This window comes from Procambarus clarkii, chromosome 50 (assembly GCF_040958095.1).
Source record: "Procambarus clarkii isolate CNS0578487 chromosome 50, FALCON_Pclarkii_2.0, whole genome shotgun sequence".
Lineage (NCBI taxonomy): Eukaryota > Metazoa > Arthropoda > Malacostraca > Decapoda > Cambaridae > Procambarus > Procambarus clarkii.
This window is the reverse complement of record NC_091199.1, coordinates 7,838,490-8,117,017: the sequence shown is the minus strand read 5'-3', so window position 1 is coordinate 8,117,017 and position 278,528 is coordinate 7,838,490. Positions and strand designations below refer to the sequence as shown.

The following is a 278,528-nucleotide window of genomic DNA, read 5'->3' as shown; positions in this document are numbered from 1 at the left end:
TAGGGCGAAGAATTGTTGCAGGATAAAATAAGAAGGACAAGTCTCAAGGTGGAGAGTAAAGTTGGATTCCACAAAGATTGGTGCTGGCACCTATTATGTTCATATATACATATGCTTAATGAGTCAGAGGGAATTTATAACTACACAAGAAAATTTGTGGATAATCCAAATATGCTAGGAAATATAAATAACAAATATGACTGACAGTAATAGACAAGAAATGGCAGGCGGCCAACAAATGAATGTTGGCATATGCTAAGCAATGTAAATGAAATACACTGAACATAGATCTCACACAGTTAATTATTAAGAACATCACATTAACCAAAGCCCACACAAGTACCAAGGTAAAAGACATATGCAATGTTAGCAAATATAATTTTGTCTGGATTGTATTAAAAAGTATAAAGAGATACTGTTTGCTGAATAAATTATTTATAACAAGTGCAATATCAAAGCTGGTATAAGTAACAGTTGTATGGTGTCCATACCTAAAACAGAAATCAGGAATAGTTCAGAGATATGGAAAAATGTTATGCAATTGTGTTATTGGTAACACAATGCAAGGAAAGCATTATGAAAGACAGACAAAATGAAGGTACCAAAATTAGTATATAGGCTAGAAATAAGAGAGAGAGGACGGCAATATTCAAAATTATGTCTAGGACAGAGAAGAGACACTGAAGAGATTCTAAAACCATGAGCGAACGGAACAAGATGTAGGTTTCAAATAAGGATGCAAAGATGTGGGAAATACACATGAAAGCACCTCTATCCAGAATTCAGTCATAGAAAAATGGAACACATTACAGAATTAAAGCAAAAATTATAGCAGAATTAAAAATAAATATATGCTAGACAAGTATAAAGACAACTGACCACAATGAGCATAGCTGTCATTTTGTTACTACATTCAGCTAATGAGCTATACTGTATTTCAACTACAATTGATTGAGAGGGAGGGGGGGGATTCCCAATTCTGTCCCAGTTGTATCTCCAAGCAATACTGTATTATAAATATTTTGGACACTTATTAAAATATGGACTCACAGGAGATAGCGAGAATGATTGTGGTTGGTTATAAGGTAGGATATGAGTGGGGTAAATATGTGGTTGGTTTAGGATAGGTAGGCAATTTGGCTGGTGGTGTAACAGTTGTATGGGTTGTATGTAAAGAGTTGTTTTCTCTTTCCTTGTTATTATATCGAATTCTTTTAGCTCATTCTCTTAGATCATCTCTCCTACCTCTGGTATCCCATCTTTGTTAGGAGTCTCCACTGACCTTCCCTCACCTCCCCGTCTGTCCTCTTACCTCGCTCCATCTTGCCGCCTCTAGCCCCGTCTCTCCTCTCGCCCCATCTCTCCTTTTGCCTTGCCTCTCACCCTGCCCCCCTCACCCCATCACTCCTCTCGCCCTGCCTCCCAGTCTCTCCTTGCCTTCCCCTTCACTTCCCTGTCTCTCCTCTCGTCTCGCTGCATCTTGTGTTTCAGAAACTGCGAAGATTCAAAGACATGCCACGCGACCAACAATGGTAACTAGAATTCAGATTTACAATTACAAGTTAGTACAAATGGATCCTCAAACCACGGAGGAGAGAGGAACTAGAGTAGACATGACCAAGATAAGGTACTAAGAGAACTAAAGTGAACGAGAATAAATTTTTCAAGAAAAATACGACATGTCATAGGTAGATACTAGAAAATTAAAACGGTTGCACAGGTTAGAAAGTTTCCATTGAGAGTGCATGTAGTAGATGGATGTATGAACTTCAATATAATTGCGGCAAAAATAATACACAACTTCAAAAATTACTGACATGATAAAATTATGACAATAGTTCATAAAATTTGCAGCAGGGTCCCCAAGAAACGAGGTGATGCCTAGAGATCTTCCTCCATACATACAAGGACTTGCTCTGTACCTTATTTCCTCTTGCATACAATCACACAGCCATAAAAACTTGAAGTGCATAGTTAAATTATGCAAAGCATCAACAGACCAATATGACAGAAAAGAGCAAAATTGTTTTAATCCACATTTCCCAAAAAAAGCTTATACTTCCCTATTTCAACTTACTAATGTACATTTTTATATCTAGTCAAACAGAGTGCAAACTTCTGATTTGTTTAGCCTACATGGATGATATAAAAGCACTAATGTGAGTATACAGGCAAGGCAACTTAATTCATCACAAGTTTATAAATAATCCTTACAAGAAAGTCTACAGAAGGAGAAAATCTTTTCAATATACAGTGTTATGAAGTTTTATAAGACACGTGAAATATATCTAAGAGAAATATATATACTACAAAATAAAAGTAGTGCAATATAATAAGGGCCACAACTAACCTTGACGGCATAAACTTCATCCGTTCCTTTTAGTTCAGCTAACATAACTTTGCCAAAGCTTCCCTTGCCCAGTACTTTGATGAAGTTGAAGTCGTCTAACCCGAGCTTCTTCCCACCGAGCACCATGTCTAAGTCAGTGTCTAGTGTTCTCGCTGTTGCCAAGGAAATCTCTCATTAGGCAGGTAATACTTGAACAATTGTTTTTTTAACGTAACTTTGAATTTTATCATTAAGAATCACATTTCTTAGTGCTTTAATGTGAGATTTATAGAACACTGAATCTGAAAATAATTTAAAATCAAAAATAAAAAAAGTAAAAATCGGGTAATTTCGGTTTCCATGTATTCAGGTACTGATAGTACTTGTGTGGATGGTTAGTACTGTTCAAAGCACAAACCCCTCATATTATCCTCAAAAATTTTCATTCACAAAATTATAGTAAGATTTTTAATGTGTCAACTCTCTTGCTTATTTTTATTAAAAAAAAAATATTAGCTTCAAATAAATATTCCCACTATTTATTGGCATATTTATTCAATCATCCCTCAAAGTTCTTTTGTGCCATCACTTCCCCTGACTGTTGTACAGAAGTCTTTCTTTCTTTCTTTCTTTCTCGGTCTCTGTATCCTGCCGTCAGGATTTAATGCCTTTTTTTTTTTATACTCGGTTAACATTAAAAGAAAAACTTTTATCACTACTTTATATTATATTAATTGTAAGGATAGTTAGTTTTGTGCCTCTGCAATTTACAGCAAGTAAAATACTGTACTTTAATTACACATCTAGAAACAATCTTTCGAAAGTGGTATTTAAATACCATCACCATTCTTCCTCCGCATACTGAAATCCTCCCAAAGAAGGAAGTGCTACTTTCTTTGAAAATACAAATTACTAAATTACAAAGGAAGTAACGTGCCAATTACTAAGATTTTGCCAATTTTTCAGACAATACCATTCAAAACTAGGTTTGCAATATGTAAATACAGCATGCTGTTAGCTACACCATTATCCCCAAGCACACTATTTCTACCCCCATTACTTCAAACAGCTTCATACATTACTATGAGGGAGGAAACATCATTTAGAATTAGTTCATCTAAAGTGTGCTTGTTGCTACCAGCACCAACATCTGTAAATTGGCTTATGCATCCACCACCACAACCCAACAGCTGGCTATTACTCACGCTTTAAATCCTGTTCTTCCTCTGGACATCGATCTTTCATTTTCTCTTCCATAAATCTTTGAGCTTCAATCCGTAGTCTTAGTTCTTCCTCCTTCATTGTTCCTAGCTCCTCTATCTCACTGATACTTCCTGGAACACTCACAGAGGCTGTGGCTGATGCAGGTAATTTCGATGGCTCACTGATAGACTGAGGAGAAATTTTCCATTAAAAATATTTAACATATATATGTTATCTTGGTTACAAATAGGTAGTGCATCTTTAGTCCTGCATGCTTCAATTAAATTATGGGAAATGCCTTACAGTACAGTGGGCTCTGCTTATATGGTATGATTGTGAACACAGTGGAAAAAAGTAAAAAAATGTTTCTGGGTTGATGTTTTATGAAATTACTTTTTAATTAATAAACTAGAAAAAGTAACAGTTTTGTTGCTAATGAATGACTCACTGGAACAAACCCATGAGTTGGCCACACATTAAAATTACAAATGGTGAAAATTTTAGCCATGGGCATTTAAAAACTACTGTATAAAACCTAGAGTATCTACTGCACAGGCACCAACCCAGTCAGACTCCCCTTTAATTTGACATGCTGACTACTGTATTAATTATTTAATTGAAAATTTATTAAAGTACTGAAATAATTCTGTACATATGCCATATGTACAGTGCATACGAGGTGTTGCTTCATCACCCTCTGATGCCAGAAACTTTAAGGATTGGTAAAAAATATAGTATTTACTTTAAAAATTAACTACAGTAATATGATGCAACCCCATCACCTACCATTATGTGACAATAACATTCTTTCCACAAAGGGCAAACTTGGGTTGGTATATAAAACGTTACTGCATCACTTAAAGGCGAGTGAATGGTGAAGAGTGAATGGGCCCTATGGATGTTGTGATGAACATACATGGGGTGCTATAAGAAAATGATGCAGCAAGAAATGTGCAATGGAAGAATGTATTAATAATACCCACTTTAAGTACAAGGATACAGTGATATAGTGTGATATACAAGTGTGGTCTATGGTCATGGATTCATTACAATTAAGATATTAAACAAAAGTCAAACTTACCTTCTTTTTACGTTTCCCTGACTCATCTTGAGGACGTATTCCCATGGCTGTGAGGATTTCAGATAATTGTTTTACATCTATTCCACAATTGTTGGCTACATTCTTCTGGCATCTCTTGTGAACATTCATATTGCATACTGAAAGACATGAAAATATGTTACTCTCACCACTCCTAAAATATATGGGGAAAAAAAAAAGAACTGCAGTAAAAAATTATCAAATGAACACAAACCAAGCTGCTTAAAATAATTGCTTACAGAAATATATGTGGAGGCACATTACTACTACTTATCAGTATTCCAAATGTAAATACTTCCAAAAAATCTCTCAAATAAAAACTTTGATTAGTATGTAATAGTGTACATACCCAGCATAGTTTTATACTATAATTTTTTCCAAATGTAAGCCTTTCATATTTCATGTTTTGAGTTAGGGGAGGTTCTGTCATCTTGGTTTGCATACAATTGCCAAATTTACAATGGCCTCCTCTGCTGCCACTGCTTTGGCCATCGATAGGCAGGTCTGTCCGGCCTCGATTCATTTGGCTTCTAATGGAGCTTCTTGGCTCCATCAGTATGAGCCCCTGCACGATCTCTGGCCTGCATGCACCAATGGACTGTGATGTTCGTCCTTCAGAGTCAAAGATGACCATGACTTCAATATATCAGGTCGAAAGTCGATGGCCCTTTGTCAAATGATGGGGGCTGGTAGAGGTGCTTTCAAGGGAGTGGCGCCTTCTATCCCCTCATTGCTGCACCTCTTTCTTTGGAATGTGTTGGAGGGCTCAGGGGTGTCCTTTGTTGATATTGTCTTCCTTTGCACTCGCAGAGAGCTATGGAGGAAATGATGCCGTTTTCCAGCCGAATGCTTTGCTTTATTGCAGTCAATATTGGTTTGGAGCGAGACGTAATAAGAGACTTCACGTAGTCAAAGTAACCAGTGGTCGTTTGACTTGTCAGTGATTAGTTAAAATTGGCAGTGTTATTTAATTACAGGGCACCCCATTGCTGACCGAGTCCTTAGTGAGAAGCTGAGGAATCAGAACCTATTGGAGACAACAAATCTCTTTTATAACATTGGAAATATGTTAAAACTGGCCAAGTTCTTACCTTCACACTGGAGACCCTGACGAATAAGGCCATAAAGCAATGAGCCACAATGGTCGCAGAACGTAAACCGCTTGTATGAGTGAACAGAAAACCGGTGCGGCACATTGACATTGAACCGTTGCTGACCACTTCCCTGTGAGCAAAACAATTTTTGTAGTCAGGTCCTGATTCACCAGTGTAGTAGTTTTTTTATTTTAAAATAAATAAATCATTTCTTTCTTCCCTGAAAATGTAATAATAAAATATAATGAGAATATCAGATTAAGAAAGTAAACACAGAAAATAGGCATACGAGTGCTTGAGGGAGTTAAGAAAATAAAACAGTTGAGAGGATAAATACAAATTTATAGGCTCAAAGTATTTCTAGAGACTATTCATCAACTGTACATAAACACATGGAGACCTCCAACATGTACACAAGTCATGGGCAATGGAAACTGTTAAGCCTATCCCCCCATGTAAACAAATCAAGGGGTAGTGGTGAGCCTATCACAAGTTGAATGCATAAAATTGACCACTGATCAACTTTAGGTCAAGTGAAGAACCAATTCCAAATAAAAACTATTATATAAAAGGTGACACAAACTGGACTGCCTTGGAGGCTAATACATAAAATGGCTATGAAAACATTCAAGAACGTTATGATTAAATTTTTGATGTCTTGGCACCTGGATATTCAGCACAAATTCAGCTCTACCTCTATTCCAGTAACTAAACACTGATATTTAACATATGCACACACACACACACTCCACTTGATGGTGGAGGCCAAAACCGTCAGTAATTTCAAAGCGTTATATGGCAGAGTGCTTGGAAGACAGGATACCACAAGCATAGCTCTCCTGTAACTACACTTAGGTAATTAAATATTACCTTATATCACTAATTATAGGCAGTTAAAAAGGTAAAAACTGCCCCACAAGGGCAACAATAAATGGAGTGAAGAAAATTATGTTTTTTTTTCTTTTAGAAAAGATGCAGCTATGTGTATACAATCAAACCTTGTTCAGGCAGATTACAGTAAGCCAGAACCCTTTGACGGATGGGAAAGAACTTGCTAATAGATGAACACTTAGCACCTGCCTTGCCAAGCTGTGATGGTTAGCTGGCCAACTCAGACACTTCGCATTACTTTTTCTATTATCCTGCCTTTATCAATATATATTAATAAAAAGATGCTATATATTTTTGGCAATGGGTTTCATTACCAAACTATTCTCTAAAAGTTTGTAAAGAGTGCTAATTAAAAAAAATATATCGAGGTGTCATAGCTTTATACTGCAATTGGGCACATTTCATTCATGTATCTTTTCTTCAATGATTGTGTAGCAGGACTTACTGGTATTCAATAATTTTCACACTTTTAATATTTCACTTTGTGAATTAAAAAAAATTTCTTCCTGCAAGGATAATCAAGCTAAACTAGGTAGTGGGAAGAGGAGTTAACTTGGATTTTTTTTTTTTTAATTTACTGAAAAGAGCAAGCTAGCCTGGGGAACAAGACAAAGTTACACATCAGAACTAGTACAGTTTTTCAAAACTGGAGTTCAGGCCCAAGCAACACTGTACTGGTGGCAATGGTTCCAATACTCAGGGAACCATAACACGAGTAGTTAGATGTGGGAAGTGGAATACACAGCAGCTGAGTGTAGGAGTGCTATAGTGTTTATTTTGTATTGCATACAGCATTATTGTACAGAACATTCATATTCCAAATACAGAGGAAAACAAGAACTAATGGGGACAAACTGTGTATATACAGTTTGTCCCCAAACCAGAATCTATCTGACCCCAATTAGTGTGCCCAAACAAGGATACAACACTACTGTATACTGCACATGCACTCAGATATACAGTACAATGTTGAATATAATCAGACAAAGAAAATCCGTATGTGCTGTGATGAGGATCCAAAGTATGTACTGAGGTAGTGATGAGGTAATGCGTGGGGGACTACCCACTGCATAGGTTCGAATCCTCATCACAGCTCCTATGGATTTTTCTCATTGATACATCACAGTGCGTATACCCTGTATAATTATACTGTACAGAACATGCACCGAGACAAAAGGTAATACCTTTACAGATGGCTCCTCTGAGATTTGGTCTATACTCTTGCTTCCTGGACATCGTGTGACGACAGACTGGTGACAACGTTTGTGAATAACGCAGGTGCATACTTGACATTGGTAACCCTGCTTCCCTAAACCCCATATAAAATCTCTGCAGTGCGAACAAAAGGTTGGCTGTCGTAGGAAAGTAGCCATGAACTTGTGACCATTGACCTGAAAGGAAATTCAGTATTAAAATTTATTATGGACCATTTCAAAGATTCTTAATGACTGCATTTATTCACATTTTTACCTAAAACAATATTACTTTGAATTTTTTCTGAACCATGTTACTCCACCAGTAGTTACCAACATGAGTTTAATCTCTATAAAGAAGTGTCACCAGGTTGAGAGCCTTCCTACTACAATATTCACTTATGTCAATGCCAATGACTCACCCAAGATTAAAGTACAATATACCTTATACTTCCCATCCTACCTTGAGAATTTTTTCTTCATGCCATATGCAAACTACACATCTTGCCCCCAACAACTTGAAACATCCTTATTCTTGCCATCTGCCCCTTTATTTATATTAGGTATAGTGTCTGAACATCCACTGTAATTGTACAAGAAAAGTTGCCTACTGAACAGTGTATAACTTTGCATTATTTAACATATTGCTCTACAGATGGTTCTTGATTGATTGAAGATCAACAGGGTCAGGGAGAAGCATACAGTACTGTATACAGTAGATACTGTATACAGTATACTACGTATACTGTATACAGTAGGAGAGTATACAGTACTGCAGAGTAGTTCATCCCCCATGATGGCTGTGGAATGATGCTATTATCAACCAAACTTCCATTATGGTGATATGCTTGTGAGCTTCCCATAGCCATAGTTTTTCTTCCTAGACATCACCAAAGGCCCTGGTATGTAATTTTGTAAAAAAAAAAAAAAAAAAAAAAAAAAATAGAAAAAAAATAAAAAAAATAGAAATCTCGTCAAAATCTGACGTGGCAAATTCATATCCAATTCAATTAAAGTACATTATAGTACACCATATTCCCTACAAATACTAAAATCATAAATAATTAATAAGAATTCTTCCATTTTTTACCAAGTGCTCAAACTTTAAGCACATATCTTCACCAGCAACCCAGTTTTTTTTTTTTAACAAGCCTCACCATAAAAATCATACAGCAACATGCTGTATTTCTAAAATACTTACTTATTACCATAATTATTTTTAATGTTACATTAAAAATTTAAATTATTTGCAGCTTTCCAGCCACTAACTTTTAATTTAAAGAACTGTCATCAAAGATGCAAGAGCCATACCTGATGAACTCGCCGCCTCATCGCTCCACGTCGGCGGTTGAAACCCTGCCGTTCCCTGAATTCTCGTGGGCGGATACTTCCATCTTCTGGTTCGGCCCATTTTAATTCAATTACAACATGTAGCTTCCCCTGAGGTTCTAGGTCCACCTGTGGGAAGATCATGTATTTAAACGACAACAAGTTGCAATAAGGTGGCTAAAAATTAGACACCCAACCCACAAATCTGAAAAATAAAGACACTGACAATGTTTTGGTCCACCCTGGACCATTATAGGACTTGATAAGGGTGCAGGATGGACTGAAACATCATCATACAGTACATTCGGCTTTTTTAACACAAAACGTTTAAATTGAAATGTGGTTAACATTTCATATACTGTACCTAATGCTTGCTGTAGTCAATGATGGAAAAACCTTGCATAAAGTCAGTAAAACTTTCACAAAAAATATATTATAAGCAACTGAGGGAAAACAAAATGTGCTATCCAACTTTCATCTAATTAATATATTCATCCTAAAGCCCTCAAAGTGTTTACAAATACTGTTTAAAACAAATTACAAGTTCTCTTTTTTTTCCTGGTACCTACACAGTATCCACACAAACACACATGAGCATTGCTAGGCAAGTACAGGCTGATGTAGCACAGTACAAGTATACAAAAAGAAATGTAACTTGTGTATCTTCATTAACATCTTATCAATATCCTCTTGCAACTTGTCAGCAAGATCGGTGACCATCCTTAACTTCAATACCAATATGATGGGACTATCAGTATTAACATCCAGCTATCTCTACTACGATTGCTTCTTTTTCCACCCCCCAGTAACATGGTTGTGTTAAACAGCTTCACAATATCTCATGCCATTTTGTGTTGCCTCATGTAGAACCCCCACAAAACTTTTATATGAATCAAGCATTGAATATAATGTTATGTCCATTTCAGGTGGGGCCCTCCGTAGCTCCCAAGCTAACCACTGGTCAAAGCCAAGCTCTAAGGGAGATGTCCCAGGCCCCCCGAGGCTCACTCTTGTCTACTGGAAACCACTACACCAAAATCTACTGAACTGGCTCTTTACAAAACGAGGAAAGTCTAGGGATCAGAGATCAACCCAAAACTGAGAAAAAAAGATCAGAAAACTTGCGTGCAAAAAACCCGCAATGTGCCTCACTGCCACACCGTAGCAGCTCAGGTCACCTGGAGTCCTGGCCAGCCTGCCTTCTGACTTGTCTATCCCCTAAAATGAACCCCACTACTCCACGGGAAATAACAGAATATGGTGGGAACAGGAATCTGTCCCCCTGAAAAAGAACAAATCAGTTAAAAAAAAATTGCAACCAGGGCTTACCAATAGGAGATGGTGAAAAACACCATTTCACTATACTTTCACTAGTGAAAAACACTAATGCCTGAAGGCACGCATTAGAAAGAATTTTTTCCGTGTCAGAGTAGTTAACAAATGGAATGCATTAAGTAGTAATGTGGCGGAGGCTGATGCCATATACAGTTTCAAATGAAGGCATGACAAGAGCCCAATAGGCTCAGGAATCTGTACACCAGTTGATTGACAGTTGAGAAGCGGGACCAAAGAGCCAGAGCTAAACCCCCGCAAGGACAACTAGGCGAGTACATAAAAATGCAAATCAGGCAGGTTAAGGCCAAGGTACATTCCAGGTTTAACCAAAGGTTATAAACCAGGTGCACTACCCAGAACAAGCCCTGATCTTGAACATCAGCTAAGCAGGGAAGAAATGTAGAGCATGTAGGTAGGCCAAAATCAAGAAACACACAATCCCTCCCCCTTTCCCCAGCAGAAACTACTAGAGCCTGACAGGGGAGGTCAAGTGAAGATTTACAGGGAACCACAAAGCCACAGTCACCACTCAAAATCCTGAAGACCAACTACTCAGCAAAGGTACGAACCCAGAAAAAAACAACACAATAGCCGGGGAAAACTTGAAAAGATTGGATAAGGACCTCAACCAGCAAGCAAAACCTGATAAAGAATCTAACAGCTTATTCTCCAACAATGGCCAAATACTTATTTATTCAACTATCAACCCCCCTGTTCATGAAATGAAAAGATGTTACACAAGTCACTAGAACATTTATTCAAGAATGCTTCAGTGACATTCTGTTTGAATTGTATCTCTGTAAATGCTTACCCTATGTATTGCAAATACAAATAATTGCCAACAGAACCTAAACACCTAACCTAAGCTGTGCCTAATCTATGCTTAACTACACACAAAATTCTAATATATAACATTAATTTATGTTTAAGAAAATAAAGATTTTGAATACACAGTACATTAAATTGATGATTGCATCTTTGGGGTTGGCCACTGCTTCAATGAGCATTGCCAGAAGGAAAGTTGGAAACCAAATCTGGCAAGGAAAGGGGAAATCCCCAGGACTATCAAATTCCAGAATTCTAGAGGCCTAGAAGCTGAAAAGAAGGCTTAAGCCAGTGGCAACCCAGCAAGTAAATGAATAAAGATCCAAAACCGATGTGTGGTCACCAATAGGTAACTGAGAGGCAATTATTGAGTCAGTTATAAATCGCTAGAAGACATGGCATAAAGAGCTAGATCTCACTCCCCCATAGTCACTAATAGGTAAGCACTGCCACAGAGTAGGAACTAAGGCAGGTCCAGGCAAAGAAAGCACAATCAGAAACAATACCACAGATCAGCAATGGGGCAAAACCGAGCAACAGACTCAGGCCCTGAAAACACAACTTCTGAGAAAAGTTGTAGTAGTCCAGCTCATATTGGGACAGCGGTACAAGAAAATATATCCATTCTGACTTCTGATCAACAAAATGGGAGGGCCAGAAACAAACAAAATGATTGTCAAAAGGCAGTCAATAACTTTTGTAGCAACCCAAAATCCCCTAATAACCTCCAGCCACAGAAGCAAAGGGGCCTGGGACCTGGAAGAGGGACAAGACATTATATCAACCAAAGCAGTCATGAAATCCAGGAAGGTTAGTCACCAGACACATCCCAAGGATGAAAGAGAGCAAAACAAGGGAAAATATGCTCAGCGGCCTCTGTCAAAACTTCAGCTGAGGCAGGTGGTGTAGCCACTTCCTGCAGCCCCAGATCTGACTGCCTGCAGATCTATGACCCACAGCCTCTTAGGAGTCCAAATGAAGGGTATAAACTGAAAAGCCAACTGAACAGACTCCAGATGAACCAGACACTTAACAGCCAAAGCAGAAGTTGGAGGGAATTTGGCAATTGTGACCCAAATAAGCCACTCTAAATCATCATAAATAACAAGAGGATCTGCAGCAGTTCCTTTTCTGCAACACACGGTCTCACAAACTGGCCACAAGCTGATAGGCCTGGAAAGCATTTGACAAAACAGATGTCTACTAGTAACATTTAAAAATAACAAGTAAACAGTATATTTTAGTTACAGTGCATTATTTGCACATATATTATTACAGATATCAGACTTTTAAAAAAAAATTATTTTGTTTATACCATTCATAATATTCAGCAGCACTGTACAGGTTAATGAGTAGGTATGTTACACAGTGCTACCAATATTCAGATTGTATCCAGCATATTTATTGCATTATGGAATTTCTTTCTTAAAATAGTTAATAAACATCATTTAGAACATTTGGTCAGCTGCTCCACCATTTTGGACCATTCATTTGCCAAGCATGTCTACTGAGTAGCACAAGCTCTGAAAACAGAGATGGCTGGCTACTTTTTACTCACGTGGTATGCCATGCACGGAGCCTGAAGTAAATTACAATGATACTGATAAAGTTGGGAATCAATACACTAATGGCCTAGAAAACCCAAACAAGTACAGTGGATCCCTTGAGCAAGCAACATGGCTTGGGAAGAGCAGTGTTGTGGGGACGAGAGGAAGCCCTCAATACCATAAATTGGTACCAGTGATGGGCATCAATCAGTGAGGCACAGTTGAAATGGGTCCCACACCATCCCCACACTGCTTGCAGAAGGGGTGGGGTGCAGGGTAAATGGGTCCCACACCATCCCCACACTGCTTGCAGAAGGGGTGGGGTGCAGGGTAAATGGGTCCCACACCATCCCCACACTGCTTGCAGAAGGGGTGGGGTGCAGGTTAAATGGGTCCCACACCATCCCCACACTGCTTGCAGAAGGGGATGGGTGCAGGGTAAATGGGTCCCTCATCATCCCCACACCACTTACAGAATGATACCTGCCACACTACATGTTCCAGGCATTTCTATTTATACATGTGCATGCTATTGTGTATTTTCACAAACTTATAAAGGATACCTAACCAGTATCATGAAAGCTAAGTGGCTTCCATAATTGAAAACAAAAGCTACAAGAAGTTAGAGATGTTAAATATACCAAAACTAGAAGTTAAAGAGGTAATATGATCATCAAGTACAAAATAATAACAGGAATCAACAAAATTTACGAAGAAGTCTTGAAAACTGCAACTTCTCATATTCAAGTTAGTAACATTCTCAGTGGACTAATAATATTTATACAGTATTAGGTTTATTGCAAAATTGATACTGTTGAATGAATTGAAAAAAGAAACTCATTATTAAAATTACACCAGAATGAATGCTGAATAAAATTACTTGTTTCAATATTTTTTTTAATATAACACGAGTTTCTTGCATTTTTTTTGTGTCAATCTATGCACTTTTGTAGATGCTATACATTTTCTAAGAACACATGTCCAAAGACCATAAACGTTATGCTATCCATCTTTTTACAGTATCTGAGTAATCTGTAAAAAGTAATAAGGTACTATCAGTATCAGTCAAAATAATGGGATCGGTACACCTCTATTAAAAGGCCCGCTAGTAATTTCAGATTTGCACATTGAACAAGCCATTACTTTAATGTCAAGGAACATTGTATGCAAAATACACCAACCTTAATTACACAACTGAATTTTTTGTATACACTAGATCAGTATCCATAACTCATTTCTAATAATGTACAGTACCCTAAAGTATTCATTAATAATGCTAAAAGTTTTCATATTAAATAAAAATACCAAAATACCGGAATAAGTTACAAAAATAACATTGTACCAAGAGACTGAAGTTGGATAAATTTCTTAATTCATTAGAAAACACTATCCCAATTTATGACAAAACAGAATTTAAATATTTGCCCATTTCAAATCTGTATTCCAATACTGTATTCCAAAGAGATGGGTAAAGTATTGCCATTCATCCAATTCCTATGTGTACTGTACTGCCAGTTCTCATTCAGTGACCCAGGGTAGACAGACTCTGTATGGACATTTCATCATTATGCAAAGTGCAGATCAGTACGATGACTAAAGACATGCACTTCCATTCACTAACATTCTCTCCAAGTACTTTTTCTCATTTCCCTAACAGATGTAGACAAGGACAAAGTCACAAACTATATTATATACCGTACCATACTTTGCAGATGTCACTAGGATTTGTATGGTGTGTAGACAATATAGAAGACACAGCAAACCTCTAAACTGATTTAACTCAGATTGTTTAACGAGCCACACAAAACATGTTTTCTGTGACTCGCTTAAACCAGCTTCTGCACTACGATAAACACGAATATAAAAAATGGAAACCCCCATATAAAATGCAGTTAAATCACACAATACAGTACATACAAAGAATAACCAATACACTATAAATGATTTGAGATCTTTCTTACTTTTAACAATACACTGTAGCAATAACTACTTGGAAAAATGACTGGTTGGATAACACGACCCTTTTAAACAAGATATGCCAAACCAATGATAGTATAGGGTATTTCTTAAATCACTAGTACTCTAAGGTGGAATATTACTGTATGATAACAGACCTATTTAAAACTGGCAAAGTTGTTGACCTGGAGAATGTACAGAGATCTTTTACTCCCCAAATCTATTCATTACAACATTTAAATTATTGGGAATATTTAAAATGTCTAAATCTGTATTCTCTAGATTGCAGTCAAGCGATACATAATAATTTAATTTACTCTTGGAATAAGGGACTGGTTTCAAATCTGCATACAGAAATAAATCTTTAAAAATAAATCTTAATGAGACAAGAGGCATAGCAAGAAGTGCAAAATAGCCCCAATGAAATACAAAGTAGAGGGGCATTTGGTTCATTGAGATAATTCTATCAACTTTAAAGAACCAACACTTTCCAACACTAACTCTCTAAACACAAGAGGGGCAAAACTGGCCAATGCCTCATTTTATTCAACAAAGAACTTGATGAAACACCTTCAAAGGACACCTGATCAACCAGGCAGTGATTCCTAGTCAGAATGTGAGCAGTGGCATCTAACAGCCTGGTTGACCAAATCACCAACCAGGAGGCCTGGTCAGAGACTGGGTCACATGGACAGTGATTACTGGAATCAACAAAATGTAGACAAAAGGTAATAGACCCTCCACAATAGTTTCACTCCATGCCCTCCATAATCACCCAGACATCCAACGACAGAATTCATTACATCATACTATACAGTATATCGATGTATACAGTAAGTACCATCACCTTTTTAAACTTTTGAGGAAGTTACTCAATTCATAACTATTCAAATTAATATACACTGTACTATATTGTATTAAAATCACATTTTTGAGTAGCAAGCTTGCAATGGCAGTAACACCCAGTTACTGGTTACAATTTTGGGTAATTACTAGTATCTTACGTAGTTTCAGCTGGGAAACCATTACAGGGAGGCTGAAAAGAAATAACAGAAGCTAAAGCACTCGTATCAAACTGAATGCAAATAGAATGGAAAGCCATAAGAAAGGGAAAAAAAAAGTCCAACAATGTAATGAAATGCCCCATTCTGGCGAGTCCCTCAGTGGCATCCTGAGTGACTTGGCCTGGAACCCTCCAATCCTAAGGCTCTTAATAAAATGTGAGCATTTACCAGAGACCAGTCAGAATCTGGCACCCTCAAACCCATAGACAAGTCAAGGGACACAAGATCACCACAGTACCAAAGACAAAACAACCAGTAAGGTACAATGCACCTAAGCTACTGTAACAACTGCTTGCACAACATTTGCAACCCTATTTGCCTAAACACACAACACTCATCAAACCTATAAATTAGTATTTACCTGAAATTAGTATTATTGTACTAAGTACAGTACTATACAATAACTAATATCTATGGTTATGAATAAATTATGAAAGTCAGGCTCCAGACCAAGTGTTGGAACTCTTAGGGTTTATTTAATAAGTACCTCAGTGGCATCCCGAGTGCCTCACCTGGAACCCTTCAGGCGAGTTTGCATACCTCTGGGGTATGCAATCATCATTAAAAGTTAAAATACCTACTAAAAATCTAAATAAGTTGAATTAAGGAGGAGGATAAACTAAAAGAACTGAAAATTATACACAAGGCCCGAGTTAATTTTTCTGTACTAATACATTATACAGCCCTTAAGACACCTCCTGGCAGCATACTATTTCGTAACTGAAAAAAATTTATATCATGTCAAAAGAACCAAACTCTTCTGCCTCAGAAAGGCAAAGAACCACTCAGCAATGAATAACCACCCAAAAGTTAGCCTTGCAGTCATGAAGCCAACATGCAGAGTAACTACTATGCCCTCTTTACTTGAAGCCTTTCACACATCAGCTGATAATAAGTAGCTGCTAGTAACCACACTGCTGGCACAGCTGGCAGCATCCACTTCATGTTGATAAAACTAGAGCCGTGCACTGGGAGCATCATGTGCCCAGATTTAAGAGCACTTCACAGCTAAGTGGCAGGAGAGGATACTCACAAGTGAGAGGACTCGGGGTTAAATTCCAAGGTGATTATAACTCGTGCATCAGACACTTTGCCTGTCTGAACTCTGATGATTTTAGGTAACCATCATAGGTAGGACTGCCTGTTGATTCCAAGGATCAATGTCCCCCACAGCCCAGTCTCTGACCAGGTATTCTGGTGGCTGGTCTGATCAACCAGGCTGTCGATGCAGTTGCTCAATCAGGCTGCTCAACAGCCTGGTTGATCAGGTGTCATTTGAAGGTGTCTGTCAAGTTCTCTTTTGAACACAGAGGTTGGCCAAGTATGCCGGTATGTGTAGGGAAAGTGTTACAATGTCATGGGCATTTGATGTTGATAGAGTTCTTTCACAGGATGCCTATAATGCCTCTTTTCAGTGGAGCTATTTTTTCCATCCTGCCATGCCTTTTGCTCTCATGTGGTGGTATTTCAGTGTGCAGATTTAGAACCAGTCCTCCTAATATTTTCCAAGTGTAAATTATTATGTATCTCTCCCACCTGCTCTCCTGGGAATACAGTACACATTTTAAAAATTTAGCCGGTTCCAATAATTTAGACGTTTTCCGAGTGGATTCTAGCACACACTCCAGGTCAGCAGTCTCTCCACCTTTGAATGGGGTTGTTAAGAGTACAATAACATTCAACTCTAGAAAGTACTAATGTCTTGAAAGTAACATTGGTATGACATCTCTTATTTGAAAGGTTCATGTTATCCAGCATGTCATTTTTCTTGCAGTTGTGATAGCAACTTTATTGTGTTCTTTAAAAGTAAGCCCTTCCGTCATAAGTACTGTACTCCTAAATCTTTTACATCGCTTTTTCTTTCAATAGTGTGGTTCGAGTTTTATATGTGGTTTCTGCTTTTATATTTTTTTCCATCGCAGTAATTGGAACTTATCCACATAAAACATGTCACTTTTTGTGGTCCATTGAAAGATTTGATTAACATCATATTAGAGGTTTGCTGTGGCCTCAATATTGTCTAATCTCATGAAAGTGTTATCCGCAAAGGATGATATAGTACTATAGTTAGTATCTTCGTCTGTCTGATATGAGGAAGAGGAAAAGTACCAGAGCAAGCACAGTATCTTGGGGGGACTGAGCTTTCATGGTGGATGAGTCAGATTTTACTTTTTTGACTATTACATTCTGGGTTCTGTTTCTTGGGAAATTAAGTGTTATCTCCGTACTTTGCCAGTAATTCCTTTTGTGCACATTATGTGTACTGTACAGTAACACCATGGACAGTAACAGTACAGTAACACCATGGACAGTAACAGTACAGTAACACCATGGACAGCACACTGGACTTGATCCTGTGGTCTTGGGTTCGATCCCAGGCGCTGGCGAGAAACAATGGGCAGAGTTTCTTTCACCCTATGCCCCTGTTACCTAGCAGTAAAATAGGTACCTGGGTGTTAGTCAGCTGTCACGGGCTGCTTCCTGGGGGTGGAGGCCTGGTCGAGGACCAGGCCGCGGGGACACTAAAAAGCCCCGAAATCATCTCTAAGATAACCTCAAGAAGATGGTCACATTTGTCAAAAGCTTCTGCAAAATCTGTGTATATTACATCAGCATTTTGTTTGTCTTCCATGGCATCTATGGCTATGTCATAGTGGTCTAGCAATTGTAACGAGCAGGAGAGCACCCCCCCCCCCATTCTAAACCCATGTTGCCCAGGCTATGACAAGTATTGTAGACATGTAGACATTGTTACCTCTATCCTCTTTTTTTTGCATTTGTAATTTTATTTATTACATGTCAACCATGTGTTTTATTACTGCATTAGCAATATTATCAGCACTCCAATGAAGTTATAATTTGGTCGTAGGTAAGAAATGATGTCTTAAAATAAAAAATCAGTGCAGTGCACAGAGGAAGGCATGGGCAGATACAGCCAGTTCCCGTAAATATATGTACCCGCAGTATACTGTGCAGTGCTTTTACCACATTGGCAAGACGGTACTCTCATGCATTTTAACAAATAATTATTTGCCAGTACTCTCCAATATTTGTTTAGCAATAATTTGAAATATTGTATATTTCCTTTTTATCATATTTTTTTAATTATACTTACAAAACACTAGTGAAAGACTAGTCATGTCCCTACATCATTCTGAGCATCAATATTTCAATTCAGAACCTATCCAGTTCTTTCATTCAATACACAGTAAAGACAAATATAGGTACTGTATAGAAAAATAAAATAGTTTATTAACGTCAAAACAAGAAATACCTTTTGTAACCATGTGTTTTATGTGTGTGGCAGAGGTGGGCTCACCTTCCCCACATGCAGCAGTTGTTGTGTTCAGCAGCATCCAATTGTGGATATTTAGCACTCCTTACTGCCGCCCTAGAACACGTCTTACCTGAAGCAGAACACTGGAGTATTCACAAACTTATAACCGATTCTATATTTTTATATATTACTGTACTAACTGTATTTTTTCTTGGTTATATTCTTCGGCTATACTCACAGAATAACCTTCATCAAGTATACCATGTAACTCAAACCTATGCTACTTGCTAGGTAGTTTTTCTAAAGTTTACTGGTCTTGAGCATCATACAGTATTTTACTAAACTTAATGAGTTTAAAGTAAAAAGAAGAAAAAAATGCTACAACTATAACTCATGGATTATAAAGTTAATGACCCACACAAGAGAACACAGATCAAAGACTATCTGTGGATAATTTCACGAGTTCTATTTTCACAGCCTGATCTTGCAATATTTTCAAAGTAAATAGTACTTACTATATATAAAGAGATCTCTCTCAGTAGCCCTTTGCCAACAACAAATGTGATTAGAAAATCCAGTACAAATCCAGAGATACTGCTAGGAACACCATGGAAGGCAAAAAATATAAAAATCTGCAGACTTCACACTACATCACTGGAACATTTCACAAAAGAAGGGTAAATGGAGTCAACTATGCCCATGATGTGACCTTCGTGTAGTGGGTGAAGCTGTGGACATCAGAAACAAAGTTCTATACGAGTACTGAATCAAGATTCTTCAAATGGATCAGTCTGAAGGTGACATATGGGCTGGGCGTACTGCGAGGTTCAAATAAAGATATACAGGTAATATTTTCTAATGATGGATTCATAGTACAGTATCTGCAGCTGACTTTGATGGCTGATGTTTTTTAGTACAATTTTTTTTTTTTTTTTTTTGCCAAATTTTTCTTTTGCCTTACAATTTTTTTTAAAACAAAAATATTTGTCATTTTGTTATTTGCACAATATATTTTAGTGACTAATGGTGGTACACCTAGAAACATACCATACCACTGCTACAACCGTAATACCAATATTGAGGCCCCAGTTCACCTATGTGTACAAACAGTGAATACCAACAGCTACAGTACAATACAGTATTTGACAAATCTGTAATGCACCACTGCGAAAGCATTTTATAGAACAATGTCTCCTTTTAATTCATACAACAGTACTGTATAGGTTTTTGCAATAAAATATAGCTTTCTTTTTTAGCTCAAGAACATCAATTGCTTGTCCAGAAGCAAGCAATTTGACCCTAAAGTAAGAAAATATTTCCATGGTAGCAAAGTCATTTTCCCCTAACAGGTCAAGATCTTTTTGCCCGATCTTTTTTTTGTTTTAAGAAAACCAAATCTTAGTTGATAGAAACTAGGCTACAGCGTTATATTCTTAATAATGCAAGATATTTTTGTCTTTACCAGCAAGTCAAAATGAATGTAGCAACACTAGGTAAATAAAATTCACAACCTGTCATCAACAAAGTTCAAATGTTTGTTAATCCATTCCTACCCCTAATCCCCCCCCCCCCACTTATGAGAAAAAAACTTTACACGAGACTCACAACTGATAATGCAAGTACTGTACAGTACAATACTTTTCTCATACAGTGCTTCGTTCAAACCAAGACCTCACAGAAATAAGCTGGGAAGAACAGCTAGAAAATGCAAACCTGAACCAATTCCTGAAAAAAAAATAAACTCAGTAGCTCTAGAAATATGCTCAAACTGCATACCCCTACAAAAAAAAAAAAAAAAAAAAAAAAAAAAAAGAGGGAGATGCAGAATGGTATAAGAATAGCGTTCCCTCTATAGGCGAAGAAAACGAATCGTGGAACAACTCGAGTCACACCCTATCTCAAGAATGACGAAGACGACCAGGTAGAGAAATAGAAATAATTGAACTAAAGCCACAAGAATCGTACAAAATCCAAGAGAGACAGAGAGCAAAAGGCCATCAGTGAAAGATAAATAAGAAATATTTTAAATAGATACATAATAATTTACACGTGGAAAAGAGTAGAGGGGCTGGTCCCAAACCTGCACACAGATATAACATCACATGAGACCAAAAGGCATAGCAGGATGTGCACAATACCCTCATCGAAAAGCATATGTGCAATAGGAACTCTGAGAAAGAACTATCAACATCAGAGGCCCGAGGCTGTTCAACACTCTTCCACTAAACATAAAGGGCATAACTAGCCGACCCTTCAGTGGTCAAGAGAGAACTCGATAAGCACCTCCAAAGGATACCTGATCAACCAGGCTGTGATTCATACATCAGGTTGCGAGCAGCCGCATCCAACAGCCTGGTTGACCAGTCCAGCAACAAGGAGGCCTGGTCGATGACTGGGCCATGGGGACGCTAAGCCCCGAAAACACCTTTAGGTAACCTTAAGGTAAGTCCTCTGTTTGAATTGAACCTCACTAAATGCTTCATCCACATACTGCAAATACTAATAATTGCCAATAGATCCTAACCTAACCTAGTTTAGGCCTAATTATTCAATACATTCCAGTATGTAATAATATTTACTTAAAGAAAATTAAAAAAATTTGAATAAGCACTACGTTAAAATTGATGAATGCATCTTTGGGTTCGGCCATTGCCTAAACAAGCATAGCCAGAGGACAGGTTAAGAATTCACTGTAAATAAATGTCACTTAGTAGAATGGTGATTAGGGTAGAACAGGCCACACTTAACCTACAAATTGTGAGAAGATACTAAACACCTCTGATATTGAAAGATCTAGGAGTGGTTCTGGATAGTAAGCTGTAACCAGAGGGCAACATAAAAGGCATTGCGAGAGGAGTCGATGCTAAAGTCCCAAATTTCAGAACCCCCCTTGAAATATATGGACAGAAATATTGGAGAAACTGGTCATGGATTTTGGAACACCAACATTAGAAGATGCAGCAGTGGTGTAGTGTCAATATCTCAAGAAGCACAAAGGATGAAAAAAGACATGCTACTGTATTAACTTACTCCTGGAACTTAAGACCATGAGCTATGAGAAGAGGCTAGAGGCATTAAGCATATCAAGGCTAGTAGTTAGGAGGAAAAGGCGACATCATTCAATACAAAGTACAGTAGTAACAATTAATGAACAATATAGATGACGAGGAATTTGTTAACCCCGCAACTTCAAGATCAACTAGGAGGAAACAAAGATGTCAAAAAATTTAACTTTTTTTGTGAACAGTTATAGATGGTTGGAACACGTGTGATAATGGTGAATGCCAAAACTATTAGTACTGTAGTTTTAAAGCATTGCATGGCAACGGAGAAGGGATAAAGACCATAGTGCTCATCTTGTAACTACACTTAAGTAGTTACACTTGGGTAACTGTGTTTGCAAATTATGCCTATCACCTGGGTGCATTCTCAACTACCACCTGAAACTCCAAGAAAATTTAAAATGTCACCAGTGCATACCAAACACACCATACTACTCTGCATAACAATATCAGACCTTGAAGTCTGTATATCTTCAGATGTACAAAAAGCAAAAAAAATTCACTAGACATGAAAATACCACTAAAGAGTAATGACACACTGCTACTCCTGGATGCACACAAGGCAAAAAATCTTGGAGATAGGTATGTAATCTTAGAAGAATGGTAAATATACTTAATATAAAGGAAACAAAGCAAGGTACTGTATAATGCTTAATATATACAGTTAAATAACAAAATACAATACTGACAAAATTCACTTACAATTGGATGACATGTCTCACTCTGGAGACCAGAACCAGAGGTATCGGAACACTAAGAAATGTGATCCAAACTCAACTTGTTTAATTATTTTCTTTGATATCTCAGTAGGCAATGCAAATACAGACTGGTTCCGCATACCATTTTCTAGAAATACTTTACTTTTAATTCCTACCATAAGATTAAAAATAAGCCTAATAACTTTTGTCCTCTGGAAATGTCATTAACATTCTTAAGTGTCTGGAGACAGGCAATTTCATAGTGCACTAAACAGGTAGGCAGTGGATGATATGGTACTGTGCTAGATGAACTTAATCTTATTAGGTCAGATGAAATTAATGTGAACCACTGTAATGTAGTCAATGGCTACTAATTTACATTGGTTAAGCATTTTGAAATACATTCTGTGTTGAGCTACAGTAGTTCTGCAGTTCATCAAACTCAATAAAGAAGGGATTGGTTATTTGGTGTAAATTCAAGACAGTGATGAATGTAGTATGGTCAGAATAGACAACGTCAAACATCACTGCCAAAGAGATAATGCTGCAGCATTTAATAAAAAGATATACACACTCTGTGTTAATCAAAATTTAACAAGCTTAAAATATTTGGTAGATTTATACTGAATATTAATCATTTCTACAAGTACTCCTAGTAAGCCTATATTAACCATGCTATGATAACAGGAATTCTTCTTAAGCAACATATTAATTATCCTAAGGTAAGGTGATTAACAGGAGAAAGCACTAAGCCAGAATGAATTGCCGGAACAACCGTGGACATCTTCAAGAGGAAACTAGATTGTTTCCGCCAAGGAATGCCGGATCAACCGGGCTGCGGTGGATATGTGGGCCTGAGGGCTGCTCCAAGAAACAGCCTAGTGGACCAAACTCTCAAGTCAAGCCTGGCCTCGGGCCGGGCTTAGGGAGTGGAACAACTCCCAGAACTCCATCAACCAGAATCAACCAGAATCAATGACTAATTATCCAAAGGCTTACACTGTAATGACTCACTGTAGACACATGGATTAAACAACCACACAAATTCTCACTATCTTGAGCTACCCACTCCCCCAATTGTAGTACTTATGACATGCAACATCATTAGTATAAATAATGCAATCAATTTTTATTATACTTATTATGCTGAAATCCAATTCTGCTACAATGAACCTTTTAATTCATCTTGCCTTTATCTGTTAGATTAAGGACCTGCCCAAAATACCGTGTGTTAGTGGCTTTGCAAGAATGTAAGAACACCAATGTTATGTACTCTTGCATCCCAGTGTACCTTCTTGTATATACAGTATATAAATAAATAATTTCTGTAGCTTCTTGCATTGTTCTTTTTATTTAACTACCTAATCTTAAATTCTTATGCTAGCTTATCGTACTTGCTTTCATAAAATAACATTGGTAATTAGCCTTGTAATATGACATCAATCACACATTGTATTTCTTATGAAGCATAAAAAAATAAACAATGAATTATAGACATCAAAATTTTAAGGAAAAACTCCAGAATGTTATTAAATTACATATCACACAGTACATTAACAACTGAAGATTGATCAATCAAGACATTTCAATAGCAAATACTAAAGCTTCACAAAAACAATTAGGTATACAATACTTATACAAAACCACCAGCAAGCTAATGACGAAAAGCCACCAATATTATAATGATGGGAATTGGACTGAACCAAATACTGGAACATGAAATTATTCAATGCATTTAATCAGTTGACCCAAAAGCTTCACCAGAAAAGTCAAATACAAATTACAAAATAATGTATTTATGCATAAGAAATTACACAAATAATCCACATTAATGGATATTAATTTATCAAAGCAGCAAAAAAAATGAACCAGTTAACAGCAAAAATTGGGAATCAAAATTCTTTAGTAACTGACAAGAAATAGCAGAATGTACAAGTTTCACTTTCAAATTAGTGGATGGGAAAGCAGGCATAAATTAGATCCAATGTGTGTACTTCATTCATCCTTTATCAATGAAACCATGTATATTAGCTACCAATATTTTTTTTCCTCCTTACAAGTACTGCATATAAATGAGTTTTATATCTAACTTAAGTACAGGTCTGCCCATGTAAACAGACGTCCCCAGAAGGGGTTCTGGGAGATGCTCTACCTCCCAAGCCCAGCCCGTGACCAGGTGTAAGCCTCATTTTTTGGAACCTGCACATATAAATGAGTTAAGAATAGGTCCCTAAGTATGCAAATTACAATTTTGGGGGGAACAGGCATAGGGAATGTTAATCACCTATTTTTTTGAAGAAGCATGTTTACTATCTGTAAATGGCTTTTTTTTTCAATCAGGTTGTGTACTATAAATTACCCCACACCAATTTCCTGAAGCAAGCATGTGTACTGCAAATGAACTAATTATTGGAATAGGTATTTGTATTATAAATAATTTTTGGAGTAGGTTGTTCAAGCTGCCTAGTCTGGGAGGAGTGGCTTACAAAAATAAACTACATTTAGAGCAAGTAAAACAGGACATATTCAGATGCAGAACAAGATAATAAGACCTATGAAACTGAGCACTTCTTATGTGTATATACCAAGCGTTTCAGAGTAGGGTGTTCCGTTATGCTGCATTAAAGGCTATAGGTAAATGAGCGAATTTAGAACGGAACCATTTCGGACTAGGTGGCTGCCTAAATGGTCATATTTACTAACCAAAGTAATCCAGGTAGTTTATGTACTATAGACCAATATTTAAGGGACCAGTTTTGAGTACAGAGTTCATGGAACTAATTTTGGGTAATTAGGGGTGGTAGTTTTAGACATAGGAGTATGTGAATAGTAGTTTATGTAAGTCAATGAGCTAGTGTTAGGCCTAAGGGGCAGAAAAGTGATCTACAGATCTTGAAGTCAAGCTATATAGTAGTTTAGTAGTTTATTGAGCAAAGGGCTACTAGTTCTGGGAGTTGAGGGCTAGGTTTAGGCAGGGGTGATAACTGTTCAATGTTGTTCAGGCAACAGGGCCAGTCCTGGACGCCCGAATGGCCTACATTCTTGTTTAGGGCGAGTGAATGGGCCAGGTGTTGGAGGGGTGGGTGGGGCATGGGAGGGCCTACCTGCCATCAGCTGTCAGTTGATGAGAGTGCCTCCCATCACCCCTCCCATCCCTACCCCCTCACACCTCTCCCCCTCCCATCACCAGATCACATTCCCTCTGCCTCATAATCCTCCTGTATCGGGAAGTACAGTATTTGTGGTTTTTTAAACGGCAACAGACACGGATAGTGTGAGTGGCAGGGCCGCCACCACGGGGGTAAGGAGAGGCACGTCAGGCAAATTACAAGAGGACTTCTTACCCATATATCGGCGTGGGTCTGATTATCGGCACATATCTCCTCGAAGGGCACGGTGGCATCGGCTACGAAGTCGTCGTTGCCGACCGGAGAATCATGGAAGATCTTGAGGCCGAGTTGGACGGCCCCGACCACCTCATGCTCGAACCACTCGTTCCACACGGGCGTCAACGTCTTCTGCCGCGGCTGGGTCTTGTTCCAGTGCACTTCGTCAAGATCTAAGCTAACATAGGGATCCAGGGTTTGGTCCTGTGGGCCCTTTCCAACCCCTGCCACTCCGACATAACGAGTCATACAGTCGGTAAGGCGCAGATCTGCAGCTTCGCATATTTTCACTCTAATGTTGCCCGTGAACATCGCCTGTGTTATTTCTGATCAGGTGCTCACAAGCCCTGTCTCACCTCACGAACAGATCCCAGTAGTGCATAAGGGAAATGGGGGTAAAATTGAGTGTAAAGCCCGGCCGTACTGTCACCCATTCAACACCATTCGATAAAACTGGTGCGAGCCTCATTACGGTGCTGATGACGTCACGGGCCCTTCAGCCTGTGTTGCGGGGGCCGCCCTGTCTGCCCCGCCCGCCCACAGATGGCAGCACCTCCACTACCACCACCACTACCACCACTACTACCTCCTTCACCACTACTACCACCACCACCACTACCACCTCCTTCACCACTACTACCTCCTTCACCACTACCACCACTACCACTACCTCCTTCACCACTACTACCACCACCACTACCACTACTACCTCCTTCATCACTACTACCACTACTACCTCCTTCACCACTACTACCATCACCACCACTACCACCACCACCACCTCCTTCACCACTACTACCACCACCACCACTACCACCACCTCCTTCACCACTACTACCACCACCACTACCTCCTTCACCACTACTACCACCAACACCACCACTACTACCACCACCACCACCTTCACCACCACTACTACCACCACCACCACCACTACTACCTCCTTCACCACTACTACCACCACCACCTTCACCACTACTACCACCACCACCACTACTACTACTACCACTACCACCTTCACCACTACTACCACCACTACTACTACCACCACTCCTACTTCTACTACTACCACCACCACCTTTACCACTACTACCACCACTACTACGACCACCACCACAACTACTAGCACCACTACTTCTACCACCATCACCACCTTTACCACTACTACCACCACCACTACCACGACTACTACCAGCACTCACCACTACTACCACCACCATTGCCTACAACTACTACCAGCACCATTGCCCACAACTACTACCACCATCTTCACCACTACTACCACCACCATTACTGTGTACTACCACCATCACTGCTGTATACTATCACCACTACTGTACTACCACTACCACTACCACCACCAACATTCGTACTGTATTAACACCACTTTTGTACTATCATTACCACCACCACTACTGTACTATCATTACCACCACCACCACTACTGTACTATCATTACCACCACCACTACTGTACTATCACTATCACCACCATTACTGTACTGTGCCATTTTCCTGCTAGAGTACAATAGGAAATACATAGGAAATGTAGAATGCATAGGAAGAAATACAATAGGAATACATAGGAAAATGACATTGCAAGTTAAGCCAAGACCCAACCAAAACTGGTCCGCAGCCGCATCAGAAGGAATGAACAGCAATGAATGAACAAGTAACTAAACTGAGAACAGAAGAGAACACATTCACAGAGAATGACAAGGAGACGTGTGAAGATATCAACAAGAGATTCCAGGAGGTCTTTACAAGGAGAAGTCCCTGTATTGGGAGAGAGAGGAGGAGGCAAACCAAGCAACCTTAGAGGAATTTGAGATTACCAGAGATGAGATCAAAAGAAATCTGTTGGTCCTGAATGTGACGAAGGCTGTCAGGCCTGACAAAATCTCACCATGGATACTAAAATAAGGCGCACAAGCACTGTGTGCCATTCTCTATGGTATATAACAGGTTACTAGAAACAGGAGACCAACTGGAAAATTGGAAGACAGCTAATGTAGTCCCAATATACAAAAAGGGTGACAGGCAAGAGGCACTGAGCTACAAGCCAGTTTCCCTAACTTGTATACCATGCAAGGTGATGGAGAATATCATGAGCAAAAAACTTGTAGAACATCTGGAGAGAAGGTACTTTGTAACACACCACCAGCATGGGTTCAGGGATGGTAAATCGTGTCTCACAGGTTTAATATGACCTGGTGAGTGGTCAGTTTAAGATGACCAAGTCTACGACCAGGCGACACAAATTAGGCAAGAAAGAGAAGGGTGGGCAGACTGCATTTTCTTAGACTACCAGAAAGCTTTTGACACAGTACCCCATAAAAGCCTGGTACAAAGTTGGAGAAACAAGCAGGAATAACAGGTGTTCCAGTGAATAAGGGAGTATCTAAGCAACAGAAAAAGCGAGTTACTGTGAGGGGGGAGACCTCAGAGTGGCGAGATGTCATCAGCGGGGTCCCACAGGGCGCTGTAATTGTAATTGTAATTATACCACCTAATCATAAGCTGTATCACAATCACCACCATTACCACCACTGTACTACTGCCGCCACTTTATCAAGACCACCACGTGTATTGTCACTATCACTACTCTGCTCCAACTACCACTGTAACACCACCACTGTATTAACCACCACCTTTTGTACCACAACTATGTATTATCACTACCACTGTATCGCCACTGTACAACCATTCAAAAAGTACAAGAGTATACAACATTAGCCTCAGACCTAAGAAGCCCTTATAGGTACGTTAAGGTGCGTCGAGGACTGGGCAAAGGAACTAAATCTCACAACCGTATACAAGGGCTGCTATACAGAAGAGAAGAAACAGATGGGATATGATCACGACATTCAAGATACTGTGGAGAATAAATAAGGTGAACAAGGACAGCCTTTTAATTTAAAGTAAGAGAAAGTAGGAAAGAGGAAGCCTGAAACGCAATGAATCGAAGAAATTTAAGGAAATACTCGTAATTACTAGGCTACATAGCTACCACCATCAAACCTACACCACCGTCCTATTTAACTAGCTCTCTCTCTCTCTCTCTCTCTCTCTCTCTCTCTCTCTCTCTCTCTCTCTCTCTCTCTCTCTCTCTCTCTCTCTCTCTCTCTCTCTCTCTCTCTCTCTCTCTCTCTCTCTCTCTCTCTCCCCCTACCTTAATGCGATATTATCCACTCTCTCTCTCTCTCTCTCTCTCTCTCTCTCTCTCTCTCTCTCTCTCTCTCTCTCTCTCTCTCTCTCTCTCTCTCTCTCTCTCTCCCTACCTTAATGCGATATTATCCACTACTCCCCCTACCAAAAGTGCGGATTTTATTTCAGTGTTTTTGTGTAGTTCGTTATTGTTCCTATGAGAAACTTTGTGGCCGTCCACAGATGGCGCCACCATTACCTCTATAAAATAAAGTTCTCAAAATAAAATTAGATGTAAAAACTAGCTGATCATTTAATTCACGATTGACTGTTCTCTGACCCATGATGAAGTACAGTTGCCAACTGCTACAACTCTGTGACAAACACAGTAATTGTGTTAACAAACGACCTGTTGTTATAATGGTTTGGACACTATTCAATCCACTTGCCTGCCCACACAAGAAACCACCTAGTTAATATTAGTGTCCCATTGATGGAATTAGAAATCGTGTTAGGATTATCGAGGTTTCCCTTGGCCGACGACTAATCTTCCTCAGAATGCAGTCCACAATAGTTGCCTTTCTCCCTGCTGGTACCTATTTACTCCTAGGTGAACAGCGGCTTCAGACGTAAAGAAACGTAACCAAACGTCTCGCCTGCGGAAACCCAACCCTGGGTCATAACCGCCCACGGGATGGGTATGGGTGCACAATAAAGAAATTGGAATTGGGAATTGTTCGTAATTCACTACACCCAGAGCCTCTAAGATTAAGATTGTAATCCATCTCCCAAGCACACCGGTTTGGGCTGTACATCACAACGTTTGCTCAAAATAGTAGTCCCTGAGGAACCTTGAAATACCTCTATTAATAATTAAATTAAATGATAAATTAAAATTGCATTTTCTGCAACCTAGCTATCAATTAATGTCTCAAGGTAGGTTTCCTGGCATTCAAAAAGCCACAACAAAAAATTAAAAATAACCCAGTTTAAAGAAGTAAAGATCCTCAGTCAATAGTCAGTTAGATGTTAGTAAACTCTTAAAAGCAATTCGTTTACAACAAGCCAATAGTTATAGGTATATACAGGCACTACGTACCCGGGAGATAGGCAACTGTTGTGGGTTGTATCCTAGGGAAGGTGAGTAGTTGGCCTAGGAAAACCTGGATAAGTTTAAGTACAGGCTTCCTGTTCCCAACAATAGGAATTATTATCTTGCATATCGACATGTTTCCGGTACGGGATGTAGCTTCCTGTGGCCTTTACACTGATTAATATTGTCCTTCTTGTGTGGTTCTGCAATGCCGCATTTCCTAGGTAATAATTCCTATACCTAATTAAGGTATATCTATCAGTCATTCAGGAAATAGTTCTGTCAGATTAGATACAGAAAGATACAGCAGTCGGAATAGACCAGAGGATACAGAACTGAGATACGAGAACGTAGTGAAGGATGGTACCCCTTGGACTATCGGGAATCAACAAATAAGAATGGTAATATATTAGTTTCTCCAGATTGTTCTTCTAATTGTCTGCTTCATTAGGTATACAGGTATTTAAACGCCATAGCGCAGTTGTTAATGGCCATCATGATCAATATGCAATGTATGTAATCGGTGGACGGGTTAGGTTTGTGAAGGAGGTTGAAGCGAATGGCCCGCCATTATGGGATTCCTAATCTCAATATTTTCAGCTTGGTTCTCATCCCACTTTCTTGTTCTTTCCGTTAATCCTTTTATATTATAGAGTATTACAAACGTTTATAGCACTTATTCTCGTAGTACAGTTGGCTTCGTTCTCGAAACACAATCGGGGATCCCGGGCAGGACAGAAATGGTTGTGCACTTTTCATTTCTTCTAATGACTTTGTTCACCTAGCAGTAAACAGGTACCCGGGCAACTGTTGTGGGGTTGTCTCGAAACAAGCCTAAAGTTAAGGCAGACCATATGTCACAATACAAATACAAATACAAAAAATACAATCGTGCAATGTCGTTATTTTTTACTTAGTTTTGAGTCCCATCTCCAAAATTTCTTTATTTCTTGTAACATCATTGCTATCTCGTACGTGTGTTCTCACCTAACTCACCTAATTGTGCTTGCGGGGGTTGAGCTCTGGCTCTTTGGTCCCGCCTCTCGACTGTCAATCAACTGATGTACGGATTCCTGAGCCTACTGGGCTCTATCATATCTACATTTGTGTGTGTGTGTGTGTGTGTGTGTGTGTGTGTGTGTGTGTGTGTGTGTGTGTGTGTGTGTGTGTGTGTGTGTGTGTGTGTGTGTGTGTGTGTGTGTGTGTGCGCGCGCACGCGTGTGTGACTAAATGGACGACAGCCTTTTTTTCTGTTCCCCTTTCCCAACACGTCTTTCTCTTCAAGATTGCATGGCATACACGTAGTTGAACAAACAGCCAGACAGGAGACAGTCATACAGGATGTAGCCTATCTTCAGCATGGGTTGTGATATCAAAGGTCGCCTCCTGAGCGCTCACTTATTCAGAGAAAGACAGTAAGCGCAGCTCGGAATCCTTGCTCGTGATGTCTGCTTCAATAGTACAGTAGCTTAGGGACGGGGATATTACCAGGTGTGGTGTGAATGTTATTTTGGGGGAGAGAGAGAGAGAGAGAGAGAGAGAGAGAGAGAGAGAGAGAGAGAGAGAGAGAGAGAGAGAGAGAGTGTTAGTTTTTTAGTTTAGTTCATTTATTATGCACCCCATACCGAGAGAGAGAGAGAGAGAGAGAGAGAGAGAGAGAGAGAGAGAGAGAGAGAGAGAGAGAGAGAGAGAGAGAGAGAGAGAGAGAGAGAGAGAGAGAGAGGGGGAGAGGGGGAGAGAGGGAGAGAGGGAGAGAGGGAGAGAGGGAGAGAGAGAGAGAGAGAGAGAGAGAGAGAGAGAGAGAGAGAGAGAGAGAGAGAGAGAGAGAGAGAGAGAGAGAGAGAGAGAGAGAGAGAGAGTGTTAGTTTTTTAGTTTAGTTCATTTATTATGCACCCCATACCGAGAGAGAGAGAGAGAGAGAGAGAGAGAGAGAGAGAGAGAGAGAGAGAGAGAGAGAGAGAGAGAGAGAGAGAGAGAGAGAGAGAGAGAGAGAAGAGAGAGAGAGAGCAATTACCAGCAATAAACTTAGAATATCATTTATGACTGAAATTATGTCTTTACAGCCACACATTGCCTGAGTTTTATGAAATGCTGAAATGTAAGATATTCTATTACATAAACTGACAGTTTTTATTTGTAGCAATAAGGCAACTAATAAAGAATCATCCTCCAATTATTACTACAAATTTCTTCATCTACTACTACTACTACTACTACTACTACTACTACTACTACTAATAATAATAATAATAATAATAATAATAATAATAATAATAATAATAATAATGAAACTACCACTACTACATTATGTTCTGAGTGCTTAAATGACATGCAAGATACCCATGAAGGCATCAACTGCATTGATTCTTTAATTCTGGGTCTATTTATAAATGAAGTAGTCAATGTTATATTTGGAATGTGGTCAGCCAAGGTTATTCATTTCAGTCTACACACGTATAATAAACGAGCTGTTGCTGTGCTTTAATGCAAGAGATTAAACTTGATGTTAGAGGTTAGACTTGATATCTGAGGCGATGCTGATATCTTTCTGTCTGGTATGGGTTATGACACTGTATATGAACGAGACTGTATATGTATATTAATGATACTGTTTATTTATTTATTATTATTATTATTATTATTATTATTATTATTATTATTATAGGTAAGAAAGAGGAATGCGAAGGCCAGAGATGTGCAGCATTAGGCTGCCTATGTGAGTGGAGTAGTGTTTCATGGGGCGTGATGTGGTCTACAGTTCTATACACATCTCTGAAGATTAGCTCAGTGACGTGGTATTTCTTTTGTAATTGAATGATTCAAACCAGCAGAGATGCTATCTCACCCTCATAATATAAATTAAAAAGAGGTCTATGTAAGATTTCGTCTCGCATTTACGAATTCAATTAAAGGAAAGAACAAATGGAATGAACTATAACTAGAAGTGATATGGTGGAGGCAGACTCCATACACAGTGTCAAATGTAGACATGATAGAGCCTAATAGGCTCAGGAACCTTTACAGTACACCGGTTTATTGACAGTTGAGAGGTGGGACCATATTGCCGAAGCTCAACCCGAGCAAGCACAACTAGGTGAATACAGTCTGCGTTTGTCAATGTCGGGGTTATTAGTGGGGGAAGAGGGTAGGAAGCTGTATATAGACAATGGACACTACGCACAGGAAATATTTACCTGAATTAACCTGAGGGCCACTATCTCTCTAGTGGCCTCGACGAGGACAGGAAGTCAATGGTTTGTCAAAGGTCCCCACGCCTCCCATATCTCCTAATGATTTTATCTTTTTGGATCATAAATCGCAACAGTCTTTTGCGATTCGGCGTGTAGGAGATTCCGTGGGCTTATTAGAACCCTATGAGTGAGAAGGCACCTGCTGCTTTCTGTCCTACATTGTGGATTGTTGAGCTTGAAATTGTTGTTCCTTGTTCGTATTATATCTGACCTTTTAACGACGTCATATGGATCAATATACTCCAAATTGTTCAATATTTTGTATTGTATAAATCTCTGGTGCGTCCCCATTTGGATTACTGTATCCAAGCATGGAGACCTCATGCTATGTTCTTCAGAAGGACATAGATGCTCTGGAGAAAGTGCAACACCGGGCAACAAAAGTCATTCCAGAGCTAAGTCCACTCACGTATCAGGCTAACAACGCTGCAAACAAGGCATGTCAGGGCGGATCTCATTTAAATTTTAAAAATACTGAACAATTTGGAGGATGTTGATCCGGACAATTTCTTCAAAAGGTCAGATGCAAGACAAACAAGGAGCAACGGTTTCCAGCTCATCAAGTCACAATGTAGAACTGAAAACAGGAGATGCTTTTTCACCCACAGGGTTATAAACCCATGGAAACCCCTAGCTACTCGCCGAAGCCATAAATGCCAAAACTTAAATTTTGAAACCCATCTGGAAAAGATCAAGGCAAATCGGGGGACCTTCGACAAGCCGCCGGCTTCCTGTCTTCGTTGAGGCTACTAGTGTTAATGGCCCTTAGGTATATTTTAACAGTTGCGACGAGCTCAACAATGTCGTGTCTGGTTCGCAGTGCTGTTAGCCTTGAGGCCCTCAACCGTTCCTGGTATGGGAGTGGAGTTAGTTCAGAAATTATTTTTCTCACTCAGTGTTTAACTTTCTCCAAAGCAGATGTCTTTCTGAAGACTCGGTCTCCATGCCTGGATACAATAATCCAAAAGGAGGCGCAACAGAGATTTATAGCTGAATAACTACTTTCTTTTCTCTGAAATCAAAGTTACGTCTGCCTATTCCTAAGATTTTTTATTTTTATTTTTTTTACTGCAGCTCCCACTTGCTGTACAACTTTTAGTGATTTGTGTAGTCAAACTAAGGTCCTTTTCTTCATCAATCTGCTGCAAGATAAGGTTGTTGATTTGGTAATTGCAATGTGCATTGTTATGTCCCACATGTTATGTCTTGCATTTTCGGTATTAACAAGTACCTGCCAATCTTCCAATCACTTGTGGAGTTCATGTAAATCTCTTTTTAAGGCCTTAATATAATTTTCGCGAATTACTTTACCATAAATCTTAGTTTCATCTGCAAATTTGATGATAAGTGGTTTGAAATATTCTCGTCTATGCCATTGCTGTGTATCACAAAAAGGATTGGCCCAAAATGGAACCTTGCGGTACCCCAATAACCACATTTCTCCAAGCAGATCCATTTCCGATTAAGACGACCCTTTGATTTCTTTGTTTTAACCATTGTTTTATCCATTCTAGTATTCTACAATTTTAGTATTCTACAATTCTAGTATTCTACCATTTATTCTATGTGCCTGTAATATCTTTGCCAGTCTTTAATGTGGTACCTTATCAAAAGCTTTACAAGGTCCATGTATACTACATCTAGTTGGATACCGTTTCTAAAAATGTGAGGAGGTTTGTAATGCAGGATTTATTTTTCACTACAGTGAAAAATCATGTTGCAGTGAATTTACAAGATTGCACACGGTGAGATGGTGGATGGTTCCCGCCTGTAAGATTCTTTCCATGAGCTGGCATATATGCGAGGTCGAACTGATCGGACGGTAGTTTTCTGCTGAATTCTTTCTGCCTTTTGTTAAAATACGGATGACACCTACATATTTCCAGTCTAGGGGAACTATCCCTTAGTTCGGAGATTTTCTGGAAAGAAGTTTCAATGGTGGACATAGTATATAGTGTATATATATATATGCCAGTTCCCTAACGACTTTGGGTTGAATTCTCTCCAAACCTGAGGCTTTTAAATCTTTCAGTTTGTCCTAATTATTATGTCCTGTGAGCTTTTTCCCTACCTATATTTTTATCGCGCATGCTCTCTTCTGATGTTAGCATAAGATCTAGAGTACTGTTACCTAGTGTGGGCTCTGTCACATGCTGTATGAGAAAGGGAGTCCTGTAACAGGTCAAGACATTGTTCTCCCGCTTGTGATGATCTACCACATCTATAGTCTCGTGACTAAAGTCCCCCATTATAAGGCCTTGGGCTTCCGATGTTGAACTGATCACATTATGTAGATCAGTAACTTTCCTCTGCTGTTGCCAATGTCTGCCCGCTTGGACCCAGTGGGAACAATGTCTAACGTGAATTCAACATTGAATTAACGCTGCTAAGCTCATCGAAGCTCCCCTACATTTACCTAACTCTTGATTACCCGTATATTTACTGCTATAGGAACAGAAGCATCAGGGCAAAGGACGTGGGCCCAAACGGCATTTTCCAACCACAGGAATAGAACCAGTGTCCTTTGAAGTGTGACTGGACGGCGCTGACTACTGCGCCACGGGCTGGCACCAGCGATGAGATCATGGCTGGCTGCATTAATAATACATTACTAGAACAATGTGAGCAATGGATCAAACCCCTTGCATGTTCACTATCCCTCGTCCACACGAATGGCCATGTTCACTCTCCTTCATCCACACACCATGCTCACTATCCCTGGTCCACAGCATGGAACTCTTACCAGCAAAAGACAGAATAACGGTAGAATAGCCTAAGCTAACGATCTAGCCTATCTGGATTTATTTTCTCAATAAACTTTAACTTGTGAATAATAATAAAACACTGGCTTAAGGATAGACCAAAGAGAGAGCAACACTGGCATACGGGACCTGTATGTCAGCAGCTGAGTCATAGGGTGGGAATTCCTTTCACATGGCATATCCTTTTGAGCACTCCCGTTTAGTTGTAAATGTGACGTAAGCGCTCTGTAAATTCCTTATTTGGACTTGTAATAATTGTTCCTCTTCTTGTTATTATAATAATAATAATAATAATAATAATTATTATTATTATTATTGCGTCTGTCTATTATTGCACCTCTCTCTCTTATCATTGCAAATATTTGTATTACTGTTTCGTCTACCTCCTATGTTAATGTGTCTGTCTCCTGTGTTATAGCGACTATCGTATTAATGAATTATCCCTTTGTTATTTCGTCTGTTAACTTTGTTATTGCGTATATCTTCAATATTATTGCGTCTATATCGTGATTATTGCGTCTATATCGTGATTATTGCGTCTGTAACCTTTACTATCGCGTCTACACTTCTATTATCGAGCCTATATCTTTATTCCTGCGTGCAGACATTGGTATTATTGTCTATCGCCTTTATTAGTGCGTTTATCCCCTTTTATTACCGCGTCTATCACCTTTGTTCACTCACTCTTTTAAAATAATTTATTTCTTGTTGACATTTTATGAAGTGTCGTTAAACACATTGCAACTCCGATCTATTGTACGACTCAGACAAAAAAAAAATCTTGACTGTTTGGTAAAATTTCTTTTGTGATATATAGTACTTTTTGGTGAAAATATTTTGTTATTTTCAGGCACAAAGGCCATGAACAAAGCTTCTTTTGGTAACGTTTTTGGGGGAAAAAAAAGAGAAGGGATGTCCGGAAATCAAGGGCAAAACAGTGCTATGATTTGTGTGTATTGTCTGAAGGCTGGCGTGACGTCATTGGGGTAAAGTTTACAAGTTGAAATACTCGCTGATTACATTATTGGATCCGCCTAAGGTGGTAATTCCTATCGTTAGTCTTATCATGTTTCTTATCATCATTGTTATTCGTCATCATCATCATCATTATCATCATCGTCGTCATGTGAGACGTATAATGAGTGGGGTCATTATACTGTCTTGTAAGACGTATAATAAGAGCTGGAGGCATTATACTGTTATTTGAGACGTATAATGAGAGCTGGGTACATTATACTGTCTTGCGAGACGTATAATGAAAGCTAGAAGCATTATGCAGTCATTTGAGACGTATAATGAGAGCTGGGTACATTATACTGTCTTGCGAGACGTATAATGAAAGCTAGAAGCATTATACAGTCATTTGAGACGTGTAATGAGAGCTGGGTACATTATACTGTCTTGCGAGACGTATAATGAAAGCTAGAAGCATTATACAGTCATTTGAGACGTATAATGAGAGCTGGGTACATTATACTGTCTTGCGAGACGTATAATGAAAGCTAGAAGCATTATACAGTCATTTGAGACGTATAATGAGAGCTGGGTACATTATACTGTCTTGCGAGACGTATAATGAGAGGTGGGAACATTATACTGTACATATGAATAAAAAGACATAAACAGAAGGGCTATAAATAAGGTGATGAAACTATGGAATAAAAAGCTACTCGCAACAATGTATGAAATTACTGAACAAATCTGGACGCACACGTTTGCTAACAGTAATAGACGAGTGAGACGAAAGGCTGAGTATGGATGACCATAGATGAAAATAGCATGCATCAGTATGCTTACAGCAATAGTGTTCAGTGTACAGTTCCTGAGTAGGAACTGCCTACTCAGGAGGCCTTCGTATAGGAGGCCTATACGAGGCAGCGCTTCGTATAGGCCTCCTATACGAAGCGCTGCTTCATATAGGAGGCCTCCTATACGTATAGGCCTCCTATACGAAGCGCTGTAGGTATACCTTCATTCTTATTTTTTTCTTATTATCTTTTAATTTGTTATTAATTATATTATTTTTATTTTCATTCTTATTATTCGTATGTTCTTATGACAGTCCCCAGTTGCTGCTACTCATCCCAGTGGTCAAAATATTCAATAATAACGTTAATTCAATGTTTAATCAACGTTGATTCGACGTTATCAACTTTGATTCAACGTGGAATTGACGTTACTCTTGGGTATTGTGCCCACTGGTAGTGAATAGAACCGCGGGTGTGAAGAAACATGCCCAAACGCCTCGTCATGCCCAAGACACAATTATGGGCTGTTAGTTCTAACTACTGTGCTGCAGAATCGAAACAACTGAACACATCCAGAAAATATTGAAGTACTTTCCGAGACAGTAATAACTGTCCAGTCACGACGACTCGTTAGTGGAACACGATAGGCTATAACGTTACCACTTTCCTGTTTATAATATTTGAGTTCAATGTCCAAGAGTAACGCGCCAAATTTTAATCAAAACGTTGATTAGACGTTGATAACGCTGATTCAGCGTCGAACCAATGCCACTTTTGGATATTGTGCCCACTGGCACAGCCTCTGTGACCTTTCTTGCTACGTCCGCCCACAAGATGAGTATAGGGTGCATAATAAATGAACAGACTAACTACCCCCCACAGAATAGGTATGGGGTGCATAATAAATAAACAGACTAACCAACCCCCCAGGATTGGTATGGGGTGCATAATAAATTAACAGACTAACTATCCCCCAGAGAATGGGTATGGGGTGTATAATAAATGAACAGACTAACTACTGGTCAAAGGGTGGGTATGGGGTGCATAATAAACAAAGACTAACTACTGGTCAAAGGGTGGGTATGGGGTGCATAATAAAGGCACGAAATTAAACATAAGCTTTCTTATATTACCACACTCAAAATATTTCACATATAATACCAATTTACATTATAAGGCATAATTATCCTTAAATCTTAAAAAGTGTTAACTAACTCATTATGAAATATGCACAACCATTTACGAATAAAGATTTTGTATTTGATTTGATTTGCATTAAGTAGATTACGATATTTTATTATTATTATTAATATTATGTTTTTATGTCAACTTTTAATAACTCTGAAATGGAGGAGAGTTGGCAAGTAGTGTTTCATCTTGAGATTATCTTGAGATGATTTCGGGGCTTTAGTGTCCCCACGGCCCGGTCCTCGACCAGGCCTCCACCCCCAGGAAGCAGCCCGTGACAGCTGACTAACACCCAGGTACCTATTTACTGCTAGGTAACAGGGGCATAGGGTGAAAGAAACTGCCCATTGTTTCTCGCCGGCGCCCGGGATCGAACCCGGGACCACAGGATCACAAGTCCAGTGTGCTGTCCGCTCGGCCGACCGGCTCCCTGTGTTAGAACCGGATGTTGGAGACTGGCAGGTTTGTATGCATGATGAGCTCCTTCAATTGTAGTCATTGTTCTCTGAAACTGACTGATATCTAATGAAACTGGAGGTAAAATCAATTTGTTTAACTTAGGAAAATTAAGAAGACCTTGCGGTGGATTAAATTACAAAAAATATTGATGTGAAAATGATTGTTTATATAACGGGTAAATGTCTGGAGACAACAAGGTCTGACCTTGGTGACGTCTGTGTGTACTTGACTAGTTGTGCTTGCGGGGGTTGAGCTTCGGCTCTTTGGTCCCGCCTGAGGTGTGTGTGTGTACTCCCCAATAGATAATCAAGCAAGATCGAGCGTCAACTTTTAGTCCCGCCTCCCGAATATTCTGTAGTTTGCAGCAATAATTCACTTCTCTCGCTTTCGTCCAACCACTTGGGCTGGACGGTAGAGCGACGGTCTCGCTTCATGCAGGTCGGAGTTCAATCCCCGACCGTCCAAGTGGTTGGGCACCATTCCTTACCGCCCCTTCCCAAATCCCTATCCTCATCCCTTCCAAGTGCTATATAGTCGTAATAGCCTGGCATTTTCCCCTGATAGTTCCCTTCCCCTTCTTAGATTTACATGTAAAATTATGTATTGAGTCAAAAGCACCTTTTTGTCTATCCCATTCCACTTATTGACAATCAAACACTGACAAAGTTTTCTGACATTATTTAACTCTTCTGTATGCCTAGATTTGAATATTGCTGCTTTGTTTAATTTGTAAATTTTCTCATAGAATCTTGCATGTCGTCAGCATGTGTCTGTGTGTGTGTGTATACTCACCCATTTGTGCCTGCAAAACCGCTTGTCCGCTCTCTGGTCCTCACGCCTTCCGTCCGCCGGTCACCTAATGCAATGTCTCCCGACCTAAATTTCTCCTATCATATCTACTTTAATACTTGTGGATGGAGTTGACGCCTACTAACTTATTATCTAATTTATTCCCTTTTCCTACTACTCTTACGATAATTGTAGTAGTTGTCTAACTGTAAACTGCCGATTTATTGCTAGGTAAACAGTGGCACCACGTGAAAGAAACTATCCATTTGTTTCTGCCCCGACCGGGAATCGAACTGGAACCGTTACGACTATGACCCCAGAGCTCTGCCCGTTCGGTGTGTGTGTGTGTGTGTAATTATTTAAGTGTAGTTACAGGACGGGCTGTTTCACGAGAACCACTCTCGTGGTTGCACCCGTTGTTATTGTTGTTGTTATAGATTCAGCTACTCGGAACAAGTTCCAAGCAGCACGGGCTATGGCGAGCCCGTAACTTACCTGGCACAGGAGCGGGGCAAGTAGCACGGGCTATGGTTAGCCTTGGTTGCACCCTTTCTAGTTTATTTATGTGCTTCTTGTGATATGGGCACCACACTACTGCTGCACATTCCAGTTTTGGTCTTACATATTGTGTGAACAGTTTCTTTAATATTTCTTCGCCTATATATTTAAATGGGTTCTGAAATTTGGTAGCGTATCGCCAGTCCCTATCACAATGACTTTTATGTTATCCTCTGGTGACAACCTACTATCCAGAGTAGAATAGTAGATTGACTAACTCCTAACTCATTCTTTGTCAGAAATTTTTAGTAGCTATTCATATAATTTATAGGTTGAGTGTGACCTGATTTTCCATTTTCCTCATTAAATTGTTACATTCACTTATATTTAACTCCATCTGTCAAGTGTTGCAATTTCCTGCTATTTCTAAGCACTTTTGTCCTCAATTTCACTTCACTCAGAGGCACACTTAAGGGGCGATTTTTACATTTATCTATTTTTCTATAATTACTAACATTATCTTTTGTTGTGAGGCCTTCTCCTGATGAAATATTTGTATCAATGAATTTTGCCTCCTCTGTGGCTTTGTCTACACTAGAGGCTCTCTCGTTTTCCTTACATCCTATAATTATTGTGAACTGTTATCCATTGTTTTGTTGTGCTAGTTTACTGTTGGATGTTAATGTTCTTTTCTAATTACTTGACTTGTCTGTTCCTAATTGTTTACTTCTGCCCTTGACTTCCTTGCACTTTGTTTCCTTTTCTCTGGCTACACTTTTCTAACCCTTTAGTATTCTCCTTCATCTGTGCTGCCCATAAATTTTCTCCTAGCATATCCTTGCCTAACTCCACATCATATCTAGCTCTGAGATTTGCTCTGACTTCATCTATATAAGTCAGAATTATTGAATTATAACCCATCAGCTTTTTGTTTCTCTCATATCCTTTTTCTTTTACTTTTCAGTTTTCCTACAACAATTTCTTAATTTGATCCTCCTTTATAACTACAGTACACGCCTGGTTGGTTACTGTCAACCTATTCCAAAATACTCTCCTCCAAGAAACAAATTTATCTTTTCAAGACTTAATTTCCCTCCCCTTAATGTTGAAAAGTTGTCCCAGTGACTCTTTAGCATGCCTTCCAGTTTTACTAACCTTGCTTTGCTTATTTCTTCCCTTGAAAATCTCAAGAAATCTCCCGTATTGTCTGAAGTCTTGTTGTGGTGGTGGACGCCATTGTTGTTATTGTTTTAGTCGTGTCTTCCTCCAGTCTTTAACTAACCCATGTTTTCTCGTAATTATATCTCTCCCTCTCAATAGAGGTTACTCTCAACCCTCTACAACAGTAGTGTGCATATTTATGGTACATGGGACCCACTTACGCAGCCCCTTCTATCTCTACCACATTTACACGATAAGAAATAATTCCTGGAGCCATGTCCTCATCTCAAGATAACCTACGCTGTGTGTGTGTAATGTTGACAAAATAATTGGAATGCAGGATAGCGGGTTTGAACGACACTATTGAGTATTTCGGGGAAGTTTGAAGGGCAAATGATATCATGATAAAGATAAATGATAACATGATAGGGGGCCCATAGATTATAACACAATGACGGTAAATTATAACATGAAAAGGAATGTAAATTTAAAGCCTAAAATATCCCATCCAACTTTTCTGTATTTTTTCACCAAATAACTTTAAAATGAACGGATAATTATCCGTTAATATATATATATATATATATATATATATGCAAAAACCTCAGTGGGGATAGCTGATGATGATAGTCGATCAGCTTATATACAGCTTTGGTACCCGGCGGATTCTTACCTCACTGATCAAGATTAATGTTAATCGTTTCCTGTCAAAGCGCGTAATTTTATTGTTGCCTCTTTATGTCCTCCAACCACGTTTTTATCATACAAACCGGTAAAAAAAACGTGTGAATCTTTGAATATGCGGGTGACGTCCTTGATGACCCACTTACGTCCTATGGCAGTGTTTGGGCGGCGGGTGAGGGCGGGCTTTGGGTAGCTGTGGTGGGCGTTATGGATGCCTCGTGGGGGCATGTTGTGGGCATGCTAGTGGGGGCGTGCTAGTGGGGGCTTGTTGAGTGTGGGCGTGCTAGTGGGGGGTTGTTGTGGTGTGTTACCACCCGTATATGTGTGATGGGAGTGGTGGTGGTGGTAGCAGACTCTTAACCTATCCTAAGTGAGCCTCATTGACCATGATTCCAGCACAATGCAGGCGGGTTACCGCCATCAACCAGGTGGGTGCATGCTGGTGCGCCATAGTGGCCCGGGCACCTCCCATGGTGTTCGTCGCTCTCTTTTATTGCACAGTATGCTAATGTCATGTTTTTTTTTTTTCACGGGAGACATCTCCCGTCACGCAGGGTGCAGTCGCACCTCCACAGATCTCCAGTATCACCTCTCGATACTGGTAATGGCTCCAAAGAGCCACCACTTACGGGCTACTCATGCCCGTGCCACCTTTTGGGTGGCTTAATCTTCATCAATCAATGTCATGTTCACTTGGTAAAGTTTTGTTATTGTGGGGGAATAGCGAATGTGAAATCATTTTTAGCTTAATAAAAAAAGTGTTAGGTGATTTAAAGTAAAGGAATGATATTGTGAATGAAACTATGCACCCTGTCCTCAGGCTAGGCTATATATTAATATATATATATATATATATATATATATATATATATATATATATATATATATATATATATATATATAATATATATATATATATATATATATATAATATATATATATATATATATATATATATATATATATATATATATATATATATATATATATATATATATATATATATATATATATATATTTATACAGTATATATAAAACAAGGATGAGCGTAAGAAACGCGCGCACTTTAAAAATATATATATATATATATATATATATATATATATATATATATATATATATATATATATATATATATATATATATATATATATATATATATATATATATATATATATATACAGTATATATAAAACAAGGATGAGCGTAAGAAACGCGCGCACTTTAAAATGTAAACAAGCACTTGTGTGTGACCTTCATACAGACAAAAGAGGCAACAATATTCTTAAGTGTTGCTTATTCCTCCCTATTTTCTTTTTATGCTGCTTGGATAAAAGTATTTTTTTATCTTTGAACTCTAATTGCTTCTTCTGCAAGAATTAAATTAATTATATATATCACGAATAGCGTTTGTTTCATGGGCATTAAGTTTGGTCTTCGAGATCAAAATTAGGAACTATTGCCAGGTCTACATAACCTAGCTAACTTATTTATTTATTTATTTATTTATATTCAAGAAGGTACATTGGGTTTGAGAGAGTACATAACAAGTTCAAGTTCAAGTATGTTTATTGAGACAAGAAAGAAATTCATCTCAAAGGGATAGAGTAGCTTAGGCTATTTCTACCCCCTTCCCCCCCCCTGAATACATAACATTGGTGTTCTAACATTCTTGCAAAGCCATTTCGTTGCTGGGCATATCGCTCAGATAGGTGTGGAACATCAATATCATCCCTTTACTTTAAATCATTATTATATTGTGCTGTAAGAATGATTATAATAGCCTCACGTGCTGTGACAATTGTCCGATCACACAGGGAACTTGGATTATCTATTATATAAGCAAATTATTTAATAAAGGCTATAATGATGTGTTGTACAATATTATCATAGTGACGAGAGCTTTGTTTCCCCTATGTTGCAGATCTGATATACATTTTTTATTAACAATCTTAGGTATACACAGCAATGTGCTGCTACCCTATTATATATGAAGAATTAGTGTGGATCAGAAACTAGCTATGAGTTAATTTAGTCTCCCCAACTCACAGAATGATTAGTCATACATGGGATCAGGAGAGAGCATGAAATGCTCTAATCAGCCTGCACTTGTAAACTCTAGGTAGAGCACAATAATATCTTCCAATATTCGTGAGTGTATGAAGTAGTTACAGAGTTCAAAGTACCGCCTACCATTTGGTCTGAATTAATTGATCATAGGGCAATCGCAGATATAGTGTTGGAGAGTATGTCCTAGCTCTTGTTCACATAGTTTACAATTGGAATGTTCACCATTCCAATTGTAAAACATGTCTAGTAGATGTTTTATGCTGTCCGTACATATAGTTCTCGGTTCTAAACATATTATAACTCATTATACTCGTGCTTTTTGCCCTTCAAGTGACAGTGACTGCTCTTCTGCCATCCCCAATTTCTTGGGACATTGTTATTTTTACAGCAGAGATTGGAATCCCTAGATCTAACTTAATTTCAAGCTTATCACATCTAGCTCCCTTGTTCGTGTATGAGATGGCATTCATACAAATGAGACTAAACCTCATGCTCCTTGAATCAATGATATTTATAATGGACTTGCAACATTCTTAGTATCTATTTCGCATCTTTTATTTTCAAATGCTTCAATAGCTGACTTTGAATTACAAAACATTACTCCTCCATTGTTCTTCAGTGAGTTAATGGCAAGTTCTAGTGTAGCTAATTCTGCATGTGTACTTACCTAGTTGTGCTTGCGGGGGTTGAGCTTTGGGTCTTTGAGCCTATCGCGACTGTCAATCAACTGGTGTACAGATTTTCGAGCCTTAAGGATTAATTCTCGAGGATTAAGGACCTGCCCGAAACGCTATGCGTGTTAGTGGCTTTACAAGACTGTAAGAACTCTTTTTATATATAAATAAGATTGGCAACACTTCTACTCAACCAGTTTGCCCGCTGGTGCGTTGGTAACACTTTCCCGCCTATAAACAACACCAATTAATAGCCTGAGTGATGCTGGATCTCTCATCACCTTTACACAGAAATGTAAGATCTGTGATTAAAACGTGTGAGTAGTGAACTTGTGACAACTGATTAAGGATTTGTATATATTAAGTTGGCGGGGAAGTCTGTGTTAGTTAGAGGGACTTTTGAAGTTGGCGCGGGAGACGGTTTAATGCATCCATAATAAATAATAATAATAATCATTCATTGTGTTAGGGAACAGGCAGCCAGAATGTATTCATACATGTTAGGCTTATATTGAGGTCCCCCCCCTCCAAGGCCGAATTACTGACCCCGTTCAAGATGCCACTCCACAACAAGCTGACTAATTCTTGAGTACCTACTTACTGCTAGGTGAACAGAGGCATTAGGTGTTAGGAAACTCACTCAACCATTTCTGTCTCGCCCGGGATTTGAACCCGGAATTCTCGATTGGTAGTCGAGAACGAAGCCGACTGCACTACCGGGACCCTTTATAAACTGAAAAGGATTCTGCAAATTTTATCTTTCCAATGAATTTGTATGACAGTATTGTATGTGCATACTAAAGTTATATAAATATACATATATATTATATAAATAAAATAGTTTTTATTATATATAAATGTATATATATATTTATAAATAAATAATTATATATAAATATATATATATATATATATATATATATATATATATATATATATATATATATATATATATATATATATATATATATTTAATGTTGTTGATAAATAAAATTAGATGTGCAGTAGCTAGGCCTACGAACGTGTGTACTGTAGAGGCGGGACATTTGAAGTTGACAAATAGGTCGCTAGCCGTAAAGCTTAACAAGGTAGGGAAGTTGGCCTTGGTAGAGGGATGCTCGAAACTGAAACAGTACAGACAAATATACATAATAGTCTTTACTTGCAAGACACATTGGAACACACACATAAGTTACAACTGATGTCCAATATATATATATATATATATATATATATATATATATATATATATATATATATATATATATATATATATATATATATTGATAAGATGCATTTTGAAAAGTCTCGGGTCGAGGATACACACATTAGCATCTGTTATGTCTCAAAGCTAATACAACACCGTTCTACACGGGTGTTGTATACTTGGTGTAGTTTTGGGAGGTGTAGTTAGTTTGGTGGTGGACGTAAGACCTATCAATCTCTCAATCTCTGGAGTGTTAATTATTAAGACCGTATAAGAGCTTAGTGACCATTAAGCAAATATACTTTAGTTCCGAACATGAGTCCGGACTTAAGTAAACTCAGTGTATATAGACCAGCAAGAGGACGCTACTGAGTGTATACGAGCCGTGTGCTACATGAATGGTTGACACAACCCACACATCTAAAAATTAAAGAATTGAGAACGTTTGGGGTCCCTCTTGGACCAATATAAAATCGTGTAAAGATAATGGTCCTGGATGGTCCGAAACGTCCTTAATTGTTATATTTTGAGATTTGTGGGTTGGGTGTCTAGTTTTCAGCCACGTGATTGTGACTTATTGGTTGTTTATGGTCGATTACTGTATTTCATAACTATACGAGACCTGACCTTAATATATAAAGAAACGACTCGCGGTGGAAGAAAAAATATCAAAACAATATAGCTTGTGAACTCTCAACACTACTCTCCTGCAGTATGCATCACCCAATCTCTGATGATCCCCACTATTACAACTATTACAAACACACCAACCCATACACTTTTTGTATTTCCCTAATACAGTTCAGTGGTCACTGACTTAATCTTCTTCTTCCGTAACTCTCGGAATGACCTTCGTGCTTAATAACAAGCAGGGCGCTTTGGTCCAATGACCTGCCATGGGTCGGTGACCATGACGGGCAAGAAGTGAGAATGTATGGTGGAGGGGAAGGTTTGAATATGGCGGGCATGGAGGGGGGCCGGGTCGTCTGCTGGCATCGATCCCCCGGCCGTCCCTGCAACACTCCTCGCCCGCCCCGACACCTCGCAACCTTCCACCACAATTTCTTAACATTTGGATTGAAAGGTGAGAGTGGTCAACCCGGGGTCCGTGTCTCCTAACCGGTTTCCCCTCACTAGGGCCCCTGGGTTCCCCTTGGAGATGTGTCGATGGGGGTGATCTGGCGGACCCAGTAGGGAGACTGGTGGCTATAATGGACGTATATGGTGGATTATGCAGGCCAGTGGAATACGAAACATTAAAATACGAACGTTTTTCAGGGGGAAAGGTAGTGTGTGGCAGCTCAGCTGGGCTCCGCGTAGCTGTTGAGAAGAGATGGCAACTTCAGGTGGTGTTAGGGCCTGTGTGGGGCTCCTGCAGCTCTCCAGGCTACCTGCAGGTGCCAGGGTCAGGTGAGAAGGCACGACCCGAGGTACTGTGTCACCCACGACCCCACCACAGGTCACTTACTGGGGTCATCACCCATGTAAATAAGATAAATGAGTGAGCCGTCACGACTCCAGTCAGCTGATTCACCACCTGACTGGTGTATTGGGGTGTGTTGACGGGTCACCAGGTGTCTTAAGACTTGACCAAGTAGCCCGCTGGTCAGTGCACTCGGGTTACAATCACAAGGGCCCGGGTTCGACCCCTGAGGTGGGACAGACGGTTGGGCAAGTTTTCTTTCACCTGATGGCTCTGTTCACCTTGCAGTAAATATGTGCATGGAAGTTAACAGTAGTGGGTTGCAGCCATGGAAAGGTCAGTCACTTGCTTAGAATGACTTCGATAAGTTAAACAGACTTCTTGGCACTAACAATGGGAATGATAACTGAATTTATTACGAGTTGTGAATGAATTTGTTCTGTGCTTTTTTTGGAAAGTGGACCATATTGGAACATATTGCATTCTTGGCAGCATTTTTATAATCGTTTGAATAACGAAACCTGAACATATGATTATGGTTGAGGATATGTTGTAAGCACGGCAGTAGCATACTCCGCTACCTCGATACAGTATATGTTTCGAAGATGTCATTAACATTGTACAGGTAGGACAGAGACACCTTTTCTTACTCTGCATCCAAGAAACACATTGTGCTGGTCTTTTATTTAAATAGCACAGCATTTTAAAACTGTTCTGATGAAAAGGCACTGCTTCCTTCCATAATGGCTTGCTTTCCAAAAACTAAATAAGTTATTAAACTTCCTTTTGTGTAATTCTTTATAGATATTTCATGTACATTCTGTTTATATGGCCACAGAAGTGTGATATAATAATAATAATATAAAAAAAACACATTTGGTGTTGAGGCATTTGGCTGGTCAATCATTATTAGGCTCATCAATGTCCTAGGCTAATGATCGACTTTTTCCAGGAAGGAGCTCTCAATAGCTGCCTACCTTCTTGGTACCTATTTACTACTAGGTGAACAGAGGAATTGAGTACAGTATAAGGAAAGAAGCTCGGATACTTCTGCTCTGTCACGGGATTGAGCCCGAGATTTTTTTAGCTGTGATTCAACTGCACTGACCACTGAGTCACAGGACCTGCATCATTCTTTGGTGAAATTTTTGTTGCGGCATGCCAGACTGCCAGTGTGTGATATTGGTTCACTTTCCAGAAAAAGCACAGAAGAAATTCATTCACAACTCATAATAAATTCAGTTATGCCAAATCATATATGTTTATAGGTTACTGTAAAACATTTTTGTTTTGTACAATTCGGTATTTAATATTTTTATAATTTGTACAGTGTTGTTCATTATAGCCCTTAGTGTGTTATATATATTGTACTGTACTTAAATCATATTCAGTGTGGTCTCAGGTTAATCTTTTTATTCACTCATTCACTATGTTGAGGCAGCAATACTTTTTATTTTGATAAACAAATTTAAGTGAAAGAATACATACGCATTCCTTGAACCTCATCGGTGTAAACCTGGGCTCTAGGAGACTCGAACTGTGGACTGCACACGTGTAAGGCCGAAGCTTTAGCAACATCATCAGAACTCTATTTCTCATCAGTGTATCTGCAACCATTTGGTCATGTATCATATTTGAAATTGAGTAGCCAGTTCATCCTTCGGGCATTTATTGTATTTTTCATATGCAGTACAGTATTCCATATTGATGTTTCAGAACACTACAATCATGGTCTGCAGCATCATATTCATACAAGAAGACACAGATTTTGAGACCGTATTCTTCGACAGCGACAGACTCATTGGTGGCATCAGCGGAAAATGCGAACACCACTTCAGGCCTAATCTTAAGTGATGCATGCGTAGCCAGGTTGAAGGAAATTTTAGATGATGAGAAGGCCTTTCTGAGGGTAATTGTGGAAGGTGGAGGCTGTTCAGGATTCCAATACAAGTTCGATTTAGACACAGAAATTACAGAAAATGACAAGTAAGATTTGAAATTGTCTTATTTCCAATGCATGTATTCTGAGTCTAATCTGTCTTAGTGTTTCGGAGATCATAACCTCTTCTCTGGCCAGACATCTGAGGTTCGGGAATACTAACAGGTGTTATGTATTCAGGTAAGGTTGTTTGCAAGTTGAATATACAATTGAAATAACATTTTTGTATATGAATTAAAAGAAATTTATCATTAAACTAGTACAACAGATGTAGTGAGATATTGTACCTGTATTAGCCAAAAAATGTTGAGGCAAAATTTTATCACTGCCCTAGAGTGGCCATCTTGGTGACATTGGTTACTCCAGTGGTATGGTGCCCTTTTTAATGTTTCAATGGTATAAATGTGTATACAGTACTATTGTTTTCCATTTTCATCTACATTATAATTCAATGTCAGTTTATAGATGATGATGAAGTCATCTCCTGAGGCCCTCAGAACTGTAGGATAAATTCACTGGTCTCAGGACTTGGGTATTGAAGTTCTAGGAGGACTAAATAAAAAGTTATATTAAGTTTATTACAAAATTTATAGTATGAATCAATAGATGTTTTATAGTCATATCGGAATGAAGGCTGTACGGTATAGGCAATACTTGGACATAAAAAAGTGGCAGTATCCAAAGATTCATCACAAAACCAGGTGTCTGTACACCCCTAAAGCCTGTTTATAGACAGTGGGATATATAACTCATTTGTAAGAAAATTTTGCCATTATAACCATGTACATTATGGAGTTTAGTCTAACTACCTTCATTTTTATGTTATGTTATTAGTCAACACTCCAAGAATAGCAGACCTGGTTTCCAAAAGTTCAGCTCTATATGTACTTGACGACTAATATTCGAGGGTGTCAAAGACATGTGTCAGATATCCTAATGATTAGCAGCTTGTTTCTCTGAACCCAGGGTGAACTGGGCTTCCCCCAGGTGGATGTCAGTCTCACTCATTTGCCTCGTTACCTCTGGTACTTAATTGCTCTTATGCTATATTATTCCCAGTTTTGAGTTGATCTCTGATCCATAAGCCATAAGCTCCCCTTGCTTCATAAAGAGAGAGAGAGAGAGATTTTGGTCCTGGCTTCTGGTAGACAAGGGTGGGTTTCATAGACTTGGTATAGCTTCCTAAGGAACTCTATGGACCTGTCCTGTTTCTTCCCCTTTTTGATCTAGGCTGGATGTAATACCAGGCCAGGAAAGATGAGTGGGCACTTGTTGGAGCAATTGATAGACCTGCTCCCACCTGGTGGCAGTGGGGGAAGTTAGTACGATCATTGTTCAGCAGTTATAAGTTTTGTTTTGGTAGTTCAAAAACATCCCAGAGTATTTTTTGTAGGAAGGCTGTGTGTTTTCAGGTATCTTTTTCATTTAATTAGGGTCAGTTGACAAAGTATTAGGTTGATCTTTCATTTCCACAAGCTCCCCACCTCATAGTGGAGACAAGGAGCATCTAAACGTTCTTGTTTCTACATATCGGGCATTGTCGATGTCTAACCAGTAATGGCCAATGTGTAAGCTACAGGAGCTACTGAGGTGAACCCAGAGGAGGTTTTTTTTTGTTACACTTGACACTTATTTCTTAGCACATTATATCTGTAAACTTTAATTTTACTTATTAATGGGGGATACAGATCAAATTCCTTTTGCACATTGAATGTTAAGATATTGTTGTAAATTTTTTTATTTTTTATTATGTGTAAGCACACAATAGTGTGTGTGTGTTAGGCTGCCCCTTACTGCCATTGCCCTACATAAAGTAAAACTGCAAACACAATACTTTATATTAGAGCAGCTACTCTTAAAGTAAAGTGTGCTTAGGATGCTGTGATATATTCATTTATTTTTGCTGTATAGAAAGGGCAGCAGGGGAGCTGTTGTTGGGTAACTGACGGTTGTGTTAAAGGGGAACTTCTGCTCTGAATAATATAAGTTATATTTAAATTGGGGCACATTGTATTTGCCCTTTTCCTTCCTTTCAAAATGTAAACTCTGTCTCAAACTCTCTCTTGACCTGACACCAATTAATTATTGATTATATTTTAAGCAAAATGAGATTAAATTCGAGTCATTAATCAGGTGGCTTGCAGTTGGTAAAATGGATTAAGTTTTTAATACACCTTTAAAAAAGGAGTATGTATTAAGAATGCTTTCAAATATTTAAATGTTTGGGTGTGAACTAGTTTGCTATCTGTATACATTACTTAGGGTCTTGGGCAGTTTATCAAATCAAGGCAATTCTGCCCCAAGAGGCCCACATGAGCCAATTGGGAAATGGGACTAGAGTTCCTTAAAAGATGAGGGGATCTTAGGATATGAAATGACAATTGCATGCCCAACGAAATGGCAGACTTTATGTACAGTTCCATTATGTCTGAGCATTCACAGGCCTGGTCCCTGGCATAGGGACCAGGGTGGGATGATTTAGCACTGTTCCTTCACTGTTCACCCTTCTACACCCAGCAGTAATATGATTATCAAATCATATTCTGTGGAAAAAATGGAGCTGAATGAACTCAAATGGTTCAAAGATCTTGGCTAAATCATAAACAAAATTTATATTTAAATTGATTATTCATTTCCATTACATCCTCTGAAATTATAGTAATTAATGATACTTTCTACCATATATTTGCTATAAGTACAGTACAGGTACTTTCATTTTAGGAGGATGGGCTGTTCATTCCTAATGATATAACTAAATAATAGATTTATTATTTTCATAGTCTGTTTATATTTTTAATACCATTGCAGTCTACTATAAATTGCATTTGGTATATAGTATTTTTTCTTTCTCACTTAGGGTGTTTGAACGAGATGGGAAGCGTGTGGTCATTGATGAAATTTCTCTAGACTTTGTGAGAGGTTCAACTATTGATTACCACACAGAGCTAATACGTGCAGCATTTAGAATTTCAAACAATCCTCAGGCGGAATCTGGCTGTTCGTGTGGTGCCTCATTTTCCATCAAGCTTTAAATGAGAAGCTTACATTTACAAGCTTAATACAATATCTAGGTACAAGGTACAGTATTTGGTGAAAGAAAAATATGATTTTCTGGCAGCCTTGTTTATAATCATTTTTGTTGCCAACTAGATAATATTTATAAGAGGTCAAGATGATTTTCTATCAACGTGAATTGATGTTAAACAAAAATGTTTATATTGCTTCTCATTTTCATGGTGTACAAAGACCTCGGCCTGATGAAAAGGAAATATTAACCACGCATTGCACACGCTTACACTTCAGAAAAATTTAAATTTTCGGTATCACACTTCAGAAAAATTTAAATTTTCGGTAAGGAATTTTCACTATACAGTACAGTACAATAGAATTTAGACTATTTAAAACCTTGAGTTTTTGTCTAGATTCATTTGAGACTGCAAAATATTTTGCAGATCTATACATAACTCAGTCATTTATTCCAATCTTCAGTACTATAGTACTATACTAGCACACTGATTGGGAAGATATTACACCCACTTTTATTGTTCTAATCTCGCTAAAGCTGTACAATTGTTTAAAGTGTTCAGTATTTTTTTTGTTTTTATTCACTATATCACAAGATGATTAAACAAATTTCTGTTTATATCTTTCAACATTTTTGGGTTTTGTTGTAGAATTTTTGTCTCTAGAATGAATTTATACTTACAACTTTGTTGACATTTGGTAAACAATACTAGGTAGTTTTCCGGTAATGATTCTGTATCATGGATTACAGCAATATTTTGTATTTTTTTTTTTTTAAAGCATTTTACCCTCTTAAATGGCACTTAATTCCCAGAAATTACTAAATAGAAAGTTTTACCTCTTGTAAGACACTATATTGATATAAGGAATTTTCCCCATTTTCTGGGAGGGACTCCTAGACTTTGATGCCACTTAGCATTACCCTTCCTAGCCACCAGACCTTGAGACCCTATATCTCTTACCTGGAAGCCAGGTCCAGAATTGGGCTCATTCCACAGGTCACAGAGCAAGATTTATAAAGTGTTTGTGGGAGGTATTAAAAGAAAAAATAGTTTTGTATGAGAATTTTGTTGTATTGCACTGTACATATTTTGTTGTAAATACCATATTTTATTAAACATATTTTTTTTTATACAGCATTGTTTATTCTTTCCTTTTTATTCATAATATCTCAGGTTCAATGTAGCTTGAATTTGTTAAATATAGTTAAAGGCTTTTAACATCTTCATTTAGCCCATTGCAAGTTCATATGGGTTGTATATTTGACCTCTATCACTGTCAACATCATGTACAGTGTAGAGCCAAAATCATCATTAATTCCTCTTTTCATATATGAAAAACAATAGTGTCTTGTGTAATGGAATACTGTACTCGACACTGCAAAGTCGTCATAAATTGTTGTACATTTATAATTAAGCGTTTGAAACCAAATTTAATTAATTCCTGCTCGCACCTAATCCGTTTTGTACTGATGTAGCGTGCCCCCATATATTTTGCAGGTGAGCAACAACAGAAATCAAGTATTGAATACAATGAAATGCCCTTTTCTGGTAGGCCATTTTGGTAGTTTTTCGTGCTATAACACTAGAGATGTGAAGCTTTAGGTAATTACATAAGGCCTCTGAGGCCCACATGAGCCAATTGGGAAATAGGATTAGGTTTCCTTAAAAGATGAGGGGATCTTATTGATATGAAATTAATGTATCTAAAGACAAGAAAAAGCCCACCAGAAAGTATAAGCATATGAAAACATTGGCTTGAAAGAAAATTAGCAACCCTGAGAAAATAGAAAGCAAACTATTCTTACTGCAGTCCAAATATCCCAGCTATAATGCACTTAATAGCCATCTCATTCATGTGCAGTCTAAACAGAAACTCCCACATGAAAGAGGGAACATAATACTAGTGGCTAACTAGAAAAGGGTTTCATTACATTCAATGCTTAATTTCTTTAGGGCCCATCAGTAGTTCCCAACAGAAGCAACCAGCTTTTATTTTAAGGAAAACAATGGATTTATAGAACAAAAGATTGACCGGGCTTGTCTAGGAAAGAGGGCCTGAGGCAAAGAATATCAGCGACACCAAACACCAAAGTATGGTTGGGTCAAACATACCTGGTATGGAGCATACCTCCATGTGGTTGGACCACTAAAAGCCCCGATCCCGGATATTCACCGCTGAAACATTGGAAAAGAAGGCTGTAAGAGTAAGGATAAACTGCCACCTGGCTAAACTGAATAATTTTCCAGACGCACTGGAAGATGGGCCTCAAAACCAAGTGTTTAAAAGACGGGGATGACAAACGGAATCGCTCAACATAGCAAGAGTATCAGACAAACAACACTGCACTGTGGCCACAGGGCATATGTGGCATATGATGTACCCGTCATCTGGAGAAATCAAGTGTCTGCCAAGAATCTCTTCAGGAAGGCAGATGTCTCATTCTTAGCCAAAGGCTAAGTTAAACACTGAAGTTGGAGTAAAAAACGAGTACCAGGCCCAAATGTCATGCTAAAAGGCCTAGAAATCATGCTAAAGCTTAGCAGCCCAAGTGCTTAAGCCCAGAAAACTACAGTAGCCTGCTAGGAAAGAGTATTTCATTACATTCAATGCTTGGTTTTAATATGAAAAATATAATTTTTTGTGCATCTTAAAAGTACAGCAAATTCTAATTCCCCATTTATTCTGAATATTGGGGTGAAACAATTATAACCGAATGTTAGTGTTTCTGGCTAAACAGGCCTCACAGAGGATATAACGAAGTTTATGTGAACTATAGTGCACCAATAAGGTTTTAGAAGACTGATGTTCACCTTTCACCATACAATCTTACTGCCTTTTTGTTTTATGACAGAGGATTGAATAAAATAAAATAGCATGCCTGATACATACATGTATAATATATTTATTTTAGTGCAGTTAAATTAAATGATCCAGATAAAAACAAATTTTGGAAACATGTTTTATCTACAAGTTGTTTAGCACTGAGGAACCAATCTTGTTAGTATGCTGTACAGAATTAGCAGTGAAAGAAATTAAGACTGGGACATATAAAAGTAGCTTTGACAAAGGAGAAAATACAAAGAAGCATTAAAACAAGAAAACAATTGAGACACTAAACACAAAGAACCACATGCAAAAGAAGCATTATGTTGTGTTAAGAGCTGTACTGAGACTACCAGGACATTAACATGACCACAATGAAGTGTCACTAGAAGGAAACCTCATCATCCCATACAGTATTACTCCCTTATCTTCTTTGAGCAAATGCTTAAGAATCCTTCAAGGCAGCAAATGGAGTACTGACAATAATACAACCCATTCATTTGTTCAGGCAATACACGCAAACTCTTGGAAAATATCAAGTGTTGGTGATCTTAAGACATTAACAGACACAGCACCTTAGATATGCAAAGGCCGTCCTACAGTAAAATAAAGAAAAACTTGGGTAAAAATGTACATGATTATAACTTATATTGCTAGTGCCTAAGAAAAATCATACACACAGAGAAACTGACATTACAGGTACAGTAAATTAAAGAACGGACGTGCCTAGGGGCAAAACATGTCACTTGAACTGGCTTAAAAACTGACAGCCATTTTTCTTACAAAAAACAACTTGCAAGGTTTATCTCAAAGGCCAATTACACCCAGTCTTCCTTATAAGTTTCTAAAGATGAAACACATGATTATATTTTAAGGAAGAAACTTAAGTCTTAAAAATCTTAATATAAAATTCTTGCATAACATTATGGTGAAGTTATTAAATCCCAAAACACTAACAAAACATTACCCAGGATCACTTGGGTAGGCGCAGTTTAAACCGGGAGAAGACTTTGTATTCAAGGCATCTTCCATATGCAGTTTATATATCTTGAAATAAGATTTCTTAAAGTCAATTTCTAGTACAACACAGCACTCATGATGGGACATTATTGCAGAATATACAACTTTTATCTTTGACTCTATATATAAACAAAATAATTTTGCCAACTCTAAATGTCATAAATTGGATTTAAAAAATCATGATACAGCATAAGAAAACGATACTATCCCCTGTTCATTTTATTCAATACGCATTTAGACAATAATTTTTCTTTGAATAGAGGAATCATATATATATTTATTTACAGCATATAGAATTTAAATTTGTATTTTAATTAATCCTTTTCAATAAATATATCATAAATAAATTCATAAGATATCATAATTTATTTCGAATTAAGTGACCATGGCATTTGCCATTTTTAGCTTATCGGGTAATGAAATATCAAACCCTAACTGTGCCATCTGGCTTAGGAAACGACGCCCTCGTCGCTTTTTACTAAGAGCAACACCAAGCTCATCATGACGACAAATACTTCTGAGCGTGGGCAAGTACTCCAAAGATATACTTCTATTCAGTTGGTTCACGAGAGGTAAACTTGATACTATGCTGCCCATCAGGTTCCAGTGACTGCTTCTTTCACTGAAAAAAAATTGATACGTACAATACATAAAACAGTATACATAGTAGCGAAATGAATGATTGCCCTATTTAATTATAATCATGTGCTGAATCTGAACACACAGTATTTATATTTGTACATATATATATATATTTGTACATTTTATATATTTATTTGTACATTATATATATATTTGTACATAAATTATAAATTGGGAAAACGGACAGCTAAAATTATAGAATTTGTATGAGCATACTGTGCAGAGGAAATTCATATTTATGAACAGAATATATTTTGTAACTAGTTTTCATCACTAATTGAATTTAACAATAATTATCTAAATCTGGCACTTGTACTAACACAACATGTTTGCCTCATGTTATTGCCAGGTGTACCAACACAACATGTTTGCCTCATGTTATTGCCAGGTGTAGCAACACAATATTGTTTGCCTCATGTTACTGCCAGGTGTACAAACATAGCATGTTTGCCAAATGCTTTTGCCAGGTGTACCAACACATGTTTAAAGGTCATAGTCACAACTTTTTAAAAGGAAGCACACTAACCTATCATCTGGAGACAAATGTGGTGGAAGACTTGGCACTGTATATTTGAAATCACTTGACAGGCAGAGTTGTGGCCAATCTCTTGGAGATACTTCTTTAAGGCCAGAGCTAATTTCTCTACTGCACTGAATCAATGCCCTGTGTCCCAATTCATGTGTTATGTCGTTGAGAACCTCAAACGGTGCCCAATGTGGGCTAGAGCACCCTTGTTCGTCACTCAGTCCTGCAGTTGGCTGTCGGATCCACCAGCCATGTTCCTTGATTTGTACTTTAGGGCGAGTTAAACACTGAGAAGAGTTCAAAATATCTAACTGAGTAAATGTATCATACAAATTTGCCATCGAATTTAAACAGAGTTTTGAGGCATTTTGGACAGACTGAGGTACTTCAATTTTGTCTAAAACTTCCTCTTTCTCTTCAATGACATCTGGTTGCGAATCATCTTCATCCTCGTCTATGGATAACCAATTGCAGCGCTGCCAGAGATTTGTCACCCTTAGCAGTGGATCACTAGCGCAAAGAGGGTATCTTTGTACTTTGTTAACTTTCTTTTTTAGAGGGAATGGAAGTATATAGCTGATATTATCTGCCACTTGACTCCAAGCTATATTTCCATTTATGGTTTGAGAACCATCACTACCAACAAGTTGCTTATCCAACTTTAAAGCAGACATAATACCATTAAAGGCTGATGTAGCTTGGAGTTTGCCACACACACCAGCTTTATATAGCTTGACATCTTTTAGTTTAATATTAGTTTCTTCTGGAAATACATCATTTAGGCTCAAATCATGTGTTCTGCAGTCTTCCAAGTTGTTCTCACACAAGCTGATGGATGTGTCTGCCATCTGAAACATCAATTTAAATATAAATCTGTATCTACAAAGAACAAAACTTGAAGTGAAACAATTAAGCCAAGCAATTCAAGAATATTGTCAATGTTTATCTTTGTATTTACAGATACAGTTGACTTTGTGATTATAAATATATATTATTGAGATTAATAAATATATTATATAATTTTCATGCAGGGTTTTTTGGAAACAAAAATTATTTCAAGGGTTTTGCAAGAGTAAAACGGTTGAGAAATATAAATTATATTTGCATATCAAACTGAATTTCACAATGTCATGGAAAATCAAATCACTTGACCTATACTGTACTTTAATTTCTGTGGCAGTGATTATTAACTAATAAGGAGGGATTTGTACTGCACTGTATAGAATCAAGTTTAATTATATTTTAAGAATATAAGGATTACAACATACAGTAATGAGACTAGAGAAGTTATGGTACACACAACAATTATTATCAGTTTCAAGGTTCATGATTGGGCTCCACACCTAGACACTGTGTCTGCACTAAGTTGTACTTATACTGATTGGCAAATCACGAATATCCATTATTGTACTTATACTGATCGGCAAATCACGAATATCCATTATTTTAAATTTACATGCATTAAAGTGTTGTGTTTCTGGGAGATTCAGAGATGTGAATTCTCTGAGTATTTGAGACGTGAGTTCTCTGCTTGCCGGGTACCACTCAACAATGCTTAAAATGTTTACAATTATTTTATATTTTCTAAGTTATTTGTTGGGTTATTAGTATAAATTTGGTATCAAAATGTTTGCAAATTAATTCTCTAAAAAAACACAAGCATAAACAAAAGTGTATTTACAATAGATTATGCACAACAGTGATGAATATACAATTGTTTATGAATAGCAATCAGAATGCAAAAAGCTTTAATTTAAGTTTTTGTATTCAGTACTGAAAATTTGAAGACACTGAGAATAATCACCAGCATGCTCAAGATGGAACATGATATTAGAAATCTCAATTCTACTTTTTAAGAAATTTATCTAGATGAATTTTACTTATGAATTCATTTAAACCAGAGTTAAAAATATGAATAACATACCTGCTGCATCCCACAGTCACAGAGATCATGCGAGGAACCTGAATTGGCCAGCAGTTGAAGATCAAGTATGGACTGTCTAATATCACCTTTATTAGTGTTGATGAGGCTCTCCAAGTCTTTGGAGCAGATGTGATAACCATTGGCCAAACACACCAGCTGCAAATGCTGAGCTGCAAAATTTTATTTGTAAAATTATCTATTTATATTACAAAAGGAAATGCCAAATTATTTGCAATAATAATATGACTCATGTACAACACCTTTAGCCAATACAGTTAGTATTAACACTTACATTTAATACAAAAAACATCATGTTGAATGTAATGAAATGCAATATGTCAGCTCAGATAACCATAAGGTACCAACCAATTCCTACAAGAACAGAAGGGCATTAGAAGGGCTTGCACAATGAGATACTGAGGCTTCACAGAAAAGGGGTTTGATCACAATTAGCGCTTGATTTTTACACTGGCCCTCAGTAGTTCTCCAGTGTATTCTCCTAATGGTGACAATCGAACAGAAAACCAGACAGGCTGGTTTCATATTTAACAATCGGCAGTGTTGCCAAGCATGGGACAGAAAGTTTAGAATGAGAGGGAGACCATGCAAGGAAGCTTGAAAATACTCAGCAGTGTAGTGCTTTATGTTGCCCCACCTGACTGCAAGATACTATGTCTAAGAACACAGTGAAATCACTTGAGGAAGCAGCAGAATGTATGAGCTCAGAAAGTACTAGGTTATAGCCAATATAACCAGAAGCAACCAAATACTTCAACTATAATCTTCTGAAAGAAAACCTTTTTAATTGTAACATCCAATACACACCTACCTATACAATCTTCTGATGGTGACACGAACTCCATTTTATCGTACGTTCCCTTTATTCTTGAGAAGACACTGGGTGAAGCATTATTAACTGTCAATACAATAGGCCTCTTACTAGTTGCCATGAAGTTATTGACAGTAGAGAGGAAACCATCATCCCATTCTTCAAACACAACATCAATCTGAGGAGATTTAAAGTGAAAAAACAAATTAGTCTCTGATGTACATGCAAACCTTAATGCTGAGCAAGACATTTGATTGCTGCTTTAGGGAAGACCTTGATGGTCCCATTGACAGCATCATTCAGCCATGGCAGGTTGACACTCCACACCAGCACAATGGGAATTTTTTCAAGATTCAACCAAGATGAATGCTGTCCATGGGACCAAGATGCTATCCATGGGACCAAGATGTTATCCATGGGACCAAGATGTTATCCATGGGACCAAGATGCTGTCCATGGGACCGTCAAGGTACTCTTGACCAGTTTCTTTTTTTTTCGTAAGTCAATTCACCAAATTAAGGTCTCTGCCAGCCTGAGGTGCCCAGTGATACACACAGAAATGTGAGGTGGGTAGTCAATATGTAGTTACTGACATCTGATGGTGGGAAAATAGAAACTGAGCGAGATAACAAGCTATTAGGAGAGAACTCCTTAATGTCTTTTGACATAGAAGCATTTGAAAGGCACTTTAGTGTGCTTTTGAAAAATGTCTAAATAAATGAGCCTTTTTGTAGTCATTTTCGAGTGAATTGAGAACTCTCCAATTTGTCCATGCACAAGTACATCCTAGTGGGGGATGTCATTATAGCTGTACACTGTTACTGTACAAAATGTTGACCTACACTGACTATGCAGAGTCTTACCCATGGGAACACTTGCTCAAAATTATTTCAATTTTTTTAAATAAAATTTTGTAGTTTTTATGCCTCAAATTATTACTCATAAAAATTCACCAACAGATTCAATATAACTGGAACCACTAATTATGTCTTGTCAATACTCTAGTACCAATTTCCTGTACTATATACTAATATTATGGCTGCCTTTAACTACACATAATTTTACACTATCATAGAAGCAGATCACAACAAACTAGTTGCTCAGATAACCAATTATAGTAAAAGGGAAAATAAGTAACAACATAAGTTTGACTCACATCCTTGAACAAAACAAGAGATACGTCTTTCCTCTTCTCAAAATCTTTGGAAGACTCTTGACTCTCTTCTCTAATGCATAAAGATGTTGCTGAAAAGACCAATGTTAAAAAGTTAATAAACTATTATAAATTATTGTTAGAAAAGGTGTACAGAATGAACAAAGCAAAAAATAAAATGCTATAATCTTAAAAACTTTTGAGACAAAATTGTGTGTGTACCTATAATTGTCACTCAGTTGTTAACCTATTATATATGAAAGTCAATTATAATCAAGTTAATCACCTATAGTTAATACTGGACTTGCTTTCTTTAAGTTTTAAGTATTTTTTCTTTTGCTTTGCATTGCTCGAGTCAAGTTAACAAAATTATCTTACATTCTTAAATTCCAATTCCTTAATGTGCCAAGCACCATATAAGGCAATTATTATCTTTAGTCGTCACATAAATGCAGTAGCAGAGGGGTTAACAGTAATTAATATAAAACTCACTTGGTGTAATGCTCATCACTAAACTCACCTTTACTTGCACTACCACCATTCTTGGCTGCAAGCATTGTCGTTAATGTGTTGGAAGGCTGAGATGATGAATTATTTGCTACCGAGTGAGACTGCGTAGCCTCGACAAGCTGGCTCATGACTTGACGCCCAGGTCTGCGAGAAGATGCATTCACCTCTAGCACCTACAAACATCAGTATACTGTAGTTTATAAAATATAATTTCCTATTAATTTTACCACCATTACCTCACTTGCAAAGCAAGAAGTGGGATTGAGGGACACTTGCCGAAAAGGCTTGAAAACATTAAGCAAAAGGGTTAAAAATAATACTTGTAGTAAGACCCAAATACAAAACTGAAAAAAATTAATTACAGAAAAATAAACACATCTATCTCATAATTTATGACAATACAAAGAATGTACCATATAACCAAATATTAATACGAAGACTCTACCTTATAGCCCAGTTCAGCTGCCAGGGCATACACTGCTGCAGTTTTGCCAATACCAGGAGGTCCACAGAGAAGGTATGTATTAACAAAGTCGTCTTCGTCCCAGCTACTGGACCCATCCGATTCCTCAAAGCTATCATCTAGTAAGAATTATTTTTGGTTTAGTATGGTGATATTCCTTCATATTGTACACCTAATATTACAGTATTTACATGGTTATTTGTAAATCTAAAAAAATGGATTCCAATTTCTTTTTTACCTTGTCTGAAAGATTTTATCTTTTTGCTTTTCTCCTTATTTGCATAAGCCTGGCATTTTCTTTTCCATTCTTGTAACCACATCTTTAGCCTTCTCACATGTTCTGCAACAAATGATAATGGAACATTGCTAAACTAAAAATAAGTTTCTACAATTAAAAGATAAACACTATCTCCATAAGAAAAATGATTGAACATATGAGAATATTTATTGCAGTGTAAAATATACAGTATAATTGGTGTTTAATGCAGTGATAAGCCCTCACTACTAACTCTCCAATGGCAGGAATATACTAGTCAACACTTTCACCCTCTTTCTTTCTTTCTGTCATTTTGCAAACCTTGGAAAAGAACTTCAAGATCATAGCAGGATTGCCCACTGTACTATTTGGTCAACTACAAACCCAGAATTGATATATATATAAACAAAAATCCTATACAGTAAATTATACTGACAAAAACACATCATACCTGTGTTTCCTATGACCTGTTTGCCATTTTTTGGTGCAAAGATTTGAGTCCATGAATGTGGAGTTTTCTCGTGCCACAACGGAATAATAGCCTCCGTTTGCATGCATGCCGTCTCATCACTTTGCTCTCTTGTATTTCCTAGCTTGGATCGTTTACTTCTACTCAATACTGCGGGTTTGTTTTTGCGTTTGCGTTTTTTCTTTACCTTTGTGTCATCATCGTCATCTAAAATGACAATGTCATGTTCTTCCATTCTCTCCTTCTCCAGCTCCTTTTTGTACAATTCAACAGCCTCTTTTTTCATATCATAGTATGATTTAAAAACTTTGTAGACAGGAAAGTTTGGATTTTGGCTCTTCATATTTGCCAAAAGTGAAGCAATATCATTCAAGTCCAGTGTTGGCATGTGAAGTAGAGATGCTCTTGAACTGCTGTTAGTCTTCTTAGACAGACTGGTAGTAAAAGGGAAAATCTTTTCCCCTACTGATAAAGTAGGATTATAGTCCTCTTGTTTGGTACCTCGTAAACAAATCTGCATAAATTAAACAATATGAGTACATTTACATAAATGTTTAATATATATATATATACTGTATATGTATGTATATATGTAGACCAAAATTGGAATGCACTACTGTAGTACAGTATCTGCACAGTAATCACAAATGTAAATCCTATAAAAAATACACAAAATAAATGGTAATTTTTACAAACTATTATCTTAAAAGAAACTCACTTTTGGGATGTCAAGCTTCCACAGAGCTTCATCAGTCTTCTGCTGAACATGACTGACTTCAGGGAATGGAGGCCAGTTATTTAACTCCTCTTCCTGACTGGTGGAATAAACACAAATAATTGAAAGAAGATTATATATAGAGTAATGCTAGTTCTTCAACTCCTCTTGAAACAATGCAAATGAAGCTCTAATATAAAAATCGCCATCCTGAGCAGCAGCAATTGGCTGCTCCCTTAGTTTAGATCTCACACAGTCCTGGATGAGGCTTGCATATATTCAGGCACCACACTATAAGGAAATTTTTAAGCATCCCTACTAGGTCATTTATGTGTTAGGAAGACAATCATGAATAATGAATTCAACACTACTACTTCAATCTCCTCTCATGGTATCATGGTGATCAAGTTTTTGCTATGTACCGGCTGGGCTGCCTGGTCACCTCTGCCAACTGTTTCCAGGTTTACTGACTTGAATCAGTCTACAGAAGAATAGAATGGGAGGAATGGAAGAAGGCAAATCAAGCTGCTAAGATAGAAGCTTTATTCCTCTTGCTCATACCTTCCCTCCTCCCCAACCTGAACCACTTGAAGAGGGAACGGCAAATGTAGCCATGAACAAGAACAATAACTTACGCAACACAAATGCACCCTCAGCCGAAGCACAGGGCCTGTCTATATAGGGAAAGAGCCAGGCACTACAGTCACACAAACGTCTAATTTCAATCACTTTCCATTTTTTCAGTTATTGGCTATCTGATCCCTAAGTTTCTCTTGCCTCGCAGGGCCAGGGGCCAGATTCACAATGCAGTTACACAGGTACTTACGAACGTGTACATCTTTCCTCAATTTTTGACGGCTTTGGTTACATTTATTAAACAGTTTACAAGCATGAAACCTTCCCAATCAACTGTTGTTATTGTTATAAATAGCCTCCTGGTGTTTCGAAGCTCATTAACTGTTTAATAATTGTAAACAAAGTCGCCAAAGATTGAGAAAAGATGTACAGGTTCGTAAGTGCTTGCGTAACTGTTTCGTGAATCTGGCCCCAGATTCTAGTCTTAGCTCCCAGTAGGCTTCAATTGATCTCATAAGCCTATAGTGATTTTCTAAAGCTTGGCACTTCAGTGTTTTAGCATCAAGGATACTACTGAGGAAGCTCTCCCAGAAAAAATTACTAAAGGTCAACACACCTCTACCAAGGAGTGGCCTGTTAGGTATAGAATGACACCAACACACAGGTGAAGAAACAGCAGAATGGATCTGGTTGGTGTACAGCAAATACCTAAGTTATTGTCTGTTATCACAGAGGACAATGAATGAAGTGATATAATCAGAGACAATTAATCACTGTTGTGCACCAACTGCACAGAAAAAAACCCTGAATAAAGCACAATCCAGAACTAATCCTTAAGCACAGGACACCAAAATTCAGAACAGTGATACCAGGTAAAATGTAACTGAAAATCTGGTCCACACATGCCAAACTGTGTGATGATGATGAATTAGGGATGTCTGAGGTATAACGTGGCTGTTAGCAGAGCAAAGAATCTTATGATGCCATGGGAGTATTTAAAAAATCTTTAAGCTTTTATGAGAGAACTCCTATTGGTCATTCTGGGCTAGATTGAATATTCTTCAGTGGCTCCCTAATATTTTTAATGACCATGCAGAGGCTGCTTAAAAAAGTCCCAGTAGTGCTAGTGGCAGAATGTAGTCCTGCCTAACTCCATGATTCTGTCCTTCAGATAGAGCAAACCATACCTTAGAAAGCAGTCAAATGAAAGCTCAGTATACATGAAGTAACACCTAAAATATTCATGAAACGCTCAGCCACATCAACTTATCTACGGATTGAGATACAACTATTGTCTGGGGCTCTTACATGAAGGCTCAAAATGACAAGTCAAACTGAGCCCGGAACGATTTAATTGACTAAGGGCAAGGCCAATACCTTAACCAATTATCAGTCCCCACCTGCCTACAGCAGCTAATGCAATCAGGATGTTTGTAAAGTTGGTGAAGATTCATAGGGCCTCAATTTTATTTGTGCTGCCACCCAGTGATGAACCTACCACTGGCTTTCAGTTTATAGCATTACTGTGGCTCTGAAAGCCTTGGGCTTGTGAAATCAGCAGAAATTTTAGAATATAATAAATTGATTCTGGCTAGATTGACTGGCTACAGTGAGGCCAAACACCCTAAATTGGTTAATGATTGAAATTGCAGTCCAAACAGCATTCATGACAAATAAAATCGGTTTGACTAAAATTATACAACAGCACAATTTTTTTTATACCCTTCATTCTATTTCACTTAACCTTTTTGACAATATTTTAGCCTAATTCACTACTCTGGTATGGAAATTCTAAATTTAAAAGCTGAGTTCTTTCCTTTTCAGCTTTTATTCTCAATACTCAGTTTCTGCACCATTTAGTTTCCTCTCAACAATTTTCCTGTATTTAAAAAATAAATGGCTTTGATCAAATACAGGAAGAAATATGTAAAAATACAAACAACAGCCACTTAAAGGTGCAAGCTACAGTATAGTTGCCAAATTACACTTCCCAACAGAAGATATCGTACCTTTTCTCAATAAAAACCTGCTTCTTGATCTCATCTGGCACACCTGACTGTAAGAAGTCTTGACGAGCCTTGAGCTTAGATGGAGACAACACAACCTTTAATACCTCGACACATGGTGACTTCGATTTCTTGCAGAATATGGGTGCCAACTTTGTATCTGCGAACACCAAGTTATATTGCTGTATACTTATTGTTTCATAGTAGGAATGAAATAATATAATGAGGATGACAAGAAAAAATACAAATCAAGAATTGATTGTAATGAAACATCCTTTTCTATTTGGGTCCCCTCAGTAACTTCTTGAGCTAAGCACTGGTCCAACAAGGCCCTATGGAGATGTACCAGGCCACTGAGACCCACTCTTGTTTACTAGGAGCCAAGACTCTGGCTCTGTCGGTGAGGTGAGGGCAGCTTGAGGATCACAGATAAGACATCAGCCCAAAACTGAGAAAAACCATCAAAGGCAAATACAACAAAACAAGTAACTGAAGAAAATTAGGTATCCAGAAATAACAAGGTAAACAAGGTAAACAATCGTTACTGTTGGATAAGCACCCTAACCATGTTGCACCTGAGTGTCACCAGGTGGCTGTCAGTTCACCTGAGGCTCTAGCCAGCCTGCCCTTGTACTCTATGCCCAAGTCACAGCATAGAGGCACAGGCAGAGTCCATCCTCTACTTCATGCTTTTGCTAAGTGGCATTAGCTATCCCTGGAACACTAAGTCTGTTGGGGGGAGATGCTGCTTTGTTATTGTTTCATTTTTCCTTTATGATTGCATTTTGTCACCCACATTGCATGTAATTTATTACGACTATGGGCCAGAGTTCCTTCCTTGGTAGTCAACTTGTGCTTTCTGTGCTCTAAGGAGTTCAGATGCCCCCTCTAAATGTTGACTCCCCTTGAGTCACCTTGTTTCCAGGTAGCACATGGAACTTTTTCTCCACTGCAAAGTCAGTTGATGAGGAGTGCAACAGTCAGCTGTGTGCTTGTGTTGTAATCACTCATAGCCCTGTGCCATGTGTAATGGGATTTTGTGCTTTCACCGAGGGTGCACCAGGGTCACATAAGTGATTGCTTGTTTGTGGCTACCTGCACCTTTCCCAAGCACGTGTTGTGTATGGAAATCAGGGTTTGTTCAGCCAAGATGCTTCCCTGATGCCTGGCATACCTACCTGTCTGTATGACCGGCCGGGTGGATGGTTTTCTTTGCCCTTCCCCTCTTTCTTGTGTGGTTTAAATCCTCGGCGGGTTCTTACTGGCCTGTTGGGGGGTGGGGGGGGGGGGGGGGACCTGCAATGGGCCTGTGCCTTATTGCAACAGCTGGTGGCATCTGCATTTGTGGTGTCTCTCTCCTCAGTTTTGGGTTGATCTCTGATCTTCCATCGTTTAGAGGACAAGGATGAGTTTCAGAGACCTGTTGCATATCCCTAAAGCTAGGCAGGACCAGTATTGAGCTCAGGGAGCTAATTAATTAAGGGGCCTCCCAGAAAATAATAAAAATATAAAAATTTCAAAATCCAAATCAGGTTAGGAACAATATAATCCAATTTTTGAGGAAGTATAATATAAATGAAATTTACAAGCCATTATAATGCTGTGCTGTAAAGGTGAGGAGACAGAACCAGAGTTGCCTTTGATTACTACTCTTACTACCAACTAGGTCTCCATCCACGTAATGATCATCAAGCACTATCTCTGACAAATATTTTACTGTAGTAACATCAACTATTAACCTAATAAGAACAAATTTAAAGGGAAACATTCCCGACGAATAAAAGAAATGTCTGGATAATCTCCATGATTACAGGTTATATTTAAAATGCAGGCACATGTATTACCTCTTGTAACAGCATCTTTTCTACTGGCCCTGTTTTTCTTCTCTCCTTCCTCAGCCTCCAATATTTTCCTCTGTTGATCTAGCGCCTTCTTGGCACCAATGGCAGCTTGACGAGATGGTCGCTGACTTCTCTTACCCTTCTCTTTAGCATCTTCAAGCTTTTTACCTGTATTCTGAGCCTTTTTAGATAATACTTTTTTGTTCTTCAGTGCCAGTTTTCTTCTTGCTTGGCCTGCTGGAAGTGGCTTAAGCAATACCTGAGATGATTTCCTCTTTTTTGTCTTCTTAGGAGACTTAATTTTGTCATCCACAAATGATGAAGTATCATTAATTATAACCACATCACTGTTAGTAAGAGCCATGTTAACAAGGATGTCATGCTTGTCTACACACTCCAATGCATGGTCTACAAATGCTTTCTTTTTCTTCTGGTGTTCAATGACCTTTCTTGTCCCCTTAGCTTTCTGCAGAAGCTTCTTGGTTTTCTTTTGTACCTGGTTCTCGACTGTGTTATTCTGCTTTAAACTTAATGATCTTCTCTTTTTCACATGTTGTGAAGCATGTTTAATCCTCCTTATTTTTAAGCTGAAAAATAAAAAATAAATGCAATGAATAAATTTAATTATTTAATCACAATGCTGCACAATATGACAGTATCAAGTCAGAGATCAAAGTGAAAACTACATTGTGTCTCTACCTGAGAGGACTATAAGTCCACTTCAGGGAGACACTCAAATGCTTCAGTTCATCATTCAGCTTTACCAATATAGTACTGAATTTTATCTCAATTCAGAAACATGCAGATGAGTGTGGGGGAAATTCACCATAACTCAAGATGTAATTTAATAAAATTTAAAGTAATCTGCTTTCTAATTGGCTAACAATACTAATACATACTCTTCTTTATTAAAATACATAGAATGTGGAATCTGTTTCAGTGCAGTGTGACTGCAACACCACAGCTAGAATACCAAATACAAAATCATACAAGAAGTCACTTACCGAAGTTTGCCAGGCTTCTGGTCGAGCGTAGAAGTATATTTGACCCTGTTTTCTTTGTCATCTTCAGTAATTTGAGTTGATGTACACCCTAGTTCTTCTGCTCCATCACTTCCCAAAAGTGAGTCAGAGCTAATGTCACAAATGGATTCTGCTGGTGGCAAGCAGCTAGAGTTAATATCACCTTTGTTATTTTTCCCAGATATTTTACAGGATTTTTTTCCTTTCAATTCTGATCTCCTTCTTCTCAAGGATCTTCTAACAGTTGTGTTGTTATCACTGTCTTTGTCCTCAATACTTACACTTTCTTGTACTTCATTTTTTTTCCTGGGTATTCTTGCTTTAGACTTTTCTTTTGAAACAGGGACAGCCATTTTTAACCGATCTTCGTCAGAAGTTTCCATTTCCAGGCAACTCTCTTTTTCATCATTTAAAACTTTTTTATAAACGGCATTCTGATCTTGAGAAGCTTTTAAAACCTTTCTTAATGATTTAGTTGCTTTCTTTGTTGTGTTTCTTTCCATTTGTATTATGTCACTGCTACTGCAGCCTGAGGATATTGGTGACCTTTTATCTTTTTTCACAAGAGCATCCACCTCACTTGTTTTATGTTCTTCAACTTCACTACTACTGATGAGTCTCAATGAATTGGCCTGACTTTTCTTTGGCGAGGCTGTGACAACAATTTGTTCCAGCAATTCTATCTTATTCAAATCTTCTAATTCTTGATTCCTCTTTATTCTCTTGCTTAGCCTGCGACTGCATCCCTTGCTGTGGCTCTCAGACATATTCTCCTTATTAACATTAGTAGAATTATAACCCTGCCTGTCGCATATTTTACTCTTACGACCTTTGTTATCTGTACTGACCCTTGCCTCCACACCACTGTCAGGAGCATGTACATCTGCTTTGACTGTGAAAACATTCTTGCTTCTTTCCACTGATTTTTCTTCTTTACTAATTTTCTTAAAGAACTGTGGAATGCCATTTTTCTTGGAACAATCTTCCTCTTCCTGGCTACAAGGACCCCCTTTTAAAACAGATATGGAACTTAAATTTTGATCACAAGGTGTTTCAGCCATGTCAGAAACACATGAGCCATCATCAGAGTCAATTATACAATTAATTTTTTTTCTCTTCCTCTTCCTCTGAGACTCGTTTGAGTTCAAGCGTTTTGTCCTTTTCCCGGGTTTCTTGACTTCTGCAACTCGATCATCTAGATCATCTAGTAATTTCCCAGGAGATTTGACATCTGCACACCCATCATCTAGCAATTTCCCAGGTTTCTTAATATCTGCCCCTCCATTATCTACTACTTTTCCAAGAGGTTTCTTGATATCTGTACCCCCAGCATCTACTTTGCTTGTGTCATTAATATAAACATTTTTCCCTATGTCACAATTTGTTTTCCTTATTTTGTTACACTGTGTAATATTCTTATCAATATGGCCAATGTCCTTTCCATCTTTACCATATGTTCCTTTGGTTCTCTCATTCATGCTTTGCTTTTCACTATCAACTTCTACTATTTCTTCACTTTTATTTATTTTTGAATCCTTCACTCTCTCTCTGTCTAAGGCTTGTTTCATGAAGTCTGTAAAAGAAACTGATATGCAGTTTGATGATGTTTTTTCCTTCTCTGTCTCATCAAAACCTGACTGTGACACCGCAGAACTTTTATTCCTGATAATATTGTTCTCCATCTCCCCATGCTGTGGCTCCCCCTCTCTCTCAACATGTACCTTTTCTGAAATACCAATATCTGAATTATTTGGTATGCCTTTACATTTCTTACTCAATTTTCTTCTTTTCTTTTTGCCTTTATTCACTGTTAAATCAAAATCTTGTAAAGAGGAATCAAGTTCCTCTCTCTTGCGTTTTTTAATACAACCAGTCCCTTTGTCACTACCAGTATTGATTTCTGAAAGAACAATGTGTTTCTCTTGAGCTTGGCCTTTTGGGTGAACTTCTGAAATTGGGTCGCAAGTTTCCACAACATTTTTAATAGGAGACTGTTGTTTGTCCAGCCTATGACGATTTGCCATCATGATTTTAAATACATCATTTCCCTTAACCACCTTATTCTTCCACAATTTCAAGGACTGAGAACTGTCAGTGCCAGCCGCTTTGTTATGCATTACAATCCCTAGTCCACAAGACTTATCTCCATCAGTTAAATCAGACTCATCTTCACTATTGCTGATAATCTCAATACATTCCTGCAGCTTGCTGGAACTCTGATCAAGAATTTTACCACCCCTATCGTCAACCTTATTCAAATTTTCTTTCTCGTTTAATTCCTTTAAAATTTCATTCTGTTTTCTTCTATTAGCCATCATAACAGCAAAAATATTTGTTTCTTCCATCTTTGGCATATCTGAGAGTTTTGGCTCAACTTTATCCAACAGGTTTGTCTCAGTTTTCTTCTTTGGTGTATCTGACAGTATTTCCTTATCTTTTACAGAAGACGATGATAATTTATTCTTCTTAGATTGAAATTCTTCCTTGGTTTTAGAGGTGCTACTAATATTTACATCAAGTATTTCAAGATGAGATATCTCTGGATGAGAAGCTGTGCCTTGATTTGAATTTAATTCTTTGTCAAAATTAACCTTCTCCTTTTTATTAGTAACTAAGATTTCTATATCAGGAGAACTTTCTTCTTGGTTTACATAATTATTCATAAATCTACTATTCCAAAAACAGTTAGTCTTTTGACCATCTTTACTCACATACTTAGTATTTCTATTTGAATCAGAATTTGTCTTAATTTCTGGCGATATTACAATAACTTCGTTGTCATCTTTACAACAAGAGTTGCACTTTGATTGACTTTCAGTTGGTTTTCTTACCACTGGCGTTCTTGCCACCTTTTTGAAATACATTAATATATCTTTTTTTTCTTCTGCTTGCCCTGATGGTATTTCCTGCGGGCATTCATAATATGATTTGGAACCCATTTGCCTTCTTTCATGCTGGAGTATGTCCTGAAGGAGAAAATATAAAAGACCATTGAGAGTGCATAGTTCCTTTATTACATACTGTAAGGGTAAATATCTTCAATTGTTTAAAGTATTTCCCTAAATAAACTAATTCAGTTTCAAGTCTTTAGGAAGCTCTCTAAGAGCACAACATGGTATTTAGGCACACACCAAAACAAAGGTGGGAAAAACAAAGTTGTTAAACAGGTCGCCATGCTACCAATTTTTTTAGTGCGTTGCCTAAATAAAACATCTAATGCCATGCCGACATTTGCACACTTGTGAACTACACATCACTCAATTTGAATTATAGAGTAAGACCGAATTTGTGTATTCCTGAATCCCACATTTAGAATTATTGCAATTTACGAGTCTATCATTCCTCCAAATACAGTACATATACAGTGGTACCTCGGAATACGAGTGTCCCTGAATACGAGTGTTTCGGAATACGAGCAGGATTTGCTCGGAAAATGTGCCTCGGAAGGCGAGGGTTACCTCGGAATACGAGTTTGTTGATACGCGTACAGGCCGAACTAGCGCGTGGTGGTACTGCGATTGTCGCCCCTCACCCCTCAGTTTACCAGTGCCTCGCGCCCAGTGACTATCCCACGTCAATTCTTCACCCGGATTTTCAGTATTTTGTTGGATTTTTGGTCATTTGACCATAAAAGTTGTTATTATATATCTCACCATGGGTCCCAAGAAAGCCAGTGGTAAGGATCAAGGCAAGAAAGCCCATGTGAGGATGACAATAGAGGAGAAACAAGAGATCATTCGGAAGCATGAAAATGGTACACGGGTTGTTGAACTGTGGGAAGAATTGTGGGAAGAGATGCAAACTTATTGAAAAGACTCACCCAGAGAAAGCTGTAGTAGGCCGTTGCCTTAATCTTTTCAATGACAATGTGATGCCTTACTACAGAGACAGCTTGCGAAGAAGGGAAAAACAAGCTTCTATGGACAGATTTGTTGTGAGAAAATCGAGCAGTGAGCCACAACCAGGACCTAGTGGTATGCAGGCAAAACGTGCCAGGGAGTGTACACCAGAAAGGTCCTCACTGCCTGATGTTATAATGGAAGGGGACTCCCCTTCCAAACAGTAACACCTCTCCTCCTCTCCCCCCCCCCTCCTCACCATACGCCCACAGCATTCATCAACAAGGGTAAGTAATAACTTGAAAATAGTTTGTAGGTTTATTTAGATGAATTGGGTATAAAATTTAGTTTGAAGTGAGGTTTTTGGGGTAGTCAGGAACGGATTAATTCATTTCCCATTATGGGGAAATTAGCTTCAGAATACGAGTTTTCGGAATACGAGCTGTCTCCAGGAACGGATTAAACTCTTAAACCAAGGTACCACTGTACACAGAAAACATTTTTCCAAATTGCTACTTGATTAAGCCTGGCTGTTTTATTTTTCAACAGGAACACATATGCCTTTATTTTACTGATATTTTAGTTTATTTTCATTTTTTTATTTATACTGTACTGTATATACAAGAGTACATACTTACTTTCTTGTAAAGCCACTAGCATGCAGTGTTTCGGGCAGGCCCTTAATCTTAATTTTCCCTGGAATAGAACCTACCAAATCCTTTTGCAACCAGATACCTGTTCACTGCTGGGTGAACAGAGGCATACAGTTAAGGACTGGCGCCTAGTCAATCCTCCCCGGCCAGGATACAAACCCAGGCCAAATTGTTTGCCAAGTGCAGGGAGATTGTGTTAACACTGCGCCACAGGGACTGCATTTGCAACAAATCATTAGACTTTACGAATTGAAAAAAACATAACATAGATCATCATAGCTTACCTGAATATCTACAGCAGTGGACATGGTACACGTGAAAGGCTGCTTTCAGTGCATGATTCAAAGTTGGAGACACAATTCACCTACAATTACAAAGAAAAAATATATAAAATATTTTGCTACAGAAATACTGGCAATGAATGTATTACATAAATAAACATAATTTTACTTGGATAAATATGACCTAAAAAAACATAGAATTACCCAAATCTTTGTACAATTACATAAATAATTTATATAAATAAATTATTTTCCTATGGTATTATTGGTAATGAATATGGAAAACGATTACACATATTGTATCCAAGCATGGAAACCTCCTCTTCAGAAAGACAATCTACTTTGGAGAAAGTTCAAAACTGGGCAACAAAAAATCATTCCCGAACTAAGTCTCCGTGGTGTAGTGGTAAGACACTCGCCTGGCGTTCCGCGAGCGCTATGTCATGGGTTTGTATCCTGGCCGGGGAGGATTTACTGGGCGCAATTCCTTAACTGTAGCCTCTGTTTAACACAACAGTAAAATGTGTACTTGGATGAAAAAACGATTCTTCGCGGCAGGGGATCGTATTCCAGGGACCATAGGATTAAGGACTTGCCCGAAACGCTACGCGTACTAGTGGCTCTACAAGAATGTAACAACTCTTGTATATATATAAAAAAAAGTAAACTCTCATACCAGGAACAGTTGAGGGCCTCATGGCTAACATCACACATCACAGCAAACCACACATGACAGGGCTGATCTCGTCAAACTACTCAGCAGAGGATCAACTGGAAGACTATAAACTCAGTAGTCTCCAAGATAACATAAACATTAGACATCCTGTGATTTCAGAGTGGTGGAACGCAATCTCAAGGTTAACTCTTTAATCACTAATTAGCCTATATTAAGGAACTATTCACTTATTACCAGCATCCTTGAGATGAACAAGCACTCCCTGTAGACCTAGCCATCAACTGTGCACAAGACAATAAAGCAAGTGACTCGAGAACATCAATTGCAAGAGAAATTAAATTTCAAAAAATATCACCCGTTAAAGCGGTTTAAAACCCAACTGGAATATTACACCAAACACAAGCTCCTAAGGTAACATAAATTGACCCCCCAGCACAATTTCACCGTCATATTTCAATAAAATATGGGGTAAAATGGACATTACCCCGAGAATCCCTTCTGTTTACACTGCGATGTTTGTTGATACCAGATTTGGCGCGAATCTTGCGCGGGATAATTTGGCGGTTCTTGTAGCATTTTGATGCATTATTGTAATTTCATGTATTAGAAAATATCTAAAAATGAAATATCTTATTAAATAGGGTTACGATGGTGATACAATAATATATAATCGGAATAAAATAGATGTCTCCCAGCAGGAGGGAAAGCAATCTCTCTGAAAAAGCGAAGCGCTCTGTAACAGGATTGCCAGATATAAATTGCTGAAAGTAGCGAGCTGACGGTCAAAAAGTAGCGAATTTGTAATAGGAGTAGCCCAATTTTTTGTTGAGTGACTGATACGGGTTTCAAAGTAATATATTTTGATAAATAGAGTACACTACACGATGTTAATTGTTTTATTCATATTATTTCTGCACACACACACACACACATACAAAAAAAGAAAACTTCGCAGAAAAAAGCAGTCTCCGTGGTGTAGTGGTAAGACACTCGCCTGGCGTTCCGCGAGCGCTATGTCATGGGTTCGTATCCTGGCCGGGGAGGATTTACTGGGCGCAATTCCTTAACTGTAGCCTTTGTTTAACGCAACAGTAAAATGTGTACTTGGATGAAAAAACGATTCTTCGCGGCAGGGGATCGTATTCCATGATCGTACTCGGAACAATGAGTACGATCATTGAGAACTCGGAACGATCGTATGATCGTACTCGGAACAAGTTCCAAGTAGCACGGGCTATGGTGAGCCCGTAACTTACCTGGCACAGGAGTTGGGCAAATAACACTGGCTATGGTGAGCCCGTAGTGGACTTACCTGGCACAGGAGCGGTGCCGTCTGATTAATTATTGGATTGATTGATGATGATGATTGATGAAGATTAAGCCACCCAAAAGGTGGCACGGGCATGAATAGCCCATAAGTGGTGGCCCGTTTAAGCCATTACCAGTATCAAGAGCTGATACTGGAGATCTGTGGAGGTGCGACTGCACCCTGCGTGACGGGAGATGTCTCCCGTGGACTATTCTAAAGGATTTGGTTTGCTTTTATAACTGCAGCTTCCACTTGTTGTACAACTATCAGTGATTGGTGTTAGCGAGTAATCCTTATACTCGCTCCATTATCTCATTATCTTAATGGCATAACTAATTACACAAGCTATAATCCTATCCCTATTTACAGGTAACGGTTTTTCCACCCTTTTTACGGGCTATTCATGCCCGTGCCACCTCTTGAGTGGCTTAATCTTCATCAATCAATCAATCCACCCTCCTATCTTACTGTGAGGTGTAGTCACCGTATATAAGCCAGCGATTTGAGAATAGCAAACTTACGGGCTATTCATGCCCGTGCCACCTCTTGGGTGGCTTAATCTTTATCGAATAGCAAACCAGTACAATCTCCAGTCAAGAATGTAGTACTCGGTGTAGGCAGTTCTCATCTACCCAAGACTACAGCTTCGACACAGAGCAGGCAGCAGACTACGACCTCATCCAGCTACAACGCTCTCCCACATAGAGCTCCGCGACTCCGGCCACACTCAGCTCTCTGCTCTGCTCAAGGCTTGGTCTCAACGTCTACGACACTGCTGTATCCAGGACTACTAAATAAATATGAAACTCACTAAACACTGTGTATCTAATCAACCCAACAACATAACATAATCGTACGGTACAGGTGGATTCTGACTCCAAGATAATGTTGATGATTTGGTAGTTGTGCATTGTTATGCCCCACATGAGTGAAAAAATCTCCTGTTTTCTGTCCTAAGTTGTGGCTTCTTGAACCTATCCACTGCTGCCCACTAGATGGGGGGCGGTGTGCAGGACAAACATATAAATTGTGACACTATCTCTCCACATATGTCAGTTGCTTAATTTAGAACCTGTACTTGAGGTCGATCTCGAACCCATTGTTGATGTGACGACTTATATTGAATTTTGTAACTAGCTCATCAAGATTGTAACTTGCTTAACTAAATGAATTGTGGGGTTCAGTCCCTCTGCCCATTATGGCAGCTCCTGCTTGGCCGATAGAGTGGTTAATTGATGTATGTGGTTGCCAGGGTGAATACGCAAGTATAGTCCCACGCAAATTGTCTGGCATTTTTCCAATGGCGCAGTATGATTCCATCTATACAAGATGGTACATTAGATTTGTGAGAGTACATAACATTGGTGTTCTTACATTCGACTTGATAATGGGACGGACCGAAACGTCGTCGTCTTTTCATCTTCTGGTGTGTGGCTTAGCTTTCAAACATTAGTACCTCTCAGAGACATCATTGAAATGCGTGAAGCAGCTATGATGCACAACTGGGAAAACTTATCGCCAGGGCAGTGGGAAATCCTGCGCCACGACTTCCTGCAGGCTCCTAGCTGGCGTTTGGAGAGGTCTTGGCCTTTCTTGAAGCTTACACTGTAGTACGCTTGCAAGGTCACTCTTAATATTTACACTGAGGTATTTGTATTGCCTGCGGTCTTCGTGCGCTAATCACTGACTTTAAAAACAAGGTGGTTATTATTTTTTGCCTAAGTGAGCAGCCTCGTCCCCCACCTTACCCCACCCAGTACCGCTGACTGTCACCAAGTTCGCCCAGTCCCAGCTGAAGAGTCTCACCCCACTAACTCGGCAATGTGATGTTATAGTGGCCAGAATACGTCTTGGTTATAGACGTATCTGGCAGCTTTCTCAAAACCCAAATGTCGAGTACACAATGTGTTAACTTTGTGAAAGAGAAAACATGCACTCACTTGAACATTATATTGTAGAATATTTCATATTGACTGACTTTCGCCCTCCTGGGCTGAGGTATGCTGAACTCTGTAACTACTATATGAGTACTGGAACACTTGATATATTGGACTAGTACCCTAGATTGACCATGTAATGTATCACTTATACAATGTATGTATGTGATGTAACTATATAACCTGAGCTTGTAAAAGCACCTTAATCACCTTCAGTGATTAAGTGCTTAATTGCACACTAGTTTCTCTATCAGCTATCTCACCCTGTCAGAGTAGAAGAGACAAATGTATGTGTATGCATGTGTGTGTATATATGTATGTATATATGTATATGTACGTATATATGTGGATGTATGTATATGTATGTATATAAAGTATATGTGAAAGCTGATCAGAATTACATTTCACCTTTGTAAATGCACATTAATGACACTATGTAAAAGACACATCGAACACTTTATGTAGGGCATACGTAAATCTGTGAATCTATGTATTTGCGTATGTAGGTTAGCTTAGCATTTTAAAAGCACCGAATCACCTTCTGTGAGATGTGTTAACACGATGTACTGAACGGGGTGAGAATTGCTTGAGCTACCTCATCCCTTTGTGTGTATTTCATCTCAATAAACTTATTTCAATTTTAATTTCTGTGGTTGGTTGTTCAATAAATCCCTGAAGTATATGTTTAACAAATCTCTAACCCTGTCCATGGAGGACAGAAGAAAATGTATATATGCTGGTTAGCATTGTAAATGTGTGGCCACGTCTGTGGTAGAAAATAATAATAATAAATTTCTCTCGGTAACATTTGAGGAGCCTCGTTCCCCTTTTACAGGCTCACAATAGCCTGTGTTACATGTCAATTTTGTTCCAGTAGCTGAATCTGAAACAACAACAAGCCTCTCGTTCCTACCTCTCCTTGCAGTACCAGCTGAAGAGCCTCGTCTCCACCTCAAGGCGGCAACAATAAAAAATATCCTGGCCGGGGAGGATTTACTGGGCGCAATTCCTTAACTGTAGCCTCTGTTTAACGCAATAGTAAAATGTGTACTTGGATGAAAAAACGATTCTTCGCGGCAGGGGATCGTATTCCAGGGACCATAGGATTAAGGACTTGCCCGAAACGCTACGCGTACTAGTGGCTGTACAAGAATATAACAACTCTTGTATATATAAAAAAAAAAAAAAAAAAAAAAAAAAAAAAATAATGTAGCGAGTATATTATGTCAACAATATACTCGCTCCAAAATTATCTTGTAGCATTGCATCCATAGTAAGGGTCAAAACCGTTAGTAATTTCAAAGCATTATGTGACAAAGAGTGCAAGGAAGACGGGACACCACGAGCGTAGCTCTCATCCTGTAATTACACTTAGGAAATTAGAACCGTTCGGGGAGGGGACGGGGGGGGGGTCATGTCGCTACCTGACCTGACCCAAGCCTCGCTCACCTCCGCTACCTCAGCATGTAACATTTAGATAAGATGAGATGCTTAGAGGGGGTAGAAATAGCCTAAGCTACTCTATCCCTTTGAGATGTATTTCTTTCTTATCTCAATAAACATACTTGAACTTGAACTTGAGATGCTTATTCAGGTAAAGGTACATATATTGAAAATGAGTTACAAACATTGAATTGAAAAAAGGAAAACTAGAAAAGGGGGAATGATAATAATTACATGATGGATGGAACAGCAAAAAATGCAACAGAACAGCAGAAAGAATTTTAAATAAACAGAAGATTACAATTTTCTTTAAATTTACACATACCAGATATCAGCAGTTAAACAAATTGTAAATAATCAATATTGTTTGAAAATAGCAAAACATAGGATGACATTTAGGAGGTAAGGTAGGTTATATGGAATTTATTAGGTAGTACTTAGTTTTTCTCTTAAACTGGTTGAGAGAGGGACAGCCTTTGACGTGATTGGGAATGTCATTCCACATTCTGGGTCCCTTGATTTGCAGAGCATTTCTAGTTTGGTTAAGGCGCACTCTTGGAATATGAAATAGGTATTTGTTTCTAATATGGTCCCCATAGGTTCTGTTACAACATTCTAAGAAGCTTTTAAGGCCTGGATTGACATTACAGTTCAGAGTTTTATATATATGTAAAGTACACGTGAGAGGATGTGACTTAATATCTAACATATTCAAAGATTTAAGTAGGGTGGCCGAGTGCTGTCTGGGGGCCAGAATTTGTTAATGCTCTAATAGCAGAACTCTAATTGTGTTGGGTAATTAGAGGACGTAGATTATTTTGAGTAGTATAACCCCCAAGCACAGATACCATAATTGAGATAAGGATAGATGAAAGAGTAATAGAGTGTTACCAAAGCAGGGCGAGGTACATAATATCTGATCTTAAAAAAAATGCCTACAGTTTAAATTTTTTTTTTGCTATAGATGTATGTTGAATTTGGCGCTGGAAATTAAGCTTGTTATCGATGAAAACATCAAGGAATTTTATAATGGCTGCAATCAACCTATGACGCTACAATGAGATATGTAGCCTTTATCATCTTCTCGGATAACTAGACGTCGTATGTCCTCACTTAAACTCGATCTCAATTGCAACTAAGATTACCTATCCTGGGACACCTTACACAAGGTGCTTCAACCTGGAACAAGAAAAATCATACTGCACAGTACACACTACTGTACAATCATCTGTAAACCACGTGTGCGCAAGATCAGCTTAGAGATTTTAAATTCTTACTAATCATAATTAACTCTCAGATCCCTTTCGCAATCCAAATTGGCAATTTCAACACTATCAAGCTCGTATCTTGTAACTCTACCATCATTAACTAGCCTCAAAACCTTACATTTGTCTTACATATCCTCAATAGTAGATAAACAAAGTAATTCCAGAACTTCAGTTACCTAATACCAGCATTGTATAAAACTTATCATAAGCTACGGGATTTGTAGATCAGTTTAAAGGGAGTTCAGAAGTAATTTACAGCTGATGCCATCTGTCGGCAAAAAAGAACACTATCAAGAAGTCTGCTGGTAAATAGTAGCCAAAAGATACAGCATATGCCATCTGTTGGAATTAAATTGCACTATTAACATTTTACCCTTCAAAATACACCTGGCGCCATCTCTGATTTTTCCAACACACTAAAAATATCCAAACAGCAGCCCATAAGGCGGGTTGTTGTGCTGAAGTAAGAAGTCCCCCCCACCTCCCACCAGCCTCCATATCATTGGTAGATATTATTTGTTGACATTCACCACAGCCAATCACAGGCAAGGGATCAGCTAAAGGTGCCGCATCCACTTAATAAATTATCATTGTTCTGCACACCAGCCCTACTTATGATATGCTGTTTCAACTTTAATCTACCTAAAATGTGAAGTGTTAATTATTTAAAAGTATAAATAAAGTGATAAATAAATATTGTAGGATATAACAGGTGTTATAGAACAATGGTTTGGCTACCAAACTTCTCACGTCTTCAGTGGGTGTTGCCACACAAATACTACTACTAATAATAATAATAATTATAACATCGGTGATACGATTCTCCGCCCTCTTATTGGACTACATTATTCAGTTAGATGAACATTTCTGTCAGGGGACAAAATATATTGTGCAAAAGGACGTATTTCTTAGTTTGCATTTCATTCCTAGAAAGAGTGTTGGCATTCCCTGCAACAGCCAATCACAGGAAGGTATTTGCTACAGCTCCGCCTCCTATTGAAGTCCTCGGGAGTGTTCACTACACCGATCTCTCTCAGGGCTTTCTGTTTTATCTCTTGTATATCCAAAGTATGATTCATTCTATTACTTTGATAATTAAAAGTAAAAAGTTACACATAATGACTTAATTGTGCCATTAAAAAGAACTCATAGTGTATTTTATAAAAGAGTTTTATAGGAGGGGTGTTATATCAATTTTATATATATCTGATAAGGATGTTGACTTCTCTATTCGTGTACCTGTTGTTTATTAATACTAGAAGGCTTTGTAACGTACGATTATGTTACGTTTTAGGGTAAATTAGATACAAAATGTTTAGTGGGTTTCATATTTAGTAGTCATAGTTATAGCAGTCGGTTGTTAGCAGTGTCGTAGACGTTGAGACGAAGCTTGGAGCTGAGTAAGGCAGGAGTCGCAGAGCTCTATGAGGGATGGCCATTTTCTAGTGTTTTGTATGTTCGATCTGTACACCAATTGATTGAGAGTTGTGAGGCGGGACCAAAGAACCAAAGCTCAACCCCCGCTGTGGGGCTAGATTTCAATTGAGTAGATCGAGGCTCTGGGGCCACCAGATGTGGGAGCGGGACGTCTCATCTTGGAGTAATTTTTCTAACAATGCGTTGGTGCTGTAGTCTGATGCTTAGTGGTTGTATGTTCAGTTCATGGAGCTCCTGGACTCTCTGATCATATGATGGACGGTGTTTTGCTGCTCTCCTTGCGCACTGTTTTGCACTACTTGTAGTTTTTGCATGTTAGTTTTCTTTAAGGTGCGTGTAGTGGTATTGGGGATATTCTAGATGCGGCCGGACTAGAGCCTTATATAAGTGTAGCTATATGTTTGTACTGAGGCTTTGGAATTTCCTCAGTTTTCCTAAGGCTGCTTTGTATTTATTTAGTCTGTCTACCTGATTTCTTATCCCTGTTCTACTGATCCAGTCCCAGTATTCTGCCTACCTTCACATATTGGATCGGGCGGTTGTCAAGCATAATGTTTCTTTTCGCAATATGTATTATCTGTTACTTTTGTTTATTTGTGCTAATTTTCCATTGCGTCTCAAAGTTGTTTATGAATTTAATTGCTGCCTTGATCTTGTTGGCTAGTAGCGGCTTTGATGATCCATGCTGGCATATTATTTGGGTGACATCGTCAGCGTATGTGATGTATTCTCCATGCTTGGGTTGGGGTAGGTCAGCTGTATAGATGTTGAATAGAGTGGGGGAGAGGCAGCTTCCTTGCGGTACTCCACTTTTCAGTTCTATGATGTCACCCAAGTTATACCGATATTGAGGCTAGCAGATATGTTGTCTAAAACGTAAGTAATTATCAGAAGGCACCAAGCCGGGGAGGCTATGCTACTGTCTATAAAGCTGCAGAACGAAGCAGTAAATCTCCGTGGGAGTCATAGCTTAGATGTCTTATGTTTTAGGCTTGTGTGCCAAACTTTGTCGAAGGCTTCCGAAACGTCTTTAAGGACTATATTACACTGATCTTTTTTTCGACATTGCATTGCCTATGGGCCCCTCTGGGATTTCTAAACCCATGTTGCCTGGTGTTATACTTCTCTTCCTCTGCCATGTACTTCACAAGTCTCTGATTATTTTTGTCGAATATGGTACTTGGTTCTGCAACCGGTTACCACTGTTTGCAATAACGTAGACATTCTATTTGACTTATATTAGGCACGCCAGTTTTAGTTTAGTTCATTTATTATGCACCCCATACCCATCTTGTGGGCGGTAGTGGAAAGGGTTACAAAGACATATAATGGACTCAGGGACTGAATCCCACAATTCATTTAGCTAAGCAGGTTACAATCTTGATGAGCTTGTTACAAAATTCAGTATAAGTCGTCATATCAACAGCTATCAGCTTATGCATCCGTACATTGAAAAAGTTTAGTGTCGTAGTTGAGAGGTCGTACATCTTTACGAATGTTTTAGCAAGCTTTATTTCTAACGGTGATCCCAGACATCTTTCTTATTACCAATATTTCAACGACTTAAACTTAAAGCTTATTAAATAAAGATTATTAACTTTGAGAGTATTGTTAGTTGTTATTTAAGTGAAAACGCCGGCATAATTAAGTTTGTTAATTGCCGCAGCGGCCCTGCTGAGCGAGTCCCGGCACAGTAGACGACAGCCATGTTAGGAGTTAGGAATATCGGCAAATATTGGGCGCGGTTGCCGACACAGGCAGAGCTGCAGGTCAGTATCTGCTGGAGAGTGTTGTGTGTGTGGCTTACAGGTGTGAAGAAGTAGGTATGGGCGGCAGGTGTGGCTTTATTATAGTGAAAATGAGGTGGCCGTCGGCGTTCTCGTGACGTCATGGTGATCAGCTGTTGTAACCAAAATACTGCAGGAGTTTGTTGGGATTTTGTGATGTTTTGTGTTGTCTGGTGTTTAGCGCCAGTAGGCGGTCAGCAACCATTAATACGCTGTGTTAGCAAGAGACGTGGGGTAGAAGCTGATTTTTTTGTGTCTTTGCGATTAAAACTTGGGCGGGTCTCCATGGTGTCTGGTCCGCCAGCCTGGGGTCAGGTCCAAGGATGTCATAACTTTACTCTACACTGCTCGCTCAGACAAATTGGTTATATTAAATGTTGATTTAAAGTGCATAAATGTTATGTTATTGGTTGGGCAGCTTGTCATGCTAGATTAAGCTTTTTACATCTACTGCATTTTTGTATATATTTAAGTCTGTCGCCTCCATGTGCGCCAGAAAATATTAAATATTATGCTTCATATTTGTGATAGCTAAATGTTCTTTCTTGATTGAGAAAAATAATTTAAAAATCTTGCCATAGTGTTGTCCTGAGTGTATTAACAAAGTCGTAGATTTTTTAGGAGCCATCCATATGTAATGTGATTTGTCTTGAATTCCTGTTAGAATAGAATGTTGTACAGTAAAATAATATTTTATAATATTGTTGGTCAATATGTTTGTCGTGAATTTCTGTATTATATCAGGTTGATTGTTAGCAATGATTATGCTTGAATTATTGAAATGCTGTATGTTCTTTCAGGTTCTACGGTCATCAACCAGATGTAAGTGGCCTAATAGTGTTCTTGTGAAGATGAGCAGCAGTTGTCAGATCTTGTTCCAGGTGTTAAAGTAAGATATTTAAAGGCAACTGTTCTGATGTAGAACAAGGGAAAATATTATAGGTAGCTCATGTTATGTTATTTATAATAGTTGAAATATTGTTAGTGCTGAACTGCACATTTCATAATGTGTCACAGCTTGTCTGTGGCACATTATGAAATTAATCGCTCTCCCCCCATGGTCTACAATTCGGTCAGTACACTTGATCATGTTGAATCTGTCTCTAAGCAACTTTAGGACTTACCTTGCTGGTAAGTTTCCATTCACTCTTGCTTCAGAGTTCCCTCATTTCATCAATAATTAATATGCAAATGATTTTACAATTCAACTTAGGTAATGTAAATGACAGATGTTAAGTTGTATTACTGGCCTCCTTTGTGAAGTGATTCTGCTATATTGGTCATGGAGCAGAAACGCTTGTGTAAATGGAGGGCCCAATCGGAATGAGGCTTAATGCTCTATGGCCGACAATTGCTGATTCCAAGACAAAGTGGTCTAGGCTATGAATTAGTCAATAGAAGCAAAGCATTCTTGCAAGCTTCCATTTGATTGGCAATCACAAAATAAACACAATCATAATCTCGCTAGTGTCACTTTGTAGCAGAGTAAATGGTTGAAATAAACTGACCCCACTCTCTGCCTCTGGCCAAATTTACACACCTAGAACCATTCAAGGTGGCTGCTTTGCAGATCTCTCATGATAGTATCACCCAGGTGTTGTTTTCTGTAATTAAGGAACCCATTATCACAATAGCTATTGTGCAATAATTGAGCTTTGCTCAACCTAGCGCTGTGATTAGACACCCAACAAATGGTTTATCCAGGGATTTATTAATTTAAGTCCAGTGGACTCTGGGGTCCACACTGGCACTCGGTGTGAAATGTGTTAAAAGTCAGCTGTGAAACTCCCTCTCACAATTTGTATTGAATAAAAAAAGTTGTCAGGGAGCTGGCAGCCATTGCATATACAGTATACACATTAGGCTTATATTGAGGTCCCTCCAATGTCGAATTGCTGACCTTTTCCAGGATACAATCTCGCAACAAACTGACTAAATTCTGTGCACCTATTTACTGCTAGGTGTAGGTGATAGGAAACATGTCCAGCCATTTCTGACCGCTCTGGGATTCGAACCTGGAATTCTCGATTGCAAATCAAAAATGAACTTAGCTGTACTACCAGGACTAAATTTGAAAAATGTGAAACCACTGTAAGTGGATTTATTTGTTTATCTTTAACCTCAGGCCAGGCTACAAGAGTTTAAAATTATTCAACCTAAAGAACAGGCAATCCATAGGTTTAATTTTGCAGTTGTATATTCTTATAGTTCTGTATTAACATAAATGTATTTGTTGCTTCGGTACTGGATGAAGTGTTTGGTCATGATTAAGTAAAGTTTATAGCCATAGCTGCTGACTTCTGGCCAAATGGGTGACCAATATACACAATCATCCTTGTTGTTGTTCCATCCAGACTTACCAGATGTGTAGTTAGTAACATAAAGAAGTATTTGTGTTATAGCCAGTGCCATGTATGTCTTCTTCTGTTTATAGGCGTATCTTCTTGGAAATATCACCGGGTCCCTTCCTTAGCCTGCACTTTTCAGTAAGTATGTCATTGCTTGTGATTCAAAATTTTCTCTTATTGATATAATGCAGAATTTCATGTACAATCCTGTATATTATGTACTGTAGAAGGTGTAAAGAATGTTGTGTAGCAAAGATTTTTCTTGCTTTTATGGTTTTAATTGAGCAAGAAACTGATAATCATAGATATTTCAGCACTGCTTTGTAATTTATGATGAGAGTTTGAGGGATGTGTGCAATATTTTTATTGTTCAGATTGCGGTAATGGCTAATGTTTGTGCAGGAAAATTGTAAATTAAACAAAACTGCTTAGCCCCATTTTTTTATGTAAACAAAAATGATGAGCTTATCATTTTTGTGATAAGCTTCTGCATAAGACTGATAATAAGATAATAAGCTTCTGATAGGACTGTGCTTCTGTAAGCACAGTCAAATTTCTTTAAAACTAAATTTTTGGTTTAAATATTCTTTTGAAATTACATAAATATTTATGCATTTAACCCTATCATTGCTAAAAGTATTTCACATGGTTCTGCAGGATTGTATTGTATTTGCAGAAAGTTATCCAAGTTGCAATTACTATAAAACACTTTTCCACATTATGTAATGATTGCTCAGATGTGCCAAAAATAAAAACAAATTTGGATATGGTTGTTTGGAAGAAAATGTGAGTGCATTCCTTTGGTCAAAAAGGCAGCATAGTTACTCCTTCACCCGTCCTTTCTTCCCATCCCTTCCACATTTACACATTGCACATATTTGTGGAATTGACATTCTAGGTGTTAGTTGTTTATTTTGTTAAATCGGTCGTTAATTTTGAGTGTGAACATTTTATTGGTCTTCATTACTCGTCACCATTAAAAATATGGACGTATCTATTTCTTGGTAATATATAGATGATGAGAATGCAACAGAAATCTTATAAAAAATTTAATGTGCTTCACAGTTTATATGGAAAGTGCTTGTTTTTCTTAATAATGAAGTAAAAATTAGAGAACCAATAATACCACCCTTCTATTTTTTGTAGAATATCTTCTGTATATACATATGATATTCTGATTAAGGAACACATACAGCCCAAGTGTAGAGTTTTGGCACATGTTTTCTTGTATAATGGAGCCATTTTTTTCAATTAAATTTTTTAGATGAGCTGTTTTAATAGATGGAATGAGCAATTTTTCTTTTACTACGTATAAAATAAAAGAATATGAAACTAAAATATTTATTACCAGTTTTTCTAAACTCTGGAAACACAACCTTCACAGTAAAATTGTAAAGTTTATAATAAGCGAACAGTGTTACATCATTTACAGTACTGTACTGTACTAGTATTGGCATCAGAACACGTACAGAACTCAATCGTTGCGCTCATTAAATAATTAACAAAAATGTTTTTCTTTAGCATCAGTATGCATTGAATCATCTTGCACAGAAGCCATAATTTGCAGTACAGTTTTGAGGAATTGTGAACTCCTGTGTTTACTTGATAAACGTTGTTGGCTTTCTTGCCATTGTGATTTTATTTCTAGATTCATGTCCACAGATGCAGCCATCAGTATGAGCAACAGATCAAAGATGTTAGACATTTCCACACATCATCTGCATTTTGTAAGCACTACTGTAGTATAGTTTACCATTTTATTGTGCATATTGTATAATTTTATTGTTGGAAATATTTTGTTTGATAGTATGGCAAATTATTTTTGATACCTCATGGAATAGGGTGTAGATATGATGTTTTTTGTTGTTGAGAGAACATTTTAGAGAAAAAGAAAGCACTTTATGCTATACTCATGAACTGGGAAAAGTACAGTGTTGTATACTAAGTCGCATATATGTTTTCTGACGCATATATGCTTGGGGACCATTCAAGCTTGTTCGCAGTATTGTAAACTGTATATATAACAAGGAAAAGGGCTTTGAAAGGATCTAGAGTTGATATAATGCTTCTGTATGTTGTCAAGTTTATAAAATAGAGATACTATAGCAATTTATTTGTGGTTATTAGTCTGAGTAATGTTAGCAGTGATTGGTGTAAAATAAAAAACATAATTGGTGGAAGGATGTGTTATTTTACTGAAGATTGGTTAATGTCTTAATTTTATACATGAACAGTGAAGGGGAATACTAATAACTTGTGTATTAGATGATATTTTGCTGCATTAATGAGACCAGCTGTACTGAATTGTGTGTGTGTGTGTGTGTGTGTGTGTGTGTGTGTGAGAGAGAGAGAGAGAGCATGAGAGAAAGAGCATGTGTGAGAGAGAGCATGAGCATCAACTTGCAAAAGTCCTTTAAAAATAAAAATAAAAATGTTTCAGTGTGTGTGGTTTGGATTATTGCATTGAGTAGGACCCATTTTGGTGTTAGATTGTATGGAGAAGATATGAAAGCTATTGATGTCTTGTACATGTAAGAGTAGTGTGACTTGGATGTGCTGTGCGAGCAAAAAAAAAAAAAATTACTGTAGAGGTTTGGCTATAAATTTTGTCGACTTTATTCTTTGTCGTAAATTACTTTTTGAACTTGTGGATTACTGTACTGTGGTGCTGATAAGCTACCTAGGAATGATTGTGTGAGACATTTTAGTGATAGAAATGGAATTGCAAAATAAAAGCTAAATTAAGTTGATTTCTGTTTTTAAGTTTTAATTTTCATGTCTAGTTGGTGAGGTGAAGGTGGTGCAAGTACCGCCCTTTGCAGAGTCGATCACAGAGGGGGACATCAGGTGGATTAAAGAAGTGGGTGACAGTGTTAGCGAGGATGAACCTGTGGCAGAAATTGAAACAGACAAGGTGGGTAATTGTGATGGTTCAGATAATTTGAATTTGTAACATCTATATCACCCAATTTTGGCTGGATTTCAGAACTTGGTGCAATATCGTGATGTATTTCTTCTATTGACCGAATCGGTGAAGGGTATTTATGGCACCTTGAGTAATATTGTCATCAGTATTTGCTTGCTAATACTAGTGTTGCAGTTAACTATGATGGACTTATAATAAATGATTATTCAGATTGACCACTTTCTCATTGGTAGTTGGCCTGAATAAAGCAGTCCGGATATTTTGTTTGTCCAAAGTCAGATTATTTCACCCAGTCCTTGCATAAAGTCCAAGTGTGTAACCAGATATCCTGATGCATGATAAGGTTACACCAAAGGAAAGTACAGCTGATGTAAACGTAGTACTTGAATTTTTTTGTTTAAACCTTTATGCTCATCTTTTATTCGTTTCTACAAAAACTGTTGTTTATGGAAGAGGTGTTTTAATAGGGTTTTTGTGTGTGGGGTGTGTGTGTGTGTGTACATGTAAGTTTATATTGATATTTTATTTCAGACATCCATGCCAGTGAACTCTCCTTGTGCTGGTGTTATTAAAGAAATTTTAGTTGAGGATGGTTCAACAGTTACTGCTGGACAACATATATGTAAGATAGAGGCTGGGGCTGTGGGGGCTGCTCCTTCCAAGAAGGAGGAAGCCCCTGCTGTTGAGGCCCCTGCTGCTGCTGTTGCTGCAGCTGCAACAATTGCAGCAAAAGCTCCTCCACCGCCTACTGCTGCAGCTGGGCCAATTCCAAAAACTGTCCCACCAGCTGCTGCACCACCTGCAGCCCCACTGGCTTCAATTCCTGTAGCAGCAATAAAGCATTCATCATTCATCCATCAGGCTGAGGTCAAGGTTAGTGAATCAAAGTTCTATGTGCTCTAATTCCTTCTACAGTATTTTTTCCTACTTTTTTACTTGCCATTCTTAACTTGTCATGATTGTTGGCATTTATTATACATTTTTATTTCCTGAAAGATTTGGGGATAGCAAAAGTAAATTCCTCCACCTTGCATGTATGTGTTGTAAATGACTGGAAGGGTGGACTGAGGGTAGAGGTGCTGCCTGCGTTAATAATTATTGTCACTGCCCGTTTTCCCACTTTCATGGGATGCAGATGCATTTGTTCAAAGAAAATGTGTCATACCTCTAGGCATCCCTGACCTGTACTAGTGTGAAGTAGATTTTTGTCTAAGAATTTATGCAATGTGAGGTGGTAGAGGGGACCAAGTTAAATACTTGCAATGGTTTGGATGTTTGGAGAGGATTGCTGATGCTTAGTTTGTAAAGAAATTTCACAAGAGTGAAGTACTGAAGATAAAGTCCCCAGGCAAACTCTCTAAGCAACCCTACCAAAAGGTGTAGCCTTCTCTAGACTCAGGCTATGCCATTCTGAATTTGTGGTATTTATCCTGGTTATAATCTAATATCTTTTTCTATAAGAAAGTTAGTCTACCAGTAACTAGATATAGGTATATTATTTTCCCACATTGTATGAACTACTGTTAACAAAATTTGATTACTTAGATTTTGCTGATTCTTCAGAATTGACTTTGTGCCATTTCAATCGTTCTAATAATTCCAAAACAAATCTTATTTAGGAGATGTAAATGAGGGGGAAGGGATTAGATTAGGTGTGTGCACGAAAGGAAGTGTTCCTAGGTAGTTTCAAGTTCGTTATCTGTCCAACAAGTACATTCAGTATATTTGTATGTGAAGCGGTATGTACCACTCATGAGAGATGGTATGTTTTGTGTGGTTTTGTTAATGTATTTTTTTTCTCTGGTTAGTCTAGGTCTTCCTTGCTTTCTTGTTTTGTAATTGTCCATAAGTATTGTTTGCTCACTGTCTTTGTACATGAATAATCTTTGAAATGTTTGTTAGTATTTTCTAAGTTTGTGGCGCTGTATAGCATGATAAATTTTGAGCTTAGTTCTTTATTTAGATATCTCCATTGTGCAGGTGCCACCAGCGGACTACAGCAAAGAAATCAGTGGGACTCGTACAGAACAACGTGTAAAAATGTCACGAATGCGACTACGAATTGCCCAGCGACTCAAGGAAGCACAAAACACTAATGCAATGTTAACTACCTTCAATGAACTAGATATGAGGCAAGTTGGATGAGTCTTGTTCTATATAATTGTATTTTTCTATTTTTCTTGAATGCAGGGATATGAAATGCTGACCAAGTAATGACAATTTTTTGCGAGTATAAATTTTTATTGGAGATTAAAATTTGTCTTGTACTCTTCTAGCAACATCATGGAACTTCGGAAGAGCATTGGGGACCAATTTTTGAAGAAACACGGAATAAAGTTGGGCTTTATGTCAGCATTTGTTAAAGCCTGTGCATATGCTCTTACTCAGCAACCCAATGTTAATGCTGTCATAGATGGAAGCGAGATTGTTTACAGGGATTATGTGGATATTTCTGTTGCTGTTGCTACACCAAAGGTAAATTGTAATTATCTGCTCTCCTTAATAACATTTAGAACTTTGTGGCCAAATAGTAGTTCTCTTCATCTTAACAATTATTGCTGGTCAGATTAGCTTACACCGAGGTACCCGAGAGAAATTGACTACTAGAGACAGGGAACCATAAACAAACGAGGCACAATACAAGTAGTGCAGTTGACTCTTCTGATAAACCAGTCCACCGCCTGGTGGCAGATGGGAGATGTTCCCGGGGATTGCTTGTTTGGCAATTACTGTATCAGAATTGTCTTTGCTCGGTAACTTTCTTAAACTTTTCTTGAAGGGGTTTTGACAGTATTGTACTTATAAGCCCTTGTTCATGCTAGGTAGTTTCATGGTTAACCAGTACAAGTTAGTCTGATCAGTAATAACAAGTGTTTAAACTGAGGGGAGCTCTCTCTGAGCTACCCTTTCTGAAGAGGTACACCCGTGTAGTACAGTACTTTAGAATAATGTCTTTGCAATAAGTGTTCCCGAGATCTGACCTGCTTCCCTCCAAGGTGAACGAGGCAGGAGATTGTTGTCAGAGCACCACGTCTATATGTTTTGCGATCTTTTACTTTAAATTCTGTAAGTTGAAATTGGTCATGGTGGTCCCAGATCTATTTAAGATATAGGACTGTATCGCCTTTATTAAACCTTAAATGTCTGGAATGGTTCTGCCTCGCTCTCCTTGTATGTGCAAAAAACAAAATTAAAAATATTTTTATTTCTTTTGAAATTTAAGAACTACTTTCTGAAGCTAATAAAACAGTGAAGTACCTAATTTCATCCATCTTGTATCCCACCTTTTGCTATTAACTCATAGTATTTTACTATCTAGAAATGCAACTACAATATAATTTGTTTTATCACCACTTTATAGTGATAATCCGTAGTAATTTATGTGAATCCAAATTGTTACTACATGCCTATTATTACAATTTTTTTTATTCAGTATACTTTCTATTTTCTTCACCTTCGAGTTTTTATTTCACTACAAACTGTATTTATTTTCAGGACTTTGCCCAAAATGTTATGCACGTTAGTGGCTTTGCAAGAATGCACCACTTAAACTATAACGTATGTACTTTCACAACCCGTATTTCAGCATAGTGTGTTTTCTAGGGCCTCGTTGTACCAGTTTTGCGTAATGTAGAGGGGATGAACTACCTGGATGTTGAAAAGGGCATTATGGAATTGGGTGAAAAAGCTCGCACTGGATCACTGGCAGTGGAAGACATGGATGGTGGAACCTTCACTATTAGCAACGGAGGAGTATTTGGTTCCCTGTTTGGAACCCCTATTATCAATCCACCTCAGTCGGCCATTCTGGGGATGCATGGTATATTTGATCGGCCAGTAGCAAGGAATGGACAGGTGAGGATTTAAAAAAAATTTTTTAAGGGTTAAACATTCTTAATAGTTTCTACAATGTAACTTGCTTCATGTATGAAATTGGGCAAAGTTTTGTTTAAGTGGTCTCTGGTTTACTTAATGTTCCAGTAGCTGAAGAGCCCTTCATTTGGTGTGCTCTTTCTGTTGGATTACTTTTTAAATATTAATATAAAGCTTGAGGGGTTCCTTGAGGGAGGGGTGGCTAAATATAAAATTTATCTTAAATTTATAAATTACTGTATTTTAAAAGACCTTAATAATAATTGTCAGAGATTACATTATATGTTGGGTATTGTAAGAGTGGAGCAGTGTTTCCTTGCTTGCACTGTAAAATAACAATGTGCACTAATTAAATCGTATGTAGTGTTTTGTAGTACAAGAAAACAGACGTGTGTATATTTATTTGAGACAAGTTGAACATGTTTGAAATGCTGTTCATTTGTTAATTATTTCATGATAAAATGTTTATATTCTCTCACCAGGTGGTCATCAAGCCTATGATGTACATCGCATTGACATATGATCACCGACTCATTGATGGCAGGGAGGCAGTTACCTTCTTGAGGAAGATCAAGCAAGCTGTGGAAGACCCCAGGATCATGCTCTGTGGACTTTAGACAACCACTTGTGTTAAAGCTTGTCAGTAACAAGTCATATCATTGGTTAGTCTTGGCTTCATGTAATGAATTAATATTTATAATGTGTTTGCAAATTAGTGCAGTTCTTAATGTTAAATATTGCAAAATTTATATGAAAAAAACAGCAGTTTTTATGTCTAATACGCTAAATTAATTGGACAAATAAATGCTTATCCGTGTTAAGTTTTTTCAAGAAATTATGGAATCAAATGCTACTCTTAGCTTTATTTTGTGTATAATTTATGATTTGAAGCTGGTTCTCGATATATTAAGATGACTGATTGTAGCATATCTTGTATATACGTGTAATATATACCTTGACATTTGTTATCGGTAGAGTAACTGGTGAAACATGGCGTCCTTCCCTCCCTCTGATGGTTTGTACCTGTTGTCCACCTGTCCTAAGTTATCACTAGCTGCTGGTAACTACACACAATACTACATGTAATAATAAATCACTTTGCCAGTATACGACTATTTATTTTCCAAAAGATCTTTATGGCTTGTTTTTTTTTTTATATATAAACCTTGTGTATTATAATTACATTAATTATGCACAAATTGGATGCATAAAAATATGGTTTTTAGTAGGGTGTGTGTGTGTGTGTGTACTATTTTGTGTCTGCAGAATCGAGCTATTAGCTCTTGGACACTCATCTTTCTAACCATTCTATTTTTTCTCTATTATATCTACTACATATATTTCTTACACATGCACACACACACACGCGTTATATAACAGTGCTGGGAAGACGGGACACCACAAGCGTAGCTCTCATCCTGTAACAGTTGATTTGACAGTTAAGAGGCAGGCCGAAAGAGCAGAGCTCAACCTCCACAAGCACAACTACTGTAGGTGAATACACACAGTCGTGTGGTCTAGTGGTTAAAGAACCAGGTACGCCATGATGTATAGTGCTGCTGGCTGTCTGGGTTTGAATCCTTCTGGGGTGTATAGTTGGGAGGTCCAGAGCTAGCGTTGGATGAATCATGATCATAGAAAAGCATGAAGATTAGAAATCAGACCCCGTTAGTAACTACGACTTCCCTTGGTGCAAAGACATGCCACTAGTGACTCCCAGAACTGAAGAACAAGAGCTACGAGGAGAGGTTAGTGGCATTAAATATGCAAAAACTAGAAGATAGAAGAAAAAAAAGAGGCAATATGATCACTAAGCACAAAATATTAACAGGAATCGATAAAATTGATAGGGAAGAATTCATGAGACCCGGAACTTCAAGAACAAGAGGTCATAGATTTAAACTAACGAAACAATGCTGCCGGAGAAAATTCACTTTTGTAAACAGAGTGGTAGCCGGAACAAGTTACGAGAGAGGCTGGTGGAGACCAAAACCGTCGGTAATTTCAAAGTGTTATGACAGAGTGCTGGGAAGACGGGACACCATGAGCATAGTTCTCATCCTGTAACTACACTTAGGTAATTACACAGATCTGGAAAAAGTGCAGAGGTATGCCACTAGGCTAGTCCAAAAATTAAGAGGCATGTGTTATGAGGAAAGGCTGCGTGAAATGCACCTCACGTCGCTAGAAGACAGGAGATCTCGGGAAGACATGATCACTAACTACAAAATTCTAAGAAGAATCGACAGGGTAGATAAAGATAAATTGTTTAACGGGTGGTATGCAAATGAGTAGTACCCAAAGTGTGCCCAAATGTACCCAAATGAGCCACATTGATGTTAGAAAGAACGTTTTCAGTGTCAGTAGTTAACAGATGGAATGCATTAGGCAGTGATGTAGTGGAGGAAGACCCATACACAGTTTCAAATGTAGATATAATAGAGCCCAGTAGGCTCAGGAATCTGTACACCAGTTGATTGACAGTTGAGAGGCGGGACCAAAGAGCCAAAGCTTAACCCCCGCAAGCACAATTAGGTGAGTACCAGTTGATTGACAGTTGAGGTGGGACCAAAGAGCCAGAGCTCAACCCCCACAAGTACAACTAGGTGAGTACAACTAGATGAGTGTACACATCCCCAGCCTGTAGCAGCCATCTAAGTCCCAGGTACTTATTTGCTGCTAGGTGAACAAGTGCATCAGGGTGAAAGAAACTGCCCATTTGCCCATGATATTCATATGTATAAATTGTAATCTACACTTCTGTGTAAAAAAACATTTAGCAATATAACGGGTCTTGGCAGCCCAGTACTTATTGTCCCCAGATCTTGTGTGTGGGGCCTCTCTCGACCAGCTGACTCTGTCTTGATTACCTGAGGCCTCTACTCCCTAGTAAGTCCTTGTCTTTCTTCTCTGGGAAGTTAGCTTTAGGGAGCCATAAGGGTATTTCCAGGTTTGACAGTTGATGGGTGTTCTCTTCATGTGTGTTTCAGATCTGGTTTGGAAGGTTGGAGGGAGACCTGAAGCTTTTGGGCACCACTTCCCATACTGTACTGGCTGGGAGATTGGTGTTAAATCTCGTGCATGACTTCACGAGATATGATCATTTGTTTACATTGGGAAGTTCGTTTGGAAGTTTTGAGACTTTGGTCTCTTTGAGCCCATCAGTGGTTTGTATTGGTTTGCTGACTACACAGATCCTTTCCCAGTGGGGTGGCAATGTCTCACCCACCCACTCTTTGCACCTCTGTGAGGGGTGGGGTTAGCACTGGTGCCCGGTAGGCTAAACAACTCTGGGTGATGTGACCTAGTAATTGGGAGCCATCTTGGCGAGATAGCTTCAAGGGATCAGAAGGGGCTCCCCCAAGAAAGTAACAGTTTAGTGGAACTACTTTTGCAAAACTATATGGACCAGAGCAGACTAGCATGAGTTTTTCTTGGAAGGGCCCTTCATGTAGTTTCCCAATTGGCTCTGGGTACTACTGAGGAACCTGCCAGATAAGGGCATGTGATTACTTTCAACACAGTTTATTTTTATCACTTGGTGACTACAGGTTTTAGCGTCAAAATATCTTTATTTTTCATAAAAGAAATTTTTTAAATAAAAATATTTATTAATAGATATACATTTTACAACATACACAAGTCATAATTAAAGGGGGAAAACAAAGAAAAATGATTACAATATTGTGTTCAATCCCATCAAATTAATTTAAGAGATACCATACCTCCTCCAGGCCTTTAGGTATCTGACAATGTAGTTTGAGTTCCTACTGTTATCTTGTGTGAATGATATCTTAAACTGCTCCTTGGTGCTAGTGAGCGTCCCTATATAGAGTTTTTTGGACTTGTTGATATGATGCACTACAGTGAAGTCATGCTGTCGGGCACCAGATACTGCCTTCTCTTGTCTAGCATTTTCTCTCTGCGCTAATCAAACCAGGCTGACTTGTGGAGATCTTAACAAGCAGCAGGGAGGGACAACTGAGCATTATGCAAGTAATTTGAAAATCAGATCTAGCACAACACCACTTGTGGCTGTGGACTGGCAGGCGCTTACTGTTAATACATTATAAATTGTTGCATACTGGCCAGTTGGCAAATTGTAGATACAATATGCTATACATACTGATATACGTGTGTGTATATAATTTATTCATTATGCAACATATAAAACATTATTATTAGCAAGAAAGTGACATTATCATGGTGTATATTAAGTGGTATAACCTTGCTTTTATAATACATATACAGTATAAAGTTTATAGTAATATTGAACCCGAAGATTACTGACGATGACAAACAGAGACTACTAAACAAACAGTGCACTCGTGCATGTCAACGTATGTTTGGAGCATTACTCTAGACTCTCATGATAAATGTTATCAGTTATTTATTACTACTATATTCTATACAAATAGTTAACATTTTCATAACAAAAATTCCAACATATATGATATTTTAACATTGCTTTGCTTATTAAGTTGAACAAGAATTTAAAATTATGATACTGTAATTTAAATGAAAATAAATGGATTTATATTTTCATAACATTTTAACCTAACTGTGATCAAAGTAAATAATGTATATATAAATTATTAATTGACAAAGAATGTAAAATTTGCTTGAAAAATTTCCCTATTAAATATGGATGGATAAAATGATGAATCCTTAATAAACTAATACAATATGTATATACAGTACTGTATATCAACACTGTATTACACTATTTCCATGGCAAAGATATTTTTACAGTGGGAAAATTATTTAAATAATTTCTAGAATTGCAATAGTACTTGGTCAATTGCCAACTCTCACCACCACAAAACTACAATACCTTTTCCTTGGTTATATCTGATATATATTGTGCTATATACAATATAGATTTGTATAAACTCATAACATTTTTAGATACTGTACATTATACTACACCTTTTTTATGGGTTTAATCTTTGATTACAGGGATTGATAGATAAATTATTTGGCACTATAATTGTATGTGGGAAGTTGCAGTGCTCTAGGGGGTTAAATGTGAAATGGTATCCAATCACACTGAATGTCTCAGAAATCCCATGTAACAATGACACGGTATTAGCTTTATATTTTGTATACAGCCTAACTTGCAATTTTTCCAAAACCTTCAACAATATTTCACAATACTGAATATATTAAACTCTTAACATTTTCTTACATACAGTACTATATAGGAATTCAGTACAGTACTTTGTACAAAAGTTATTTTATATTGTTTCTGAATAGGGTATGAAAATAATTACCCATAACTCAGGATTTCAAAACTGAGAATTAATAAGCTACTAAATTTGTTGTTGGCTTAAACTTAATATCGGGTACTGTACTGATTCATATGTGCTGGTAATTTCATCTACACTGGTGGACCCCAGTGGCTCCCTGCCCCTGCCATCTTCTTCTTTCCAATTGGTTTACTGGGTTTAACATGGCCAAATTGAAAGGACAAACTGACCTAGGCTGCCATCTGGTGGTAGTTGGACACATCGCAACCAGGGTACAGTATACATAAACAATTGTTTACTGAGGGATGCCAAATTTACTTCACACAGTTGCCTGTGTTGCACCTATGCTTTCATAGGGTTCTCTTCACTTTCAGATGTGTGATTTGGTCATCATACATTCAGCCATGTTATTGTGACTCATCATCTGCATGGGTTTTCTCTGATCTACCAAGGGCTAATCAGAAAGGAAAGATTCATTAAGTTCAATACTTCATTTTTGTATCTAAATTAGTGTATCTTCATCCCTTTCTGCTACAAGCAAAGATTGTTCTGAAGGAGTACGGTGTTCAAAACGTTTCAATAAGGAAGTTAATTCTCCAGGTGTTAGATTCTCTCCTGACCTTATTTCTGATTGTACTTCCCAGACATGTCGTGTTGTAGTCACCCCCTCATGGCTGCGTTCTGGCACTCCCATTTCTTCACATTCAAACCTTGACATACTACTACCATCTGGTTTTGTCCACACACGCTGTTCCTTTGCTTCTCCTTCAGCCCATGAGTGTCTCCAAACAGTGGGGTGGGTGTGGTGGCTTGAACGAGGGGAGTGTGCTGCTGGAGTTGGTGGCATATAGTGAGTAGTGTGGGAAGACTGTCCAGGGGTATGCATGTAACTTTCATGCTCGGGAGCAGTCGTGAAATGGTGAGGGAGATGCTGGACAGTTTGGGCTGAGCGACCAGGATGGGAAATAAGCATAGAGTGGTCAGGATGAGGTGAATGGCTCTGGCAGATTGTTTTGCTAATTTGGATAGGTGGAACAGCACGGGCTGACTGAATAGGCGGGACATCCTGAACATGTTGGATATATTGTGGGGCATGAGCTGCATGTGTAGCCTGCAAAGAGGAGACAGACTGTACTCCATGACTTGGGCATGTTGACTGCATTGACTCTACATGACTTGAATAGGCATGTGTCTGGTTTACTTTATGAGGAGAATGAAAAGTATGGATGTGATGTACTGTGCGACCTACATTAGCAGACTCTTTAGACTGAGTAGAAAAACTAGCATGGGCATACTGATCAGAGCGCACAGCATGCTGAGCACAAGAGGACTGGACTACTGGTTGGGCTGACCGAGAAGAATGAGACACTTGGTCATATGATGTTGCAGGAATACTATTTAGATGGGAGGGATGGGGGAAGGGGAGGGCTTGTGCTGTGTGGGCAGACTGATAATGCCCAGTATGGGCTATATATGAAAGATCTGAAAAGTGGACAGAATGGTGTGCGTGTTGAGCACAGTGGGATAAGTGAGCATCATTTGAGATGTTAGTACCATGGATTGACTGAGGATCATTCGAGCTGTAAGTATCATATGTTGAGTGAGGAACATGAGGAATGTAAGTACCATGGGTTGACTGAGGAATATGAGAAATATGAGTGCCATGGGTTGAATGAGGAGCATTCAAAATATGAGTACTATGGGTTGAGGTAGGAGCATGTGAGAAATGAGTACTGTGGGTAGAAGGTGAGTATGAGGTATGAATGGATTGGGGTGTGCGACTTGCATGAGCTGCGTGAGGAGGGGCAATAACAGATGATTGTGAGAGCTGGGCATGAGAAACACGAGATGAATGAGGATACTGGGAGTACTGGTTCTGACGTTGTGAAGCGTGAACTGTAGTGCCTAGTTGGTGGGAATCTTGCATTTGAGCACTTTTTTTCTCATTAGAAGGTTCAGATCTTCGGGAAGCTGGTGATGGTACAGATGGAGTTTGGACTTTTGGGCTAGCCGTTCTAACTTCCTCAACCTGTGGAGGTATTGTTAATTTTATGTTTGAGGAAAAAACAGCAGATCATATATAAATATGTACTATTACAGTATCATGTACAGTATAAATAAAAATATAAAGACTTTACATCAAACTGGTCATGAATGGACAGCAAATCAAAATTGTGCTAAATATTAGTGCAAAGGGAAGGTGAAAATACATATGTGAGTATGTGGAGGAAAACACTAAATGACTGTAAACAGGCTTATGAACAACAAGAGCATTCACAACTTAAGTACTTTATGGCATAAGAGAGACAGTCGGTGAATAATATTATGGAATAACAAGATCACTCAGTATAAAGAAACACCTCAGTCTGGCCCATTTCATTACATTTGTTACGGACTCGTTACCACCGTCCGAGTGTGGCCTGGTAATTCCAGTGCCATCTAAGAGTCTGCACTCAAACTCCCCTGGTATTGGATGCTACGTGGACAACGCCATCTACTGGTGGTGGTGTGACGTCGGCAAATGGCTCTGGTTTCCTGCCTTGGTCAGACAGAGAGGTCGTTGTGGGTGACCTCTGGTGGTGGGCGTATCAAGATCAGCATTCTGCTACGAGCATAATGTCAACTCCCCAGTGAGTGTTACCTCTTAGTTTCCCCAGTGTACCGTCCATTTAACTGATGACGTGTTTGTGTCCACAAAAGTGACATGGGGCAGCAGTTGTACTGGAGAATGCAGTTTACCTTGGGCAATCCACATACTCTCAGCTTGGTCCTGGAAGACGACCACGTAAGCCGCCGCCGATCATAGCAGTGTGTTAGCTGCTGATTTACGCAGTGTTGATAAAGATCAGCGTACCCGGGAATTGGCTTAGGAGAGTAACGGATGTTAGTGAGGTGCCTGTAGTAAAGTGCTGCTAGCCGGTCGCTAGATGCTTCTGCCAGGAGTTAACTACCCCTGTATATGATTGTTGGAGTCTTCCGATCAGCGTGTGGCTGAAGTCCTCTGCCAGCGTGTGGCTGGAGAGCGATAGTGGGGTATAGGCACCTCGTGATACTGTGTCGGTGGATTGGCCCACATACAAGGTTAACTCGCCAGTATTTCTCAGTATGAGTAGACGAGGTACTGGAAGGTGGAAACACTGGGATTGATGAACACTGCATTGTGTGCATTTTGAGTGTCCTGTGCGAAAGCGACACTATTGTAAATGTGTGCAATCATAGTCTATTTATTCTAAATACATAAGGTGAAGGTGTAAATATATTTATAAAGGGAACTGTGTGTATCCCCTTTCTCTCTATTACACTATATAGCCAATTCTTGAAAGCGTACTACCGACTTGGGGTCGGATACACTAAATGAGGTTTATCCATCAAGAACCTGGTTATTGGTCATTAGTGACCGTAACAACATTCAATACTGAATTTTTCAAGTAATTGATAAAACTGAAAATTGCATAGTTTTAGCAAAAATGAAAGCACCACAACATGGAGGTTTTCTGAGCATCAGCTTTGATATGTTAGGTGGGTTGTTTAGGTTCAAATGTTTATAGTTAAGCAAAACAATTACTGTACATTTTTTACAGAGTCAAATTGTGAGAATGGTGTGACCTCTGAACTTAGTGGCAGATCACCAGCACTTTGTCAACATATTTCAAAGAAAGCTCCTCAAAGCACAGGAGGGATTATAAATGCTGTACAGCACACTATCCTTACCATCATGTGCAACTGCCAAGCATAGGAGCTGAGGTAATGTATTTTTACCAGTTAGAATACACCAACCCTTATGTCCCTTTAATATGTGCCATTCATAGATCTCGTGTTGTCACTGTATAGCTTCACTCCAGATCATATAAAATTAACAAAAAAAGCTTTACGCTGAACAAGCCACAATGTAGGACAAACATGAGATGTTGTTGAGTCATATGGTAATAAACCCATGGAATCATCTCTCTGCTGAAGCTGTAAATACCAAGATATTTCTTTAGTTCAGTTCAAAATACAGCTGGAAAAATATTCAGGTATAGAGGAAGGAACCTTTGACAAGCCATCAGCTCTAGAGACGGTGGCCATCAGGTAAATTTTCGTAAACAGAGGTGGTTTTTAGTACCGAGCGGTGTTATGAAGTGTTATTATTGACCATGCTCTATACATTTCACAGTGCCATTAAATTTCAGGATAAATACTGTATACCAAAAAGTGTGGTTAAAGATACTGTCTTATGAATGCAAACTGTAATTAAAGGTCAGGCAGTATGTATGGTAAAGTGCAAGAAAGTCATCTTGTATGCAAATACTGTAGTGTAGTTAAAGGTTAAGTTCTGTACATTGCAAATTACAGTACATGTGAATAAAACAAAGAACAGCTCACGTTTTTCTCGTTAGCAGCCCCAGGCTCATGGAACCGGGTCTCAACTACTGAAGTCTTTCTTGGCGAGGGCACAACAGGACCAGTCAGTGGCTCCTTGTATTTTCCTGTACGGACCTGAAATTAAAAATAAAATTAGAAAGATGTTTTGTATCAATAACTATAAAGTGAATATAAAATGTTTTGGTCCTATAAAATGTTCCGGTTCTATATAAAATGTTTCGGTCCTACGATGCCATGTATAGCTTTTATGCCTCACTTCCTCTCGGGAGTTTCCCATCAGCGGGTGGCCACAAAAGATGTTTCTTCAAATGGCTCACACTACACAAACCTTCCCCCTCTTTCAAGTTCTATAACTCCTCTTCACAATTACTTTCATATATTGTTCATCTCCTGATTTCACCCTAGCGCATCCTTCTCATTAATGATTATTAATGTTGATACGGTATTGAATTTGTATTGCTCTTACATATTATGCCCACTGGGAATATACCTGTATTCGTTCCCAGGAAAAGAATTATAGGATTTTATGATTTCTTAAATTTGTATATATCTTCACCTCCAATTGTTAGTTATAACTTTTATAATCTAACTACAATACAGTATAACTGTGTTGTATATGCATAATGTAATCTAATTTGAACAATATAGCCTATAATCTAATTATAAGCAGGCCATATAATCTATTTATAAGCAGGCCCTCTAATTATGACTGTTCTGCTACTGAATAATAACTATCTTGTATTCTAATTTGCTACTGAAAATTAACTTACCTGCATCTCAAGGCGTTCAAGCTCCTGAAGACTCATGTCAAAGCCACCAAAACTCTCACGATAGCCAGATATGGTAGACGTTTCCATGTAGCTTATTTCACTTACACTTTCTGGTTCAGGTTGTATAATGCTGGCCCTGTAGGATAATATTTATGTAATTATTGTTATATATAAAAGTAGAGGAAGCATACGGATGCCAGTTGCAGTATGTTCAAAAATACTGCACATTCAAGTCATCCTTCCTTTGATCCTCCTTTCTTGATGATCCTCTACTACTGCAAGCCAACAATCAATATACAGTACTGTACTTTCTAAATATTATCTAAATACTGTAATCTTTGATACAATGAACCTGTACCCAACATTCATTATGTAATGCAACAATTATATATGTGATGTAATTATAACTTGAGCTTGTTAAAACACTTTTAGCATGTTTTGTGGTCAAATGCACTATTCTATAGCAGTTTTCTTGTCTGCATTGCCTTGTCAATGTAGCATAGAGGAAAATATATAAATGACAATCCTAATTTTAATTGGCTATTGTAAAAGCATTTCAAGTACATTCTGTAATTAAAAGATGTTTTTCATTACATTCATCAATGGATATTTGTAGCTATATTTGTCTAATTTTAGTCCTGGCCAAGGGGCTTCTCTCCACCATACATGTCTTATGTTTGGACAAGGTTAGTTTGGATTCGCCTGGAATTCCTGCCTTGACTCTCAGGCTTCCTATCATACTTTACTAAGTTCTAGTAACCTGGTTTGAGCTATTGCAAAAAAGCTCCTTTCTGAGCTATATTATTCTCCTTTTCCATATTCCTTTTTATTCTCTATAAAGAATGTAGGTTTTTTGTTAGTCATGTTAAACATGAGTTGATTTAGGTTAGCCTTGGGATGAGTAGGGTACTGCCACCTGGTGGCAGTCAATGGTATGACCAAGTAGTCCAGCTGATAAAGAGTCCTCGTTTAACTGTCTGTGATCACAAGTGAAGCTTCGGAGAGCAAATTTCTGTAATTTTTTATTTTCCGAGTTGGACTGATAATTTCCTGTGACTCCCTCAGCACAATATGACGCTGCAAGAACACGTCATTGTAATGCTGTGCTCTGTTGCCTTTGTCGTATTGTAAGATATATGCTCAAGGACATAGTAGAACTTTACTTGTGTAAGGTTCTACTATGTAATATAACTCAAACAAGTTATATTATTTGGAAAAAAGTTGTTCACAAAAGCTGAAATCTTTATTATTAATCACTGTCATTTGTAATTCACAAGGATTGAGAATTGTTCATACTGTATCTCACCTCCCATACTGTGGAGCCGGTCGGCCGAGCGGACAGCACACTGGACTTGTGATCCTGTGGTCATGGGTTCGATCCCAGGCGCCGGCGAGAAACAATTGGGCAGAGTTTCTTTCACCCTATGCCCCTGTTACCTAGCAGTAAAATAGGTACCTGGGTGTTAGTCAGCTGTCACGGGCTGCTTCCTGGGGGTGGAGGCCTGGTCGAGGACCGGGCCGCGGGGACACTAAAGCCCCGAAATCATCTCAAGATAACCAAGATAACCTCATACTTTGTTCTTATTTTATAGTAATGTATCTCTGTTTTGCAAGATAACTGGTAAGAGAATCAAAATTCTAACATGGAACTCTTTAACCATTACACTGCTCCAATCACCATATACAGTTTTTTTTTTTTTTGTTTACATTTCTCTTCTTAACTGTCTTTACAGATGCACTGTTTAGGAGTTGAGCCTCAAATCTAACAATTAAAACCAGAATTGACAAAACTATAAGCCTGGAAGAAATCTCACTGGTGGTCAATAAAAATGTATTCTGAACATAAGTCAGGTACTCTTTAAACTGTAAAACACATGGTTTGCATATTTATTTTTCCTTTTCATATAAAATCGAGCCAATATTAATGCTGTACAGTGCATAAAATCCCTAATTACACATCTATTTAATAAAGTTATCAATATAAAAGCTTGACTTTCAAAAGGCTCAGTATAGCCATCCTGATTAGCATTTTCTTTTTTATAACTACAGTACATTATAGAGTTATGTCATTAAGTGCTTTAAAATAACAATTAATTGCAGTTTATGAAACTGAAGTGTTTCCTTACTTTGATACATGTAACTACAGTACATCCCCTTCCTTACTTTGACTTTTCTCTCTTGGTGGTGGTCGTAGTGGCAGTGGAATGGCCAGGTGGTGTAAAATCGTCTTCAGGTATAAGTGGGACAGAGAGCTCCCTGAGGGCTGGGTCCTCGCCCGTTACCATCTGTGCACCAGTCACAGGAGGAAGTCGAGTGGGTTCAACATCAATGTGAGCGACTTGAGGTTGCCGCTCCTGTGTCTGTAGTGATATAAAAGAATCATTTGTCTTCTCACAAATTTAAATCTTATTTTTAATAGCTTCCTAAGTTTGGCTGTGACCACTAAGCCTAATCTAAATAGACCGGCTTTGAAAGAGTTTTACGTCCTTTTAATTTAAGTCTCAACTTTATCTGTATTACATTAAAATGGATGTAGCTAACCTCAGCGTGCCCATGCCCATGTTTGCTCTTTCGAAACCGGAAAGTCTTTCTAGACTGAGCCATTTGTCGTTGTAGTCTGGGTCTTACACCACTACGAACACTCTCCTGGCTTCCATTCGCCATGCCACCACCTTCGCCTGGGCTTGTAGGTGTTGATACACTACTATCCTCACCTGTAAAACATATTACAGTCATACATGTGCTAAGGAATGCTTCAATATATTTGATGTAAAATTGGTTAATATTTTTATCATAGGAAATAAGCTACAGTAGGTAAATATATGGCAAGTGTATATATTAAGAAAAATAAATATGTGAAAAATAATGGAGTAGCAAATATTAAAAGATCTCTGGCCTATGGCCTACTTTTTACTGTGCTTTCATGTGGAAGTTCACATTTATAAATTTTCATGAATGTGTTTATTATTGCTGCTAGTTATGCAAACAATAGAGTAAAAATTTGTACAAAAGCTCCTTTATAATTAATACTAACGGAGACTAGATTACATACAGCAGTACACTTTACTATAATGTACAGAAAATGTTCTATATTATCAACAAAAGCCAACGAATGATTCATTGTACAAGAATATTCTTACTACGCTTGAAACTTGTTCCAATCTACTCTAAGAATAGACTACGTAGGCCTAGTTTTCAACACAATTGTTTTTACTAACATGGAATTGTAGAGGGAATGCTTGCAAGATAAAGTCTAAGATTTTTGGAATGATGGACAGATTACCAGACTTGATACATTCTTGTAGCTATCACAGAATTAATATAGATTGATGTACTGTAATGTACAGAACATGCAACACCTTGTACTACAGTTTAATTAAGAGGCATACCATCATATCTAATGTTCCTCTTCATATGAACTGTTAATTCTACAACTGAAGAAGATTACAAATGACACTAGTTCCATAACTGACCCTAAGCTACATACTACCTTAAACTTCTTTTTAATTATTTAATCAGTACCATCTCATCTCTCAAGTACAATGATTCTGAATGACTAGCTGACAGAAGGTAAACTCAAATTCTATCTCTTGAACATGTACACAAGAATTGGATTGCAGTAATATGTGAGTGAGAAAAACACAAGTAACAAGAGAACGGAAGGGGACTGAATAACGAAGGGTAACACTGTTTATCCTACAAAGTCGAAGGTTTAGCCTTTAGAATTACTTCACCTTTTTGTTAAGTTAAAATTTATCTTTTTTAAATCACTCACATGATAGCCTACCGAATGAAATATTACAATAAACAGGATATATTTGTTTCTTCTTGATTACAAACCCAAAAAGTGCATGAACATTTTTCAATACCGTATCCCAGTCTAAATCCTATTTGGAAAACAGCTGCCTTTCAAGGATGTTACACTCCAAAACATAGCATGGATGGGAAGAAATTAATTTTGTTCACAGAATGATAACCCCCAAGAAACAATCTAACTTGGTTTTTTATAGAAGACCATACTTAGTACTAAGAGCAACTATTATTTTTATGGCAGTAGAGAGGCAGACAAGCTGACCAGAAGGTTCTAGATGAGCAGGTGGGTGTAAACAGCTGGCAAAACTAACTGGCCACCAGCGTTCCTTCCTGCTTGCTAACTGGTTTTGTGCAATATCTTACTCCTCCACCTTACAATCCTTGCCTCCCACCTGAGTCTGTATTATTCCACAAATTAGTTTTTGTAAAATTTATCCATTATTAAAATAAACACAGTTGCTTATGCTTTTACCATTTTATTGCAATATTTATTAACAGAATTTACTAGAAAAATACTTAAATTGTCATTTAAGCAACTCTCACTGGCTTGCTGGTTGTTGAGTGAGTGTACCTGCCAGCCATCTAGCCCACCTGCCTGCTGGCTCATGTGTTACCAGTGTGTCACAACCGGCCCTTCCCTCCCTACACTTGCCTTCTCCGAGGCTTATGGATATTCACCCCTACCTACCTAGCTTTTTACCACTGGGTAAAAGGCAATGCAAACTTTTCCTGTAAAATGTCCTCCTGTATTAGTGTACAACATGTAGGAGTACTGTAATTACATTTAATGTTGTACTTTAAAATTTTAATATCCGTAGAACTGCCTACAAAAATAATGTGCATTATATATGCAGCTTTTTAGCTGCCAGTTACTGGCAGCCAAGACTGCCAGTAACTGGCAGTTACTTGTAACTGCTCAAGGCAGTTACTCAACTGCCTTGAGCTGTAAACACTGCATGCTGGCTATCAAAGGTCGTATTGGAATGCACCAGAGGTTGTAGCACTGCTTCATGTGCATTCTTAATATGATGTCTTAGTGTTATTTTTGGGGCTATATGGGTGCTATGGTGGATTTTTGTAAATTGCATTCTTCTACAGAGGAGTTAGGCTGAGATGTTATATCCTATCAGCTGACTTTCTCTCCCTTGCATACTTTTACATGCTTAATGCCACCAATCACTATACTGTACATACACTGCTCAGTAATGCTTAGTCTCACCTGAGAATCTTTTGCATATTCATGAGCAGCCATCCTGGCACTTGGTTTATTTAAATATTGTCTGTACCACTTGCACACAATCATTCCACTCTGCCTATCTGTAATCGAGTTTAGAATAATATGGTCCAGATTTTGGAAGTAATAAGCCATTGTAATAAGTTTGAATGAGTCCACTAAAAATATTGCACATAATACTGACTAGTACTGTAAGTCTGTAAATCTAATCTATCATTAATTTAATATACTGTACATACGTATTCTCAATATTGAATTTTGAATTTCAATGACCAGGAGCCATCATCTGGCAGGAAATTATTAACTGCAGTACAGTGGAACCTCGGTTTACAAATGCCCCTCTTTACGAATTTTTCGGGTTACAAGCCCAATTTCTTTTGTAAAATTTGAATCCGTTTACGAGCTTTGCCTTGTGTTACGAGTTTGTTAATACACCTCCGACCACGCCTTAACTTAACAGTGCCTCCCACATAGTGATAATCGCCCTTGAATTCTTTGTAAAGAATTTCATTGTTTTTCTGCTTTTTTTTTTGTTTTTGAACATAAAAGTAATTACTGTATTATATATCATGCCATGGGTCCCAAGAAAGTCCGTGGTAAGGTTCAATCTAAGAAAACAAATGTGAGGATGACGATAGAGGAAAAACAAGAGATCATTCATAGTGAGTCAATGTGATATCTCGCTATAGCCAAGTGTTAGAACGTAGGGAAAACAAGTGTCTTTAGACAGATTCTTAGTAAGACAAGCAAGCAGTGAGCCACAACCAGGCCCTAGTGGTTTGCCTGCAAAATGTAGGGGAGAGAGTACCCCAGAGAAGTCATCACTGACTGATGTTATAATGGAGGGGACTTCCCTTCCAAACACTAATGCCTCTCATCCCCCTCCCCCCCCCCCCCCCCTCTTCACCATCTTCCATATGCCAACAATAGTCATCAATGAAGGTAAGCTATAACTTGTACATACTATAGTACAAAATATTTGTGTGTATTATATATGATATGTATTTTGAAGTTTCTATTTTTGGGAGTGTGGAATGCATTAATTCAATTTACATTATTTCTTATGGAAAAATTTGATTTCGGGTTGTAAATTTTCGGGTTATGAGCCGTCTCTGGGAACAGATTAAATTCGTAAACCAAAGGTACCACTGTATGTACGATTTAAAAACAAACAAATGTTTTGTGTCTGATAAAAAAGAAAAATTTATTTAATTAATCATCAATTAGTTGTTGGGAATAAGTCTTGAACGTGTAGTTTATAACCTAAATTGCGAGCAGCAGTTAGTACTGTAGTTACTACTGTAAAAGTGGCTATGGAAATAACTCATTCAGCAACACTAGAGGGCATGACTTTTGTGTAAGGAAAGATAATCCCGCCTCTATGAATAAATCCTGCTTTCTAAATGATGCTGGCTAAAGTCTTTTAGTTGTTACTTACTCCATAGATGAGCACCATGTATTAAGCAACCTGAAACATGGGTTCAAGGGTAAGCAATGGTGACCTGAAGATCTATTTCCACCTGACTTGCTATATACTGTACATAAACCACTTAGAATTGAATCCAACCAGAAAGGTACAATAATTAAGTAATTTACCAAAATATAGAATTATCCAATATCTGATATACAGTATATAGGCACATGAAAACCCAATGCAGTATACTGCAAGTATCTAAAACCAAATCAATAATTAGTAGCAGCAGCAACAACATGGCCACTGATACATAGTCTCTGACAGTGTAAAACAAACAATGCTGTATGATAAAGACTTTGGCATATCTCACAAGTTAACACCATCTGCTAGACGATCCAGGTCACAAGTAGCCTACACCCATAATCCTGGTACAAAATGCTATTCCTGAATAATCCATAACACACTCAACATCACAGAAAAAACAGCTGTAAATAGATCTGTTTTGGGATATGTAACTTAAAGGCTAATAATTATACATAACTTTTATAAGACTGTACCCTGCTGAAGGATACCTCAATGCTGGTACCATAATTTGATACATGCAAGCTTTCCACACAAGAATAATATATTTTGAAATACTCACACAGGTAATTTAAAAATAGAATTCATCTATCATCAATAGCACTGAAATGGTAATTTGTGTAACTGTTAAATAATTTAGTGTTTGTTCTAGAGTACAGTGCAATATTCATATGTATCTGATACACTTACCAGGGAGAACGGGAACACTGCTCGCCTGCAAGTTGGGTTTAGAGCCTCGCTTGCGGAGGAGGAAAGTCTTGCGGTAGAGACGAGGCTCAGAGGAGGTGGCGTGCGGGGAAGGCCGCAGAGAGCCTAGTGGGAAACACACGGGAGGGTGCCACACCCAGCCACGCCACACAAGCCCGGTCCGGGAACGGATAGAGGAGGGGCCCGGACCCGGCAGGTAAGAGAGGCAGCAGCAGCAGCAGAAGGTGGTTGATAGAGAGGGACATGGGACAGTCAAGGACACACATCAGTGACAAGCAAACAGTGTACAAAATTATGGATGGCTACAGTTTCTCTCATCACCACCACTTTATACTGCACTTACCTAACTAGCAATTATAATATTTCACAATCATATTCATTATTATTAAACAAAAAAGTTAATACATAATTTACTCTGTTCACGAAGAGAGCTCACATCTATAAACGTTCATGTTTCTGATTACAACAGCTTAAACCATCTCTTCACAACTATATTGTAATTACAGTATTATTATTACATTATGTATTATTATAATTATTATTATGTTATATATTAAATATTATAATTATGATTACATTATGTGTTATACAGTAATTATTATTATATTATGTATTATTATTAATATTAATACTGTACATTACCCTTTTCACTACCATCTAGTGTGTGTTTATGTCTTTTACTATAAACTTTATTTATTATCTCGGTACTGTGGGTGCGCACTGTAATTATAATAGCCTGTACCTTTTGTGTAGATTTCGTGCTAATAACATTACGGTACAGTATTTTTAATATTATTCTTTAGCAAATTTCTTTAATAAATCTTATTTTATATTTCATAATACAGTACTGTAATAAATTAACGTTTAAACATATTCAAATTTATGGTATACAGTACAGTACAGTACAGTACATATAATTGTACATGAGAGGACCAACATTGATATCTGTATTAATCAAGTAGCAAGTATTAAGCACAAGCTGCACCATTTACTGTATGTGATAAACAATCAAATTTATATACAGTCCTTGAAATGCATGAGTGTAATTGGTCAAAGACCAACATAACAGTTCATCATACATGGTTTCCTAGTGTCAGGAACAGAAAGCCTATTAGGCTTACTGAGGTTTCCGAGGCCAACTACAGACCTTCCCCAAGGTGCAAGTCACAACAGTTGCCTAATGCCTATTTACTGCTAGGTGAACAGAGGCATCAAGTGTAAGGAAACATCGCCTAAAGTCTAGCCATGTGCATTTATCGAATGCGAGACCTCTTGCTTGTGAGCCAACAGCATTGTACACAGCTACATGAATACTGTAGAAGAATTTAACAGCTTTCAAAGTTGGGTGATGGAATATAGTGCTGAAATCCAATAGATAGTCAAGAAATTATGTTAACAATTCTGGAAAGTTTGTGAAAATAGCAAGAGTTAAAAATAGAGCAATGGGTTGTTTTCATCTGCCCCGACACTGCAGCTTATTTCTGGAGTTATAATACCTTGTGTGCAATGCTCATTTGGAGAAACATTTCATCAGTACCTTATAGCAATTTTAGTTATTGTTTTACATATTAGTATAATCATTATAATTGAAATACTTTCGTCTCTCTTTTTAATCAATCTGACCTTGATATTTGACTTTAAACAGTACTGTATTCACACAACAGCCTTATCTTGTGGCTTTGATGGACACTAGAAACCCATGGCTTGCACGAGATTAACTATCTGCAATCGACAATTATTGATAAGATCATAGAAAAATGACATCTGAATATCCTTCCTCGTGTCTCAAAAGTTAGAAAAATTAATTTAAGTGTGCATCTTGAAAATGTTGCAAATAAAGTGGTGTGTATATATTGTGGTATAGGAGGGGTTGAGCATCTCTGGTCACGTCACCACCACTGAGAAACACTGGTGTGATGGGTAATGACGATGTTTCGGTCCATCTAGGGCCATTATCAAGTCGTGTGTAGTAATGGCCTGAGAGTAACACACAACATGGCAAGTAATGGTCTGAGAGTAATGATATGCCATCCACAATACATCAACTAATATACACCAACTGTGGTACAGTGACCTTAGCAGTAATTATCAGTAAAATGTAGTGAGGGTAAAAACAGGTAGTGCACCACTCTGATAATACCACACACTTTAGAGGTTACTTCTCTGTATCCAGACCAACAAGGTACTGTAAAGCAGCACAGTACTCTACAGTCGCCACTGCACAACAGTTAAGGCACAAGCCACAGTACACCAGCTTGAGTACAGTAGTCTTATAACAAAGCCTAAATACATTCATTTGTGTTTAATTAGGATAAGAAGGGGGTCTAAATTACAACATGGACACTTTTGTTTAATTTTATAAACTGTATAATTTAAGAGTTCAGTTATTGGATTGATTTAAAGTAGGGTTATGTTTTAATACTTCTACCTAATACTGGACAGGAAATTGGACATGTATTTGAAAAGTGCCAATGCATTTGTAAACTATATTAGATCTAGTTCCTAAAATGCTTCTACTAACTGTAAGCTAAAGCAGAAGAAAAAATGAAGACTTATACCTTTTTACTTCACTGTAATCATTATTTACGAGAGCAGTCGGCACGTCAAATACTCTACCCTAGTAGAAGCTCATCAGGCACCATTAGTCAAGTTACCTACTTATCATGCCAGTCTATTCAGTTTAAATGTCTCTTAATTCCTATATTTTTGTTCACAAGTCAGCAATGCAGAGGAAAGCAGTCACAGCACCTGCAGTGTTTTTGTATGAAATCATTATTGTAATAAGGGTTTAATGGTACACAAGACACACCTTTACGACAATAGTGACATAAGGTAGCACAATCACAATGGACAATACCACTACATAATTACGGGAGATCAGCCTAGAGGACCACTTGTTATCCAAGAAGCAAAGAATGAATGTTAAAATGATTGACAAAGAATCACATGAGCATGAGGATATAAATTAAAGTACACAGAGCAACATGCAGAAATTCCTAAATATGATATCAACTGATAAAACTTGCCACAAACCTGGTGTCACTGCTCACTTGGAGGTGCAAGTCCCTTCTTTGTTGACACAGTATATCAGAAATGTAGTTTTTAGAATATTTAATGTACTAAATAAAATGATGCAGCTACCACTTCACATCAGAAAAGAGTATAGCATTTCAGTAATGTATGACTATATTCCAATGCAAGTACAGTAATATGAAACAAAATACACATAACTAATGTACCAAGGATATGTTCCACACAAACTTATCTAACTACTATATATTAACACATTAACATATATAATATATTTGATGTAATATGGAGTGTAGATATTACAGTGCAAATTATTGTTTTCTGTTTTAATGGTTACTCTCTTGGAATGAAACTCACCTCACAATAAATATTAACATAAAAACACCAACTAATAATAACAACAGTACACTATATTTAAGAGGTAGTTTCTCAATTTACACTTATTTTGTTGATTTTTTTTATCAAATATTTATAAAATCACATTATTTACAAATATTGACATATATTTTTCAGACTGTTTGTCCACAAATACAAGTGTTTAAGCAAATTATGTAACATCAACATGCTGCCTACAATTTTAAATTAAAAAAATGGATATATTACCATCTTTTAACATTTTACCTCCCTAAAATACCATCTGAAGCATATATCTATTAGTTACATAACAAAACTATAGCAACACGTATAACCATTTGCACGTCATTGATAAGTTTCATGACTGCAACTTAGCTTGCTAGCTACTTGACAAAAGTGCTATCTAACAAATGTATCAAACACTTTGTACAACAATACAATAGTTACACTCCTGTAATGACAAGGTTCATTGTAGGATGTGAAGAGAGCAACCTCTACAATACCTTTACTCAAAGGTTGCAACTCCTCAGCTAATGAGGTCCTTCTGAGTTTATCTGCATCTGGGAGCGGAGGAATCTGAGAGTCGTGGGAGGGTATGGGGGCAGGTCGTGGCTCGGAGCGCACAGACAGGTCTCGGTGGAGCGCCAATGAACATCCAGTACTGCTGCTTGACACAGAGCCTGCTCCTCACCACCAGGAGAAGGGCAGAGGTCAAAGAGGGTGAGGCAGGGGTGACAGCAGTAAGTCTGACCAAAGTCAGAATAGGTCGTAGTAGGTGGGAAGAAGGGTACAGTTTACTAACACGTCTCATGGTCATTCTGCTCCAAGGAGCATCTGCTGGGTTTTCCAAATTTACTATTTATAGAACTTTTAAGTTTTTTACAACAAGATTTGCTGACCAGACCACACACTAGAAGGTGAAGGGATGACGACGTTTCGATCCGTCCTGGACCATTCTCAAGTCGATTGTGAGAATGACAATCGACTTGAGAATGGTCCAGGACGGACCGAAACGTCATCGTCCCTTCACCTTCTAGTGTGTGGTCTGGTCAACATACTTTAGCCACGTTATTGTGACTCATCGCCTGAACAAGGTTTGCCTTTGCTTCATCAATTATTTAAATACTGTATTAGCTTATTTACAATTTTCATCCATATTATAAGACATAGTAACATTCCAAAGATGAATGACTTTGTTCCAGCAGTAAGAACCTAATGAGTGTAATTACCTAAGTGTAGTTACAGGATGAGAGGTACGCTCGTGGTGTCCCGTTTTTCCCAACACACTTTGTCATAACACTTTGAAATTCATGATGGTTTTGGCCTCCACCACCGTCTCGCCAGTGTGTCAAGGCAAATATATTGATGCTAAGTATGTGCTGGACATTACAGTATTATAATGCCTAAATAAAAACGTAGTGTATATAAGATATTTTCATCCAGGAAAGAAAACGGCAAGTGAATGTTTTCAAGAGTAACTATAATATTTTTTTTTTTTTTTTTTTTTTTTTTTTAGATATATACAAGAGTTGTTACATTCTTGTACAGATTATTTTGTAAAGATTAGAAGCACCACTCCTGAAAGATACAATGGACTAACTTAATTCTACACTAGAAGTAATTTAGAAATCTTTGTGGTAAATTTTAGTCTGGAGGTAATTATTATAAGGTGTTAACTAAAATGTAAAGGTCACGTTTCTCATCTATTAAAGTACTGTACAGATTTTCAAGAAATTTTAAACTGTACGTAGAACTCAAATACATTTCAACATTGCAAAAACAGGTGCAATTTTGAAGTGATTTAAAGATAATTTCAAAGCAAACCTAAAGGCCAACATTATTAACAGGAGACTGGGAATCTTAGCTTAAAACAGCTAAAAAAAATCCCCAGATACTGTAATTATGAAGGTTTAATACTCTACAACAGAGTATAATGATAATCTTTAAATGCCCCATCAACAAAGGCGAGCACACTTCCTTAAAGTGATCACTGTCACAAAACCAGAATTTTTGTCCATGTGCTCAATTTGCAGCAGAGTGCATGTTTAAGATACTGTTAAGCGGCAGCACCATAGCAATTAGCTGTGGGGATTACTTTATTTATCCATTTTAAGATAAACTAATTTTTCTTTCAGTCATGCTCCACTTCAATAAAACTTAACATTCTTTCCACAGAAGGACATATTACTGTAATTACAAAATTCAAGATATCCATATTCTTTTCCTACTGTTTATAAAGAAGTAAATATGATCACCAAGATAGTGTATATCTATCTTGGATTGGGGGATGGAAAATATAGATAGCAAAAATAAAACTATAGATTTAGCTTATGCTAATGTTATTATTAGTAGGAAAACTAATACTGTACAAATAAAACTAAAGATGGGGTTAGCAAATTGTAACTAAACCATGCTAAGCGATGACAAAATCTTCTATATTATCAATTTCATAGTTCCTGTACCACAATGCAACACCTTGGTCTTGATAGCTGAACTAACAATATCTATTATCTACCATGGCTTAAAGCACAGAAGGAGCACAATCATTTAAAAGATACAAGGAAATCTATGCTATGCATAAGCTTAACCTAATCATTCTCACCACTTCTCTTAGTTAGGTGAGCAGGTGGTAGAGGCCAAAACCGTCAGTACTTTCAAAGCGTTATATGACAAAGAGTGCTGGGAAGACAGGACACTACAAGCGTAGCTCTCCTCCTGTAACTACACTTAAGGTAATAACACACATGAGACACCACAAGCGTAGCTCTCATCCTATAACTACAATTAGATATTTACACACATTCACAAAGTGAAACTAAAGAAAGCCCCTGAACTGAGAGGTCTAAGCCATACATAAAACCAGAGGAAGCTAGCTGGAAAAAAACAAAAAGGGACAGAGGCAACATTATTACAATATTAAATATTGTTGAGGCATTGACAAAGTAGATAAAAAGTATATGTTTAATTTGAATTCAGGGAAAGACGAGGACACATGGTGGAAACTAGAAATTGTGTAAGAGTACAGTAGTAGAATGAGCTAAAAGGGAAGGTAGTTGAAGCTAACTTTATACATAGCTTGATTAGTAGATATGACAAGTAAGAGGGTCAGAAGTCAGTGCAGTAGGTGTCTAGCGACTGAAAGATAGGGGCTGGGAGCTGGTGCTAACCCAGCAAGCACATATACACCCACATATAAGCACTCATTACACAGATAATACGTCACAAGAACGTAGCTGAAAATTAGACACCCAGCAGACAAATCTGAAAATAAAGGTATTGATGACCTTTTGGCCCATCATGGACCATTATCACTCTTTAAGACAACTTAAAACATCAATTAAAGTGAGGGCTTTGTGAGGATGTTTCGCTCAGGATAGCTTTCTCTGATATAATACAATGAAGACAAAATTATCTGTAATAAAATATAAACTAAAGAGAAGTGTTATTTTTCACTACCAGTGAGCAATTACACACATACAGATACTGCACATTACTGACACCTGTTATCTAACTTGTTGCTATAGTCTTAATACTGGATGCTGTGAAATATTTAGGATGTGTCCTTTATTATAATAGTACTGTATCATACAGTACCGTACATCATAAAATGATCGATGTGAAGAGAACATAGCCAGTATGAGGAGCAGACATCCTCATTCACAGGAAGCTGTGTAATACATAGTGAGTGGCAGCCTAAATCCACAAAGACATCTTACAAAGATTCCTTACCTCTGACGGAAATCATTAATCCAAATCAAGAAGCATATCATGTAAGTCCTGAATCTAGTACAGGACTTTTTATCTTATGACAGGTTATCTTATATCATGAGGAAGTAACCTAACTTAAATAACCAGCTATTCAGTAGAGTGTATTTACCAATTCCTGGAAAATTATATTTAATTGCAAGTTGAGATAGTATTTAGTTATTATAAGAGGGTTTATATGAAATAATGACATGACATTGCATTTTATAGGACCACAAGTCTTGTACATCCAATACTCCATACACCCACATTCACACTCACTCACTCTCTCTCCTAAATCAGAGTGGTTCACTGCTTTACAAATGGGTGGACAATAATGTGTACACTTTAAACTGAGTTACCTCATGCCAGTGGACATATTTGGTCGCTTTAACGTCAATTATCATCAGTGGACGATGTCGGACCAACATTAAAGCAAACAAAATTGCCTGCTGGCCTGTTTTACATACAGACCTCAACATGTAGAAACAAGGAGCCTAAAGCACAAAAAATCATGACTCTTGTACAAAAGAATATTATAATTTTGATATACAGTTACATAGCCTTTTCATCTCTGAAATGCAGTAGGCCTACCTCTTGACATTCTACACATTAAGGAAAGATGAAAGGCTGGGTTAGAAGGCAGCTTGATTTATTGAATAAACAACTGCAAAAATGCAGGCAGTTTAGTTTAAGGGTGTACAACTTAATTATTTTAGGATGTGTGCAGCTACTTTAAGATAACAGATAACTTTATCGTTTAAAGAGAAAGATGTAAATTATTTGTTGAGGAATTTTGTTCATATCATACACTTTTAGATGACAAAATAATAATATGGTAGAACCTCATCTTATTGACTTGACAACTCCTAAAGTTGCCAACTTGATTAAGGGTGCATATAATAAGCTTATAGGGGAAAAGCAAATTACTTATGGAATGTGCAATGCATAATTTGCATTGCGAGATGACCTAATGTTTACCTGAACATGTGGTCAACTTAGGTGTTGGGGTTGGCATCTCATTTGAGGGGTGGTCAGATGAGCTTACTTGTTTGCAGATTAGTTGAAAGGTCAGCTTGTTAACTTGCTGTTTAGTGCTTGATGGATCAGGTTGTATACTTGTTAATATATGTAACCTGGGTGATTGAGTTTACTCGGCAAGTTGGTCGGCTTCACTGCCAAGCTGGCTTGTTAATTGGATGGGTAGGAAGCTTACATGATAGGGTGGGTAGCTTAATTGATAAGGTAGCATACTTGATGGGGTGTGTAGCATACTTGAGGGAGTGAACAGCTTTCTTGAGGGGGGTGGGTAGCTTACTTGAAGGAGGGGCATGGGTAGACAGCTTTCTTGAGTGGGGTGGGCAGCTTACTTGATGGGGTTGATAGCTTACTTGAAGGGAATAGGTAGCTTACTTGATTAGGCAGCTTATTTGATGGGGGGGAGATTGCTTACTTGAGGGGGGGGGGGTGGACAGCTTCCTTGATGAAGAGGGCAGATTGAATGGGTGGGGTAGGTAACTTGAAGAGATGGGCAGCTTACTCAAGGATATGGGCAGTTTATTTGATGGGATAAGCAGTTTTATCGAGAGGGTGGGAAGCATACTTGATAGGGTGGGCAGCTTATTTGAGGAGGTGGGGAAGCTTACTTGGTTGAATAAGCAGTATGCTTGTGAGGGTGGGATGCATACTTGATAGGGTGGGGCAACTTATTTGAGGGGATGGACAGCTTTCTTGATCAGATAAGCAGCTTGCTTGGGTGGGTGGTAAGCTTACTTGAGGGGAAAGAGCAGCCTGAGAGGGCAGGCAGTTTAGTGAAAGTGTAATTCTTACTTGAATGGGTGGGCAGCTTCTCTCAAGAGATGAGCAACTTACTTGGTGAGGTGGGCAGCTTACTTGAGATGATGGACAGCTTACTTTAGGGGGTGAGCTGCTTAATTTAGGGGTTGGGTAGCTTACTTGAAGGGGTGGGTGGTGTAGCTAAGAAGGTACACAGCTTGCAAGAGATCAACAGCTTACTTGAGGGAGCAAGTAGCTTATTGTACAAGCTTACTGTGCAAGACTTTATATACAAGGAAGTTCATAACTTACTGCCAGAGCTGACCAAGTTGCCTCAAGGTGTGAGTGTTTGCTAACAAGCTAATTACAGATTACAAAACATGCAGGACATGCAATTATAATTTCACATAAGCAGTCCACCATAAAATAAATACAGCATTTACAATTGTTCACATGGGCATGCATCTTGCTTAGAAGAACATGAGAATTATCACTATGTGCAAGTTCTCCTCTCAATTTGAGACCATCAGTCAAGTGGAGAAGTGCTTTCAATTCAAAGAGAGGAAGAATAACTGTGCAAAGCTGCTTTATATGGTATATAATATGCAATAATACACATTTCATGTGTTTTTTCAAGAAATGCACACATTTCTAGTTTTTGCTCCATGTAATACACACATTCCAAGTCCTTGCTCTAAGAGAGAGAGAGAGAGAGAGAGAGAAGCATATTTCAAGTCCTTGCTCTAAGAGACACATACACATACCAAGTCCTTGCTCCAAGAGAGAGAGAGACAGAGAGAGAGACATTCCAAGTTCTTTTTCCAAGAGAGACACATTCCAAATTCTTGTTTCAAGAAACAACAAGAGTTACGAGGAGAGATCAGAGGCTTGAAACACCCCAAAATTAGAATACAGAAGAAAAAGAGGTGATATGATCACCACTTACAAAATACTAACAGGAATCAACCAAACTGACAAAGAGGAATTCCTGAAACCGACAACTCCATGAATAAGAGGACACAGATTCAAGCTGAGGAAATAAAGGTGCCCCAAAAATATTAGACAATTTTCTTTTGCAAACAGAGTGGTAGACGGTTGGAACAAGCTAAGGTGGTGGTGGAGGCCAAAACAGTCAGTAGATTCTGAGCATTATATGTCAAAGAGTACTGGGTAGACAGGACACCACGAGCATAGCTCTCATCTTCTAACTACTCTTAGGTAATTACACATTCAAAGTTCTTGCTCCAAGAGACATGCATTCCAAGGCCTTGCTCCAAGAGAGGCACATTCTAATCATCACTCCAAGAGAGAGAGAGAGACACATTTCAAGTCTTTGAACCAAGAGAGAAACACATTCCAAGTTCTTTCTAAAAGAGTGAGACACATTCCAGGTACATGTGCCAAAAGAAACACATTCTAGGTTGCAGTTTAAAGAGAGAGAAATTTTCCAAGTCCTTGCTTAAAGAGTGAGACACATCTTCTTCTATCATATATACTTCTACCACATACTGTATAGACACATAGGCTTCAATCTAGAAGATAGAAGAAATAGAGGCGATATGATCACTATGTACAAAATAGTAACAGGAATCGATAAAATTGATAGGGAAGAATTCCTGAGACCCGGAACGTCACGAACAAGAGGTCATAGATTTAAACTAACAAAACAAAGCTGCCGGAGAAATACAAGAAAATTCACTTTTGTAAACAGAGTGGTAGACGGTTGGAACAATTTAGGTGAGAAGGTGGTGGAGGCCAAAACCGTCAGTAATTTCAAAGCATTATATGACAAAGAGTGCTGGGTAGACGGGACACCACGAGCGTAGCTCTCATCCTGTAACTACACTTAGGTAATTAAACTTAGGTAATTACATTTCCAGGTTCTTGTGCCAATACACATAAATTTCAAGTCCTTGCTCCAAGAGAGAGAGAGATTCCAAGTCCTTGCTCCAAGAGAGAGAGAGATTCCAAGTCCTTGCTCCAAGGGAGAGAGAGAGAGATTCCAAGTCCTTGCTCCAAGAGAGAGACATTCCAAGTCCTTGCTCCTAGAGAGAGAGAGATTCCAAGTCCTTGCTCCTAGAGAGAGAGAGATTCCAAGTCCTTGCTCCAAGAGAGAGAGAGATTCCAAGTCCTTGCTCCAAGAGAGAGACATTCCAAGTCCTTGCTCCAAATAATGAACAGGTGCACTGTTCTTCCAAATAAGAAATTTGATGTCTATAGCTTAGATTTTGAACAATTCTAGAAAAAATTATATACTATATGTACAGTGTTGTTACTCTTGAGGTTAGCTTTGCAGTGACAAAATGCTATGCATTACATTTATCCCTATCAAATCTATGGATATGAAATTCATGTTAAAAATGCCCTGCAGTTACACTTGTTAACAAACTTAAAAGCTACTCTATTTAATAAAGAATCTTATGGAGGCAAATTGACTGTTTTATAGCATTTGTTCATCCAAGCAGCATGAAAAAATTAGGTACCTAATAAATTCTTTTGTTATTAATGTGAAGTAACATAGTAGTACCATGCTTCTAAAATCTTAGATAAAATAAGATTAAAGCTTTTAAGACATATTCTTTCAAATATTGTACTGCAGAAATAATTGCTTTAACATCATCATCCCTTCTCTCATAATGAGCAAGCAAGCCACAATGTCTTCAGTTATGAGATAAATCAGCACAATGGATTCAACAGCAAATATTGCAAAAAAGTGTGTCAGGAGAAATTAAGTAGCCTGTTATGTAGGTGATGGTACAGCGTAATAATTTTAAGTTCACTCACCTGGGCTCTAGGAGACAAACCATGGACCCCTTGCATGTGAGGCAGAGGCTTTATTCACTCAGCTATGAGTAGTCTCCCATATTAAGACTACTCATAACTGAGTGGATAGAGCCTCGGCCTCACACGTGGGGGGGGGGGGTCTATGGTTCAAGTCTCCTAGAGCCCAGATGAATGGAATGTTTATTACCACGGAAGTGTGGTTGACAATTAATAATTTCAATGTTAGCAATGATACAGATAATAAGCAAGATTTCTTTGTGTACCAAGTACTTATTGAAGGATCTTCTCTCAAAAACAATCCTGAAAGGATCATCTCTGTCAATATGAAGAAGCATTCTCAGTTTCTTCTTGATAACAAATTAATTACAATGCATTCTAAATTGTTTTTAATATGGCAGAGGCCAATGAGGTATTCAACAATGACATTTATTATCAAGTCTGAAAGCTATAAAACAGTTCAGTGATGTGTCAGCTGATGCTATTATGCTTGTAAGGATCTTAATTTACGGACTGATAGGTTGAAGGCTATTTTCACACTAGGATGATTAAGTGAACCTAAACTTGTCAGTCTAGTTATTGGACATATGGCGGGGGGGCCATTTGATTTAATTCCAAAAGTGACCACAGGGTAAGATGAAGAATATACTGGAGAATTAATCAATGTTGAAATTTATCCTACTGTCATCACAAATAAAGAAATTATTGAAGTTGAACATACAAGATTTCCATAACAGTTTCTAATAAAATAAATTGCCTAAAATTTTAAGAAAATGCTAAAATATTATGGTGACATTACCTAGAGAATGGATATACATTTCAAAATACTACTGGAGAATTTTATGCAAGTCTTATAAATTACACAGAACCTATAAAGTTCTATGTTTTCCAAAATGCTAGGACATCTATCAAATTACCTCTTGCCAAAGTCTTGAAAAATCTTAATTAAAAGGCAATTAATTGTTTAGTATCTACAATATGTGTGTAGCCCATGGTGGAGACACTGGCTAAGGTGAAAATGGCTCGAGTGCCCTTGATGATGGCTGACAGATGTGTATGGAGGTAGTGAAGACAAACACAGTCTACCTTTCTGTTTGGTTACAGTTTGTGGGTTCTGAGCATCAGTGTCCTATGGCCCAGTCTTTGACTAGGTCTCCTGGCTGGTGGCCAGGTCAATCAGGCTGCTAGACGTAACTGCTCACAACCTGATGTATGACTCACAGCCCAGTTGATCAGGTATCCTTTGGAGGTGTTTATCCTCCAAAGGATAATGAAAAATGTCATAAAGGTTTGTTCAGTGTATGTAAGGTAGGCTGCTCCATTATTTAAAACATCGAATATCATATTGATGTTTTTCGGTGGTAGAACGGATTACTTTTATTTCCATTATTTTAAATTGGGAAATTCGTTTTGAAAGACAAGCATTTCACATGACGAGCTCGGTGCCGGAATGGATTAAATTCATTAATAGTGGTTCCACTGTATTTTAAAATTTTGCATAAAGTTTTATATACTGTAATACTAAGTTTTAAACCTTTTGTAAAATAAAATTTCAACATAGGTAAGTCTTATTTTTATAACATAACTGAGAAATTTCACAGCTGATTGTAGAACGTCTGGCAATTGTTTTCTCAGAATACAAGAAATTTGGCAAACTCTTCACACTAAAAATTGTAAGTGTATCCACTAATGCAAAGAATTTGCATTCAAATATAACTTACCTATAGAGCAGAAATATAACAAAATAATTGTGAAATCAAGATATATAAAAATTAAAATGTCCAATTGAAAGGGTTTTAAGTAGAGGAGACTGATTAAACTGATCCTAATCAGAACTAATAGAAGCTCGAAAACAAAAGGGGGGAAGGGGGGAGCTATTGTATCTATGTTGAGGGATACAGGAGGTTTTTGTATCCATGTTTGGGATAGAGGAAATTTTTGTGTCAAAATTTTGAAGGAAAGGTGGGGGGGGGGGGGGCCTGTTGTACGTGCAAATCATAGCTAAAGTTTGTTTAGAGCAAGTCTTATGAGCAGTTTCAAACTTTCTGGTCTTCATTTAGATCATCAGGTTATCTATGGATATAGCATTCATCTTCCAACTGAAGTTTTTAGAAGCCTACTATTGATGTGCACAGATTCATACCAGCCACACAAAGACATCAATAACATAAACCAATTCATTAAACTTGCTTTTAATAGATCTCCACTTCACTTTCTGGCACTTACATATGAATGAACACAATTGTCTCAAGCACTGAGTTTATAATAATGCAGTAAAAACAGAGACTAATGTGATGAGCTCAGAACAGGAATTCAGAGGAGTTCTGCAACAAAAAGATATTATGATGATGTCATCTCTAATTCTTAGATCACACACCTTTTGACCTGAGGGGAGGAGAGGTCAGAGGCCGTGCAGGGCACTCCGAGTGAGGGCCAGCATATGACATCCGAGGTCGGCGAGATACATGAGATATTTCACTTTGTATTTCCAGGGCTGAGGGACGCATGTCTTGTTCCCCTGAAAAATATGCCACTAAAAATAACAAAGGTGGGATAACAAGCAATAAAACACTCGGGCAACAATACAATATTGATACAATATTTACAAACATGCATAATACAAAATGCATACTCATAACAAGCATATAAATTTTGCATGTCAGAATACAGTATACAAAAAAAAAAAAATCCAAATTTTCAGTAACATATTAAAATTATTTTCAAAAGAGATATTAAAATAATTTCAGAAATAAAATGTACGTGTAACTGAAAGATGAAGAAATTTTGAATTAAACATTCATACATAAACCAGAAAGTAGTGTTCAATGAACTTATTTAATTTCTTTCATAATAATTTACACTATACTGTATACTGTTTATTATATTCACATGAGGTGTAATTTAATTAGTCTTCACTATGAATTATAGTTACAAAACAATCTCATTAATCTTAAGTGTGAGGGACTCAATATCAGCATTTTAATATAACTACCAGTTTAACTAAGACATGCCAGAGGAAGCAAAGACATTCAGAAGATGCCAAGATGTGTGAGATAAAGCCAAGATATGCCAGAGACAATCAAAACACCAGAACAAGCCATAATATGACAGAAGAAACCAAGACATGTCAGAAAAAGCCAGACGTCAATGTGACATATGGAAATGACAGCCAGGCTGTATAACCTCCTCCAAGGCCTCACTGCACATCCTATCAATTTATCAATATATTTTAAGTAACCCTTTATAATTATCATTGTTTAACATTATTATCATTTGAATTTATAAAATGAATGCAGTATATGTAAGAACTATAGAGGTGTTAGTCTACTAAGTGTAATGGACAAAGTGTATAGTCAGAATAGTGAAAATAAGTCCAGAAAACAAGTTACATTTCATTATGGAAGAGGTGTTGATCAAATATTTACATTGAGATACATGGTAGACAAAGCATGTGAGATGGATTACAAGGTGTGCATTGCATTTATAGGTTTGGAGAGAAATATATAACCACGATACCACGCGTGAACATGTGGTTCCCGGTCACGCGGGCCAACCTGCCTCAGTTTACTAGAGCTGCCCACTTAGTGACAATCACGCCTATAGGAAATTATATTTTTGTGGTAATTTTTTGCTTTTTGAATATAAAACTGATTATTATATATCATGCCATTATATATCATGATATGATATATATCATATCAGTCCAGCAACCAGGAGGCCTGGTCGACGACCGGGCCGCAGGGACGCTAAGCCCCAGAAGCACCTCAAGGTAACCTCAAGGTATGCCATTGCCAAAATCATGACCGAGCACTGGTCACAAAGCCTCAGCCCATAGATGACGCGTTCGTGAACACATTGAGCGATCAGTGAAACCCGAAGGCACTGAAACCCGAAGAGGAAGCCGGCGACGCAGCAACCAACACAAAGCCCCCAAAAGCCCAACCCAGCGGTCACGAGAGAGGCAGACAAAATGTCTCCGAAGGAACCAGAATAAAGCCGACAAAGCCACACCCGACCCGGATGGTAGACCATCATGGCAAAGTTAGGCTCCTGCACAAACCCTTGAGCAACCGCCGTGTGACCTGGGAGCCCCTCAGGAACAGATGAAGGCGGGAACGCAGGCGAAGCAGAGCCGCCAGAGGAAGAGACAAGGATGCAGTCCGATCGTCCCACACAAGACCCAGGCAAGACCGAACCTGAGGGGGAACCAGATGGGACTTCCGCCAGTTCACCAAGAACTGAGACCACATCAGAAGCCAGAGGCACAAGACCTCACCAGTAGCACATCGGCCAAGAACTGAAGGGTGGATCACCAGCGTGAGAGTCTGGGGCTCCCCCTTCTCCCTCTCAGGGAGGGGGGTGCAGACAGCGGCGTGGCAACGTGATGATGTCATGCTCGTTTACTAATTTTCTTTTGGGGAGTTATTTCCACTCGTTCAGATTTCAGTAGCAATATTTTCACCAGAATAGGGGTTTATTTTGGGGCACCTACTTTTCTGGGTGCCAGATCCGGTTGATGGTAGACATAGAATGCTCCCAGCCACACGGGGGTTTCTATAGGCCATTGCATCTCATGCCTCTCTGAGGGGGCCCCAGGTTCTGGCTTGTGGTCCCTGGTAGGTAAGAACTCCAGGCACATTGACTGATGGCAGAATGCTTATATAACCATATCAGCTTGGATAGCTCCGAGGAGCCAATGGGGCTACCCCCCCCCCCCCAGAAAAGGTTATTTTCACTTTATTACTATTGGTGTCAGTATTACCATTACTTAAGAGAGCATCCACTGACATTTGTGCATCCCTAAATAATGCATTTATAATTTGCAGACTTAGTGAATGACTATAATTTAATATGCTAAAACAATTATAAATATTTAATAACTTACATATCAATAGCAGTCCCCATGGTGCAGTGGTAGCACACTCGCCCTTCGCTTCACAGTTTGGCCTAGGTTCATGTCCTGGCTGGGTAGGACTGACTAGGCACTAATCCTTAATGTTATGTCTTTGTTCACCCAGCAGTGAACTGGTACCTGGTTGTTAAACGATTTGGCAGGTCGTATTCCAGGAAAATTTAAGGTTAAGGACCTGCCCGAAACGACATGCTACAGGCTTTACAAGAATGTAAGAACTCTTGTATATACCGTATATAAAAAATACTGTACATATAGAGAGCTGTTATTATTTATCAAAATAACATTGCAAAAAGCAAAAAAACATGGGAGTTTACAAAAATTTAGATACAAAACTTTTTTAGAGAGAAGTATGTAATATCTTAAAATTTTACCTGTTACTTTAGTAGTAATGACCTCATCCTTAAGCTGTTTGACCTGGTGAGCAAGGTCGAGGAGGAGAGACCCTCGGCATCTAGGAGGTGGCAATGACCAGCCATGGATACGGTCACGAATAATTAGCTGGTAGTGTTCACTGCCTTCATTTGTACACTGCCGAAGGAGCTGTAAAAATGTCACATGATGCATGTTAACAAGTGAATAACAGAATGCACAAGTCATCAATCAATCTGCTGTGCATTTATTTGATCTTGTTGTCATATTTACCAGTTTAAGGTATGAAACATGATTTTTATATTGTAATTACATTTAGGTAATTACATGATTAAAATCATGTTTCATAACTATTAAAGTGGTTCATATGAAAATAAAATAAAATTAATGCAAAGCAAACATAAATTCAAACCTGCAATAAAAGTCTATTCACTGTTTATGGTAAACACAGAATCAGAAGAATAACATGAAAGGTAAAAACAGGCTGCATGAGGTAAGACTAGTAAATGCATCCTCTACTAATATAATAAATCAATTAATGACAATGTTACCACAAACACAAGCAATGAATTACCAAGCCGAGTGAAAGTACCTTGGTAAGCATGAATGGTCTCATCTGGATAAAGAGAGGAGTGCGGAATGACACAACAAAGTCTAAAAAGTCCCAAAGTGCCAATCCTCCTTCACCGCGCGAGTCCATATCCCGAAGACAATGAAGAATGCGGTGCCAATCTTGTGACAACTGCTTTTCAAAACATACCATCATCACTTTGAGCCCTGCACAGAGAAGTTATGATTTATGCCTGACATTTGATATTATGAAAGCAAGATAAACTAATAATAATATTCTAAAATACAAGTGAATGTAACTTACTCAAGTAAGCGAATGTAAGTTACTCATTTAACTATGTGTAGAATGATTAGTAACAAAAGTACATTAACTTACCCATGAAGGCTATGTGTAAAATGATCAGTAATAAAAGTGCATTTGATTTACCCAGGAAGGCTATTCGAAGAATGGTTGGCTTGACCTTGGGATAGGCACGTGGATCGAGCTGATGGTGGGACCAGGATTGGGATCGTGGGTCAGAGCCTGGTACGGTCTTGGCTTGTGGGCCGTGTATTGGTTGCAACTTTGCCAGTGGAGGGTTCATGGCATGCAGGACAACAGTAAGTGCAAAGCTGATGTCTGCTTGACGCATTCTTGGAGCATCTGTAATTGCACGCATTAGTTTTTAGTACAGTTTTTTATGTACTATTCTACCTATATTACAAAACACTAAAAGCTTATTGTGTGGCATTTATAATAGAAAATTTTGCATTTAATTTTGATAATTTACAATATTTTTATATTTAATCAATAAGTTGTTATGGTATCTTACAAAAGAAATAGCAATAGAAATTTTGCAATTTTCTATGATTTGCAGAATTGCTTTGCAGAATACTCTGATTTGCTATGATTTGCAGAATACCCAACTTTGAAAAAGAAATAAGCTCAATATTAATTTTCTTACTTTCTCTTGTATAAGGAGACACCCCCAGAGAAGGCAGATATCCCCTAATGCAGTAAGGGGATCTTGATTTCTGCCCTGCCAGGTAAGTTGACCATTTGAAAGACTGAACTTTGTACTTTAGGTAATGCAAATCTTACACACAAAATGTTAAATAGCCAACACCAAGATCAACAAGACTGATTCAACTTAATGAAATTGAATACAAATAATTACCTAATTTTAATTGTTAGGAGAGGCAAATCTGATAAGTCGAAGGACAGAAAATTCTGGGTCTTCACTGGGGGCACTGCCTTTGAACCCCTTTGGTGTTTGCTGGCAATCCCCAGATCCCTTGCTTTTTTAAAGTATCTTCAAAATTAAACTTTGCATTCCCTTTCATATTAAATCCTGGGCACAGCCCTGCACATGAGGCACATTATAATATGACAACCTTGAAGCACCTCTAGTGTGGCCAGCCTGAGGATTTGCAACTAACAACATGACATTGAAGACATAACTAAACCAATTATTTAGAATGACAGATAACTGAATAGATGACAGACACAGCATTAACTAGAAAGTACAAAATATGCCAACATTATGCATACTGACCCGTCTACTCACAGCAAATTTCCCTTTACATAGGTGGCTGGTGGAAATTTCCCTCTACATAGGGTGGATGTTCCCCCACTATGGTTATTACAGGTAATTACCACAGCAAGGAGGCCTGGGCAAGAACCGGGTTGTGTGGACACTAAACACCCTACTAACTATCACAAGGTAATTACAAGATAGCCTGACAACCTCACTCTTACAAAGCTCCTCCAGAACAAACCTTTGCGTCCGCATCCAACTCGGAGGCATAGAGGTAGGAGGAGGTTCATAATCATGTTCTCGGTCTTCTCTGGTGTTGGGAAGAGTGATGACCCACCACAGATCTGCTCCAGTGAGAACGTCACCTGCACCATTAGGACACAGTATGTTACTCCACAGATTTTGATGACTTCAGGAATTTAGCTTTTTAAATGGCAGACTAAAACAGCATCCTTAACACACTGGACCAACACTTAGAAAACTGCACAGCAAGAAAAGCAAGCCAATGCATTAGAAATGGATTTGCTCATTATCCTTAAAGAAGAAATTAAACACAAAGGGGCAAATACATATTAAATATACATAAAGCATATGCTCCCTTCTACAATTTTGTGTGATATTTCATTAAAGTAAACACAAAGGGGCAAATACTGCACATATTAAATATATATTAAACTTGTGCTCCATTCTGCAATGTTGCTTAATATGTCTTGAAAGTAAACATGTGTAAATGCCCCTACATGCACAAATTCACCCCCTCCCCCCCCACACACACACACACAGGAAAATCTGTTATATAATTTTAGTAAGGTGCTGAGGATAAATTATGGATTTTCATATCTGACTGAATATTGAATCTAACCTGTTGACCACTTTAGCTAATACCTGCCCAAAATGTGATGTATGTTAGTGGCTTTACAAGAACTTACTATTTAAGGACTTAACGTAAGTACTCACACAACCCATTCTACCTTCAAATAATACCTAGAAAAGTTTTCCACTTTGAGTAATCACTCAAAAGGTAACAGTTACAAATTCCTTAAAGAAATTCCTTAAACTTTGCTGTAGTGTAAACAGTTGCTCTGCAAATTTCATTCAAAGAAATAATTACAGCTTAGTATTTTGTTAATTCAAGAGCTTCTCAACTAAATTTTAAAGCAGAACAAAATTTAAATTTAGTACCACCTATGAAAAGGCTAAATATTCATACATAAGAGTGGCAGTCAATGTTTTGCAAGTCAAGAGTAAAACAATATGACAAGAATCTATATTAATTTGGAAACAAATTCTCGGTTTCAGCTAATTTGACAAACATCATACAATTTGTTGTTCCATGGTAAAGGAAATTAATCGGCATGAAAACCTTGAGTTTGATCGTTGCTTAGGACACACTTGAGATCCCACCAATGAGGCAAATGTAGCCCATATCGAGACCTTGATTACAGTACTCCGCTGTATTAGCCTGTTAAATAAGCACTCGGGTTTATATTACACATGAAAGCTTGGTAGTCACCAAGCTGAAGAGAAGCTAACTTGTAAAGCAGTCAGAAGAATTCTGTAAGATTGGCATAGCAAGCTTGAAGGACAATTGAAGTACAGTACTGTAATTAAACTGAAATCAGGGAAACCATATTGAAAAATATAATGCGAGGCATGGCTCTGCCTAACATTTAGTTTGCAATATGTTTTGACCGCCACTTATAAATAATTTATTTCACAAGAAACTCAAGTACAGTATTTGTAAAGAAGAGATCGTGAGATGACCCAGGTATATTATACCAAGTGATTGAGGGATATGTTCTGTCTATCACTATTACACACTTATAAAAGTTTCCTTAGCTCAGGTAGGAGATGGCATAAGTGGTGGCCTGTAAACATGCACAAGCATTTCTGATCACAGATGAAGGAATTATACAATTATATGAATAATTAATGGAAATGCACAAGATGGGATGTATACAGTACATTTAGGAGAGGAAGCTGAAGAGTTTGATTTTTGAAAATGAAATTGATGTCTTATCTAAGTGATGGAACAATTAGATAAAAAATTATGAGCATTGATAAAATGAAACAGGGGGAAGTAGCATATGGTTTGAAAATTGTAATATGAAACATACAGAAATGAAGTAATCTAGAGTTAATAAAACAGTTAACAGTACAGTAAATAAAACTCAATAACGACAGTCAAGATTGCACTATACAGCCCAGAATGATTCAATAAAAAGTCAAGAATGAATATATAAAGTATCAACAGTGCACAAAACAAGCAAAAGGTGACCTAGAGCACAGTTTTAACATGGCTGAGGATTGTGTAGCTACTTGAAAAGGCTGATGCTTGCTTCACGAGTCAACATGTTTAAAATTGGATCAATGTATCCTCCTAAAATGATAATCCATATACTGTAGCAACTGTGGAATATATGTACAATATATGAGCTGTTGTTCCACAAAAGCATTCCACTTTTTGAACTACTGTACTCGCTTTGTAAAAGGATTGAGAAACAAGGGAAAACCTTACCTAACCTCTCTTGGGCCTAAGATTGTATATATTACCTAGAATTGCTTATAAAAGGACTAGCAGAGACTAGGTTAAATTGTTGACTATTTTTTAATGCTCTATAGTATCCAATAGTACAAAAGAAACTTTTCTGGGGTGAAAGAGTAGACACAATGAGTGGAACAGGAAACTAACGATAATGTGATTATGATATTCTGATCAGGCTGCACAAACCTAACACAAAGCTCTGTAATTGGATTAAGAGAAAGCTTGATTAAATACAGATTTGTGAAGACTATGATATCTACAAAAGGTCAATAAGTGTTATTATGATATTCTATGAAGGATGAACTACATAAGTGAATAATGTTAAATAAAGGTGTAGATTCAACAGAACATAATATCAACCTGGGTACTTCTGTATATTTGAAGATTCATTTTAAATTAAATATCTAGAAAATAGTGATAGTGTTAAATATCTAGAATTAAATGTTAAATATCAGAGTTGAATATCTAGAAAATAGTGTCAGTAGAAAATCAAGATGACAGTGCAATTATATTTGCTTCACATAAATATAATACAGATAATGTTTAAATTTGATAAAAAAATTTGTGGAATGTGTGTTACACATATAATCAGTACTGAGTTACTGATATTGATGCGTTGATTAACCTAAGCAGCTCTAACAGTAGACATACAGGACAGCCTAAATAAAGTTGCAAATGAAGATAAGTTAAGAAGGTATTGGGTAGATATAACCAGAGGAACACTGATTGAAAATGCAGTCAAACAAATAAGAATATAACATGTAAATGGCAGTATATTGAATGCAGTTCCTTACAAAGAAAAACTGAGAAAAAATCCAAAAGGATATTAGAAAACTGGCAGGACTTGACCCCCCCCCATGCCTGTCCTCACCTTAAATAGTCACTATTTGTACACTAGATATACAAGTATACAAATTGAATATAAAATCATAGAAAATTTATGTTTTTCCGGACAAATGAGAACCTGGGTTGGTATGTTGGGTGAGATGCTGTAGGTTTGTACACTTTGGTACAGTACGAACACACGCACACACGTTGTATGCTTGTCACACCGAGGCTGTAGTGGTTGTATCTACACTATGTACATACAAATTTATTCATCACTATATTGTTTACTACAGCTACTGGACATACAAAATGTATTATGTGTGTCCAGTTATATAGATCTCAAATGGATATATTAAAATAATTGAAAAACAATACTTGGCGGCAAAGAGGAGCTTGAGAGCAGACCAGTAAGACTGAGCAAACCTGACTATCACCACTGGGACACTGCTCTAAAGAAAACATGCAATATCTATGGATTTACATAACCCCTAGAGAATTAATGTGTATGAAATATAGTGTACGTGGGAATAGGTATTTAAACAATGAAAGACTTGAAGAGTTATTTGTATGGTGGAAGTAACAAAATTAATAACTGGCTTTCATGTTAAATTGAGACATAAGGTGTGCTCTAGTAAACATTTAGGTAAATGAACATAAATATGCAGTAAACATGCATAGTGTGTTCATTAGCTGAAGACAATAACAGACAAATCATGCAAGGACAACATTTCCTTATCATTCAACTTATATTAAATGATGAGGTTAATAAGAGTGCTGAGAGTAAGTTTGATCAACTGTACAATGATGGTGTGTGTCTTTGTAAATGTGTCTCAAACTTGCACAAGGGTAACTCAGCACTGTGTGAGAGGTCTCATAGGACTGTGTGAGAGAGAAGTCTCATAGGACTGTGTGAGATATACATCTCATAGGACTGTGTGAGAGATAAGTCGCATAGGAATGTGTGAGAGATAAGTCTCATAGGAATGTGTGAGAGATAAGTCTTGTAGGACTGTGTGAGAGATAAGTCTCATAGGAATGTGTGAGAGATAAGTCTCATAGGAATGTGTGAGAGATAAGTCTTGTAGGACTGTGTGAGAGATACGTCTCATTGGACTGTGTGAGAGATAAGTTTCATAGGACAGTGTGAGGGGTAAGTTTCATAGGATCATGTAAGAGATAAGTCTCATAGGATCATGTAAGAGATAAGTCTCATAGGATTGTGTGCAGAATAAGCCATATTAGAATTTTTGAGGGATATGTTTCATAGGACGTTGTGTGGGGCTTAAGATGTATAACCCAAGATGTGCACCGATATCCTTGATAATTCCTAAGCACAGACACCAAATGTTTAGTTGAGGTTCTTCTTCTCATGAATTAATTGACTATGACTGAATAACTTACAGATACACTTCCAGATACAGTAATAGTTCTAGGATTTTTGAGTGAAGCAAATTTAAAATAGTGTTTAAATACTTTATGCCAGAGACATCACAGCCAAAGCACAAGCTTTAATATAACTGACATGTCGTCAGACACATGAAAAGGTGTAATCTTTGACATCTAATAAATATTTACAATTTTAGTTCAAATATTTATAAATCAACTTTTACTAAAATTATAATCTTTTAATCTCAAATTTATAATGTGAGACTTTGACTGGCTAACAAAGAAAATAGACAGGGAATACATAATTATTTTGTTAAGTGAGAATATTTATAAAGGCATATTTTATATCTTTGCACTGTTTAAAAGTATTGTTAAGGTGTAGGCTTATTACGTGCTATAGTTGGCCTCAAGACATTTTCTAAATATGATGTATTTATAGGTGAAATCTTCAAATTTTTATATCAGTAAACAAAAATTCACTAAAGCTCAAGAAAGCTACTTTACTGGATGGTCTAAGGAAGATAATAGTACTAGTAACAATTGTATGCTCGATAACACGTTTTATATGAACAACTTGCAAAAGCTACTGTCTAAAGTCTACATGGCCAATATATTTAATGTTTGATTTGTTGTAGGAATTTGTTTTTGCTAAGAGGGATGTGTCAGTTTTGTAAAATGGAATGCAGAAGTACTGACACTGTTTTTGCTGACCAGTGAAGTTAATTTAATTACAGTATGTCAGCTTATGTCAACCATGTAAGATATACTTGGGTTATTAATTTTATGCAATATTACTTAATAATATTATTTTATGCAATATTACTTAATAATATTATCAGGGACAGTTTTCTGGAAGAGAGATGGGTCATAGTATTTAGTACAATTTGAGTTTGCACAAACCAAATCTACTACACGCCATTGTTATTTTAACCCTCAAAATGGCAAAATACAAAGTAAATAAATGGCAGTTAAAATAATAAATTTTGCCATGATCTTAGTTGTAATTAGAATAGAATTATACTCTTGCTATCTAATATGAAATGTAAATATGATCATTTTTTTTAGAGGTTGCTATGCTTTTGTAAACATTATTAATCTAATCAAACATTGTAGTTCTCCCCAGTAATTTTAATTCATAAAGCTACTGTATTTAATAACATATTACCTTTTAGAACATCGCTATCTAATATACCTAAAACTAACACTTTTCCCTATGTAATCAGATAGGGATTGTCACGACTCATTTAGGACGAGTGAGATTTTTACATGATAATTAGGTATTTAAACTGTTTGAGAAAAATGCAGCTTTAAACCTCATGTAGAAGGTCATTCCACATTTTAAGATCTCTTTATTTGCATGGCATTTGCTTTGGTTGAGTATAAAGTGGAATATAAAGTTGGAATATAAAGTAGCTATTTGGTTCTCGTGTAGTGTCCATGGGTTCTGCTACAGCCTTCTAGGATGTGTTTGAGGTTACAGAAGTTAAAAACCCCAAAACAATCCCATCTTAGATTATATTTGTATTATTTGTACGAGCAAAGACTGAATGGTATATTTTTAGATACCAAACGTTCACTATAACCAATCACGGAAAAAATAAATCTGCTCATATCCAACTACAAATTACAATGATTGACTAGACATATAATATTTAAAAAACATTGTAGCCATCTTGAAAAAGTGACCAAGATGCTCTTCAAGCCTCAACAACTGGTTACATTAGTGACGCTTTTATTTCAAAATTTTTAAGGTCAAAAAGATCAAGTGAGATCAAAAGACTATTCTTCTATCATAATTTGAATTGTAATTATAGCAAAGTTTGCAATTTTAGTGACCATTTTGTTGTGCACCATTTTTAGGATCAAAGTATAAATATTTAAAATAGCATCAAGCAGATTTGAGTTGAGGATACACAAATTCAGCTAAATGAGCTTTGTGGTAAATTCTATTAACAAATTCCTTGCATAAGTTTTACAGGATTTTTTGAAAAAACTACCTATGACTAGAATGAAAAAAGTTTATATCAAAATCCAAATTAATTAGTTTGACATAATGGATTTTATTGAATAAATTTACTATTGTGCATGAAATAGTGATACCATTATATTAGGCATTTATAACTACTTAATCTTCAACATTCCATTTTCAGGCAGAGGAAGTGCTCAAGGAACCCAATGGGATCTGCTTCAGAGTTTCTACCGATGAACTCTGAGGGAAAATGCAAAGATTTATAAGTAGAAAATAAAAGAACTATAAAAAAAATCCTCCTTAGCTAATTCTTAAGCTCACCCCAGTTACATCGCTGAACATCTGGAAAAGAATGTGAGAGTTACATAGGACCAAACATGTGTATGATTATGCATGTTTTCTGTACATAAGGAAAAACAATTAAAGCACAATTTAATAATACTAACAATATACTAATTGTAAACAAAAGTAATTGATAAATACAGGTAAATCATATTTCCAATTTTACACCATATAAAAACTATAATCAACAGAAAATAAGATGCAAGCAGCCAACGAGCAACTCACCCCGAGAGCTAGGATTTGCATGGCAATGATCTTGACTACCATGGAGCAAAAGTGAGGAGGGGGAGAGTGGGACCAGGCGGCAAAGTTGTGGACTTCCATGTCTCCTATTCGCTCCCCGAGTATCAGTGACTGCCAAAGAAAAAGCTCTGATCAAAACTGCATTGGCAAATAATGATTGGAAGAAATATTCACTGTTCTTATTTCAAGATACAGATTAGATTCAAGTTATAAAGAACACATCACTGTGATGCAGAGACATAAGTATATTCAATGTTTTCAATGTTTACAGTGGCAACATTTTGAGCAATAAATGTTTAAAGTTGCTCCCCAGGATTTGTGCAAGGATCGTCAATCGTACACTTTTGATCATATGCAGTACATGTCAGCAAGAATAACAACTTCCAAACAATACTATTGAACACTAACATGCACAAACACCCAATTTCATTAGGACAGAAAATATTCTAAAATGCTCTTGTAATGTCTGGTACAGTATATAATTTTTATTATTTTTGATTAATATAAACGTTTTCTTTTTATTTAGATGTCAGTTGGTTTTATTTTATTAATGTTAATTTGTATGTTGTATCTGCTAATGTTTGCAAGTATGGTAAATTATGTATGAGAGAATGTATGTTTATGTCTGTGTGTAAAGTTGATTTCCCACATGTTTTTGTATGGGTAGCATCCCTATACCATCCTTGACACTCGGAGGGGGCTTGGAGCTAGTTGCACATAAAGGTATGAGTGAGGTGTTTACCTAGCTGTGGAGACAGCTGCTTCCATTTTCTCAGTGTAATTGAGTACAGTAGTCAATCTGATGAGTTGATAAAATTGATTCCACATTGTATAATGTCCCTTTTCCTGTGTTTTTTAAATAAATGTAATGCAAACATTGTGCTAGTTTCTTTGAGCCCCAAAATTCAAGAGTTGTTCCATTCACTTGGTGTATCCTCTCATATGTGAAGTGAATTTTTATATACTATATTTGCTTTATTCCCAAATTTTAAATAACATGCATGTACTGTAAGTAAGGAAGAGGGAAGGAGATGTATATTTATTAACCCCCTCCTTACACTCTGAATAAAACAATGTACAGTATAATGAAATATGCACTGTTACAAATTTGTTTCCATGTGAAAGAAGATATAAATTACAGTATCATTAAATTATTTGACTCAATGAGAGGCTGGAGCTGACCTGGCAGACCTGCACAACCATCTTGAGGTGAGGCAGGTGTGCTATGTAAGGATACTTGGAGAGGGTTGTGTATACGCCCTTCAGGAGACTAGCTGCAGCACCCCAGTCTGTTAATCTCTGCCAGAATAAAAGGTCATACTAGGTGTCAACAATGGGTTCATACCTAGCAACTATCTACAATATCTAGAGAGGACTGAGGTAGTCAGGGGTTGTATAGCTGAATGTACATAAACATTAATTACCATGTTTAATTCCCCTGAAAGATATTATTTTGAAATTAACATTATTTTCCTATCCAAATTTTACAAAACTCTATGTTCTGAAACCAAGAATAATGGTATAAAATTTTGAACTAGCATCAAGTAGAAATTGGTTACTTATGCTTTATGATACCAAATATCTCATGCAGCATACCCTTATGGAGTTTTTCTTGGCAATCTTATTAAACATTTTATCAAGTCTTCTAAGAATGTTAACCAGTGCTGGCCTGAGATCCTCATGAGACCAATCTGGATGTGGAAGGATCTCATTCATGTACCGTTGGAGTCCTCTGCAGCCCATTGTGGCAGGATCATATGGGGCCACCTTTAGCAGGCTGTGAGCAACCTCTGCTAGACGCTAAGAAAATAATACCATTATTTGAATTAATACTTTACTTTATAAATAATAATTTATCTGCCATAATGGGACAATATGAGACAAATATATACAGTGAAACACTGTATTGATTTTAAATGTTGTATGCCAGTATATAAATGAAATCAAATGCAGTATTTCAAGCAAATTCGTACCCTGAGAACATTATATAAAGCTGGTAACCTACACACATACACATCAAGGCTGAGTGAATTGATTAAAAAAAAAAAAAAAAAAAGCATTGAATGCAATGAAACGCCATTTTCTGGGTGAGCCCAGGAGGCTCCCTGACAACACTTCCTCCCTCCCTCCCTCCAACCGGTAGGCATTTTTTGCATTGTTTGATGCTTAGCTTCCGAACTGGAGTGCTGGGTAGCTGGCAAGGGAAGGTCTGGGGCTTCCCCCTCCCCCTCTCGGGGAGGGAAGGGCTGCACGGACAAGTGGCACAGTAGTGGAGTGTGACATTTGCTTGTTTCCTTGGGATTGGAGGGAGTTCTACCTCTCTGTTCGGTTTTTCTTTGTACTTTTCTTACCATGTGAGCGTTTGCTTTGTTATGCCTATCTTTCTAGGTGCCTAACCCCAGTCAAAGACAGATAAAGAAAAACCCCAACCACAAGAGGGTTTTCCAGGGCCAATGCTCCTTGCAACCTCCCTGAGGGGGCCAGGTTCTGGCTCATGGTCCCCAATACGTCGAATTCCATAGACTAATGCCCTGGTCTAATATATCACACATTAGCCCAATAGCTCCAGGGAGCCGCAGGGGCTCGCCACAGAAACCCCTACGGAAATGGCATCCCAAACGCACCAGGGAAGATAACTCTGACACACAAGGGTAGTACTCACAGGGTACTTAGGGAAGGCTGCCTTAAGCCCTTGCATCCCCGGTACACTTCAGATACACTTGGCCACCACACCACGAACAGCAGAGGACACCACAAAGGTAAAACACTGCCAGGAAACCAAGGCCAGAGTTGACAATCGCCCTGGAATGCATTAGTCAACAAACTAAGGTTGGGTAGCCGGCGTGGTGGGTCCAGGGGAAGAAGGGAAGCATGCAGAAGAGTGGAGTGGTGGCAGGGTGTGATGTTTGCTTGTTTGCTTGTTTCCTTTGGAATTGAGGGAGTTCTGCGTCTCTGTTCGGTTTTTGGTTGCAATTTTCTTACAATGTGGGTCTGTTTTTTTATGTCTACCTTTCTGGGTGTTAACCTTGGTCGATGGCCAACATGGAATGCCCCCAAGTACAATGGGGTTTCTGTAGGTCATTGTTCCCTTTGCCTCTCTGAGGGAGCCAGGTTCGGGCTCGTGATCCGTGGTAGGCTGAACTCCTCTGACTAATGCGCTGCTCTAATGAATTGCATATTAGCCCGATAGCTCCAGGGAACCAAAGGGGCTCCCCACAGAAATGGCTAATAGGGAGTTTTGGAGAATACAACAGAACACTAAGTGGACAATTGAAGTTACAGAGAATATAACAGATGATCAAGTGATACCGAGCAGTAAAGAATAAGTCCTGTATTAACTACCTGTTCTGCTTACAAGATACAGTATTATTTTTTAATTAACCTCAAGATTTTCTAACAATAAAACTACACGCTCTAAAGATAAAACCATTACAATTTAAGTATCACAATCAAATGTAGTTTTACTTACAATTTGACAGTACAGCACATACTTATCACTGACACCTAGAATTTTAACTTACAAATTGGCACGAACTATTTGTATGTCAGACTTATATTTTAATTTTAACTTATATAACAACACTTGGTATCCAGAAGACCAGATCTTAAGTTTCACTTACAAGATGACATTTAGTATCCAGAAGATCAGAATGTTTGCTCTCCTGTCCAGCTTTCTTGTTGATCTCTGCCAATCTCTGTGAGCAAGTGGTTAAAAACTCGGCCACCACATGCAGCAAGGTGTCTCGAGGCTGACGGAAGTCATGACGCAGTGCCTGTGGGGTTCAATATTTTAATATATCTTCTTATATAACACATGTTTTGAAAACATTTCTCAATAAAATACTATTCTTTAAGGATAATTACTGACACCTCAGTTTTATATGTCTCATTTGCTCGTGTCTTGAGTACTGGTCTCGCATCTGAAAGCAAATAAAGTAGCTACATTCACATAGATCAAAGAGGCATTTCTAACAGCAAAGTGATAAGATGCTTTATTAGTTCATCAAATATTCAGCTCAGCTTCAAAGAAGCATAATATAAATACTGAATGTGTGCAGTACTTAAACCATTTACTTAAAATCATCCTGATATTTTATTTGTGCCGAAAGGAAAAAAAAAGACAAAAGAGGAAATGTCATCTAATTTAGTATCTAAGCTGCCCAATAAAATGTTCAGTACTTCTACCCCATACTAGTGATTTTTGCAGTATTAACTTGGTCTCTTCTCTTGCTTTGGCACTTCTAATTTACAGATCAGCTATGAGAAGTTTCCATAACAGTACTTAAAATCTTAATACAAATATGAGACCTCGAAACAATCCTACATTAAATTTCTATACATTATTAATCTGTTAGACACATCCAGTAATAATACCTCAGAGTCCTCCATATCTCGCTCATAGGCTTGGTATCTCTTGGAATCACTCATGTACTTGGAATGAGAATCATCATCCACCTCTATGGCAGGATTGTATGCCTTTGATGTCTTGGAATATGTAACTCGACTTGAGCCCTTGCCTTCTCCAGCTGACTTTTGCGGTCCTGTGTAGTTCCTAGAGTACAGGACAGGAAAATCTGTATCATGTTGATAACAAAGAGTTGCTGCAGATACTTTCATGTTGAAGTGTCATGTGATTGTCGAGAATATTTTAGATGGTTTTGTGTTGAAATTATTACTACTCTAAAAACTTAAATAATCATCAAATGATCAATATTCAAAGAAATTTATCCTTAGTAGAGAAATTTTCAGTTCTTTGCTGTGACGGTTCATCAGTAGGTAAACATGCTTAATAAAGGAAATATGCAATATTGCAATTCATGTAGCCTGTCTCTTTAGATCTACCAAAAGTGTTTTATATACTATGACTACCATGTTTTTGGCTTTAACCACTGTGATGCGCCGAGTTTATTGTGACATTCCCCCTGTGCGCATAAAATCAAGTGTTCGCAATTTTTTTTTCATCTTTATAAAATGATAAATTCCCTTCCTTGAACACATACAGGTAAAAAAAGAAAAAAAATTCCACTTACTCTGGCTGTGTGGACGTGAAGAAGGAGAGCGCCACGGGCTGGTCGCCCGTGCGTGAAGCTCCCAAAGGCGGTCGCATGCGCGATTCAAGCACCGCGAGTTGCCATCTATATATTTTCAATTATTTGTTCTATGTATTTCCAATGTAGATTTTTTTTATCGTATATAATGCATATTTGTGTCCTTTACAATATGTATACAGTAGAACGTTCATAATGTTTCATGGAACTGTGATACATGTGTCAGTAATGTGTCCACAATAAATGTTTATTGTCACAATATTACTTGTTAAAAATTCACTAAAATTACAATATGTATGTACAGTTTCACACACTATTTACACAGTAACAGACTCAGTACTTCGGAAGTGAGTGATAATCAATGAAGCCGTCCATGGTACACAGCGTGACTGCACTCTATAAGCACCAGGTACAGAACAGATTGATTTTCGCTTCCTGTTTCTTCATTGTGTGTGCTTGCAAATAACGCACTACACACTCAATGTGTGTACACCCTTGGCTTGGTTTGGCTACATACCTGTAGATGGTATGTAGCCAAACTTGTGAAGTGTAAGGTAGTCTTGAAAAGATTATAGGAAAAGATCAAATTGTAAGGTAGTCTTGAATAGGTCGCTTTGTAAGGTCCCTCACTGGAAGAAATTCAGTCATTCTGAAAGAGATTCAGTCAATCAGGAAGAGATTCAGCCATTCTGGAAGAGACTCAGCTATTCTTGAAAATATCTATGGAAAACACCACCATGGAAGCTGCTAACACTGTTCATCTATGCTACGTATATCAGATGCATCATCACTGAACCCAGAAAACGATTCATCTATGTATGATCTATAAAAATTGGAGATGGCAAGGGTGAGCAAGAGTGGCGCTCAAAACTACAACTGGATACGCTCGCTGTATCGTTCTCATCGGAGCTGTATCACTTGCATCCGACCTTTGTGTTAGGTCCTTATTGTGCCTAGCTTCATCAATATCATGACCCGTATGTTCTTCAAACAATATGGTCTAAATTTCACCGACAGAAAGTGATCTTTCAACACCATGTCAGACAAGTATTTGAGAGCCAGAGGCACATATGCCACCCATGGTTGCTCACTCAGTATTAAGCCAGCCAGCAGCCCTAGGACATTCTGGGAATTTTTACCAAGATGGCTGCCTCTCACTGAAGGTACCAAGAGTTCATTTCATACACAACCTACCACGCACACGTTTTGAATGTGTATGAAATATTCAAAAGTTGTTTTCTCGGTTGGCGCAGTTTCCCACCGACAGAGTTTTCTCGGTTGGCGCAGCACAGTGGTTAATAATCTGCATATAGTAACTACCAAACTATAACACTAATGTATATCTGTTCAGCATTATAATCATCACAATAGTTCCCACTTACATGGGGCAAGAAGACATATGTCTGGAAAACAATAGATGACTAATAATGAAAGAAGTTTACATACATTAAAAGTGAAACATCATTATATTCGAGGACAATACTGTATATAGCACACCACATCCTAGCAGTCATCCACACAGCCCCTTTCGCTTCAAATAAATACATTCTGTGAATTTATATATAGCTTACAAACATTACTGTGGTGATTAATTTCTGAGAGACATATGCAATATGAAATCTTTGTTCTACAGTAGAAAAAAGAAATACCACACACTTAGCTAGTGGTTCACAATTGGTAACAAGAGTTTTCATAGCAACAGCAACGTGATGAATGGTTTCCTTCTCTTGGCGTAGGTCGCGTCCAGCGGTGGCTTGAAGATGCCGAAGAACCAGTCCTAAGTTAGCTTCCAAGATTGTCTGAAGAAGAGTTTGCACAAATAAATAATTTATGTCAAATACTGTATATTAATTTAGCTTTCAGCATTAATGACAGGACAGTCATTGGAGAGAAGCATCCAGGATACCTTGACTAAAGATGCCTTTATTTAATCTGTTCAATATTCCCTTTTAAAACTTTTTCATATTTCCATATTGCTTAATCTTTTCATCTCATTAAACTTCTACTAACTAACTTTTATTAACATTTACTAACCTCTGAAAATATAGAATAATTATAACCCATCTAATGCCAGCACAATTATACAACTAAAAAAAATGTAGGAAGAGAAAGATGTAAGGGGGGGGGGTAATGATTAAGGAATTCTCACCAGCATTTGATGACCTCTCTTTGAGTCGGCAGAATAGGCAACAACAGTAACACACATGTCCACTGCCTCCAGCAGTGACACAGAGTCTGATTCTTCATGGTAGCAGAAGTCCAGAGCTCTGGAAGTTAGTTAAATATCGTTAAGGGGCATTATCATATGGTACACCACTCTCATAGTCTCACACACACATACAGCATGTGCATGTATGTGTCTCATATATTTTATATTATATTATATTTATATAAAACAAGAAAAATGAATGGTGCCACCTGACCTGAGGGGTTTCTGCACAGTCACAAGGTCAAGGATGTGAAGTGGATCTTCGTGGTGCCGCTCCAGGGACAACAAGATGTCAAAGAGCCTCCGAGGCTGAATCTGCAGAGAAATTTATGTTAACTTCAGAACTGCTATTAACAACTAAAATACTGCCATTAACAACTACCAAGTATCCATGCTACAATGGAAAATTAAATAAAAGGAAATTATTTTTATTCCAGAAAGTAATTAAGGAAGAGTACAGTCTAGAATATACAGCAAAGACTACTAAAATCCACACTAAAACAATAACATTAAGCAAAACAAAAACTGATTAAATTAATTAAGCCATTTGTATAACCCTGCAATTTAGTTTGATTTACATAGTAATCTAAATAAATTCTTCCTAATGCAGAATTATCTTCTGAACATAGAAGTATCTCTACTTCTCAATTCAAGGATATGAACCTTATTAGCATCTCCATAGACAGCACTTTCATCCATATCAAGGATAGTGGCAACAGAACCCAGCATCTGCAGGATGAAGGGCTTGCGGTGCAAGATATACAACTGCTTCACGATGAACTCGATCACAGTCACTACCATCTTGTTGCTCTGGTAATTACTGTACACTCGCAAAATGGTTGGCATGATGTGCAGATACCTGGAGAAATAATTAGAAATAATTTCTGAGGTATAAATATATACTTGTGAGGTATTCCTGTATTCACAAATGCATTTACAAACTTATATTTTTATATTAATTATGTATAATAATTAGTAGGTTTGGCCTCCACTACCTTCTCACTTAATTTGTTCTAACCATTTACCACTCTGTTTGCAAAAGAAAACTTTCTAATATTCTTTTGGCACCTTTGTTTCCTTAGCTTAAATCTGTGACCTCTTGTTCCTGAAGTTGCTGGTTTCAAGAATACCTCTTTGTCAATTTGGTCGATTCCTGTTATTTTGTAAGAGGTGACCATATCACCTCTTTTTCTTCTATCTTCTAGTTTTGGCATATTTAACACCTCTAGCCACGTTTTGTAATTCCTGTTTTTCAGTTCTGGAAGCCATTTTGTAGCATGCTTTTGATTGCACATAGCACACATTATTGCCTTTAAATATATACTGTACATGGTTAACACTCATTTGCTGTTGTTAAAAGTTTGATAGTTCCTAGTATGGCCGTCCTGCACATTCAGACACTGGATGGTGATGTGCCAGATGTGGTCCTCATCTGTTTACTAAGGCCCTAGAAGGAAAGTGAGGGACTCAGAAATTCTTTTCAAGATAATGAGCAGTTACTAGGTCCTGAGGAAGCAAATGTAAGTCCCATATATGTGTGTGGGAGTTACAACTTTATGATAGGCCTAAAAACATCTGTGGTTGTGATGAGCAGTGCAGGGAGTTATTATACATATCAACAACCTTAGCAACAATTCTTTTAACAAACCCATTTGTAGAAAAGAGGTTCTTGAAGTGATGAGCAGCGTTGATGTAGGAAGCCATGCAGAGTCTAAGCATCGACGAGTCTTCACAGTGGAGGAGGAAGGCACCATTGATCACATTGAGGAAGAGATGGAGGTCAGTGATGTAGGTCAGATTGCCGGCCATACCCTCAAACATCCGGGTGACTAACTGCACCCACATGTACTTGTGCAGTTGGTCAAGCCCCCGTACCTCCTATAACAAAAATACTTCTTGAAGCCTGTTCTTTATGTTTTCATAGCCTTCAGTCAAATTATCACAAATCTTGAGTTAATATGACACATTAAGCTCTTAAACAATCTGAGTTGTATACTTTTGGCTAAAAATATTTCTATTAATTTTATATAAATTATATATTATTATTTTTTTATTGGAGGTAAGAGATGTAACAATAAATGGGCAATAAATTTAAACCTATTAACATGTAATGCTCAACATACATCTGTACATACAGCCAAAGATATGTAAGACATTATAATCTACACTCCCACTGACAATTTTATTCCCATGAAACTCCAAAACTTCTCAGTGCTATTGCAGGTATGTTAGAACATAAAGAGATCAAGAGAGTGACTGCACCAACCTTGCCCATGGCACCACCCTTATAGAGGTTGAAGTCTGCCTCCAAAGCTTTGCGTGGGAAAGACGGTAATTTAGTTAACTCTTCGTGCAGAAAAAAGACACGCTGAGCAACCTGTGAGAAAAAGAATATGCTGAACACCTATACAGTACTACTACTTCAATCTCATATTTAACCATTTTCACTCATGTTCACCAGTCCTCAATCTCAGCAAGCTCTTTAATGAAGGGTACCTTACTGTTATGTGTGGTAAAGTTATCATAAAGATAATCCAAAATAATCTACAAACAGTATCCTCATATTCCTTTGACAAAATATTGCAACATTTAATGTGCTATGAAGGATAAGGTCAAGAAAAAAACAAGAATCAAACACCAATTAAATAAGTTACCTGGTCAGGTCTCTTCAGGATGGACCAGGCCATGAGCACCTTTCCAATCTCGAGTAATTTAAGTGTGAAAGCTTGTCTCTGTAGGGCATCATAGGCAGCATCTGGCTCCATATAGATCATGAGAAGTTGTGGATACTGAGCCCGCTTGAAGAAGTAGAAGTCACGCACATAGGACTGCAGGTTGTGGATCTGATCTGTGACAAAGTTGAGGGGGTGTCAGATATGATTCACATTCAGAATGTATTTCAATGCGGCATTTTTTAAAATTTTGTATATTGTCAGGCTGTGAGTACTTCACCAGATAAATCATCAGTGGTGTGTATGTGTGTACAGTATGTATATCACTGTCATGAAGTATAAAAATGTTATTGTTAATAATGGACAGTGCTGTACTTAATATATGATTTCTCATAGTCAAGGATAGAAAACCTGTTAGGCTTATCAAGGTTCTTCTAGGCCATTGACCGACTTTCCCCCAGGATGGAATTCACAACAGTTGCCTAACTCTCGTGCTGTGTGAATCACACCTCAGGTCCTTTCAGTTGTGACCCAACTAAAATGAGTGCCTTAAAGTGTTCATTACTGATCTGACTTACCCAGGTGAGAATAAAGTACAACTCACTTGTTTTATGGTCCACCAGGAAGTAATACTTGTGGTCATTCTCAGCAATACTGAAAAAGTCCAGACTCTCCTGCAGGATCTGGCAAAACTGTGTGTCCTCCTGGATGGGGAACTGTCAGCAACAAAAACCAGGACTGTTTGTATTATGGTAGTTAAGCAAACAGCAAGCTGCAAACTAGCTAGATATTCAGGGACAAAAATATACGAACTCTATCTTGGCAGGCCAAATAAACAGACACAAATTTTACCTTCACTTTTTCTTTACTCTTTGATCTCTCTGGTAGAAAGCTCACCAGACAAGTGAACCGTCTTTAAGTGCTGAAACCATTTGAAGGAAACACTGACTTTGGCTCTCACTTACATGATGTAGTTACCTGCCAATTACTTTCACAAAGGCACAGCAACATGTGTGAAGACTAAGGACTGCCTCAGTAAGAACAGGCAAGTGGAAAAACAACTGACAATGATTGAAAAAACAAAGGAGAAAATTATATATTTCTGTGTAACAGAATACTTATGACAAGATTTCTATAGACATAATGAAAAAAAAAAGTCTACAGCATGAATCAGGAGAATGGGTAATGAAAAGTGGAAGATGGGTAATGAAACAGAGTAGACACACAGAATTCACCTGAGAAGGAATACCACCACCATCGAGACCTCCCGGGCCATGGACAATGATCTTCTTTGCAGAGGGAACATTGGCAGTTACCAGAAGAGCCGAGTCACACTGCTCCTTCCGGAAAATTTGTTTTATGTCCTTGAAGAGTATTCCCTGGATGCTGGGAACCACCTGGAAATGAGAGACAAACTTATCTGAATGAACAAAGTGAAAAAACACCCCCCCCTGGATATTATTAAAACGAGATGAAAAATGTACTAAATGGACAAGTTTATGATAGAAACAATTGACTGCACAATATGACAACATTATATGTGAAACATTAATCCACAGCTTCCTATGCAAACAAAATATCTTATTAAATTAGAGAGTTACATAAACTTGGGCAATATATATGAGTGTGGGAGGGGTGGGGGAATTTTAGTTTAAAATCAAGAGAGTAAATACAATACTGTACATAGAATGTTTGAGAAGTGCAGGAATCTAGGTTAAATAAGAAAACTTAAAAACAACTATAGGACAAATAAAGGGGACAATAAATCATTAAAACATGACAAATATGAACAAATACATAAATACACCTTAGGATAAATATGGAAGTATAATTAATAAATACACATTGGGATAAACATGGAATATAATTAATAAATACAAATTAGGATGCACCCGGTACAATTAATAAATAAATGCTGTATAGAATAAACAATGGACAATTAAGAAAACATTATCATTGCACATTGCAAAATAATATATAATTTTAATTATTACATTAAATATTTTGTGCTTGTTTCATGTAATATAAATAAGAAGTTTCACTGAAACAACTGTGTCTGTCCCATTCACCTGGGCTCTAGGAGACTTGAACCGTGGACTCCACACATGTGAGGCCGAGGCTATATCGACCTTTTAAAAAGCTTTTAATTATGTCTGTCATCTGTATAGCAGTTTAATTGTCTTCTGTAGGGTAATCAGAATTACTATATAGCAATTGAAAGGGATATGAAGATGGAGTGGAAGAACAGTGCCCAACCACATGGGTCAACCAAGGATGGAATGCCAACCTTGCAAGCAGCAAGGCCATCAGACCAGTCCAAGTGCATGGACGGAGACACAGGGTATTAATGCTACTGCCCAAGAAGAATACTTAAGTCGAAACAATTTAAAATATTATTGATATAAGGGGGAAATATAAATCAATACATATACAAAGAACAAGAGAAAGATTAGAGGAAAAGCAGAAAAAGAACAAAATAATTTGAGACAGGCAAGAAACAGAATATGTAACAAAATCTTACCGTCCAAAGTATGGAGAGAGCCGAGGCAATATGGTCCTGTGAAGCCTCTTGTGGACTCCGTACATAAAACATGACGTACCCAACCATGTAGTTGTACAAGGCAAAAGCTGCCTGTAATAATATATAGTCTTAAGGATCTGTGTTGGAAGCAAATGTTATAATTCTCAAACATAACCTTCAACTCTCTAACTTCACCTATTTATCCAATGGATAAAGACTAATAAGTACTATTATTATTTTTAGTGTTATAGATGGAAGTTTTTCAGATTCAAAAGTTTTAACTTAAAATGGTTAGAGAAAATGTTGTAAAACATAGATCAATTCCAATATATAAAACTACTATTCACACCTTTAATTTTGCTTGAAATAATTTATTATTTGCAAGATTTGAACAGTATACAGTAGTGTGTGGAAGGACTACCTGAGAGGGCAGCTGGGGAATGAAGCGGACCAGCCGACGAAGAAGGCGAACCATAACATCTTGACGTTCTCGTGTTAACTTCTCCAGAAAAAATCTTAGGAATAAAGCAGAGTCCTCCACCAGACATGACCAGATCACCTGGATTAAGTACACATTACAATATATGAGAATGTATATACAGTATAGCGTTTAATCTTGTGTGACATCAAAGCCTGATCTTGAGTGGCACCAGAGCATGACTTTGTGTAGCACCAAGGCATGACTTTGTGTGACACCAGAGCATGAGCTCATATGACACCAGAGCCTGACACTGAGTCACACCATAGCCTTACCTTGTGTGACACTTGGTTTGGCACTTTCCCTTGATAATTCCCTCCCTCCCTCTTTAAAATAAATATAGTACTGTACCTATGATTAAGCAATGACCCACACACAAGAGATATGCAGAAGTTAGAGAAGCAGGAGTGACAAGAAAGTTACTCCAGAAGAAAAGGGCGTACTTAAACAACAGATGACTGTGAGTCACAAATAAGCCAAAAAGATGATGTAAATTTTTGTTCAGTGTCTGTAGTGAAAAAATGCAATGCAGTAAGGGAAATGTGGTAAGAACCCAATACACTTGGAAACCTATACACCAGTTGATCAAAAGTTGATAGGCTAAACCAAAGAACTGAAGCTCAACTGACATATGTACAACTAGGTGAGTACTAATACAAACCTGCTGAGCTGCTTCATAAACAGCAATACCATCCAGTGTAACAGCTGGGTCATCCAAGAGGTGGATGATGGTGAGAACAGCGGAACACAGGCATGACGGGAACAGCTGTTGGGCCACAGACACGTGATGTGATCCACCCCTCCCAAGCTCTGCCTCGACCTCTTCTCCAGCAAATTCTTCAAATAGACAGATAAAAACAAGGTTCATCATGGTATCCAAAAGTGCACAAGTCATATAGAAGATTAATCAGTTAGATAATAAGAGTCCACTGATATAAGGTAAATGTAAGTTAATGCATATATCTGTTACAAAATAAAGGGAGCACAGTAAGCTGAACATCAGAACCAATGTATCTCCTCATTGAGTGTTCAAATACACTGCAAACAGAAAGCACACTTTAATCCAGAAGATAGTGCAGGACTAAAGTTAACTCTCGGTGAACATAAACAGAGAAGCAGGGCACATTTTATTTCCCCTTCCCTACCCTTCCCTTCCCATTTTCCCTTCCTGCCATCCCACTGGTCTATGTATCCATTCCCTGCTACCATCACGTCTGTTTAGGCAATATTTACCTTCCTCATGGTCATCAGGGGAAACATGGTGAAGAGCTGGTTCATATGCTGCCTGAATGGTGACGGGGACAGTGGTAAGCAAGAAATTCTCCCTCTCAATGCGGCGCTTCTTCTCCTCTGCTTCTAAGGCAGATCGAACCATCTCTGCTTGCAACTTCCTCCTGGTCCTTGTGGCTGTTACGAATGATCTCTGAGTTGGAGAAAGAGGAAAACATGACATTTATCACACACATTATTACTACATACAGTACACACACTAATGACTAATATACGCACATGACTAACTGAAAATACTACATAAGAAATCTAGAGTTTTAAAAGACCACTTAATATTGGTATAAAGTTTTGTATAACTGGAAAGTACAGAAGAAAATGTTTCATTAAGGTAAACATCGGTTTCATTTATAGAGTAGCAAATTGGTTAAGTGGTCGTGATTTTAAACGTGCTTACGCTGGGGCCGGAATGAAAGAAAAAATATGTTGTCTTTGGAGAGCGGGTAGGTAATTTGAGAAAAGAAGACATCAGTAACTAAGGTTGATAAAATGAACTTTTATCAAGAGAAACTGTCAAGGGAAAGGACACTGTAAATTCATATGTACAATAAATGAAAAACGAATGAGTAAAAAAGTCGTGTTTGCAAGAGTCGTGGAGAGGAATACCCGTTAGGTTTACTAAGGCATTCCCCTAGGCTCACTATGAATCTCTCCCAGGAAACAACCCACAAGAGTTGCCTAACTCCAGAGTACTTATTTACTGCTAAGTGAACAGAGACATCAGATAAAAGGAAACGATGTTCAAACGCTTCTGCACTGCCATGGGCACTGAACCCAGGACCTTTCAGCTGTGACCCAACTGTGGTGACCACCTCACCACAGGTACTGAAGGCACCTAATAACTTAATGTGTGAGTTTTTCATGTACTGGACATTAAATTCCAGTACATGGTATACCCCCCATTAATACCCCATGTATGTCATTCATCCATGCATACATATAATAACACTTTATTCTGCACCAACACTCACATGTTGGATCTGGTTGACTGTAACTTCATCCACATTAGTCTTGAAGTGTGGCATCCAGGGAGGGTCTACCACAGGCAGAGACTCCACACCTATCTTTGGGGATGGTAATGTAAATTCAATTCCATGGGGAGGCACCTTAAAAGTCAGCTGGGCTCCCTCTTCCATCCGTGGCCAGGCTTGGTATCGTGACTGCCAGAGAACTTGAAACCTGCGAAAAATCATCCCCATTTTTTTTTGCTGTAGAAAAAATTACACATCATGAAAATCTACAACAAATAATATTGGAAATTCTATCAACGTTGATCAGGTATTCCTTTTAAACTCGTACCTATCAGTGACTACAGAGAAGCGAGATCTAGCTCTTCATGCCCTGCCTTCTAGCTGTTTACACCCATCAAGCTAATCACCAGTCTCAATATTAATGTTTTATTTTTTTTAAGCTGTGAATGGAATTGGCTTTAACAACAAACTCTTTTTCTTTCAATGCATTCCACTATCCTACCACCCATACAGGGAACGTGAACACTTCTTCGACTCGACTGTATATCCCATTTCCATGATGATCCCTTGTTCTACTATTTATGGAGTTCATGTAGATCTCTTTGTAAAGCCTCATTATCATTTTTGCTTCTTACTTTACCATACATCTTAGTGTCATCTGCAAATATGATAATGTGCAGGCGATGAGTCACAATAACGTGGCTGAAGTATGTTGACCAGACCACACACTAGAAATTGAAGGGACGACGACGTTTCGGTCCGTCCTGGACCATTCTCAAGTCGATTGATTCTCAATCGACTTGAGAATGGTCCAGGACGGACCGAAACGTCGTCGTCCCTTCAATTTCTAGTGTGTGGTCTGGTCAACATGATAATGTGGTTTGTAATATTCTCATCTATGTCATTGATATAGATAACAAAAAATGGTTTGCCCAAGTTGGAACCTTGCAGTACCCCACCTACCACATTTCTCCAGTCAGATTCAATCCCATTTAGCATGACATTTTGCTTTCTTTGTTTCAACCATTGTTTAATCCATTCTAGTACTTTACTATTTTTTCCAGGTACAGTACTTGTAATTTCCTTGCTAGTATGTTATGTGGTACCTTGTCAAAAGCTTTAGAGAAGTCCATGTATATTATGTCTACTGGAAGTCCTTTGTCTGAACAGCTGATTACCATTTCCAAGAAAGTGAGCTGGTTAGTTTTCACAAATTTCTTTTGACAGTTCTTAAAACAGTGTTCTCTCTTTGGCATTTGTATATTCTGAAGATCCAAATACAATATATCTTATTACCTGTAACAATGACCCTGACCAAGCTCTTTTAGTAATCAAGTTTTCCAGGTCCATAATCCTAGTTTTATCTCGTATCATTTTTGCACCTGTCACTTTAGTCAAAGTTAGCCATATCACCCTGAGCCTGCAACTTTGACTTCTGTTGTCATACCTTGAACCTGCAACCCTGACTTTTGTTGTCTCACCCTGAGTCTGCAACTCTGGCTGTTGTTTCACACTGAACCTGCAACTCTAACTTCTGTTGTCTCACCCTTATACTCAAGATAGGGTCATGCAGAGGTCTGCACAAAACAGTACAGTAGCAAGCAAAATTGGTGAGCTAAAATAGAAAATATATAATGATGGATGGCAAATTCAAAACTAATGAGAGTTAGGCACTGTCCCTTGAGTGAGATGGTGATGCATAACATACCTGAGAATAGCATTAAGTCTTGTATTGGGGTCTTGGTGGGTGAGCTCTCGGGTCATAACGTCAGAGGTGTGGACCGGAATGCGGACTCCTGCGAGGATGAACACCACTGCTGCTGTTGCTGTCACCTGGCATATGGAAAGATGTTAGCACATGTGCCTGCGAGGATGAACACCACTGCTGCTGTTGCTGTCACCTGGCATATGGAAAGATGTTAGCACATGTGCCTGCGAGGATGAACACCACTGCTGCTGTTGCTGTCACCTGGCATATGGAAAGATGTTAGCACATGTGCCTGCGAGGATGAACACCACTGCTGCTGTTGCTGTCACCTGGCATATGGAAAGATGTTAGCACATGTGCCTGCGAGGATGAACACCACTGCTGCTGTTGCTGTCACCTAGCATATGGAAAGATGTTAGCACATGTGCCTGCGAGGATGAACACCACTGCTGCTGTTGCTGTCACCTGGCATATGGAAAGATGTTAGAAAGAGCACCTGCCAGGTTGAATGTCAATGTTGCTCTCATTTGACACAGGTAAGCATATTGGCACTAGATACTGAAGAGTGATTACAAAATCACTCATACTATAATTGGCTTTTCACACTATATCTTGTAGAACCAGAACAATTATCTTACACCATGTATACAACATTAATATATGCAAAAGAACTAGCAAAACCCATCTATGGATGTGTGTGTGTGACTGGGCCTGAAGAGGGTACTGTATTACTGACTGACCTCATTATCATACTCCAGCAGCAGTTCCCAGGCTTGTGGTACGACATCCAATAACAGGTCCTCTGTCATCACAGCTACGGCTTTGCACACCACTGATAGTGGTACATGACTCAAACCCTTCACCTGAAATTAGTATCTGTTAAGTATTGTACATATAATAAGCTTGTGTAAAAATATAAATGTTAAGTATATTCATGTCTCAGTTCTTCAGGATAAGGCTGTGGATATTACCTGAGTTTTCATGTATTTAATTATGGGTATGTCACACTTCCTAGGCTTCTTTTTCTCCTCATCTTTATGGCTACTATCCTTTGTAGCCTCCTTCCCATCACCTTAAGAAGAAGAGTCATGGCTTTGATAAATATATTTTTTAAGTATTCAGTAAATATAAACTTATAATTTTACCAAGAAATTAACAACAGAGAGTGCTAAGCCAGTATGCAGGTCACAAAAGATCCAAGAGTTCCTAGATTGTTTATTTTTTTACAAACTTGTATAATTAATTATTTGTGTGAAGGTATTCAACAGGACGATCCCTTAGCCCCCCTCCCTCCTTTTTTGTTTAGCTATCAAAGAGGTCACTGATAGTCTGACAAGTGAGCTAAACATCCGGTTCCTGGATGATGGTACCCCTTGCCAGAACTATAGATATCATTATGGAGGGTATATGGAAAATCCTGGAGCAAGAATCAACTTTAGGCTTCATTCTCAATGCATCCAATGGTAAAACAGTCTCCCCCAACCTATATATTACTGAGCAAATAAAAACTGTTTTGCCAGACATTTGCATTATTAAGCAGCTAACTGGACCTTCCTGGGTGCCCTCATTGGCTTGCATGCAATCGAGGAGGTCCTGGATCCAAAAATCACCGACTTATAAAAGGATGCAGTACGGAAGTGACAAAATCGATGCTAATGATGCGCCTCTACCTCCTCACAAGGTGCCTATTTCTACCTAGGCTGACTTAATTTCTGAGATGTTCTCCATCACACAGCAGCACTAAATTAAGTGAGTATGACACCCTTTTGACGTGCATGCCACAGAAAGTCCTCAACCTCCCACTGGATTACACCCAGAATCCTCAATTGAAAGTTGAGAAGAGTTACTGTACTACCGAGACCTCAACTGTGTCTGTCATTTTTGTGAATATTACATACTGTCTCAGTATGTAAGTAAAGTATGTTAGTATGGTTACCTATAAAGATGCAGAATCTGAAATAAAGTAATTTATCCCTTTTATCATTAAATATTGCATTAAAATTGTATTTAACCATTAATATATGTTGGTTTTTATTTGTAATTTAAGAAGGTTATTCACCATCTGTATCAATGGTATCCTTGGAAAGGTGAACAGCTGATCCCTGGTGGTGACCAAGCCTGGACAATACTGCAGATATATCCACACTCCGGTCGATCCTACAAACAGCAGAAGATATACAATTAATGTGATGATCTAGTACTGTATGTTAAACACTGAACATTTTACATTCACCCCAGGACCATATGAGCACCAACATACAACCACCTAAGACCTTCCATGTGAACACCAACATACAACCACCCAAGACCTTCCATGTGAACACCAACATACAACCACCCAAGACCTTCCATGTGAGCAACATCCAACCACCCAAGACCTTCCATATAAACACCAACATACAAACCACCCAAGACCTTCCATGTGAGCAACAACATACAACCACCCAAGACTGTCCATGTGATCACCAACATACTTATCACGACGGGCAAAGCTCTCCTTCCTCTTGAGTGGAGAGCTGTGGCCCTGCTCTGATGCCTTTCTTCCCTGTTTCTTCTCTTTCTTAGCATCGCGTCCAGGGTCAACCACATTAGCTGCCTCCTCCTCCTGCTCTTCAAACTCCTCTCCATACATCTGACGAAAAACATGCCACGAAAGATATCAATAACAATATCAAAAGATTTCCATAACATTGGTTTGCTTACCTCAAACTATCTATTTATTGTATAACATGGATACTTTGATTTCTTCAGTTGATTGTTGGCAGGATTCTGCAGCTACATTTTAAGTTCAGTGTTGGCATGAAATGTTTTTCTAATTACAAGTTATTTTAACCTTTGTATTTTCTGATGTCTTTGTGTTTTAAGATAATTGTGTTTTACGATAATTTTACAATTACATACTTTCATAATTGCACATTTTGATGGCTTTGTGTTTAGTGATTTGTCCTTCATAACTGAAGGTTTTGATGTCTTCATGCTTACCAAGACAGTACTTCATCTTAGTAACTATATGTTTTGATATTTTTGTGTCAAGCGATATTTTACCTTCATAATTGTATGTTCTGGGGTCTTCGTGTTTAGCAATATTTTACCTGAGTAACTGTATGTTGTTTACGCTTTGTCTTTAGCAATATTTTACCTTCTTGAGTACATGTTTTGATATGTCATCGCAAATAAATGATCCACATTGAAAGTACAATACAGGTAACATGATGTTCAGTTCTATTGAGGACATGCAATAGAACTGAACCTGGATCTTTGAATACCCTAAGCACATGCACAATTGACTGAACCATGATGAACCATTTTGAGCTTATCATGGTTTAGTCGATAGTACTAAAGGCTAGAGACTCGACTGTGCCTGTTGATCCCATCCTATGGCCTCAATATTTTCTGAAACAACACAATAGTTTACCTTCCTGACCGCATGCATAAGCCTTCTACAAGCTCGCATGTTCCTCTTATAACAGTGAGGGTGGCAGAAGGTCTGGTGGGTGCAGGTCATGTTGTATAGTGAAGATACTCGTACTATGGTCTGGAGAGAAAGAGTGAAACATTATACACATTTCCTCTGCCTTCAAATCCTCCCTGTTTACAATAAATCCCCCCAATGTTCACCATAAATCCCCATGTTCACCATAAATCATCCATGATCTATAAATACACCATTCCCAATAAATCATTACAGTTCCCCCATAAACCCAACAAGTTCGACATAAAACATTTCCTCTTGTCTATAAATACAGTCTTGTTGTCCAGTGCACTATTGTTTTCCTGTTATTGTTTAACACTCACTCAGTCAGGAGCTGAAACATTAAATACAAGAGAATTTAAAATACAGGTAACATTTCAATAATCATTATCTGTAAATAAAGTCCATTCTGAATGTGTTACTTGAACTACATAACCATCCAACATTGTGTTCCTCCTCTGTGGTGCCTAATTTATCATTCAAATATCCTCCTAATTAGCCATTTTTAATTTGAATTACTGTTCCTCTTATTTCCTGAGTCACTATGTCCTTCAATTTCATTGCTCAGTTAATTCTAATTAATCTAAAGTTAATTCTAACCTTCAATTCCTTTGTGTCAGTCTTGGTAACTTTTTTCACATCCCAATATCAACAATCAACTTTCCCTTCATCTCCTTCTCTTTCTATAGAAATTATAATAATGGTTCTTGGGTAAGATAAATACTCAACTTGGCTCACTTATGCAATATTACTTGTATTTTGCTGCCCGAAATGCTGCGCGTACTAGTGGCTTTACAAGATCTTTACTTTACATCTTCAAAGTTTAATTTCTATATTCTTCAATGGAACTCTTCAAAAGCATTACTCCTTTATACCTAATTTGAATGATACTTAATGCTTATACAACATGAAACGTATAAAAGAAATTAGAGACCTTGAGCCAAGGCATGTTAGAAGTTAGACTCTCCTCATCGATATCCCCATCAGTAGGACTCTCCGGCAGCTCCTCATTGCTCAGGACTCCGGGCGACTCTTCCCCTGATACCTTGAACAGTGAAACAAGTGGAGAGCGAATAAATAATATGATAGGGAGGGAACAAATACTAGTCAGAAAGGGGGAAAGGATCTAGAATGAGGCACACACAAACAGAACATTATCAGTGGCAAATGCAAGGTTTGCAAATATATGAGCTTTTGGGAACATGAACACAGAATGATTCGGACCACTATATACTTGCTATGTGAAACAAGCATCAGAGTTAGGGCACCTATGTGGAATGCAAGTCTGCTGTAGCATGTAAGAGACCTAAACAAAGCCTTAAGATATGCCTCAAGTTGTCCTTAGGTTCTAAAGACATACTTAAAAAGCCAAATGCCATATTGCTGTTGAAAGGAAGAGGCAGGAAACATGACCATAGCATACATAACACTTAGCCTATGTCAACTGGCAAAGTGGACAAAAATGTACATTTAGCATTTTGAGATTTGAATTTTCCCACCAAAATTCAGTATGATTGCTAATTAATGATATTAAATTTTGTTACAAAGATAACTTAGTGCTGTGTATAGAGTACAGTACTTTCAATTACTGTATATAAAATATACAGTTTCAATTCAATTCAGTTTGAATGCAGCTGGCACCTGTCCCATTTTGGATAAAAAAGTTTAGAGAATCATCCCTAAGAAAACTAAAATGAACACTGGAAAGAAAGAGTACAATAGTGAGTGGAAACCACTCTAAAAGTGAAGGAAAATGTCATTAGTGGATTCCACTGTAAATACATGAACAAAGAGGGATTATACATACAGCAAGTCTAAGGGTAAAGACTTAAAATAAAAGGCAAGTAAATACTGTATAGATGATACATACCTCTTGCTCTAAGTGTTCAGAAGTGTCAGATCGTTCACTGACAGCAGACACTTTCCTTCGTGATCGGACACTGTCAGATCTCTTGATAGCTGTGGAAGGATGCACTTCTCATACATCAATTGTTTAATCTGAACTAACATTCTGTAACAACTTAAAAAAGAGGAACTACAAATTTATAAACATCATTATTCATATTCTTGCAAAGCATTAACGGTAGCAAAATATAGAGGAAAGCAAATCTTATTCTGAAACTTGACCCATCTATAGGGTATGCTCACCCAAACTGCACCCATCCTTAAAAGTGCATTCATAAATATTTTGTGTATTATTAGAACTAGGGTATGTTACGACTAAGTACTTTGGTTTTGTTGACAATTTATCTGCATCTGCAGTACATGGGTGAATCCTTCAAAAGAAAAGTGCTTTGAGCATAGGTAGTAAGTGGTGCACTGTTGAAAAAAAAGTTTGAATGTAATAATCTGTGAGTTATGTGTAAAGTGTTCTAATATATAAACAGTTAGGGGGAAGGACAGCTGCTGGAGTAGAGAGTATTTGTACAATGAACTCACCTAATTGTGCTTGCGGGGGTTGAGCTTCAGCTCTTTGGATGTATTAAAGATGTAAGGATTAACGATCCTTCATGTATTACAGATAAGATGTGATACTTACAGTCAGAGTCAGGGTCCTTGCTTCTGCGGCTGAGTTTGAATGAGCGTCGCTTGAATGAGGAGTTGTGACTGGCACCCTTCTTTAGGAGGTGGTGACTACGGCTCGACTGCACCGCTCGTCTACGGTCCTCGTCACAGTACTGTCCACTCTGTTAGTGTTCCAGGGTTTTAGATGGTTACTTTCAAGTAAAACTTAACAATCATTATATTAAGTCTACAATCAAGCTGTAAGTCTTAGACTTTCCAGCGTGACCTGCCATAAGACCTTGCAACCATCTGATAAATGCTACCAATTTTTTTTTTTAATTTTAGCATGTACAAATTATTGCTTCAAAAGATATTAATTTTATGCCCAGTCTAGGAACCAGTCTTTCCGCTGATAGCTTTAGTGATTCAAAAGTATTTGTTTGAACCGAGAGATTTTGATTTACAATGAGTATCTTTCATTAAAGCATGCAATTTACATTAAAGCAAAGCAATATATTTCAATAATAACCCAACCCACACACATGAAAACAAAGGAAAGTAATAATGTTTTGGTCAGTCATGAACACTTATCAAAGAAGTGTAAACATCATAAAACATCAAGATAGCACTAATGACTAAAATAGTCAAGGAATGTTCCACAAAGATAGTAGAAACATATACACTGGGTGACTAGAGAAGTGCACAGAAAATGTGCACTTCTTGCACATTTATAACATATATATAAAATGATCCTTGTTAAAGGTGGGATTTTGAAACTCCTGCCAAAGTAGCAGCTAGCCCTGCACATGTGTTGTAGACATTCATCATGGGAAGAACTATCCCCTCTAAATGAATATAAACAAATGCTATTACATATAAAGAAACATTCCCATGTACATTTAATGATAGAAAATCTTATGAAAATACTAGTCTTAAATGTAGAAAACCAGTTCTAAACTCTACAAGGAATAAGAAGAAATATAAATTGAAAGCCAAAAAAATTGGAATGTTGGGTGCACTAGATGAACACAAGCCATGACTCGTCCACTGTGTTGTGGGATAGAACCTAGGGCGGACATCCTCGACCACACTTCACATTATCAGAGTTGGCAATGAACATGCAGCATATAGCATATAATGCAGAAATGGCTTATATTTCCTATCATTTTCATATCATGCACAGAGGTAGGTCAGTGTTGTAACAAATGTATGTTGCAAATTAATATGCTTTAGAGTGCAACATAAAGGCTAAAGTAGAAAGAGACAAAGATGAAACTTGACCTACAGCTGTGGTTGATGGGTGTATAGGAAGGAATGTGTGGGATGGAACATGATCTATAGCTATGGAAGGTGGGTGCGTGGGATTCAAACCTGTACCGTGACTGTGGTGTTGGAGCTGCCCAAGCTTACGTTGTCTGGGTCATGAAGGGCAAAGCTGATCTTACGTTCACCGGTAAATCCAGCTGTTGAAAAGCATCATTTGTGTTTAGTTTCTAAAAGCTTTTGTTTCTCATTTTAGGTGACTGAACATTACAGCTTTCATGTAAAAAATACAAATCAGAATTTAAAAAGAAAAATAGCTTATTTAGGTAATTAGAGTGGGAAACTGGCATTTATATAAAATAACAAAATGCAATTGCCAATAAGTAATGAGAGAGCTAGAGTAAAATTCATGGAAATTAGCCTGTTTACACATATGTGGAAAGGAATTATGGCAAGAAGAATTTGAGAAGAGATAATGGAAATAATATTACTGCACTGTAACAGCCACTTAACAAAACTAATATGATACATCCCTACCTGGGTGAGCTTCACCAATGCTCTGGAGGCTCTGAGCAGAAGGATGGGAGTACCCCATAGAAGAGAGGGCCATGGACCACCTCCTGTTGGGGTCCCTTCCAGGTCCCAACCCGCCACAGGGACCACCCCAGGCTAATGGTCGCTCCCCACGAACAGACATCCTATAGAAGTCAATCCACGGGTCATTCAATAATTTTATTCACAAATGATTGTATAATTAAAATAGATATAGTTAACAAAATTCAAGAACATAATTCATTTATATAAGAAATTAAAATGATAATAATCTAATAATGATCATTTGAATTATACATAAAGAAATTATGCTATTTGAGTGATTCACTAAACTACGAATAACAGGTTTACAAAAAGCAGGAATTCCATACACACAATAAAGATGCCTTTGTTCTTTCCCTTATTATACCATTATTTTTAACACTAAATAATATAGAATTTATAAATTTTCTAACCACCTTGTAGACTTTGGTAATGCAGTGTAGGTCTCCCTCAAGAAGGCTGTAATTTCCAGCAGTACCTGCACCGCCACTAGCTTCAGCGCCATCGGACAGTCAGCTCCTCCAGGATTGACACTGACTGCAGGAGATGACATCCTAAGTAGCAAAGTTTGTTCATGTATATGTTTGGGTTCCTACATCCATTTTCTGTGTACCTCTCAAGTATTCAGAAAAGAACATTTTTACTGGGACCACAAATGTAAAATAGCTAAAGAACAATAACAGCTATAAATTGTAAAGGAAGAGGCATGGTTCTCATGGAGTTTTGTCCCAAAGCTCCATCACCCAACAGTTTCTAGTAATGTATTAATATACAGTGTACAGTACACAATTATTTCATTTGGTGCTTAAATAAACTGTATTTTTTAAATTATTAACTAAAGTAGGAATAGATTCAACTCAGAATCCATGGGTTAACAGTAACACTTATTTTTTATGATACGTATAGTATTATCTATGTTTAACCACCCCCATTGTTGTGCTACTGTTTACCTATAACTTGTCTATGTGCATTTCTAGCTTATTACGTTCACCCTTTTCCTTGACCTTCATAGCATACAGTATAAAAAAAACATATTTGCTTCTATCCTTATAGATAAATAAACTAGGACAAGTATTATAGCTAAAGTTTGCTGTGCCCTTGCATTTTCATATGTACCCCTCACAGTGTTTTAAACAAATGTAATTACAGTATAAATACTGTGTAAAACAAAACATCCATATTTCCCTCTGCCCTTACATAATTTCCATTATAGCTATCATCATATGACTTGTTTTAAACAATGAGTGCTCTAGTGAGCAGCAAGAAGATTGTATGACTTTGTGACAGTTTTCCATGTTAGATTACTAGCCAGTGTTTGTCCAGTGATGTGTATTTTTTGGCTAATTGATTGAGAAGGCATACCACAAGTGAGCAAGTTATAAACAGTAGGTACAACTGAAAGACCACAAACAAGAAGTCTTACTCTCATCAAGAAAGTCTTCCTCTTCGTCGTTGGCTCTGAGGGCACGGCGAGTTTCTGTATCAGTGATGGGTGTCACAACCTCCTCTACTGTGGGTCCAGACTCCTCCAGGAGTTCCTCCAGACGGGTTCCCAGAGCCTGTGTCAAAGAGTTATTCTAGTATGAATAAATACTAGAAAAATATTATATACAAGTTAATCTAGTATGAGTAAAGTTCTATTAAATTTCTGAACTATACAGTATTGAGATCTTCAGTTACTTACAGATTATAAATAAGTATGTATGAAATGAAAGTACTGTACTAAGCAAGCATGCCCATGTGGTACAGTACTTTAATGTGCAACTCGGTAGTACAATCGAGTTTGTTCTTGACTTACAATTGGGAATTCCAGGTTCGATTCCTGGGTGGGTTACAAATGGTTGCATATATTTCTTATTTATGTCTAGGTATGAGAGAGGTTAATTAGGTAATTACTTAGGTAATTAAGTTTATTATTTTTAATTAAGGGTATTAAGGGTATTGTTTATTTTGAGTAATTAAGGGTATTGTTTATTTTGAGATTTATTTGATTAGAGGATTTATTGCCAAACAGAATATAGAAAGTTTTGTCAATGTTAAGGGTGAGTTTGTTGGCAGTTAGCCAAAGATGGACTTTATTTAGCTCAGTATTTACTGTGGCTAAAAAACCTTGACATGCACTTGTCAAAAAATCTCTGATGAATTAATCATAGCATGCAACTACACTAAATGTAGTAAATATAACTGTATGAAAGAGGGCTTGATAAACCCAAGCGCAAATCACATTTTTGTATCCTACCTCAGCCCACTGGTAGAACATCCTACCAGCCCCACGCTGAAGGATGTTCATCCTTCTTGCCCCTGAAGGCAGAGCTCGGGAAAGAGAAACCGAGGGACGGTACATTGGGAGCGACATCTTAATCCAAGCTGGCCAGGCCCCACGGTTGCATCGATGGATAAAGTGTGCAATCTCCATTAGGAATGCTGCGCGTGCAATAACTGGAGCACCAGGCTGAATAATAGAAAAATCTTTGAATTTCAGTTTGTAAAAACATATATACATTATATATGATGTTCTCTAAAAACATTAGTGAGTTACCCAGTAAACCTAAAAAATACTCCATACTTTTTACAAAGACTGTAATAGCCAAACTATTTTATATGTATTTTTATATATTCACACCCAAACTGGAGGTGTGAGTAGTTGGTGCAGGGGGTCCGGGGCTTCCCCCACCCTCATTTGCTTGTTTCCTTGGGTATTGAGGGTGGTCTGCCTCTCTGTTCGGTGTTCGGTTGCAATTTTCTTACCAAGTGAGATTTGTTTTGGTATGTTTACCTTTCTGGGTGCCTAACCCTGGTCAATGGCAGACAAGGAATACCCCCAACCACATGGGGGTTTCCATAGGCCATTGCTCCCTTGCCTTTCTGAGGGGGGGGGGCAGATTCTGGCTCGTGGTCCCTGGTAAGCTGAACTCCAATTGACTGATGCCCCAGACTAATATATCGCATATCAGTCTGATAGCCCCAGGGAGCCAAAGGGGCTCCCCCATAGAAAACATGTAATAAATATATAACATTCATTGAGAGATTAAACAAATCAAAGTAATGATACTCCAGCAAGTCATATTCATAATGAATTGATTGAAGATTAATGAAGTATGGTATTGAACAATCCACTGACCAGGTCTAAGACAGCAGCTATGAGCTGAGGGTCAGGCACTGAGCCGGGCTGGCAGGTTTCCAGCAGGAAGCTGAAACGTTGCATACCGTTCCTCACCATCTCCATTGGAACCAGCTTCCTCTCCCTCACCAGCACCACACTCGTCTCCCTCACCCCACCTTCCTGGTCTAGGCTGTTCCTCCGGCTGGGGTCTAAAGCATTACAAATTCATGCATTAATATATCTCGTGCTGAATCATTGGATGATAGTTATCTAAATGGAGTACAGTACAGTATTTTAACACAAAATACAAAATTTACCCGAGATATTAACAGACATCATTTAATTAAAATTGATTTAATGTAACAAATTTAGATCAAAACATATTCCCTGCAACAAACATACTAAATTCAACAGCAGTTCATGAAGTCTGTATGGGCCAACCAACAACTTATTAACAACTGTAAAACACCATTTCCTCTTATTTTATGCCACCACTACACCTTGGGAAATGTCAGCACATGTGTCAAGCTTACCCGGAGTCTCATCACAGCTGTAGTCTTTCTTCTTGATCTTTCCGAAGCCAATGCGCCCAATGTGGTCTTCCATCCTGCGACGGGCCTGCATCAGCTTCACACTCATAGGTCTGGAAGAGTGAATAACTATAAATATAATTATTTCATTGTGTCGGGGGACAGGCAGCCAGTTTATACATACAGTACATGTTAGGCTTATATCGAGATTCCCCCAAGGGTTGAATTACTAACCCTCCCCAGGATGCAACCACACAACAAGCTGACTAACTCCTGGGTACGTATTTACTACTAGGTGGACAGGGGCATTAGAAGACAGGAAATGTGCCCAGCCATTTCTGTCCCACCTGGGATTTGAACCTGGAATTCTCAATTGCGAGTCGAGAACAAACCCAACTGTACTACCAGGACCCTGAAATGTTGTCATATGTAAGTAAACAAAAATTAAATGAATAATGGGTGCAATGTAACTCCACAAAATAGTAGTTGATCCAGAGTTCTATTTTCAACCAATACTACATTTAATTGGTTAAAAAATTACAGAATAAGATGTATTATATATCTGAAAGAAACAAACATTACAGCAGCCATAGTCATTCTTTCACAATGGGTGGATGATGGAGATTAGGCACCAAGGCCAAGAACTGAGGATGTGGTACCATTCTGCACTACATAAGAGTGTTCAGACAAAATTGCTACATGCATTCACAACTCCAGTATGATGATAATGTTGGGAGAGATATTTGGATTTTTAGACAAAAATGGGTTAACAGAATACTACTGATGATACTACTTACCCAGCTCCAGGTTTGGTAATCAGCCTGGGACGAGTAACGCCCCCACCCATTAATCCGTGAGAAATGCTGTGAGATGCTGTGTGGGAGAGGCGGCGAGCGAGAGCAGGTGGCAGCTCTACTGGCTCCCCAAGGAATGGATGGATGCCTAATCCCTCTCCTTCCATGCTTCGACCACGCAGCCAACTCACTGGTGAAAAGAAAAAACCTATTTTATGTCCATTTTATTGACAGTGCAAGTACCTTCAGATGATTTGAGTGTTTTTTTTTTTTTTGTTTTTTTTTTGAGATATATACAAGAGTTGTTACATTCTTGTATAGCCACTAGTACGCGTAGCGTTTCGGGCAGGTCCCTGGAATACGATCCCCTGCCGCGAAGAATTGTTTTTTCATCCAAGTACACATTTTACTGTTGCGTTAAACAGAGGCTACAGTTAAGGAATTGCGCCCAGTAAATCCTCCCCGGCCAGGATACGAACCCATGACATAGCGCTCGCGGAACGCCAGGCGAGTGTCTTACCACTACACCACGGAGACTGTATGTTACTGCCAGAGAGTTTATTGCGCAATCCATATACAGTACATCTTGTGAGCTGTAGTACAAAAAAAATAGTAAATTACAGAGGGATATAAAATGTATTAATCAGTCCTCAGCAGAGATTTTTATATAAACAATTACATCTATCATGCGCATGCACACACATGTATTTACAATAAATTATTATACATTGATAGTAGATCTTTTGTTATTACTGTACCTAAAATAATTTAACTATGAGGTATTATAGGACCAATGAAGAGATGCTTTTAATATTATTAGTCGTCACACTCCACAGCTTAAACATTAGTCTTACATGCATGTCACATACAGTACTGGACATTTATCTATGTACCACATGTCATTTATCTACCTATATTCTATAGATCAGTGCTTATAATCTTTCGTTAAATTTCATATATGTTGGCCTACATCAGATATGAACAACAACGTACCAACTGAGAAGCGCATAGCATTAGATTTAGTAGTAATTTTTCCAGACTTTAAAATTTGGTATTGTTTGCATATGATTATTTCTTAAGAGTTTATTAGTGCTGTGAAAGTTTTTAACAAATTTTTAAAATTTATTACATTAATATTAATTTAAGTACATTAAGTTTCACCAATTTTAAGTGTTAAGAAATTATTAGTTTTCTTCTTGAAATGCATGTTCATGTGTGGGATACATAACACAGGACTCACCAAGCTTGGAAACCCTTCTGCCTTTAGGGTTGGCATTAGGGGCAAGGTGATCATGTTCTGAGGGTCGTGGTCCCATCATCTGGTGGTGGCGACGACGAACTGTTGACACAGGACTCTGACCACCAGTCGAGTCCTCAGCAACACATAACATGTTACGTAAGAGGTCATACAAGAAAACCTATCCACTTAATGTCAATATTTATAAATAGAAGTGAAGTTTCTATTTATAAATAGAGGTGAAGGTTTTTTTTTACAAAAATGTTTCATATCTTTTCATTTAATTAATCAAAGTCAATTTTAAATAATTATAAATGTTACTCAGATGGATTTCTCACCTCTTGCTGCTCATCATAAACACTACTAACAGATGGGGCTTTCCTGATGACAGACGTAATGGAAGAAGAGGTTGATTTTTTCTTGAAAATTCCTTTTCTGCCTTTCCCAGCATCTCCTCCTTCCTCTGTCATGGTTGGAGGAGAGTCTCGGTAGGTGTCCTCCTCCACTGTCACTCGTCTGCAAAGTGAGATCACTAATTTGTCAGAAAATTATGAGGAATATTTTCCTGTTTTTTCTCTATCAATTCAAAGTAGATTATATAATCCTGTTTCAAAGCAACCTGTTGAGGACAGGTTGCCTTGAGACAAGATGCACCACAGCTTTGGCGTTATTGGCTGTACCATAAACATTTTGATGCATTAATGAAATTCAAACAACCAATATATTGTTTTGACGCTTCCTCGGACTAATAATCATCAATCTTAATAGGTTAGATGGGTTACGTAGGTACTTACACTTCTGGTTAAGGAAAACCACTTATAATTTAATGCTTTCTAAATCATAGGAATGTGATGCTCAAGGAATGTTCCCCAAAAATTTAAGACATCAACACCTGCAGTGACAAAATTGTTTACATAATGGTAAAGAAAGTTATATAAATTCTACATATAAGTGTACCACATACACTTAGTGCTCACTTACTTGTAAATATGCATTTATGACTCGTCCATCTATAAGGCTTCACAAAGCCCAATATTTCCTTTTCTGAATGGACTCACTCTATACAAAGTTCTGCATAGCACCATGGCTTACTGTTATAAGACTTCATAATAACCAAGACCATTGTCATTATAGATAGTCCTAACAATTAACAAAAGATATACCATCAACTGGTTATGGCCATACAGAACCTTTAGTGAGGCAAGATTTCACTAAATCCATGATTTCAGTATCAACATTAATATTACTCTATGAGTGAAAAAGTACATCCATTTTTCTAACCTACATTGTGGTTTGTTGAACTGGAAGTTGTTGCCCCTTGTGTGCATTATATTAGACCACTGGAAGAAGTGGTGAAGATAAATATCTTCTAATTTGTTCAGTGCGGTATTCTGTTTTTTTTGTATGTGAGTGCACGTGTTCCCCATTCTGTTATGTACTTATAAATAAATGTAAACATTCTTGTGTGGGTTAGAACAGCATGTGTAATCTTATAATCTATCATCGATATATATGATCATGTCTCTAAGTGTAATTACCTAAGTGTAGTTACAGGATGAGAGCTACGCTCGTGGTGTCCCGTCTTCCCAGCACTCTTTGTCATATAACGCTTTGAAACTACTGACGGTCTTGGCCTCCACCACCTTCTCACTTAACTTGTTCCAACCGTCTACCACTCTATTTGCGAAGGTGAATTTTCTTATATTTCTTTGGCATCTGTGTTTAGCTAGTTTAAATCGTGTGTGTGTGTGTGCGCGCAATTACCATGGTGTAGTTACAGGATGAGAGCTATGCTTGTGGTGTCCCATCTTCCCAGCCCCTCTTTGTCACATAATGCTTTGAAATTGCTGACAGTATGCCTCCACCACCTCTCACTTAACTTGTCCCAACCATCTACCACTCTGCAAAAGAAAACTTTCAAATATTATTTTGGCACCATTGTTTCCTTAGCTTGAATCAGTGACCTCTTGTCCTTGAGGTTGCCGGTTTCAGGAATTCCTCTTTATCAATACAATATTGTCAATTCCCAATATTATTTTGTAAGTGATCATATCACCTCTGTTTCTTCTATCTTCTAACTTTGAAATATTTGACACCTCTAGCCTCTTTTCATAGCTCTTGTGTTTCAGTTCTGGAAGCCATTTTTTAGCAGACCTTTTCACCCTTTCCAATTTATTGATGTGCTTCTTATGGCCACCATACAACTGCTGCATATTCCAATTTTGGTCTCACAAAAGTCATGAACAATTTCTTTAGTATATCACCACCCATGTAGTTAAAAGCAATTCTGAAGTTGGAAAGTGCAGCATATGCTCCTTGTACAATGAACTTTATGTGTTCCTCTTGGTGACATTCTACTACAGTATCCAGAACCACCCTTAGATCTCTTTCTTTGTTAGAGTTCTTAGAGTCCTTTCCACATAATTTATAGGTTGAGTGTGGTTTATTTTCTACTGTGCCACATTCCATAATATGGCATTTATTCACAATTAATTCCATTTGCCACATGGTGCTGCAAGCACTTATTTTATCTAATTCAATTTGAAGGGCATGGCAATTGTCTATTCCTCCTACCTTCTCAAGTAACTTAGCATCATCAGCAAACATGTTCATATATGTGTACAGTATGTGAGTGTGTGTGTGTGTGTGTGTATAATTTCCTAAGTGTAGTTACAAGATAAGAGCTATGCTCGTGGTGTCCCGTCTTCCCAGTCCTCTGTCATATAACACTTTGAAATTACTGACGGTTTTGGCCTCCACCACCTCCGCACTTAACTTGTTCCAACTGCCTACCACTCTGTTTTCTAAAGTGAATTTTCTTATATTTCTTTGGCAGCTTTGTTTAGTTAGCTTAAATCTATGACCTCTAATTCTTGTAGTACCAGGTTTCAGGAATTCTTCCCTTTCAATATGTGTGTGTGTGTGTGTGTGTATATATAATACATGCATGGTGTATTAAATATTTATTTATATTATTTATTTATATAAACTTTCATAGAAGCAGGAATGTGTGTTCTCATTTGTAAATATATGATAATATCTTGACCTGACAACCCTGGTAGTTTGTAGTTTTTGGCGATGTTTGTGTGGTCGGTCGGCAGAGTCAATGAGGCCTGAGAGTGCCACCCTCCGAAACACACCACCGTGACCCTCTCTGGTGTATGCCAGCAGCTGCCGGACATCACAGTACACAGCCTGAGTGACATAAATAACAATGCTATAAGAGCCTAATCTGATTATTTTTAATTCATAATCCTTATAAATTTTGATACCTTTACAGAAAACTAAATTAATGTGATCTTTTCTAAAAATCTTGATGATAAATTTAGTCAACATAAAAAAATTAAGAGAAATCATTAACTACATTAGTTGATTGCAAACTTTTATTCTTTCATAAAAAAATTAAATAAATAAGTCCATTCCTGGAAATACTGATAATCACTTTCATCTATATAATTTTAAAAAATATTAAGAGATCTCAAACTAGCACCATGCCAAACAGGGTAGAGTATATGAAACTCTTACTCATTCTAAAGTGCTAAATTATATATACATGTACTCACCATGTTCTCAGGATTTTTCAGCTCTTTGCTGGCTTTGACAAACCGGGACACCAAAGCCTTAAATACAGAGGCAACAAGCTGTCCCTCAATGCCCCTGGAGCCAGCACCCCCAAGAGATGCCCCAAAGTTGGTGGCATAACCTCCTTGCTGGGTGTCAACCCCTTTTGCTGACCCTGTCCGCTTCTGGCCTACAGGAGAAACTTGAGCATCTTTAATGGATGCCACAGAAAAACAACTAAGTGTCTGTAGTCATTACCAACTATGGGATGAAGCGATACTCAAAGACTGCTACATTCACAAAATAATTCAGCGTGTGAGATATTTTGTTTGCGACTAGGGAGGTGTAGGACTATGGTTTGTGGAGAGGGTGACAGAACTTGTCATAAAAGCTGCATACTACATCCAAAATCAAACAAACATCTAAGTGGCAACAATGTGTCATTAAATTAAAACATGCGAATATATTTTGAGAACTATAAAATATTGCGAATTGTGCAAAACAACATATTGCCAATTTTCACATTGGGAACTGAAAAGGTAGATTTTGTTTTGTATGGAGACTAATATGATAACATATAGCATTTAATGGTCTGAATTGTGACTCAGTGTGGTCTAATTTGTGGCTTGATGTAATATAAGTTGTGATGTTTTGTGGTCTTAGTTGAAGCTTGGTGTGGCCTAAGATTTGGCTTGGCATTGTCTGAGTTGTGGATTGGTGTTGTCTAAGAAAACAAGTGCTCCTTGTTTTCTGTGACAAACCATAACTTCATGCAAAATGTATTTTATTCTGATGTCCCAGGATTAAATTAAATAAATTTAAAAAATAACCCAAGTTATGTTTGAAAAACTTTTACAACTCAAACTGTCAACTTGAGATAACAAAAAATGTAATTTAGTTAATCAATCAGTTTAAGTTAATTTAGGTTTACAGCCTCCTTCTTTACTAATTATTTTTCCCAAAGATAAATTGTAGAATCTTATCAACATTCATTTTTAGCATGCTTTTGAAATATAATGAGTATTTTGAATGCAGAGCTTTATACAATCAGCATATGAAATACCATAATATTTTAAAATATTGTACAGTATAATGAACTATACTTAATTAACTTATTAAATACAGTCCAATGACCTACACTGCATACAATGAGCTTCTAAAATTCAATAAGCTTTGGAAGAGCTTATATGTTTCATACAGCTTTAAGAAAAAATTAACTTTTTTAAATATAGAGCAATAAACTTTTGAGACAATGATCTTTTGAAATATGATGCAATTTAACTGATAACAACTCAATTACTTACTCATAGGAGAGAGCAGGGAGCTAGGGTCGACACAAAAGCCCAGGAATGCATGGAAAAACTCCAGAATTTCGGTAATGGGTCTTGTCTTGACATAAATCCTGAGAAACCTGCGGAAGGTGCTTTGATCGTAGCGATACAACCGTGCTAACAGCCCTTGGCCTGTATACCGAAGAAAGTCCGCTGGAGGCCCCCGATGCCCATCTCCACAGCCATGTTGGCAGCCAAGGTGACGGTAAATCCTGCAGGTATTTAGAAGACTCAGGCTACTTTACAGCGAAGAATTTTATGTTGCTATTTACCTACTAAATAATACTGATATTAGTTGCTCAACTGGTACTAGGAAACCTGTTACTGATGTATAATCTGTATAACCCTCCTAAAGTTAATACTTCAGGTCCTCTGAGAAGCTAATACAGTACCTCAATTTAAAGGCAAAATTGCCTACTTGGAGTAGAAAAGGAAAATAAAATCAATTCAGTCATTTCAAAATATTGCTCCAGAGACAGCTGTTGAAAGACTGCAAATCAAAGTTGTAAACCATAGGATGAGCGTTGAATCCACGACCTCACCGAAGCACATGTTTGGATTAGTGATAGACAGACAGTAACTGTGAGAAAATGGTGCAGTGCAAGTATTATGAGACCATATTTGAAGACTGAGAGTATGAGCCATGGAAGAAGTAGTAGAAGAAAATAAAAACAAGAATAGAGCAAACTTTTAATGTATATTTTATGAATAAAATTATTATTATTAATTGGCCCATGTTAGGTAGCTTCTTTTCATATCCACCACAGCCACTCATACATTACTCTAATCTATGCTTGAAACAATCCAGTAAATTAAGTAGTGTTGATGTTATGTGTAAAAATAGAGAGAAGTGTAAGGGGACAAGAATTTATGTAATAATTACAAATACCTGGTTGTGACCAGATCCCAACCAGGAGGCCTGGTCAGAGGCCAGGCCACAGGGACGTTGATCCTCAGAATCACTGACAGGTATAAATCAGGTATATAGTAGTTATATTTCATAATAAAATTATATTTGTGATAACTTCACTAGCTGCTGCCTACAGTGCCATAAAATTAAATCAAGACACTCCCCATCATAATATAACATGGCTGTAACATCATCATCTTTCATAGGAAAGCTCAACATGAAAACACCATACCTAATAATAGTGTCCATGAATATGAAGTGATTGTTTTGCTCCTTGTCCTTTTCTGTAGGCTTAGGGTCATCTTCGCCTCTCTCCTCATCTTTGTCTTTATCTAGTTTTTGCCATCGTTTGGGAGTTTTGAGAAGTCCAAGATCCAAGAGGAAATCCAAAAGGTGCAAAAGAATCTCACACACACGCAGTGAACACACATGAGCATCGCGCTGTGCCACTGACTGCGCCGCCTAAAGACAAGTCAATAATCAGTTAGATTACAAGTGCAATCATCCTGAGTGATAACAAATATGCAAACCTAAATATCATATGATGATAATGATGAAGACAATGATGCTGATGATTTTTGTGCACAGCAATTCCCTTGTAAAGTTCACAGAGTGTCTTAACTGTAATTGCAAGATGAATAATAAGCATAAAATATAAGGACTAAATGTACTATCGTACAATATTACAAAATTGTAATATTGTAAATATAATATTGTAAAATATATTGTAATATATTTTACAATGTTACTATGAAGTTGAGAGTATAATCAAACCAAGATACTTTACTATATAATTTCTCTTACTGTGAGTGTTCAGTAGCATGATTGAGACAGCTACTATCTCCCATTCTGTGTGTTCGAAGGTTCCTAGGTTCGAGGCTCCTATGGCCCAAGTGAATTAAATGTTATTACCCATATTTATTGTGATCGACAATTTATTACTACATAATATTTATAGCCTCTAGATAAAGACATAAATCTAAGGATGCACATCCTTAGATGTGCACAATCAGACATGTAGAAATGTATTTTGATACCTACATGTACATCTAGAGTACTGAGTATGATCTGAACATCATTCTGATTAACTAATGTACTGGGAGGATGATTAAGAGACTTGAAGTGCATCAGGTGAACTGATGATATACATCAAGATAAGAAAGTTAACCTTAAGGAGGACATGGAGATTAATATGACCATCACGGGTGATGTAATGGATGGAGCCAGGAGCTTCCACAGCTTCCTCATGTGAATATTGTATGTTGGAGTCCGTCTGGGAGCGTGAGAGTGGAGGTCGCTGGTAGATAACGTGACCCTCGATACTGCCACTTTGAGATGCCTGATGACAGCAAGAGTTAAAATATGATTTTAAGAGGGATGTTAAGGTTAGCAAGATGGGGAGAACATTATTTTGTTAACGAATAGCTCAAAACAATGATAAAGATGCTTACTTAATACCCCTAATATTATTTTATCATATTATTATTATATTAATGCAATCACATGTAAAAATTAAAATTAAAAAAATTAAAAAATTAATAAAACCAGCGTTGAATGTAATGAAACACCATTTTCTGGGTGAGACCCGGAGGCTCCCCTCTCCTTATAGGAACAGCAAAATATCTTAAGATCTTTATAATCAGGACATTCACCTAGGAGACTGATGATTATAAACACAACAATGCAAGTAAAGGTCACATGTCTGTTGTATAAAAGTGCCCATAAATCAACTTTGTGTTGCCACTGTTCCAATGAAAATAAAGGAGCAAAAAATAAAATCTTTAAAGTTTTAGATAAAGTTAAGGGTACCTGGTCACGCCATCCGTGTTCGCTGGGAGAGGGCGTGTGTTGTGTGACGGTTATGATTGGGTGGGTGGCGCCTATCATGTGTGGAAAGGCGCGTCTCTCTCTACCTTCTCCCACGTACCTGAATTAGTGGACAGAACAGTAGTATTAAAACAAAAGAATATTCCACTTTTCAAAGTATTACCTGAATTAGTAGCTCATAACAGTACAGTAGTACTAATTCAGAATATCTACCTTCAGGAAGCATATCAATAAAACCATCTACCTTAATAATGTTAATTGAAGCTTGTTACTGTATACACAGTCTGACTGTTACTGCAGCTAGGAAATAATGCTTATGATAAAATCTGTTTGTTCTTACAATGGTTGTGGTGTATAGAGATGTCCAGAAAGTAACTTTAACAACTTGAACCTTGAAACAGATCTATATATATACTGCACTCAGAATATCAACTCATACTTTAACAGTAATTATTTCTTCAGTAAAGCATATTGTTTAATAATGCATTTAAGAATATTTTCACCTCGACTAATTAATTAAATGTCATTTATAAAGGCTACGGTGTATGCCATTTTAAACATTAAAGGATATTTGTTGACATATTGCAAATTATTAACATTAACCACTTGGTTTAAGTATTTTACGAACATAAAAATAAAGGTATTTACTGCAGATTTGCTGACCCATATGAGGCTGTTCCTATTCATATTAAACCACTGCAACTCATGTGATTATCTAACCCCTCCCACTTGTGTATTGATCTGCAGCATACCACATTAACTAACTTCAATGTGTCAGCTAATAATCATCATAACCACTAATGATACTTATAATCATATTCACTAACTATTAATGACATTTATAATTCAATACATTAATAACATTTGAAATTACATAAATATATCTATAATTACAGGTACAACTAATATATGTTCCCAATGTTCCATGAATCACTAAGGAAAGCCAAAAATGACCAATGAGTTTCCCATCAGGCACAATGATGATCAATTTGCCAAGTCAGGTGAAGAGTGTATATAATCGAACGCGTAGAATCAAAAGTCAAACTCCAGTAGTAGTTCAGTGACAAATGCTCTGGATATACACCATCGACATACACCAGCATGTCTCTTTTTTTTTTTTTTTTTACCTAACTCTAGTGGTCTCAACGAGGACAGGAAGCTGGCAGCTTGTCATAGGGCTCTCCATTTGTCTTGGTCATTTACAGGGTGGATTTTTGAACCTAACAGAATTTTGGCATTTGCCACTTCATGGATAGGCAATTCCATGGGTTTTAACCTTGTGAGTGAAAGAGCATCTCCTGTTCTCAGTCCTACATTGAGGTTTGTTGACCTTGAAACCACTGCTCCTTGTTTGTGTTACATCTGACCCTTTGAATAAACTGGCCTGATCAACATCCTCCTCCATGCTGTAACACTCGAGTCTAATTCCAACTCTCATAAGGCACTACAGCCTTGCTACAGAGGAGACAGGTTATTCTGGCCTTATTCGAGCTCTTAGCTCTCACCCAGCATTTGAGCCATCTGATCTTGCCTGCATCCAAGCTCTATGCTCTTGCCTCCTCCTTCAAGCTCTCTATCCCCAGCCTTGCTCCAGCTCTCTGCTCTCAGCTTATGGCCTCACACAAGCATCTTCATCTCAGCTATCACTACATGTCATTAAATTTCCAACATCCAACTGCTGTAACCAAGACTATATTAAACAAATGTGAAAAACCACTACACTCTTTGAATGTTGTTGCCCAAAATTGCGTACATTACATTGGATATCCATGCTTTACCCGACTTGGCAAGTTGATCATCATACTGATTGATGGGAAATTTTCTGGTCACCTTTGGTTTTCCAAAGTGATTCGGGAAATAGTGGGAACATGTATTAGTTGTAATTAGAGATGTATTGATCAAGCCACTCCCACTCATGTATTGATCCAACTACTCCCACTCATGAACTGATCCATCCACACCCTCTTAGTATTTACTTCAAGTTGTGTAAGTCAGGTCCTGAGTTTAATTTCCAAAGCAGGACAGAAGCATTTGAGCAGGGGTTTTTTTCAACTAATGTCTCTGTTTATCTAGAAGTACTGTAAATATGTACTCAGGAGTTACACCACTGTTGTGGGTTGTATACAGCTGTGGGTCAGTAGTAAGCCTAGGGAAACCTCAATAAGCCAAACAACCTTCCGCTCCCAGACAATGGGAAAGTATTCTTGCAAAGACACTAACATGCATTGTGCTTAGGGCAAGTTTTAACACTAATACAAAATTTGCAGTGAATTTTAAGTTATAAGGTGAGCAGTTAATCTTATATAAAGAATTAAAACAGATAAGGAATCAGTATAATGCCTCACTACACTAACTTAAACTTTGCACCATTTATTTAGACGTGGCTCAACATTATTTCAATCAATATTCAGAGAAAATTTATGTACACACCAATAACACATACTTCGTAGTACATATATTGCTCTCCTACATTAACTAAACATCACAGAATAATACAAAGTAATAAGGGGGGGTCACCAAAGACAATAACACTGTCTTTTGTCAATCAGATACAGTACTTCCAGCCTGAAAATGACCACATAAACGGACAAGGAAACAAACAATTTGGATGTAGGACCCGTTGAGCTCAAAATTGTCTTTACGTGTTTTTTGAGCCATTTCATGCACTGTTTGATGTCTTCTTACTATGCTAACACACACAATTAACAAAAACTTATAAAGTATACTATGTATAAACTTTCAGTGCCACTAAAGTGTTTAAGAGCAATAACATATAACTGCATATAACTACCTAGCCCTTGCACCAAAAGCAAGGTGGACCAAAAGCAATTTTTGCTTTAATAGCTAACACTTTTGATAATATTAATTTAGGTACTTGCATCTGAACCAGTTATTTAACTTACCCACAACACCACAAATGAAACATGACCAAAAGATGTCACTGTCTTCACAAAAGCTGGTAAAAGACATGCAGAAGCTAAAATAGTGTTAAAAAAGAAAATATTCAAGCATACACATAACAAAGGCAAAATACAATACTGTATATTGAATTCATTACACTTGTATTCATAATCTCAATACAAATTCAAATGGTGCTCTCAATTTATTTGAAACCCAGTTGTAATTATTCCACCTATTTTATGAAAATTAAATAACTGTTGATTCACATGATTATAATTATAAATTATAATTACATTAAAACATGTATGATTTCAGGCAAGCTACTAATATAAAATTAATCTATTAAAAAGTAAGAATATTCAAAACATTGATAATAAAATAAATCTATTAAAAAGTATGAATATTCAAAAATAGGAATAAAGATGAACAAGTTTAGAAATAGTAAATATAAATTTTTGAGGTAAATTTATAGCAGTCGTTTTTTGCGGGTACTGTGATAAAGGTCCTGTAAGTTCAGTAATCCAAATTTCGGTAAACCAAATCTTCAGGTAATCCGAATGAATTAATGTTTATTGTGAGTGAGTTAACGGCAGGAGTAACCGGGCAGTGGTATGAAAAATTGTGAATTCATCCATTTTCAGATATTCCTGGTAAGAAGTTCACCAAACTCGAATGTTCGGCCAACTCGAATGGGGTGGGCCCCACATAATTCAGATTAATGAGCACAGACAATACAGTATTTATATTTTAATTTAATAAACTCAACACCTTTTATTTATATTATTCTAGTATGCTATTGCATTGAAAAAACCAACACTGAATGTAATGAAACACCATTTTCTGGGTGAGCCTTGAAAGTTCCCTAGAGCTATCGGACTGATATGCGATATATTAGTCTAGGGCATTAGTCAATGGAGTACAGCCTACTAATGGGACGAGCAACGAGGCGGCAGTGATGTCTTGGATCCTCTCGGACATAGGTACGAACCCTCGTCACGGTCCTTGTGGATTTGTTCAAGTGATGTGTCGTTTGCTTTTTTTGTGAGAGTTGGAGGAGTTCTGCCTCCCTGTTCAGTTTTCGGTTGCAATTTTCTTACCAAGTGCAGTTTTTTTAGCTATGCCTACTTTTCTGGGTGCCTAACCCCAGTCGACGGCAGACAAGGAATACCCCCAATCACAGAGGTGTTTCCAGAAGCCACTGCTCCCTTGTCTCCCTCAGGGGGGGGGGGCCAGGTTCTGGGTCGTGGTCCCTGGTAGGCTGAACTCCATTAACAACTGCCCTAAACTAATATATTGCATATCAGTTCAATAGCTCTAGGGAACTAAAGTGGCTCTCCACAGAAAACCAGCGTTGAATGTAATGAAATGCCATTTTCTGGGTGAGCCCTAAAGGCTTCCTGAAGCTATCCAAACTGATATGTGCTATATTAGTTTGGGGTCATCAGTCACAGGAGTTCTTATGCCTACCGGGAACCATGAGCCAGAACCTGGTCCCCTCAGAGAGGCACAAGAAACAATAGCCTTAGAGCACTTTACATTTAAAGTATGTCATAATTGCCATCAACCAAGGAAGGACCCAGAAATGTAGGTGAATCAAAACAGACCACTGTCTGGTTAACCTGTGCAATCTACATCCCAAAAGTTAAAAATAACTCCCCTAAAAAAAAACTTAACAAGTAACCCTTCATGAGACTAGCACTTCTGCTCGTTAGCGCTACCCCCATCACCCCCGTGAGTGGGGGAAACTGCCTCGTTGGACCCGGCAGTCCATCACTCCAGTTCTTGAACTGATGTGCTAGTGGTCACTTTAGTCACCTCTAGCTTCAAATTCCTGTTCTGAATTTTTGCCCTCTGTGGCTGTTACAGCTGTGTGTTGGTGTGGTGGCCAGGTGTCTTAGTGTACAGATAAAGCATGCGCCTAAGGTGACCTTCACTAGATGCTCCATGAGTACTGCCCTTGCATGTCAGGGTTATCTTAGCAGGGGCATTTGGGAATCCCTCCCCATTTGAGGTTTCATCATTTGATGTTGTCTTTGCCCTTGGGGGTACGTCAGGGATCTAGGGCTTTCCGTTTTGCCCCAGGTAGGGGAGTGTTATTTGCTAGGTGGGGTGCACTGTGGCTGATGCAACGCAGCTAGCTTTACTTCAACGCAGCGGCCAATGTTTCTCTCTGACAGCCAGTTTGTTTGTTGTGTGTCTTTGGGGGGTTTGTTTTCATTTTATTTTCAATCATTGGCATTCTCACCTTCTTTAGACAGGAGGTCTGCTTACCATCATATTGGGCATGCCTAGGTTGTGTTGTTAGTCCTCTGTTTTCCCCAAGGTTTCATAACTGCTACTAGTGGTCAGTTTACCTGCTACTTGACAGGGTTCTACCGGCTTAGCTGGCCCCAGAGCCTTGGCTTCCCATAGGGCTCATTCACCCTCTAGGCCCTGGAAAACCCCTAGGGCTCGATCATACAATGACTACTACTTCTGAGCCTGCTCTCGCCTTGTGCGCAGTCGAAGGTTGTTCATTGCCCCTACTTCAGGGAAACGGTCATCCGTACTGTATCCGCCACTCAGCGTTTTGGGACGGTAACACTGCTGACATGGAGTGTTGCGGGTCTTGTTCCCCGCTTGTATTTCACTTTACTCATTCCTTGTCTGATGATCCCAACAGGCAAACAGAGGCTGTGTTGCATGCTCACTTATATTGCTATATTGCAAGTTCCATATATTGTAAAACAAAAACTGAAATTTACAAGAGATGTTTAATGCATGTCAACTAAATACAGTACAGTATACTATACACAAAAATTGGTGCTATACAAACAATATACATGGTGTTACATGAACAATTTATCTGGTGCTACACAAACAATCTACCTGGTGCTACACAAACAATTTATCTGGTGTTACATAAACAATCTGTTTGGTGCTACACAAACAATCTGTCTGGTGTTACATTGTTCCCATCGAGTTCTATTCTTCCTGCTAATAAATAAGTTTGTATATAATTTTACTTATTATTATTTTGCATTCTTTTGCCTACCTAAAAGGCATTTTAATCAGATCATGCAGTTCTTCAATATCATCAAGTTACAAGGAGCTACTAGACGTTAGCTACTCAATATGGTACATCATTATCACTGCCCCATTTCCCTCTTTTATGGAGGGGGTGGGAAGGCATCAGCCAAGAGGAAGAATTGGAGAAATATAGTCAAAGAAGATAGCAGATTAAAAATAAAAGCAGTAATCCATTCATTATATCATCCACACACTGCACAAGCCATGTAAATAAGAAGGAAATAAATGTCTCTGAAACACTGTGAGCATGCAGAGTATTTTCTATTATGAAAGAAAGTAAAAAACCATTTTTGAAGTCAGAAAAGGATAAATAATTTAGTGATGTTCATAAATTACATTTATATGTTAAAGAGACTGCACTAAAACAGTTGTTTTCAACGTTTTACTATACACGGTGACCTATTCTGTTCTTTACCATAAAAAAATAACAAAAGTGGGTTACATGTCCCATGAAAAAACCAGCATTGAATTGTAATGAAATGCCATTTTCTGGGCGAGTCCCAGAAGCTCGCCGGAGCTATACCAGGCTGATATGTATTTACTAGACCACATCATCAGTCAACTCGATTGAAGTTTTAGCCTACCAGGGACCACGAGCCAGAACCTGGCCCCTCAGAGAGGTACGAGGAACAATGGCTATTGAAACCCCCATGTGGTTGGAAGCATTCTATGCTGCCATCTACCGGGTTAGGCACCCAGAAAGGCAGGCATCTCAAAACAAACTCCACCTGGTTAAAATTACTACCGAAAACTGAACTACCAAGCAGAACTCCACAATCTGAAAACAAACAAACAAGCATGACATCACAACCGCCACTGTGCCGCTGTCTGTGCAGCTCTCCCCCCCTCCCTCGTAGGGGGCCTCGTAGGGGCCCCTACGAAGGGGCCTCGTAGCCTGGTGGATAGCGCGCAGGACTCGTAATTCTGTGGCGCGGGTTCGATTCCCGCACGAGGCAGAAACAAATGGGCAAAGTTTCTTTCACCCTGAATGCCCCTGTTACCTAGCAGTAAATAGGTACCTGGGAGTTAGTCAGCTGTCACGGGCTGCTTCCTGGGGGTGGAGGTCTGGTCGAGGACCGGGCCGCGGGGACACTAAAAAAAAGCCCCGAAATCATCTCAAGATAACCTCAAGATAACCTCCCTGGGAGGGGGAAGGGGGAAGCCCCAGACCCTTTGCACTGGCCATCCAACCCCAGTTCAGAGGCTGAATATCAAAATGCTAAAACTGCCAACCGGAGGGAAGGAGGGTTGCCAAGGAGCCTCCGGGACTCACCCAGAAAATGGCATTTCACTACACTCAATGCTGGTTTTCTGTGGAGAGCCCCTCCGGCTCCCCGGAGCTACCCAACCACAGAAAAGGAAAAGACGGACTTACCCGGGAGGCGGCTGCCACTTGCATCTCAAAGCGAAGTTGAGACAACTGGCTGTTACCTGCGACCCAACGCGACACACACCCAACTAGGGCCAGGAACATTAACAAGGTAACGGGCTGCCAGGACCCTGTTATACAGTACACCTGTACCTCCAAAATTCTACCGCCCAAATGTCAGCCCAAGACATATTACCAAAAACGGCAGCTAGAGCAGCAAATTTGCGAATGTCATAGGGACGAAGACAGACCGCAGGCTGGCTGGATCGATTAACCCTGCAGACGACTTGGGAGACCCAAGCCCTGGAACAGGGAAGAAGGAAACATGGATCAACATAAAGCACATTCCCAGTAATAGTCTGTGGCACACAAATAACGGCGAAGAGCCGCAACCCAACACAACACATGATGCTTCCCCCAGCTGAACCAACCAACCATCAACCACCCAAGGACCCTTTCAGAAAGCTGCCACCTCGTTCTTCAAAAAAGAACTTCAAAAGAGCAAAAACCCTTGCGCTGGAGGAGAGCATGAAGCTCCCCAACCCAACCCCCAGAGGCCAATGCCAACAAGAAAAGAGTCTTCTCAAAACAATCCCAAACTGTGGGGGCCACCACAAACCTAGAAGAAGAGAGAAAAGGGAGCACATGGTCCAACGACCTAGACGACTCAGGCAGCACATGAGCAGAACGGAGGTGAAACAATACACGAGACAGCTTGCGAATCAGGACTGAAATGACATCCACCCCAAACGCAAGCAGGAGCGGCTACGCCAGCACCGCACGATACGAGGCGACATTGTTCAGCATAAGATGATGCTCCTGAAACAACCAAGAGGGAAAGGACATGACAACCCAATCCAAAACTAAAGACAACCTACGAAGAGACAAAAAGTAACTAGAGAACTGCCAGAGACTTCATACTGCTGCTGAGATGAAACTCACAGGTGGGACACCATCAAAGAAGCCACCTGATCACCATACAAATGGTGAAAACCCCCGCAAAAAGACCAGACGCAAAGATCGGAGGAGAAGATTGAACCAGCCAATCACTGAACCAGCTTGAACCAGCTAAAAGAAGCAGAGTTGCAAAAAATTGATTGTTTTGGAGGTGGAGTTTGTTTTGAGACGCCTACCTTTCTAGGTGCCTAGCCCAGTAGATGCAGACATAGAATGCTTCCAACCACATGGGGGTTTCTATAGGCCATTGCTCCTCGTGCCTCTCTGAGGGGGGGGGGGGGCCAGGTTCTGGCTCGTGGTCCCCGGTATGCTAGAACTCCAATCGAATTGACTGATGCCATGCCTTAATATATGCATATCAGCGCAGTATAGCTCTGGAGAGCTGGAGGGGCTCTCCACAGAAAATGACATACTGTATAACATACATATATACATACATACATATATTATATATATATATATATATATATATATATATATATATATATATATATATATATATATATATATATATATATATATATATATATATATATATAATATGTAATATGTTATATATATATATATATGTATATATATATATATATATATATATATATATATATATATATATATATATATATATATATATATATATATATATATATATATATATATATATATATATATATGTCGTACCTAGTAGCCAGAACGCACTTTTCAGCCTACTATGCAATGCCCGATTTGCCTAATAAGCCAAGTTTTCCTGAATTAATATATTTTCTCTAATTTTTTTCTTATGAAATGATAAAGCTACCCATTTCATTATGTATGAGGTCAATTTTTTTTATTAGAGTTAAAATTAACGTAGATATATGACCGAACCAAACCAACCTTACCTAACCTAACCTAACCTATCTTTATAGGTTAGGTTAGGTTAGGTAGCCGAAAAAGTTAGGTTAGGTTAGGTTAGGTAGGTTAGGTAGTCGAAAAACAATTATTTCATGAAAACTTGGCTTATTAGGCAAATCGGGCGTTGCATAGTAGGCTGAGAAGTGCGTTCTGGCTACTAGGTACGACATATATATATATATATATATATATATATATATATATATATATATATATATATATATATATATATATATATATATATATATATATATATATATATATATATATATATATATATATATGTCGTACCTAGTAGCCAGAACTCACTTTTTGGCCTACTATTCAAGGCCCGATTTGCCTAATAAGCCAAGTTTTCCTGAATTAATATATTTGTTCTAATTTTTTTCTTATGAAATGATAAAGCTACCCATTTCATTATGTATGAGGTCAATTTTTTTTATTGTAGTTAAAATTAACTTAGATATATGACCGAACCTAACCAACCCTACCTAACCTAACCTAACCTATCTTCATAGGTTAGGTTGGGTTAGGTTGCCGAAAAAGGTAGGTTAGGTTAGGTTAGGTAGGTTAGGTAGTCTAAAAAACATTAATTCATGAAAACTTGGCTTATTAGGCAAATCGGGCCTTGCATAGTAGGCTGAGAAGTGCGTTCTGGTTATTAGGTACGACATATATATATATATATATATATATATATATATATATATATATATATATATATATATATATATATATATATATATATATATATATAAGCATATATATACATATGCTTATTTCTTTACAATTAACAAAATGGAAGCCATATACAATCAACGAGACTGACCAAATGATTTACGAAAATGAAGATTGAGTCACAGTAAAATAGTCATTCCTTCCCCCCCCCCCCTCCCCATAAAATGTATACTGTACTATAAATTTTCCAAAATGCACATTTTGTCAAAAACAAAAAATTCCTGGGCAGAAACAGAAGTGTCCAAGTTGCAGAGAATATGAGAACTTACCCCAGGTACGGCAGCTCGTCAATGAGGCTGCTGCACGTCCAGGCACATAAGGGAGAGAACGAGGAGAGAACATTGAGAAAGAACACAGAGAGAGGACAGTCAAGAGTAAGTCTGTTAACAAGGAGGGAAGGGAGCGCAGTAGCTAGACACTGAACATACATTACAAGCCCTGTTTGCATAGACAAGGCAAAGCCCTTTAATATATGCAAGGCCAATCCTCTAGCAGATATATGATTAAAACTTTTATAGAGGCACAGTAAGTACCATTTCATATGAAATTATGTATTCCATATCATATAAAACCCATCGAATAGACAAGCCAAGTCTTCCTTAAAAAAGAAATTCATACAAAATTTTAACAGCCTGGCCTTTAAAAACACAAACATTTCAAAAGTCAAAATATAATCTGAAACACCAAAATGTCCTGTAATGTCCCAGTCTACTAGCAAGTATAACACAAGGACTTAATGGAATGTCCCTAGTATGCTTTATTTGATTTCAAATGCTTAATTTTGATTTCAATCTACAGAGAAAATGATTCTTATAGCATACCTGAAACTTTCTATTCTACATAAATATTGAACCTCCATCAGAATTTTTTATATTTAAAAATCATAAGATGGTCCCTTACTCCTTAAAAACCAGCAAATTTCTTTGATACTTAATGAAAGAGGATGATACACAAAATAACTTGATGACTGGTAAACACAATAAAGTGGGAGATGGATATTTTGTATGTGGCCTTCAAGTCCAGGCATCCATATGCTCATAAATATGCAGTACTCATCCATATACTCCTTCAAGATAATGAAACAAAATGAATCATTTCCATCCTATTGGTAGTGCGCTTCACCTTTAGAAATTGTTGACACTTTTGTCTGAGACCCCCTGTGCATACCTTGTTCCTTTATATAATAAGCTAAGTTTTACCTATTGTGTAACTACTTTAACATGCCAAATGTAATTTATATTGTATTAATAAAATATTACATGATCATTATTATGATTATTAGGAGATTACTCAGGCACGATGTATGACCCCATTCACCAACAAATCACCTTCCCAGGTAGCCCTTGTACCCCTCGATCATCTATACGTCTCCTGACAAAATCTTCACATTCCTTTCTTTTAGTAATGTATTCAGCTCAGAGACTCACTTTTTCTATGGCCTGGCTTCCTCTGGTGTACTCAACCACTCTCTCATGAATCTTATTCCACATCCTCTGCTCTGATGTACATTTATACATACAAGTATTCTATAATTGATATCTGTCTCATTTAAAGACTAATGCAATGTCTAAGCACACACACACAAACACATGTATGCACACACACATACACACAGGTAATTACACATTCAAAAGCTGATGAAATAAATGTATTTAAGAAAACAAAAGCTTTAATCATATGTATCTATATGTATCTGTTACTCTGGAATAAGGGACAATGGCAACTTCAAAGCAAGCTCAATGGACAGCTAATAACTAAGTTTAATGCTATTTGGTGATCCCAGATAATATAAGATCTAGTGATCCCCCCAGATAGTCAAATCTGGAGAGCCCCTTATAATATATCTAGCAATTTCCAGATAATATAATATATGGTGATCCTCAGCTAATATAAGATCTAGTGATTCACAGAAAATATATGATCTGGTGGTCCCAGATCATACATTATCTGGTGATCTCCAGATAATGTAAGATCTGGTGGTCCCCCAGATAATGTAAGATCTGGTGGTCCCCCAGATAATATAAGATCTGGTGGTCCCCAGATAATATAAGATCTGCTGGTCCCCAGATAATATAAGATCCGGTGGTCCCCAAATAATATAAGATCTGGTGGTCCCCCAGATAATATAAGATCTGCTGGTCCCCAGATAATATAAGATCTGGTGTCCCCCAGATAATATAAGATATGGTGGTCCCCAGATAATATAAGATCTGGTGGTCCCCCAGATAATATAAGATCTGGTGGTCCCCAGATCCAGAAAAACTAAACTTAGATCCATACAAAGACAACCTATAGCTCATGTTTGAGCACATTTAAGCAATTAATTACCTGGGTTCTATATTATATCTTCTAAAAAGCTTTTTACAAGGGTTCTTTTCATGATATTCAGGGATGCATCAGGTCATTTATGGTTTTCAAGAACGTGTGGAAAATGTATTTAATTCCAGTCCTCAACAGATTGGTAATTTAATTTATAATTAATATAATTATCATGAGTAACAAGCTTCTTGCCATTTTGATGAGTTTCCAAGGGAAAATTTGATTAAATATTAAGCATATCCCAAATCCCTATTGTTGACAGAGAAATTTACTCTTACACAAAAAAGGTTCAGACCTTCATGTGAAAACATTATTCTTTCTATATAAAATTTTGCCTTTAGACAAATCCTTCAGAAAGATGTAGGATGAACCATTACATAGACTAATTCATTCTTATACAGAGAGAACATCACCTGTATACATATAGATGGGCCAGGAAACACAAAACAGTTGTATATGTGCTTATAGCAGCATTAATTTAGAATCATCGTTAACAGAAAGCAAGGAATTACAAAGAATATCCATTGACGGCAAACATCCTACACCAAGCAGATTACTGCCAAGTATGCTGACTCGTGGACTTTGTTCCACTGCCTGATTATAACATTTATTAAATATTTAAAGCATTAATGTCCAACATAACAACATACAGGGATAAAAACATTATTAGGCTGATGTAAAAAAAAAATGACACCATGCCTGCTGAATGAAGATCTACCTAAATATATGAAAATAAACTAGTGAGAACACATGTAACAGTTAGCAATAATGATCAAATCAGGGAGAACCAAAGGACGTGCTGAAGAAGGATGGGAATACAGTGTATTATGATGCTACGTGCACAGTATACAGTTATAAGGGAACAACAGGGCTGGGCAGGAGACAACAGAAAGGAACACACTAAGGTAAGCAAGTTGCTGCTAAGGTAAGACAATGTTAATTAAAAGTAGAGTGTGTGTCTGAAAGTAAAGTGAATTTGTGAAAGAAAGAGTACAGTTGGATCCTAAAAGATATTTTAACGAGACATGGACTAGGAACAGACAGTTGACAAATGGAAGATTAAAGAACATGATGGACTCTAAATGGTATAAAAAATAGAAAATGGGTAACATGAAGAATGATTTTTATCTTAGAATCCAATGGTATTTAAACATTATTATAGTTATGTATACAGTATTGCCCTTAAGTGGTATGGGGATAAGAAAATGATTAACAAAATTAAAAATGAAAACATACATACAGTATACTATATGGAAAATGTTTTACACCCTAATATTACTAGCCAGGTTAAAAGAAATGGCTAATTAATGGTAATTCTGGAAATCTAAGTAATACAGAGCATATATCCTTTCTCAAGTATAAGGAAAGGTTAAGTAACACTATCTTTATCAGAAAATGCTCAAAACTATAGAAGCAAATAGTATCTTTTGGGTCTCAAAATATAACAGCTTCTCATAGCAACGAATACAAAGTAATTGATAAGATTGAGAGATAATGCATACTTATTGACTAGTGCGGCTTTCCAAGCTCTGAACTAAACAAGAATTTGTATATTTTTATGTTTTTTCTAAATGATTCTAATTAGTCTACTTTTAAGTTATAAAAATATTTCAAAGGGTAAGGATAAATTATACTGTAATTAAGCTATTTTGTGAAATGATACTATGAAAGCACAAACCTGAGAGAAGAGCTATATAACAAGCAAAAATAACATTGTATACCAAAAAATCTTTGGTGGCCTTAGAAGATTTAGAATGAAATGTTCTAGTGTGAAAGTGAAAAAATGGCATACTTCAGAGGATGTATGATGACACTTCTTGCTAGTCTACGTAATGGTCACAGCATCTGTAACCATTATAACGATTTTATTCAGAGATTACGTGGAAAACATGATGCATAGCACGATAAAATGCATATAAATCACACCTAAAAATAAGTCATGCATTCTGCTTTACCTGGCAGTGGTTGGCAGGATGGAATGTGACAACTTACTGACAAATGCTGAACTTTCATGGAACATATTCTCTCGTTTGTTTCTTGTAGGAGCATAATTAATATGGCATATGTGACTGAAGATCAATTAATATTACATATGTGACTATAGATCAATTAATATTACATATGTGACTGTAGATCCATTAATATTACATATGTGACTATAGATCAATTAATATTACATATGTGACTGTAGATCAATTAATATTACATATGTGACTGTAGATCCATTAATATTACATATGTGACTGTAGATCAATTAATATTACAAAGGTGACTGTAGATCAACTAACATTATATAGGTGACTTTAGGTCAATTAATATTATATAGGAGGCTGAAGATTAATTTAAATTGCATAGGTGACTGTAGATTAATTAATAGTGCACAGTGACTACATTAATTAGTATTACACAGGTGACTATAGATTAATTAACATTGCATAGGCAATTTTAGATCAATTAATATTACATAGGTGACTGTAGCTCAATTAATATTACATACATGACTGCGGATCAATTAATATCACATAGGTATTTTGCATTGGGCCCTTGTGCATGGGTGATGGAACTTTCACAGATGATAACAAAGAAATAAGCAAAATACTGAGGATACAGTACGATTCTGCTTCCAGTGAACTCCCTGAATACATTGAAGATCAATGATTCAAACACATTCTTTGTGAATGTGACACTACCAACAAACCAAACCATATATTAGATGTCACCATAAACCCACTGGACTTTGAAGTAACCATAGACAGCATGCCCATGCACTCTATACCAGGCTCAAAGTACTGGAATTCTATATTTATCACGAAATGCAAAAAACCATAATCATAAATCCTAAACATCTTTTGGAGATGGAGCCTAAATACTGGTGTTATTCCTGACATATGTACAACAGAGGAGATCATGCCACTTCACATAACATGTTGTGAAGCAGATGCAAAAAAATTACAGACCAATAGTTCTAACATCACGCATTATAAAAATCTTTGAAAGAGTGCCTAGAAGCTAGATAAAAAAAAGCATGGAATCACAATACAGACATAACCCCGGGCCACAGGGATTCAGAAGAGGGCATTCCTGCCTCTTAAAATTGCTAGACCACTATACAATATCTGAATTTACTTGAGGGCTACAACCTCTCTAGTGACCTCGATGCATTCAGGAAGTCAGCGGCTTGTCAAAGGTCTCTCCATTTGTCCTGATGATCTTATCAACATGGATTTTAAAATTTAGCAGTGTTTTGGCATTTACAGCTTTGGCAGGTAGGCAACCCAATGGGTTTACAACACTATGGGTGAAAAAGCATCTCATGTTTTCTGTTTTACATTGTGGCTTGTTGAGCTTGAAACCATTGCTTCTTGTTTGTGTTACATTTGGCCTTGTACAAAAGTTGTCTGGATCAATATCCTCCAAATTGTTCAGTATAGTATATTAAAAGTTTTGATGAGATCAGTCCCTGTCATGTCTGGTTTGCAGTGTTGTTAGCTCTGTGGCCTTTAACTGCCCCTAGTATGAAAGTTGACTTAGTTCTATGAAATGGCCTTAGATGCCATGGAAGACAAGCAGAATGTTGATGTAATCACATATATTTCGCAAAAACTTTTGACAAATGTGTCCATGATGTTAGTGCACACAAAATGCATACAAAAAGAATTACTGGCAACATAGGGAACATTGCCTCTGAGACACCCAGTGTCTGGGATAAATGTGCCACCAGTTTTTAGAAGGAGCTGGGTTCTAAACTAATTGAAACAAGAGACCCTAGAACTGCCAGCCTCTTCTTCCAGAGATTCAGCATGGCAATACAGAGGAAAAACACACACTGCATCCATGGTTCCTGCCTGCCATCTGAGGAGCTGCAGGAACTCAACAACCTGTGACAACCATCCTTGTATCTTGCATGTAACCAATGTTGTAACCCCTTTTATGTAATAGTCTTAAATAAAATAAAACTACATATGTAACACCCAAAGAGGGTTCATTACTAACTAATTCACAAGACCTCTTTGGAAGTTGGAGGATAATTAATGGTGATGTCTTGTAAGAACTTACCTGAGTGATGGCATACTCTTGCCCTTTACCAGACCCGCAGGAGGAAATCTAGGTGATGGAGGGCATGGCTGACGTAATTCCTCCACAAACTTATCCATAGCAGAGTGTGGTCTTGATTTTTCTCCATCAATGCCCCAAGAACTGCCACCAAACTCCCCGGCACCCCCACCCTGTGGAGGAACTCACATGGCTTGAGAGCTCATTCTTCAAAAAGTCCAGCATTGAATGTAGTGAAATTCCTCTTTCTGGAATGAGCCTCTGTGGCTCACTGTAACTGTCTCATTGAAATTGCTCCATGTCAGTAAATCATATCAGATGCATGACTTCTGTTTGGGCTAGAGGGGACCAGACCCAAAACCTAGGCCCCCCCCCCATCCCACACACTCACACAGTCGCAGAGAGTGAGTGACAGTTCGGCACCACATTGGGGAAAGCATCCAAAAAGTCAGAGAAGCTATATAGTAAGCCAAACAGAGTTCCCTCATCTGATGTGAACCACTTACATGGAGCAATCTCAGTGAGATAACTTCAGGGAGCCACAGGAGGTTCTCCCAGACATGGCCATCTTCCTTACATACAGCACATAGTAACACTGACATAATAGGTGCAACAAAATTAATTATCATCATATTAACAGTTATTTTGTTTTCTCTAGTCAAATGGCAGCAACACCATTCAAGAAGTAGTTTCTTCTTTATATCTAAGTGATTCCCTATGACTACTCTGTGCTTCCAATGGACATTCTTCATCTCTTTCAAATTACTTTCTCCTTCATACTTTGTTTCATTATTTTTCTGGCTCCTACAAATTATGCAATATCAATCTTATTCTTTTCTTAGCTTTATTTCTCTAATCAACTTTTCACTTCTCAATAACAAACCCAAACATCTTAAATAACACAGTAAATACTGAACCCAAAAAATGTGATTAATAACTAAACAGTCACCCTTAACATTGGTAAGACATACTGCAGATCATATTACACTGTATTAAATTATTTAAATGAAATTATATTAATTTGAAGTTTCATAATTTGCTATTCAATTGACATGAAACATTCATATTACCTATTCAGTTGTTGACATGGAACATTCATATTTGAGAAGAATTTTTCATTAATTAGAAGAGATATTCAGAGTAGACAAAGAAAAACAAAATTTATATGGTTAAGAAATTTATGCAACAAATCAGTGTTGAATGTAATGACATGCCTCTTTCTAGCAGGACACTGGTGCCACTGCAAGGAAAGACACAGGTAGGACACCAACAAACCAGCTATCTGCTTGCCAATACAAATGGCAAAAGACTCTCATAAAAAAACTCCAGATGCATAGAGCAGAGGAGGTCGAACCAGCGAAATACTGTACACCGTTAGGCCAATCTGCTGAAAGAGGCGAAGCCATGGGAAAATGCCCAGGTTCAGACACCGGGCAAGAAGTGCTGGAAACTAAGGTTTGACACAACTGCCAAAGACCCAGAAGGTTCACTCTCTTCAAGTATGACTCTAGATTGGACAAAATCCGGAAGAACAACTGAACTAGGGAGGGGAGGAGGTAAATGAACCTCCACCTCGAACAGCTCATTCAAAAGACATCCACCATGAGTATCTCATAGTCAGGAAACAGAGCCACATAGGAGGGAAGGCACCAGTTCTATGCCAATGCGAAGAGGTCCACCTCAGAGCAATCGAAGGTCTCACAGAGCCAACAGTAAGACTGGTTGTCAACGGTCCAATCCATGGAAATGAGAGAGAAGAAAGGTCAATACAGTATTAAAATCTCCTATTAGTATTAGGTGATTTTTTTAAAACCTTTTTAAGCTTGTTGTTTAATATTAAATTTCTAAGGCTAGCGATCACCTCAGTTACATCTGTGTAAGGAATTCTCTGTTAAGTTAGTGTCCAAAACTTGATTTTGAACTGGAGAAAAAGATATACAGTACTCTCCACAGGTGTCTCTAATTCTTATAGCTTTACAACAAGATACCTTACAATGGTAGTTAACTGCAGTACTGCTACCTCTCAGGTTAGGTCAACAGTTGTCAATAGCTGAATAATTGGAAAAGTTATGAATCAGAAAAGGAAAAGAGATAGTTACCGGTTCCTCGGACACTGATGACCTTCGAGAATCTTCATGACCTATTTTCTCAAGGGCCTTCTCTGAACATGACCTCAATTTTGTCTCAACAAAAGCTCTGAGCTCATTAAGCTTCTTCTTCTTCCTTGTGCTCCCACCGGAGCTGGTCATTCCCTCTCTTTGGGGGCATGGATGGTCAGACAAGAAAGGTGAATCTGTAAACAAGTAGGCACTTTTAGAAAGATGCAAACAATATTAAGAAGAGAATAATGCATCACATGCTAACACCACACAATTTCTGCAAAGAGTCGAGCAACACATATTTCAACCACCCACTTTTATATTTGTATGTTTATAGCTCAAGTTTTGATATACTTATTAAGAGTTTTATGCTCTTACCCGCAACAAATACTGTGCACAAATATTATTTTGTAATTATTTTCAGTAAAACTCTGGCACTCATTGTGGGTGTTTAAGGAAAATCTAAATTAATAACACCGATATCTAAGCATTTTTAAACTACATTTGAAGGGGACAGGGTGCTCCTGGGGACTGGGGGGGGTCTTCTGGGGCCAGTGGGGGTCAATAGGGCTCCTGTGTACAGCGGGCTCCTGTGGATAGGGGAAGCTCCTGAAGCCTGATGCTCTTATGGACAGAGGGGTTTTTGGACGCAAGAGGCATTTGGGGCCAGGGGGGCTCCTGTGGACAGGAAGAGGGCTCCAGGGGACCAGGAGTGTCTCTGGAGATAGAGAGCTCCTGGGGAAATAAGGGTTTTGGGGACAGTTTAGGGCTCTTGGGGCCTAGGGGGGGCCCACATAAGGACAGGGGTAGTGGGTTCCTGAGAACTCCTAGGGTTACAGTTGCCTGAGAATGGGAATCCTGAGGATGGGGGATCCTGAGAACAGGCAGCTCATGGGGACTAAGGGCAGGGAACTCATTGGAACAGTGGGCTCCTGAAAACAGGGGTTCTGGGGGGACTCCAAGAGATAAGGTATTTCTGGAGACATAGCCCCTAGGACTGGAGCTACACTGTATCAGAGACAGAGTGCACAATAGACATGAACTTTAAAATATATTAATCCATAATACAAATCCTTACCCTTTGCTCAAATTAAAAGCATTTATTTTGGTATTGCATTAACATCTGTTTAATTTCTCACTCACCAGTCTTGTATTAAAAATAATACTGTGCTACTTACAAAAACATTTATTTCACTGCATATGAGCCTCATTTTGTGCAACAATCTAATTCTTCTATCACTAAAATTATGCTACTCTCATTAAAACTATGGAGAGAGAGATGTTCACTAGGAGAGTGGTGATTATGTCAACAAGTGCAAGTGCCAGCCACATTACAGTGACATGGTGTTCACATCAACAAGTGCAAGTGCCAGCCATGTTATACTGGCATGGTGCAATATTCATCTACAGTGTCTAACACTGACAAGTCAAAATATCTCACTTTACACTCATTTATGTACTCTCTCATGTTTTTGCAATCACTGGGGGAAAACTCATTTTCAACAACACTGATCTTCCATGTTGCGACCATAAAACGTACACAAAATATTTACCAAAGTTAATAACACTGATCAAAGTAAAAATGCTGCTTGGGTTTCTTTGTTCAAAATGTAATGCAATTATTCTGATTGCATGCCAGAATTTCTTGCAGAAGTAAATTAGTGTGAAGCAACAATGACATATTTTGATCCATCTAAAGCATATATAAGCAACACGATTGATTACTACTAGAGTGAGTGAATGAGTGTGTGTGTATGTATGTGTATGTGTATAATTATCTAAGTGATATGGCTGACATCTAAGTGTGACATGGCTGCTGTATCCTTGCTGTGTACAACATATTTCAAAGTGAGGTGTGCAACACTTCATGTCTAGACCAATCAAGACATGCGTCATACGAAACTCAGATCAAGGTAAAGCTGACACTTCTCTCTCTTCATCTTCGAAGCTTCATGATCTTCCTTCTCCTTGCAAAAGAACTCGCGAACAGAAAGCACGCTGCCTTTGGAAGGGAAGAACTTGAATTTTCTGTCATGATGGGTGATGGGGAGGAGACTCTCGCCAGGCCCGTCTGATGATATGTGCAGGGGGTAGGGGGGGGAGGGGATGACTGAAGTGGAGATGCTCATATCACTTGAGTTCTGCCCACTCCGAGAGGAGGTCTCGGAGTCTGGCGGGAAAATGGGATTGAATCTTGTTAACTAAAATGAAAATGGCTAGCGTTATAAATAACTACATAGTTTGATTACTCAATCTTTGAGCTAGTTTTGTGGCACTGTCCATCATTTCATTTTATCATTATTATCAATCCAATTTTGTTTCTCTATCCTCCATCCAAATTTGTTCCTTAAAGCTCCAGTCAATTTTGTTACTGCACTCCCAATCTAGCAGTTTTTTTTATTTACCCCTCCAGCAGATTTAAATGTTTAATACTGTACAGCCAATTTTGTAATTTATCACCCAGATTTTGTTTACCTTTCTTCAGGGAATTTTGTTCCTTTATCCCCAGCAAATTTTACTACTTTATCCAAAACTAATTTTGTAACTCAATCCAGCAGCCAAATTTTGTTAATCATTCCGCTTCTCAATTCTTTTACTCACTCCTTCGGGCAACCATGTTATTCAAGTCTCCATGTAATTAATTAAATTATTCAGGCTATTACCTTACTCAATCCTGGCCATTATATTACTCAATCCTGACAATTATATTACTCAGTCATCCAGGCAATAATATTATATCAATCATCCAGGCATATTACTTAATCCTCCAAGTGCAGTAATTATATTTATCCTCCAGGCAACTATATTACTCAATCTTGTCAATTACATTAGTCAGCCCTACAAGCTACTGAAATTACTCATTCCAGTGGGCAATTACATTAATCCTCCAATCAACCATGTTTCTCAATCCTTAAATCAACCATGCTACAATGATCAACAGTTTTAACAAGATTAACAAAGATTGACGAGATTGACGAGATTAACAAGATTGACCTTCTTAAGGTTAGGACACGTGACCTTAAGAAGGACATATATGCTTTAAAAAAAAGTACAATGCATAATGACAAAAAATCTTCCCAAAACTAAACTGACTTATGCCAGAAACAGCTGAGGGCCATAGGACTAACACCTCTGCAAATCAGAAATGACAGGGCTGATCTCATCAACTTTTGAAATACTGAACTAATTGGAGGATCCAGACCCCCTTTTTAAAATGTCAGATGTAACACAATACAAGGGCAACAGTTTTAAACTAAACAAGCCACAATGTAGGAGAGCAAACAGAAGATGCTTTTTCACCCATAGAGTTATAATTATAATATAAAATTTATTGTGCCGGGGAACAGGCAGCCAGTTTATACATACAGTTCATGTTAAGCTTATATCAAGGTCCCATCCCTCAGGGTCAAATTGCTGACCCTCCCCAAGATGCAACACCAAAACAAGCTGACTAACTCCTGGGTACCTATTTACTGCTAGGCGAACAGGTGCATTAGGTGATCAGAAACGACAGGGCTGATCTCATAAAACTTTTAAAATGCTGAACTAGTTGGAGGAACCAGACCCCTCTTTTTAAAATGTCAGATGTAACATAATACAAGGGCATTAGAAAATGAGCAATACAAAGGCAATAGAAAATGCACCCAACTATTTCTGTCCCGCCGGGGATTAGAACCCGGAATTTTCGACTGTGAGTCGAGAATGAACTAACTGTTCTACCCGGACCCTAAAGTTATAAAGTCATGGAACCATCTACCTGCCAAAGATGGAAATGCCAAGATATTACAGCATTTCAAAATCTAGTTGGAATTTTTTTTCAGAATAATTGAGGGGGGGCCTTTGACTTGCTACCAGCTTCCTGTCCCCACTAAGGCCACTAGAGATAGTGGCCTTCAGGTAACTTAGGATAAATTTAATCATCCAATCAACTGTAACTCAATCCTTCAATTAACTATTTTAGTCAATCCTGCAGTTAACTAAATTGCTCAATCCTCCAATCAACCACATTACTTAATCCTCCTGTCAAGTTCCTCTTCCCAGCCTAAGTTAGTTTTCTTACACATTTTCATCATCTTGTTATCAGTCTTGTTCTCTTTCTTTCTGTTTCCCTTAAGATCATTACATGCGTCTCTGCCTCATATCTTTCAACAACCTTGTGTGGGAATTTCTTTTACATTCTTTCATCTTTATTTTTTCACCAGAGGCAGGCAGGGAGGTAGGTAGGTAGGTAATAAGGTAGGAAGGTTGGCTGGTAATAATGTAGGCAGGCAGAATGGTAATAAAGTAGGTAGCTTGATAATAAGGCAGGTAGGTAGGTAGGCAGGTAGGTAGGTAGGTAGGTAGGTAGGTAGGTAGGTAGGTAGGTAGGTAGGTAGGTAGGCAGGTAGGCAGGTAGGTAGGTAGGTAGGTAGGTAGGTAGGTAGGTAGGTAGGTAGGTAGGTAGGTAGGTAGGTAGGTAGGTAGGTAGGTTGGTAGGTAGGTAGATAGATAGATAGGTGTGGTTTACTAGAGGAAGGTAGATAGGTAGGTGTGGTTTAGTAGAGGAAGGTAGATAGGTAGGTGTGGTTTAGTAGAGGAAGGTAGATAGGTAGGTGTGGTTTAGTAGAGGAAGGTAGATAGGTAGGTGTGGTTTAGTAGAGGAAGGTAGATAGGTAGGTGTGATTTACTAGAGGACAGTAGATATTTATGTGTATGAATACTTGTGTATGTCCTTACCTAACAGTGCCCATGGGAATGTGAGATCTAGCTCTTTATGCTCCCCCTGCCATTAGTATTGTTGTACTTGTTACTGTACATATTGTATTGTACTTGTATTGTTGTATTAATATTGTTCTACCATATCTACTGCATTTAGATTATGAATGGAATTGTCTTCTCCAATCTGCAGATTTAACTTATTCCATTTTCCTTTTACAATTGTGCTAAACAAATTCTTTTTCAGTATCTATATAATAATAATAATAATAATAATTTTATTTAGGTAAGGTACATACATAAAGATATTTTACAAAGTTTGTTGGCTTTATAGATAGAGCTAGTACATACAATGCCTAAAGCCACTATTACGCAAAGCGTTTCGGGCAGAATATGACTTATTTAGCTTATTTAGCTTATGGTGTCTCAAGCTTCCACCCATGCCCTCTTGTTTTAATGATATCTAATGTGAATATTTCATCCTTTTCCACCCTGTTAATCTCACTGTACATTTTATATATTTCAATCATGTCACCTCTCTCTTAACTTTTTTACTGATATTAGTAAAACTGCTAAAACTTGTTTACTGATATTAGTCTCTATTTCAGTCTTTCAATTTGTGTGTGTATGAGTGAGTATGTGTGTAAGTATATTCATTTGTTTACTCTTGTCAGAATTTTATTTCTCAGTTTATAAATCATCTATTTAACTTTATAAGCATCATCAGTAAAGTTGTTATAATCTATGTCTGTCATAACCCTCACAGGCAATGACTCCAGAAGCTCTCTCTTCACACAGACACATTAAGAAAATACATTCATAAAAGAGTCACAAAGTATCAATTACATCAACATCATGACTCCTCACCACTAATATAATCAGAAGATGACTGGTCACTCTGATCTAATCCATCCTTGGGTTTCCTCTCCTCTGTAGGGTCGCAGTGAAGAGAAACGTGAATCTTTGGGATAGGAAGAGAATTGCTTCTCCGCCTTGGGGGGACTGAATGTCCCGTCTCCTCACCGATATCTTGCAGTCTGTTTTCATCACACATTTGTTGTACATTATACGTAACCAAGGTCAAATTTCAAAGGTGAGAATGAAAGGAAAAATTAGAATTTCATTAGTACTCTAAATATATTTGAAAGAAATCTATATATCTACAATATATGCATTATTTCACTATTTGTTTAAACTACTACTGAATAAAAACTAATTTATATCCATATATATATAAATATACAGTATATAATATTATATATATATATATATATATATATATATATATATATATATATATATATATATATATATATATATATAAATATATATATATATATATATATATATATATATATATATATATATATATATATATATATATATATATATATATATATACATATATATATATATATATATATATATAATATATATACACACAATTTAAATTATATCATAATACAACAGCAAAATTTCATGATTCAGAAAAATTTGATACAAATGGAATACAATTATGAAAATCTAACCCGATATAAATTCATAATTTGGAACGTGCAATAAGATGTTAAAACACAACCACAATGCAAAAGAGATTCAATACACTTGAATAGGTAATAAATACAGTCCACACTGTGATTATTCATATAATAAAACTTGCATTATGCAGAAGATGCAAACTAAAGGGGAACTACCAAATATCCTAAATACATACCATGGCTCAGTCAGGGATAAGAAAATAATGAAACACTAATAAAGGTTCAATGTCAGGAGATATTCAAATTCTATGAGATATGTATGTAAAATAAACACATCAAATTGAATAGCCAATCTACAATACATATCTTAGTCTGGATAGTATTTGCAATCATATACAGATCTTTTAATTAAATACTACAGCGTTAGGAAGGGTTCCATTTTGGAAAGAATATGTGTAATAGTGTTGGTAACTGGCAAATAAACAGTTGAAACTGTGTTCTAGATCATCATTTAACCATTCAAAATGACAAAAATATAAACTAAACTAGATCTTTTTTGAGTAACCTACAGATCCAACTGACATCATAAAATACACACTTAATCAAGGACACCAGAATAAACTAAATCAACTGGCATTATTGTTTGATTCCAAAAAGATAGAAGCCATAGCTGCAACCCAAACCACAAGTTCAATGATAAGTACACATCTTGAGAATATTTTTCAGCTGTCAAGAAAATGCAGGTAGTAATACTGAACTAGCCACTCAGTATTGTTTTGGTATCTATGTGTACGAACATATATTACTGAGCCATAGGTTACACACTAAGTTAAAACTTGTGTAGTGGATGGTTTTTGTGGTACGTATAGAAAGCACCAAGCTTATCTCACTATTTGTTTAGAAACACAACAGTTTTGAAGAGCATGCTTGGAAAATTGTGGATAATTATTTCTAGTATGGAGAGAAAGGTTTCACTGTACAGTACAGTGGTACCTCAGATTACGAGCATCCCTGTTTACAAGTTTTTCGAAATACGAGCAGGATTTGCTCAGAAAATTTACATCGGAATACGAGCATTGCATCGGAATACGAGGGTGTTGATATGCATACAGGCCGACCTAACGCATGGTGGCCCGGCGATCGCCCCTCAGTTTACCAGTGCCTTGCGCCCAGTGACTATCCCGCCTGAATTCTTCGCAAGGATTTACAGTGTTTTGTTGAATTTTTGGCCATTTGACCATAAAAGTTGTTATTATATATCTCACCATATCTCACCATGGGTCCCAAGAAAGCCAGTGGTAAGGATCAAGGCAAGAAATCGCATGTGAGGATGATAATAGAGGAAAAACAAGAGATCATTCGGAAGCATGAAAATGGTGCACGTGTTGTTGAACTTTGTAGGCAGTACAACAAATCCACGTCAATGATATGCACTATACTTGCCAAGAAAAAGGACATTATGAGTGTTAAAGTGACAAAAGGCGTAAGAACAATCACGAAACAAAGACCAAAAATACTTGAGGATGAGGAAAAGTTGTTATTAATTTGGATACATGACAAGGAGTTAGAGAGTGATAGTGTTTCAGAGGCCATCATTTGTGAGAAAGCCAGGGTATTGCATGAAGACCTTATAAAGAAAACCCCTGGAACAAGTGCAGATACGATAGACTTTAAGGCAAGCAGGGGATGGCTTGAAAAATTTAGAAAAAGAAGTGGTATTCATAGTGTTGTGAGGCATGGGGCGGCTGCCAGCTCAGACAAACCAGCAGCCGAATGATTTATTGAAGAATTTAAAGAGTTTGCAGAGGCTGAGGGATACCTACTGCAACAAGTGTTTAATTGTGATGAGACAGGACTGTTCTGGAAAAGATTGCCTAAGAGAACATACATTACCAAGGAGGAAAAATCATTGCATGGACACAAGCCTATGAAAGATAGGTTTACACTTGTGCTTTTGGTAGCAATCTTTCTTGTAAATATATGTTGTTGAATAATAATTCTAACACAAATTTTCTCAATATTTCTTATGTTTCATTTCACTGTAGACAGTGAAAAGAAACATAAGAAATATTGAGAAAATTCATGTTAGAATTATTAATCTTACCTTTTCGGTCATATTCAACAACATATATATATATATATATGTATATATATGACAGTGTCAGACCACGGAGGAAGAATTGAAACAAGAATTTCCTTAAGTACTTTCGTATTTAATAATACATCTCCAGAAGGGTATACCCTTCTAAAGATGTATTATTAAAAACGAAAGTTCTTAAGGAAATTCTTGTTTCAATTCTTCCTCCGTGGTCTGACACTGTCACATTTTTCATCACATGTTAATTTTCGTGATTTACACATACATGTGTATATATGTATATTATATATATATGTATATTATATATATATGTATATTATATATATATGTATATTATATATATATGTATATTATATATATATGTATATTATATATATATATGTATATTATATATATATGTATATTATATATTATATATATGCATATTATACATATTATACATATATATGTATATTATATATATCAGCATCCGAGAGCATGGAGCACTACCCACAGGTGTTCTCTCTAAGCATCCCAGGGCAGGGAGCACTACCCACAGGTGTTTTCTCTCAGCATAGCAAAGGAGTGAGAAACACCAGACAGCTACACATATTCTATACTATTCTCTGAGGCTAAAGATGTGTTATACAGGTCAAGAACCTTTTATCTCATCAAGCATACATTCAATAAACATAAGAGTTATTATTTTAACATTTAAACTCTAATAGCAACAAAAAATTAACTTTAATATGTTTAAAATATGACCTGTAACATAACTAATGAGAATATATCAAACAAGATCTTTACACTCAAATGTTTATAAGAAGCAGCTGATGTGTGCATCACAACTACTGGTGTAGGGACAAGCAGAAGGAGTAAGATACACATAGAGTGGAGGTGAGTGCTACAGCTGGCTCTGGCACCTGGGTGGACACAATTACATGTTTCCCTCCTGGTGGGGACCTGGACCACCCAACTACACTTTCCCTCCTGGTGGGGACCTGGACCACCCAACTACAATTTCCCTCTTGGTGGGGACCTGGACCACCCAACTACACTTTCCCTCCTGGTGGGGACCTGGACCACCCAACTACACTTTCCCTCCTGGTGGGGACCTGAACCACTCAACTACACTTTCCCTCCTGGTGGGGACCTGGACCACCCAACTACAATTTCCCTCTTGGTGGGGACCTGGACCACCCAACTACACTTTCCCTTTTGGTGGGACCTTGGACCACCTACCTACACTTTCCTTCCAGGTAGGGCCTTGAAGGCCTTGTACACCCCTTTCACACTTTCTCTCTTTGTGGAGCATGAGAATTTCTCAAGGGTTCATCTAGACAGGTATAGTACATTTTATGTTAAACTACCAAATTATGACAATGATAAATATTTGGAGGCAAATAATGGGATAATCAATCCTATAATTTTAATTAATTAAATTATTTTGTTAGGTTTGTATAGAGTTGAAGGTTGAACTACTGGCCCCTCCCCCCAGGATGCAACCACCACAACAGTAGCCAAACTCCTAGTTATATATTTACTGCTAGGTGAAAGGAAACCATATTTTTGTGCCCAGGAATCAAACCTAGAATCCATGATTGTAAGTTGAGAATGAACCCGCCTGTACTATGAGACTCTCATACCAATGTATTTAATAACTAAATTAATTCTATGTAATCAGATCAATATATTGTATTTTTAGTTATAATAAATAATGATACTGTACATGTAAATAGATTTTTTCATCTACAAATGTATATCTTTTAATATAAACTCATTATAAATCTGATGTGCCATTCCCCAAAATGTTATTTATATTGCCCACTCAGGGCAAGAGACTGAAGTATTTAAGTTAATCTGTTTATGGGTCTAGATTTACTACTTCAGACTAAGTTAGACAGAAAAGTGTTTTGTCCACATCTGACTAATGGCTAAGTAAAAATTTGGAAATATTGTACTGTACAATGAAAACTTAAAAACAAAGAGCTATAACCACAATATTCACTGGTAACCCTTAAACAACATTGAGTGAATACACACAATGTTCCATTTACATTACTTTGCTAGCATTAAATCCAGTAATATTTATTGTTAACTCCAAAATTCATTCTAAAACTCAAGTCCTCTTTAAACAAACTAATTTTCCATTAGTGTCAGCACTGTGCTCTCTACTAAACTACCATAAATTTATAGGTAAAATCCATATTATAAAATAGGAAATTTCCCATCTAGTACTTAAGAAGCCACTTCCAATTAATCTTGGAGTCCCTCTGCTACAGGTCACCCCCACCAGAGAGCAAACTTCCTCTTTGACACAACTAAAGGTTTCATTAAACTGTTGTTTCCACTTTTAGCATATAATGTATTAAAAGAACATCCCCCCAGGTGAGAAGATGCAGCACCTATCTCCACTGTGTCTCACCTTTGCGCTCTAGAGAGTGAAGATGGGGGGAGAAGGAGGGCAGAGAGAGAAGTGCTGTCAGATACTACATACTCGGAACCTCAGGCTTATGGCAGGTGTGGTTAATCTAGATTTTTGGTATATTTATAACATCATTGCCTAACTAGAATCTGTCTTGTCTTCTGCCATATTCCATCCAAGGTAAACCATTACTCATATGTAACTGAGTTGAAAGAAAAAGTTGTGCAAGGACACCTAATCAATGAAATACATAACAATTATAATATAATAGGAATGGATACAGAAGAAATCAATAATTTTTATATCTTGTATGCATATTGCACATCAATAAAGTTTAAATGCACATGGGTTTCATTGTTGGATGAAACAAGGCCATATGAAGAACCCAATACAAATAATACTCCAGTGAAAAAATATTAAGCTACAGGGGTTAAAAAAAAAAAGTGACTTCATTGGCCATGATAGCCTGGTTTGCACACCAAATATAATTTTGAAATAATTTTCTAGTTTTTTTTCCGAATCTGAAGTATAAATTTCGATAGTAATTAACAATTCCAATGCATTTATGAAATTAGGCCGCGCAGGAAAATGTGCAGTGCTTTTTTTAGTAAATTTGTCAACCCATAATGAGCCATTACCATAATATATGTACAGAGGAACCTTGTGTGATGAGCAGCCCCATCTAAGAGCATTTCAAGTAACGAGCAAGCCACTCGCAAAAAATCTGTCTCAATTGATGAGCTTCCGCTCGATTAACGAGAAAACCGTATGTGGTGCTTCCTAGCATTCCCACTGGTTCACGCAAAATCTCGACACTTCTAATGACAGCGTTGTTGTTGTATCGTGCAGGACAAGCATCTCTCTGCATTTATTTGTGCTTTTCTTTGTTTTTTTTTGTGGTTTTGTGACCACAATTTGTAACTCACGATGTCGCCAAAGAAGCTGCTTGCTAAAGACAGTGTTGTCAAGAAGAAAAAAGACACACTTACTGTAGATTTGATGATTTGTAGATTTGGAAAAGCATCACCCTGATAAAGCAGTGACAACACGGTGTGTGAACATGTTTAATGACAATTTGCTGTCTCGTTTTAGGGACATCCTAAAACGAAGACAAAAGCAATTGTCAATACAGTAGATACATTCTTTGGAAAGGTACAGAAAAGACGAGCAAGTGATAGTGAACCACAACCCGGTCCCAGTGGGGTGAAATTCTCAAGAAGAGAGAGCCCGCCTGACTCAGAGATGGATTCTCCTTCCCCACCGTTACCCCTCTCCTCCTCCCCACCTCCCCGTCGTCTCCCTCAAGCCAGCACCGACTCTTCATAAGGTAAAGTACATGTACAATTGAAAACAGTAAAACTAAGCAATTATAATAATTACATGTACAGTATCATAACTACATTATAAAATGTAATATTGATGTTTTTTTGAGGATGGAACAGATTAATTTTATTTCCATTATCTTAAATGGGGAAATTCGCTTCGCAAGATGAGCGTTTCACGTGATAAGTTCGGTGCCGGAACGGATTAAATTCGTTAATCGAGGCTCCTCTGTACTGTGTGCATGTTCAATTCAGACCTTTATGGTGCTGTGCTATTTCAATACAGGTCCAGGGGGCACTGTGATATTTTGATACAGATACACGAGGTAATATACTATTTCAATACATATCTGTGGGGCACTGAACTACTGTATATTGATACAGGTTCACTGGGAACTACACTGTTTCAACACAAGTCCATGGGACACTGCACTATTTCAACACAGGTCCATAGAGCACTGCATTATTTCTGCACTGCTTTCTTTGTCATCAAAGTTTGTGTAATGTCCCAATAACCTATATTAAAAAGTGACAAGGGCTCATGGGCCTACAGCCAAGGGTGTGCAGTGCCTCATGAACTTATATCTAAGATGCAAAGCACCCCATAAGCCTTTATATCCAAGGCATATAAAGCCCCACTGGCCTTTATCCAAGGAGCACAGTGCCCCACAGGCCTGTATCCAACATATTCACAATACTTTGGTTAGTTTGGGGGTTCAAAATTCTGATGATTCTCAAGTACATGGGATTTAAATCAAGTCCGAATGACTTTCTGACAAAACTCCTCCATATCCGGACAGAAATCCAGATATCTGGAGATTAGATTACGTAAATTTTCAAGAACTACACATTTCAAGATCTACAGTATCAAACAAGAAGACAAACTACAACAAGGTAAGCTTTAGTTTCTCTTTTAAATTATAATTTTGATTTATAGTGCATGCAGAATGATAACCAAACCACAGAATAGAAGATCGAGAAATGACGACATTTCAGGACATCCTGGACCATAGTCAAGCCATATAAAATTCCTACTGAATATAACAAATGGTCCAGGACAGACCATTTGATAATGGTCCAGGCCAGACCAAAACGTCGTCATTTCTCCATTTTCTGTTATGTGGTTTGGTCATAATATCAGCCACTTTATTGTGACCCATTGTCTGCAGTGTGTGTGCAGAAGTTCATATTATGATGGTTGGGGTAGAAAAATTTGTGAATATGTTAATTTTTGGACTCCCCCTGTAAGAATTCTGCTTATCTGGGTGTTTAGCTTATCTGGTGAGGGGTCTCTCCCATATCGTCCGGATAAGCGAGCTTAGACAGTATTTGCATCAACTTTGTAGGTAATCAAAGATTTTATATAGCGAGGCTAACAATGCATGTCTTGAGATGGGAACCATCATGAACATAAAGTCACTGTTTTTCTCATGTAGGACCCTACAAGGAGTAGCTAAGGAGGCGCAGGTTAATCTGCTTACGTTACAGCAAGAGGTTTGCTTCATGTTACTCGAATCATGCAAATTGGTTGCTCTTACACAAGCGCAGATACACAAATGAATCATTACTCTGTTGTACTGACAGGTTATCCTAAAGTTACTGAGAAGTACAGTATATAGCAATTTATATTTTCAACCCTCTGTGATTTAGTTCTACAGGTTAGGACAAGAGTAAGAAAGCAGAGGTTAGATGAATAATTCTGTACCGAGGTTTACCAGCCACCACGGTCATCCTGGGTCACACTTCAGGCTTCTTCACCAAGTAGTCACAAAAGTAATCAAAAGTGTCAAAAGTCATTTGTATTTTAATTTGTGAATTGTATTTTGTATGATGCTAGTCTTATATGATATACAGTAAGATAGGGAACTATCAGGGTAAAACGCCCAGCCAGTATGACAATATAGCACTGGGAAGGTTTCAGGGTAAGGATTTGGAATGGGATGGTGGGAAGGAATGGTGCCCAACCACTTGGACGGTCGGGGATTGAATGCCGACCTGCATGAAGCGAGATCGTTGCTCAACCGTCCAGCCCAAGTGGTTAGCTTAGATTACCCTGGCCAGAGTAAGAAGCCAGTGGCTCTTTGAGGTCCTCTATCAAGAGGAGAGACCGTGTCTATGTGGTCACTCATCCAGTTACTGGACAAACCAATGAGCATTTAATGTGACTGACAGGAGATGCACTAAACATTCAAAACGTTATATCAATGGTCCCTAAATTTGGGCAAATCATATTTATTGACAAATAAAATGTAGTCAAACATGAATAGTTGCAGAGTTCCATATTTGTATTTTGACTGACATTAGATTCCAAAATTCCACGCTTTGTGTATAAGTGGATTTATTTAATATATAACCTCTGTACCTTCAAATATATCTCTGAATTATGTTCCTATGTATGCATATTTTATGAATCAAATACTGTATTATTATTATTATTATTATTATTATTATTATTATAATTTAATCTTGGTGTATTATTTTCTCCACATACAAATTTCAGTAAAGCGGCTGAAATAGTAAGTGTCAATGAGTCAATTTGGCTTTTGGAACTCAATTGTCTCTGCCCCATAAGAATAATTTAATTATAAAAAGCATATTTGCATCTTAATCCTTAACAAGTACATTGTCATTATCTTAATTTTCTCACCGATGTCGATGCTTTACTCTGCTGACTGCATTAACCTTCAGACTTTTTATCTTGACTTTCCATAAGCAGACAGCTGTTTGTCTTCACGGGATACATGTAGGTGCACTGAACAAATAATAAATTGATATTGTTGGCATGAATATTTCATCCCATTTTCTTTTTTCCAGTCTCTCCCTTCTCTAAAGTTTTCTTCTATCACTACTGCCATAGCTCCTTTCCCCAAGAACTTGAAAATTGTTTACTGCCTCTTAAAGAATGATCATAAAGGAATTGTACTGCACCTTCTTTTAAGCATTACTGTCTTTCCCTAATCCAAGAATTGGACACTTCGGTGTCTTACTTTCCATTTTAAGGCTATATTTTGGGATCATCCTTGACCTCTAATCTTCAATAAACTATCTGTATGTAGATATAATTCTGAACTATAGCTGAATCTTTCGTTTTTCATGACAAAGAACTTTGAGTTCGCAATTTTATCTTTGCAGTAACCTATTCTTATAGAAAAAGATATATAAAAATACTCTAGAAGCTAATTTAAACCCTATTCCATGTACCATAATGTTTGTAAACCTGCCAAAAGTAAAGATTAAGGAGTCATTAAAATATAATAGAAGATATGAGAACATGAACAACTCGCACAACTAAAAGTAAGGGTTATGTGTGTGACTCAGGTTGAGACCGTAGTGGCTGAATTGCATTAAGCATTTATGAACTTTTATTCCATTCAGAAAATCTTACCTTCTATAAATAAAATTAATGGCCCAATAAACCCCCTCTTCCATCCACTGATGCACAAACAGACACCGGAGAACAGCAACGTCAAGAAACGTTGCCAAGGTGGGATCCGTAAGAGAGCTTGGCTTAGCTCCTGTAGCCGAAATGCTGCAAGCACCAGAACAAGGTAAACAATCACTCTTGCGGTGGTAAAATCACACACAATTGTCTCTCACGTAGCTCGTTTAATAATTTAATCTTTATTAGATGGCTTATGTCATTTGACATATTGTGGTTCATCTAGGCAGAGCCCCTGCTAATTAAACCAAATAAAAGATCACCACACAAACATAAATCTTTGCATTAATCAGTTTACAAGAAAAGCTGAAAATATGTCTACATATCTGTTGCTATATAAGACAAGTGTAAATTTCCCCACCTGTCATAATAATTAAACTTCACTGTTTTACGAAGAAATTATGCTTGCCTAATGTAATATACGGTCATTACATGAAAAATACATCTCAGAAGAGGGATATACTGTACTGAGCTACATTTTTTCACATATCCTCCACTAATTTACTTGAAAATAAGTGACTTCTCAAATGTTACCTGGTCTTGGTAGAGGCATTGATTTCATTGAGTCTTGGTGAGTGGGAATCAGTAGGTGATGTGGAGGCTGCAAGGGAAGGTGGCTGCGTGGGACTGGTGGTGTCACTGATTTCCACAGTTGGTGTGCGGAGGAAGCACGATGGGTGCTCAGCCTGGAACCCAGATATAATGCGTAACAAACCATTTTTCTAACTTGTATTTTCAAACGTTTGATACATTCGAATGTAAAGTGAACATAATTTGTAATGATACAATATGCATCAACTAATACTGTACTTCTAAATTTGATGTGTTAGGAGTTCTCAATAAGTAAACTTAATAAGTTTTACAATAGTCAGGTAAATGCCAGTAGTACTGTACATATTTAGTGCATAGTACTGGTATTAATTATACAGGCAAACAGATCAAATGGAGGGGCTGAAGACTTGCCAGTTCAACATGCAGTTCTCCATATTGCTTTGATGGTGACACTATATGTCATCACTCTAGCTGTCATTACAATGTGCTGTTATTGGTTATCACCCTGGCTGTCACAACAATATGCTATCATCACTTTAACTCAGTGGCATAGCTTAGGGGGTAGCAGGGGGGAGTGGTTACTCCCCACCCCCCTGAGCGTATTCTTCAAAAGTGGCACCTTTTCAACATTTTTTAACTCTTTTAATTCACTTGTGCAATAAAACTGAAATTGTACAAGAGTTCCGTTCATTCAAAGAGATGTACAAAGAGATAATGTGCACTAGCAGTATGTCAAATTCAGATGTCAAGAAACTGACCATCAACAATGTATACTTACATTCATAATGCCCAATGACATGTGTTCGATTTATCCTTATGTGTCCATATTGTACCACATTTTTCTGACCTTACCAATAACTAGTGCAGTTACAGACTGATCCTTTAGCCAGCTGAAGCATATATAGTCACACCTTCATTTTACAATGAGCGAGTCTGGGTCAGTTTTCTTCTCCATTGAAAGATAGTTGGCTACTGAGTTGGATTATAATAAAGAAGAAGAATCTTTACAAGAATCAAGCCTTTTATTAAATTATATTTTATTTTTATTTTTTATTTTATTTTTATTTATGCATATACAAGAATGTACATAAGGAATGTGAGGATACAAATATGGTAATTACAGTCTTGTAAAGCCACTAGCACGCGCAGCGTTTCGGGCAGGTCCTTAATCTAAGAAAATTTTAAGGAGGTAAATACTTGCAAAAATTATAGACAAAAAAATGATAACAGATTACATGAAATGAAAAAAAGATGAGAGAAAATTGTAGGTACAGTATATTAAAGCACATAGGTAGCTGAGATTGATTGCAATGACAGCTTGAATGGTAGTTGACAAAAAATTGGTAGGCACAATACAGCAGAAACAATATAAGATTGGTTGCAATGACAGCTTGAATGGTAGTTGACAAAAATTGGTAGTCACAATACAGCATATGGCTAGCACATAGAAGAAGACAGCAATGAACACAATGATAAGGTTGTTTGATATTACATAAAAATTAGGAGATTGGGTAACACTAGGTACAGAGCAAATTTAAAGCTCAGTGTAGGAAACTAAGAAGATGAAGTTAGGTACTTTTTGGTTTTGCTTTTAAATAAGGCAAAAGTTTTACAGTTTTTCAATTCACTAGGGAGTGAGTTCCATAGACTAGGTCCCTTAATTTGCATAGAGTATTTACACAGATTATTAAATTACATATTAAATTAATAATATAATTTCCCTAGGTGATGGCAAAGATGATAACCTTTAAATGTAAAGTGGTCATAGGCCATCACTCCCTGCATCTCTCCGAGGGGACCAGGTTCTGGCTTGTGGTCCCCTGTAGGCATAAGGAACTCTGCGACTGATGACACTAAGCAGTATGGCACTAAATCAGTGTGATAGCTTAAGGGAGTCTCCAGGGCTCATCCAGAAATTGGCTTTTCATTACATTCAATGCTTTTTTTTTTTACTTTCCCATGTGAGCTGCACATAACGGTCATCACTGTTATTTTACTGAAGAGGAAATATAGAGAAGGCAAAACATACTGTTATGCCAACAGTGAATGTGCAACAAGATAGAGTAAAGAAATTAATAAAATAGGCAAATACGTAGGATGAAAATCATACCTTGTATACGTGCGACTCTCGTCCATCGTTGTCAGGGTAGGATCCAAGTCTGAATATCACCTTGTGGGGAAAGATATGCTCAGTCAGGACCAGTCATAGTACTAATATAAGATATGTAGGCCACTTGGAAGTCTGCTATATGTTGCGTGGATATGGATAACTGGAGCAGCTGGCAATTAGACATAGGATACCTTGTGTTATTAACCACAAGAGCACAGCCACCATAGCAATTGTTGCAATCACTTGGAACACTATCAAAAGCTGCTGTGCAGATTCAAATCACTTGAGCAGCTATCATAAGCATATAAGGTATTAATAGTTGTTGCATATCTGCTGGTTACTGAATGATTTATGTGATGAAGAGTCATTCATGCTACTGCCAAAAGAAGTAAAAACCTTATGCAAATATCATGAGAACAGATTACATGAAAAGAACAAAAAGCTACCATAAAGTCCGTCAGACAGCTGTCGAAGGGCACAGATTACTCAGGCAGTTGCCATAAGGACATGAGTAATGCAGACAGCATCCACACATGGTCATGCTGTTTTGTTAAGTGTCATGGGAATACATGCCACATGACTCAATGTCACTAGAACTCATGCCATAAGGGTAAGTGATGCCTGCCCATGCACCAGCTGGACTGCTGGGGTAATTACATAAGTGTAATTACTCAAGTGTAGTTACAGGATGAGAGCTATGGTTTTGGTGTTTCGTATAATGGTTTGAAACTACTGTACTGATGGCTTTGGCATCCACTGCCTTCTCGCTTAACTTGCTCCAACATTTCAAGAGGGCATAAGGTTCAAACTAAGGAAACAAAGCTACTGAAAAAACATCAGAAACTTCACTTTTGAAAGCAGAGTGATAGACAGTTGGAACAAGTTAAACGAGAAGGCAGTGGAGGCCAAAACAATCAGTAGTTTCAAAGCGTTATATGACAAAGAGTACTGTGAAGACGAAACACCAAAAGCATAGATCTCATCCTGTAACTACACTTGGGTAATTATTTAGGTAATTACACAAAAATTAGTCAGTATATCATACACAACCATTCTCTTTCTCTCCTCACTAAAAACTTACACTTTTTACCTTATAGCTTACTATATGGGTTATCTAGTCCTGTCCAGGTTTAGCTTCTCCTCCCCTTCTCAAGCCTATCTTCCAACCTCCCCTCTCTCTCTCTCTCTCTCTTTCTCTCTCTCTCTCTCTTTCTTTCACCTTTCTGCCTCTCCTCCCCCCCTCTCCACCTTTTTCCTTCTTTTCTCCTTTACTCCCATTTCCTCCCCTCTCCACCATTCTTCCTCTATCTCCTTTCCTCTGCCAACATCCTCCTCTCTTCTCTCTCTCTATCTCTTTCTCAGAAAATATAATATTATGAAAAGATGAGAAATTGCTGAAAAATTCTACAAGTATTTCTTCAAAGGGCAATATAGCAAACCTCAACCAGCCAATGTCATTCACATACCCCCACTGTGTCATCTTGAAAAATTAGGTGAAGATAGCCCCAAACGTCTGGCCTCCAATCTTGAATAAACAGACAGACATTCTCTTTTTTATAGATATAAAAACATTCATTACAGGCCAAGTTTCTTAACAAAGGTAAGTTAAGCTCTATCTTAGAATTAATCACAAGTTCGTGACCCTAACATCACTGTTGATAATCTACCATATGTTCCTGACCCCAGCATCACTGTTGCCATCTATCACATGTGCCTGACCCCAGCATCACTGTTGCCATCTATCACATATGCCTGACCCCAGCATCACTGTTGCCATCTATCACATGTGCCTGACCCCAGCATCACTGTTGCCATCTATCACATGTGCCTGACCCCAGCATCACTGTTGCCATCTATCACATGTTCCTGACCCCAGCATCTTTGTTGCTACCTACCACATGTTCCTCTTCTGTGCTGGATGTCTCCTCTGGGATGGTCTCAGGAAAGGTGGCCTCACGATTCCCACACAGGAGTCGCAGCTGACACAGCGGACAGGGGTAAGAGATGTGGTCACATTCGCACAAGGTTAGACAAGGTCAGCTGCAGCAATTATCATTTGTAGAAAGATAATTAACAATAGTGATAGCTACAGTTCATCCTGGGTAACCAAAATACTGAGGGATATTATTGGATATACTGTACTGTGTCAGGACATATCAATCAAGCCACTGCATTCATGGATAGCAATTACTAGAGGAACACTGAGGGATACAGTCAGTATTATTAACTACTGGGAATATGGTGTTAATGTGAGCCTTGTTGAGTGTGTGTAGAGGCACAGTTTGGGTTCCACCATTCTGGTACAGATTAATGACATGGGAAATGGTGATCAGACTGTTACTGAGAAACACAAGGGGGGCTAAATTTATATGAAACCTGCAAGATGGTAATTATGAGGTGAAGACGTTAAGCCAATATGACTGTATTACACTTGAAAGAGATATGAAGACATGGAGCTGGGATATGACTATGGAGTGAAGGAATGGTATCCATCCACTTCAAATTCAAATTTTATTCAAAAGAATGTGTGTATAAAGAATATAAGAGTAATGTAAATAAATAAATAAATAAATAAATATGTTTATTCAGGTAAGGTACATACATACAAGTGATGTTACATTAATGGATTGATATATAGAGCTAGTACATACAATGCCTAAAGCCACTATTACGCGATGCGTTTCGGGCAAGAAAGACATTAATATCTAGAACTTAATACTAATTGAGCATAAAGAATAAAAAGTGTTGAGAACAAATACAAATAAAGATAAAAAAAAGGGGGAACATGACTGAAAAAGCAGCACAAATACAATAGGTTGACAAACAGTGTTGATTAAAAAAAAATAACAGACATGGGTTGACAATAGAGGAGTGAGGTAGGTTACAGGGAATTTATTAGGTAGTGTTTAGTTTTTATCTTAAACTGGTTGAGAGAGGTACAGTCTTTAACATGGTTGGGTAGGTCATTCCAAATTCTGGGTCCCTTGATTTGTAGAGCATTTCTAGTTTGATTAAGTCGTACTCTAGGAATATCAAAACTGTATTTATTTCTGGTGTGGTGCTCATGGGTTCTGTTACAACCTTCAATGAAGCTTTTGAGGTCAGGATTGGCATTACAGTTCAGCATTTTATATATGTATAATACACAAGCGAGAATGTGCAGTGACTTAATATCTAACATATTCAGAGATTTAAGTAAGGGTACCGAGTGATGTCTGGGGCCAGAGTTGGATATTGTCCTAATAGCAGCTTTGTGTTGGGTAATTAGAGGACGTAAATGATTTTGGGTAGTAGAGCCCCAAGCACAAATACCATAGTTGAGGTATGGATAGATGAGGTACAATTGTGGGGAAAGGAGTTACACAAACTAATGAAGCCACTATGATGCAAAGTGTTTCTGGAAAAACTTCAAGTAAATTGGGGAAAAAATGTATTTAAGGAATGAAGGGGTAAACACTTTATGGACCATTGGGAATAGAGCACTGACCCTGCAAGAAGTAAGGATGTCACTACCTGTATACCGAACAAATCAGGCAGATGGATCGTAAATTAAATTGCTTAAATTTGCACCCAAAACATAAGTTGTAACAATTACCAACAAAATAAAGCATGCCACGAGAGAAATAGCTTTCAAGAGGCTACCAACACTGAATCAGTCGAGAATATTGTCAACCTCAACATAGCAGCAGAAGCCTAAAATATTTTGTTGTTCAGGCAATAATATTGAAATAGTTAAACTAGGAGATTTATTATAGCTTAATATATGTGTGTGCCTTACAAACATAGTGCTTTAACATGATTAAACAGTTTAATAATTACAATTAAAATAATAATTAAAAACTATCAAATAAAGTTAGCTGAAAACTCTTATTGCTAAGATGATAGTAGAACACAGGAGAATAAAAACAAAGGTGAAAACAAGATTTAGCTACATGTTATCTTTATCTCTGATGCTGAACAAGTGGACAACACATAATCATCAACTCTTTTTCAATACATCTCTAACATGGAAATTTTGAATTTCAAACTTCCAATTTTGAACCTGAATTATTTATATGAAGTACATACTGATACTGTACAATGAAGATCTGTTTAATAAAATAATTTATTCCTCTTTAACTTGAAGATACCTATACAAAATTGTTGTCTAATAATTCCTACCAAACAGAAGAAAGATCTATTAGTATTATGGAAAAACTAAACAAAATTTCACAGGAAATCAGTAAAAGTTCACCTAAGAATGATTATGTACTATTTTATCGAGGCCATCATTCATGCCTTGCTTTTTCAGTTTCCTTCACCTTTTTACCTTCTCTTCATCTTCCCTTCTTAACCTTAACACCTTTACCTTTCCCTCTTCACCGTGCATGCATCTCACCTCCTCCTCGAGCTTGGCAGCATCAGGGATCCTAGAGTCAAGGGTGGAGGATGAGGATGGGTCGCTGGGAGGCGGGGTGATGGAGCGGCTCTTCCCACCATTCAAGAGGAACAGAAGGTTCTCATCATCCGGGCTGATACCTGCAGAAATGACCAAACAGTTCAAGTAAAATTATAAGAATTATATGTATTTTGTTTAAAAAATTCTTCAGTATGTTAGAAAATGTCATAAAACAGGCTTGTTTGGGATTTTGAATTACTTATCACTGTTACAGAATAATGACAATGTTATGGAATAATAATAATAAAGTTAACATGCCTCTGCATCTATGGCTGCTTTAGCAATTTTGGGTCTTTGATGTACTAAATCTGACAATTTTTTATTATCGAGCAAGAAGGAAGGATGCGTTAATTCTTCATCAAACATATATGTTGCATTACTTAATTATTTGTAAAACTGGGTTCTAATATACTGTGCAGAACTATAAAATATTTTATTGCTTGCTTTGCTTAGAAGACCAATTAGAGATAAAAACATGACAGGTATGACTAAAAGTCTATCCAGGGGTGTCAAACTTATTTGCTAGGGTGGGCTATGAATAGGAAGATATTTCCCTTTCTGGGGCAAGAGTGAAGCAGTAATAATAATAAGAAGAAAGGAATGAAGGAATAATAATAATAATAATAATAATAATAATAATAATAATAATAATAATAATAAAAACATTTACTAAAGTGTCTGGTATTGCTGGTTCTTGACACTTAGCATTTCTTGGTCTGGCACATTGGAACAAGTCTGGTGCAAATGACTGAGCACCCTTGATTATTGAGTTCAGGTGTGCAAAACCAAATTGAGATTTGTTAATGCTCAATACAGAATAGAATAAAAGTTATTCAGACATATGCGCATCCAAACATGGACATAATGAAACAAGAAATAGAAAGCATCCAGAATGCTGCCTTTCTGAGAGTAGAACCAGGATCTCCATTGTTGGAGTTAGTTAGTTTAGTTCATTTATTATGCACCCCATACCCATCTTGTGGGCGGTAGTGAAAAGGGTTACAGAGCCACATAATGGGCTCAGGGACTGAACCCCGCAATTCATTTAGCTAAGCATGTTACAATCTTGATGAGCTAGTTACAAAATTCAATACATTATTGGAGGAAAGTGAGTTCCTTGTCACTCATGCTGACAGCAGGGGAGGCTCACGCTGAAACCCATCCCTCCCATCATGCATACCTGAGTTTACCTGAGGGCCACTATCTCACTAGTAGCCTCCACGAGGACAGGAAGCTGTCAGCTCGTCAAATGTCTCCCCTCATTTGTCACCATAATTGTTTCGAGCTGGGTTTTAAAATTAGGCAGTGCTTTGGCACCTACGGATTCCGGTTAGGGTTTTTAACACTATAGGTGAAAACTTGTAATACCTGTTATATCCTGCAATATTTAATTATCACTTTATTAATGCTTTTAAATAATTAACACCTCACTTTTTAAGTAGATTAAAGTTGAAACAGAATGTCACAAGCTGGGCTGGTGTGCAAAATAAAGATGATTTATTAAGTGGATGGCACCTTCAGCTAATCCCTTCCTGTGATTGGAAGGGATTAGCCCCTCCCCTTGATTGCCCCTCCTATTATTAAAACAAATTATGCATATAATAACAGCATTTAACACTAAAAATACTTGGATATATTGAAATTTGTTAGTGACTTCCAATCTAGGAATCTCCTATGACGAAACTGTACTGTGTTCGCTTTAGCATACAGTATATAATAAGTAATATCACTATTTATAAGTAATATAAATAAGTAACATCACTCGGTACCCCTACTCAAATCTCTGAATATGTTAGACATTAAGTCACTGCACATTCTCTCATGTGTATTATACATATATAAAACGCTAAACTATAATGCCAATCCTGATCTCAAAAGCTTCATAGAAGGTTGTAACAGAACCCATGAGCACCACACCAGAAATAAATACAGTTTTGATATTCCTAGAGTACGACTTAATCAAACCAGAAATGCTCTACAAATCAAGGGGCCCAGAATGTGGAATGACCTTCCCAACCATGTTAAAGACTGTACCTCTCTCAACCAGTTTAAGTTAAAAACGAAGCTATACCTAATAAATTCCCTGTAACCTACCTTACCCCTCTGTTGTCAACCCATGTATGTTTTTTTTTTTTTTTTTTTTTTTTTTTTCAATTCAACGCTGTTTGAATGTAATTTTCTGTAATAATTTGTAATTGTATTTGTGCTGCTTTTTCAACAATGTTCCCCCCTCTTTTACCTCTATTTTTATTTGTACTCAACACATTTTATTCTTTTTACCCATTAGTTTTAAGCTTTAGTCATTAGTGTTTTTTCCTGCCCGAAACGCTTTGCGTAATAGTGGCTTTAGGCATTGTATGTACTACCTCTATCTATAAAGCCAACAAACTTTGTAAAATCTCTTTATGTATGTACCTTTACCTAAATAAAAATTATTATTATTATTATTATTATTACTATTATTATAATAATAAATCATTGTGTAGGGGGAGAGGCAGCCAGAGTATATATACATGTTAGACTTATACTGAGGTCTCTCCAAGGTGAAGAGAGCTGCCAGGGCGGCCCCTAGGCTTGCTGGCGTCCCGGACAAACTCAACTTCCGCGCACTTACAAGTATAAGTATAACAAGTACAAGTACAATACAGTACAATAAGTACAAGTATACTTACAAGTATATAATTTTTGTTTTAATTCTTCACTAAGAGGAACAACTGTAAATTTATTTATTTATTTATTTATTTATTTATTTATTTATTTATATACAAGAAGATACATTGGAGGTTAACAAAGAATATAGAAATTTAGTGGATTTTACATTCTTGTAAAGCCACTAGCACGCATAGTGTTTCGGGCATTATTAAATGTATATTATTAATGTATGTACTTTTAAATGTATTAATAGTGTACTACAACATGATATGACATAAAACTGTTACAAAATCCACTATGAGCTCTTTTTAATGACAGAGTTAAGACATTTTGTGTAACGTTTTACTTTTAATTATCATATTAATAGAGAGTCATACTTTGGATATACAAGGGATAAAACAGAAAGCCCTAAGGGAGATCGGTGTAGTGAACACTCCCGAGGACTTCAATAGGAGGCGGAGCTGTAGCAAATACCTTCCTGTGATTTATTTATTTATTTATTTATTTATGCATATACAAGAATGTACATAAGGAATGTGAGGATACAAATATGGTAATTACAGTCTTGTAAAGCCACTAGCACACGCAGCGTTTCGGGCAGGTCCTTAATCTAAGAAAATTTTAAGGAGGTAAATACTTGCAAAATTTATAGACAAAAAAATGATAACAGATTACATGAAATGAAAAAAAAAAGATGAGAGATAATTGTAGGTACAGTATATTAAAGCACATAGGTAGCTAAGATTGATTGGAATGACAGCTTGAATGGTAGTTGACAACAAATTGGTAGGCACAATACAGCATATGGCTAGCACATAAAAGAAGACAGCAATGAACACAATGATAAGGTTGTTTGATATTACATAAAAATTAGGAGATTGGGTAACACTAGGTACAGAGCAAATTTAAAGCTCAGTGTAGGAAACTAAGAAGATGAAGTTAGGTACTTTTTGGTTTTGCTTTTAAATAAGGCAAAAGTTTTACAGTTTTTCAATTCACTAGGGAGTGAGTTCCATAGACTAGGTCCCTTAATTTGCATAGAGTGTTTACACAGATTAAGTTTGACCCTGGGGATATCAAAGAGATATTTATTTTTGGTGTGGTGATAATGGGTCCTATTACATCTGTCCAGGGAGAGTTTCAGAGCATGGTTTGCATTTAAGAACAGGGTTTTGTAAATGTAGTTGACACAAGAGAATGTGTGGAGGGAGTTAATATTTAGCAAGTTTAGAGATTTAAACAAGGGAGCTGAGTGTTGTCTGAAAGCAGAGTTAGTTATTATTCTGATAGCAGATTTTTGCTGTGTGATGATGGGCTTAAGGTGGTTTGCAGTGGTAAACCCCCATGCACAGATACCATAATTAAGATAGGGGTAGATTAGTGCATAATATAGTGAGAGGAGAGCAGAGTTAGGAACATAATATCTGATTTTGGAGAGTATACCAACTGTCTTAGAGACTTTGTTAGTTATGTGATGAATGTGGGTGCTGAAGTTGAGTCTCTTGTCTAGGAATAGGCGAAGAAACTTGCCATCATTTTTATTACTGATGTTAATGTTGTCTATCTGTAGCTGAATTGCATTTGATGATTTGCTTCCAAATAAGATGTAGTAAATCTTTTCGATGTTTAATGTTAGTTTGTTCGTTGACATCCATAAGTGGACTTATGATTGGCTGTTGCAGGGAATGCCAACACTCTTTCTAGGAATGAAATGCAAACTAAGAAATATGTCCTTTTGCACAATATGTTTTGCCCCTGACAGAAATGTTCATCTAACTGAATAATGTAGTCCAATAAGAGGGCGGAGAATCGTATCACCGATGTTATAATTATTATTATTAGTAGTAGTAGTATTTGTGTGGCAACACCCACTGAAGACGTGAGAAGTTTGGTAGCCAAACCATTGTTCTATAACACCTGTTATATCCTACAATATTTATTTATCACTTTATTTATACTTTTAAATAATTAACACTTCACGTTTTTGGTAGATTAAAGTTGAAACAGCATATCATAAGTAGGGCTGGTGTGCAGAACAATGATAATTTATTAAGTGGATGCGGCACCTTTAGCTGATCCCTTGCCTGTGATTGGCTGTGGTGAATGTCAACAAATAATATCTACCAATGATATGGAGGCTGGTGGGAGGTGGGGGGGACTTCTTACTTCAGCACAACAACCCGCCTTATGGGCTGCTGTTTGGATATTTTTAGTGCGTTGGAAAAATCAGAGATGGCGCTAGGTGTATTTTGAAGGGTAAAATGTTAATAGTGCAATTTGATTCCAACAGATGGCATAAGCTGTATCTTTTGGCTACTATTTACCAGCAGACTTCTTGATAGTGTTCTTTTCTGCCGACAGATGGCATCAGCTGTATTATTATTACTTCCGAATTCTCTTTTAAACTCTGATCTATAAATCCCGTAGCTTATGATAAGGTTTTATACAATACTGGTATTAAGTAACTGAAGTTCTGCAATAACTTCTTTATCTACTGTTGAGGATATCATATAACGTCTGGTTACGATATTCTGCACTCTGTTGAGTTGTGATGTATTTCCAAATAAATTAAACATCAATCCATAATATTATTAAAACAACAAATTATGTATGTAATACCAGCATTTCACACTAAAAATACTTAGATTTATTGAAATCTGGTAATGAATTCCAATCTAGGAATCTCCTATGACGAAACTGTACTGTATTCATCTAGTTGTATTCACCTAGTAGTGCTTACGAGGGTTGAGCTCTGCTCTTTCGGCCCGCCTTTCAACTGTTAATCAATCACCTGTTACTATTTTTTGTGTAAAATACACATCGAATACTGTATGTAGGGCATACGTAAATCTGTGTATCTATGTATTTACGTATGTAGGTTAGCTTAGCATTTTAAAAGCACCGAATCACCTTCTGTGGTTGATTGTTCAATAAATCCCTGAACTATATGTTTAACACATTTCTAATTAACCCTGTCCATGGAGGACAGAAGAAAATGTATATATGCTGGTTAGCATTGTAAATGTGTGCCTACGTCTGTGGTAGAAAATAATAATAATAATAATAAATATATTTTTTGTCCACCCACACACACCCAGGAAGTAGCCTGTAACAGCTGTCTAACTCCCAGGTACCTATTTATTGTTAGGATTTAACAGGGGCATCAGGGTGAAAGAAACTGCCCATTTGTTTCTGCCTAGTCCGAAAATCAAACCCGTGCCACTGGATTACGAGTCCCGCGCGCTGTCCACTCAGCTACCAGCAACGGTTATGTACGAATCGACCAGTCCCCAAATCTCCATGGAGATGTGTATCCAAGACGAATTCTTGCTATTGCTGATTCTCTCCCGCGGCCACCTCCTCTTCGTCCATAATGATTGGGATTGCCAGCTGCAACCGCATTGTACCAGCGTACAGATGAACTGGTTTGTACTTCTATCCTTCTTTCCTCAGTTATCTTGTCACGGTGATGTTGCCTGACAATACCTCTAATTTGTAGCAGAGTCTTGGGTATGAAGTATTCAATATGGTCTCCTTCAGCGCCTTCAGCAGCCAGCACATCTGCTCGTTCATTTCCACAGATTCCAACATGGGAGGAGAGCCACAGAAACTTGACGACTCTTCCCTGATTAGTTAGTACCCTCACAGCTCTCTTGATTTCAGCAACTATCGCAATATTTTTAGCCTTATTTTTACTAAGGCTTTGTAGTGCTGCTTTTGAATCAGTGCAGATCACTGCACCGTTAATGTTTCGCTCAAAAAATCTTAATGCCCTAACAATGGTAGTTAGCTCTGCATTGAAGAGGCATAGATCTTAATATGTGCTTTTTCTTCACTTGCCTTTTAAAAGGTATTATTGCTAATTACAGTGTATGCTGCCCCAGCCATGCCATTGGTAGGATTAGATGACCCATCAGTGTAGATTTGGAGTTGACATTCAGTATTTAATTTATAAGTTAATGCTCATTCACTACAGTTTAGTTTATTATTGTTCAATTCACTCTTAATTATTTACTTTATAAGTATTACTTTAGATTTTTAAATTATTTTCACCATTCTGTGTTTCGGTTGACCTCAGAAATACAGCACATCCAGGACGCTGCCTTTCTGAGTAGAGGGAACCAGGTCGTTCATTGTTTGCTGAACAATGTTTGCTGTTTTTGTTTGTTTGCGAGGACTTCCCCTCCTGGCCTGAAATAAGTTTATTGAGGTAAAATACACACAAAGGGATGAGGTAGCTCAAGCTATTCTCACCCCGTTCAGTACATCGTGTTAATACATACATAGACACACATCACAAGCAATAAACATTACCAAACATTCTGAGAGATAAACATAGAATGTTTGGTAATATGTTTATTGTTTGTGATGTGTGTATATGTATGCTTGTTTAATTACTTCACAGGTGTAACCCTTTTGCACTGTCCCTTCTTATCCAGTCTGGCCTTGTGTTTGAGATCTTCACTGGTCATGAATGTATTTCTTGAGGCTAATATTTGCAAAAGTTTAAATGCCGTTTCTCAGGGCAAATAACATTTGGATCCATTAATTATATTCACTTTTTTATAAAGTTCCCTTCTGAGAAAGGCTTCAGAAACAGTTATTTAATAATTCATGAGCAATTTTGTAACCTACAGCCTCACTGACTTGATGAAGACTTAGTGACCCACTGTTCAATGACTTCTAACTCATCCATTTTATCGTCTATTTGCCACTTGTATATTTATCATATTTATTGGTAGGCTTTATTAAGATGGTTAACCTCATAGTTATAAGTAACTTGCATTCTCAGGCAACAACCACCTGTTGTTTTACAAAACAAATATGTTGGTTTTCTTTCATCACCAACCAGCCGAATGTCCATGAATCTCCATTAATTTTTCGTTTCTGTGCTAAGTCTCCGTGGGGCAGTGGTGACACAGCGGCATTTCGCCGGCGATTTGGGCTGGGTTCGTATCTTAGCCGGGGAGGATTGACTAGGCACCAAACCTTAACTGTAGCCTCTGCTCACCCAGCAGTGATTGGGTAGATTTGGCAGGTCGTATTCCAAGGAATATTAAGATTAAGATTAAGGTCCCGAAGGTTATGCGTGCTAAAGGCTTTACATGAATGTAAGAACTCTTGTATAAATAAAATTAAATACAAAATTGTAGAAGAATTTGAGTTCAACATAATAATTATAAGTGATAGTATAGATTGTAATGGCAAAGTTGCCTGTTTTGAGTACTAAAATTGGGTGATGGGGGGGGGGGGGGGGTAGCAGAGTGAGTTTGGAGCATAAGGTGGGAACTATGAGGAGGAAATTAGAAACTTTTTTGTTTTGCTTTTGAATAATTACGACGTTACGTGTAGTACGCGTCCTAAACTCATCCAGTGGTCTAACTAGAACCGTAAATGACTGACTCTATACTCTATACTCCCTGGGACTCTAAACCCCCAGGTGTCATGTGTGACACCACTGGGACTCTATACTCTAAGAATGAAGAGCAACAAGTAAGACAAAATACAACACAATGAATCTCCAGCAGGCTTGTCATTCTTGAGTGCAACAGATATAGGACTGAACATGTCTACAATATTTACAATAGTGTAGGGGAGTGCATGGTGGGGTTCAGGGTAGATTGTATACCGCTGCTACAAGCCTATAGTCACTATAGAATCTAGAATATTTTGAAAATTAAAATTATCTGAATTACTAGAAACGAAACTAACTAAGGATTTAGTGTAAGTATACACACACACACACGAATAAGTGTAAAGTGATGGAAGTATTAACAGGAGACAGTATACACAGAAGTGAAGGTACATACTTGTAGCAACTCTAAAAGGAGATCTGGGAGTGGACGCAACACTAAACCGAGCTCCAGAGGCACATATAAATAGCATAACGTCAGCAGCGTACTCTACGGTAGCAAAAGTTAGAACATCATGTTCAGGAACCTAAGTACGGAGGCATTTAGAGCACTTTGCACCGCCTACGTGAGATCAGTCTTTTTCTGAGAGTATGTTACCCCATCATGGAGTCCCCACCTGAAGAAACACATAAGGAAACTGGAAAAGGTTCAGAAATTTGCGACGAGGCTAATCCCAGAATTGCGAGGGATGGGGTATGAAGAGCGACTGAAAGAACTGAACCTGCCCACGCTAGAAAAAGGAGAGGGAGAGATATGATAGAGATGTATACAATACTTAGGGGGATTGACAATGGAAATAGAGGAAATGTTCACGTTGAATATCAATAGAACAAGGGGGCATAACATCTCTGACTCATCTAAGTCGTTGAAACTCAGATGAGTGAGAGATGTTAGAAAGTTTTCATTTAGTGTAGGAGTAGTGGGAAAATGGAATGAGCTAAAGGAGCAGGAGCAGGTTGTGGAAGCAAACTCCATTCATAACTTTAAAAAGTAGACATGATTGGAAAATAGGACAGGAGTCATTGCCTTTAAACAACCGATGGCTAGAAAGGCTGGGTCCAAGAGCTAATGCTCGATCCTGCAGGCACAAATAGGTGAGTACAAATATGTGAGCACACACACACACACACACAAAGCGTTATATATGACAAAGAGTGCTGGGTAGACGGGACACCAGGAGCGTAGCTCTCATCCTGTAACTACACTTAGGTAATTACACAATATAACTATAACTGCGTGACGCGCACACAATCCACTCCGTCAATACGTTCTCTCGATTGCCCCTCCGTAAAAATATAGTGGTTTAGCCTAACTCAAAGTGTCAAAAGTAGAGGGGGTAGAAATAGCCTAAGCTACTCTATCCCTTTGAGATGTATTTCTTTCTTATCTCAATAAACATACTTGAACTTGAACTCAAAGTGTCAAAACTAGCTAACCTAATGGAGTGGATACTCATTATTCTCAGGCAGGGTCAATACTGGGGTGTTTTCAATGTCCGTCAACCACCGCATATTTTACTGTGGTAACGATGCCGTATACAATATATCGTGTTCAGTAAGAGGAGGAGCGTCACGGGTTAAGGCTGCCTAACACCAGGAATGTGATCGATATACCATACGAAACCTTAAAAGGAGATGTATCAGTTTCGTTCAATATATACAAGAATTAGCGTTGTGTGACTATAGAGGCAAGTCATCTTCCCTTCACAGCGTGCAGATTAAGTGTAATTAATGAAATCAAATTATCCGATTCTGATTAAGGTCTGATTAAGACTTTTTGTACTCTCTGTAATTCAATATGTGCTCTTCTCACGGGATGAGTATTGGGTACACACAATAATCTTTACTGTCTTGACACAATAATCTTTACTGTCTTGACACAATAATCTTTACTGTCTTGACACAATAATCTTTACTGTCTTGACACAATAATCTTTACTGTCTTGACACAATAATCTTTACCGTCTTGACACAATAATCTTTACTGTCTTGACACAATAATCTTTACTGTCTTGACACAATAATCGTTACTGTCTTGACACAATAATCTTTACTGTCTTGACAGAAGCTCAACACGTAAGCTAATTGTTTGCGGGCTTTGTGTATTTAACATGTTCTATGCTGCTATAAGCAAATAATTCTCCATCTAAACTGGTTCATTGGTGTGTGTAGGAATAGCATATATACAGTTGTACGTTGTAGTCCATATTGCCTTAAAACGTTAAAATATTAATTTAAATTTAAAATTTGTAAAAAGAAATGAAACTTAAAATCTGTGTATGGCAGGAAACTGAATCATATGTTGCTTTTAACGTTATACAGACATTCTTAAAGTCTAGTTAATAACCTCATATGTGTGTGAGTAGTCTGAAAATACATTGAAATATGTATTGGTACCGGATCAGTAACTATGAAATCAGAAGCCTAGCTTCATTATACATTATTGCATTAGCATTCCAATGTAAATACCAGTTTTGTTTAGCCTGTTTTACTAAAACATGAATTAGTATCTTATCTTGATTTTTAAAAGTTTTTGTTTTCTAAGAGACCTATGTGTATATTGGCGGGAAAGTTGGTCCCCCGAGGGCCTATAGCTACCCGGGGGTCAATAGCCTCACAATGCTAGTTTTATCAAGCAAAAAGTTCATTCGCTGCTCTGCACGTCATACGTGACATTTTCATTAGAATACTGTGGCAAAAAGTAGCCCAAGTAGTAACAGTGTTAATATTATAAGTTACATCAGACGCTCGTTCGACAAGCCTCGCCCAAGACCTATTTTAATTGGAGAAAATATTATCTTATAAAATATGATCGTTGGGAAAAATACTTTGCATGTAGTCTTTCATTAGTAACAGTAATTTATGTATATGAGGTACAAAGGATCATATTACATTTTTATTACATTTTTTACTTGGTACAGTGTTTGTATTTTTCGAGGATAAATTAAGTCACTAATGTTTAGTTCAGTGTTTAATTTCGCACACAGGTCATTAGAGACGTGATTAGTGATATCATCACTAACATTTACTTAATAGTTATATAAAACACAATAATCCGCCATACAATAAAGAGAGTTTTTGGCGTTATCAAAAATTGTTGGAACATCGCCGCCATATTGGCCGAGTTCAAGTCGCCGAAGCGGGAAGTCCACAAGGTGTTTACTCGCTCACAGGTGCCGCCCTCACCTCTTGTGGCCGACCACAAGCCGCAGGAGTGACTGTCTCCCGCCCAACCAGCTCACCAGTAAGGAAACAAGCGCTGTCTTGGTAATTTAGAGGCGCTAACGACCGACAAAGGACGCACGCTGGACCCAGAGCTGTCAGCGGGCCACCCAGCAGGTAGGAATGGGTCAGGTCGACACTTACGCGGGTCCCGGTCGTCGACCAGGCCTCCGTCGACCAGACTGTCTTCCTATAGTGTCAAGTGGCGTCGCGTCCCATCCCAAATCCTTATCCTAATCCCTTCCAAGTGCTATATAGTCGTAATGGCTTGGTGCTTTACCCTGAAAATTCCCTCCCTTCCCTCTTCCCCCCCCCATTGTTCCTGATGATTTGTTTTCTATTTGGATTTCAAATTGAAGTAAATGACTTCTGCCTTTACGGCTTTGTCGGGTAGGCGTTTCCATGGGTTTATAATCCTAAGGGTGAACAAACCTCTTGTTTTATGTCTTACATTGTACCTTGTTGAGCTTGAAACTGTTGCTTCCTTTTATATTATATTTGACCATTTTAAAGAAGTAGTTTGATAACTAGTAAAACTCTTTTAACAAAGTTAAAAAAAGTGTTAATTTGGGATGTAATAAAACGAAATGGCACCAATTCTGACCCCCCTTTTTCGCCTGAAACATGGCGATACTTAATTACTGTACACCATCTCACACGACTGATTAATATCCTCTACACACGCTCATCGAGATCTCTAATCTTTATGACACACACACAATAACACGGTTACACGAATATTGTCAGTCTCGCAGTCGACTGATCTGACTTTGAAGATTGTCCGCCACCTATTTCCAAGATTAGTATTCGGGGAAAATGTGTACTAGTAACAGGTGTGTGTCTCTCACTAAATGGGAGTCACACTAGCGTCACACTAGCTGGGAGTGTCACACTAGCTGGGGGAGTGTCACACTAGCTGGGGGTGTGTCACACTAGCTGGGGGTGTGTCACACTAGCTGGGGGGGGGGTCACACTAGCTGGGAGTGTCACACTAGCTGGGGGGGGAGTGTCACATTAGCTGGGGGGGGGGGTATCACACTAGCTGGGGGGGGAGTGTCACACTAGCTGGGGGGGTATCACACTAGCTGGGGATGCATTGGTGCGTTAACCGCGCGCCAATACACACCAATCACCAGTGTGCGGGGGTTACAATGTTTCGTGGCACATAAATGCGACAAATATGTATCCTGCTATGTGACCGGCAGATATGGAAAGCTCAAATGTGCCAGGATACAGGTGTGTGCGACCCAGTGAGAGCTCAGTTGTGTCATGACACGTTTAACAGGTAATGGCACATGTTAATGATAACAAGTATGCAACAGGTGCGAGGGGGCAGGGAAGGGGAAGTAAGATGGTGCAACACACACACACACATGCAATCAACGATCATGCAAGCATGAAGGTTGGTGGCCTACCTAGTCGACCTGTTGGACGCACCAAAGAAAAAACACTTTTAGTCACATTAAAAACAAAAACATTTTGTATAGATATTCCTGACCATTGATGCATGCCAAGTGATTAAAGTTATACAGGGAGGGAACGAAGTCAGTGTTCCAATAATTATGCGATTGGTTTTATATATCCAACACCTGTATGAGTGACCGTGAGTGACCCCAAGTATATTTGTGTGTGTGTGTGTGTGTACTCACCTATTTGTGCTTGTGGGGATTGAGCTCTGGCTCTTTGGTCCCGCCTTTCAACTGTCAATCAACTGGTGTACAGGTTCCTGAGCCTATTGGGCTCTATCATAATTATACTTGAAACTGTGTATGGAGTCAGCCTCCATCACATCACTGCCTAATGCATTCCATTTGTCAACCACTCTGACACTAAAAAAAATCTTTCTAATATCTCTGTGTCTCATTTGGGCACTCAATTTACACCTGTGTCCCCTAGTGCGTGTGGCCCTTGTGTTAAATAGCCTGTCTTTATCTACCCTGTTAATTCCTCTGAGAATCTTGTACGTGGTGATCATATCCCCCCTAACTCTTCTGTCTTCTCTTGTGTGTGTGTGTGTGTCCTTTTTGTTCCCAAGCCAGCGTGAGTTGTTTTGAATGTTCCAATTCATGTTTAAATGGCTGCAGGTGTTACAATACATGTGTGAGTGACCCAGGTGTTGAGGCGTGTACCAAAAACATGTCACTCGGTGTTTTAAACATGGCTTAAGAGTTACCCTGGAGAGTCCCAACCTGCGCGTGAGTACTTAGCAAGGCTAAACACATGTATTACATGTTAGTATCGAATTTTTTATCAACAAATCCATAACATTAATCGAGTATATAAAATTCAAAATACAGCATTTTAGGCTGGCTGCTTAAGTATTGAATAAACATTAATTAGGTAAACATTAAGTTTTGGTAAATAATGGCATTGTGGTATATGAGGGTGTGTGGGGGCGTAAGGGCGTGGATGTGAGGGGTGTGGGCTTGAAGGTGTGGGCGGGAGGGTTGGGCGTGAAGGTGTGGGTGGGAGGGTGTGGGCGTGAAGGTGTGGGCGGGAGGGTGTGGGTGGGAGGGTGTGGGCGTGAAGGTGTGGGCGGGAGGGTGTGGGTGTGAAGGTGTGGGCGGGAGGGTGTGGGCGTGCAGAAGGGAGCGCTACTGACCTGCCCCGCCGCCCAGAAATACATCGCCGAACTGGGTGTTGGAGCGGCGTACCTTCTTGGCCCTGAGCACCTGCCTGTCGGGGACACAGGTGTGCTGTTGGTGTGGCTCTGCCTCCTTACTTGTAGAAGTAGGTCGATATTAAGGACTCACAAAGACAAGTGTCACAAAAGTTGTTATCATAGGCTAGCTTACATTATATCATGTTCAAGTATTCTCTTACCACTTTATAATGCATTAGCCTAGCCTGAGGACAGGTTGATATACACATAACCTAGTTCTAACTGCAAATAAAATTTATATATAATTTGTCTATATAGGTGCTTATTAAGGACTAGCACCATTCCTTAAATCAACAAGTTGTGTTAACAAACGCTATCACTTGGATGACTGCTTTTTGTAGGTTAACTCGCATTATTCTTTTTATGAAGTTGCTATTGTTGTATAACAATATTTTGTTTCATAAATACTTATATAAGTGGAATTTTGTTATTAATTATCTCGTGTAATTGAAGTTCTTTTGGCGGAATTAAATTATTTTCTTAAGAGGTCTACTGCGAGTTTACTTACATAATAGGAAACTTTATTATTGGTTGAACACATTAGTTAATGGTACCAGCACCGTTAAACGGACAATATTATACTCTCGGCCTTCTGGTAGGCCTTGAAACTTAGGGTTAAGGGATATAGCCTCGTAATTATTAGTATTCTGCACATTCAGTACACGTGAGAGTGAGGGCATGTGCTGCGATTGGCAATCATGCTGGCGGAGTGATGTGCTGCGATTGATCAGTAACCGCCGTGATGCCAGCCAACTAAATGTGACGTACTTGTGATTGGCGTGACGTAAATGTGATTGGTCAGTAACAGCCGTGACACCAGCTTGCTGAGCGTGAGGTGGTGTGATTGGTCATTAATGACCATAATTCCAACTAGCTGAGCGGAGAATAAGTTAGGGCAGTGAGCAAAATACGTGGAATATAGCACAGGGCCAATCAAACGCATGCCAGACCCTCATGTGCCTGGGTTGTGCAGCAGCGGAAGCCAGGTGAAGCCTCCATGTGGGTTAGGTTAGTGGGGAAGCCACTCAGGGAAGGTGAAGCCTCCTTGAGCCTGGGTTGGGGTAGTGGGGGAAGCCTATGGAAGGAGGTACAGCCTCCATGTGCGTGGGTTACAAGGAGCTTGAGTTGCTACCTGCGGGGCCTGACGGCGGTAGTGAAGGCCGGTACATCGGGGTGGCGGTACTCCCAAAGGGCTCCCCAGATCTTCAACCCGTTCTCCAGTCGAAAATTTTGGAAGTCCGACTCCTTCAGCGTGTGCAGCAGCGGTGCGAACAGGTAGATGAATACCTGCAGGAAAGACACCTACATAAGCACCTATGGTAGAGACGGGTAGATAAGCAGCTGTAGGAGAGACGGGTATACAGATATATGCGGAATGGGCAGCTGGTCTTACCTGAATGGTAGCCAGGGAGAAGTGGTAAGGGAAGACAGTCGGCTTGCTGCGGCCCTTCTCCTGGTCGGCGTCTGCGCACTCTTCCGCGGCGTCCAGGATTATCCAGTGGAGTGTGTAGAGTAACTTGGTCTCGGCAGCGCCGAGGTTTGTAATGGTCGACTCCCTCCTGCACGACACAAAACATTTGTACGTGATTGTCAAGCACGATTATTACACCTGCACACCACATAGCAATCATGTGTATTCATTTACCCTCTTGGCTTCCGTTCACTAAACCATGATTGACTTCTACGTAGTGACCCGACATATCCAGGATACATATGTTTGTGTGGAGAGAGTTACGAGCACTAGTTCTTCTGTAGTCATTGATGAAGATTAAGCCAGCCAAGAGGTGGCACGGGCAACTGTAATCATCACTGCTGTTGTTAGAAATAGTCATGAGGTCAGGTCATGAACACCTGACCTGTCCTGTGACCTGTTTAATACGTAAATTGACTTCCCCGGCATCATAGATATATAAATATTACTACTACAACTAATAATAGTTGATTACACATATGTCCTTACACATACCAAAAGGGGGAAAAGTATGGCTATGGTAACACGGCATAGTAGTTTGGTACGCCACCCATAGTACGTGAAGCATATCTGGGTACGCCCTCTAGCAGAGGAGGGAGGGTTGGCACCCACCTGTTACAGAGGGAGGGTTGGCACCCACCTGTTACAGAGGGAGGGTTGGCACCCACCTGTTACAGAGAGAGGGCTGGCACCCACCTGTTACAGAAGGAGGGCTGGCACCCACCTGTTACAGAGAGAGGGCAGGCACCCACCTGTTACAGAGGGAGGGCTGGCACCCACCTGTTACAGAGGGAGGGCAGGCACCCACCTGTTACAGAAGGAGGGCTGGCACCCACCTGTTACAGAGGAAGGGCTGGCACCCACCTGTTACAGAGGGAGGGCTGGCACCCACCTGTTATAGAGGAGAGAAGCGGCAGAGTGCATGACGTGGGGTAGGGCAGCCTGGATGAACCGCCATCGAGGTACACTCTTGATAGCGTCAGTAAGGGAAGGCGAGAGGCCGAAGAGAATATTTTGCACCAACACTTTCTCCAGAGACTGTGAAGAGTAGAGGGGCGGGGAGGAAATCATCGCACCAACACACACACACACACACACACACACACACACACACACACACACACACACACACACACACACACACACACACACACACACACACACACACACACCTCTGTTACTCCTCACCTCTACTCATGTACAAATAATAATGATAAAACTCGCCATATTAACACAACTAATAATACATATTATTATTATAATTATTCTTATTTTAATACTATTATTATTGGGAGTAGTAGTGAAGGCGAAGGGAAGACCTAATATATTTGTAAATATATCAGAAACTAAATGTTTACTGTTCTTGATACAATGAGAAAATTGTGTACAGTACCTTGAGAAAGGCTGCAAGCTGCAAAATATTCGTGTATGTGCAAAGGCACACACACGAATATTTTGTTTTTAATACACACACATATACAGTATTGGGTCTTCCCTTCACCTTCATTCAAGCACTAAGGCATTGTAGTAAGTTTCTCCGTTAGTAGTAGTAATAATTATTGTTTTTATTATAATCATTATTATCATAATAATTAGGATTTTTACTTTTATTAATATTTTATAGGCATTGCTTATCAAAGTATTAGAATCAGTTACTGTTCTACCAATCATTAGTCACAATATAATAATACTGTAATAATAATAACAATAATAATAATAATAATAATAATAATAATATCAATAATAATAATTACTATAATTGGCTTTACTCTAAACTGATATAAATAAATATATACATTTGCTACATAAAAGGTCATTAGTATTACTTTAGGAATTCCTTACCACTACCACAAAAAGTCCTCATTACTTCCATAATAGGTCATTGTCATTACCATAACTGGTTCTTTTTTTATGCCATAAAGGAGTTCTTCATCTCCACAAAAAGTGTTAGTCACTTCCATAAAAATGTGCCACTACCATAAAAAGTCTTCATCACTAGCATAAAATGTCCTCATTACTACCATAAAAGGTCTCCGTCACTACCACAAAACGCCCTCATCATTGCCACAAAAGGTTATCACTACTACAAAAGGTTGTCATCACTACAAAAGGTCGTTATCACCACTACAAAAGGTTATCACTACTACAAAAGGTCGTCATCATCACAACAAAAGGACTTCATCATTACCACTCAAGGTCATCACCACGAATGGTTCTCATCACTACCACAATAAGATCCTTATCTCTGCCACAAATGGCCTGCATCACCGTCACAAAAGGTCCTCATCATTACCACCACAAAAGGTTCTCATCACTAAATAAAAAGGTCCTCATCACCGTCACAAATGGTCCTCATCACTACCACAAAAGATTCGCATCACTGCCACAAAAGGTTCTCATCACAACCATAAAAGGTCCTTATCAGCAAAAACAGGTCCTCATCTGCCACAAAAGGTCCTCATCTGCCATAAAAGGTCTTCATCTGCCACAAAAGGTCTTCATCTGCCACAAAAAGTCCTCATCACTATCAGAAAAGATTTTCACTGCCACAAAAGTCCTCATCGCTACCACAAAAGGTGCTCATCACAACCATGAAAGGCCCTCATCACAACCACAAAAGGTCCTCATCACCACAAAAAGGTCCTCATCTGCCACAAAAGGTCTTCATCACCACGACCACCAAAAGGTCGTCGTCACCACCATAGCAATACCCCCGTCGGCTGCCTAGTAACCAACACCCTACCACTATCCTGCCAAATACACCGTCATAACACTACGGCGTTTGTCACGTGGAGTATATATAAGTAATGTTGGGTTATTCCATGCATGCTGCTGCTGCTCCGTAGGTTCCTGCTCTCCACGGCGCCAGCTGTGTGGAGGTAGTTGTGCACAGTTGTGGTGGTTATGGGAGGTTTGCGGGGTCATGGTTGCAATGGTTTAAAGTTCTCTGGGGGGGGGGAGGGGGGATTTACTACCAGATAGGCCTAACTTGAAGATATCATGCAATATACATATCATTTTATAGACTTGGCCAGGTCAGTGTTGCATGATAACGAAAAAATTGCTTAACAGGAACACTCCCTAGACATGTATATATATATCGACTTGAAAAACTGATTACCATGCAAGACATGTTACCGACACCGCTACAACACGAGGTGAGCGCCATGCAGAAACTGTCGCCACTTTCAGACAAAAGAACTTAGCATTGCCATGTACAGTATAAATCATTAATATTACGGTTCGTGATTCGTACCGATTTACCTGACTTGGGCACAGGTAACCGACTGGGCTACTGCAGTACCTGACTGGGATATTGTAGTACCTAGGCTACTGCAGTACCTGACTGGGATATTGTAGTACCTAGGCTACTGCAGTACCTGACTGGGTGGGATATTGTAGTACCTAGGCTACTGCAGTACCTGACTGGGATGCAGCGATAACTGCTTTGGGATATGACGGAGCATGATTGGGATAGAACAGTACACCCAAGATTGACTATGTAAGGCATCAGTTATACAATATATGTTATGTAATTATAACCTGAGCTTGTAAAAACCTCTTAATCACCGTCAGTGGTTAAGTGCTTAATAACACACTAGTTTCTATAGCAGCTATCTTAACCTCTCAAAGTAAGAGAGACTTGAATGTTATATATATATATATATATATATATATATATATGTCGTACCTAATAGCCAGAACGCACATCTCAGCCTACTATTCAAGGCCCGATTTGCCTAATAAGCCAAGTTTTCCTGAATTAATATATTTTCTCTATTTTTTTTCTTGTGAAATGATAAAGCTACCCATTTCATTATGTATGAGGTCAATATTTTTTTATTGGAGTTAAAATTAACGTAGATATTTGACCGAACCTAACCAACCCTACCTAACCTAACCTAACCTATCTTTATAGTTTAGGTTAGGTTAGGTAGCCGAAAAAGTTAGGTTAGGTTAGGTTAGGTAGGTTAGGTAGTCGAAAAACAATTATTTCATGAAAACTCGGCTTATTAGGTAAATTGGGCCTTGCATAGTAGGCTGAGAAGTGCGTTCTGGCTACTAGGTACGACATATATATATATATATATATATATATATATATATATATATATATATATATATATATATATATATATATATATATATATATATATAATGTGTGTGTGTGTGTATAGGATATGTGGAAGCTGGTCAGAATTCCATTTCACCTTTGTAAACTCATTTTAATGACACTGTAAAAAGACACCTCGAACACTGTTTATGTAGGGCAGACGTAAATTTGTGTGTTTTATGTTTGTAGGTTAGATTAACATTTTAAAAACACTACAATCACCTTCTGTGGTTGATCAAGAAATCACTGAACTATATGTTTAACAGATCTCTAACCCTGTCCATGGAGGACAGAAGAAAATGTATATATGTTGGTTAGCATTGGAAATGTGTAGCCACGTCAGTGGTAGAAAATAATACTAACAAAAGTACCTACCTAGGTGATGTGGTACTGGCTTGGGAGGCGGTGGTACTTTGCCAGGATACGGTACCTGATTGTGATAGGGTAGTAGTTGAACAGAATAAGACGGTACATAACTAGGATATGATGGTACATGCCTACACTCGTGCGGTACCTGACGATCACAACGGTACGCGACTAGCAGCAGCGGTACTTAAGTACATTGACTCAGCGGTACATAAGTAGGCTACAGTAGCACCCGCCTGAAATGCTACAATTCCTAACGTGGATAGTATTTCTAAGCTAAACCAATGGATCTCCTTCATTAGGCCTCAGGCTCTAGTTAACAATTTAAACTGTACACTATATATACTCTAGTCTTCCTTCGAAACATATTTATAATTGTTATTTAAGGTTATTTTAAGTTTGTCAACGCACTTTCTCAGCGACAGGGACGCACTGAGCTGTCATCGTCCAAGTTTTATAGGTCTTGTTAGCTATTACAGAAAATATATGTGTGTATTATTATTATTGAATTTGACTGAAAGACCAAATTTATGTTTTAAGTGTATTAAAAATCAAACTATTTGGTTTTTAATATACTTACAGATTAATTAGGTCTTTCATTCACCTTCATTTACGCACTACGGCATTGTAGTAAGTTTTTCTATTATTATTATTATTATTATTATTATTATTATTATTATTATTATTATTATTATTATTATTTGGCACGCCATGCAGAACATCTTGTAATAGTATACGGGATATACTGTAGAGCTAATTGGACTCCTAATCGCCCTTAGGTACGTGAACCACAGCTGTAAATGTAAACTAAACTAGGATGGTGAGTCGTCAAAACCATGCACTCCAGGAGTGGCGGAACGCACGCTAGAGTCACTATAATACATGTTGACTCGCCAAATCATGCACCCTTGACTCACCGACTGAACACGGAGGTTCACCAACACACGGGTTTAACTAGCAAAGCATGCGCTCATGAGTCTGCAACACGGTAAGTCATGGAACCATGCATATGGACTCACTGACTAACCTTGGACGCTTCCTTGATCTCCTGTGTCAAGCGGGGAAAGAGAAGGAGTCAGTATGAGTCAGTAGAGAATGGAGGCGAGTGAGTCAGTGGTATATATATATATATATATATGTAAAGATATGTGTGTGTGTGTGTGTGTGTGTAATATGAACATAAGTATTTTGAATATACAGTACATAGGGAGATAGACATGGGTGACTGTAGAAAATATGCAATAGAAAATGCAATATGCACAGAGATGGCGACATGAAAATATAAATAATGACAATAGGGTGATATACAGGCGTACGTATACATGGTAGAAACATGTGAAGGCACATGTGTAGAAATATAAAGACACATGAATAAACATCTCAATATGGACACGCACGCACACGCACGCGCACACACACACACACACACACACACACACACACACACACACACACACACACACACACACACACACACACACACACACACACACGTGGTAGACGGTTGGAACAAGTTAAGTGAGAAGGTGGTGGAGGCCAAGACCGTCAGTAATTTCAAAGCGTTATATGACAAAGAGTGCTGGGAAGACGGGACACCACGAGCGTAGCTCTCATCCTGTAACTACACTTAGGTAATTACACTTAGGTAATTACACACACACACACACACACACACACACACACACACACACACACACACACACACACACACACACAAATATATGTAGTAGACATAACAGGAAAAATAGGTTGGTTAGAAAGGCGGATTCCAAGAGCTAATAGCTCGATCCTACAGGCATAAATAGTAAATACAAATAGTAAATACACACACACACACACACACACACACACACACACACACCTTTAGCTACACTAATACATAATGTAATAAGGACATGCTAGTTAGACACACGTTAGGCAAGCAGTAAGGCAGGTCGGATGCGAGAGGTGGAAAGCATGACAGTAAGGGTAGAAAGGGTGCGATAGATGACGACAAGGCGGGAAAATGGGCGTGGTGAGAGAGGTGGGAGGCGAAGTGGGCGTGGTGGGAGAGGTGGGCGTGGTGGGAGAGGTAGAGAAAGGAGTTAATCATACATTGGAGGAGATGATGAGGAAGGTATAGCATGCCTTCATCACTAGTGTGGGGGGGAAGTGATATGAAGGAAGGGAACTATCAGGGGAAAGCGCCAAACCATTACTACTATATAGCACTGGGAAGGAATCAGGATAAGGATTTGGGATGGCACGGGGGGGGGGGGGAAGGAATAGTGCCCAACCACTTAGACGGTCGGGGATTGAACGCCGACCTGCATGAAGCGAGACCGGCGCTCTACCGTCCAGCCCAAGTGGTTGGGGGGTGATATGAGGTGAATGTGGTGAGGTATGGGGTGGTGACGGGTGCGAAGGTGATGTTTAGGTGGTGAAGGGTAAGGCGGTGATGTTCAGGTGGTGTGGGTGAAGTGGAGAGGGAGTTTGCGTGAGTGGAAAGTGAAAGGAAGGGAGGGAAAGTGAGATTCAGGGGGAAAAGAGTGAGATTCAGGGGGAAAAGAGGGAGAGTGATGGAGTGTAAGGAGAAGGGAGAGTGAGTAAAGGGAAGTGAGGGGCATGTAGTGAGAGGGTCTAAGAGTTTAAACGAACACACACACGAGCTACGCTCCAAGAGGTTGCTTGTTTGTCACGTCTTAATGTCGAGTGTTCGCTGTTGCCCACCTACAAAATAACCATAATCACGGCCGTCATTGTTACCAGGCTCAAAAGTAACCATAATAATGGGCATCGCTGTTGGCAACCTCAAAAATAATCATGGACGTCACTATTGCCAGCTCAGGAAATAATTATCAATCGAAACATCATTGTTTCAGTCTATGCAAAGATTCGCCTAGCTGAGTCTGCACTATGGCATTACTTGCTTAATCAAATCTAATGTTAATTATTGACGTCAGGGTTACTAGGGCAAGATTAATCGTAAAATTAGAGCCAAGCTAATCGTAACTTAGGGAAAGGCTTATCGTAACTTAGGGAAAGGCTTATCGTAACTTACGGAAAGGCTTATCGTAACAAAGAGCGCCACTGTTTCAGACTCACAGAATAGCTATAGCAAGACTTATCGGATATCTAATTGTCTTCACTGTTACCAAAACATCGAACAGTTAACCAAAGGGATTCTCATAATACCTAAACTAACCATAACTAAAGGGTAAGGGACCAGCCAAAGTATTTGTTACTGGTGTCAACTCTAAAAGCAAACGTAACTAAGTTCGACATTTTTGTCATCTGGTGGAAACAAAACAATGCGACCGTCACTGTTTCAAACTAAATACAAAAATGTAATTTACCATCTTGCCAAAGATGGCAAGATTACAATATTTTGGCAATTTGCCAAAGTCAAACACCAACAAGCAGACCTTTTAAAGGCAAATGTTTCCAACTTTAAGGCGCCAACAAATTACCTTGTGTTAGCTTCGTAACCTTATAGAGGAACTAAGATTTTTTCAAGAACAGTATTGCTATTCGGAGCATCATCTGAGAGACAGTGTTGCTAAGATATGGAATGAATAAACAGCCTAACAATCCAAGTATTACCAACTCGAGACAATAAAAAATTACCCTTTTTGTGATCAATGTTACCAAATCAAGACACAAGGGTAAAACTTTTAACAACCTATTGTTAACTCAGGAATCGAGACGTCTATTACATGGTGACCTAAATTTTATTCCTAAATTGATAAACCTAAATAGCTAAATTCTAGACTCAAACATACAGCCTCTTAAAAAAAAGTCGCTGTTGTTGACAATGAATTAATATGAATTAGGATCACAGTTGCCAACTCTAAATATTTTAATTAAAAATAATTTTTAATCAGTTCTAACGGGGATAACATTTAGGTTTAAATGTTCCTAAAACTTGACTTGTACGAACATTCCTTAATCAGAAGTGTTAGGAAGTTTTGACATCTAAATAATAATAATTATTAATAATAATAATAATAATAATAATAATAGTAGTAGCAAAAATAATAAATTAATGTTCTCTACAGACTTGAGAGAACAACCTTTTAATTAAAAGTAATTGTCGTCAATTTCAAATATAAACAAGCAACACCTTGAGCGATTTAGGGTTTTCTAGATACGGATCAACTCTAAAATTCTATTGTTAGGGGTGGGGGGTAAGTTGTGCTGTTGGGGGGGGGGGTGGTGAATGGCGTTGACATCCATATAGGGAGGGGGGGCGGGGTTGTGTTGGGGGTTAGTAGAGGGGTCCAAAATGCTGGTGGTTACAGAGGGTATATATATATATGTATATGAGAAATGTTGCCGACTTACGTGATGGCTAGGAGCGCTCTGGCAGAACTGTTCAGAATAAATTGGTTAACAAGATATCTGCAAAAAAAAACTCTCTCCAGACTTTAAAGTCGGGAGGAATTAAGCCTTAACATGTAAACATATTCACCATCATACCCGCAAACATTGATCACTGAAGAACACTTATTATATACAGCCTATACATCCTAAAATATGTATATACCTATTTAAGGAACTGCGACTCAGCGATTTACCAAATATAAGTCTCCGTTAAATAGTCTGGAATCTGAGATTCCCAGCGTTAGTATACTTAGGCAAATGAGGATTTAAATACTTAAAACTTTGCAACTGAGCATAACCATTGGCTGGTCTGCAAATGGTTATACTCAATGATATATAAATAATATATACTGTATATTATATATATATATATATATATATATATATATATATATATATATATATATATATTGTATACTGTATATAAGATATAATTGTATCTTAACCAAAAACACCGTTATAATCCAGAATTGTTTAGGTTAGGCCATCATTACAATGATTGTAAGCCTAAGACATCAGAAAGTATGATACTGTATTCCTCGATTATTCAAAATGAATTGAATGCATACCTAATCCCCATATTAAGCATCAAAGCAGTATCTATTAGCAATTTCAAAACGTTTATAATTGGGTATATATATATATATTTAAACAAGATTAAGACGAGCATCGTAATACACTCAAAATGTGGTTGATATAATTAAGATTTTAAAGCAGTGGAAAAAGTGTTACACCAAATGGTTAGGCTAGTGTGTGTATGTGTACGTGTGAATGTTCGTGTGCACAATTATATTAATTATTATTATTATTGGAATTATTATTATTGTCATATGGTTAGGCTAGTGTGTGTATGTGTACATGTGAATGTTCGTGTGCACAATTATATTAATTATTATTATTATTGGAATTATTATTATTGTCATATGGTTAGGCTAGTGTGTGTTCATGTGTACACATACTTAATAATTATAATAATTATTATTATTGGAATTATTATTATCATATGGTTAGGCTAGTGTGTGTGCGTGTACCTGTGAATGTACGTGTGCACAATTATATTAATTATTATTATTATTGGAATTATTATTATTGTCATATGGCTAGGCTAGTGTGTGTGGGTGTACGTGTGAATGTTCGTGTGCACAATTATATTAATTATTATTATTATTGGAATTATTATTATTGCCATATGGCTAGGCTAGTGTGTGTGCGTGTACGTGTAATTACCTAAGTGTAATTACCTAAGTGTAGTTACAGGATGAGAGCTACGCTCGTGGTGTCCCGTCTTCCCAGCACTCTTTGTCATATAATGCTTTGAAACTACTGACGGTCTTGGCCTCCACCACCTTCTCACTTAACTTGTTCCAACCGTCTACCACTCTATTTGCGAAGGTGAATTTTCTTATATTTCTTCGGCATCTGTGTTTAGCTAGTTTAAATCTATGACCTCTTGTTCTTGAAATTCCAGGTCTCAGGAAGTCTTCCCTGTCGATTTTATCAATTCCTGTAACTATTTTGTATGTAGTGATCATATCACCTCTTTTTCTTCTGTCTTCTAGTTTTGGCATATTTAATGCTTCTAACCTCTCCTCGTAGCTCTTGCCCTTCAGTTCTGGGAGCCACTTAGTAGCATGTCTTTGCACCTTTTCCAGTTTGTTGATGTGCTTCTTAAGATATGGGCACCACACAACAGCTGCATATTCTAGCTTTGGCCTAACAAAAGTCATGAACAATTTCTTTAGTATATCGCCATCCATGTATTTAAATGCAATTCTGAAGTTAGAAAGCATAGCATAGGCTCCTTGCACAATATTCTTTATGTGGTCCTCAGGTGATAGTTTTCTATCTAGAACCACTCCTAGATCTCTTTCTTTATCAGAATTCTTTAAAGATTTCTCACATAATATATAGGTTGTGTGGGGTCTATGTTCTCCTATTCCACATTCCATAACATGACATTTATTAACATTAAATTCCATTTGCCAAGTGGTGCTCCATATACTTATTTTGTCCAGGTCTTCTTGAAGGGCATGACAGTCATCTAAATTTCTTATCCTTCCTATTATCTTAGCATCATCAGCAAACATGTTCATATAATTCTGTATACCAACTGGTAGATCATTTATGTACACAATAAACATCACTGGTGCAAGAACTGAACCCTGTGGTACTCCACTTGTGACATTTCTCCATTCCGATACATTGCCTCTGATTACTGCCCTCATTTTTCTATCAGTCAGAAAATTTTTCATCCATGATAGAAGCTTACCTGTCACCCCTCCAATATTTTCCAGTTTCCAGAACAACCTCTTATGTGGAACTCTGTCGAAAGCCTTTTTTAGGTCCAGATAGATGCAGTCAACCCAGCCATCTCTTTCCTGTAATATCTCTGTGGCCCGATCATAGAAACTGAGTAAATTCGATACACAGGATCTTCCTGATCGAAAACCATACTGTCTGTCTGATATTATATCATTTCTCTCCAGGTGTTCTACCCATTTAGTTTTGATTAGCTTTTCCAATACTTTCACTATTACACTTGTCAATGATACAGGTCTATAATTGAGGGGGTCTTCCCTGCTGCCACTTTTGTAGATTGGAACTATGTTAGCCTGTTTCCACACGTCTGCTACGATTCCTGTACACAGGGATGCCTGAAAGATCAGGTGAAGTGGAATGCTGAGCTCAGATGCACATTCTCTCAGAACCCATGGTGAAACGCCATCTGGGCCAGCTGCTTTGTTCCTCCCGAGCTCCTTTAGCATATTTTCCACTTCATCTCTAGACACCTCTATCCGCTCTATGTTGTTCTCTGGAATTCTTATTGTGTCTGGTTCTCTGAATATTTCATTTTGTACAAACACACTTTGGAACTTTTCATTTAATGTTTCACACATTTCCTTTTCATTTTCCGTGAATCTGTTTCCCATTTTCAACCTCTGGATATTATCCTTTACCTGCAATTTGTTGTTTATGAATTTGTAGAATAGGCCCGGTTCTGTTTTACATTTATCTGCTATCCCTTTTTCAAAATTTCTTTCTGCCTCTCTCCTTACTGCTGTATAATTGTTTCTCGCATCTTTGTATCGCTGGTATGTTTGGGGGTTTGGCCTCTTCCTATACTGATTCCATTTTTGTGTCTTTTGGTCTCTTGCCCTCTCACAATTTCTGTCGAACCAATCCTGTTTTCTGGTCCTGCATCTCTGTTTTGGTATGAATGTTTGTGTGCCTTCCTCGTATAGTTTTAAAAATTTGGCATACATTTCATTTACTTCCCTGCCTAGCAACAATTCTGTCCAATTACACTCATTAAAAAAATTTCGAAGTTCCCCATAGTTGCCTCTCTTTAAATCGAGTTTATCAACTGTTTCAATGTCCCCATTTTCTTCTAGATGATATCTTAAAGCATATTTAATGTCTAACAGGACGTGATCACTCTTTCCCAAGGGAGGAAGGTACTGGATGTCAAAAATCTCTTCTTCTTTCCTGGTGAATACTAGATCCAGTACTGACGGTATATCTCCTTCCCTCATTCTTGTGGCTTGCTTTATGTGTTGATACAAGAATGTCTCCAGAATGAGGTTCACAAATCTGCATGTCCAAAAGTCCTCCGTTCTTGCTTCATAGGCCTCCCAGTCTATTGCTCTAAAGTTGAAGTCCCCCAGTATCAACAGTCGTGATTTATCTTTATCTGCTTGTACAATAATATCTCTCATGACCATTATGAGGCCCTCTCGTTTGTCATCCAGTTCTTCCTTTGTCCACGTGTTGCTTGCTGGTGGGCTGTAGGCATTTACAATTATCAGGTTATCATCCTGATTCCAGACCTGCAATGCCATTATGTCAATATCTCGAGGGTTTTCAAATATTAACTCTTTTACCTTCAGGTGTTTTTTCACCAGTACAGCCACTCCTCCTCCCTTCCTAGTTTTCCTGTCACGTCTCCAAACTGAGTAGCCTCTTGGGAATATGACTTCATTTATTATATTTCCTTCAAGTTTCGTTTCTGATAATGCAACAATATCTGGGACCCTAAGCTGGATTATATCTTGCAACTCCAAAGTTTTTGACCTCACTCCATCTATGTTGGTATATACAATTTTCAGGAACATGTTCCCTTTTCCTTTGCTCATTACTCCCCCTTCCACTACTGATCTTGTTGCTTTGTTTTTATGTACCATTTCACAAGCTTTCCAGTCCCTGTCACTTTGTAAAAAAAAGAATTTCTGTCTTCTTCATTTCTATCCCCATTTAGCCGTTTTGCCTCAATTAAGTTCATTTTCAGCTTTTCTCTGTCTTCCTTGGAGAGGTCTTGTCTTATTGACCAAGATTTGCCAACCTCATCACTCTGCAGTTTCCTGGCATTTCTTAGCACTTCCATCATGTTTTTCACTCCATTAAAGGTCACCCTTAAGGGGCGGTTCTTTTCTTTCTCATATTTTCCTATTCTTCTAAAATCACTGACATTTTCCTTTGAGCCTTCTCCTAAACCTACTATTTTCTCTATGATTTTCATCTCTTCTGCCGCTCGGTCCACCCTAGATGAAATTTCCTTCTCTAAACATCCAAAAATGATTATGGACTTAGTTCTATCTGCAGTGTTTTGTACCAGTTTACTGTTGGTAACCAGTTCTTTCCTAATTGCTTGCCTAATTTCTGCTTCTTGTTGGTCATTTCTGGTTTTGACTTCCGAACACACTTCTTTGATAGTCTCTTTCTCTTTTACAACTTCAGCATATGTCGCTTTTATTTCTTCTTTATACTTTTCTAGTTCTTTATTCACCTCCTCTATGTGAGTTGTCAGTGAAGTTTCCAGTTGGAGATCCTTACCTAACTCTATGTTAGCCCTTAGGCTTGCTTGGAGTTGTTCACCATATGAGTCTATCTTCTTGTTTATTTCTTCAAAGTCACCACACTTCACTTTCCATGCCTCCTTTTCTTTCACTAGTTCCTTGATTTGCTCCTCCTGATTTGTTACCTTGTCTGTTAATGCAGTAATAATCTTACCTTGTTGAAGCATACTCCCTTTTAGAGTGCAAAGCTCACTCCAAAGAGCTCCATTGTCCTCTTCTAATTTAAGCACTTTTTCTTCATACTTCATTTGCATGTCGTCAATTTTCTCTAACCTGCCAAGAACACCTCCTTTCCTTATATCTTGTGTTGAGAATCCTTTGAAACCATCATCTGATGGTGTGTCTACCTTCTCAGTGGGGGTGGTGGCGGCGGCCATCTTTGATTTTGTTCTAGACCAAAACAAACTTTTCCACTCGACTATTTTCACTCAGTTTTACTTGTTTATTGTATTTTATTTGCTTTTACTCTTCCCTGAACCTTTATGTAACCTGGGACACCACTATAGCCCTCAACCTGTTCCCAATACTTAGGTAATTCGATATTTCCAGGAGCTTGCTGCAGTGTGACTTCTGCCTCCTCCAGCTTCACCTTCAAGGTTCACCTGAATGTACATGTGTGCATATTTATATTAATTATTATTATTATTGGAATTATTATTATTATCATATGGCTAGCCTAGTGTGTTCATGTGTACACATACTTAATAATTATAATAATTATTATTACTGGAATTATTATTATCATATGGTTAGGCTAGTGTGTGTGCGTGTACATGTGAATGTACGTGTGCACAATTATATTAATTATTATTATTATTGGAATTATTATTATTGTCATATGGTTAGGCTAGTGTGTGTTCATGTGTACATGTGAATGTTCGTGTGCACAATTATATTAATTATTATTATTATTGGAATTATTATTATTGTCATATGGTTAGGCTAGTGTGTGTTCATGTGTACACATACTTAATAATTATAATAATTATTATTATTTGAATTATTATTATTATTGTCATATGGTTAGGCTAGTGTGTGTTCACGTGTACATGTGAATGTACATGTGTTCATATTTATGGATTCGTATGACCACGATGGGAAAATGAAACAATAAATTACTTAAGCACTCTCGTTGTTGTTGTTGAAGATTCGCGACCTGGGACAAAAAGTCCCAAGTAGCACGGGCTATGGTGAGCCCGTAGTAAAAAGCGCTCTCGCGTTAGTCAACACTCTCTTGAACAATTGATATGACTCGGACAATGTAATTACGAAGCAATAAGATGCTTATCTTAAGATACTAACAAGGTTAGGTAAGGTCGGTGTTTTCTATGAATCTTTTTAAGGGTATCTATTAGGTTAAGTATGTCACCTATGCACATATTTAATAAGTCAATATTGACTTATTAAATTTGCGAGAACGGGTTGATCACCCAACACCTTGGTGCAAGAGCGGCACCCGAGGGCAGGCCTCGAGCTTCAGTTGGACAGCAGATGGGTGTCTCTGGAATTTGTCATTATTGTGGGTTATCTTGAGGCTATCTTGAGATGATTTCAGGGCTTTAGTGTCCCCGCGGCCCGGTCCTCGACCAGGCCTCCACCCCCAGGAAGCAGCCTGTGACAGCTGACTAACTCCCAGGTACCTATTTACTGCTAAGTAACAGGGGGGTATCAAGGTGAAAGAAACTGCCCGTTGTTTCTCGCCGGCGCCCGGGATCTAACCCGAGACCACAGGATCACGCGTCCAGAGTTCTGTCCGCTCAGCCACCGACTCCCCATGTTTGTACACAATATTGTACTTGTTTACGACTTGTCATTCATATCTTGATGTAATTATGCAACAAAAGAGTTGCTGAGACGGTTTGACTGTATCAGATACAGTCGTAAGCGAAAGATAGATCAGTGGTTCCACGGTTTATCGTAACTAATTTGCATATGGGCAGACAAAAGTTTTACATTTTGAAATTATCAGAATAAATGCATTAAATTTATTCTGTGATATTAGTTTGAAAGTTAAGAAGAAAATGATGCTCTTTTGGGAGAGTAAATGGTGACCCGGATGGGGTGGTGCAGCAGACGTGAGGATCGAACCCCTAGGGCGGAGATGGTTGCTAGGAGACCATCAATCTAGGCCACTTTTCTGCCACAAACACCACCGCACCACCACCACCACACCCACACGCACACACACACTCCCTCAACACCACCACAACCACCACACACACACACCCACTCCCTCAACACCACCACCACACCCACACCAGTGTTGTAACACACATACACACACACACACGCCAACCACCAACCACCAAAATGTGTTAAATTAAAAAAGCGAAATGGCAAAGGAGCGCCATGCGATGTTTAGTGAAGATCCGGCTTCGCCGAAGTCTGAAATCCTCAGCTTTAATGTGAGTGGTTGTACTCCTGGGGGAAGCCAAGGGCGGGCTTCAGAGTGAACGATGGTAGGTACTCCGGGATGAAACCAAGGGCTTCATATAACATATAGTGTACCAGTCATTACATCCTGGTGGAAACAAAGCAGCAGGAGAGCGAGGGGTGGGGGTGGGGGTATATATGGGACACGAACATGTCGCAGAAATCTCAGAAGGAATTTCATCGGTTTAACAGTCTTAAATAAATGGTGTGGACTTGATAAATTTTCAAAGCTAATTCTATACACAGTTTTAATAGTATATGTCTTAAGAAAGCCTTGTGAAAACACACACACACACACACACACACACACACACACACACACACACACACACACACACACACACACACACACACACACACACATACGAACTGGCCAACATACGAACGGCATTCAGAAACTTGTGTAAAGAATCATTCAGAACTTTGTATACCACATATGTCAGGCCAATCCTGGAGTATGCAGCCCCAGCATGGAGTCCATATCTAGTCAAGGATAAGACTAAACTGGAAAAGGTTCAAAGGTTTGCCACCAGACTAGTACCCGAGCTGAGAGGTATGAGCTACGAGGAGAGACTACGGGAATTAAACCTCACTTCGCTGGAAGACAGAAGAGTTAGGGGGGACATGATCACCACATTCAAGATTCTGAAGGGGATTGATAGGGTAGATAAAGACAGTCTATTTAACACAAGGGGAACACGCACAAGGGGACACAGGTGGAAACTGAGTGCCCAAATGAGCCACAGAGATATTAGAAAGAACTTTTTTAGTGTCAGAGTGGTTGACAAATGGAATGCATTAGGGGGTGATGTGGTGGAGGCTGACTCCATACACAGTTTCAAGTGTAGATATGACAGAGCCCGATAGGCTCAGGAATCTGTACACCTGTTGATTGACGGTTGAGAGGCGGGACCAAAGAGCCAGAGCTCAACCCCCGCAAACACAACTAGGTGAGTACAACTAGGTGAGTACACACACACACACACACACACACACACACACACACACACACACACACACACACACACACACACACACACTCCAGGTATAGGACAGGAAAATTAAGCAAAGTTTTGGGTAAATAACCTTTAAAAATGATAATGAATATGGCCGTGTGTGGGGGGAAGTGGGGAGTGTTTTTGTGAGAGGCGAGCGTGGCTGTGTGAGGGAGAGGCAGAGATAAGGACAACCTTCCCATCAGGACAGGAAGAGAGAGAGTGGAAGGGACACGGACATGGAGAGGAAGTGGAGGAAAAGACAATGAAAGAGGAGAGGGGAAGGAGAGAAAGAGAGAGGTATAGTGAGATTAAGGAAATTATTATTTAAAAGAGAAAGACGTTATATTTGCAAAGAGAAAATGATTGAAAATGCGAAAGAGAGAAATAGAAAGAGTAGGAGAGCGAAAGATAGTGAACAGGTTGACATTTGCCACAGTGACCCAGAATCGATATGTGGAGTGAGGGAAGAGAGGGTGGTGAAGGGTGGGGGGGGGGGGGGGGTAATGAAAAAAAAAAAGAGTTGGTGATAGGAGACAGTAAGAAGAGAGCTGAGTAGTTATAGGAGGAGGGGCATGGACGGATATAGAGGGACAGGAACACTAGGAGACGAAGGGATGAGGGAGAGTAGAGAAGAATGAGAGATGGACAGAGTAGGAAGAAGAGACTGTGGGAGAGGTTCGATTGATGCTCGTTTACCCTCCCTAGCCCCGTTCTTTTGATGTGATAACACACACACACACACACACACACACACACACACACACACACACACACACACACGCACGCACGCACACACACACACACACACACACACACACACACACACACACACACACACGCACGCACGCACACACACACACACACACACACACACACACACACACACATACATGACCAAAGAGCCAAAGCTCAACCCCCGCAAGCACAATTAGGTGAGTACACAGCCCAGTAGGCTCAGGAATCTGTCCACCAGTTGATTGACGGTTGAGAGGCGGGACCAAAGAGCCAGAGCTCAACCCCCGCAAGCACAATTAGGTGAGTACACACACACACACACACACACACACACACACACACACACACACACACACACACACACACACACACACACACACGATGCTTCTGCATGTGTGTTACTCTGCTAATGTCCCACACTAGCAGAATAACAACAGCTGCATATGGCATACTGGTCAGCATCTTGGTATCCTTCATAAATCTGGAGAAAAGAAAAACCTGGAGTTTCGGGCACTATATACAGCAAAGGTGAGACCCACACTTGAATATGCATCCCCAGCATGGAGCCCTGAACTGAAAACGGACAAGGAAAAACTAGAAATGGTCCAGAAATATGAAACAAGATTCGTTCCCGAGTTAAAGGGCTTAAGCTATGAGGAAAGACTGAGAGAACTGGACTTTACCACACTGGAGGAAAGGAGAGATAGGGGGGATATGATAACAACATAAAAGATTCAAAAGGAAATTGATAAGGTAGACAAAGTATTGTTCAAAGCTAGGAGCACCAGAACGAAGGGTCATAGAAACCAGAGACGCAAATGAGTCACACGGACGTCAGAAAGAACTTTTTTCAGTGTCAGAGCTGTCGATAACTGAACAGATTAGACGTAAAAGTCGTTGAAACGAATTCGATTCGTGGTTTTAAATTTAAATATGACAAAAGCGTGAGAAATGAATCATTGCTTAAAATCTAAGAACGTTTGGAAAGCGGGGCAAGAATCTTGGCTCGACCCTATAAGAACATCTTGATGAGCACACACACTCAGAGGAGACATCAAACCAGCATACAAGATTTTCAGTAGTACTATATTGATAAGCTTGAAAAAGATATATAAGTGTAAGGCGCAGTAGAGCATTGAGAAGAATAGGAACTTGATGCGTAGATGAGCTACAACCATGTTAGAAAACGTTTTCAGCTTAAGGGATTTGAACAAATAAACATTACAAAGCTAAGAATTTGTCAGTGTCAGAACAGTGAACAAATGCAATGTACTAAAGTGAAGTGGTGGACGCAGACTCCACACACACACAGTTTCGAATGTAGACATGACAGTACCAGATAGCCTTAGGAACGTGTGCACAAGGTGACTAAACATTCAGGGGCAAGACTGAAGAGCTGAAGGTGAACTCCACTAGCACAACTAGGCGAGGATACACACACGTCCTGGTTGAAGAAGGAAGATGCACAAATTACACGCTATTTTTAGATCACACCAAATGTGTCGAGTGAGGGAGGGTTGGAGGAGTGAGGGAGGAAAGGTAAAAAGTGGATGGAATGATAGAGGTGAGATGGAGATTAGAGGAAGGGAAGGAAAGGGAAGGAGGCTAAATATGTGGGAGGAAGAAAGGGTTTTGGTGAAGGAGGGAGGGAGGGAGAGGGGTTGGGTAGGGCCACATAATTGTAGGAGAGAGGTAGAGATGAGGAATGAGGTGAAAATATAATAATATGTTGTTGTTGTTTAAGATTCGCTACTTGGAACAAAAAGTTCCAAGTAGCACGGGCTATGGTGAACCCGTAGACTCTTATAATAATATTGAAATAATGTTATTAGGAAAATGTATAATAAGTAGAATAATAATAAGCTCGCAGCCTCTCCAACCCTGCAAGGCGGACACCATCCAGGCCGAGCTGCCGGACCAGACAAGTTCTCAAAAATCGAGCACAGGTAAAGCACAAGCAAACCTTACACTGGACCATACGTCGCCTCACGTGGCAAGCGTCGGCAAGATCCCAGACGAGCACTGATGACTTTGTGAGCCCCCCGGGGGGCGAAGGGCCCCCTTACACTACCAGCTCTTAACACTTTAACTCTCCCTACTTCCTCTCTCATGCCCTCCTCCCCCCCTCCCAGGAACTGAATTTTCTTTCTCTTCCTTCTTCTCTTCCTTCTTCTCCAGCCCATCCTGATATTTCCCATATTTGTGTTGACCGGATGCCGACGTTTGTGGCTTCCGTCTTCAACAGTATAGAAAATTAAAGTTCGTTAATTAAAATTTCCTCCTCCTCCTCCTCGTCAGCTTACCTAAGAATGTTTACTAACAGTGACTACGGGGAAATGAGGTCAAACTCTTTTTGTCTCGCAAACTAACCTCCTTGTATTTGCTGCATTTTATTTCAACTTTCTTTGAATTCTTTGTCGTGTCTGGCCTTCTTTGTCCATCCTGGCACCTTAGGATGCAAGTGCCTTCTACATCTTCTATCTGTTGATCACCCGAAAAAGGGTATGAGTATTTCCTTGAATTTAAAAAGATCTTCGGAGAAGGACAGCAGGATGAAACCAACGTCCTGGGTAACCCCAGATGCACGCCATACCCATGAACATGTCTCACGTGCAACCCGCATCCACTCTGGTTGGGTAATGGAGTTCTTGGTTCCTAGTCTCATGAGGAATTATTTCCTCACTCCATCTCTTATATTTTCATAGTATAAATAATTTTGTATCTCTCGCCTGCACGCTAGAGAATACAAACTTATAAATTGTAAGCGTTCCCAATAATTTGGGATGGATATATGGAGGTGCATAATAAATGAACAAAAATAACAAATCAATCTGATAGTATGCATTTCAATTAATAACTCTTCTTAAATATAACTTTCAATAGTCGATTCCTTTCAATCCAAGACTTCCCTAGCCTGCAATAACGTTCCATTTCCATGATTGCTGCTCTAGTCTGAGTTTTATTGAGAATTTCTGTAATTTTTTTTTTCCTCTCTTCTGCTTTGCATGTTTCTCTGATAAATTACAAGGGATTTGTCCCTCTCCAACCCTCCGTGTCTTAATCTTTCTCTTTTCACCCCTCACCTTGCCTCATTATTATCTCTTCTCCACGTCATGTAACTCAGTCTCACCCTTATTCACTCCCGTTATTCTCTTCGTTCTCAATGTTAAACCTCACTTCTTTATACTTGTGCATGTCTCGCTTCTTATTGTTCTTTATTTATCTTAGTTTTAGTTCTTGTTCTCTCTTCCTCCTGTTGCCCTTCTCCCTCTCTCAGGCGGGTGCCTAGCTCTGCCTACAGCTGAGATAACAGGTGGGAGTGTGGGAGAGTGAAGGATCAATAAGTGAGGGCCCGCTCTCTCTCTCTCTCTCTCTCTCTCTCTCTCTCTCTCTCTCTCTCTCTCTCTCTCTCTCTCTCTCTCTCTCTCTCTCTCTCTCTCTCTCTCTCTCTCTGTCTCTCTCTCTCTCTCTCTCTCCCTCTCTCTCTCTCTCTCTCTCTCTCTCTCTCTCTCTCTCTCTCTCTCTCTCTCTCTCTCTCTCTCTCTCTCTCTCTCTCTCTCTCTCTCTCTCACATTCTCTCTCTCTCACATTCTCTCTCTCTCTCATTCTCTCTCTCTCTCTCTCTCTCATTCTCTCTCTCTCTCATTCTCTCTCTCTCTCTCTCATTCTCTCTCTCTCTCATTCTCTCTCTCTCTCTCTCTCTCTCTCTCTCTCTCTCTCTCTCTCTCTCTCTCTCTCTCTCTCTCTCTCTCTCTCTCTCTCTCTCTCATTCTCTCTCTCTCTCTCTCTCATTCTCTCTCTCTCTCATTCTCTCTCTCTCTCTCTCTCTCTCTCTCTCTCTCTCTCTCTCTCTCTCTCTCTCTCTCTCTCTCTCTCTCTCTCTCTCTCTCTCTCTCTCTCTCTCACATTCTCTCTCTCTCCTCTCTCTCTCTCTCTCTCTCTCTCTCTCTCTCTCTCTCTCTCTCTCTCTCTCTCTCTCTCTCTCTCTCTCTCTCTCTCTCTCTCTCTCTCACATTCTCTCTCTCTCACATTCTCTCTCTCTCTCATTCTCTCTCTCTCTCTCTCTCTCATTCTCTCTCTCTCTCATTCTCTCTCTCTCTCTCTCATTCTCTCTCTCTCTCATTCTCTCTCTCTCTCTCTCTCTCTCTCTCTCTCTCTCTCTCTCTCTCTCTCTCTCTCTCTCTCTCTCTCTCTCTCTCTCTCTCTCTCTCTCATTCTCTCTCTCTCTCATTCTCTCTCTCTCTCATTCTCTCTCTCTCTCATTCTCTCTCTCTCATTCTCTCTCTCTCTCATTCTCTCTCTCTCTCTCTCTCTCTCTCTCTCTCTCTCTCTCTCTCTCTCTCTCTCTCTCTCTCTCTCTCTCTCTCTCTCTCTCTGTCTCTCTCTGTCTCTCTCTGTCTGTCTGTCTCTCTCTCTCTCTCTCTCTCTCTCTCTCTCTCTCTCTCTCTCTCTCTCTCTCTCTCTCTCTCTCTCTCTCTCTCTCTCTCTCTCTCTCTCTCTCTCTCTCAGCCTTTCGTTTTCTTTCCTATCTCCCCCTCCTCTCCCTCTCTTATCTCTCTGCTATCTTGCTCTTGCTCTCTCTCACCCACCTCCCCAGCTTTATATACTCTTAGACACGCACACGTGCCAGGAAGAGGGTGAAGGAGCCAGGGAGAAGGCGAGGGCGCCAGACAAAGGGTGAAGCTGGACACATCGTGAGGGCGCCAGGAACAGGGTGAGGGAACCCGCACGAGGGTGTGGGTAGGCAGGGAAGAGGGTGATGGAGGCAGGGAACAGGGGGTGAGGAAGGCAGAGAAGAGGTGATAACAGGTGAGTGATGCTTGTGACGTGTAAAGGAATGAGAGAAGGCAATGAGTAAATGAGTAAGTCGGGAGAGCAAACGGCGCTGAAGATATGAAAGGGGATGATTGGGGGATTAGGGAGCTGGGGTGATAATGAGGTGGCTGCTCCTGCAACCATGGGTATACATGCACCTACCTGCAGCCTACCTACAGCCTACCTACAGCCTACCTACAGCCTACCTACAACTAATGTTGGCTGGTTCCTAACCCGTATAGTCGACCGGTGTGATGCTGACTTCACCTCGTGGCTTGTGTTGAATTCTCATTGGAGTTCATTCATAATTTTCTACTACTTCCTGTTCTATTTTATTCTACTCACAACACTTATCTCGACAAAATTCGTTCTTATATTCAGAGTATCATTTCTTCTTAACAATCTACCTTTATCCCACCTTATTACTTCAAGTACTGTATTTTGTATGTTGTGATTATGTCCTGTCTGCATGTCTGTTTATCCCAAAGGTGCGCGTTTTAGGTTTTCAAACTGGCTTTATAACTCAGGTCCTTTATACCAGGGATGAGGTAGAAATGGAGTTGTAGCTCCATATACAGCTACAAATGTAAATATAAATATAGCCCAATAGGCTCGGAAACCTATACACCAGTTGAGTGAAAGTTGAAAGGCGGTGCTAAAGAAGCACATCTCAACTCCACCAAACACACACACACTTAGGTAATTACTAGCTTTATAAATGTGCAAGTTCTTCCTTTATTGTGTAGTAGTGTTGAAATTATTGTTAATTATTTTTATTGTATCATCCACATTTTGAGTAAATAATTCTCGCAATCAAAGTGTCAGATTATTTCTGTATTCATTTCTGGACATTTGAAATTAATTCACTGATAATTCAGAGAAAAATCGCCGAGGAAAGATAATTCACTAAGTACATTTTTTGTAATTCATTGAGCGCTTTTGTACAAAAAAAGGGGTAATGTTTTGATAAAATATTAAGAATTTTTTGTTTGTAAACTTTTGAATTTTGTTGTAATATATCTTGAGCACACCTGGAAATTAGTAAACATAATTTTAGGCATTTGTAGTATATTTGATATATTTGAAAGTATTATGCTTATATTCATGAAGCATTTGGATGAACATTATAATATATTCATGGAATACTCGGTTTTTGTAAATTAAAGAAACAATGATAGGGCCTACACAAGTTTATAGGATATCCAGAGTTGTAAAGCAGACTTTGTAAATACGGTTGGTAAATTAAAGTGAAATTATTTGTAAAATGTAAAAAAGTATTGGAAAGTGTGTATAGGCAGTTTTAACGCATTAAAAAGTTGCTAGCCTAATATCGACTTAAAAAATATACGAAAAGTATGAAAAAAGACAAATTATAGATTTTGTAAAAATTTGTCATTGTTTGTATTACACTTAGAAAGTTTATACACTCCATCATGACACTTACGACATTTCAGAGAGTTTAAAGAACCCAATAAGGTTACTAAACCATAAGATAGTTTGTAAATGACATACTAATGACTGAAAGTAATATTCTGAATCCTGTAAACATACACGAAAGTCTATATTGCACACATTAAAGTCTAAAAGAGTTTACACAAAAGTCTGACAAATCATACAGAAAGTCTGACAATTCACACAAAAAAGGCTGACAAATCATACACAAAGTCTGACAAATCACACAGAAAGTTACAAATCATACACAAAGTCTGACAAATCATACAAAAAGTCTGACAAATATAGAAAGTCTGTCAAATCATACAGAAAGTCTGTCAAATCATACAAAAAGTCTGACAAATCATACAAAAAGTCTGACAAATCATACAAGAAGTCTGACAAATCATACACAACGTCTGACAAATCATGCACAAAGTCTGACAAATCATACACAAAGTCTGACAAATCATACACAAAGTCTGACAAACCATACAGAAAGTCTGACAAATCATACACAAAAAGTGTTGTTGATAACTTACCATACAAGTAGCCTCATGCAGCTTACCCAACTTGGGTCTGATGAATGGACTGTGGGGGGGGAGAATATGAATGAATGAATAAATTCTGACTTACTGTCAGAATTAGTATAGAAATAAGATTTAGTACATTAGTGTCCAAGCAAGAGTGAGTGTCAACATGAGGTTCAGTACCAGATTTGAACAGTGAAGGTTTAGTGACACCTTTGAAACGTTTAGTGAAGGTTTAGTGACACCTTTGAAACGTTTGGTGAGGGTTTAGTGGCACCTTTGAAACGTTTAGTGAAGGTTTAGTGGCACCTTTGAAACGTTTAGTGAGGGTTTAGTGGGACCTTTGAAACGTTTAGTGAAGGTTTAGTGACACCTTTGAAACGTTTGGTGAGGGTTTAGTGGCACCTTTGAAACGTTTAGTGAAGGTTTAGTGGCACCTTTGAAACGTTTAGTGAAGGTTTAGTGGCACCTTTGAAACGTTTATTGAAGGTTTCCTAAGCTACAAAATGATTATTTTTCCCCATGGTCTCAGTCTCCTCTGTAATTCCAACACATATTACTTAATTTAGACTATTGAGCTATTATATGAGCAGCCTCATCCTGCTCCAAACATTTTCTCAAGGTACACATTGATCACTATAGGCCGCTCTCTCGACTGATCTATCACTACGGAAGTGTGTGTGTGTGTGTGTGTAGTTGGTAAGGGGGAGTGCCAGCCCCTCCCTTGCCTCTCACCTGCTCTGGCGCCATAGGAACGTCTGTATTGGGAGAGGGACAGCCAGCTCCTCTCTCTCCCAGTCTTCATCACAAGCTTTCCTCTTCACCATTCTCTCCTGTCCGTTCACTCAAGCTGTCGGCGGCGTTCACATGTTCTGGTGATGTCAGTGTCGCTCACTAGTTTTGGGGACCGTCCTCTGCGTTCAGTAGGATTTGCGCGTTATTCGTTCATTTGACCGCCGCGTTCATTGGGGTCAATTGGGGTAGGGTTCTTTTGGGTGAAACGACAGCCACGTTCCATAGGTTCACTTGGCGGCCACGTTATATTAGGTCAGTTAGCGCTGACACGCCTCGGCTCCTCTCTGCACATCTAAGCCAGCACCCACAACAAGAAACCAATATATTATCAAATTATAAACAAAATTATATAAATTAAAAATTTTCTCTATGAATTTAGTAGATCACATCAATTATATTAAAATTGTGTTGGGTTTATAGTGTGTTTCCAAAGCCTGGGCTCACAATTTCACTCCGTAAAAAGTGTAACTGTTTAACCTAACTACTTGGGCAAGACGGTAGAGCGACGGCTTCGCTGCATGCAGGTCGGCGTTCAATCCCCGACCCTCCAAGTGGTTGGGCACCATTCCTTCCCTCCGTCCCATCCCAAATCCTTATCCTGACCCCTTCCCAGTGTTATATAGTCGTAATGGCTTGGCGCTTTCTCCTGATAGTTCCCTTCCCTCGCCTAACCAGAAACGTACGAACCCCAGCAACCCACCTAACCCGTCGAGGCTGAGGCATAGAAAGCGTCAGTATTCCGGTGCTTTAAGATTTATTCCGGTGCTTTAAGACTTAATACTTTAAGTATTGCGTGAGAAGACGGGATGCGAGCCTTGTACTCACCTAGTTGTGCTTGCTTGGGGGGGGGGGGGTTGAGCTTTGGCTCTTTGGTTCCGCTTCTCACCTGTCAGTCAACTGGTGTTATTAGAGTGCTACAGGAACTTTCCCCAGTGCTACAGGAACTTTCCCCAGTGCTACAGGAACTTTCCCCAGTGCTACAGGAACTTTCCTCAGTGCTACTAGAATTGTCCATGGTGCTTCTATTATATATCTCAACACTTCAGTGTTGCACAACCAGGTGGCGCTGCCACTCACAGGGAATCAGTCAAATCCCGTAAATACAGAGAACTGGATCACCACTACAATTTTGTCCCCGTTGCTTCTGAGACACTCGGCGCCTGGGGTAAAAGTGCTACCAGTTTTTTGAAGGAACTGGGTTCTAGGCTAATTGAAACAACAAGGGACCCTAGAGGACCAAAGAGCCGAAGCTCAACCTCCCCCTAAGCACAATTAGGTAAGTATGCGAGTACCAGTACTGGCAGTGAGGCGCCAGTACAAGATAAGGACACCATTACCGAGCAGTACAATCCTTGGCAATCATATTGACCTCCAAAAGCCCAGTCTTAATACTTGTATACAAACACCTTAGTTTTCACTTGCTGTGAATCTTCAAATGTGGTACATAATTGATTTATTTTCCATCCAATGTGTCTAATTATAGTGTTACCGTTCATGTTTTTTATATACTGTATATGAGGTGCCTCGTATGGGTGAATAAGCCTTTTGCTATACCCTATGTCTATTTTCATAGGCCTTATGCTATCTATGTCTATTTTCACTCAATTTGCACTTTTATATTATCTTAAAAAATTATGTCTAATTTATCAATGGAAATCGTGGAAAGATAATTTGTAGCAAAATTTCTGAAAGTTTTTTTTTTATGTAAAAATCACATTTCTTCACTAATAATATCGATTATATTTTCAATCGATTGTTGAATATCTCTCATCTATCACAAACATTTTTAACTGGTTAGAAACTAACCATTTAGTAATAGTTGTAAAGATTTTTCCGCTCGTTTACATTCATGCTTAAATTTCATTGCAGATGGTTTTGTATAAGATTCTATTGGGTAATATTGGAGAGATGGTGCCACTCGGAGGACCAGAGCATGACTGCCCTCCGGCGCTCAGGGATGCTGGGCGACCCCTCGTCCGCCAGCGCATCACGGTAAGCTAAATCTCACGATCTTGCCATTTTTACCCATTAATACCCATACAAACCTTTAGTTACTTAATGTTGTGTAGTGTATAGTAATAGGATATATATTGTTAAACGTCGTGTTAAAATGTCGTGTAAAATGTACGCGTGGTTGAAGCGTTTTGGTGTATGAGATACGTGATGGTTAGTGTGAGCGGCGCGCGCCAGCACAGGCGCCGTCAGAGACAGGGGCGGAGGATGAACAACAACAGGTTGATGGCAGCAATATTATTATGGCGCCACATTACCACAATTACCGCTCCCACCTCCCTCTATGGCACCGCTGTCACCTCCCTCTATGGCACCGCTGCCACCCATAATGACCTCTCACTGCCTCCAGTGCCAGCTGACAATGAGACCAGGCAGAAGGATTACTAGCTGGAGGTAGGGTGTAGGCGCCTGACAGCTGTGTGGACTGCGCTTCGGCTTCGTTGTCCTGAGGTTCCGGGTTCGATCCCCGGTGGAGGCAGACACAAATGGGCAAAATGTTTCTTTCACCCTGATGCCTTCTGTTACCTAGCAGTAAATTGGTACCTGGGAGTTAGCTGCTGCGGGCTACTTCCTGGGGGTGTGCAACAAAAAAGAAGCCTGGTCGAGGACCGGGCCGCGGGGACGCTAAGCCCCGAAATCATCTCAAGATACGTGTGCCACATATGATGACGTCTTAAATGTTAATGCAGTCAAAATGAATCATTCTGTGTATGACACACAGAGATCACACTAACGTGATGCATCAAATGAACAAATCCACAAAGGCCGTGACGAGGATTCGAACCTGCGTCCGGGAGCATCCCAGACACTGCCTTAATCGTCCGAGCTACGACAGGGTAGGTAGGTTCGAATCCTCGTCACGGCCCTTGTGGATTTGTTCATTCTGTGTATGATTTATTTACGCCATCGGCTGTATTCAAACGTGAAATGTTTTATACATGATTTGTGTTCATTTCAAGGAAGAATTGTCTAAAAAACAGCTGATGGCATCGAAACGACAGACCTCAATATGTTTATTGAAATTGTAAACTAAAATCTCAATTAATACAGTAAATATTAAGAATGGTTTACCACTGGTATACTTCATAATATTGTAAACTTATCTATTTCAGTATTCGATATTATTCTTACCGAATTATTTATTATTTATCATTGTTATTATTATTATTATTATTATTATTGTGCAGCATGAGCTTTTCTGTAACAGTGGTTCACTTAGGTTAGAGCCGCAGGGCACTAACATATTCACCGTATAGGCCTACATTCCACACAGTATTGCAATTGTGAACATTCCCAGCCCTTTATTAACGTATTTAGAGCTCGGGAGGAACTCACAGTGGCCTGATATATCAGTGAGAACCATTTTGAGGCGTTGGAGTGACTCGAACCCGTGCTGGTGAAGCATTCATAAAATATATACATATTGCTACAATATTGAGCGAGAGATGGGGAGGGGGTGGAGAGAGAGAGGGAGGAGGGTGAGAGAGAGGGGGGGGAGGGTGAGAGAGAGGGAGAGAAGGGGGGGGGGTGAGAGAGAGGGAGGGGTGAGAGATGAGGGGGGGGGGGGAGGCAGAAGAATGTGGGCAGCCTCCACATAAACACTAGTCAATTTGTTTACATTGAGTCAGGCCCTCTTACCACCCCCCATCCACCTCCACACCCCCCTCAACCTCCAACCCCCCTTCCCACCCCTTCATCCGGCCCCCTTCCACCCTCCTTTACTGGGGGTTACAAGTATAGAATCATCACTCTTCATTTTATCAGTTATCCATGTTTTATAGTTATTGAATTTTATTTTTTGACTGAATCTCATGAGTTGTAAGGCTAGCTAAATTTTCTTAACTGATAAAGTATTCAGCTAGTTGTACTTGCGGGGGTTGAGCTCTGGCTCTTTCGGCCCGCTTCTCAACTGTCAATCAACTGTTACTAACTACTAACTAATTCCCCCCCCCCCCCCACCCACACACACACACACACACACACACAGAGGGTGAAAGAAACTGCCCATTTGTTTCTGCCTGGTCCGGGAATCGAACTCGGGCCACAGAATTACGAGTCCTACGCGCTGTCCGCTCAGCTACCATGCCCTCCCCCCCCCCACAGTCATAAAGTCTGGTAGTTTGTAGCCATAAAGTATGTGGCTACAAACGTTTACATATTAACATATTAATTATTGTATTATTTGTCGGGACCTGAGAATAAAGGGAGCTTCTGGAGCGTTTCAAATTTTGCTCGTGTATGCGTGTACGGAATTTCGAACAGGATAGTAGTATTTTGAGAGATAAGGTCTATGTGGTGTTCGATTTGGTCCACTTGGCCGGAGGTTAGGGAATGTACCTCAGTGTTTACTCACCTAGTTGTGCTCCCCTAATTGTACTTGGGGGATTGAGCTTCCGTTCTTTGGTTTCCGCCTCTCAGCCGTCAATCTACTGGTGTACAGGTTTTTGAGCTGCTCGAACTCTTAACATATCTACATTTGAAAGTGTGAATGGAGTCAGCCTCCACCACATCACTTCCTAGGATGTGGAAGTGTATAGAAATGTGGAAGGTGTACTCACCTAATTGTGCTTGCATGGGTTGAGCTCTGGCTCTTTGGTCCCGCCTCTCAACTGTCAATCAACAGGTGTACAGGTTCCTGAGCCTATTGGGCTCTATCATATCTACACTTGAAACTGTGTATGGAGTCAGCCTCCACCACATCACTTCCTAATGCATTCCATTTGTCAACCACTCTGACACTGAAAAAGTTCTTTCTAATATCTCTGTGGCTCATTTGGGCGCTCAGTTTCCACCTGTGTCCCCTTGTGTTAAATAGCCTGTCTTTATCTACCCTATCAATTCCCTTGAGAATCTTGAATGTGGTGATCATGTCCCCCCTAACTAACTGTGTGTGTGTGTGTCTGTACTTACTGTACGGGTAAGATAGTAGTCGTGTGATGACTTGACTGTTTCAAGCGTAGGTTAGACATTTGTATGTTAGGTAAACACCAGCACGCTGAAACAGTAAGGTACGCGGTCTACCGTACCTTAGGAGCCGGTGGCTGAGCGGACAGAACACTGGATGCGTGATCCTGGGGTCCCGAGTTCGATCCCGGGCGTCGGCGAGAAACGATGGGCAGAGTTTCTTTCACCCTGATGCCCCTGTTACCTAGCTGTAAATAGGTACCTGGGTGTTAGTCAGCTGTCACGGGCTGCTTCCTGGGGGTGGAGGCCTGGTCGAGGACCGGGCCGCGGGGACACTAAAGCCCCGAAATCATCTTAAGATAACGTCAAGATAGCCGTAAGGGTCTACAAAGGGCCTGGTGGTCTTCAACGTCCCGCCAGTAATGTCTTCAGCGACAGTATAAATGTATGTTGATGAATGTTGGGGTGTTATTGGTGCTTTGATGTGGCCTTCATTCTCTCAGTCTGCGTCTCTATCTCTTAGCTTTGTGGTTGTATGTTTCTCTTCCTCTCTCTCTCTTCTCTTATTCTACCTTTCTCGCTCCCTAATCCTTCCCGCCTCCTTCATGTGCGTCCTTCTTACCAGTCTTCCTTACAACCTACACTTCTCTTTCCCTTTATCTCTGTTTTTGTCCTTCCCATCTTCCTTCGACGTCTCTCTCTCTCTCTCTCTCTCTCTCTCTCTCTCTCTCTCTCTCTCTCTCTCTCTCTCTCTCTCTCTCTCTCTCTCTCTCTCTCTCTCTCTCTCTCTCTCTCCTTCTCTCTCTCTCTCCTTCCCTCTCTCCTTCCCTCTCTCCTTCCCTCTCTCTCTCTCTCTCTCTCTCTCTCTCTCTCTCTCTCTCTCTCTCTCTCTCTCTCTCTCTCTCTCTCTCTCTCTCTCTCTCTCCTATCTCCGTCCCCCCCCTCCTCTGTCTCCTCCTATCCCTTCCCATTTACTAAGTCGCTCCGCCTCAAACGTATCAAAATGTTTTTTCCTGTAAACTGCCAAGTCTCCTTGAAGAGGGTCATTAATAATTCATTTTAGGAGAGTCGGGAGAGTGGGGGAGAGGGGCGGGGCCAGCCCGCGGCCCGGGTTACTGGGAGGTGTCTCTCGCTGTCTCTCTCTCTCACTCCTATATTACTTTTGTATCTTGGCTCACCTCTTATCTTGCTATTCCTCCACTCCTTCTACCTCTTAATGCAACTATTCTTCTTCTTCTTCCTTTTGTTGTTGTTGTTATTATTATCATATACAGGTAATATAATATCATATAATGTATACTATACTGCTGTTACCTAGCAGTAAATAGGTACCTGGGTGTTAGTCAGCTGTCACGGGCGGCTTCCTGGGGGTGGAGGCCTGGTCGAGGACCGGGCCGCGGGGACACTTAAAAAGCCCCGAAATCATCTCAAGATAACCTCAAGATAGATCATTATTATTGTTACTGTATCCGTCTTTATGTGTGCACTGTGTACTCACCTTGATGTAGTTTACTCAGATGTGCTTTGTAATGTGCTTTGTTTACTCAGATGTGATGTGCTCAGATGTGCTTACAGGGGCGAGCGTCACTACTTAAGCCCCGCCCTTTGAAACATTGTGTTGTTTGAGGCAAGTCACTGGTTACCGCTATCATATTTACATTTAAAATTTTGTGTATTAAGATAGCTTCGGCAACATGTTCATCTTAGCCATTCAATGTCGTGCCACTCGCCTTCAAGATCTTTACGTCTGTTCCCCCTCCTTCTACTAGTCCTTGATTTCCACATTGGCCTGTGTGCTTGTTGGATCATTTACTCATAGCTACTGGTTATGGTGAGGTTCATATTCTCTCTTCCAACGTCAAGGGGTCCAGCTCCTCAGACTTTCTTCACAGCTCAGAAACGAGCCGTGTAGGAGCACCGCTCCTGTGCCAGGTAAGTCCACTACGGGCTCACCATAGCCCGTGCTACTTGCCCCGCTCCTGTGCCAGGTAAGTCCACTACGGGCTCACCATAGCCCGTGCTACTTGCCCCGCTCCTGTGCCAGGTAAGTCCACTACGGGCTCACCATAGCCCGTGCTACTTGCCCCGGTCCTGTGCCAGGTAAGACCACTACGGGCTCACCATAGCCCGTGCTACTTGGGACTTGCTCAGAGTGGGTGAATCTATAACAACAACGAGCCGTGTTGTATGTCTTGAGATCTTCTTCTGGTTTAGTTTTGGTTCTCTTTAGGTTTGGGAAGGAAGGTGTTTGTGATGCTGGTGTATGGCCACTTGTATGGTGATGAGGTGGCTCTTATTGATGGTGTCCCGTTGTGATGCTGGTGTATGGCCACTTGTATGGTGATGAGGTGGCTCTTATTGATGGTGTCCCGTTGTGATGCTGGTGTATGACCACTTGTATGGTGATGAGGTGGCTCTTATTGATGGTGTCCCGTTGTGATGCTGGTGTATGACCACTTGTATGGTGATGAGGTGGCTCTTATTGATGGTGTCCCGTTGTGATGCTGGTGTATGACCACTTGTATGGTGATGAGGTGGCTGCTATTGATGGTGTCCCGCCTGCGGTCTTCTTCCTGGTGACGGTATGAAGTCTCTTGGACGTCTTTCCGTCATTTCCTTCCTCTTCGTGGGGGTTTCGTCAATTTCGGACCGGATTGTTCTGTTATTTCTCCCTTAGTATTTTTGCGGATTGTCATTATTGTGTCATGTCCAGGCGGGGCAGGACAGGCTCGTCCTCACATAGGATGTATAATTGAATATAGCACTCAGTATGGTCCTTTGTCCAGGGGGCAGATTCACGAAGCAGTTACGCAAGTACTTACGAACGTGTACATCTTTTCTCAATGTTGACCAGACCACACACTAGAAATTGAAGGGACGAATCGACTTGAGAATGGTCCAGGACGGACCGAAACGTCGTCGTCCCTTCAATTTCTAGTGTGTGGTCTGGTCAACATACTTCAGCCACGTTATTGTGACTCTTCGCCTGCATATTTTCTCAATCTTTGGCGGTTTCGGTTACATTTGTTAAACAGTTTACAAGCATGAAAACTTGCCAATCAACTGTTGTTATTGTTATAAACAGCCTCCTGGTGCTTCGGAGCTCATTAACTGTTTAGTAATTGTAAACAAAGCCGCCAAAGATTGAGAAAAGGTGTACAGGTTCGTAAGTGCTTGCGTAACTGCTTCGTGAATCTGGCCTCAGGCTCCTGAAGACTATCCGGCCGTTTGGTATATATTGCCAACGTTATCTTTAATTTTGTATATGTGTAAATTGACTTATAGTATTGATGTTTACCTCCGATGTTAGTCCTGAGCTAATGTCTACTACCAGGACTGTCTTAGATGTGAGAAGTTGCCTTCCCTTCATCTTGGAGTGTAATTGTTGTCTTCTCACTCATGCTTCTGTCCTCACAAACCTGCCATTGTGTCCTCACAAACCTGCCATTGTGTCCTTACAAACCTGCCATGGTGTCCTCACAAACCTGCCATTGTGTCCTTACAAACCTGCCATGGTGTCCTCACAAACCTGCCATTGTGTCCTCACAAACCTGCCATGGTGTCCTCACAAACCTGCCATTGTGTCCTTACAAACCTGCCATTGTGTCCTCACAAACCTGCCATGGTGTCCTCACAAACCTGCCATTGTGTCCTCACAAACCTGCCATTGTGTCCTCACAAACCTGCCATGGTGTCCTCACAAACCTGCCATGGTGTCCTCACAAACCTGCCATTGTGTCCTTACAAACCTGCCATTGTGTCCTCACAAACCTGCCATGGTGTCCTTACAAACCTGCCATTGTGTCCTTACAAACCTGCCATTGTGTCCTCACAAACCTGCCATGGTGTCCTTACAAACCTGCCATTGTGTCCTCACAAACCTGCCATTGTGTCCTCACAAACCTGCCATGGTGTCCTCACAAACCTGCCATGGTGTCCTCACAAACCTGCCATTGTGTCCTTACAAACCTGCCATGGTGTCCTCACAAACCTGCCATGGTGTCCTCACAAACCTGCCATTGTGTCCTTACAAACCTGCCATTGTGTCCTCACAAACCTGCCATGGTGTCCTTACAAACCTGCCATTGTGTCCTTACAAACCTGCCATTGTGTCCTCACAAACCTGCCATGGTGTCCTTACAAACCTGCCATTGTGTCCTCACAAACCTGCCATTGTGTCCTCACAAACCTGCCATTGTGTCCTTACAAACCTGCCATTGTGTCCTCACAAACCTGCCATTGTGTCCTCACAAACCTGCCATTGTGTCCTCACAAACCTGCCATTGTGTCCTCACAAACCTGCCATGGTGTCCTCACAAACCTGCCATGGTGTCCTTACAAACCTGCCATTGTGTCCTCACAAACCTGCCATTGTGTCCTCACAAACCTGCCATTGTGTCCTCACAAACCTGCCATGGTGTCCTCACAAACCTGCCATTGTGTCCTCACAAACCTGCCATGGTGTCCTCACAAACCTGCCATGGTGTCCTCACAAACCTGCCATTGTGTCCTCACAAACCTGCCATTGTGTCCTCACAAACCTGCCATTGTGTCCTCACAAACCTGCCATTGTGTCCTCACAAACCTGCCATTGTGTCCTCACAAACCTGCCATGGTGTCCTCACAAACCTGCCATGGTGTCCTCACAAACCTGCCATTGTGTCCTCACAAACCTGCCATGGTGTCCTCACAAACCTGCCATTGTGTCCTCACAAACCTGCCATGGTGTCCTCACAAACCTGCCATTGTGTCCTCACAAACCTGCCATTGTGTCCTCACAAACCTGCCATGGTGTCCTTACAAACCTGCCATTGTGTCCTTACAAACCTGCCATTGTGTCCTTACAAACCTGCCATGGTGTCCTTACAAACCTGCCATGGTGTCCTCACAAACCTGCCATGGTGTCCTCACAAACCTGCCATGGTGTCCTCACAAACCTGCCATGGTGTCCTCACAAACCTGCCATGGTGTCCTCACAAACCTGCCATTGTGTCCTTACAAACCTGCCATGGTGTCCTCACAAACCTGCCATTGTGTCCTCACAAACCTGCCATTGTGTCCTTACAAACCTGCCATGGTGTCCTCACAAACCTGCCATTGTGTCTTCACAAACCTGCCATGGTGTCCTCACAAACCTGCCATTGTGTCCTCACAAACCTGCCATGGTGTCCTCACAAACCTGCCATGGTGTCCTCACAAACCTGCCATTGTGTCCTCACAAACCTGCCATGGTGTCCTCACAAACCTGCCATTGTGTCCTCACAAACCTGCCATTGTGTCCTTACAAACCTGCCATGGTGTCCTCACAAACCTGCCATGGTGTCCTCACAAACCTGCCATTGTGTCTTCACAAACCTGCCATGGTGTCCTCACAAACCTGCCATGGTGTCCTCACAAACCTGCCATGGTGTCCTCACAAACCTGCCATTGTGTCCTTACAAACCTGCCATGGTGTCCTCACAAACCTGCCATTGTGTCCTCACAAACCTGCCATTGTGTCCTCACAAACCTGCCATTGTGTCCTCACAAACCTGCCATTGTGTCCTTACAAACCTGCCATTGTGTCCTCACAAACCTGCCATGGTGTCCTCACAAACCTGCCATTGTGTCCTCACAAACCTGCCATTGTGTCCTCACAAACCTGCCATTGTGTCCTCACAAACCTGCCATTGTGTCCTTACAAACCTGCCATGGTGTCCTCACAAACCTGCCATTGTGTCCTCACAAACCTGCCATTGTGTCCTCACAAACCTGCCATTGTGTCCTCACAAACCTGCCATTGTGTCCTCACAAACCTGCCATTGTGTCCTCACAAACCTGCCATTGTGTCCTCACAAACCTGCCATTGTGTCCTCACACACCTGCCATTGTGTCCTCACAAACCTGCCATCGTGTCCTCACAAACCTGCCATGGTGTCCTCACAAACCTGCGGTTACCTGCGGTTAAGGTCCATCAGCCGCGGTCCTCACCCTTCTCTAAGATGTATCTAGGTCACCTTGCTCTCTTCTCATTCGTATCCTTACTTTCGCATCAGAAAAATCATTTATATCAATGAACTTAAGTCCTCTTTTAGGGGGTGTACATATTTGTTAGAGCATGATGCAGGTGTACATACTTGTAACAACACTACCACAACACGCGTAGTTGTGGTAGTGTTGGAGGCCTGTGCAGAACGCGTGTATGGAGAGGTCACAGTGCGTGGAGAGGTCACAGTGCGTGGAGAGGTCACAGTGCGTGGAGAGGTCACAGTGCGTGGAGAGGTCATAGTACGTGAAGAGGTCACAGTATGATGAGAGTTCACAGTATGAGGTGGTCACGGTATGAGGTGGTCACGGTATGAGGAGAGGTCACAGTATGAGGAGAGGTCACAGTATGAGGAGAGGTCACTGTGTGAGTAGAGGTTACTATGAGGAGAGGTCACAGCACAAGGAGAGGCCAGTGTGTGTGCTGGGGGCTTACACACACACATAACACGGGGGTGTGTGTGTAAAATAGAACACAAACGGGGGTTCTAAATTACACAAGGAGCGAGAGAGTCGTGGGAGAATGGTCCGTCCTGAGTCTCTAGCTCAACCATGCAACTGGCCCTCCAAAAATGATACTACTTATAACAGCTGTTGATTGAACGTACGAATATAGACTGTTGTGCTTTTAATTTTGTTGAGGTAACGAGAAAGAAGGCAACAACTAGACCTAAACCTTTCATAGGCCTTTTGTAGCACATAATGGTGATGATACTTGTTGATGAGCAAGTCACACATCCGTAGATGAAGAGACGACGACGTTTCGCTCCGTCCTGGACGGACCGAAACACAGTCACAGTCGACTTGATAATGGTCCTGGACGGACCGAAACACAGTCACAGTCGACTTGATAATGGTCCTGGACGGACCGAAACACAGTCACAGTCGACTTGATAATGGTCCAAGACGGACCGAAACACAGTCACAGTCGACTTGATAATGGTCCAAGACAGACCGAAACACAGTCACAGTCGACGTCAGAATGGTCCTGGACGGACCGAAACACAGTCACAGTCGACGTCAGAATGGTCTTGGACGGACCGAAACACAGTCACAGTCGACTTGATAATGATCCTGGACGGACCGAAACACAGTCACAGTCGACTTGATAATGATCCAGGACGGACCGAAACACAGTCACAGTCGACTTGAGAATGGTCCAGGACGGACCGAAACACAGTCACAGTCGACTTGATAATGGTCCAAGACGGACCGAAACACAGTCACAGTCGACGTCAGAATGGTCCAGGACGGACCGAAACGTTGGCGTGTCTTCATTTTCTGGTGTGTGGTCTGGTCAACACATCTTCAGCCATGTTATTGTGACTCCTCGTCTGCAGATGATATTTGTTGTGTTGGTGGTGCGGGAGTGTGAGTGGTGTGGGTGGTTGTGTTGGTGGTGCGGGAGTGTGAGTGGTGTGGGTGGTTGTGTTGGTGGTGCGGGAGTGTGAGTGGTGTGGGTGGTTGTGTTGGTGGTGCGGGAGTGTGAGTGGTGTGGGTGGTTGTGTTAGGGTGGTGATGCTGGCAGTGGTGTTGATAGTGGTTATGAAGGAAATGATGGCGGTGGGGGATTTTATATGGTGTTGGGGGGAGGGGGGGGCAGTAATGGTAGTGAAGATGGGGATGATGGTGGTGGTCTGCGTCATGGTATTGGGGAGGGTGATGGTGGTGGGCGTGGGAGATGGTATTGGGAGAGGGTGGTGGTGGTGGGCGTGGATGTGAGGAGGTCGTATGAGGCTGGGCGTGGCATGGGCGTCGTCCACCACGGAAAGTTATGTTCTTGAGATGAGTGCTCAGGCCTTGGCCCCGGGGGTGGACCAGTCCCGGGCCACGTGTGGTCCAAGACTGGGGATGGACCGGGCCAAGGGTGTGTATGGAGTTAGCATCTTCCCCATCGTCTGATTCATGACGCTTATTGGCACTTCTAACACTGAGTTCTTTTTGACATCTCTGTGACTTATTTGAGTCCAAGCCCTCAGCAGAGATATCCTGACTCGTAACGTCTAAATAATCAAGAGATATCCAGACAATATGACACTTGACATAGCCAAAGTACTTGCCATTATGCACTCTGGTCTAATTATCAAGGGCCAGCTTACATCTAGGTATTCGTCTTAGCGTCGACAAGACCAAAGGCGACCTGCCAGTTGACCCACAGCTACTGTCTCAGCCGGCCAATCTGAATGCACGGCATCATTTCACGTTCCCTGGATAGGGCGACCGCCTGATTCTCAACACGCAAATATGGAATATAAACTACTCTCCCTCTGCCTCCGAGGATGCTCAGGTGTGTTTTAGCGAGACGGGATCTTTTAGCAACACGTGACAGATCGATTTAAACTATTTTTAAGTGTGAAATTAATTTGGGTGAGTTAATATTTCAACTTCGTTTCAAATTGAAGACGAACGTAAGATAACACACACACACACGCACACACACACACACACACACACACACACACACACACACACACACACACACACACACACACACACACACACACACACACACACACACACACACAACTTGTGTAAGGAATCTTTCAGAACATTATATACCACATATGTCAGACCAATCCTGGAGTATGCGGCACCAGCATGGAGTCCATATCTAGTCAAGCATAAGACTAAAATGGAAAAGGTTCAAAGGTTTGCCACCAGACTAGTACCCGAGCTGAGAGGTATGAGCTACGAGGAGAGACTGCGGGAATTAAACCTCACTTCGTTGGAAGACAGAAGAGTTAGGGGGGACATGATCACCACATTCAAGATCCTCAAGGGAATCGACAGGGTTGATAAAGACAGGCTGTTTAACACAAGGGGCACACGCACAAGGGGACACTGGTGCAAACTGAGTGCCCAAATGAGCCACAGAGATATTAGAAAGAACTTTTTTAGTGTCAGAGTGGTTGACAAATGGAATGCATTAGGAAGTGATGTGGTGGAGGCTGACTCCATACACAGTTTCAAGTGTAGATATGATAGAGCCCAATAGGCTCAGGAACCTGTACACCTGTTGATTGACAGTTGAGAGGCGGGACCAAAGAGCCAGAGCTCAACCCCCGCAAGCACAACTAGGTAAGTACAAATATAAACACACATGACTGTTTTGAGAACACAAGCAAATATATTATAGGGCTTGAGAATTTAACATTATTTATGGAAAGACAGATTTTTTCGAAAATTGAAAATAATATTCAGTCATTCGTTTGTTAATGTTATCTCACTTTATATGTGTTTGGTTTAGGGTGTGTGAGCTTACCTAAAGTGTACTGCAGGGTCGAGTTCCAACTCCCGAGTCCTGCCTTACCAGTTAAGTATTGTATTAGATTTTTTTTTTTTTAGATATATACAAGAGTTGTTACATTCTTGTACAGCCACTAGTACGCGTAGCGTTTCGGGCAAGTCCTTAATCCTGTGGTCCCTGGAATACGATCCCCTGCCGCGAAGAATCGTTTTTTCATCCAAGTACACATTTTACTGTTGCGTTAAACAGAGGCTACAGTTAAGGAATTGCGCCCAGTAAATCCTCCCCGGCCAGGATACGAACCCATGACATAGCGCTCGCGGAACGCCAGGCGAGTGTCTTACCACTACACCACGGAGACTACACCACGGAGATTTTCTTTCCCTCTATTAAATACCTCGCGTTCGCTTGCATTGTACTAAAAAAGTGCTTTCTAACACTTTTACGGGGAAGGTGTTAGGGCAGGTGTGGGGTGAGGTAGGGGGGAGGCTAGGGCAGGGCAGGTGTGGGGTGAGGCAGGGGGGGAGGGGCTAGGACAGGGCCGGTGTGGGGTGAGGTAGGGGGGGGAGGCTAGGGCAGGCCAGGTGTGGGGTGAGGTAGGGGGGAGGGGCTAGGGCAGGCCAGGTGTGGGGTGAGGTAGGGGGGAGGGGTGAGGGGCAGGCCAGGTGTGGGGTGAGGTAGGGCTCCTCACATCAGTGGTGCGGTGCTCCGAGAGACATTCACATGTGCTCTCTGTCGGCCCGCCTCTGCACCTGCCTCGCCTCGCTACCTAGGCGCTGTTCCGTGTTCCGTAGGACACTCTGACTCGCGCTACTCTTTTTCCTATTTTATGGCTGAAATGTGCAAATTGTTCCGAGTTCTGTAACGATTGCTTAGCTACTGTTCCAGTCAGCCTGATTTATGTCTGGTGTTCCGTAATTTGTGCGTTGCGACTCGTGTTTCCTGTTCCTTGATGTGTGGCTTGACTTTATCGTTCCGTAAGCAACATTAGCAGCTGGAGCTCTGTTTATACAGCGTTCCGTTCAGTATTTGAAATCGAGTTTTGGTCATAGTTCCTTGTCTATAAGTGCAGTGATCGTGTTCTGTAAGCCCTGTATCACCTGATATGTTCCGTGTTCCGTAGCGTGGTGTCACGTCATTGTATCATGGGTAGTTGATGAGTACTGTTCACTCCGTGGTCCGTGTTCCTTACCACTACCCGCTCCGTGGCCCGTGTTACAGCAGTACAGTAACAGAACTTTGTCTGCCAGTTTGAGGGAGCCTGTGGCTGAGTGGACAGAACACTGGACGCGTGATCCTGTGGTCCCGGGTTCGATCCCGGGCGCCGGCGAGAAACAACGGGCAGAGTTTCTTTCATCCTGATGCCCCTGTTACCTAGCAGTAAATAGGTACCTGGGAGTTAGTCAGCTGTCACGGGCTGCTTCCTGGGGGGAATGGAGGCCTGGTCGAGGACCGGGCCGCGGGGACACTAAAAGCCCCGAAATCATCTCAAGATAACTCAATATAACCATCAACTGTAGCGCAAGAAACAACATGAGAGTGAAGCGATCGCTACAGTGTTTACATCTAAACAGATAATGACTAATAAGAACAATAATATTGATAATACTCGGCACTAATGTTTCAGTAAAGAAAAAATTGATTACCAAGTGATCGCTATTGTCATTAAGGTAAGTCATAATTTGATCCTAGTGTATTGTTTAGATATGAATGGTAATTGTGCTCTGATATGCTATTGTTGCATCGTTGTGTATTAAATGCGTAATTAAGAGGGCGATAACTATCAGCATTGTCTTAATTCAGTTTATAGCGCGGATGATAGTTTAAATTCCCGAATATCTGAATACATTTTTTTTCTCGAATACAACTGAGCGTTATTTTTGTTTCTCTCTGCATATCGTTCGGTGTTTATTGTTGTTGAACTGAGGGAAAATATATTTGAAAATGGTGTGTTGGTGATATGTACTCACCTAGTAGTACACACCAGTACTACATATGTATACTACATAATATACCACTGGAGGACAGAAGAAAATGTATATATATGCTGGTTAGCATTGTAAATGTGTGGCCACGTCTGTGGTAGAAAATAATAATAATAGTCTACTACATATAATATGTAATATGTGAGAATGTGTAGATGGTGGCTAGGCCAGAGACGCCCATAAGACCTACACGACGGGACCCGGTTATTAAGATGGTGATGTAATCACTTTAAGCCAATAAAGGACATAATGATCCACACAAGGGGACCACGTATCACACACACACAATAAGGGCATAACCTACAGGAAGGGATAATTGAAATAAGTTTATTGAGATATTAATACACACAAGGGGGGGGGATGAGGCAGCTCTGGCTCTTCAACCCGTTCACTATGTTCACACATAGTGAACATCATAAACAGTCGAGATAATATTGAACATTCAGGCTGGTAAACCACTATGCATATAGCATATGTGGCTATTTATATATATCCATACGCATTGCCAATTTGATTTCATTCACCTGGGGTCTGGGAGACTCGAACAGCGGATCCCACACGTGTCAGGCCGAAGCTTTTATTGCCATTTGATACTTTCTTAACTGTTGGCAGCGTTGATTCTTCCTCTTCTTTCCCCTATATTAATATTTCTTCATTTGCCCCAAAATACTAGCATCGTGCTAATTCTGATTAAACACAAATGAATGTGAATTGCCACAGCTCAGTGTATGACAGTGGAGCCTCGACAATGTGTCAGTATTATGCAAATAACAATAGCAACAACGACAATAATTATCATAAAAATACTAATACTACTTTCAATAATAATAATAATAATATAAATAAATTGCTGGAACTCGAAATGCGAGGCTTTTAAGCGCAGAGTTTAACGAGGTGTAATGACTGCCACACCAACCCGTCCTCTTAAAAATAACGTCACTTTTGGCTCGTATGTGCACTATGGGCCAAATTTGGACGTAATTTGAAATGAAATCGACTCACAAAAGTGACGTGCGCCACACAACACATTATTGAATGTCCAGACATTACACTCTTCAGACCCACACGTCTGCCCAATCACCATGAGGTACCTTCACAATTATCTTATTCACTCTCTTATTCTTGAGGATATTCCCATAATTCACCCAAAGTTGGCCAGTGCAGACTACTGATTAAGTACCCCCCCCCCATGATTCACTATAAACATGCTATGAGATGGGGCTTCTTAGCATCACAAACTATGCTACATATAGTCTAGGGTAGCTACATAAGCATAGAGATGTTTGAGGCACTACGGGCTCACCATAGCCCGTGCTACTTGCCCCGCTCCTGTGCCAGGTAAGTCCACTACGGGCTCACCATAGCCCGTGCTACTTGCAACGTTGTTCCAGGTAGCACGAATCTTTAACAACAACAACATGGAGATGTTAAATACGTTACAACAGATATAGGGTTAGTGTCTTGGACTGCTAGTTCGTGCATATTAACGTCCTACAGTCGGTCTACTTATAAAAGAACAGAGTTAACATATAGTAGAATACTTTTAATGGCGCGAAGTCTATTTCACCCCACCAACATAGGCTACGTTTTTATATACTTTTTGAATTTCTAGTAACAACAAATATAAAAGTCTATGTTACACACTTTTGGTATATTGTATTTAAACTTGTTTTATCATAATATGCTAGAAACAAGCAATATCTTAGAAACCCGCACTATACTTGAAGCCTGGTGTATACTAGACCTCCGTAATATTTAAGAAAACTGCAAATATGCTAGAAACCTGCAGAACCTTCCCTTGTCCCATCCCTTACATCGTAAACACCAACCAATTTATGTAGAATGTATCTCATGAATTTCACGTATCTCATGTACAACACATTAAACTGCTGTTGGCGGACTCGTCGCTAAGAACTTCATACCTGAAAGCCTAAATTACATTTACAATATAATAGCGAGGTGTACAAGAAGCCTAACCTAACGTTAGGTTAGGCTTCTTCTAAATATTTCGAGCATCAAATAAACCTTGTTATATTGACGGGAGTTCTAATTTATTATTATTCTAGAGTTTATTATGTAGTATCATATGCGTTGGAGCTTAGCGATGCTCAAGAGTGGAGTCTGATACAGTCTGATAGGCTACGATGATGGGTAATTTGGGCTCGGCCTGCCTGCCTGCCTGCCTGCCTGCCATCTCAGGGTTGAGGAGCATGAATCAGAGTATCGCGCGCGTTCAGGCTTAATGCAACCATAAAACATGATATATTGCGTATATAAAACTCTGGGCATGATATAGCGACATATAAACTTGTGATGTGTGTGTGTGTGTATGAGAGAGAGAGAGAGAGGCAGATCTTGCATACTCTTGGCTTAGCAGCTCCGGTACTAAAATTCTTGGTTTATTGGTTTGTGTTGTGCGTAACCTCTGGAGGGTTATTAAACCTCTGGAAGGTTGTTAATCATCTGGAGTTATTAATCCTCTGGAGGGTTATTAAACTTCTGGAAGGTTGTTAATCATCTGGAGTTATTAATCCTCTGGAGGGTTATTAAACCTCTGGAAGGTTGTTAATCATCTGGAGTTATTAATCCTCTGGAGGGTTATTAAACATCTGGAAGGTTGTTAATCATCTGGAGTTATTAATCCTCTGGAGGGTTATTAAACATCTGGAAGGTTGTTAATCATCTGGAGTTATTAATCCTCTGGAGGGTTATTAAACCTCTGGAAGGTTGTTAATCATCTGGAGTTATTAATCCTCTGGAGGGTTATTAAACTTCTGAATTGTTGCTTATCCTATGGAGGGATATTAATCCACTAGAGAGTTATTAATCGTCTGGTGGGTTATTAAACCCCTGAAGGGTTAGGGCCCCCCACAATTTGCTTACTGACCAACCGGCAAGAATTCCCTAGGCCTAAACATAGTCCAGGATAAAAGTAAACTCTTGTTTGTTTACACCGAGAAGCGAGGCACAACTCACTATATATATATATATATATATATATATATATATATATATATATATATATATATATATATATATATATATATATATATGTCGTACCTAGTAGCCAAAACGCACTTCTCAGCCTACTATGCAAGGCCCGATTTGCCTAATAACCCAAGTTTTCCTGAATTAATATATTTTCTCTAATTTTTTTCTTATGAAATGATAAAGCTGCCCATTTCATTATGTATGATGTCAATTTTTTTTTATTGTAGTTAAAATTAACGTAGATATATGACCGAACCTAACCAAACCTACCTAACCTAACCTAACCTATCTTTATAGGTTAGGTTGGGTTAGGTAGCCGAAAAAGTTAGGTTAGGTTAGGTTAGGTAGGTTAGGTAGTCGAAAAAACATTAATTCATGAAAACTAGGCTTATTAGGCAAATCGGGCCTTGTATATTAGGCTGAGAAATGCGTTCTGGCTACTAGGTACGACATATATATATATATATATATATATATATATATATATATATATATATATATATATATATATATATATATATATATATATATATATATATATATATATATAATATTTCAGTATTTACATATTATATAAGGGGGAATGTCTGTTCGAAGTTGGAGGCCAAACGCTTTGGGTTAGTCTCATTAAATTTTACAGGGAGATTTGTGATTGTGTTCCGAGTGGTATAAGGTGGCTGGGGTCGACTCCCATCCCTGTTTTTAAACAAAAATTGGCTACTATATATTCCGAATCCCAGAGATTCGTGTGAAGAATGAAATGTGGGTTCGATTGTCCATAGAGTGTTAAAACATATTTTTTACAGCCATTGACGACATTGAATCGAAGTCGGTAACGTTGATTGAATGTTATTCGAAACATCTTTTGTCCATTGGAAGCGAGAAGGAGGGAGGGACAGAGGGCAGGTAGCAGCTACAAATGAAGATAAAATGGGAGAGACGGAGAGAGGCTAACAGATTGGGAAGGAGAGAGAGAGAGAGGAAGAAGAATGGAAGGGAGAGGGACAAAGAGAACCAATGAGAGAGAGTTAGAGAGAGACCCAAGTATCGGAGGGCAACCCATTTAGTATCCTTATGTATGTGTTACACAATATATATAACATATATATATATCCGCTGTTATCAGTTGCATATATATTTATATATAATGTCACTTCCACTTGCTCACTAGGGTAATTACCACAGCATTACTTATCATAATGTACTAGGTGAGTTTGTCAATACGTGTTCCAAAGCAGCCGTAGCCAATAGTCTTCACCAGCGGAGGTTAAAACTGGACGTTTGATCTGGTCACAGTTAAGTATTGAGTCGTACGAGGCGTGAATTAGAACCAGGTTTTTATAGGGCCTTCCGGTAGAGCGACGTGTGACTGGTCGAGGTACTGGAGAGTAAAAACGTGATTGACTGGCGGTCCCGTCTCGATACGGACCAGTCAGCTGGTGATTGAGATGATCGGTTGTTAGTTTGTGCTGGCTGGCATATTATTGGGTAGACTGAGGTAGACACTGATAGTTAGTTGATTATACAGTGGATTAGAGGATCTTAATTTGTGCAGGTATGTGATCATTGGTGTATGAGCGTATACCTGAAGGCGAG

At 38.7% G+C, this 278,528-nt stretch overlaps 5 protein-coding genes across 19 annotated transcripts in view; 2 read left to right on the top strand and 3 right to left on the bottom strand.

Annotated features, from left to right (window-relative positions):
- The window catches only part of LOC123772719 (Protein kinase C), an 82,508-nt gene extending 55,737 nt beyond the window's left edge, over window positions 1-26,771 (bottom strand). Inside the window, exons 1-8 of the mRNA XM_069303637.1 lie at window positions 26,247-26,771; window positions 9,121-9,267; window positions 7,801-8,007; window positions 5,723-5,855; window positions 4,614-4,750; window positions 3,535-3,721; window positions 2,351-2,502; window positions 1,415-1,536 (exon numbers count right to left, since the gene is read on the bottom strand). Coding sequence (XP_069159738.1) covers window positions 1,415-1,536; window positions 2,351-2,502; window positions 3,535-3,721; window positions 4,614-4,750; window positions 5,723-5,855; window positions 7,801-8,007; window positions 9,121-9,267; window positions 26,247-26,600 — 1,439 coding nt within the window. The 5' untranslated portion in view covers window positions 26,601-26,771. The remainder of the gene's footprint in view (window positions 1-1,414; window positions 1,537-2,350; window positions 2,503-3,534; window positions 3,722-4,613; window positions 4,751-5,722; window positions 5,856-7,800; window positions 8,008-9,120; window positions 9,268-26,246) is intronic.
- Window positions 26,772-47,968: 21,197 nt separating this feature from the next.
- Window positions 47,969-54,539, top strand: LOC123772718 (iron-sulfur cluster assembly 2 homolog, mitochondrial). 2 transcript variants are annotated; one of them, XM_045766074.2, is made up of 4 exons: window positions 47,969-48,103; window positions 48,298-48,429; window positions 50,159-50,428; window positions 53,239-54,539. In XM_045766074.2, exons 2-4 carry the CDS (start codon window positions 48,353-48,355, stop codon window positions 53,411-53,413), a joined length of 522 nt encoding a protein of 173 aa, XP_045622030.1. In that variant the 5' UTR covers window positions 47,969-48,103; window positions 48,298-48,352; the 3' UTR covers window positions 53,414-54,539. The 2 variants fall into 2 exon arrangements, with proteins under 2 accessions (XP_045622030.1, XP_045622031.1); XM_045766075.2 differs by lacking the exon at window positions 47,969-48,103 and having other exon boundaries at window positions 48,298-48,778.
- Window positions 54,540-56,281: 1,742 nt separating this feature from the next.
- elg1 (enhanced level of genomic instability 1) lies at window positions 56,282-76,367 on the bottom strand. Of its 2 annotated transcripts, none has more exons than XM_045766071.2 (15): window positions 76,117-76,367; window positions 74,960-75,039; window positions 70,166-73,149; window positions 69,165-69,748; window positions 67,324-67,480; window positions 64,742-64,838; window positions 64,006-64,537; window positions 63,537-63,638; window positions 63,281-63,417; window positions 62,846-63,008; window positions 62,329-62,417; window positions 61,173-61,350; window positions 60,344-60,513; window positions 58,420-59,267; window positions 56,282-57,873 (listed from the first exon to the last, which is right to left on the bottom strand). In XM_045766071.2, exons 2-15 carry the CDS (start codon window positions 74,981-74,983, stop codon window positions 57,627-57,629), a joined length of 6,312 nt encoding a protein of 2,103 aa, XP_045622027.2. In that variant the 5' UTR covers window positions 74,984-75,039; window positions 76,117-76,367; the 3' UTR covers window positions 56,282-57,626. The 2 variants fall into 2 exon arrangements, with proteins under 2 accessions (XP_045622027.2, XP_045622028.2); XM_045766072.2 differs by lacking the exon at window positions 76,117-76,367 and adding an exon at window positions 75,633-75,810.
- An 8,292-nt stretch (window positions 76,368-84,659) lies between these two features.
- Window positions 84,660-95,067, top strand: LOC123772716 (dihydrolipoyllysine-residue succinyltransferase component of 2-oxoglutarate dehydrogenase complex, mitochondrial). Of its 3 annotated transcripts, XM_069303453.1 has the most exons (11): window positions 84,901-85,047; window positions 85,614-85,635; window positions 87,248-87,299; window positions 88,824-88,888; window positions 89,945-90,075; window positions 90,619-90,960; window positions 92,068-92,219; window positions 92,364-92,562; window positions 93,691-93,942; window positions 94,443-94,622; window positions 94,936-95,067. In XM_069303453.1, exons 1-10 carry the CDS (start codon window positions 84,916-84,918, stop codon window positions 94,575-94,577), a joined length of 1,482 nt encoding a protein of 493 aa, XP_069159554.1. In that variant the 5' UTR covers window positions 84,901-84,915; the 3' UTR covers window positions 94,578-94,622; window positions 94,936-95,067. The 3 variants fall into 3 exon arrangements, with proteins under 3 accessions (XP_045622025.1, XP_069159554.1, XP_069159553.1); XM_045766069.2 differs by lacking the exon at window positions 84,901-85,047 and adding an exon at window positions 84,660-84,795 and having other exon boundaries at window positions 94,443-95,067; XM_069303452.1 differs by having other exon boundaries at window positions 94,443-95,067.
- A 2,402-nt stretch (window positions 95,068-97,469) lies between these two features.
- Window positions 97,470-259,717, bottom strand: unc80 (unc80, NALCN channel complex subunit). 11 transcript variants are annotated; one of them, XM_069303440.1, is made up of 74 exons: window positions 259,575-259,717; window positions 257,709-258,060; window positions 256,986-257,034; window positions 241,140-241,166; window positions 237,844-237,864; window positions 233,229-233,374; window positions 232,259-232,424; window positions 231,998-232,152; window positions 230,806-230,924; window positions 216,857-216,996; window positions 214,374-214,457; window positions 212,479-212,538; window positions 210,351-210,502; window positions 209,763-209,906; window positions 199,943-200,112; window positions 194,381-194,574; window positions 192,285-192,454; window positions 186,179-186,208; window positions 175,967-176,084; window positions 175,326-175,496; window positions 174,390-174,619; window positions 173,221-173,459; window positions 171,919-172,127; window positions 171,402-171,550; window positions 168,694-168,871; window positions 168,359-168,491; window positions 167,122-167,308; window positions 166,328-166,437; window positions 165,813-166,003; window positions 164,931-165,143; window positions 164,115-164,250; window positions 163,108-163,228; window positions 162,635-162,795; window positions 162,206-162,297; window positions 160,869-161,016; window positions 160,200-160,288; window positions 159,264-159,374; window positions 158,273-158,392; window positions 157,332-157,489; window positions 156,917-157,014; window positions 155,829-155,929; window positions 155,598-155,720; window positions 154,858-154,982; window positions 153,150-153,357; window positions 152,125-152,314; window positions 151,553-151,728; window positions 150,835-150,972; window positions 150,414-150,524; window positions 149,128-149,289; window positions 148,497-148,608; window positions 147,875-148,068; window positions 147,487-147,597; window positions 146,869-147,098; window positions 145,884-146,079; window positions 145,435-145,535; window positions 145,161-145,278; window positions 144,668-144,810; window positions 142,338-142,515; window positions 141,584-141,736; window positions 139,560-139,763; window positions 139,146-139,262; window positions 137,946-138,074; window positions 137,700-137,720; window positions 130,892-131,015; window positions 129,561-129,776; window positions 129,156-129,340; window positions 128,566-128,734; window positions 125,657-125,797; window positions 115,482-115,658; window positions 106,886-107,058; window positions 106,508-106,704; window positions 104,345-104,480; window positions 103,575-103,688; window positions 97,470-101,238 (listed from the first exon to the last, which is right to left on the bottom strand). In XM_069303440.1, the coding sequence occupies exons 2-74, from the start codon at window positions 257,798-257,800 to the stop codon at window positions 99,712-99,714; spliced, it is 11,781 nt and encodes a 3,926-aa protein (XP_069159541.1). In that variant the 5' UTR covers window positions 257,801-258,060; window positions 259,575-259,717; the 3' UTR covers window positions 97,470-99,711. The 11 variants fall into 11 exon arrangements, with proteins under 11 accessions (XP_069159541.1, XP_069159548.1, XP_069159543.1 ...); XM_069303447.1 differs by lacking the exon at window positions 115,482-115,658 and adding an exon at window positions 111,577-111,699; XM_069303442.1 differs by having other exon boundaries at window positions 162,212-162,297.
- Window positions 259,718-278,528: the final 18,811 nt, after the last annotated feature.

Coding starts and splice junctions, on each gene's coding strand:
- LOC123772718 (XM_045766074.2), top strand. CDS start 48,353: ATGGCAACTTCAGGTGGTGTTAGGGCCTGTGTGGGGCTCCTGCAGCTC. Junction 48,430..50,158: donor CCTGCAGGTGCCAGGGTCAG/GTGAGAAGGCAC, acceptor TTGATGTTTCAG/AACACTACAATCATGGTCTG. Junction 50,429..53,238: donor GAAATTACAGAAAATGACAA/GTAAGATTTGAA, acceptor TTTCTCACTTAG/GGTGTTTGAACGAGATGGGA.
- elg1 (XM_045766071.2), bottom strand. CDS start 74,983: ATGTCCACTGCTGTAGATATTCAG. Junction 73,150..74,959: donor CCACTGCTGTAGATATTCAG/GTAAGCTATGAT, acceptor TTTCTCCTTCAG/GACATACTCCAGCATGAAAG. Junction 57,874..58,419: donor CATTTGTCTCCAGATGATAG/GTTAGTGTGCTT, acceptor ATTTTTTTTCAG/TGAAAGAAGCAGTCACTGGA.
- LOC123772716 (XM_069303453.1), top strand. CDS start 84,916: ATGGTGATCAGCTGTTGTAACCAAAATACTGCAGGAGTTTGTTGGGAT. Junction 92,220..92,363: donor TTCAATGAACTAGATATGAG/GCAAGTTGGATG, acceptor GTACTCTTCTAG/CAACATCATGGAACTTCGGA. Junction 92,563..93,690: donor TTGCTGTTGCTACACCAAAG/GTAAATTGTAAT, acceptor TGTGTTTTCTAG/GGCCTCGTTGTACCAGTTTT.
- unc80 (XM_069303440.1), bottom strand. CDS start 257,800: ATGGTGAAGAGGAAAGCTTGTGATGAAGACTGGGAGAGAGAGGAGCTG. Junction 257,035..257,708: donor TTCCTATGGCGCCAGAGCAG/GTGAGAGGCAAG, acceptor CCCCCCCCACAG/TCCATTCATCAGACCCAAGT. Junction 157,015..157,331: donor AGCTTTGCCCGTCGTGATAA/GTATGTTGGTGA, acceptor TGCTGTTTGTAG/GATCGACCGGAGTGTGGATA.